This window comes from Coregonus clupeaformis, chromosome 12, assembly GCF_020615455.1.
Source record: "Coregonus clupeaformis isolate EN_2021a chromosome 12, ASM2061545v1, whole genome shotgun sequence".
In the NCBI taxonomy this organism is placed as follows: domain Eukaryota; kingdom Metazoa; phylum Chordata; class Actinopteri; order Salmoniformes; family Salmonidae; genus Coregonus; species Coregonus clupeaformis.
The window spans coordinates 43,685,502-43,917,768 of NC_059203.1; the positions used below are offsets into that span (position 1 = coordinate 43,685,502).

Sequence of the window (232,267 nt, forward strand, 5' to 3'; positions counted from 1 at the left end):
GATGCAGGGTGGAATGAGCGGGCCCTCATAGACCACTTCCGCTGCAGCCTCCGGGAGGACGCCAGAGAGAGTTGGCGTGCAGGGATACCACGTTGTCGTTTGACCAACTGGTCGACATGGCCATTCGGCTGGACACCCTGCTCGCCACCCGTGGACGTCCCGGGTGGGGGTCGCCCATTTCACCCTCCAGCACCTCCGAGCCGAGCCCTATGGAGCTCGGGGGTGCTGGCGCTAGAGAACGGAGGAGTAGGAACCCGAGGGGGGCCGTTCCCTGCACTAACTGTGGCCGTGGAGGGCACACCGCGGCTAGGTGTTGGGGAGGGTCCCCCGGTGGGGGGGAAGGCAGGCCACGCATTGGGGAGTCCCCCCAGGTGAGTAGGCGCCCTACTTACCCAGAGCTTTCTGTCGTTCACATAACCTTGCCTGTTTGTTTTCCACAGGTTGCACCTCGTTCCCAGCATAAGGCACTAGTAGATTCAGGCGCAGCTGGGAATTTTGTAGATCGCCAGTTCTGTGTAGAGTTAGGGATTCCTCTCCTTCCCGTTGATAAGCCTTTCCCTGTACATGCCCTAGATAGCCGTCCGTTAGGATCTGGGTTGATTAGGGAGGTCACAGCGCCCCTTAAGATGGTGGCGCAGGGGGGTCATGAGGAGACGATTCAGCTCTATCTGATTGACTCTCCTGCGTATCCGGTGGTGCTGGGGCTTCCCTGGTTGATTACCCATGACCCTACTATTTCGTGGCGAGAGAAAGCTCTTAAAGGGTGGTCTGCTCAGTGTGAGGGGCTGTGTCTGGGTGTTTCCATAGGGGCGACCTCGGTGGAAAGTCCGAATCTAATGCCAGCACTGCATATTCCCCCCGAGTATGAGGATTTGAAACTGGTGTTTAGTAAGACTAGGGCGGCGCAGCTGCCGCCTCATAGACAGGGGGATTGTGCGATAGATCTCCAGTCAGGAGCAGCCCTCCCGCGGAGCCATGTGTATCCCTTGTCTCAAGAGGAGAGGAAGGCAATGGAAACTTACATCGCCGAGTCTCTGAGACAGGGATACATACGGGCCTCCACTTCACCCGCTTCCTCGAGCTTCTTTTTTGTGAAGAAAAAAGATGGAGGTCTGCGCCCGTGTATTGATTACCGCGGTCTCAATCAGATTACGGTGAAGTACAGCTATCCACTCCCTCTGATTGCGACTATGACGGAGTCATTACACGGTGCTCAGTTCTTCACAAAATTGGATCTCAGGAGCGCATATAACTTGGTGCGCATTAGAGAGGGCGATGAATGGAAGACAGCGTTTAGCACGACCTCCGGACATTACGAGTATCTCGTCATGCCATATGGGTTAATGAATGCTCCCTCAGTCTTCCAATCCTTCGTCGATGAGATTTTCCGGGACATGCAGGGACAGGGAGTAGTCGTGTACATAGACGATATTCTGGTGTACAGTTCTACCCGAGCAGAGCATGTAGCCCTGGTGCACCGAGTGTTGAGGAGGCTGTTGGAGCATGACCTATATGTCAAGGCAGAGAAATGTCTGTTCTTTCAGAAGTCGGTCTCCTTTTTGGGTTATCAGTTGTCTGCGTCAGGGGTGAAGATGGAGGTTGACCGGGTGTCAGCTGTGCGTAATTGGCAAACCCCAACCACTGTGAAAGAGGTGCAACAGTTCTTGGGTTTTGCGAATTATTACCGGAGGTTTATCTGGGGTTTTGGACAGGTGGCAGCTCCCATAATGTCTCTGTTGAAGGGGGGTCCGGTGCGCTTGCGGTGGTCAGCTGAGGCGGACAGGGCTTTTGGGAAACTGAAGGACCTGTTTACCTCAGCGCCGGTGTTGGCGCATCCGGATCCCGCTTTACCTTTCCAGGTAGAGGTAGACGCGTCCGAGGCCGGTATTGGGGCCATTCTCTCACAACGGTCTGGCACACCACCTAAACTCCGCCCCTGTGCTTTTTATTCTAAGAAGCTCAGTCCGGCGGAGCGGAATTATGACATAGGGGACAGGGAGCTGTTAGCCGTGGTACAGGCCCTAAAGGTGTGGAGGCATTGGCTTGAGGGGGCTCAACACCCTTTCCTCATTCTAACTGACCACCGTAACCTGGAATACATCCGGGCAGCTAGGAGACTGAATCCTCGCCAGGCCCGCTGGACTATGTTTCTAGCCCGGTTTGTGTTTAAAATCACTTACATCCCTGGGTCCCAGAACGGGAAGGCAGATGCCCTGTCTCGGCGGTATGACACGGAGGAGAGGTCCGTTGAGCCCACTCCCATACTACCAAAGTCTTGTCTGGTTGCACCGGTGGTATGGGAGGTCGATGCCGAGATCGAGCGGGCGTTACGCACCGACCCAAGTCCTCCACAGTGTCCAGTGGGTCAGACGTACGTTCCGCTCGAGGTACGCGATCGCCTCATTTATTGGGCTCATACGTCCCCCCTCCTCTGGACATCCAGGTATCGGCCGGACAGTTCACTGCCTTAGCACTAAGTACTGGTGGCCAACGTTAGCCAGGGATGTGAGGATTTATGTCTCCTCCTGTTCGGTGTGTGCCCAGTGTAAGGCGCCCAGACATTTGCCCAGGGGTAAGCTACAACCCCTGCCCGTTCCACAACGACCCTGGTCCCACCTCTCGGTGGATTTTGTTACAGACCTTCCCCCCTCACAGGGGAATACTACCATCCTGGTCGTTGTGGATCGGTTCTCGAAGGCCTGTCGTCTCCTTCCCATGCCGGGTCTACCTACTGCCCTACAGACCGCTGAGGCTCTGTTTACCCATGTCTTCCGGCATTACGGGGTACCCGAGGATATAGTGTCTGATCGAGGCCCCCAGTTCACCTCCAGAGTGTGGAGAGCGTTTATGGAACGGTTGGGGGTTTCGGTGAGCCTTACCTCGGGTTACCACCCGGAGAGTAATGGGCAGGTTGAACGTGTTAACCAGGATGTGGGTAGGTTTCTGAGGTCTTATTGCCAGGGCCGGCCGGAGGAGTGGGCGAGATACGTTCCGTGGGCCGAGATGGCACAGAACTCTCTCCGCCAATCCTCCACCCAACTAACCCCTTTCCAGTGTGTGTTAGGGTACCAGCCGGTTCTGGCACCTTGGCACGAGAGCCAGATCGAGGCCCCTGCGGTGGATGAGTGGGTGCGGCGCTCGGAGGAGACATGGAACGCTGCCCACGTTCATCTGCAGCGGGCCATCCGTCGGCATAAGACGAGCGCCGATCTCCACCGCAGTGAGGGGCCTGTGTACGCACCTGGAGATCGAGTCTGGCTCTCGACCAGAAACCTGCCCCTCCGCCTGCCCTGCCGGAAGCTGGGTCGGGCGGTTTGTGGGGCCATTCAAAGTCCTGAGGAGGTTGAACGAGGTGTGTTACAGGTTAGAACTGCCTATTGATTACAGGAATATTAACCCCTCGTTCCATGTGTCTCTCCTCAGGCCGGTGGTAGCTGGTCCACTCCAGGACTATGAGATAGAAGAGACTCCTCCGCCCCCGTTGGACATCGAGGGGGCTCCGGCGTACACTGTGAGGTCCATCCTTGATTCGAGACGCCGGATGGGGGGTCTCCAATATCTCGTGGAGTGGGAGGGGTACGGCCCGGAGGAGCGGTGCTGGGTGCCGAGGAGGGACATATTAGACCAGTCCCTGCTGACCGAGTTCCATCGGGGTCATCCTACGCGCCCTGCTCCGCGTCGTCCTGGTCGTCCCCGAGGCCGGGATCGGCGCACGGCTGGAGCCGGGCGTCAAGGGGGGGGGGGTACTGTCACGGTTTCGGCCGTGGCTGCTCCTCCTCCTTGTTCGGGCAGGCTTCGACGGTCGTCGTCCCCGGAGTACTAGCTGCCACCGTTCAATGTTTCATGTTTGTTTGGTTTTGTCTGTTTGTACACCTGTCCCTTGTTAGTGTTTGATTTTGTTTCCTATTTAGTTATCGTGTGTTGGGGCAGGTGTTATGTGTGATTGTTATGTCAGCTGTTGCTGTTGATGGTTTTTCTCTCTCGTGTTGTTTGTGTCGAGAGTCCGCACTGCGTGCGCCTTTTCTTGTTTTACGCACTGTTGTGTGTGTGCGTAATTTGTTCATGCCTCCCGGTTGGGTTGGCTATTCACCTGTTTGGAGTTACTATTTTGGATTACTAAAGTCTGTTGACGAACACCCTTGTTCCTGCGCTTGATTCCCTGCACCACATCCACACTCAGCGTTCTGACAATGACACAGGTCAAACGTTTTCTGTAAGTCTTCACAAGGTTTTCACACACTGTTGCTGGTATTTTGGCCCATTCCTCCATGCAGATCTCCTCTAGAGCAGTGATGTTTTGGGGCTGTCGCTGGGCAACACAGACTTTCAACTCCCTCCAAAAATGTTCTATGGGGTTGAGATCTGGAGACTGGCTAGGCCACTCCAGGACCTTGAAATGCTTCTTACGAAGCCACTCCTTCGTTGCCCGGGCGGTGTGTTTGGGATCATTGTCATGCTGAAAGACCCAGCCACGTTTCATCTTCAATGCCCTTGCTGATGGAAGGAGGTTTTCACTCAAAATCTCATGATACATGGCCCCATTCATTCTTTCCTTTACACGGATCAGTCGTCCTGGTCCCTTTGCAGAAAAACAGCCCCAAAGCATGATGTTTCCACCCCCATGCTTCACAGTAGGTATGGTGTTCTTTGGATGCAACTCAGCATTCTTTGTCCTCCAAACACGACGAGTTGAGTTTTTATCAAAAAGTTATATTTTGGTTTCATCTGACCATATGACATTCTCCCAATCCTCTTCTGGATCCAAATGCACTCTAGCAAACTTCAGACGGGCCTGGACATGTACTGGCTTAAGCAGGGGGACACATCTGGCACTGCAGGATTTGAGTCCCTGGCGGCGTAGTGTGTTACTGATGGTAGCCTTTGTTACTTTGGTCCCAGCTCTCTGCAGGTCATTCACTAGGTCCCCCCGTGTGGTTCTGGGATTTTTGTGATCATTTTGACCCCACGGGGTGAGATCTTGCGTGGAGCCCCAGATCGAGGGAGATTATCAGTGGTCTTGTATGTCTTCCATTTCCTAATAATTGCTCCCACAGTTGATTTCTTCAAACCAAGCTGCTTACCTATTGCAGATTCAGTCTTCCCAGCCTGGTGCAGGTCTACAATTTTGTTTCTGGTGTCCTTTGACAGCTCTTTGGTCTTGGCCATGGTGTAGTTTGGAGTGTGACTCTTTGAGGTTGTGGACAGGTGTCTTTTATACTGATAACAAGTTCAAACAGGTGCCATTATTACAGGTAACGAGTGGAGGACAGAGGAGCCTCTTAAAGAAGAAGTTACAGGTATGTGAGAGCCAGAAATCTTGCTTGTTTGTAGGTGACCAAATACTTATTTTCCACCATAATTTGCAAATAAATTCATAAAAAATCCTACAATGTGATTTTCTGGATTTTTTTTCCTCAATTTGTCTGTCATAGTTGACGGGTACCTATGATGAAAATTACAGGCCTCTCTCATCTTTTTAAGTGGGAGAACTTGCACAATTGGTGGCTGACTAAATACTTGTTCCCCCACTGTATGTCAGGAGACAGCAGACTTAGGCTATGACAATTATTCTACTGAAAAGCGGACAATTTACGGACAGTAGGCTTAACCCGGAAATGCAATGGTGTATGAATTGGGAAAAGCATCAAACTCTCATCTCCTGGTCATGTTCTAGGTTTATAGGCCAAGTTTGCCCATTCATAAAGGATAGGAGATGTGACTGACTTCCCTCTTATCCAAAACATGATTCACAGAAACCTGTGTAGTTAAACAAAGATTCCCTGTATTTTAAGGATGGGGTTAAGTGATAAGGCCTCTAAACCCTGAGTGTCTTCTCATTCATTGCATGATGAATTGCTCATGTTTTCTCATTATGTGGGGACATGATAGCCATGGCAGGCAGCCCCATGCAGAGCTGATTTATACCAGGTCTGTTCTCTCATTATAACAGAGGCCATCCGTCAGAGTCCTGCCCAATAGCTACTATCTCTCCACTGGAACACATCGCCTGTGATAAAGTACCTGTAAACCTTGACTAACCTCGACTAACCTGTGCCCCCGCACATTGACTCTGAACCGGTACCCCCTGTATATAGCCTCAATACTGTTTTTTTACTTATCTATTTTTTACTTAACACTTATTTTTCTTAAAACTGCATAGTTGGTTAAGGGCTTGTAAGTAAGCATTTCACTGTAAGGTCTACACCTGTTGCATTCGGCGCATGTGACAAATACAATTTGATTTGATTTGATTTAAACTACCTGGTTCAGCCCACTTCTAGTCCTAACCTAAAGACGTTTATCAAAGGTTCCCTGCAGTTCAGGTGGTATGTGGGCCTTTGCTGACGAAAAGGAACGCATCATTTTCAACTGGACTTACCAATGGACGTCATTCAGTGTGTTCGTTATAATCGTAAAGTTCACACACACACGTACCGTCGCAGGCAGGTACACACAAACACACACACACACACACACACACACACACATGGACCTCGTCACCAAACACCTGAATCCACACATTAAGTACTGCTCACACGTACAATAAAACCCAGCAGCTGTTCATTAAAAAGCAGTTTTTAAGAAATGAGATTAATTAAGGCAGGTCTGTTAGCAGACTGGACTACTCTAGGCTTCTCTCTGAGGGGTCTGTATTTTACAGCTGTGAGAACAGGACTCACTTTATTACCTCCTAGTTTGCCCTGCAACCTGCTGCACTTGTCCTCTTATTCCCATTATTAGCTCTGGGAGTTAATTTCAATAATGTATATGACAGTGATTTTCTGCCATGAAAAGCTGAAGATGTTAAGAGTGCATTATGAACTCCACAGGTTGCTGTAGCCTTTCATTGAAATATGCAGCCACGTAACTATCAGCTAAGACAGGATGTTTAGGTTGTGTAGAGCCAATATGTGAGATTGCGAGGTGAAAGCCTGTTACAAAGGCTAACCTTAAAATCAAAATGTGTCTGCTATACCTACGCACATACATTTACCACGGAACACCTGTAAAGTCTGTCTGACCAACAAATACACATTTGGATCTTTAAGAGATGGAGTGTTGAAAATGTAGGGATCATGCTGATAGCCATTAAAGGAATCAGGTTGTGTTGATTATCCAGTGTGATCCAGAGACCACAATACCAATGTTTTCAACAGAATTTCAACTGTGGGGTGAGTGATCATGTTGATCAAGATGGCCCACAGAAAGCATGAGATTCATCCAACAGGCTGCTCCAAAATATTGTGCTGAGAAAACAACCAAATGTTTTGTTTAGAAAAAAGTGTAAAGAAGTTGAGGACTAAAAACGTTTCTAATGCTTAGATAATAGTTCAAGAGGAGGAGAGGAAAGTAGCCTGCACATGTAGGCTATGGTACCCTGACTTGTTCCCTCTCCTATCAGCGTCCACAGCACTTTGCTTCCATCTTGTGGAAAGAAATCTAATGACCACCAACATCAGCAGAGTTTTTTATCTGCTAATGCTTTCCCGGTGCTTCCACCATGCAGAGAAGTAAATAGAATATATATATTTTTATTAAGCAGTCACAGAAAAAATGCTTTACAAATCTTAACTTCTTATTTACAAATTCTGCAGTTGAATCTATCGGTTTTGCACACAGATACAAATTCACATGACGGGGGGAAACGGCAAAGTTTTTTATTCCATATGGTGTCACTCTTCAAATGTCTAGGACAGCAAACAGATGAACAAAGAATGTGAGGTACTGAGGACATCCTCAAGCAAACTAGATGAGGTGCAGAAGACCTAGTACTGTACAAGCAGCAATGCAGTGGTATTTTAGTGTTAAAAGCTCTTCACATTGATTTGGGTGCAGTGAACCATCTATTCATGTTTATTCAAGGGACAGAATAAAATCAATATTTTTTATTTCACCTTTATTTAACCAGGTAAGCCAGTTGAGAACAAGTTCTCATTTACAACTGCGACCTGGCCAAGATAAAGCAAAGCAGTGCGATAAAAACAACAACACAGAGTTACATATGGGGTAAAACAAAACATAAAGTTAAAAATACAACAGAAAATATATATACAGTGTGTGCAAATGTAGCAAGTTATGGAGGTAAGGCAATAAATAGGCCATAGTGCAAAATAATTACAATTAGTATTAACACTGGAATTATAGATGTGCAAGAGATGATGTGCAAATAGAGATACTGGGGTGCAAATGAGCAAAATAAATAACAATATGGGGATGAGGTAGTTGGGTGGGCTAATTTCAGATGGGCTGTGTACAGGTGCAGTGATCGGTAAGGTGCTCTGACAACTGATGCTTAAAGTTAGTGAGTGAGATAAGAGTCTCCAGTTGAAGAGATTTTTGCAGTTCGTTCCAGTCATTGGCAGCAGAGAACTGGAAGAAATGGGGGCCAAAGGAGGTGTTGGCTTTGGGGATGACCAGTGAGATATACCTGCTGGAGCGCATACTACGGGTGGGTGTTGCTATGGTGACCAATGAGCTAAGATAAGGCGGGGATTTGCCTAGCAGTGATTTATAGATGACCTGGAGCCAGTGGGTTTGGCAACGAATATGTAGTGAGGACCAGCCAACAAGAGCGTACAGGTCACAGTGGTGTGTAGTATATGGGGCTTTGGTGACAAAACGGATGGCACTGTGATAGACTACATCCAATTTGCTGAGTAGAGTGTTGGAGGCTATTTTGTAAATGACATGGCCGAAGTCAAGGATCGGTAGGATAGTCAGTTTTACGAGGGCATGTTTGGCAGCATGAGTGAAGGAGGCTTTGTTGCGAAATAGGAAGCTGATTGTCACGTTCGTTGAATGACGGGTCAGACCAAGGCGCAGCGTGATATGCGTACATGTTTATTGAACTTAACAAACATATGACAAAACAACAAAGGAAACGAAACGTGAAGCCCTAAGGTAGAATTCACAACTAACCTTACCAGGAACAAGATCCCACAACTAGACAGTGCCAATAGGCTGCTTAAGTATGGTCCCCAATCAGAGACAACGAGCGACAGCTGCCTCTGATTGGGAACCACACCGGCCAACATAGAACTAGACATACTAGATCCTCATACATAGAACAAGCACAACAAGGAATATACACACCCTGACTCAACATATAAGCGTCCCCTGAGTCAGGGCGTGACAGTACCCCCCAAAGGTGCGGACTCCGACCGCACAACATAAACATAACAGGGTAGGGGCCGGGTGGGCATTCCGCCTCGGGGCGTGACGACCTCTCACTCTCCGCCTCCCTGTTGCGCCCCTGGTCTGGTCTAGACCTCGGCCTGTTGCTTCCCCTCTCCTTCCTCCCACGATACGCCAGGCCCTGTCTGGACCCTGGTGTGGGAGACACCGAACCTGGAGAGGGGCTGACGTCATGGTCTGGAGCCACTGACCGGAGCCGGACTAGGCACCGGTGGAGCGGACTGCTTTGGCTCCGGAGTGGAGCCGCTGACCGGAGCTGGATCAGGCACCGGTGGAGCGGACTGCTCTGGCTCCGGAGTGGAACGGCTGACCGGAACTGGACCAGGCACCGGTGGAACGGGCACAGGCCGGACCAGACTAGGAACACGCACCGCTGGCTTTGTGCGAGGAGCAGGAACGGGCCGGGCCGGACTGGCGACGCGCACCACTGGCTTGGTGCGAGGGGCAGGAACAGGCCGGGCCGGGCTGGCGACGCGCACCACTGGCTTGGTGCGAGGGGCAGGAACAGGCTGGGCCGGGCTGGTGACGCGCACCACTGGCTTGGTGCGAGGGGCAGGAACAGGCCGGGCCGGGCTGGCGACACGCACCACTTGCTTGGTGCGAGGAGCAGGACTGGGTTCCTTTATTAACCCCCGCTCCTTCTGCTGCCTAACCAGCTCCTCTCGCCGTGCCTCTACTTTTTCCTTCTCCCTTTTAGCCTCCTGTAGCGCCTCCCTCTGACCGAATAACTCCTGCTCCCTCTGAACCAACAGCCCCCGTAACATGGTGGCCTCCTCTCCTAACCTGCAGATCGGCCCTTTCGCGGCCTCCTGCTGCCTCGTCGTCCACACCGTGTGCCCCCCCAAAATATTTTCTTGGGGTTGCCTCTCGGGTCTGATCCCTTTCAGGGCCTCCATCTGCCTTGCCAGATCCTCTCTTATCTTCCGCCAAGTCCATCCTCTCTGCTCCTCCTCGGCACGCTGCTTGGTCCTTGTTTGGTGGGATCTTCTGTCACGTTCGTTGAATGACGGGTCAGACCAAGGCGCAGCGTGATATGTGTACATGTTTATTGAACTTAACAAACACACGACAAAACAACAAAGGAAACGAAACGTGAAGCCCTAAGGTAGAATACACAACTAACCTTACCAGGAACAAGATCCCACAACTAGACAGTGCCAATAGGCTGCTTAAGTATGGTCCCCAATCAGAGATAACGAGCGACAGCTGCCTCTGATTGGGAACCACACCGGCCAACATAGAACTAGACATACTAGATCCTCATACATAGAACAAGCACAACAAGGAATATACACACCCTGACTCAACATATAAGCGTCCCCTGAGTCAGGGCGTGACACCGATTCTAGATTTAACTTTGGATTGGAGATGCTTAAGGAGAGTTTACAGTCTAACCAGACACCTAGGTATTTGTAGTTGTCCACATACTCTGGGTCAGACCCGTCGAGAGTAGTGATTCTTGTCGGGTGGGCGGGTGCCAGCAGCGTTCGATTGAAGAGCATGCATTTAGTTTGACTAGTGTTTAAGAGCAGTTGGAGGCTACGGAAGGAGTGTTGTATGGCATTGAAGCTCGTTTGGAGGTTTGTTAACACAGTGTCCAAAGAAGGGCCAGATGTATACAAAATGGTGTCGTCTGCGTAGAGGTGGATCTGAGAGTCACCAGCAGCAAGAGCGACATCATTGATATACACAGAGAAAAGAGTAGGCCCAAGAATTGAACCCTGTGGCACCCCCATAGAGACTGCCATAGGTCCAGACAACAGGCCCTCCGAATTGACACATTGAACTCTATCTGAGAAGTAGTTGGTGAACCAGGCGAGGCAGTCATTTGAGAAACCAAGGCTATTTAGTCTGCCAATAAGAACGCGGTGGTTGACAGAGTCGAAAGCCTTGGCCAGGTCGATGAAGACGGCTGCACAGTACTGTCTATTATCGATCGCGGTTATAATATCGTTTAGGACCTTGATCGTGGCTGAGGTGCACCCATGACCAGCTCGGAAACCGGATTGCATAGCGGAGAAGGTACGGTGTGATTCGAAATGGTCGGTGATCTGTTTGTTAACTTTCGAAAGGCAGGGCAGGATGGATATAGGTCTGTAACAGTTTGGATCTAGAGTGTCACCCCCTTTGAAGAGGGGGATGACCGCGGCAGCTTTCCAATCTCTGGGGATCTCAGACGTTACGAAAGAGAGGTTGAACGGGCTAGTAATAGGGGATGCGACAATTTCAGCGGCTATTTTTAGAAAGAAAGCGTCCAGATTGTCTAGCCCAGATGATTTGTAGGGGTCCAGATTTTGCAGCTCATAAGTGTGTCATAAGGTCATGATTTGAGAACATTTCCAGAAATTGTTGTCTATTCGCAGTTAGTAACTGATGATGACTCCTTAATATATCAGCATGTCAAAGTAAGACAGGTGACATCTTGAGGCTTGCAGCATTTTCCTTGGATCAGTAAGGCTTCACGAAATACATCATTATTCAAGCTAAAACTTAGAGATGATAAGGCATCCATGTTAAACATACAGTCTCAGACAACAGATGAGGGAGACTGATAGTGTCATTCTCCTCACAATGCCTATCTGCCATAATCTCCTCAATAAGTAACACTGGCTGGCTTTCTGATCAATTGAATTAGATGACACTCTGTGGACTTGATATTCAAGATTAGGCTAACCCATGAGAGTGAGACACTCAAAAAGCACTGAGAATATGTTCCTCCTGAACAAAATCTTGAGGACTACTGTGTTTCTGGTTACCCTTCAATCCTTCTCATATTTACATCACTAAACTAACACTTTCTCTTTCGCAATTTTCAATATTAAAGCATATTTACAAAAGTGCATTAAATAACATGTGATTCTACAGAGTTGAATGGTGTCCCAAGACAAATAAGTAAATGACGTGGGTCAAAAGTAAAAATCAATGTTCAGCTTATCTGTATGTGTGACCATCTTCTTGCATGGAAAGCTATATTTCTTTAGAAATTAAAGAGATTTAGCAGAAGGCACTTAAAACTCTACAGCCCCTCATCTGGGCGAGACCCAGATGCAGACACAGTGTTTTTGCCCCCTTGCTGATTTCAACTGCCACCTTAGTCAATTTATCCTGGCACTTGGTCTGATATATGTGTAGGTAGTACATTTTATGTTTTCCGTATATCACAAACTGTTTATGCACATTGATTATTGATTTGGACACTCCAAAACAGTGTTTTGACATTGAGCTATTTGTCAAAAGTTCTTGTCAACAGGAAGCAGTGACATCATTATTTTCAACTTATGTTTTAGGAATAAAACATTTCAACATAATTTTTCAATAGTATTCTAATGAATCAGGTAAAAACTGCAGAATGAGTCCAAAAACATGTTGTGATTTATTTATTTGTATGATATACCAGAAATTGTGAAAACTGGTTTGTCTTGTCTACTATGCTAGAATTGTAGAACACACAAAAATACTTAAAATTTCATCAAGAAAACATTCCACCACATGAGCTTATCAAAATAATCAATAGCTGAAGAGTTTGTATATTCAGATGTGAGAACTAAAAGAGGAAGAAACTGTAACACACTGTTAAGGTTCAACCAAGTTCCCCCCAAAATTAGGCCTAAGCCTATAACATCTGGTTGTATTACGGTGGCTTCCTGGGTGGTATACTACAAAGCAGGATCAATGAGTTAGCCAGCTAACTTTGAGAAAAAAATAAAAAATAACTAGAGAAGTACATTTCCTGAAGAAAATGTGTGTGCTTGCTAGCTTGTGTTAAAGCAGTGGTCACGAACCGGTCGATTGCGATCCACTAAAGGCATTCCTAGTCAATCAACAAACATTTCTGTAGAAAAGCCAATTCATCGTTCCTATTTTTCTTTTATTCGTCTTACGTTGTTGTTGGTAGGTGCAATTGATTCAGAAGCCCTGTGCCTACAGCTTCCACGACCCCACAGCAAAGTTTGATACTAGCCTACATGAGATTTCATAACTTTTAAAACCATGACCAGATAGAGACTGGTAGCCCTTTCCACTCCACCCTGTCATCCCATATACTGGTTGAAAATGGCAGATTTTGTCATTGATAAGCGCCTAAATTGGAACACAGTGGCTGTACAGTAACATGCTATACATGACGTCAGAGCTCAGGTTCTCCGCTTCACAGCGCTGTATTGGTTTTGACTGACAGACTTTATAAACTCGAGCACCACGCGCGACAAGAAGATGCTCCCATCCCTCCCACTAATTGGGCTACTTCCGCAAATGTTTTGTTGTCTGAGTAATGCTGTAAATCGAGAGGAGTCGATGTGTTCTGAAAGATGAGACTTTGAGGATTATAATAAATACTGCTCTGATGGCATACAACAAAACCACTGACCAATGAGTCTAAATGTGCACTTCATGTTTCCATATTTGAAAACTCATGTCATTTACAGTATCAACGTTTAGGATCGCTATGTTTGATCCACAGTTACAAGGATGACATGCGTTAAACCCTGGGTTGTTCTGAACAGAATTAACATATGTTTGTAGTATTGTGAAGACAATTAGCTGCAGAACACGCACTTGAATGTGTCATAGTTCCACCTGTCACCAGAGGGCGGCAGAGTCTGTCCTACAGACATTAATGACACTCAGGTGTGTCCTATTACTCATTATGATTTCCCTGTTAAGAAAGGTGTGGTTTCTGTTTTCCTTTGCAGAAGCTTGATTTGTTTGCTGTGTGCGTTTGTCTCCTGAGGGAGTTTTCGAGACGTAGTGTTTGTTGTTTTCCCAGTGTTACTGTGATCCTTCTGTTACCGTTTCTCAGTAAAGTATGTACGTTTATCCTTAACCACTGACTCCTCATCTGGTCTCTTCTCTGCTCCTGGGTCCAACCTCACGGCAAGTTTCTGCCTCCAACATGGACCCAGCATAGATCACCCAGATCAAGAATGTTCTAACCCACCAAGGAGCACTGCTGGGGTGGCAGCAAGAACAACTCTCCCAAATATCAGAGACCCTCTGGGCACTTATCGATTCCCTCCAACCACAGTCCAACCCCAACCCAGGAGGAGCCAATGCCCAAGTCTGATCATCCAGTGCTACAGGCGTCGCCGTAGTTCCTCCAGGGAACCTGCACCGGGAACCCAAGATCCCAGCCCCCGAGCGGTATGACGGCCACCCGGGAGGATGCAAGGGGTTCCTCACTCAGTGCTCTCTGGTGTTTAAGCTACAGTTCTCCTTGTTCCACACCGATCGGGCCATGATTGCCAACATCATCTCTCTACTCTCGGGCAAGGCCATGGCGTGGGCAACGGTGGTGTGGGAACAGCAGCCACCATCTTGCAGCTCCATATTAGCCTTCACTGCCGAGCTGCGACGGGTCTTCCACCACCCAGTCGGCGAATGAGAAGCAGCCAGCCGACTGTTCAACATCCGCCAAGGGGAAAGACCCCAAGCCCCCCAAGCCCAGAATTGAGGAGCCCATGCAGCTGGGACGCACACGTCTGATCCCACAGGAACGTGACAGGCGCATGCACGAAGGCTGCTGCCTCTACTGGGGAGGTCTCGGCTATCTCCGTGCTACATGCCCAGAGCTGACGGGAAACACCAGGGCTCGCCAGGACAAGGGGGGATCCTGACGAGCTGTGCAGTTTCTACACAGTCACCATCCCGCAACTGGGACAACCGACAGCACCAGATTCAATCCTTCGTGAACTTCGGGGCTGCGGATAATTTGATCAAGACTTCGCCAGAGAATTACAAATCCCCTGCGTGAAATGTCCCATCCCTCTGCAGATTCAAGCCCTCGATAGATGCCCCATTGGCTCCGGCCAGGTGGAATATCAGACCAAGACCATTCTACTGCAGATTGGGGTGAACCATTCAGAGACTCTTAGTTTTCTTTTGATCACTGCTCCCGAGAACCCCCTTATCCTAGGGTACCCCTGGCTAGCGCTACATAACCCACTATTTTCCTGGTCCACGGGACACCTACTAGACTGGGGTAAGAACTGCCAGACTAAATGTCTAAGACCCCCACCAAGAGCCTTGCCGCGTCCCCCTGCTTCCATTGAAGACCAAGACTTCCCCGCTCTCCCTCCCGAATACTTCGACCTTCAGGAGCCCTTCAGTAAGAGGCAAGCCACCACCCTCCCTCCTCATCATCCATACAACTGTGCCATAGAACTCCTTCCCGGCTCTACCCCTCCCCGGGGCTGTCTTTACTCCCTCTCGACCCCTGAAGCAGCAGTCATGGACATTTACATCCAGGAGTCGCTGGAGGCAGGTTTCATTCACTCCTCAACATCCCCAGCTGGTGCAGGCTTCTTCTTTGTGGGAAAGAGGGATGGAGGTCTGCGTCCCTGCATCGATTACCGAGGGCTGAACAGGATTATGATTAAGAATCATTACCCCCTACCCCTGATGTCCGCCGCCTTACAGCTGGCCAAAGGTGCCCAATTCTTCACTAAACTGGACCTCCGCAACGCTTAAAATCTGGTGAGAATCAGGGCGGGAGATTAATGGAAAACTGCCTTTAACGCCCTTAGTGGCCACTATGAGTATTTAGTCATGCCATTCGGATTATCGAACTCACCGGCAGTCTTCCAAGTATTGGTTAATGACACTCTTAGGGATATGTTGAATCGGTTCGTCTTTGTTTACCTCGACGACATCCTGATCTTCTCCAAGACCCTTCCGGAACATATCCTGCACATCCGCCAAGTCCTGAGACGCCTCCTGCAGAGTCAACTATACGTAAAGATAGAGAAGTGTGAGTTCCATGCATCCCAAGTCTCTTTCCTAGGCCACATTATCTCTACCGCTGGCATTCAAATGGACCCCGTTAAGGTTAAGGCAATCACCGACTGGCCCCGTCCCGCCTCACTCAAACAAGTCCAGCGGTTCCTCGGGTTTGCCAATTTTTACAGGCGTTTTATACGCAACTTTGGTGCGGTGACAGCGCCTCTCACAGTGTTAACCCACAAGACCCAGACCCGTTTTTGCTGGACCCCAAGGCTGACAGGGTATTCGTGGAGCTCAAGGGACGTTTCACCTCCGGACCCATCCTCGTTCATCCTGATCCTACTCGTCCCTTCATGGTAGAGGTGGATACCTCGGACACCGGAGCAGGGGCAGTCCTTTCACAGCGGAACGAGTGGGACAAGAGACTGCACCCATGTGCCATTCTTTCCAAGTGGTTCTCGCCAGCGGAACGCAACGATGATGTAGGCAACCGGGAGCTCTTGGCAGTCAAGTGGGCCCTCATGTGGGGACACTGGTTGGAGGGGGCACCTCATCCTTTCGTGATCTGGATGGACCATAAGAACTTGGTCTCCATTCAAGAAGCCAAGAGGTTGAACGCTCTCCAGGCTAGGTGGGCTCTGTTTTTTAACAGGTTCAACTTCACTCTAGCCTATTGCTCGGGATCCAAGAATCAGAAAGCAGACGCCGTGTCCAGTCAAAACAATGTCTCTAACAAGGAGAGGGACTCCGAGCCCATCATCACCAGCTCCCGCATTGTGGCTCCTGTGGTATGAAGTATTGAGACCACGGTACGACAAGTCCAGACCCGAGAACCTGACCCCGGTGGAGGTCCCACTAACAGACTTTATATTCCGCGATCAGCCCGTTCTCGAGTACTACAATGGCGACACTCCTCTAAATTAACTGGGCATCCAGGGGTTAATCGGACACTGGAGTTCCTGAGGCAGAAATTCTGGTGGCCCAATATGTTTGAGGATGTGAGATCCTTCGTTGCGACTTGTTCCACCTGTGCCCAAAGCAAGTCCTCACGACAGCGACCGGCTGGGTTGCTCCAACCTCTGCTCATCCCCAGCTGGCCCTGGTCCCACCTGTCCGTAGACTTTATCACAGGGTTAACTCCATCCTAAGGGATTACCACTATCCTGGTGGTCGTCGATCGGTTCTCCAAGGCAGCCCATTTCATCGCCTTACCCAAGTTGCCCTCGGCGAAGGAGACAGCTATCTCATGATTACCCATGTCTTTCGACTACACAGACTTCCCCAGGACATTGTCTCAGATTGTGGGCCCCAGTTTGTCGCACGGTATTCGAAAGCCTTCTGCTCCCTGTTGGGGCCGTTGGTGAGTCTTTCCTCAGGGTTCCACCCACAGTCAGATGGGCAAACTGAGCGAGCCAACCAGGAGCTGGAGAAGTTCCTCCGCTGTTTCGTCTCCACTCAGGCCATCAACTGGAGCAAGTTCCTTGTCTGGGCGGAATATGCTCATAACACACTGCCGAACTCGTCCGTTGGAATGTCGCTGTTCGAGTGTCAGTTCGGGTTCGACTTCAACCAACTATGTGGTGGTTGCCCTGGCTGCGAGGCTGGAGACGCTCCTAGAAGGGGGGATACTGTCATGGTTCCACCTGTCACCAGAGGGCGGCAGAAACCGTCCTAGAGATATTAATGACACTCAGGTGTGTCCTATTACTCATTATGATTTCCCTGTTAAGAAAGGTGTGGTTTCTGTTTTCCTTTTCAGAAGCTTGATTTGTTTGCCGTGTCATTTGTCTCCTGAGTGAGTTTTCGAGACGTAGTGTTTGTAGTTTTCCCAGTGTTATTGTGATCCTTCTGTTACCGTTTCTCAGTAAAGTATTTATGTTTATCCTTAACCACTGATTCCTCGTCTGGTCTCCTCTCTGCTCCTGGGTCCAAACTCACCACGTCACAGAATGCACTCATGACTCCATTCTGTGCACACTAAAATGTCTGTCTGTTTGTCTGAAGTGCCTTTTGAAAGCCTAACACTGTAAGATCATATTTTAATATAATAATAATATATGCCATTTAGAAGACACTTTTATCCAAAGCGACTTACGGTCGTGTGCACACATTTTACATATGGGTGGTCCTGGGATTCGAACCCACTACCCTGGCTTTACAAGCACCATGCTCTACCAACTGAGCAACAAAGGACCACATTTGATAATTTAGCTAGCCATTTTATCAATAGAAGAAGCTTTCAAATGATGCACGTCTGACCCAGATTGCGATTTATAATGGAATGTTTTTGGATTGCGTAAACAACAACAGTAATTGTGTGATGTTGGGGACACAGGGCTATGTTCCAAACAAAAAAACTACAAGTGTGCTTGCTTTAGTTCCAAAGCTAGGAGAGCACCTTATAGATGAAGGCTATTTCTTTTGGTCATAAAAGTGCATTGAATTACTAAGGAACTGTGCACAGTATGGAAAGGTGTGTGGCCACTTGGAGACACCAGTTAGACCTCTCGACTCACCCGGCTCCAGGATGGATTTTGACTCTTCAAACATACCAAAGTTGCTATATGCGATCCCTGACTCTGCTTCTGGTATGCAAGCTGTTTTAATTAGTTTCCCGCATCCAGTGCAGGCGGGAGGGATTGTTAATTGCGCTACCGAACTGCCCCTAATCAAAACGAAACAAAACGGCCTAAACCCAGCCGTCAGAAAACACAGAAAATTTACTTTTTTTCAATGTGTCAATCACTCTCGAGTCATCTGGGACCCACGAGCTAAGCCCAAGGGACTACTAGGGGGGCACTTGAACATTTGTAGTGTCATTCCAAAAAGTGATCAAATTCAACATCTACTCACAGACTCCAACCTTGACTTTCTCTGCCTCTCAGAGACATGGCTCCATAGAAACTCTCCATCTGCTGCTTTGATTGTGCCTGGCTACAATGTTTTCAGGAGAGACAGGACTGAAGGAAGAGGAGGGGGTGTGATGATTTATATTAAAGAACAAATCCGATGTAAACAAATTGAGTGGTCATGTGATAATGAACTAGAATGTATTGGCCTGAACATTACACTGTCTCCCCAAATGTCTTTTACCCTCATTGGAATGTATAGGCCACCTTCCACCAAAAGTGTGTTTTTTGATCAGTTTAATAGCATGCTTAGGGAATGTGGTTTTGGGAAAGAGGTCATCTTAATGGGATATTTTAACATTAATTATGAAGACAAGTGTTGTAGGAAAACCCTCAAACGGATCACTAATACCTTTGACCTTACACAGCTAGTTAAAGGGCCAACCAGGGTGACTTGTTGCTCTAAAACACAGATTGATTTGGTGTTCAGTAATAAACCAGAGAGAGTGACTAAATCATTCAATATGGTTACTGGGCTATCTGATCATAATCTGACACTTATAGCCAGAAAGCTGTCTAAGAGCAGGTTTAACCTCTCTACTGTTAGAAAGCCTGATCAACTAAGAATACCTAAGAGTGAATTAAGCTATTTTGAAAATGCAATTAAGGGAATTAACTGGAATGATCTCTTGTCCTATGCAGACGTGGAAGCTGATAGTCAAGTTTTTCTATCCACAATCCAGACTACATTAAATGGTTTCCTAAAGAAAATCAAATCCAAACCTGGCCAAAAGAGCACTCTTCCTTGGCTAAATGGAGAAATCTGGAAATTGATGAAAGAACGAGATTATTATCTAAAAATAGCCCTAAGATCCAAATTAGAGCATGACAGACGTAGGTTTACCATGTTGAGAAATAAGGTGATGAAAGAAATCAGACAGGCCAAGGCAAACTTTTTTTATTAACATAATTGGTGAAGCAAAGGGAAATTTTTAACTGATCTGGGAGAATCTAAAAAAGTTAACAAGGAAAGACCATAGTAACACTGCAAAAAGACTAGAAATCATGGTGAATAACAATCTAACACAGGATGCAGTCGAAATAGCAATAGCCTTCAATTCCTACTTTATTGACTCTGTCAGGGTACTGACACAGAACCCCTCCACTGGTTTCTTGGGCTCAGTGCTAGTAAATGATGCTCAACCTGTCTTCATCATAAGGGAGGTTTCTGAGTCAAAGGTAGACAAGGTGATTAGCTCACTAAAGAACTCTAAAGCCAAAGATGTGTTTGGGATGGACTCTACCTTTCTTAAAAACTACAAAGAGTCACTCATTGGCCCCATTACTAAGGTCACCAACACATCTATTGGTCTCGGGGTGTTTCCAAGGGTATGGAAGTCGGCCATAATAACGGCCATCTTTAAATCAGGCGACCCTGCTGATGTGAGTAACTACAGGCCCATTAGTATACTACCTGTGGTGTCAAAGATTGTTGAAAAGTGTGTAGCAGAACAACTGATTGCCCACCTCAACAACAGCCCCTTCACATTACATTCCATGCAGTTTGGCTTCAGAGCGAAACACTCCACAGAAATGGCCAACTGCTTTTTTCTGGAAAATGTGAAGTCCAAGATGGACAAAGGGGGCGTTGTTGGGGCTGTGTTTCTGGACCTAAGGAAGGCTTTTGATACTGTTAACCATGAGATTCTCATCACAAAATTGTCCAAGTTCAACTTTTTCCCCCGATGCCTTGAGATGGATGAAATCATACCTTGAAGGCAGAACTCAGTGTGTCAGAGTGAGCAATGAGCTGTCGCCCACTCTTAGCTATGATGTGGGTGTGCCCCAAGGGTCAATACTGGGGCCCCTCCTGTTCAGCCTGTACATTAATGATCTGCCTTCTGTCTGTACTGGGTCTGAAGTTCAAATGTATGCAGATGATACAGTGATATATGTGCATGCAAAGAGCAAACAACAAGCTGCACAAGAACTCACTACTGTAATGGTCCAGGTTACAAAGTGGCTCAGTGACTCGTGTTTGCATCTCAATGTGAAAAAACTGTTTGCATGTTCTTCACAAAGGGGGCAACAGATGCTACTGAGCCAGAAGTCTATGTGTCAGGGGGAGAAGCTCCAGGGGGTATCTGATTTTAAGTACCTTGGCATCATACTTGATTCCAACCTCTCTTTTAAAAAGCATGTGAAAAAGGTAATTCAAATAACCAAATTCAACCTAGCTAATTTCCGATTTATACGAAATTGTTTGACTACAGAGGTAGCAAAACTGTACTTCAAATCTATGATACTCCCCCACTTAACATACTGCTTGACTAGTTGGGCCCAAGCTTGCTGTACAACAGTAAGACCTATTCAGTCTGTCTACAAACAGGCTCTCAAAGTGCTTGATAGGAAGCCCAATAGCCATCATCACTGTCACATCCTTAGAAAGCATGAGCTCCTGAGTTGGGAAAATCTTGTGCAATACACCGATGCATGTCTTGTATTCAAGATCCTAAATGGCTTGGCTCCCCCTCCACTCAGTATTTTTGTTAAACAGAAAACCCAAACATATGGCAGCAGATCCACAAGGTCTGCCATGAGAGGTGACTGTGTAGTTCCCCTAAGGAAAAGCACCTTTAGTAAATCCGCTTTTTCTGTGAGAGCTTCCCATGTCTGGAATACACTGCCATCAGACACACATAACTGCACCACATATCACACTTTCACAAAATGCTTGAAGACATGGCTAAAGGTTAATCAGATTTGTGAACATGGTCCCTAGCTGTGTGTTGTCGCTTTCCATGTCTGTTGTCTGTAACTTGTGAGGTGTGGAAACACTTTGTTGCTTTTATGAATTTTGTCTTGCTGCTTTTTGTTCTATGTTGCTCGGTCTGTATGCTACGTCTTGTTTGTCCTATGTTGCTATGTCTGTATGCTATGTCTTGTTCTATGTTGTTATTGTCTATATTGTAATTGTTTTTAATAACCTGCCCAGGGACTGCGGTTGAAAATTAGCCGGCTGGCTAAAACCGGCACTTTTACTGAAACGTTGATTAATGTGCACTGTCCCTGTAAAAAAATAAACTCAAACTCAAACCCTTGTAATTGTTTCTTCTTATCTTGCACCTACTCCAAAATGTCAATGAACATTATTATGTTACTGAATGTATCCAAAGTATTTACACATTTTGTTATTGACAAATGCTGTACATGTGAAAAGTATAGTAAATGTAAAATGCACATAAAATCAACTGTGTAATGTTTGTATTCAGTGTTGTGTAAGGTGAACTGTTGTGCCCTGACCTTTGGTCTGATAATTTCCCCATAATCTCCAAAGTATTTTCTTTCAATTGCTACCATGGTCATGTATATGCTTTTTATAGTTCTTCTGTTAGAAACATTTCAATTTGGCCCTATCCATATAGGCCAATTTCCACGAGTGCAAGGTGTTTAAAGAATACAGTAAAGAGCTGTTTTTATGAGTGAGTTCATGTTTTAAGTTTCTATTCATCACTGTCAACACTGTTTTTATTCAACACTTTTACAAAACATAAAACTCGCTTCTCCCTACTTTCACAATCACCACTGCAGCTGCAATGAATAAGTAGCCAAGTGTATTGATAGGCCTGCTAATGGGGAGAAGTATCTAACAAAATAACTACATTATGGCATTCACTAATCATAAACTATTTACATATAAAGAAATGTTGGTACATTTGTGAACAAAATTCTAACTTACTCAACCTTTAATTGCCACAAATGATTGAAACATGTTTATGATGCTTGTGATGCTTAGCTATGTTGTTGGTTGCTCTACCATCTCAGCTGATTCACTGTTTGCTAATGCAATGCTAGCAGAAAGTACAGGGGCTCTGCAATGTCATCACCTTGCTAGCAACATCAGCAACATGACTGGCTAACTTTAGCCATAATAACACTATTCTATGTCACATACTGTATATTATAATGTTAAATCCATTATTTAATTTGTCCAACTTTCAAATAACAAGCAAGCAAGCTTTTAAATGTAGCTGTGGTCAGGTGACCTGGAAATGTGATCTGGAGCTGGACAAAGCTGCACTCTCACCCACCCAATAGCCAACAGTATGAAGGATAGCTGCAGACTGGACAGGGAGTACAACTCCAGCCATACAAATCTTCTGCCATGCTGTTTTCTGTGCATTCTTGAAATCCCACTAATATCTGCCTTGCTACTCAAGCGTTTGTACAGACCTTATACTGATGGAAATGGTGGCTGAGGTTGTGTGGCTACTGTCATTGGACTTTTGTCCTACTAGAGTTAATTCCTACAGTTCCCATTGGTGCAGACATGGGCCACCCCTCTAAATCTGTTGGTGTAACATTTTTGCAAGATAGTGCCATTGCCCTCCCAAATACAAACTCCTTCCTGCACTAAAAGGGAATGTGTGTCATTTGACCAGGTGGCCAGAGGGGTATACTACAAAGCAGGATCAATGAGTTAGCCAGCTAACTTCCTTAAATATTGTGAAATAATTTCCTATTCTTTGGAAAGATACGCTTAAAATGGGCATGGTCTAATTGACTCAACAACCAAAAACACATATCTAAGTGTAGCTTTCTTAATTAACCAGAAAATCAATAGTTAATGTTCTTGCTGAAGGCAAGACCACTCTAGATGTCTTACATACTCATTATTATTTTGATTGTTATTATTCCACTCGCTCTAGTTCTTATACCGCTTAAGCTATTAACACTAAACCATCTTTAGAAAGTGCAGACAGACCGTCTTCAGGTTGCTTGAGAAAATCTTGTTGATACTATTTGTAGTTTTTGTACTACAAACATATTTGCATAAAACTCAATGCAAGTCAATGGCCATAGTAAAACATCTAAAGATGGAGACACATCTACTCTTTCACCGTTTAAGGTATCAACACCAAACCAACTTTGAAATATTCAGACTGACCCTACTTAGATTGCTTGCTTTTTGATACTATTCATACTTTTGGAACTATAACAATTTAGAGTTTGCAATATTTACATTAGAGTCAATGGCGACCATGAGAGGTATATATATTCACAGTGCCACTGCTTTCTAACCATTCAAGCTAGAAACTACAAACCAACTTCAGGATGATGGAAACACTTAATAGATTCATAGATTATTTCATTCGTCCATCCTTTAATCAGTTTACATTTGCAGACATTTGCATATCAGAGCAAACGCCACAATTCTGTAAGTAATGGCACCTGAGGAGATGGCTGCCGTTTTACGGTCTCCTAACCAATTGTGCTATTCTGTTAGTTTTTTCGCGTTCTTTTGTACATAATGTTTCTGCCACTGTCTCTTATGACCGAAAAGAGCTTCTGGACATCAGAACAGCAACCTCCGGTAAGACGAGTGGTGCGCAATCTCTAATATTAGGGAGGTCTCAAGGTTTTGCTCGCCTGAAGTAGAGTACGTCATGATAAGCTGTAGACCATAATATTTACCAAGAGAGTTTCATCTATATTTTTCGTAGCTATCTATTTACCACCACAAACTGATTCAGACACTAAGACCGCACTCAACGAGCTGTATAAGGCCATAAGCAAACAAGAATGCTCACCCAGAAGTGGCGCTCTTAGTGGCCAGGGACTTTAATGCAGGAACACTTACATCCGTTTTACCTAATTTCTACCAGCATGTCACATGTGCAACCAGAGGGAAAAAAAACTTTAGACCACCTTTACTACTCACACAGAGACGTGTACAAAGCTCTCCCTCGCCCTCCAGTTGGCAAATATGACCATAATTATATCCTCCTGATTCCTGCATACAAGCAAAAACTCAAGCAGGAAGTACCAGTGACTCGCTCAACACGGAAGTGGTCTGATGACGTGCATGCTAAGCTACAGGACTGTTTTGCTAGCACAGACTGAAATATGTTCCGGGATTCATCCGATGGCATTGAGGAGTATACCACAACAGTCACCGGCACCATCAATAAGTGCATCAACAACGTCTTCCCCACAGTGACCGTACGTACATATCCCAACCAGAAGACATGGATTACAGGCAACATCCTCACTGAGCTAAATGCTAGAGATGCCGCTTTCAAGGAGCGGGACACTAATCCGGATGCTTATAAGAAATCCCGCTATGCCGTCCGATGAACCATCAAACAGGCAAAGCGTCAATACAGGACTAAGATTGACGCTAGTCGGATGTGACGCTAGTCGGATGTGGCAGTATGAAAAATGTATGCACTCACTAAAAAAACGGTAAGTCGCTCTGGATAAGAGCGTCTGCTAAATGACTCAAATGTAAATGTAATGTAATGTAATGTGGCAGGGCTTGCAAACTATTACGGATTACAAAGGGAAACCCAGCCTCGAGCTGCCCAGTGACGCAAGCCTACCAGACGAGCTAAATGCCTTCTATGCTCGCTTCGAGGCAAGCAACACTGAATCATGCATGAGAGCAACAGCTGTTCCGAACGACTGTGATCACGCTCTCCGTAGCCAATATTAGTAAGACCTTTAAACAGGTCAACATCCACAAGGCCGCAGGGTCAGATGGAAAACCAGGATGCGTACTCAGAGCATGCGCTTACAAACTGGTAAGTGTCTTCACAGACATTTTCAACGTGTCCTGAGTTTCAAGCAGACCATAGTCCCTGTCCCCGTAGCAATCACGCATGTAGCAATGAAGTGCTTTGAAAGGCTAGTCATGGCTCACATCAACACCATCATCCCAGTAACCCTAGACCCACTACAATTTGCATACCGCCCCAACAGATCCACATATGACGCAATCTCTTTTGCACTCCACACTGCCCTTTCCCACCTGGACAAAAGGAACACCTACGTGAGAATGCTGTTCGTTGACTACAGCTCAGCGTTCAACACCATAGTGCCCTCAAAGCTCATCACTAAGCTAAGGACCCTGGGATTAAACACCTCCCTCTGCAACTGGATCCTGGACTTCCTGACGGGCCGCCCCCAGGATGTAAGGGTAGTTAACAACACATCTGCCACACTGATCCTCAACATGGGGGCCCCTCAGGGGGTGTGCTTAGTTCTCTCCTGTATTCGCTGTTCACCCACGACTACATGGCCATGTATAACTCCAACACCATCATTAAGTTTGCTGACGACACAACGGTGGTAGGCCTGATCACCAACAATGATGAGACAGCCTACAGGGAGGAGGTCAGAGACCTGCCAGTGTGGTGCCAGGAAAATAACCTCTCCCTCAAAGTGAGCAAGACAAAAGAGCTGATCGTGGACTACAGGAAAAGGGTGGCCGAGCACTCCACCATTCACATAGACGGGGCTGTAGTGGAGCGGGTCGAGAGCTTCAAGTTCCTTGGCGTCCACATCACTAACAAACTATCACGGTCCAAACACACCAAGACAGTCGTGAAGAGGGCCCGCCAACCTCTATTCCCCCTCAGGAGTCTGAAAAGATTTGGCATAGGTCCTGAGATCCTCAAAACGTTCTACAGCTGCACCATCGAGAGCATCCTGACTGGTTGCATCACCACTTGGTATGGCAACTGCTCAGCATCCGACCGCAAGGCGCTACAGAGGGTAGTGCATAAGGCCCAGTATAAGACTGCTCAACAGATAATTAAAAGACAGATTATTTTCATTGACCCCCTTTTTCACGCTGCTGCTACTTTATTTTATTTTTATTTTTTAAATGCAAAGATTTTCTTACAATGCAAAGAAATCTGCATTGTTGGTTAAGGGCTTGTAAGTATGCATTTCACAGTAAGGTCTACACCTGTTAGAAATTAGATTTGAACAGTATAAGCCATAAACACGAAACCAACTTTTAAATGTGCAGAAAGCCCCAACTTAGATTGCTTGAGACAATATTTTCATAGCACCTATACTTTTTGTAGTACAACAATATTTAAATGAGCTCCCAATGTGTTTCAATTGCGGTAAAAGGGCCATAGACTTACATCGGGAAAATGTGGTCACGCTACTCCTCTTTCACTGTTTAACTCCAAACCAACATTGAGTTGTAAAGACTGAGCCTACTTAGATTGCTTATCAAAAGCTTTTTGATACAATAAATACTTTTTGAACTATAACCATTTAAAATTTACATTAATTAACATGGGTTTGAAGGAGAACCATAGGAATATAGTGGTAGCTATTCAAAAATGTCCAGCTCTTTGGCCAATTTTCAAAACGTTATAAACTATAACAATTCAAATTAGCATGTAATAACCCACCAACAGTAATAGTAACTCTTGAACCGTTCAAGGCTGTTCAGGCTATCCTATCAATAAATCAACCGATCAATCAATCTTTCCATCTCCCTACTTTTTTTAAACTAGAACCAGCGATGAGTTGTTGTTGGCGCTTGGTTAATCTGTTTAGGGTTTCTGAGACTCCCAGGATGATCAGAAGAGGGTCTGGGTCAATTAAGGTCTCCAGAACTTCAGAGAGGATCCTAAAAATGCCACACCAATAACCATGCAGGTTAGATTATAGGGCAAAGCAGTGGAGTACTGTACCCTCCGCAGCATGACATTTATCACACATCGGGGAGGTATCAGGAAATATCCTATGCAGCTTAGTTTTCGAATAGTGTAATCTGTGTAAGATCTTGAATTGTATAAGACAATGTCTGGAGTTAATTGAGCAGGTGTAGATACTGCAAGCCATCTACCCAATCTGCTACAGAAATGTATTGCCTGGTATTTGGAACTGTTCATAATTCCCTCCACCCTGACTAAGGCCCCGGTTCCAGCTGAAGAAAAACAGCCCCAAAGCATGATGCTGCCACCACCATGCTTCACTGTGGGTATGGTGTTCTTTGGGTGATGTGCAGTGTTGTTTTTGCGCCAAACATACCTTTTGGAATTATGGCCAAAAAGTTCAACCTTGGTTTCATCAGACCATAACACATTTTCCCACGTGCTTTTAGGGGACTTTGTAAGAAAAGGCTTCCGTCTTGCCACCATACCCCATAGCCCATTCATATGAAGAATACGGGAGATTGTTGTCACATGTAGCACACAGCCAGTACTTGCCAGACATTCCTGCAGTTCCTTTAATGTTGCTGTAGGCCTCTTGGAAGCCTCCCTGACCAGTTTTCTTCTCGTCTTTTCATAAATTTTGGAGGGACGTCCTGTTCTTGGTAATGTCTCTGTTGTGCCATATTTTTTCCACTTGATGATGACTGTCTTCACTGTGTTCCATGGTATATGTAATGCTTTGGAAATTATTTTGTACCCTTCTCCTGACTGATATCTTTCAACAATGAGATCCCTCTGATGCTTTGGAAGCTCTCTGCGGACCATGGCTTTTGCTCTGAGATGAAACTAAGAAAATGTCAGGAAAATCCTACTAGAACAGCTGAACTTTATTTGTGATTAATCAGAGTCACTTTCAATGATGGCAGGTGTGTAATGACTTCTATTTAACATGAGTTTGAATGTGATTGGTTAATTCTGAACACAGCCACATCCCCAGTTATAAGAGGGTGTGCACACTTATGCAACCAGGTTATTGTAAGGTTTTTATTTTTCATTTTTCCCCCACAAAGATTTCAGTTTGTTTTTCAATTGAATTGTTCAAATTATAGGTCACATTAACAGTGGAAAAAGTTCTGACATGATTTATCTTTGTCTCATTCTTTTACATCACAAAAACCTGGCATTTTAACAGGGGTGTGTAGACTTTATCTATCCACTGATATCCACTGTATCTGTTTGCCTGAGGTGGCACATTTTTATGCATCCGTCAAACATGGAAGGTTTAGCATTTCCAAATGTAGGAAGATGTTTTCTAGCATAGTCTCTAATCTGTAGGTATCTGAAAAAGTTACTTCTAGGAAAATTATAGGTTTCCCTTAGCAAATCAAAGGAGGCAAAGGTCCCTTCTATATAGTATCTAGCAGCAAGACCAGTCAATTCTATGGTTACTAGATAGCTAGCTACTGTGTTCTATCTGCCTCCAGACAGCTGTTAAGTTCGACAAGCAAAAGTGCAAAAAGACTGTCAGGAAATAGGCTACGAGCTGTCATATGGCCATAACGTATGCGTCTCAATCGTATCTACCTCAGTGGTCTCAATCTACTTCTTTACCTTCCCTTCCTAGCGAGACTCAGACAATATTACATGTAGGTCTTGTTTTTCACCACAAGATGGCGGTCCATTACTGTGATTTAGAAAAAACATTTGCCTGACTTCAAGGGTTGCTTTGGCTCTCCTAATTTACCCTGCGTTCATAACCAAGTGGGAAGGTGGTATTTACAACATCGACTGAGGAAAATCCACTTGAAGGCCCGTCAAACTGGGAATTACTAGTGGGAAACTCGTCTATCATCCCCGAGCTCCGACTTCTCCCACATGCTGACCTCTGAAGTCACCTACTAAACAAATGACCTCAATAACAGCATTTTCATCAGTTAAATGCAACAACAAAACATGATTTATTAAAAGTAATCTATTAATATGTTTTTTGAACCCTATAATTTGTTTGCGAGTATGATGGCTGTGCTTTAAGTTTATGGTTGACTCAGCTTGTTTGCCATTAGCCAATCAGCATTGCTCAACGATTTCAAAGCATGTGAATGCATCCAACTGATATTTACTACATCAGAACTTGAAATTACAACCTTCCCACTTGGTTATGAACACAGCATTAGAGCCTCTCGTTTCATTTCTCATTCTCAGGGGGTAGGCTACTGTCTGACCAGCCAGGCCAAGGGTAGTATGGATGATTGTTTTCATTTTGTCAAAGTATTATAAGACAAAAGTACTGACATTTCTTTATTTAAATTATTATAGATTATGTTATATCAGTTTTCGGTTATTTTATTTGGTCCCTATTATTTAGCCTATTAGGCAATATGCACTTAGGCCAATACAGTTTTAAAGCTAGATTTATTTATTGCTACATCCATTTTTGGACTTATAAGTTAATAATATATGCTTACCCATTGATTCTTGAAGAATATAACTTATACAGTAAATGCCTCATGAGCTTAGTTCAACTGTCATATGCCATCAGAACCCAAAATATAAGCTTGTTTTATTCCAATGTTTGTAAACAATGTTACATAAAAAAAAAAAATGTATATATATATATCATGGATCGTTAATCTTTGTATCCATAGCTCTGTCTATGAATTCAAGAGTAATTAAATTTTTCCAGGCCGGTCCCTCAGCTTTTTGACAAAACAGAGGCGGGGACTCCCACTTTGTTATTGTTTCAATTAAGGATTCTAGCTTTAATATAGCCACTCATTAATTGTTTGTTGTTGTTTGTACTGTTTTTGGTTGTTTGTAATATTGTATTTTATATGTATATGTATTTTATGTGAAATGTTTGTGATGCTAAATGTTTTTATAAATCTACCCAGGGACTACAGATGAAAACTACTGAACTACTGAACTACTGAAATGTTAATTGATGTGCATTGTCCCTGTCAAATAAATAATTACAGACTATATACAGTATATTGAATAATGTTAATATTATAAATGTTGAATTTACCATTTCAGGCAACTAGGCCATGGAAGGTGCATCTTTCTTGCTGCCACGCCCATGTACAGTTTTTGGCACACGATTGACCGCCAGTTGCATGCCTCATGTTCACAGTGCGGCGGCGCTACTTTCATAGCAGGGGCTTTTGGGATAGCCTACGGTCCTTTTAGCCTATTTCACTATTCAGATTGACCACTACAGTGTATGTGCACTGTAAAGTCGTGCTGCCTATGCAATTAGACTACAAGTATAACAGCCTATAATGTCTAAAAACATTCATATAGATCAGGGGTAGGCTATTCAAACTGGGGTACTGGAGGTAGTTGCGACTCACTGGAGTATCTGACATAAGATTTTTTTTTTAAAGCACCCGCATCGAGTAGTGTATTAGGGGGTAACTAGCAAAGTTTGAAGAAATAAATTGTCATGGAAATAAATGGCTACAGTTTGCACCTTAACTGGCCCCCGGGGGTGCCAGTTACCCCGGTAGAAGATTATGGCATAGGGTTTCACACAAGTGTGTTAAAATCCATTTAATCCATTTTATTTAGAAATTCTTTAGTAAGTAATACTTAAAGCTAAGTCTAGTTGTCTTATTTTAATTATTTAAATACAATATGGGGGGAGGGGGGAATGGTTTTGCACATGTCATCATTAATATACTATTATATAATAATATAATATTAATATCTGCACTATGAGGAGATAGTCCCTCTTTTTAACTCACCTGCACATTAATTTTCTGTGTTCTTTTTTTGTTGTTCCTTTTCCATACAATCCATTATGTATAATTGCACTAAATATTATTTGAATAATGCAAGATTAAAAATCCCAGCAGTCTTTAAAATGACATTCAGGAGCAAAAGGTTTCCAATAGTTGTTTTTAATTCATTAAAAAACAAAAATCATTGGAATATAATATTGGAATGAAATATAACTAATAACATTGGACTATAACATTTAATAACAATAACTTCACTAATTAACTCAGTGTAACATTGATGTAGCAACTATCTTATGCTCTGCTATTGCATGATTCTAATTTGTACATAGGTCACAAATAAATAAACTCATGAGTCCACCTCCTGCACTGCTCACACCTAATCCAGTCCCCACCTGTGACTGAAAACAGGGGGAGAAATGCCAATTGAAAAGGTCTCTCTTAAAAATTGCCCCAACACACTAATCCAACATATTACTAGTTTACTCAAAAATGATCTAATATTTTCTCTCTAAACAAATGATTTATTTATCTGAAGGCTTTTCTACAATATATTTAAAAAACAATTATAGATCTAACTTCATTGGAATATATCTACAACTTTTTCAAAATTTCTAAAAAATTCGATCAATTTACCGCGAAATTATTTTGTTAAAATATCTCAAAAGGTTGTGATGACACAGATTACATTTTTTGTTGAGCAAGAGCAGTGGCAGCCAGGGAAAGTGTTGGGGAAATAATTTGGTGACATCTTGGGGTCTTAAGGTCAATTACGGGGTGGGGTAGTTAACCCAGGGGGCTAGTTACCCCCTAGTACCCTACCAGTCATGGCATGTGCTGCAGGCTGCTGGTAAGCTTCCTTGACTTGGACATACATTTTTGCGGACACATGGCTAACCTTTGTTTAACCAGCTAAACAATAGTTTTTTTTAAACGATCCATCTACCAAATATTTTCAATTAAAAATTATTCTTGCCAAGATTTTTTATATTTTTTTGCTAACATATGATGGGGTTCCCTGGGTTGCTGGTTTGCCTGGGCGGGGTTCCCTGGGCAAGAAAAAGTAGAACACCCCTGTTATAGATACATCACACTTGTTATGCACATTGTCGTCCAGTTTGGTGCTGGAAGATAGGCTATGCGTTACCCTCCGCTGAGATTATTTGAGGGAGGCTATGTTTCCTGTCTTTTTGCTTTTAGGAATAGACAGGCTGTAAAAAACTGTAGGCTATAGGATTTGTGAGATAAAGACCTAAAATAGGTATAGGCCTATTGGTTCTGTTCGTTGGCTCTTATTTTCTGACGAATAGGCTATGTAAAACGTTATCAGGGAACTTTTACTGTAACTGATAAAACTTACAATCACTCAAAAATATTATTGAATAATACCCTATCTGTCTGATATTGAATCCCTTAATAATAAAGTTGTTTGTGTTGTTTGGAACATGATACTGTTTAGTTTACAGCAAACTGCTTGAATTAATGTCCTCTTGATTTAGGTCTACACTGGCACTGCTGCCTTTTGGGTTGTGTAAGTGAGTTACTATCATGTATGGATGTGTTGTTATGATGAGAACAGTGGAGGCTCCTCAGAGGAGGAAGGGGAGGACCATCCTCCTCAGTGAATTTCATAAAAAACAAAAATAGTAAAACATTAAAAAAGTTATCATTTGTAGATAAAACTATACTAAATATATTTAAGTCACCAAATAATTGATTAAAACACACTGTTTTGCAATGAAGGTCTACAGTAGCCTCAACTGCACTCTGTAGGGTAGCACCATGGTGTAGCCGGAGGACAGCTAGCTTCCATGCTCCTCTGGGTACATTGACTTCAATACAAAATTATGACAACTTCCACCCAGTCAAAGGATCAGAGAATGATCTAGTACTGAAAGCATATCTACAGCTTGCTAGTACTGCAGTGCATAAAATGTGGTGAGTAGTTGACTCAAGAAGAGAGAAAGACAATAGTTGAAAGGTTTTGAACAAATTAATTTATTCAAAATTTAAGGAGAAGCAAGAGAGAGAGATTTCATCCTTTAAAAAAAAAACGAACTTTGCAGCTAGCTAGTTTAGCCTACCCAAACACCCGTCTCAAACAGAGGGTTGCTATGTTAGCTTGCTGCCTATGACTATCCAACACAAACACTGGAACCCTTCCAAGTAAAGCTAAGCTTTTGGTTTTACTAATTTATTGCCACCGGTGTAACTGCTAAACTGCTTACTGAACTGCTTACTGACTGTACACTAACGTTACTGCATGATTGTAGTGGGTTTACTAACGCGTTATGTTGACTATGACGTTACTTTAGCTAATATGGTGACAATGATGTAGGCTGTGTGTCGCGGTTATGATATGGTTTGGCTTGGAAAGGTTTTTTCGCCTGGTCACATACAGCTGATGTGTTGTGCATTGAAGTCCACAAGCGAAAGGGATAAGGTAAGAGGAGAGTGCATAGATGCGAGAAGGAATACAACATAGCTTCTATGAAAGTGAACTGTGTTAACGTGATCAGGGGTGTATTCATTCCGCCAATTCTGTTGAAAAACTTTTCTTAAACAGAAGCAAATAACTTTATTATTATCTTTTAAAATTGATGTCAACAATACTAGACAAAATATGTACAACAAGCAACCGTCTGTTAGATCCTAAAATACAAATCCAAGTACCTCATCCTATATAAAACTAAAATGTTGCCTTAACGTTACATTCACTCTCCTCTCTTTGTTTCAGACTCAATAATTATTACAAATACAGTTAGACATCCGCCCTAATTGTTGTCTGCTATAAACAAGTAAAGGCAACAGCATAAACTAAGATCAGGACAGAAATTGACCAGACCAGAAATTAATAATGAGCATGATGCAAATCAGGTCTAGCACAATGCTAGGTCCACTGTAGCTCAGTTGGTAGAGCATGGCGCTTGCAACACCAGGGTTGTGGGTTCGTTTCCCACGGGGGGGCAGTATGAAAATGTATGCACTCACTAACTGTAAGTCGCTCTGGATAAGAGCGTCTGCTAAATGACTAAAATGTAAAATGTACACATTCTCTTGGCATACAGCAAAATGGCCATCTAAAATGCACTCCCTCAAGTCACAATGAAAATACACTCTGTAGGTCATGTATCAAAAATAGATATGTACAAGTAGTATAAACAAAATAATTACAAGACATTACCTCACGAACTACTTGCACGGATGGTAGCGAGTTACAAACTCAAAACAAAAAAAGAACTTCTGTATTTACATCATGAGTGACGCATATCAGGTCTGGTGACACCATCCTGACTTGTTTAAAGAATACAAATACATGTAGCTGCAAGGTACACTTGGTGGGTGAAGAGGGAGCAATGGATTTTGTGACAACCCAGGTCAACATAAACCAGAGACGTATTTTGTAGCGTTCTAGTCTAAAGGACGGTTTGTTTCAGTTTCAGTTTCATCCTCCAGTCACAGGTCTACAACACGTAGAAACTCAAGCAGCATCTACAGGGGTTTTGTTTAAATTCTTACATTCATTACAGACCGATGTGTGCAAAGGGCAGGTCCGAATGGCTGGGGGCTGTGCTGTCTGCGCATCATATACTGGGTTTAACGCTGAGATTAAACACAAGTGCAGAGAAACCATCCCCACAGTAAGTCCCACTCTCAAACACTTTTGTCATGTCCTTGTGTAGACCTCTTTACAGTTTCTCAGAACTTTGCAACAGGTCATATTTGAGCCTCCATAGGGACTGAGCTTCAGTGCTGACTATCTCCAAGGCTCCTCTCAGTGTATGGGTGCTGGCTTGGAGGGCGGTGGCCACTGAGTTTGTGTGTGACAGTTGCTGTTTGCTCTCAAAGGGAGAATGCGGGCTGAGGGGTGAAACAGCTGCTGCTGGTGCTCTCGTCTTTGTCTTCCCTTCCCTGGATGCCTTCCAGCAGGCAATTTATTCAACACCAAATATTCATAGAGCAGGGTGCAAACACAAAAGTTTATCAGTCTTTGGATTCCAAGTTCATGGGGGGGACTTGCTTTAAAGCTTGGAAGAGAGCTGGTGAATCCATAGGTGTCTGGTGGTGTGCCGGGGATCCTGGCCTGGGAGACATTACCAGGTTTTGGGGTAGTTTCTCTGGAGACAAGCTGGCTGCAGAGCCACTCATGCCTGGGTACAAAAGGGGCATGCCCCCTTGGTACCAGCACTTCTCCAGCATGGGCCATGCTGCAGCCATTTGGGGAATGAGGTAGAAGGGCATGCAGAGTGGGGTCTGGTGTTGGGAGAAGCTCATATAGCTGCCGTGGCTGCTGACCACCTGTCCAGAGGAAGACTCGTCCTCTGAGGAGTCAGCTCTTAACCTCTTGGCCTGGGGCTCGTCACCCTCCTGCTTGATGCCACCTCCTGCCATCCTCTCAGCCCCAGCATACTTGAGCTCCCCCTCCTTGCCGTAGCAGCTTGTGCGTTGGCCTTTGGGGTCCCGTTTCTCGTGTTCCCCTCCATAGCCGCTGTCAGTGTCTGTGTCACTGCCACTCTGCTCCCCATGTCCGTGGGGGTATGTCCTTTGAATGACAGATACAAAGTTCTTGGCGTGACCCTCGTTGCCCTTAGGCGGATGACCAGCAGGCTTCTCCATGCTTTCGACAGGTTTGTGTGTAGACTCTTCTGGCCGGGGTCTGGGTGGACCCTGGAGCACCTCTGATGCTACTTTGTGGAGGTGGCTGATCATGTGGGAGGGGCTCAAGTGGTCTCTGCTGCTCTCCTGGTTAGCCAGGTACTGAAGGACCTCCTTAGCACAGGCGTGGAAGCCAGAGCGGAAGATCTCCTCACTGTTCTCTGAGCTAACACTGCTCTGATCACCTGTGAAAAACAAAGTCATATCAGATATATTCAATAATAATACAGTTTTGGCAATGAAACCAACCGTCTCAATGGTATGGTCTGTCAATAATAAATAATACTATTGATCGGGGAGAATAGGGTGTAGTCCATAATAAACTGAAACATTGTATCAAACTTACTGATTTGAATGCCATTCTGCAATGCAATGATCTTCTGCTGCTGCTGTTCCAGGAGAGTGCTTAGGGCTTTCACATGCTTCAGAGTGAGTTCCAACACCACAGCTTTCTCCAAATGGCCCAAAGTCTAAAACAGGAAGACCTTCCATAAGCATGTTGATCTTTCTTATGTAACACTTTCAGCAGCTGAATAAAGGACAAACCACAACAGGGGGGAAGGCAGGGAATCCGCACACACCAACATTCCAACACAATGCAATAAATATAACTTAAAGGCATAGTTGATGAATGTACTATTTATGTAATATGTATTGTTTTTAAAGAGTTTGGGGCAATATGTGTAGGCAGTTAAATCAATTAATTATAATTAGCCAAACTTTTCAGTATGATAATATGAACAATTATTGATATAATAATAATAATAAAACAAATTTACAAACGGCAACAGTAAACATGTCTACCCCACAAATGATGCAGATTTCAGTTCATTATTATAGCTCCCGCCTTGAGCCAATCAATCAGTGTAATTTAGTAAATGCCGGATCTCTATGTCAAAACGCATAATTCACACAAGTTTTGTCAACATCGGCCCAGTGCTGTCTGAGACATCGCGTCTGACTAACATATGAACGAACGAACCGACAGACGGAGACAGATCCACAGTCCCCTCCCCGATTTCATCGTGGGGGACAATTATGAAAAAAAATCGAATAATACGTTTCCTTTGTCATAACAGGCAAAATGTTTGAATTAAATGTCAGACTAATCAAGGCATTGATTCGGCCAAACAAATCAAACATGAACCAGGTGGCGCTAGACCTTTTGCATTGCTATTACACAGTCAGTACACATGAAATTCGTACTCACTGCAAGTTTGAGATGTTCTGGCAATAAATCCTTCAGTTGGGCAATGCATTCATTGATTCTGTCACGTCTTTTCTTCTCAATCAATCGGTGGGGTAACTTGTATGTCTCCTATGGGAAAACATGCATACATTTGTTAGTCTATGTGTAACATATATTCAAAATGGAATAATAATTAATGAATTACCAACGATGAACATGTTGTTTTAAACTAAATGAACAAAATGTTTAAAGTAAAGAACTGTAGCATACCTTACTGTCTTCCCCGCGCTTCAACCCCCTTCGGGGTTTGTACACGTACATTGGGAAATCCATTCTATAGGGCAATGGGAAGAACATATTGATAAGAAGTCATGTTTAAAGTTATTTATTTATTTACACAACAATACCAGGTTGTTTTACAATGTTATAATGCATACATTACCAGCTGTTTCTGGGGACTTACTCTTGCATGTCTGCCATCTCCAGCAACTGGTGTTTTGCCATACAAGGAGGAGGTTGTGCACTTGTAATCCTCTCCATTTTGCGTCTTTATTAAATCCAAATATTGGTCTTCAAACAATTCAACCTTAAAAATAGGCTTCTTCAGTTGTGTTTCAATAGTCAGCAAATATTGTAATTTAAGAAATAAATATTTTTCTTCTTCTTCTTGCTATTATTGTTATGTTCTTCTTTTCAATAGTTAACACTTTTTCTATAAATAATAATCTTTCAACAGGCTATTGCTTTGCAGACTGTCAATGTGATGTTGTCACTCTGAGATCCAAGCACAGCAATAGTTCCGAAGCTCTACTCCCGGGTAAATGTGTGATAGAGGAGGGTTTGGTCTACGTGTTAAATAAACCCTGTGACAAGACCGTCTCTCGGTTGGAGAGCTGAGCTACCTCCGTCACATGAGCCTCACGTGTTGGACGGCGCTTCCAACCGATCCCCTTTCTGTACGATCTGCACGAGAATGGCCCTCCCTCTTATTCTAGCGGGCGGGGTTTATGCATCATTGGCTGTGTCACGTGTACCACCATGCTACAGCTACGCCACGAGACTATAAAAAAACTCTAGGCGGAACGTGCAGGTCGACTATGTTTACTAGATAGAGAGTAGGGCAGAATTCCTTCCATACACATTCAAGCCCGATCGGTTTGTTCATTATGAAGGCTACTGGCATGTTGTACATTCTGCCAACTGTACTTTCATGTACAACTTCCATATGCAGAATAATGACATAGGCCTATACACTGAGTGTACAAAACATTAGGAACCAGGTTGCTCTTTCCATTACATATACTGACCAGGTGAATCCAGGTTAAAGCTTTGCTCTCTTATTGATGTCACGTGTTAAATCCATTTCAGTCAGTGTAGATGAAATGGAGGAGACAGGTTAAATAAGAATTTTTAAGCCTTGAGAAAATTGACACATTGATTGTGTATGTGTGCCATTCAGAGGGTGAATGGGCAAGACAAAAGCATTGGAGTCAACATGGGCCAGCATCCCTGTGGAACGCTTTCGACACCTTGTAGAGTCCATGCCCCGACTAATTGAGGGCAAAGGGGGTGCAACTCTATATCAGGAAGGTTTATAACTTATTATAGGACAGTGGGAAATAGGAAAGTGCATAGCCACAGTATGAAAATGTATGCACTCACTAACTGTAAGTCGCTCTGGATAAGAGTGTCTGCTAAATGACTAAAATGTAAAATGTAAGTAGGGGTGCTGAGCCACCCCCTGATACATAAAAATAACAAATAAATAACAAATAAATAAATATAAATATGTGAACTAGGCCTTTATTGTACCTGTATGAGTGAACAAAAATACTCCTCTATTTTTTAAATCTTATTTTAAAAAATGTAAAGAAAGTAGGTCAGCCCTTCTAATTCTTCTTAATTGTATTACAATTGAGAAAATATCCACAGAAAGTAATTTGCAGGGAAGAACACAAGTTTCCATTCTGGTGTAGCCTCATATCCAACTTCAAATCAAATTGTATTTGTCACATACATGTGTTTAGCAGATGTTTTAGCGGGTGTAGCGAAATGCTTGTGCTTCTAGCTCCAACAGTGCAGTAATATCTAACAAGTAATATCTAACAATTTCACAACATATACCCAATACACACAAAACTAGTAAGGAATGGGATTTAAGAACTCACTTGTGTGAGTGTGAAGGTTAAACTTAAAAACTTATGTGAATCTTTTATTAACTTCATGTGAAATTAGTATTTTTTTTGTTTACGCTGTATTATGTTTAGTAGGTTTTCAATTGTAGGTTTAGATAAAGCCTATATAGGCCTATATGTCCATGACAAAAATCCCCAATAAACCATTCCACCCAACCTAATAGTACAGTCAATATTGTATTCTATTATATAATAATAATACAAATGTAATGCCACATGGGAATAATTATTTGGTGGCACATTTCCTGTTTTATTTTCTCCACGATGTTCTGTATTCTTGCATTTGCCAATAGGCTCAGAAAGGACATGGTGTCCACACACTACCCATTTGCGTGTACACCTGCGGAGGGATGAGTCTTGATGCCTCAGATCGGTTTGTTGTTGCCGGCTGCACCAAGGTGTCACGTTGAGCTCCTCATGGCTGCGCGAACCGAGACCAGAGGTGAGTTCAGTTCGCTTGAAAGTTTTGTACGTTGCGGAACAGTTTGTGCTGAACGTCACATTTCCCAAAAAGTTATTGTGCAGAATGAGGTACGTTTTCTCCAGTTTGGTGGGTGTGGCGAGATGTGGCTTGAAGCAAAGAGTGACGTATTTAAAGAGCAGTGGCCATTCTGACAGCAATTCCCAACCCACAACCTCCCAGTTTTTCAACTGGTCATTCAGTACAGCATCGTTTCCGTTCAATTGAATGTTCCAGAATGTAAAAACTTACTGAACGAAGCCCTGATCCCTGCCGTCATACACGATAGATAGCAAAAATAGGTTTTTAGAAATGTTTGCAAATGTATTACAAATAAAAACCGTGAATATCATATTTACATAAGTATTCAGACCCTTTACTCAGTACTTTGTTGAAGCACCTTTGGCAGCGATTACAGCCTCGAGTCTTCTTGGGTATGACACTACAAGCTTGGCACACCTGTATTTGGGGAGTTTCTCCCATTCTTCTCTGCAGATCCTCTCAAGCTCTGTCAGGTTGGATGGGGAGCGTCGCTGCACAGCTATTTTCAGGTCTCTTCAGAGATGTTTGATCGCGTTCAAGTCCGGGCTCTGGCTTGGCCACTCAAGGACATTCAGAGACTTGTCCCGAAGCCACTCCTGCGTTGTCTTGGCTGTGTGCTTAGGGTAGTTGTCTGTTGGAAAGTGAACCTTCGCCCCAGTCTGATGTCCTGAGCACTCTGGAGCAGGTTTTCATCAAGGATCTCTCAGTACTTTGCTCCGTTCATCTTTCCCTAGATACTGACAAGTCTCCCAGTCCCTGCCGCTGAAAAACATCCCCACAGCATGATGCTGCCACCACCATGCTTCACCGTAGGGGTGGTGCCAGGTTTCCTCCAGACGTGACGCTTGGCATTCAGGCCAAAGAGTTCAATCTTGGTTTCATCAGACAAGAGAATCTTGCTTCTCATGGTCTGAGAGTCTTTTATGTGCCTTTTGGCAAACTCCAAGCAGGCTGTCATGTGCCTTTTACTGAGGAGTGGCTTCCATCTGGCCACTCTACCATAAAGGCCTGATTGGCGGAGTGCTACAGAGATTATTTTCCTTCTGGAAGGTTCTCCCATCTCGACAGAGGAACTCTGGAGTTCTGTCAGAGTGACTAAGGCCCTTCTCCCCCAATTGCTCAGTTTGGCCTGGCGGCCAGCTCTAGGAAGAGTCTTGGTGGTTCCAAACTTCTTCCATTTAAGAATGATGGAGGCCACTGTGTTCTTGAGGACCTTCAATGCTGCAAAATGTTTTGGTACTGTTCCCCAGATCTGTGCCTCCACACAATCCTGTCTCGGAGCTCTACGGACAATTCCTTCGACCTCATGGCTTGGTTTTTGCTCTGATATGCACTGTCAACTGTGGGACCTTATATAGACAGGTGTGTGCCTTTCCAAATCATGTCCAATCAATTGAATTTACCACAGGTGGAGTCCAATCAAGTTGTAGAAACATCTCAAGGATGATCAATGGAATTTAATAATATAAAATATAATAATATACCATTGCACATTTTTAATGGGCTATTAGACTCCAAATTACAGACCTGGTTTGCTCCATATTTCTCGATGTCGGATCTTCTAAACCAGGATACAGTGCATTCGAAAAGGATTCAGACCACTGACTTTTTCCACATTTTGTTACGTTACAGTCTTATTCTAAAATGGATTCAAATATTTTTTTTCCTCATCCATCTACACACAACACCCCATAATGACAAAGCAAAAACAGTTTTTTAGCAATTTTTGCAAATGTATAAAAAAACAAAAACAGATATACCTTATTTACATAAGTATTCAGACCCTTTGCTTTGAGACTCGAAATTGAGCTCAGGTGCATCCTGTTTCCATTGATCATCCTTGAGATGTTTCTACAACTTGATTGTTAAATTTAATTGATGATTGGACATGATTTGGAAAGGCACTCACCTGCCTATAGAAGGTTCCACAGTTGACAGTGCATGTCAGAGCAAAAACCAAGCCATGAGGTCAAAGGAATTGTCCGTAGAGCTCAGAGACAGGATTGTGTCGAGGCACAGATCTGGGGAAGGGTACTAAAAAAATTCTGCATCATTGAAGGTCCCCAAAACTTCCTAGAGCTGGCCAGCCTACCAAACTGAGCAATCGGGGGAGAAGGGCCTTGGTCAGGGAGGTGACCAAGAACCCAATGGTCACTCTGACAGAGCTCCAGAGTCCAGAGTTCCTCTGTGAAGATGGGAGAACCTTCCAGAAGGACAACCATCTCTGTAAAAGGCACATGACAGCCCGCTTGGAGTTTGCCAAAAGGCACCTAAAGGACTCTCAGACTATGAGAAACAAGATTCTCTGTTCTGATGAAACCAAGATTGAATTCTTTGGCCTGAATGCCAAGTGTCACGTCCGGAGGAAACCAGGCACAGCTCATCACCTGGCCAATACCATCCCTACGGTGAAGCATGGTGGTGGCAGCAGCATGCAGTGGGGATGTTTTTCAGCGGCAGGGACTGAGAGACTTGTCAGGATTGAGGGAAAGATGAACGGAGCAAAGTACAGAGAGATCCTTGATGAAAACCTGCTCCAGAGCGCTCAGGACCTCAGACTGGGGCGAAGGTTCACCTTCCAACAGGACAACGACCCTAAGCACACAGCCAAGACAACACATGAGTGGCTTCGGGACAAGTCTCTGAATGTCCTTGAGTGGCCCAGCCAGAGCATGGACTTTAACCCGATCGAACATCGCTGGAGAGACCTGAAAATAGCTGTGCAGCAACGCTCCCCATCCAACCTGACAGAGCTCGAGAGAATCTGCAGAGAAGAATGGGAGAAACTCCCCAAATACAGGTGTGCCAAGCTTGTAGCATCATACCCAAGAAGACTCGGGCTGTAATTGATACCAAAAGGTGCTTCATCAAAGCACTGAGTAAAGGGTCTGAATACTTATGTAAATGTGATATTTCTGTTTTTTATTTGTAATACATTTGCAAAAATGTATAAAAACCTGTTTTTGCTTTGTCATTATGGGGTATTTTGTGTAGATTGATGAGGGGGGAAAAAACAACTTAATCCATATTAGAATAAGGCTGTAACGTAACAAAATGTGGAAAAGGTCAAGGGGTCTGAATACTTTCCGAATGCACTGTAAATAAATATATATCCTACATATTTAGTCACAAGTTCAATAACCCCTAGGTATGTGGGGAATCCTGCAGGAAAGTCCCCTAATTAAGCTTGAAGCACCATTTTAATTCAAGCCAATTACACTCTCCTTTTGTGACTGAGGTTGGCTTTTCTGTAAACAAGCTTATGTTTTCGAGTCTACAGACACGCACTAGTCCATTTATCATTCATTTAACATGCTATTTCTCTCTGAATGGCTAAATTTTCACTTTCTCTTTTGATTTGTGCTTGTCTGTGCACCAGAGTGCCCACATACAGATGCAGTCAAAGTACTTGGCACCCTGGCACAATTCACAATTGATATATCTTTTTAAATTAAGAAATAAAAAAGGTGAAAAGATTGTGTTCACACGTGTATTTGTTTGATTTACAGCCGCACAGGACCAAGAAGAAGAAAAAAAATCTAAACTGAAATTAAGACTCTTCACAAAAATGGACTGGACTACATTATTCACAATTCTAATTCATTTGGTTAGAGGCAAGTGATTCTCGTTTACTAATTTATCTCACCTGTAGTAAATTGCAGGTGCCTACAGGGTTAAAAGTAGCCATACAACCAGTTTTTGAAAAAACCGAACATTCCGCTCCATTGACCTCCCTTGAAAAAGTGCAAGGGTGCCAGTATTTGACTGGAACTGTATACTGTGTATAAATTCCTCAATATTTGTGACAATACTTACAAAGAGTTGAATACAAATTAAGTAATATTTTCTATAACAGAAACAGACACTGTAGAAGTAGGTGAAAAAACTGCGGGGAAATTATGTTACCTCTCTGACCTTTGCAGCTGGATTTTGCAATGGACTACAAAACTGGACTACAGCTTTCCTTCAACATTTGATCCAAAGTAACTGATTATCAAGCTAAAGTCAATACCTCTTCAAAACACTGACGAGCTGTGCATATATGGACACATATTTATAAATTCAATAATGACATCCATAATATTCATCTTAACTATTATAAATTAATTTTAATTGTGAAAAGATTGAAGGCCGTTGGGCTCTCTGCTAACTACAAAGCTGACTTGCTCGTTTTCTCGAACATTTCAAAGTAGTCCACCCACAGATAAAAACAACTAACCATGCAAATAAACCCATTACACTGTAACTTGAGGTTAAACGGAGTACACTTCCTATACAGAATTGAGTCACTGTAAAATGTAGAAAAAGGCCTATTGGCCTCATGAATAAAAAGCAGATGTAGGCAGCATCTGTGATTTGTCTCAACCACAACTATTCCTATATGGTAGCCCAGTAGCCTATTGTGTAGTGACAAGATTCAATGGTGGATGTAAAGGAGAATTACATATATTGTATTAAATCATTCTACATTATTTTACAATTCTGACAGTACTTAACTATTTTCAATTAGTCCTTTGAACATTCATTTTCAGTAACACTGCTTTTAAATTCCCTATTACCTTTCTGAAAACGTAGGTCCCTATACAACAACAATGGCTTAAGCGACAATGTAAAAAAAACAAAAACAAGAAATGATTTGAACAAAGTATTAAACAGCAGAATTGAGAACTCAACAGCTGTGCTGAACGATAAAACAAAGAAAAACACAGTGACTTTGTCACAAGTAGTAAATCAGTAGCCAAATATACGTCTTAAAGGGACAAATGGCACACATGATAGGTGTATAATTAAAAGATGACAAACCTGGACGATAATAATATTTAGTGCAATACAATGTGGAAAGATGAACAAATCATGACAGCATGGTCATATTTTAACATATTACATTTGTTTGGATGAAGAATCCTAAACATCCCACTATCCCAGTTATATAAGAGAGCAAATATCATAAAACAAGAAGATAGGTCACAATCTTATTTGCAGAAAGGAAACTGAAAACAAGACCTTGCTCTCAGATAATATACTATCTCTATTAAGCGCATTAAATACTTTTTATGCAACATACTGAAAGTATTAAAACAAGTACAATCAGAAAGGCCAGAACAATACATGTAACTTCATCTGTCCAACCAACTGCTATTCTACATGGAATAATTTCCATATGTGAAGTCTAACAACAGGTCCCGATTTAATTTGAAGCAAAATAATAAAAAATAAAGCTCCCATTTGAAAAAAAAATCTGTCCCTATTAAATAAGGAATGACTTAAAGAACAACTTAAATTCATATTGCATATTTAAGTAGTGATATTGCACAAGTTACAAAAATAAGACATTAAATACTACTTGCTATACCAGTAGTAAATACAAAAATATGTTTCTTTCCATGTCTCTCAGTGCCATCTTCACGTTGGACTACATCTCCCTGTGTCCGGTACAGCGCTGCTGTATTTCAAGTTCACCCAGTACAGGCCATGTAATGAGAATTAACTTGAGTTTCTACATAGAAAACATTTGGCACCAATCCCAACTGGCCTGGGAAAAGGATGGGGTGTCTGGGTGTGGTGAGTGTTCTGGTTTGAGTTATACCTTTGTGGGCTAACCTACACATCACAATTATATGACTAGCTATGTCAGTGTGTTCCCTAGTATTACGCTTCACACTCACACTCAGTAGCTACAGTATATATGCGGGAGGGACCACTAAGTGAAGATTCTGCACTCTGTTCCCTATGCAAACACAAAGCAGGAGTAGAAGTGGGTCTTCCTGGGTCTTGTGGCTGGGTTGGGGGCTTCCGTGCCTCAGCTTCACGCAGGTTGCTGGGGGTTGGCGTGTTGAGGATGCTGAGGATGACCCAACAGTCCAATTCTCTGTTTCTGCTTCCTTTGCTCTGTCATCTAGAGGACAACACACGGGACAGGTTGCTGGGTTATTTGCTCAACTCTAATTTTCTGTATCTGTACCTCTGCTGCTCTGTCACATCTACTGGTGAGGTAAAGGTTGTCTGTGTCTGACACTAACCTACAAATAAGCTGATGCTGAGTTTCTTGTTCAGATAAAGTAAAAACTCTCCGTGCCTGCAAATGCTGCACAGCAATGAACTGAGAGCTTTTGGTTTTAACAGGAGGGTTTCAGTGTTCCATCTGAAACGTATCCTTCTACCCTTTCAGAATGTAATCTAGTCTAACAACATGTAAACCACAGTAAGCAAACAACCAGCAGTGAAACTCCAGTAAAATACATTTTTACTTTCAAGTCAGGCTCATGAGTAATAATGAAATATGTTGGCTTTCATGACAATAGGGACAATCAGTTTTAAATCAATTGAAGTATTAAAACAAACAAAACGAGTTTCCTAAAAAAGTTTTCGCAATCTTAATATTGCAAACATACAATGGCAAAGGCAATAAAAATACCCTCACAAACGCTGTTGGTCATGAGATGAGCATTATAAAGGAATTCATTATTAGATGTTGGGAAGTGCTAGAAAGAGCAGCATTACATTTTGTGAGAGAGCTATGGGGGTGGCCACTGGCTAAACTCAGTTACAGTAGAATGTGACTCTTTATTTGTGCCACAGCAAACTAATTAAATCAATTTTCGTTGGAATTATGTAACAGATGAAGCTCTTGTTTGGGCCAGTTGTTTTTGAAACAATTTTCTTGTTTGTGCCACTTTTGAGTGCTATGGAGCATGCTTAAGACCCTTCCAGGCAAGGGAGGGGGGAGGAGGCACTGCCCTGACTTCTGGGAAAATAAGACTAAAACAGTCTAATCTAAAAGCACAGTTTAGTCTGAATTTGTCTGTCAACTAAACTCCAAAAGTTAATTTTCCTATTTTGGTCTATGTTTGTGTACGTGTGAAAGGACGTGCAAAACCAAGTAGACATCAACCAATTCAGATCCAAACATCTATTTATGGAGATATTTAGTAATGAATAATCAAGAGAAAATTGTGTTTGTGCCCGAATCCAAACCTTTTAGCCACAGAACAACCATTTCCTTCTGTCTGGGTCAGAGTCTAGATAACACCCACTTCCTCATAGACACTTCTAATTTTAAATACTATTTTGTTTACAATAAACATTTTCTTGAACCGAACACAACTAATAAAGGTTTTATAATTAATGATAGTCATTGTCATTATAATAATTGTCATTATAATAATATGTTTGATATGTTAATAGGAAATAAAAGGTGTTAAGATCATCATTATCATTTTGCTAATTTACTGTAATCTGACCATGGGCATATCAAGTCTACCAGATTCATGTACATAAATATAATTACTGCATTTAAAGAAGCAGTGCTCTAGCTCTGACTAGGATGTCCACAATACAGTGTGAGCAAAGTCATTGTGGAACTAATCTTTGCTTAATGACGTAAATAAGATCAGGTTGAAGGCCACATGAGCTGCAGCATTGTGAACTATGAGTCATTGTCTTCTGCTTTCAGTAAGCTCTACACCTACAAGGCAAAGAGTTGCCATCAAACAGACCAAAAGCTACACAAAATATCGAAAAATATCGAAATAATGTAATATTTCCATAGCAATATCTATACAGACCATCATCTAGTCACAGGCAAAAGGGTCGACTCACCTGCTCCTTGAGCTCAGTCAGTTGTCCAGAGAGGTTGGAGACCAGCTTCATGGTAGACTCCAGTTTCTCCTGCAGGCTCCTGATCTCATTTTGCTCCCCGTCCGCATCGCTACAGACCAGGGACATGGCCCGCATCCGTGGAAACCAGTCAAGGTTGTGCTCCTGGTGAGCAGAGGGAGAAGAGATGTTATTCAAGCATGACTAGAACATTTGTTGAAGCGCAATACATTAGAATTCTGGTCTCTAATCATGATTATAAAATATAATGTATAGAAAACATTTGGTAACACTTTACTGTGTCCATACACTTTGAAAAAGTAAATATTGTAAAGCGTTAGCATGTATATTTAATGTACTGTCCAACATTTATCAAATAACCTACAATTTAAACATCAATAAAACATCTTTACAATTGCTTGTTCAGGGGAAAAATGTATATTTTCATCACATTTTGTCATTCATTTAATGTATACTGAACAAAAATATAAAATGCAACATGCAACAATTTCTAATTTTTTATTGAGTTACAGTTCATATGAGGAAATCAGTCAATTGAAATAAATGCATTAGGCTCTGATCTATGGATTTCACATGACTGCGAATACAGATATGAATCTGTTGTTCACAGATACCTTTAAAAATGGGCCTCACAATAGGCCTCAGGATCTTGTCAAAGTATTTCTGTGCATTCAAATACCCATCGATAAAATGCAATTGTGTTCGTTGTCCGTAGCTTATGCCTGCCCATACCGTAACCCCACCGCCACCATGGGGCACTCTGTTCACAACGTTGACTCAGCAAACCGCTCGCCCACACGACGCTATATAGGCCGGTTGGACTTACTGCCAAATTCTCTAAAATGACATTGGATGCGGCTTATGGTAGAGAAATGAACATTCAATTCTCTGGCAACAGCTCTGGTGGACATTCCTGCAGTCAGCATGCCAATTGCACGCTCCCTCAAATCTGTGGCATTGTGTTGGACATTATAGAGTGGCTTTTTACTGTCCCCAGCACAAGGGGCACCTGTGTAATGATCATGCTGTTTAATCAGCTTGTTGATATGCCACACCCGTCAGGTGGATGGATTATCTTGGCAAAGGAGAAATACTCACTAACAGGGATGTAAACAAATTTGTGCAAAAAAATGTACGAGAAATATGTTTTTTGTGCGTATGGAAAAATTGTGGGATCATTTCAGCTCATGAAACATGGGACCAATACTTTGCATGTTGCATTTATATTTTTGTTCAGTGTAATTACATTTCTGGTGAACACTTATTTCATAAAATTTCATCAATAACATGCTAATACCCTTTGATTTTCTTTGACAAAGCCTTACACATTAGTGTAAGTCAGAATGACATCAAATGTATTAGTTAGCTGAGGCTCCACTTGGCAAACAGATGCCTCTTTGATTTGTGTTTCTCTCAAATAAATCCCTCTTTGTTTGTCTGTGTGTGTGCACTTATCAAGCCTATAATAAAATTTAATAGAATTAATGTTGGGGACTTTCCATACCAGGGAGTTCAAACTCACCGAGACAACTTCCTTTAAAAAAATGATGGTCTAATTATACAATAACACAGTCATGTTGAATGTGTGAGGGCCGAATAGAGGAACATTTACTCAGACTTAACTAGCAATATAAGGCAGAGTTCCCCATTTCATTAATATGGTATATTGTTGCATGCAAACTTCCTCGTCGGTGGCAATGTTGAGTTTAACACAACACAGCCCTAAAGTGACACAATGAGAATGACTTGAATTTTCAAAATGTCACCAGTGATTAGTTTCATATCTAAATAGTTGAGGTAAGGAAACATCTCAAGTCATCTACAGTGATTTATGACTCTTTGCCTCTTTCCTCATATTTGTAAAAAGTTTCCATGCTCCTCCTCCTCCTACAGCCTACAGTACACATCAAAACACTACAGCTATCAATCAGTCAATACCTCTCAATTAATTTATTATGCTAATCTGCTCTACCAGAGTGGAATCACATGAATAAACTGACGGCTTCTAAAAATAGAAAAGAGAAAACGTTCTGTACAAGGTCTGCCCAGTGCACACAGTGCACAAACGTTTACGCGTGGAGAGTACAGTAAGTGTGACGGCCAGTCACTTCAGAGCCTTGAGACAGTGAAAGGGTTGCTGCGTTCATCCAGGCGAGCAGCAAAGGGCCACTCTGAGCACATTCTTTCAACCCTCTATCTCCTCCAGCACTGGGCCACTACATATCAATGTTATTGTGCACTGTCTGAACCTGCCCTCAAATAATCGGAGGCTGTGTGAATAGGTCTGTCTGGAGTTCCCTTCAACCAAAACACACGTGTAGACACACACCATTAAAAAACAGTCACCCATTTAGCTACATGTATGTGCACTCCCAGACCCTACAAAATAGCATTACAGTTAGCTTAACTACAGACCGAACAGTAGACTGTGTGCTTGAATAGGAGCGTGCTGGGGAGCACCTGCACTGTAGCCTGTGTCTGTTGTGAGCACAGCTGCATGGCTGCAAAAGTCCCTGGGTTTCAGTGGTGTAGTCTGAGATGCGGGGGCGAGAGTGGCGGCTGCATGGGCCACAGGCTGGTCCTAGGTCAGACAAACAGCAGGACAGGGGAATCACACAGAGACATGTACTCATTCTGAGAGGAGGAAAGGAGAGCTGTGTGCATGCTCAACGCCCCACCCCCCTCGCAGCACAATGCTGCTTTCCCGCATGTGATCATGTACATGCATACTCTGTATTGGACATCTATCTACTATAATAGACTAGAGATGCACCGACACAGTATACTAGATTCCTCTGCTAGTGTATTGCTGAATGTAGAAACAGACCCTTCAAGGGGGTCCAAGACTGTACAGCTCAGACATAATGACATTAGTAAAATCGTGTCAACATTGTTTGTCTGAAATCCATTTCTAATCAAAGTGCCCGGCTTATCTTGGATGAGAGAGGAGCAGAGATGTACAGTACAGCAAGATTGATAATCCTGCCCTTTGCCCTCTGTGTCAAGAGTCAGTTTGACAGCCCAACCCCCAGCCCCCCAAAACCCATTTTCCTTTCTCAGTGTTTACAAGTGAAAACACTTCCAGTAAGTCTCAGACCGCTGTCACCGCTGACATTAAATTCATCTTCACAGTAGCTCAATGGAAATGACGGAAATTCATTTTCCATTATTAAAACCACAAGGCCCATGACAGAGAAACAGGATGCTGTGTGGTTTTGACAGCAACAGAAACGTCACAGGCAAGCCACAGGCCACCTGACATACTGACAACCCACCACATCTACTACTCTTCCATACAAATTAAAGAAACAGATCACATTTCAAAATAAACCTAACAAACAAATAGAAACAATGTGCAAAACACAACGGGAAAGCTCCTTCTCACTGCCCTTCTTCTGAAATGCCTCTAAAGCATTCTCTTATCAATGCGATTCAAAGTTCAAATCACGATGTGGATGCATCTTGGAGCAGCGAGCATGGGCCGCAATAATAATGAGGGCAACAGATTCTGGCATACCCAAGTCAAGCACTATAAATGTAAGCCTTCAACCTGACACTTCAGCCAAAGCTTTCTGCAATTGACGTCAATCCCAGTCATTGTCAGACTTCTATCTACACCCCCTGATCTCTCAAATCCCCTCTATGCATATGAGGTGTCTTCACCACTATAGGCAGAATCATCATGAGACACTGTTATGCTTGTTAGGGTAACCAGGCAAGAAAGAAGGGGAAATGTATCAATAGAACTATTATACAATATTAAGCCTATTACACCAACATAGGGAGCCTTTTCCCCTACCATGTCAAATGAAGAAGAAAGATCTAATGTGTTGCGTTCATAGGACATCATAGGAGACTAACTAATAGGGATGTGACCGATTCCTCCACTTCTCAGATTATAAACTCAAAATTGTGTATTTTTTTATGAACCCATCCCCCTCTTCGGAGGACAACAATAACTTTTGTTTTTTACAGCTTTTTTGCTACACACATTTTACATATACGTTTGACTTACAGTGCATTCGGAAAGTATTCAGACCCCTTGACTTTTTCAACATTTTGTTATGTTACAGCCTTATTCTAAAATTGATTAAATTGTTAGTTTTTTCTCATCAATCTACACACAATACCGAATAATGACAAAGCAAAAACAGGTTTTTAGAATTTTTTGCAAATGTATTAATAATAAAAGTATAAGTATTCAGACCTTTTGTTATGAGACTCGAAATTTAGCTCAGGTGCATCCTGTTTCCATTGATAATCCTTGAGATGTTTCTACAACTTGATTGGAGTCCACCTGTGGTCAATTCAATTGATTGGACATGATTTGTAAAGGAACACACCTGTCTATTTAAGGTCCCACAGTTGACAATTAATGTCAGAGCATAATCCAAGCCATGAGGTGGAAGGAATTGTCCGTAGAGCTCCAAGACAGGATTGTGTCGAGGTACAGATCTGGGGAAGGGTACCAAAACATGTCTGCAGCATTGAAGGTCCCCAAGAACACAGTGGCCTCCATCATTCTTAAATGGAAGAAGTTTGGAACCAGCAAGACTCTTCCTAGAGCTGGCAGCCCGGCCAGACTGAGCAATCGGGGGAGAAGGGCCCTGGTCATGGAGGTGACCAAGAACCCGATGGTCACTCTGACAGAGCTCCCGAGTTCCTCTGTGGAGATAGGAGAACCTTCCAGAATGACAACCATCTCTGCAGCACTCCACCAATCAGGCCTTTATGGTAGAGTGTCCAGACGGAAGCCACTTCTCAGTTAAAGACACATGACAGCCCGCTTGGAGTTTGCCAAAAGGCACCTAAAGGACTCTCAGACCATGAGAAACAAGATTCTCTGGTCTGATGAAACCAAGATTGAACTCTTTGGCCTGAATGCCAAGCGTCACGTCTGGAGGAAACCTGGCACCATCCCTATGGTGAAGCATGGCAGTGGCAGCATCATGCCCTTGGGATGTTTTTCAGCGGGAGGGACTGGGAGACTAGTCAGGATCGAGGGAAAATTGAAAGGAGCAAAGTACAAAGAGATCCTTGATAAAAACTAGCTCGAGAGCACCCAGGACCTCAGACTGGGGCGAAGGTTCACCTTCCAACAGGACAACGACCCTAAGCACACATCCAAGACAACGCAGGAGTGGCCCATCCAGACCTCAGACTTGAACCCGATCGAACATCTCTGGAGAGACCTGAAATAGCTTTGCAGCGATGCTCCACATCCAACCAGACAGAGCTTGAGAGGATCTGCAGAGAAGAATGGGAGAAACTCCCCAAATACAGGTGTGCCAAGCTTGTAGCGTCATACCCAAGAAGACTTGAGGCTGTAATTGCTGTCTCAGAGCTCTACGGACAATTCCTTCGACCTCGGCTTGGTTTTTGCTCTGACATGCACTGTCAAATGTGGGACCTTATGTAGACAGGTCTGTGCCTTTCCAAATCATGTCCAATCAATTGAATTTACCACAGGTGGACTCCAATGAAGTTGTAGAAATCAAGGATGATCAATGGAAACAGGATGCACCTGAGCTCAATTTCGAGTCTCATAGCAAAGGGTCTGAATACTTATGTAAATAAGGTATTTATGTTTTTCATTTTTTATTATACCTGTTTTTGCTTTGTCATTATGATATATTGTGTGTAGATTGATGAGGACATTTTTGTATTTAATAAATTTTAGAATAAGGCTGTAACGTAACAAAATGTGGAAAAAGATAAGGGTTCTGAATACTTCCTGAATGCACTGTACATGCATGGCACTTTTTTACACAGTGTTCACATAACAAAAATATGTATTTGATGTCTTTTTTTTATACATATATCTATATATATAAACACATATATCCACACATATACACACATACAAGCTCTTAACTTAGTTTTTGGTAAAAGTGTTGATCCATTGATAGCCCAGAGCCTGCATGCAGACGTGCATCAACTTCTTGATGCTGGAGGGCTAACATCTAAGCTGTGAGTTCTCTAAACTCAGCTTCTTGCAGTAAATTACCATGTCTGAGCTCTGCAGAGAGCCGTGCTTCAGACACCTAATTTAGCTCCCAATCCAGAGCAAGAGGCCCCACATGATCAAATGTGTTGCATGGGTCCAGTTGTGGTTGACTGGGTCAGCTGACGGGTCAGTGGATTCTAACACACCATGTGCCCTCTCTCTAGTAGAGGTCACCTTAAATCCTCCTGTGGGCCACAATGTGTCCCTGAAAAGCTCTGTTTGGCTCAGTAGGGTCTAAGGCTAAGAGGGGGTTAGTTGATCCCAAATCAGATGACTCCTCACAAGACCTCACAGCGCAAAAGTCTACAATGTATTGGTGCTTGTGGTTTTCTGTTTCCGAAGATGTTTTTAGATTTATTCTCACCATGGGACAGAGATATTTTACTGCATGAGAAAATATATCTCTTTATCTAGTATAGTGTAGGAGCTAACCTGCATTCTCAGCACACATTTGATCAAAGCTCAGATATGTGAGCCTCTCTGATGAAGTGATGCAGAACTGCCAACTCCCTGTTCAATATCTATTTATGACCACATCCCTGCCTATCTTGATGTGTATAATCAAGAATCTCCTTAGTAATAAGCTGGCTGGTACTTTAATATGCATAGTAGTCTAGTCGTACCCTGATCATCTCAGCAACGTAGCTCTCTGGTCCCGTGTACTCTGTGGAGTCCTTCACCTTCACCAGCACTATGAAGAACAGGTAGTGCCACATGTTGTGCTCCACCTTGATGTGCTCTTCAAATGTCACTGTCTTGTTGTCAAACTTGTCCCTTTCCAGGCCTGCACACGAGGGGACACACAAAAAACTAAATTGTCAAACATGCAGACACAAATGCATGGCAGTTACGGCATTCTTCATCTGTAAACAAACAATGCATGTGTGGCAATAATGAGTCAATCATTATGAGTCTGGTGATTGTCATGACCTCAGTTGGAATGACTGACTGCACAACAATAGCACGGGGAAGCACTTCAGAAGGAGAATAGAATAGGACAAGGGTTTTAAAGCTCAACAGGTTCTCAACGTCTCACATAAACTCGTTTTTTTACATGCCCCTTTATCCTACGGGGCCAACCATACATATAATGTTTGCACACATGACTGTAGGTCGCATTCTACATAAAAGCGCCTGCAAATGGTGATTCCAAGCTCAGATTGCATCAGATGGTATCTCAGATTGTTCTGGCAATTCTCACATAGGATCTTCATCTGGAGGATGGATGTTTGAAATGCTTTTTACATTTGTATCACAAACCATTTTTGAGAAAATCATGATGAAAGTGTACATTTTAGGCCTCATGTAAGACTCTATGATCTGTGAACCATACATGATACAGACAAAATCTTGGTGTCAATATACAGTGGGGAAACAAAGTATTTAGTCAGCCACCAATTGTGCAAGTTCTCCCACTTAAAAAGATGAGAGAGGCCTGTAATTTTCATCATAGGTACACGTCAACGATGACAGACAAATTGAGAAAAAAAAATCCAGAAAATCACATTGTAGGATTTTTAATGAATTTATTTGCAAATTATGGTGGAAAATAAGTATTTGGTCACCTACAAACAAGCAAGATTTCTGGCTCTCACAGACCTGTAACTTCTTATTTAAGAGGCTCCTCTGTCCTCCACTCGTTACCTGTATTAATGGCACCTGTTTGAACTTGTTATCAGTATAAAAGACACCTGTTCACAACCTCAAACAGTCACACTCCAAACTACACTATGGCCAATACCAAAGAGCTGTCAAAGGACACCAGAAACACAATTGTAGACCTGCACCAGGCTGGGAAGACTGAATCTGCAATAGGTAAGCAGCTTGGTTTGAAGAAATCAACTGTGGGAGCAATTATTAGGAAATGGAAGACATACAAGACCACTAATAATCTCCCTCGATCTGGGGCTCCACGCAAGATCTCACCCCGTGGGGTCAAAATGATCACACGAACGGTGAGCAAAAATCCCAGAACCACACGGGCGGACCTAGTGAATGACCTGCAGAGAGCTGGGACCAAAGTAACAAAGCCTACCATCAGTAACACACTACGCCGCCAGGGACTCAAATCCTGCAGTGCCAGATGTGTCCCCCTGCTTAAGCCAGTACATGTCCAGGCCCGTCTGAAGTTTGCTAGAGTGCATTTGGATGATCCAGAAGAGGATTGGGAGAATGTCATATGGTCAGATGAAACCAAAATAGAACTTTTTGGTAAAAACTCAACTGTTTGGAGGACAAAGAATGCTGAGTTGCATCCAAAGAACACCATACCTACTGTGAAGCATGGGGGTGGAAACATCATGCTTTGGGGCTGTTTTTCTGCAAAGGGACCAGGACGACTGATCCGTGTAAAGGAAAGAATGAATGGGGCCATGTATCGTGAGATTTTGAGTGAAAACCTCCTTTCATCAGCAAGGGCATTGAAGATGAAACGTGGCTGGGTCTTTCAGCATGACAATGATCCCAAACACACCGCCCGGGCAATGAAAGGAGTGGCTTCGTAAGAAGCATCCTGGAGTGGCCTAGCCAGTCTCCAGATCTCAACCCCATAGAAAATCTTTGGAGGGAGTTGAAAGTCTGTGTTGCCCAGCGACAGCCCCAAAACATCACTGCTCTAGAGGAGATCTGCATGGAGGAATGGGCCAAAATACCAGCAACAGTGCGTGAAAACCTTGTGAAGACTTACCGAAAACGTTTGACCTGTGTCATTGCCAACAAAGGGTATATAACAAAGTATTGAGAAACTTTTGTTATTGACCAAATACTTATTTTCCACCATAATTTGCAAATAAATTCATAAAAAATCCTACAATGTGATTTTCTGGATTTTTTCCCCTAATTTTGTCTGTCATAGTTGACGTGTACCTATGATGAAAATTACAGGCCTCTCTCATCTTTTTAAGTGGGAGAACTTGCACAATTGGTGGCTGACGAAATACTTTTTTTCCCCACTGTACTCATTATAGTGTGCTCTAAAATATGGATTATGTATCAATTGAAATAATTTTTCACATTAATTTATTAAACATGAAAACATATTAATATCTCCAAACTACACTTTTTGATTTAGTAAATTTTAAGACACAGGGTTCTATTTTAACAAACCAATGGTCAAAAGCAATGGTCAATCTTAGGGCTGGTGGTAGCGCTATAGGTCTGGGGGTGTTTCAGAAATATTCTTGCCATTTTCACTGCGGGAATTATGAGTGCAATAGCTGGTGGTGGCACGAAAGGGCTGGGTTTTGATGAATAAATAAATTATAGGTGTGTCGAGGGCTTGGCCACTCACTGGCCAAATCAATCAATTAATGGCTTAAAGGGAAATATATAAAAAATTCAACTTCATATTCATCATCTCCAGCACCACCCCAACATCAACATATGTGCAAATGGTGCGTTTCTATGTTTTGTAATAAAAAAGATAAGAGGAAGATAAGTGTTTCCAATGACATTATTAACCAATTAGTAGGCAATTGGTTGGCAATGCCTACTCATAATTGGTTAAAATCACATGATGCACACCGATGATGTCATTGGAAATACTAATCTTCCTCTATCTTTTTTACTACAAAACATAGAAACGCACCATTTTCACATGTGACCCGTTTCAGGAAGCTAGGCGTATGTCACAAGTCACTACTTCACAAGAGAGGCATTTGAATGTCTTTGCAGCAATGCCTTCTGGAACATCTGAACTTTCTTGTGCCTTACTAACAAACTTGTATTCCATCTGTAAATACGAATAAAATTATAAAATTACGAGCCTAGTTGGTTTAGCCACGGAAAAAGACAGGAACCTTCCTGCTAGCCATGATTGGCTGAGATAATGGATGTGCTGGACATGCCGGGAGATGACTTTGGATTGGTCTGCGATGTAGCATGCTTCTGTCTATAATGTGAGCTGTTCAGTATGTGTTGATAATCCTTTCTACCGCAGCTTTTTTGAAAGATATAACGTTAGCCATCGTGAACTACAAAAGTTTTGCTACTTTTCTCAACAACATTGATGCCCTGAATTTAGCAGGTACTAATGACAAATCAGTTGGAAAAAGTTGTGATGGGCTACTTTCTGGACACGACACAGTCAGTGTGAACCGGAGTGACTTGACACAACGCTGGACAAACAAGATATAGCTACAAACAAAATTAAGTTAAATGGTTCCATTCTGCTGTGAAACTTTCATCCATGTATACGGGTAAGAGTCCAGCTACATTTTCAGATATTATATGTTTCTAATTTTGTCAGAAGGTCGTTTTCATTGCAAGGTAAAGCGTACTGTTCGCTAGCTAGCGAACGTTAGCTTGCTGGATCGCTAGCTAACGTTCCGCTAATGTTACGTGTATGATCTGTGTAGTAATATTATTTGAATCAGAAATCTATTTGCATTGCTAATTATAGCCTAATGTTAGCTAGCTAACATTTAACCTAGTTGGTTAGCTTTAGCTACCTGCAGATTCATACTACAGCAGCTGTATGACAATCTGTTTGTATTGGTAGCAGTATGAGTTGGGATTATGCCGGTTCATTGTTTAGCTAGCTAGCTAGCTACATGTCTAAACAAAAAACTCCACTTCGCCAGATGATTACATGATCCATCAAGTTAGCCAGGAGTGTCTGGGGGTGATTAAGGCCATCTATTGTATTTAATGAACATGTGTACATGTCTAGACATTTCTTTCACATAATCCATCAATTTAGACAAGTGTGTCTGGGTAAGCGATATCTAATAATTATAAAAAATGTATAAAATATTTTTATCTTGACACTTTCTGTTTTTGATATTGCTACTATGAAAATATGTAAGTAACCATTTCACTGTATCATTTACACCTTCTGTATCCTGTACATGTGACAAATAAACATATATTTTATTTGATATAGTGTTTGTTTACCAGAGACAGTAATGTGATGAACAACATGACCTGCACCAAAGTCAGATTAGGATATAGGCCAAGTACCGTAATTTTCGGACTATAAGCCGCGCCTTTTTTCAAATTTTTCGACCCTGCGGCTTATATAACGGTGCGGCTAATCTATGGATTTTTACAGCTAACGGCCACTAGAAGACCTCCTAAATCTATGGATTTTACAGGTTACAGTCCACCAACTTTAACTCTATGGGCTCTATGACCGGTCCGCGCCCCCCACCTTTAAGCGGCGGGCTCCAGCTTTCCGGCTGGAGGCCGGAAAAGAGTGAGACCGGTAGCGCGCAAAAGTGGAACCGAGAGTGGTACGAGAGACAGAACGAGAGACAGAACGAGAGCAAGACAGACAGACATTACGAGAGCGAGACAGTTTGTCTCTTTCCCGACAATCCCCTCTGTGCACGAACCCTTACATATGGTAATTAAACATTAAAACACCTGCGGCTTATAGTCCAGTGCGGCTTATATATGTACACATCATTCAATATCATTCAATTTAGCTGCTGCGGCTTATACTCCGGTGCGCCTTATAGTGCGGAAAATACGGTACTAGAAAAGTGTATTTTTACCTGGAGTTTCCTTATTGTAGGCTACTACTTTTACCACTTTTAGTCTTGAAATCGTTCGTTGTTTACTACTATACTCACTCTGTTTAGCACATGGCCTCACATGTGAATCCTTAAAGAGATGGGTGGGGCTAAGGCTTAAGAGGGTGTGAAAGATGCTGAATGGGTGTAGACAAAGAAGAGCTCTCCTGTAGGCATACCAAAACATTCAAAGGCCATTTTCTCAAAAGTGGGGTTACAAGTTTATCAACTTTCGAAGCATAAATACTTTTCCAATGTTCCTCAACTGCAGAGTATGATATACCATTTTCTAGCTCTGAGTCTCTACTTTTATCCAATGTAAAAAAAAAACAGGACCGAATCCAGGTGGTGGGTTACATATGTTGATGTTGGGGTGGTGCTGGAGATGATGAATATGAAGTTTAACATTTTTGAAATATCCCTTTAATACTGTATTCCATTGTCTCAAGTTCTGTATGTTGTTGACAATATTTGCGTTGTCATCAACTCCAATTCGTCTTGGGGTACAGAATATTATCTTCCTAGTCCATTGTGGATTGATACAGTTTATAAACGAGCATAGGCTACAGTAACGAGTAATAGCAACAGTAAAACAAAATCATCCAGTGTTTGCTGAATATGTTTGGAGTGTTGACAGTCAACGTTGATGTAATTGGCTTCAACTAGTATAGTCCTTTACGCATCACACTTCTCAAATAAAAAATACTAGGCTCCCGTAAATTCTATATGTGTGAGGCACTTTATCAATAAGCAAGATATAGCCTAGGCCTACCGTTGATATGGTGTTATAGGACTGAATCATTTGAATATGTTTGGAGAAGCGCATCTTTGGAAATAGGGATGATACAGGATGAATGGAGTCACCTATGCACTGCAGGTAGGCCTATGTGAATAGTGAACAATGCAAAAGCATGACGGCAAAAGCCTCACGAGTAGACCATTTAGAAACCTTTTATGGATGGGCTACTATGCTAATGCATGGCCAGGATAAGAAAGATACCAGATGCATTGCTGTTGAACCAGCTTTTGTTATAGTAGGGTAAGGGTAGCCTATAAGGGCTTCTTTTTTTAATCAAATTAAACAGAAAACAAGCAATTGTTACAGGGAAATAACAAATGTTTCTAAATATGAGTGTCACCGGATCATATCAACTCTCGTTTCATGATGGGCATATAACCTACTTGGAGGGTTTTTTACGCACATCCAAAATAACAACAGGAGCTGGCTAAAATAATGTACAATAGCCTACATAGATAAAAAGGGGATGCTCCCAGACTTGATATTTTAATCAAGCGTTGGTGATTAAGATTTATTTCAAAGCAGTCTCACAAGCCAAACCCTTTATTGATAGTCTTGACTACTTGGCGAATGCATTTGGCAGGACAAAAAAAACTGCCTTCATTGAGAGGGGAAGCTATGCTTGGTTTTTAATTAAATGAAAGAAAATGGGAAAAAACATTAGTTTTTTATGTTTCTAAATACAAGGTTTACGACTCTTGTTCCATGTGTATATGGGCACTGTGCATCACGGCTGGATTGGCTGCGCTTCCGCTGTCAAAATCCATGCCATAACCAACCGTGTTACCTGCTAAGACTAGCTTTTGGTTGGTCTTAAATATCCTCACCAGTGCTTCCTGAAATTGGCACTTTGGCGCACATTTGTAAGGACACACCTCAGATATTTCCAACCCTCCCACCTCAGAACAAGCGAGCTCATTTAAGACGGGTAAATTACCAATCCTGGCACTAGGGAAATAGAAGAGTGCCAGCTTTAACAGGTCAGTTGCAAATTAGTGTGTGTTTGACCATTGCGCTGGCTTAATGGCAGCCGAAAATAGAGCCCATATTGTTTGGAACTATATAAATCTACAAGTACATCACGTTTCCAGAATGGGCTCTCTGCTAATTCTGAAGGTATGATCAATTTAGCGTTATATGTTGTATGTGTTGTAAATTAAAAATTAAATAAAAAAAAGTATGATCAATTATTTGAGCACCACCAACACAGTGAATGGGAAAATGGATTCAAAGGGAACTCCCTCTGCTGGTGACTTGCTGAATGTGCAATCCTAAAGGAGGTCTGTGATTGGTTAATGACATATCATGTCAATTTCTATGTATAAAATGAATCATATGATAAAAGTACCACTCTGGAAATTGTACTTGTTTGAAGAGTATATTGTTACAAACAATATGTCTAAAAATAAGCTAAATAAAAAATTGTAGTTTTGAGATATTAATATTTTTAATGTTGAATAAATGAATGTGAAAATGTGTATTTCAGAATCTAGGCATACTCCATATTTGAGAGAACACTATAAGGAGTATAATGCACCAAGATGTTTTATGTCTGTATCATGTACGGTTCACAGATAATAGGGTCTTACAGGAGGCATGTATGTATAGGTCTAAAAAGGGCCTAAGATGGCCAATTTCATAATGATTTTCTCCAATAAATTGTTTGTGATACAAATGTAAAAAGCATGTTAAACATCCTTCCTCCTAATGAAGTTCCTATTTGAGAATTGCCAGAACAATCTGAGATGACAAACATATTTTCTGCTCCCACTGGCTTGGAATCATCCTATAGTATTACTCTGATGTGCTTTTAATCCATCTTTATGTCATAACACCAACCAGTTACAATCATGCTTGCAATATCTAACATTGAATGGAAAATGTCTAAAATGGATAGGCTACAGTAACTAAGGCTACAGTAATAGCTTGTGTATGGTGATGTGATCCAGTACATTGCCATTGCATTGCACAGCACACCAACATGGTCAAGAACCTGCATTGGCAACAGGAGGAAGTTACTCCTCCACATCAGCCATGACTAACCATTCAGGTTCTGGGAAGAGGAGGCGTTGTGTTGTTTACACTGCTGAGCAAAACAGCCCCCATTCTTCCACCGGCCAGCTGTGAGGCATGCAACATTAACAGCCTCAGACAGACTTAAAGTGCAGGTTGAGACCACTCATCTGCAGTGTCTGTTCATCCTCCTCCAACGCTCACTGCACTGCAAGCCTAATGTGAAATAGCACTGCTTCTGACTCTACAGACCACAACCACTAGTCATTCCAACCCTAGCTCAAATGGTAGCTTAGCAGACAGTCTCATGCCGAGCGTCAGCCCACTGATCACTAGCTTTGGACACAGGCCAGAAGAACCGAGCCAGGTCCAGGTAGGGCCACTCACCGCAGATGAAGCATGTCGTCTTCAGGACTTCCTCTTTTTTTTGCTTTTCACTCCTGAGGTCGGCGAAGGTGTCGATGATGACTCCGAAGATGAGGTTGAGGACGATGATGATGACCAGGAAGAAGAAGAGCAGGTCGTAGATCACCCTGCCAGCAAACAGAGGCTCCTACCAAAGACACAGAAGATAGAAAACCATTTGATAACACACACCAACACATTTCAACTAGTCAACTATCAAAGACGACTGCAGCTAAGAAACATGACTGCAGCAAAATTGTCCCCTGTTGATTAGCAATAGCAATAATTGAGATTGAGATTGTAGTGAAGCTAAAATGTTGTTTCTTCCCAAGTCTGGACCTGTGGGACATGTAAATTGTTTTTGGTGTTGTTAGGGCTGTGACGATTATGGAATTTTGGGTAACGATTATTTGTCATGCAAATGGTCACAATTATTGTCATAATTGTCATTTTTGTTGAAAAATGTTTTGAGCTTGTAATGTATCTTTGAAAACAAGCTACGAATACAACACAGCTTTGGTGACACCCCTGTCTTAAACACCAATGGTTTTGACCGCTTGGAACCTTTGGAAATGAAGCTTCTCCTCCCGACCGTACCGTTCTGCTCGTAAAACAATTACCAACTTTACCCACTTCATGTAAAAACTGCTATTGGGGAAACTAGTATATCTACTTCAATATAAAGTTGAATCCACACTTCTCCTAAAATGAATGTAATAAGACGATTATTATTATTATTATTATTATTACTTCACGGTTATTGTCCATAATTGTCAGTTACACAATTATCCTATAATTGCCAGCCCTAGGTGTTGTGTTCAACATGGGCATTTGTGTACCTCTTTGGATGGCTTCCGCAGGACGTCCCCCACACCACCTCCACTCCTCAGGCCGTGACTCAAGACAGTGACAATACACATGAGCAGAGAGTCACATGACCGCTCCTTGTCCTCGATCACTACCGCCGACGGCTGGGTGGCTATGGCAGCTACAGAGGGACATCAGGGACATGTATTGCACATAGTGTATATCCACAACAAATCCACAAAACCTTTTTATCCACATCCTCTAATTCACATCCACATTTCTCATATACCAGACCTCATAGCAAATTCTGTCTTAATTAGGAAAATGTTGTGCAAACAAAACATTTCACTCAAAATAAACGTGTAAAACAACCCTCCCAATACCAGCCTCTTCCCAGCACAGGAACCACTGACAATACCAATGTGACCCTCCCAAACTGTTCTCACAAAACAACAAGTCACCAGACTAGCATCATTAATTTGGGTGGTGGTGATGGTGGCGAAAGCCTACATGAGGTCTGAACCCAGATGCCCCAGAGCCTGACAAGGTTCATACAAGGTTGTCTGAGCACATTAAGGCAGCATGTAGGTCGTCTTTGATTTGGGAGCTTTTTCTAAAGAAGTCTTACAAGGTCCGTTAGAATGCCTGGATCCCAACTTGCTGCCCCCTGCACCCTCTCAGAGCAAACCCGTCGACCTGCCCTGTGCCTGATGGCAATTAACCCCTGACCTCTCCTCCCCTTCCCTTCCTCTGGAACCTGGTCCTCCAGCATCAGACACACACGGCAGGGCCTAAGTCCCTGTGTGCTTCCCCTAGCCCGGCCAGGCCCAGGCTAGCCCAGGCTAGGGATTGGCATTTTAAATGTGTTGAATGTTTAAGTGCTCGCATTATTAATTTTTCAGAGTACTCAAATTGAGAAAAATATACTATTTTTAGAACACACGGCCTGCACTGAAAAAAAAGATGTGTGCATTTATCTACATTTACATTTTAGTCGATGCTCTTATCCAGAGCAACTTACAGGAACAATTAGGGTTAAGTGCCTTGCTCAAGGGCACAGACAGATTTTTCACCTAGTAGGCTCGGGGATTCGAACCAGCAACCTTTTGGATACTGGCCCAGCACTCCTAACTCCTAGGCTACATGCCATTTATCTAAATTATATGCCAACTGTGCACAACAATGCCTAATTTATCATAACCATTACAGATAACAAATCCTAATTGCAAAAATGTCCCCATATGTGACTCGTTTCAGGAAACTAGGCATATGTCGCGCGTCACTGCTTCACAGGAGCGCCATTTGAACGTAAACCTTTTTTTTAAGCAAAATGCGTTTTTTGGCAGAAATGCCTTCTGGAACATGTGAACTTTCATGTGCCTTAATAACACATTTGTATGCCATCTGTAAATATGAATAAAATGGTTAAATTACGAGCATAGTTTGTTTAGCCATGGAAAAAGACAGCAACCTTCCCGCTAGCCATGATTGGTTGAGATAATGAGTGGGCTGGACATGTCGAGAGATGAGTTCAGATTGGTCTGCCATGTAGCACACTTCTGTCTATAATATGAGCTGGTCAGTATGTGTAGGTAATCCTTTCTAACTCTGCTTTTTTGAAAGATATCACGTAGTAGAACTGCATAAGTGTTGCTCTCCACTTTCTGGAGGACCGAGTTTTGAAATCAGTGGAATTAGAGTATGATAGCTAAGGAGATGGAGAAAATTCTGGCGTTTGATTGCAAATATGCAGACGGAGGCGAAAAGAGAACACACAGAAGGCTGTTGTATAAAACACCTGTCTCTGGGTTACACCTTCAAACTAAGGGCAACCATGGCATCCGTGACAGAGAGGGAGAAGCGTCCATCCATGTATACGGGTAAGAGAGTCTAGCTAGCTACATTTTCAGATATTACACGTTTCTAATTTAGTCAGAAAGTCGTTTTCATTTCGAGTTAAAGTGTACTGTTAGCTAGCTAGCTAACGTTAGCTGGCTGGCTAGCTAGCTAACGTTACGTGTATGATCTGTGTAGTAATATTATTTGTATCTCAGAGCCATTTGCATTACTAGTTTTAGCCTAATGTTAGCTAGCTAACATTGAACCTGGTTGGTTAGCTACCTGCAGATTCATGCAGGGTAGTAACGTTATGAGTTGGGATTATGGCTCATTATTTAGCTAGCTAGCTACATGTCTAAACAAAATACTCCACTATGCAAGTAACTATTTCAATAGAATGTTTATGATGTCACTGTGACAACTGTCGATAGACGTAGCTGGTAAATTCGCTCTGGCTATCTACTCCAATTTCAGAGCACTCTCGTCTGAGTGTGCCAGAGCGCAGATTAACTGACAAATTTACAAACGCTCAACACTCGTTGAATATGGCCGGTGTCAGTAAACGTTGGCAAAAAAACGTAATTAAATTGTTGCCAGCAGCACAGTTGCAGTCACCAACGCTCTGGATAACATAAAAACAGCTTAACCAGCTCTGCTAGGGCGAGTAAAATGGTCAGAGTGAGCTGCTCTCTCATTTGTGTCTGGAAGTAGCTAGCCAACGTTAGCCAGTTAGCTTGGGTGCTTGACTGCTGTTGTTAGGTCAGAATGCTTGGATCAACTCTACTTTTTGGCCAGAGCGTCCAGTGTGCGCTCTGAACGCTCAGAGAGCGAAACGCTCAGAATTTAAAAACGGCCAATCTGACAACGCTCTGAGTTTTACGAACGCCCAGAGCACACTCTAGCACTCCATATAAAATGTACGAACACACCCGTAGTATAAACCAGCCTTTAGTCTTGAAATCTGTGGTTGTTTAGTACATAGCCTCACATGTGAATACTTAAAGAGATGGGTGGGGGCTAAAGCTTAAAAGGGTGTGAACGATGCTGAATGGGTGTAGACAAAGAAGAGCTCTCCAGTAGGTACCAAAACAAACAAGGGCCATTTTCTAAAAAGTGACGTTACAAGTTTATCAACTTTCAAAGCAGAATTACTTTCCCATTGTTCCTCAACTGTAGTGTATGATATACCATTTTCTAGCTCTGAGTCTCTATTTTTATCCAATGTAAAAAACACAATTTCAAATGTTGCTACCTATCAACGAATCGAGCCGGTCGGTCACATATATATTGAGTCAATAAAAAAAACAAGTGCCATTTAAGATACATTTATTGAAACCGTAATATCAACTGGTTATATTATATCGTGGAACACAATCTTCAAAAAGGCAGTAACCTCAGCTGTGGCGCTTGCTTGTAGAAGCCTTATGTTTGGAATCAAAAGGACTATGTAAAAGGTAGGTTAAGTAAGGGATCACAGCGGCACTTTGCAGTGGCAAAAGAAGTGATGTGAGATTGCTGCTGCTTGGCCCCCTTCTTTGAACGTTTCTTTGTGCTTAATAAGCATATGATTTCTCATGGAGCTAGTTGTGCTGTGATATGAGAGATTGATATTGCATAGTTTGCATTGCACATGGGTCCGGTTTCATCAGTTTGATCAAAATACTTCCAAACCTCGCTGCATTTGGCGGCCATGCTGATAGTGCCCACTTCTCGCTATGAGCCTTAAACAGCCCTCACACAGCCAATCAGAAGCACTTGCCATCAAATATTTGCCATTTATATTTTTCAATCTTAAATATTAAAAAATCTTAATTAAAGAAGTCGTAATGTGTTAGTTAACCCCGCTCTATCTCAATATACCACGTTTAATTTTGACAAGAGTTATTAAATAAATAAGACATGTTATGGAAAAAAAAAGATATCTGGTTAAAGATCGAGTTTTGATGTCCGTTCGAGTACTCATGCCCTTCCCTAAGCAGGCCTAATCCCATGACTGCCCGGCCGCACACATTTACGTCTCAGTGTAACTCTGGGAAGCGTCTCCTCTGGAGGAGGACATAGAAGCCCACGCACACACATTTCATTTTCTCTTGAGCACATACCATCCACAACAGCTTCCGTGGAGCAGTTCTCCCCGCTGTCCTTCCGACACACTCCTGCTGACAGGAACTCTCCCACCATACTGGCCCCACTCTCTGCCAAACAGGAAAACAAAGGGTCAGGAGAAACTCTTGTGCCTTTTTTGTCTCAATATTGTCTATTGCAAACGAGGGACCATATTAGGCTTTACAGACTTAATTCACAGCAGGAAATCTGGTGCAAGTTTTAAATGTGACAATCAGCGTGGGGAGGATAGACAGAGGAAGCCATTCTGTTTGGGAATTTTAAGTGACATAGGGAGCGCCTGCTCTTTGACCTTACCAAGTGTTTTATTAGGTATCCTGTCAATGTTAAGGAGAAAGTCATCCTGGAAGAAGATGTAGCCCACGATGGAGAAGAGGTAGACCAGGATGAGAGCCAGCACGGCTGTCAGCAGGATGGAGCGGCCATTACGGGTTACACTCTTGATCACATTCAGCAGCGTCTCCTCCCTGTACACCAGGTCAAAGAGCTGCAGGAGAGACAAGAGAAAAACACACCTTAGTGGGAGGCGGGGGGGGGGTGAGTGATTGAGTGAGTGAGTGAGTGAGTCCAGTTCTTACCAGCAGACTGTAGAAGAAGACATGGACGAAGACGCCCAGACTACAGATGATCAGGTAGAGGAGGTGGTAGAGGAACTCTACATCCATGATCATGGCCTTGTAGCCCCGCGTGAACGTCCCTCTGTTCCCCACAAAACTCATCAAGAAGATCATCTTATTGCCCACCTGAGGAACAGTGGAAAACATGGAGGGATTGAGTCAAAGAGCAGCAACTTTGCCAGGTTAATTTAAAAGGTAAATACTGGTATCTGCAAAAGCAAAGTAGAGATATTCAGAAACAACCAGACATAGCAGACACAACCAGGCAACACAACAAACTTACAGAGAGACTGGCATAGATAGAGGTCAACAAGAGGTAGATTTGCACCCAGTAAAGTTGACATCAGTTTGAGGGCACAGGGACTACTGTAACCTAACGTAGCAGGCATAAAAGCAAGGACCCAGCGACCAGAAACCCACCCAGTCACAGAGGCACACACTCACACGCATTAAAGAAACTTCTGAGCGAGGTCGGCAGAAACCGGAAGCATCCAACAGGACCCAGTGACCAGAAACCCACCCAGTCACACACACTTGCAGACACACTTACGTTGAAGGCCCCTAGGAGGAAGAGGGTTGGCTCCAGGCCCACAGAGAAGATGAGGCGGAGGATGGTGGAGGCGATGAGGACCCGGACGCCGTGGGGCTGGGGCAGGATGATGACGATGGCCAGGGACACCAGCATGGCGATCCACAGCAGGGCTGACAGGTGACCATCCAGGGTACCTGGAGAGAGGAAGGGGGAGAGGATAGAGGCAAGAAGTAGGGTTAAAAGGTGGGAGGGATGGGACATGGATAGTGTTGTCCATGTAAGATGCCTACTTGGAATATTCCTACAGTAACACATAGGCTTACTGTAGATTACATCACTTTTAAAAGTAGATCCAGTTAAAGATTTGTTTACATTGAATGTTGAATCAAAAGAGAAAAGCAGCCAACATTACAAGCACTGGCTCATCCAACTGCTGTAATGATAGATGGCAAAGCATTGGGTGCTATTAACAGGCAAACAATAATATGTTCTTGGCCTCCAGTGCGGGATATCCTTCTGCAGTAATTTCACCTGTTGGACATGCTCAGGCACATTCTTCTCCCCAGGGAGATGAGGCAGAGCTCTAAAACGTTACAGTACTAAATGTTACATAATATACAGTGGGGAAAAAAAGTATTTAGTCAGCCACCAATTGTGCAAGTTCTCCCACTTAAAAAGATGAGAGAGGCCTGTAATTTTCATCATAGGTACACGTCAACTATGACAGACAAATTGAGATTTTTTTTCTCCAGAAAATCACATTGTAGGATTTTTAATGAATTTATTTGCAAATTATGGTGGAAAATAAGTATTTGGTCACCTACAAACAAGCAAGATTTCTGGCTCTCAGAGACCTGTAACTTCTTCTTTAAGAGGCTCCTCTGTCCTCCACTCATTACCTGTATTAATGGCACCTGTTTGAACTTGTTATCAGTATAAAAGACACCTGTCCACAACCTCAAACAGTCACACTCCAAACTCCACTATGGCCAAGACCAAAGAGCTGTCAAAGGACACCAGAAACAAAATTGTAGACCTGCACCAGGCTGGGAAGACTGAATCTGCAATAGGTAAGCAGCTTGGTTTGAAGAAATCAACTGTGGGAGCAATTATTAGGAAATGGAAGACATACAAGACCACTGATAATCTCCCTCGATCTGGGGCTCCACGCAAGATCTCACCCCATGGGTCAAAATGATCACAAGAACGGTGAGCAAAAATCCCAGAACCACACAGGGGGACCTAGTGAATGACCTGCAGAGAGCTGGGACCAAAGTAACAAAGCCTACCATCAGTAACACACTACGCCGCCAGGGACTCAAATCCTGCAGTGCCAGACGTGTCCCCCTGCTTAAGCCAGTACATGTCCAGGCCCGTCTGGAGTTTGCTAGAGTGCATTTGGATGATCCAGAAGAGGATTGGGAGAATGTCATATGGTCAGATGAAACCAAAATAGAACTTTTTGGTAAAAACTCAACTCGTCGTGTTTGGAGGACAAAGAATGCTGAGTTGCATCCAAAGATCACCATACCTACTGTGAAGCATGCTTTGGGGCTGTTTTTCTGCAAAGGGACCAGGACGACTGATCCGTGTAAAGGAAAGAATGAATGGGGCCATGTATCGTGAGATTTTGAGTGAAAACCTCCTTCCATCAGCAAGGGCATTGAAGATGAAACATGGCTGGGTCTTTCAGCATGACAATGATCCCAAACACACCGCCCGGGCAACGAAGGAGTGGCTTCGTAAGAAGCATTTCAAGGTCCTGGAGTGGCCTAGCCAGTCTCCAGATCTCAACCCCATAGAAAATCTTTGGAGGGAGTTGAAAGTCTGTGTTGCCCAGCGACAGCCCCAAAACATCACTGCTCTAGAGGAGATCTGCATGGAGGAATGGGCCAAAATACCAGCAACAGTGTGTGAAAACCTTGTGAAGACTTACAGAAAACGTTTGACCTGTGTCATTGCCAACAAAGGGTATATAACAAAGTATTGAGAAACTTTTGTTCTTGACCAAATACTTATTTTCCACTATAATTTGCAAATAAATTCATTAAAAATCCTACAATGTGATTTTCTGGAATTCTTTTTCTCATTTTGTCTGTCATAGTTGACGTGTACCTATGATGAAAATTACAGGCCTCTCTCATCTTTTTAAGTGGGAGAACATGCACAATTGGTGGCTGACTAAATACTTTTTTTCCCCACTGTAGAAAGTGTGACATCAGAATGTTGTGGCTCAGTGAAGCTTTATAATGAGCTTACCTGGCACTAACTTAGTGGCTTAGTCCCAGCTCTGTTCTGTGCAACACAAGGACAAAGTCAGACGGTGAACTGTTTGTATGTGTGTGTGTGTGTGTGTGTGTGTGTGCGTGCGTACGTACATGTGTGCGTGTGTGTGTGTGTTCAGCTGAAAACGAGGTCAGTCGTCTTTGCCGGATTCACTTCCAGGCCCCAGCCAGAGGCGAGTTTAGAGCTTCCTCCCACTCCCTCCCTGTCTGCCCCCTCTCTTCTCCTCTCCGTGCAGAGATCACATGACAGGTGCTCGTTACATAACTGGGGCCGCTAAAAATACCCCTGGCTCCTGAGAAATTCATGAGGGATGGTCTGGGAGGGATCCCAGGTCCGCCGGCTGACAGCACACCAGGGAGCTGGACTCCACAGCCAAGCCGCCACGGAGGTAGGAATGGACGTCACAGGACTCCTCTCCAAACCCCATTCCTTTCTCTCCAAAAAGTCCAAAAGATTCCACTACCACAGCACAGCAGGATGAGAGCAGGATGCAGCCATTGCTCAACTCCTCCTCTACACCCAGTGTCTGATATCAACAGATACCATGTCTTCCTGGGTTGAAAGGCCAAACAGGTAGGTCTGTGGGAACAGACTTCAAAGCAAATTCTCAGAGTGGACAAGAGAGGAGTTTAATATGTTAACATGGCTAAATTAGGCCAAAATACCCTCCCTCCTGACAGGCAACTGCTATGCCAGCCATGCCACACTGACCCACCTCCGGAAGAGTGGGGAGCCACAAAACATAGAGCTCAACCAGGTCCTCTCTAGACAAACACTTCCCTGGGAAGTCTAGAGCAGACTGGGACGAGCAGCACACTATGGAATGACTGCTAGGCTTTTTATGACTTGTTTTATAGGAGAGTGCATCAGCTGAGCTCTGGGCAAGGCTCAATACTGTAAAGTACAGGACCTTTAGAGAAGCCACCTCTCAGAGATACACACTGTCTTACAGGTGAGTCATTTCTCACTCCTAGCTATTCTTATTATTCCTACTTGTTTACCTAACTCTACACCTGCATACTGAATGCCCAAGTCTTTGCATGTATTTCTCATGCTCTCAAAAATGTCTTTCAATAAAAGCTTTGTTTAAAGTCGTAAAAGTCTACCAGGCCAATGAAGTTCACTTCCCTTTTACAAGCAGCTGGATTGAACATTAACAACGAGCAGCATCAGAGCTGGCATACATCCGGACAGACATTATTATGGACCAATTAATTGTATGTGCATTTAAGATTTACTACTGAGCAATAATGATTCGCAAGCCAAGCTTTTATGCACATGATGGCTGGCTACATCAATAAGCCGACATAATTTCCCCCATTGCCCATGTCCTGAGCTGAACCCTACAGTCTGATGCTAATCTCTCTGAAGACACTGGAATCCACATGAATGTATTCTAGCTCTAAGCTAAAAGTGTTTTCGGTTCTCTCTCTCTCTCTGAGGAAGTTGAAAACAAAAGGGACTGCGCCGCTTGACCCCAGTCAGACAGAACAATGTAAAGTTTATGCGAGTCACAATGTGGGTCTTCTCTCTGCAACTCTGCCCTGGAACAATAAAGGCCTTAATGACTGGGGCTTTGCTTTACACATCACCACAGACTAACACTGCGGTCAGGCATGGCGAGGGAGACACAGAGAGAGAGAGAGAGAGAGAGAGAGAGAGAGAGAGAGAGAGAGAGAGAGAGAGAGAGAGAGAGAGAGAGAGAGAGAGAGAGAGAGAGAGAGAGAGAGAGAGAGAGAGAGAGAGAGAGAGAGAGAGAGAGAGAGAGAGAGAGAGAGAGAGAGAGAGAGAGAGAGAGAGAGAGAGAGCTGGAGAGAAAAGGCAGTTAAGTGAACATGTCTCTAAAATAACAACAATTTATTCAATACTTGACATTGCACAGGGGCAGCAGTTTCCCCCTGCACACTGGCATACAGTGAAGGTAAAATATAGGATTTAAAAGCTTGAATTCTAAGCTCCGCCCGGGCCAACCACTAGAGCAGCTCCTTTATGCCTTGTGAGTTTGCACAAGACCAATGTTCAACACCTAAGCCTGATGAGTGGCTATGTTCCTAAGGAAAGGTCAAATGTCACGGTCTGGGGCACAGTGAAATGCACTTCTCGCATCCTCTCTCCTCGTCTCCTTCTCAAAACATATTGGAGGAGAAGGTTAGAGGGGAGGGACCTCTGGCTTTCTCATCCAATGGGTTTTGAGAAGGAGAAACAGAGAGGATGCAATTGAGATCTTCCTCAATGAGCTACTTATATTGTGTATTCATTGTTTTCTTTATCTTTATTTCCACAGATACATTGATTTTCAAGCACATTCAAATTTCTTCTGCTTTGTTGCTGCTTATCAAACAGTAGTTATTTGAAGAGAGGGAGTGTTGGGAATTCTGTAAGAGCTGACAGGGACACACCCCAGGCCTTATCGGGTAGGTGTCACTTTTCAGGGTAGCCCAAATAGCAGGGTAGCCCCCCCCTGCGTTCAGGGCGTAATATTTCCTGCCAGGCTCAGGGTGACCAGACCACATGGAGGCACACACAGTAAACAAACACAGCACGAATTACCAATTTTATAATATTATAATACAATTATTATTACCATTAGTGTTTATCCTGCTACCTGCCACTTTAACCCGTTTACATGTACATTCCTTCCTCAATCCCTCCAGTACCCCTGCATATTGTAAAAACGATCCTGGCACTGCACTGACCTTAATATAAGACCTGTATATAAGACCTGTACATAAGACCTGTATATACAGTGGGGGAAAAAAATATTTAGTCAGCCACCAATTGTGCAAGTTCTCCCACTTAAAAAGATGAGAGAGGCCTGAAATTTGCATCATAGGTACACGTCAACTATGACAGACAAATTGAGGAAAAAAATCCAGAAAATCACATTGTAGGATTTTTAATGAATTTATTTGCAAATTATGGTGGAAAATAAGTATTTGGTCACCTACAAACAAGCAATATTTCTGGCTCTCACATACCTGTAACTTCTTCTTTAAGAGGCTCCTCTGTCCTCCACTCGTTACCTGTATTAATGGCACATGTTTGAACTTGTTATCAATATAAAAGACACCTGTCCACAACCTCAAACAGTCACACTCCACACTACACTATGGCCAAGACCAAAGACCTGTCAAAGGACACCAGAAACAAAATTGTAGACCTGCACCAGGCTGGGAAGACTGAATCTGCAATAGGTAAGCAGCTTGGTTTGAAGAAATCTACTGTGGGAGCAATTATTAGGAAATGGAAGACATACAAGACCACTGATAATCTCCCTCGATCTGGGGCTCCACGCAAGATCTCACCCCGTGGGGTCAAAATGATCACAAGAACGGTGAGCAAAAATTCCAGAACCACACGGGGGGACCTAGTGAATGACCTGCAGAGAGCTGGGACCAAAGTAACAAAGCCTACCATCAGTAACACACTACGCCGCCAGGGACTCAAATCCTGCAGTGCCAGATGTGTCCCCCTGCTTAAGCCAGTACATGTCCAGGCCCGTCTGAAGTTTGCTAGAGTGCATTTGGATGATCCAGAAGAGGATTGGGAGAATGTCATATGGTCAGATGAAACCAAAATAGAACTTTTTGGTAAAAACTCAACTCGTCGTGTTTGGAGGACAAAGAATGCTGAGTTGCATCCAAAGAACACCACACCTACTGTGAAGCATGGGGGTGGAAACATCATGCTTTGGGGCTGTTATTCTGCAAAGGGACCAGGACGACTGATCCGTGTAAAGGAAAGAATGAATGGGGCCATGTATCGTGAGATTTTGAGTGAAAACCTCCTTCCATCAGCAAGGGCATTGAAGATGAAACGTGGCTGGGTCTTTCAGCATGACAATGATCCCAAACACACCGCCCGGGCAACGAAGGAGTGGCTTCGTAAGAAGCATCCTGGAGTGGCCTAGCCAGTCTCCAGATCTCAACCCCATAGAAAATCTTTGGAGGGAGTTGAAAGTCTGTGTTGCCCACCAACAGCCCCAAAACATCACTGCTCTAGAGGAGATCTGCATGGAGAAATGGGCCAACAGTGTGTGAAAACCTTGTGAAGACTTACAGAAAACGTTTGACCTGTGTCATTGCCAACAAAGGGTATATAACAAAGTATTGAGAAACTTTTGTTATTGACCAAATACTTATTTTCCACCATAATCTGCAAATAAATTCATAAAAAATCCTACAATGTGATTTTCTGGATTTTTTTTCTCATTTTGTCTGTCATAGTTGACGTGTACCTATGATGAAAATTACAGGCCTCTCTCATCTTTTTAAGTGGGAGAACTTGCACAATTGGTGGCTGACTAAATACTTTTTTCCCCCACTGTAACTGCATTCTCGTGTTTTTCTTTTTTTCTTCTGTTACATTTCATATGTTTTATTTCTTATCTACACTACCGTTCAAAGGTTTGGGGAAAAGGCGCCTCACAGGTCCTCAACTGGCAGCTTCATTAAATAGTACCCGCAAAACACCAGTCTCAACGTCAACAGTGACGAGGCGACACCGGGATGCTGACCTTCTAGGCAGAGTTGCAAAGAAAAAGCCATATCTCAGACTGGCCAATAAAAAGAAAATATTAAGTTTGGCAGTCTGAAATATGGCTTTTTCTTTGCAACTCTGCCAAGAAGGTCAGCATCCAGGAGTCGCCTCGTCACTGTTGACGTTGAGACTGGTGTTTTGCGGGTACTATTTAATGAAGCTGCCAGTTGATGACCTGTGAGGCATCTGTTTCTCAAACTAGACACTCTAATGTATTTGTCCTCTTGCTCAGTTGTGCACCGGGGCCTCCCACTCCTCTTTCTATTCTGGTTAGAGCCAGTTTGCGCTGTTCTGTGAAGGGAGTAGTACACAACGTTGTACGAGATCTTCAGTTTCTTGGCAATTTCTTGTATGGAATAGCCTTCATTTCTCAGAACAAGAATAGACTGACGAGTTTCAGAAGAAAGTAATTTGTTTCTGGCCATTTTGAGCCTGTAATCGAACCCACAATTGCTGATGCTCCAGACACTCAACTAGTCTCAAGAAGGCCAGTTTTATTGCTTCTTTAATCAGCACAACAGTTTTCAGCTGTGCTAACATAATTGCAAAAGGGTTTTCTAATGATCAATTAGCCTTTTAAAATGATCAATTTGGATTAGCAAACACAACATGCCATTGGAACACAGGACTGATGGTTGCTGATAATGGACCTGTGTACGCCTATGTAGATATTCCATTAAAAATCTGCCATTTACAACATTAACAATGTCTACAATGTATTTCTGATCAATTTGATGTTATTTTAATGGACAAAACAATTGCTTTTCTTTCGAAAAAGGACCTTTCTAAGTGACCCCAAACTTTTGAATGGTAGTGTATATTACTACCTTTATTGCACATTATTGGGAAAGAGCTCACAAGTTAAGCATTTCACTGTACTGTTTTACACCTGCTGTATTCTGTGCATGTGACAATAAAATGTGAAACTTGAGAGACAGAGACATGGCAATGGATCCTGACTGCAGACTCGTCAGCATCAGAGTGAAGACAGGAGTCTGGTAACAGGTTAATTAAGTTAATGTGTGTGTGTGTATGTTTAGCTCAAACCCCATATCAATAATCAGGTCAGGGCCTGATTCAGAGGACCTGACATTAATAAGTGATGCCAGTGATCGAGGTTTACATAAGTTAGAATGGTGTGATGCTACACCAAAACCACAGGCATGAGACAGGAATCCAGCCTTGTATCACAGATCAGAGGTAAAGGTTACCTTCATAAATGTATGAAAGGAATTGTTTTTAATATCCAAATAATTATCTCAAAGACATTGTGTGGAGTAGGTAGTCACATAACCTTGATTCACTCATAATAGAGCTTTATAAACATGCTTGTTTCAAACTGTAAGCTAAGTCATCCTGAGCGTGACTAAATAAGCATAAATTACTGTTGAAATGTACCGTTTGGCAAAGTGAAATCACAATATTTTCAGAGAACAGTTTGAAAACAGTGGTGACCCAGTTCACGCTCCATTCACCTTCCCAAACAGTGTTTGTGTGTAATGTGCGTTGTAATGCAGTTCCCCTGCTTTAATGGTATGTGCTTGACATTCGCTCCAATATCCAGTTTGGTAACAGTCACACTTGTAGAATTAAACAGAGAACCTCTAGCTACACATACAGAGATCAGCCATCGTTTGGCACAGATACCCTGCATATTATTTAGCTGAGCGAGAGAGCGATTGAGGAGGTAGGGGAGAAGGAGGAGGAGAGAACTCACTGACCTCCGCGGATTCCTTCCAGAGGGTAGAAGAAGGCCACCAGCAGGTTCATGAGCACGGCCAGGTTGAAGGAGATGCTGCTCCAGAAGGACATGTTGCGGGAGCACCAGTACAGAATGGGCTGGGCTGGAGAGGGGACGAAGAGGGCCAACACACACGGTCAATACATAGTCAATAGGACCACCTCTACACCAGAAAACAACGCAGTGCATTCACTACTACAACTACACCACCATCACAATACCGCTGCACTCGCCAAACTTATACAAGATTCACAGAACACATCACAGGAGATGCACATACAGTATCTATGGCACATGTAAACACATTTGACAAAGCATTCATTGGAGGATTGTCCACTTACGCACTTTGAGATTATTCTGAATAATGAAAAGCACTTTACAAATGTAATAAATTATTATTATTATTATTATTATTATTATTATTATTATTTTGCACAATGCAGAGGTTCTTAAAGGGATACTTCCGGAGTCAGATGAACTCGTGGATAACATTTTTATGTCTCTGCGTGCAGTTTGAAGGAAGTTGCTAACTAGCGCTAGCACAACTGCTAACTAATGTTAGTACAATGACTGGAAGTCTATGGTATCTGCTAGTAGATACCCATAGACTTCCAGTCGTCATTGCGCAAACACTAGTTACCATTTGCTCACGAAACTACCTCCAACTTCCCTTCATACTGGACACAGAGACATACAAATGATATCTACAAGTTTACCTGACTCTGGGGGAAATCCCAAAGTATCCCTTTTTTTTCTCCCTAATTCTGATCTTGTCTCATCGCTGCAACTCCCCAACGGGCTCGGGAGGCGAAGGTCGAGTCATGCGTCCTCCGAAACATGACCCGCCAAACCGCGCTTCTTAACACCCACCCGCTTCACCCGGAAGCCAGCCGCACCAATGTGTCGGAGGAAACACTGTTCAACTAACGGCCAAGGTCAGCCTGCAGGCGCCCGGCCCGCCACAAGGAGTCGGTAGAGCGCGATGAGCGAAGTAATGCCCCCCCCCCCCAGCCAAACCCTCACGATGCTGGGCCAAATGTGCGCCGTCCTATGGGACTCCCGATCACGGACGGTTGTGATACAGCCCGGGATCGAACCCGGGTCTGTAGTGATGCCTCTAGCACTGCGATGCAGTGCCTTAGACATTTTTAACAATCACAATTGCATCTAGAGCTAAATCTCAAATATAAGACATATACCACTAGGGGTTAGAATTATGTCTAGTATTACATTTTTTAAAGGGGGGAAGGGGTGGCAATTTTGTATTTGGTTACAGTTGTATGAAGGTTACTGTTAGCTGGTACCAAAACATCATGGGTGATTGGGCGATTCACTTATCAGTTTTTCTCGCAGCAAATAATACACCCCAGTGGCACAGGTCTTCACTATCCTGCAACTGTTCCAGGAAATGACTGAAGTGTTTGCGTTGTTTGTGTCAGCTGAAGCATTCAACCCAATAGGGGTGCACATTTTGGTTTTTGCACTAGACAGTTGATTCAAATAATCAAAGTGTGATGATGATAGTACATAGAACTACATACAATGGTTACATAAGCTAATACATTTTCACACCAGAGCAGTTTTTCAAACTGAGGGTTAGTTCTACATTAAACTAGAATTACGTCCAGGCTAAGGTTCACAATCTGTTTATTTTCAAACAGCGTAAGGGTAGGGTCAGATAGGCAATTTGCAAGGGTCAAATACACACTAAACAGCAAAGCAAAAACTTCACCTAAACATCGAAAGGGTGCAAAGCCAATTAGCATGCTTTTTTGGTGTACATAAATACTACGGGCTGATTTTGGAGTGTGTTCAGTACTGTCCAGCCCTTGACCCAAGGATTTGAACATCCAACTTGGACACTCATGACCGCCAACCACTTCCCCGGCCAACATAAGCCACGCTCGCCTCGCCTTCTGCCCACATGGTCTTTGCTCAGAGAGTCGGTCGGTTGCGTGGCCGCTGCTATTTTGGAGGCAGCTTTTTCATTTGAAAAGAGGAACTGAGGGTGGGGCCTTTTATAAACAGAAGCCACCGCACTCATGACTTGAGATTAGCACTAACGGAACAACATGGCCTCTCAGTCCCTGTGCTGCTGTTTCATTCAGATAAGACAGAGGCGTGTGTCACGTGTGTCAGAGTGCAGACCCTTCCTACAGTACAGGGCTCACAGAGGGACAGACAGGCAGAAACACGCTCCCATTGAGGAAACAAAGAGTGCAGTCATACAGCGATCACAGCCTGAGAGGGGGGATGGAGGAATCAGGAACTAGGCATCAGTAGGGAGACGCCCTACTGAATGTGTAACATGGGGGATGTTTGGCGGGTGGACTTGGGATGAGGGCATCAACAATCACACCAAGAGTTACTGTAGGACTTTTTTTCCCCTTTTTTTAACCTCCCTTGAGGCTTAGGGTGTTATACTGTCTGCAAACAGATTCTGATAACGCTAATCTTATTCTCTAAATGTCTAACCCTCTACCTCCACAAAAAATCCTTTCTTCTCACTCTATTGAATCACTCTATCCCCCAGTCCCTCTCATGGCATCTGGATCCCATTCATCAAGTAGGCCTAATCTGGTCCTGTCCTCCACCACACTCTCCAGCAGTCCTATAGATGGCTCATGCCAGGGGACTTCCTGATCGCTCTCAGTCTGTGCTGCCTCAACCCTTGTGGGCCTGGGGCTAGCAGTTGTGTCTGAAGGGAGTATTGACTGCTGCTGTACTGATGGTCTGCTGGATCCTGGACTGACTCTCCATGGAAGAGACCCACCCAGACTGACCTCCAATCCCATTACACCCTATTCTCAGAGCAGCTCAGCCTCTTGTCTAGCTATCTATTCTCTCCCTCCGAGACAGGGCCATGGCATGTACTCAGTGTAGTAAACAATCCAAATATATCCCATGTGATTATGTGTGGGAACATAAACAAATGTACAGTACTGTAGCTGCTTGTGAAAACAGTGGTATGTGTGGGGCGTGAACATGTGTCAATCAAGAATTTCACAATTCTTTATGAGACCTGGCAGTAAGTCACACCCACATTCTCAACAATTCCCCCTCTGTCATGTAAACATTTCACTCCAACCTTACACTGTAAATATCTTAGCCTTTATCCACTTTATGTTAGCTGCTCTAACTTAATGTACAACCTTTACATGCCCTCTCCCCTCCCTCCCTTCCCTCCAGGGTTCAGGGTGGGTCTCTGGCCCAGGCAGGGAGAACCCGACCCAGCCTGGGGTGTCTCCTGAGGGACCCGGAGGGGTCAGGGAGGGCTGAGGGCATGTAAAGCAGGTACCTAGTATAGAGAGGTAGGGAGAGGGACGCACAGGGAACCGTGTTTGCGTTACCAGTGGTTGGCTCTTGAGTACCTCGCAGCTTCTTCTGCCAGTTCATCTCGTTGAAGAGGTCCTCGGAGCGCAGGAAGAAGTCGTTGATCTTGCTGCCCTGCTCATCGCGCTCCGTGGTGTAGTACACCCGCAGCTTGGACTCGTTGGTGAGGAACTCACAGATGTTGGGCACGGGGAAGACTATCTGCTCCATGGTGCGATCCAGCCGCACAATCTGGACACAACCACATGCAGCCAACGCTGCCTGTCACAGACCTTCTCTCTCAGGGGGGGTACGGGCAACTCTAGGCCCTGTATTGGGTAGGCCCCAAACTTTATGGTTAGATAGTGGCATGTCGGTTCCTATTCTTCCCCTTGGAAAAATGGCTAATACATTTTCTGGCTATAATAATGTTATACACTTGAAGAGGAGTAGAGAGTGTGTATAAGTGGCTGTGTGTATAAAAGCACTGTGCAACACCTTACACTAATTTGATAAGCTCTTCCTCATTTGAGGTTTTGTGCATTGTCAACAGACAGCATTCTTTCCCCTTGCTGAGCACACAGTGGAACACGTGCAAACATACCAAAGCTGCTAGTCATATTCATATGCTAACAAAATACTGACAGTATGAAAATTAGGCCAAGAAAAATAACATGACTGTCACATGAGTAGGGTAACAAAAGTCAAAACATATTTTTGCCAGAATACATGTTGCAATCCACCATAGTGAACACAGGGGTAATAAAACAGAAAATCACATAGTAAAAACACAGTGGACAAAATGCATCTTCAATTTCAGTGCAGGGAGAGGACACTGGCAGGGGCAGAGCCACAATGGCTGACTCTCCTGAATCATGAGTAAAATGACTGACCTCAATCTGAGCTGTGTGCTTGGCATAGAACTCCAGGGCTTCATCTCCCTCCCCATAGGTCTTCAACATAGCCTGCAGCTCCTTGTTGTGGCGGGCCAACTGAAACAACAACATTGTATGAATGTACCTATGTCGTCAGTACCACATTATAGTTGTGAATTTTCATTGTACATTGGTCAAAATTGACGATCAGGGTTTTCTAAGTCACCAACTTCATGGAACGTGTTAGGTGTGTGTACAGGTGACTGACACTGACATTACATTTACATTTTAGTCATTTAGCAGACGCTCTTATCCAGAGCGACTTACAGTTATTGAGAGCATACATTATTATTTATTATTATTATTATTATATATATATTTTTAAATCATACTGGCCCCCCGTGGGAATTGAACCCACAACCCTGGCGTTGCAAACGCCATGCTCTACCAACTGAGCTACATCCCTGCCGGCCTTTCCCTCCCCTACCCTGGACGACGCTGGGCCGGTCGCGGTCGGTTACGACAGAGCCTGGATTCGAACCAGGATCTCTAGTGGCACAGCTAGCACTGCGATGCAGATAAGTGGAGTGTCTGACAGTACATGCCACTGTTTGGCTTTGTGCTCCAAGTACAGGATGCAGACTCTGTTCAGTGTTCACCCACTAGCCTGCAGGGCATCATGACTTGGGATCAACATTTTCACCTACATAACTGAAACTGTCGGTGTTGTTCACCCACATAACTACGTGAATAGACACAGTCGTGCATAGAGCTGTATTGATCTGTATTGTGCCTTAGGGGGGTTACGGTGGAAGCAAGGAGGGTAGTGCTCTGATGTAATATGCCTATAGGTTGTTTAGCTGTTACAGGGGTAAAGGAAAGGAAAGGGGGATACCTAGTCAGTTGTACAACTGAATGCATTCAACTGAAATGTGTCTTCCTCATTTAACCCAACCCCTCTGAATCGGGCTGCCTTAATCGACATCCACGTCATCGGAGCCCGGGGAACAGTGGGTTAACTGCCTTACTCAGGGGCAGAATGACAGATTTTTTACCTTGTCAGCTTGGGTACTGTATGGGGGTGTAAAGTTGCATGCAGCCAGTCAGTGATCTGCAGTACCTGATGAGCCAGGATGTAGATGTTATGGCCCACGTTTCTTGGAGAGGCTGCATGCTCTTCCTCACCATCTTCATCTTCCTCAGCAGGCTCCTCTGGCTCCACCTCCCCTTGCATGTAGGCCTTCTTTATCACCTCCACCTGCACATGAACGTCACAAACCAGACCGTCAGATAACTTCGCCTTAACATTGTCCTCTGTGCCATGCTGTGCTGCATGTGCATCTGGCAACCAACACTGTATATGCCACTCACCAGTTCTTTGGGCCTCATGTTGTATAGTATCCTCTCTGCGTTCTCACTGTCATGGCGACTCTCCATGATGGCCAAGAGGAGCTTGGAGGCATTATTCTGGAACAGAAAGAGAGAGGGGCAAGGGAGACAGAACATCAGGAGTATGGATAACATTCAGGTTGTCATGAGTACTGAAGGTAAAAAAATGCATTGAAACGAAGACTTAAGCCTACTAGAAAGTGTGTGCCCTCAGGCCCAGAGGGAAGCAAAGGTTATTCCGCTACCTAAGAATAGTAATGCCCCCTTTACTGGCTCAAATAGCCTACCAATCAGCCTGTTACCAACCCTTAGTAAACTTTTGGAAAAAATGGTGTTTGACCAGATACAATGCTATTTTACAGTAAACAAATTGACAACAGACTTTCAGCACGCTTATAGGGAAGGACATTCTACAAGCACAGCACTTACACAAATTACTGATGATTGGCTGAGAGAAATTGATGATAAAAATATTTGGGGGGCTGTTTTGTTAGAATTCAGTGCGGCTTTTGACATTATCGATCATAGTCTGCTGCTGGAAAAACGTATGTGTTATGGCTTTACACCCCCTGCTATATTGTGGATAAAGAGTTACCTGTCTAACAGAACACAGAGGGTATTCTTTAATGGAAGCCTCTCCAACACAATCCAGGTAGAATCAGGAATTCCTCAGGGCAGCTGTCTAGGCCCCTTACTTTTATCAATCTTTACTAACAACATGCCACTGGCTTTGAGTAAAGCCAGTGTGTCTATGTATGCAGATGACTCAACACTATACACGTCAGCTACTACAGCGACTGAAAAGACTGCAACACTTAACAAAGAGCTGCAGTTAGTTTCCGAATGGGTGGCAAGGAATATGTTAGTGCTAACTATTTCAAAAACGAAAAGCATTGTATTCGAGACAAATCATTCACTAAACCCTATACCTCAACTATATCTTGTAATAAATAATGTAGAAATTGAGCAAGTTGAGGTGACTAAACTGCTTGGAGTAACCCTGGATTGTAAACTGTCATGGTGAAAACATATTGATACAACAGTAGCTAAGATGGGGAGAAGTCTTTCCATAATAAAGCGCTACTCTGCCTTTTTAACAGCACTATCAACAAGGCAGGTCCTTACAGGCCCTAGTTTTGTCGCACCTGGACTACTGTTCAGTCGTGTGGTCAGGTGCCACAAAGAGGGACTTAGGAAAATTGCAATTGGCTCAGAACAGAGCAGCTGTCACGTTCGTCGGTGAGAGAGGACCAAGGCGCAGCGTTGAAGGTGAACATATCCTTTTATTTTACTGATCACACGATCAAAACAATAAACGATAACGTGACGTCTACGGTTTAACACAAACCGAAATGAACAAGAAACCACAAACACAAAGTGCAAGACAGACAGTTAAATATGGCTCCCAATCAGAGACACCCAGCTGACACTCGTTGCCTCTGATTGGGAGTCACTCAGACCAACATAGAAAAATAAACATAGACTTACACACCCTGGCTCAACATAACATAGTCCCCAGAGCCAGGGCGTGACAGTACCCCCCCCCCAAAGGTGCGGACTCCGACCACGCCAAACAACCACAACAGGGGAGGGACCGGGTGGGCACTCCGCCTCGGCGGCGGATCCGGCTCCGGACATGACCCAGGCACGGGTTGTGCTGGACTGACGACGCGCACCCCTGGCTTGGTGCGTGGAGGAGGAACGGGCCTTACCAGGCTGACGACGCACACCGTAGGCTTGGTGCGTGGAGCAGGGACAGGCCGGACTGGGCTGACGAAGCACACCCCTGACTTGGTGCGGGGAGCAGGAATGAGCCGGACCGGGCTGACGACGCGCACCACTGACTTGGTGCGGGGAGCTTGGATGGGCCGGACTGGGCTGGCGACGCGCACCACCGACTTGGTGCGGAGAGCAGGAACGGGCCGGACAGGGCTGACGAAACGCACCACAGACTTGGTGTGGGGAGCAGGAATGGGCCGAACTGGGCTGGCGACGCGCACCACAGACTTGGTGCGGAGAGCAGGAACGGACCGGACAGGGCTGGTGACGCGCACCACAGACTTGGTGCGGGAGCAGGAATGAGCCGGACCGGGCTGACGACGCGCACCACTGACTTGGTGCGGGGAGCTTGGATGAGCCGGACTGGGCTGGCGACACGCACCACAGACTTGGTGGGAGTGGCAGGAACAGGCCGGCCCGTACTGGGAACACACACCACTGGCCCTACGTGGGGATCAGGAACAGGCCGGACCTGACTGGCAACACACGCCAGTACCTCTCGCCGTGCCTCTACAACCTCCTTCCCCCTGGTGACCAGTGACTCCCGTAACCTGGCGTCCTCCTCTGCCAATCCGCTGGGCCGCTCTGCCGCGGTCTCCTGCTGGCCCGACGTCGTGAGCCCCCCCCTAAAAATTTTCTGGGGGTCTCTCCTCCCTGTGGGCCAGGCCTCCATTATTCTCGCCAGACTCTCACCCCACTGCTCCAAAGTCCAACCTCTCTCCTCTTCTCTTGGCTTGGCCCAGTCGAGACTCCTACTCCACTGCTCCCAAGTCCATCCTCTCTCTTCTTCACGCTGCTTGGTCCTGTTATGGTGGTTTCTTCTGTCACGTTCGTCGGTGAGAGAGGACCAAGGCGCAGCGTTGAAGGTGAACGTATCCTTTTATTTTACTGATCACACGATCAAAACAATAAACGATAACGTGACGTCTACGGTTTAACACAAACCGAAATGAACAAGAAACCACAAACACAAAGTGCAAGACAGACAGTTAAATATGGCTCCCAATCAGAGACACCCAGCTGACACTCGTTGCCTCTGATTGGGAGTCACTCAGACCAACATAGAAAAATAAACATAGACTTACACACCCTGGCTCAACATAACATAGTCCCCAGAGCCAGGGCGTGACAGCAGCACGGCTGGCCCTTGGATGTACACAGAGAGCTAACATTAATAATATGTCAATCTCTCCTGGCTCAAAGTGGAGGAGAGATTGACTTCATCACTACTTGTATTTGTGAGAGGTATTGACATGTTGAATGAACCGAGCTGTCTGTTTGAACTACTGGCACACAGCTGGGACACCCATGCATACCCCACAAGACATGCCACCAGAGGTTTCTTCACAGTCCCCAAGTCCAGAACAGGCTATGGGAGGCGCACAGTACTACATAGAGCCATGACTACATGAAACTCTATTCCACATCAAGTAACTCAAGCAAGCAGTAAAATTTAATTTAAAAAACTGATAAAAATACACTTTAGGAAACAGAGGGGACTGTGAAGCAACACAAACATAGGCACAGACACATGCATACACACACACGATAACATACGCACTATACACATACGTACACATGGATTTTGTGTTGTAGATTTGTGGTAGTAGAGTAGGGGCCTGAGGGCTCACACTTAATGTGTTGTGAAATCTGTTGTGAATGTATTGTAATGTTTTTAGAATTGTATAACTGCCTTAATTTTGCTGGACCCCAGGAAGAGTAGCTGCTGCCTTGGCAGCAGCTAAGTGGGATCCATAATAAATACAAATACAAATACAGAACAAAGAAATATGCCAAATGGATAATGAAGGAAAACGATATAGGGTGCAACATGACTACTAAACCAAGACAGGGTGTCCTTACCTTGAGCTCCAGCACCAGGTCCATCCTCTTCTTGCCCAGGGGGTTGATGTCGTTGAGGATCAGAGCAATGATGATGTCGATACCGTTGCATTCATGAGTGGCGATGCAGTTCTGACAGAGAAACATACATACAGGAAACGTTTGAATCCCTCTCTGGGACTGATGTGACATTGTGTTGATGGTTGAGTCAAAATATTGGCAGATTTACCAGAAAACAATATTACAAAGGGTTTAGTTTAGTCTAACATGATCCTGCAAAGAAAAGCCATGCAAGGAAAGCCTTCTAGAAGTATGCAGCTGTGTACTGGGACCTAGCTGGGCTTGTAAAGAGAATGTAAAAGCCAAATAAAGCACTGCCAAATAAGACCAACCCTGCAATTACTGAAATAGAACCATCAGTTATATGCAATCACTGGGTAATTTGACTACAACGTTTCATGATACTGCATGTGTCACACCCTGATCAGTTTCACCTGTCTTTGTGATTGTCTCTACCCCCCTCCAGGTGTGGCCCATCTTCCCCATTATCCCCAGTGTATTTATACCTGTGTTCTCTGTTTATCTGTTGCCAGTTCGTTTTGTATCGTCAAGCCTACCATCGTTTTACCCCTTGCTCCTGTCTTTCTCAAGTGCCTGTTTTCTAGTTTTGACCATTCTGCCTGCCCTAACCCTGAGCCTGCCTACCGTTCTGTCCCTTTTGGACTCTGATCTGGATTACTGACCTCTGCCTGCCCTTGACCTGTCGTTTGCCTGCCCCCTGTTTTTGTAATAAATGTTTGTTACTTCGACACTGTCTGCATCTGGGTCTTCTCCTGAAACGTGATAGTAAGAACTGGCCATGACTGAGCCAGCAGACTCGGACCAGGTCCACAACGTCATCTCCTCCCAAGGAGCCACCATTGGAAGGAACGAGGAGTTTCTTCATGGTCTCATGGAAGGGTTCCAGACCTTGGCCAAACGCCTTGACCGAGTGTTTAACACATTGCTGGAGCAATTCCGCGGGTTGTCTGTTAGGCAGCCTACCATGATTGTAACCTCCCAGCCCCTCAGTAACCCGGCTGTTAGCAGCGTGCTCTCCCCAGCCACCCTGGTTTCCCGAGAACCCTGCTTACCTCCCACGGAACACTTCGCTGGAGAGTCGGGAACCTGTCGGGCATTTCTCGCTCAGTGTTCGCTCATCATCGAGCTGCAGCCCTCCTCCTTCCCCTCGGACAGCTCTAAGATAGCGTACCTCATCAGGTTGATGTCCGGGAGGGCTCTCGCCTGGGCTACGGCAGTGTGGGAACAACAGTCGGCCGTATGCTTCAGTCTGGAGGAGTTCATGCAGGAGGTAGCTTGGGGCGGCAGGTAGCTTAGTGGTTAAGAGCGTTGTGCCAGTAACCGAAAGGTCGCTGGTTCTAATCCCCGAGCCGACTAGGTGAAAAATCTGTCGATGTGCCCTTGAGCAAGGCACTTAACCCTAATTGCTCATGTAAGTCGCTCTGGATAAGAGCGTCTGCTAAATGACTTAAATGTAAATGTAAATGTAGGTAAAGAAGGTTTTCGACGCTCCATTGTCAGGGAGTGTTACTCCGGGCAGCCAATGCAGTGTATTTCCGCACGTTGGCAGCTGAGTGTGCCTGGAACCCGGAAGCGCTGTTCGACATGTTCCTGCACGGAGTATCAGAGGAAGTAAAGGACGAGCTTGCAGCCCGGGAACTACCAACGGATATCAACTCGCTCATCACCTTGACCATTCGGATCGATGGACGACTTTGGGAACGAAGGAAGGAGAGGAAGTCCGATTCCAATCGCACCCCCCCAACCAGGATTCCACTTCACCTCCGAGGAATCCCAGAAGTCCCCGATAGCTCAGTTGCAGAGAGAACCCAATGCTACCCGAGTTCCCTCGAGAGTCTCCGAAGTCTGCCGATTCACCTCTTCCCGAGCTGACGCAACTAGGCAGAACTAGGCTGTCTCCAGCTGAACAGCAAGAGTTGCCTGTATTGCGGAACAACTGGTCATTTTGTGACCACCTGTCCACGAAAAGACCAGGCTCACCGGTAAAAGCGAGTACTCTGGTGGGTCATACGGATAACTTTTCCTCTCCCCTTACTCGCACCCCCTTTCATGCCATCTTGCTGTGGGGGAACCAGTCAAAATCTCTCTGTGTACTCATCGACTCTGGGGCCGATGAGAGCTTTATGGATGCTACCCTGGCAACCGAGCTGGGCATCCCCACTCAGCCCCTCTCCATTCCCATGGACGTTAGCGCGCTGGACGGGCGCTCTATAGGCCGGGTCACCCACAATACCACCCTTATCAAACTATGAGTATCAGGGAACCACAGCGAGACGATCCATTTCCTGCTAATTAAGTCTCCTCAGATTCCCGTGGTATTGGGTTTCTCTTGGCTCCAGCTACACAACCCCTTTATTGACTGGTCAACTGGTACCATCATGGGCTGGAGCCCGTTCTGCCAGGCTCATTGCCTGAAGTCAGCGCAGCCTGCCCCGGGACGTCTTCCTGGGGGCTCGGAAGTTGCCTCGGACCTCTCCGCCAGGACCTCCGGGAGGTTTTCAGTAAGGCCCGGGCCACTTCGCTTCCGCCGCACTGACCCTACGACTGCAGAATCAACTTTCTCCCAGGCACCACTCCGCCTCGGGGACGAAATGACATCACGGTGAAGAACCGCTACCCACTACCACTCATCTCCTCGGCCTTTGAGCTGCTCCAGTGGGCCAACGTGTTCTCCAAGCTGGACCTACGGAACGCCTGCCACCTGGTGCGGATTTGGGAGGGGGACGAGTGGAAGACTGCCTTCAACACAGCCAGCGGTCACTACGAGTATCTGGTCATGCCATTTGGCCTTACCAATGTTCCAGCTGTGTTCCAGGTCCTGGTTAAGGATGTTCTCCGCGACATGTTGAACTGGTTCGTCTTCGTCTACCTCGATGAGATCCTTGTCATCTCCCGCTCCACCCAAGAACACATGCTCCACGTCCGACAGGTCCTCCAACGCCTCCTGGAGAACCAGCTTTTTGTGAAACCGGAGAAATACGAATTCCATCGCTCTACCATCCCCTTCCTGGGCTACATCATCGCTGCAGGGAGTGTACAGGTGGATCCCGGGAACGTGAGAGCGGTGGTGGATTGGCCCCAGCCTACGTCCAGAGTGCAGCTGCAATGTTTCCTGGGATTCGCCAACTTTTATTGCCGCTTTATCCGGGGTTACATCACCCTGGCTTCCCCCCTGTCTGCACTCACCTCTCCCAAGGTTCCGTTCACATGGTCCCCAGCTGCTGACCGGGCGTTCTGGGACCTCAAACACTGTTTCACCACTGCTCCCATCTTGGTTCATCCTGACCCGTCCCGTCAGTTCGTGGTGGAGGCCGATGCTTCGGATGTCAGAGTGGGGCGGTCCTGTCCCAGCGTTCCGTCCTGGACCTCAAGTTACATCCCTGCACCTTCTTCTCCCATTGCCTCAACACCACGGAGAGGAATTAAGATGTGGGGAATCGTGAGCTTCTCGTGGTGAAGATGGCATTGGAGGTGTGAAGGCACTGGCTGGAGGGGCCAGAACATCCATTCATTGTGTGGACAGACCACAAGGACATGGAATATCTCTGCACTGCCAAGCGTCTCAATTCCAGGCAAGCTAGGTGGGCCCTGCTTTTCACCCGGTTCAACTTCTCCCTCTCATACCGACCGGGATCTAAGAATGTCAAGCCAGATGTGCTGTCACGCCGCTACAGCCCCGCGCCTACACCCCCGGAATCCAAGACCGTCCTTCCCACCTTGTGCTTGGCGACTGCACTCAGTTGGGGAATAGAGAAGCAGGTCTGGGAGGCGCAGCGTTCCCAGCCAAACCCCGGGGGGGCAGATAACCATATGTTTTTTCCTGACGCTGTCCGCTCCTCGGTTATGGAGTGGGCCCACTCCCCCAGGCTTGCTTGCCACACGGCCTTTGTGCGACAACGCTTTTGGTGGCCTACCATGGTTCCTGACGTCTCCTGGTTCGTCGCCGCCTGCACGATCTGTGCGCAGCACAAGACTCCTCTGCAAGCTCCGGCTGGTCTCCTCCAACTTATGCCTGTTCCTCACCGTCCCTGGTCTCACATATCCCTGGACTTTGTCACAGGTCTTCCCCCGTCTGATGGCAACACCGCCATCCTGACAGTTGTGGACCGGTTTTACAAAGCCACACACTTCATTCCTCTCCCCAAGCTAACCACCGCCAAAGAGATGGCCCAGCTCATGGTGCAGCACGTCTTCCGGATCCATGGACTCCCAGTGGACATGGTCTCCGACCGGGGTCCTCCGTTCTGCACACTCATTGGGTCGTCGGCCAGCCTGTCCTTCGGTTTCCACCCTCAGTCCAACGGCCAGTCGGAGCGAGCCAACCAAGACCTGGAGACGACTCTGCGCTGCCTGGTCTCCGCCAACCCCACCACCTGGAGCCAGCAACTAGTGTGGGTCGAAAAATGCCCGCAACACCCTTCCCTGCTCTGCCACGGGTCTTTCGCCCTTTGAGTATGGGTTAACAGCCCCCACTCTTCCCGGAGCAAGAGGAAGAGGTCGGCATACCCTCGGCCCAAATGTTTGTCCGCCGCTGTCGTCGTACCTGGAGGAGAGCCCAGTCGGCTCTTCTCAAGACCACCTCCAGGTATCGACAACAAGCGGCTCGCCACCGGACCCCGGCTCCCCGGTATCGTCTCGGGCAGAAGGTATGGCTGTCCACCCGAGATCTGCCCCTCCGGGTGGAGTCCTGCAAACTTTCCCCCCGATTTATCGGCCCTTTCCCCATCTCCAAGATCATTAGCCCCTCTGCTGTTCGTCTTCTGTTGCCCCGTACCCTCCGTATACATCCCACTTTTCATGTGTCTAGGATCAAACCCATGTCTCACAGCCCTTTGTCTCCTGTTTCCTGTTACCGACCTCTGCATGCCCTTGACCTGTCGTTTGCCTGCCCCCTGTTTTTGTAATAAACGTTTGTTACTTCGATACTGTCTGCATCTGGGTCTTCTCCTGAAACGTGATAGCATGTGCACATATAAAACAATACTTTTGATCTAGACAGTAGGAGGAACCTCAAAACACAACATTTGTAAAATCGGTGTGTCTGTGAGTGTGTGTGTGTGTGTGTATGCCCACCTGATTCTCATGGCAGGGTCCCTGGCAGTACTCTGTGAGGCTCTCTACTGTCTGGTTGATGAGGCCTACGTTCTTCTCATTGATGTAGAGTCCCAGTAGACCCAGGCCTCCCGTGGTGCTGCCACAGATACAGTCCAGGAACTGCAGCGTCTCACACACCAGATTATAGTTGTTCTTGTTGTTCTGACACCGTAGGAAGTTCTGGAGGAAAGAGACACACAACTCAAAGTTAGAGACACACTAATTCATATGTTCTTTCTAAACATTGGCAATATGAACAATGCGCTCAGATCTCTCTATGAACAAATTGGTTTATTCCACTGAAAACTAATAATAATAGGCTATTTAGCAGACGCTTTTATCCAAAGCGACTTATAGTCATGTGTGCATACATTTTTACGTATGGGTGGTCCCGGGGATCGAACCCACTACCCTGGCGTTACAAGCGCCATGCTCTACCAATTGAGCTACAGAGGACCACTGGCTTTTGAGTATAATATAATCAGAAATGACCAATTATCAATGCTTCATTTGCTGTGTTAAAAAGGCTACCTGTTACAGTTGCTTTCTGCCTAAGAGTTTAATTAAATGGCTGGTTTATCTAATGATGAGACGCATGTTTAATTTGTGAGTCTAAACATCTCAATGAGATTAAATCATGATTATCTTAGCCCGCTGTGTGTTTGGCTCAGGATCAATCCAGCCACGCCATATACACTGCACAACTGATTACGAGCCACGGTGATTCAGCATCCAGCTATCTGTCAATGATGTGGAGCCTTGACCTTACTGCACAGAGGATGTTATTGGGGGAAGTTCACTGTCTGTCTGAGGTATTGGACGTCCCCATTTCTAAACACAATCGTCCTCATAGTGAAACCAGACCGAGCGCTACCAGATATGGAAACAGTTGCATCACGTTGTTCCAACGGATGTCTATTTTCACCATATGGTTTCATTTCTGTATAAAGATCTGGTGACGGAAATTTACCAGCACTGAAACGGTAAGTGCGCCATGGGGCCTGAGCAACCATCGGAGCCTCCCTTTTATTACTAAATTGTGTAATGTAAACCAGACTAGTGCCCCCTGGTGGTGTGGCTGACCAACCTGCAGCTCCCTGTTGTGGTTTTCACACAGCAGCTGCATGAGGCGCAGGATGGGCTGCATGATGGTGATAATGACGCTCATCTCCCCTTCCTGGTCGTCTGGAGTGCTGGCGGGGCCCTGACCCTCAGAGGCAGCCAGGTGCTCCTCTGCCTCGGCCTCGCGCCGGTACCTTGTGAACGCCTTCTTAGTGACCGTGGACGCCTCCACAAGTTGCTCCTTGACCTCCTCCGTCACTATGGTAACCGCCACCGTAGACACCACTGCCACCTCCATTCCTGTAGAGAGAGGAGCAGGAGAATTCAGAGACACACACAGCGAAGGGCAACAGAGTAAGACATGGGAGAGTCTCACTGCACAGTGCACACAGGAGCAGAGCTGTAGCTGTCACAGAACGTGAGCTTGTTTGTGAATGACTCATGTATGATTTGTGACATGTTCTGAGTGCAGTAAATTCACTGCATTGACTGTCTCAGTAGACAGGAACAGGATGTTGTTCACACCAGGCCCGCTATCCTGACCCCTGACCTTTCTTTCCTTTAGCAGTGGGCGTGTCCTTGTCCGGGGGCTCCTCGTCTTTCTTCTTGCTGCCCAGGTCGCTGGTGTTGACGGTCACAGTGGCCTTGATCTCCTGCTGGGCTAGCTTCATCCTCTCATAGAACACCTTGAAGAACATCTCCGACTTGTTTTCCCCCGTCAGGCGCATGAAGAAGGATTTCTGGACACGGACAAGAATAACAAGTAAATGTGGATGTAAGAGGTTTTGTTTGAGTTCATTCTGTGTTTGTATGGGAAGCGGTAGCTAGAGGGATTCATAGTGAGGTATTATGATAATGTTGTCAGATAATCTACATGTTTCCCATTGTAAGCGATACAAGGTAAACAGCTCAAAGGTCTGTTATATTTGTTGTTCCGTTTGTTGGCAGTTTGACCACGTCTCTCCGTCTGTCTGTCTGTCTGTCTGTCTGTCTGGCTGCTATGCACCCAGAGGCTCTCTCTCTCTCTGAAGCTCTGTTAAATAACCCTCAGCTCTCAGCCCTATGCCAAGGAAATAACCTGGAGTGCCTCCATGTGCTCACCTGTTTTCACACAATCTGCTCTCTGCCCAAAGGGCACAACTCTACTGGCACCGTGCAGGGCAGGCTGCACTGTACACAAAGTCATACAGCAAACACAGCCAGGTACACAGCAATCACAGGAGGTTTTTCAACTCAAACAACGGTGGCTTTAAGCAAATTCAGCATCAAGTACTTTAGTAATATCACCAAAACAAAACTCTTCAAGTGAAAGTCTAGGACTTTATGTCTATAGTCTAACACTGCAAAACCTATAAAACAAATGTATTTTTTTGCAACCTAATTTGAAAACGTTTTATTCCATGCGTGGGACTTTGCTTTTTCCAGCTAGTATCAACCGGTCCCATTTTCCCCTCATTATCCCTCCAGTCCTTACATAAGGCTTGTAATCAGCTGAGTGGTTGAAGGGAGGGAGCCACTGCAACCGAGCCTCAGCTCAAACACTGTTACATCAGAGAAAAAGGGGGAAAATGGAGGGAAAGAAGAGGTGGAAAATCCTTCCCTGCTTTTTGAGCGCCAGAGTGGCACGAAGTGTGTGCGTGGTGTGAGAGGGAAGAGGGAGGGGGAGGGAGGGGAGACCAGAGGCGGGTGGGAGTTATCGCATGAATTCTGGAGCAGTTTGAAAACCTCTTACATAACCAGCCTTCTTTCCAGGTTGAGACTCAACTCATTGAAGTCCCTCTGTCAGAGATAAGGGAACATCAGTATACAAAAGTTGAAGGAAAAACTGAAATATTATAGTAAAACTGTGCATGCATTCAACAGTACTCATAGAATTCCACCAGTAACCGTGACCTGGGAGTAAGCACTCAAAGTTCAACTTAAGTTAATTGAAGCACTTTGTACCCCTTTAAAATAACTTTCCAATAAACAACAAAAATGTAAAAAGAAAGAATGCTAGTTAAGTCAATCTTGTTGACAAGACCAGAGTCATTCATTGATAGTGATCAGAAATCAGCAGTGGTTATGTAAGCAGGCAAACCTCCACCCATTGCCACACAGAGGGGACAACTGCCAGAAAGCAACTTTATAACAACATTACCCAGTTCAAATGGGAAGCCCTCATGACTGTGACCATAAACAAGTAATTTCATCTCCAATCGCTTGGATGACAATAATTATGTCAACACCTGACTGCCTTATGACAATGTCCAAGAAAACAACAACAACAACAGCAGCAGGAATAGAGCTGGCTAAGGAAAAACATACAGAACCAGTCAAAAGTTTGGACACGCCTACTCATTCCAGGGTTTTTCTTTATTTTTATTATTTTCTACATTGTAGAATAATAGTGAAGACATCAACACTATGAATAAACACATATGGAATCATGTAGTGACCAAAAAAAAGTGTTAAACTGTCTCCAGAGTGGCGCAGTGGTCTAAGGCACTGCATCGCAGTGCAAGCTGTGCCACTAGAGATCCTGGTTCGAATCCAGGCTCTGTTGTAGCCGGCCGCGACCGGGAGACCCATGGGGCGGCGCACAATTGGCACAGGGTAGGGGAGGGAATGGCCGGCAGGGATGTAGCTCAGTTGGTAGAGCATGGCGTTTGCAACGCCAGGGTTGTGGGTTCGTTTCCCACAGGGGGGCCAGTATAAAAAACTAAAAAAGGTTAAAATGTAAAAAATTAAACATTGTATGCACTCACTAACTGTAAGTCACTCTGGATAAGAGCGTCTGCTAAATGACTAAAATGTTAAACATTGCCTTTGCCTTGATGACAGCTTTGCACACTCTTGGCATTCTCTCAACCAGCTTCACCTGGAATGCTTTTCCAGCAGTCTTGAAGGAGTTCCCACATATGCTGAGCACTTGTTGGCTGCTTTTCCTTCACTCTGCCGTCCGACTCATCCCAAACCATCTCAATTGGGTTGAGGTCGGGGGATTGTGGAGGCCAGGTCATCTGATGCAGCACTCCATCACTCTCCTTCTTGGTAAAATAGCCCTTACACAGCCTGGAGGTGTGTTGGGTCATTGTCCTGTTGAAAAACAAATGATAGTCCCACTAAGCCCAAACCAGATGGGATGGTGTACTGCTGCAAAATGCTGTGGTAGCCATGCTGGTTAAGTGTGCCTTGAATTCTAAATAAATCACAGACAGTGTCACCCCACACCATAACACCTCCTCCTCCATGCTTTACGGTGGGAACTACACATGCAGAGATAATCAGTTCAACCACACCGCGTCTCACAAAGACACGGCGGTTGGAACCAAAAATCTCAAATTTGGACTCCAGACCAAAGGACAAATTTCCACCAGTCTAATGTCCATTGCTCGTGTTTCTTGGCCCAAGCAGGTCTCTTCTTATTATTGGTGTCCTTTAGTAGTGGTTTCTTTGCAGCAATTCGACCATGAAGGCCTGATTCACACAGTACCCTCTGAACAGTTGATGTTGAGATGTGCCTGTGACTTAAACTCTGTGAAGCATTTATTTGGGCTGCAATTTCTGTGGGTGGTAACTCTAATGAACTTATCCTATTTAGCAGAGGTAACTCTGGGTCTTCCATTCCTGTGGTGGTCCTCATGAGAGCCAGTTTCATCATAGCGCTTGATGGTTTTTGCGACTGCACTTTTCCAAATTGACTGACCTTCATGTCTTAAAGTAATGATGGACTGTCGTTTCTCTTTGCTTATTTGAGCTGTTCTTGCCATAATATGGACTTGGTCTTTTACCAAATAGGGCTATCTTCTGTATACCCCCCCTACCTTGTCACAACACAACTGATTGGCTCAAACGCATTAAGAGGGAAATAAATTCCACAAATTAACTTTTAAGTAGGCACACCTGTTAATTGAAATGCATTCCAGGTGACTACCTCATGAAGCTGGTTGAGAGAATGCCAAGAGTGTGCAAAGCTGTCATCAAGGCAAAGGGTGGCTATTTGAAGAATTTCAAATATTAAATATATTTTGATTTGTTTAAACACTTTTTTGGTTACTACATGCTTCCATATGTGGTATTTCATAGTTTTGATGTCTTCACTATTATTCTACAATGTAAAAAATTGTAAAAATTAAGAATGAGTAGGTGTGTCCAAACTTTTGACTGGTAGTATAGTTCCAAATCATTTTTAGATTGCAAATTAACCACAAGATGCCCAAACAAATATAATGTTTGACTAAAACAATCATTTCAAACCTTGCTTACATTTGTATATGATCATGTGTCGTGTCTCTCTATTATGTGTGGGAATACTTGGGAAGAGATTTCTTAAATTAAAATCACTTGGAGCTGATTTCCTGGTGTTTTTTACAGTCTTTTATGTCCAACGTAAAAAATATATAAATATATATATAAAGAAAATTTTATATATTTTTTTTGGCTCTGAAAACTTTGTGGGACAAATAAAACCACCCGCCGGCCGCCAGTTGGGGAACCCTGGCCTAGGCATTAAAGTGCCATTACTAGGTGATACTCAATAGTACTTGGGCATTGCCAAGTGACATTTAATCCCCTCCCTCACCCAACCACAGGCCTGTGGCCCGCCTTTTACCACATGCATGACAGATGGCAAACAAGGATACTGTTCATGTGTACAATACATGCCCATGGCATGAGGGCAGTGACCTTTCCTGCAGCGGGAATGTCCCACAATGCATCACAGCTAGGATAGATGGGGAAACAGAACAGAGTAGAACAATAACCTTTTCCTTTACCATCTGAAGCAGAGTGCAGCAGAGCCACACACACACCTGTTGCATCTGCACTCTAGCCCTCTAGAGTCTAATAACCAGCATGGCTGTGGTGGTAAGCTTATTTATCCCTGGGCCCTGGGCATGCACCATCAACCTGGTGATTCATTCTTCCAGGAAACCACCAGTTTGTGCTCTGCAGCAGCTTAGACCCTGCCTGCAAGGCCCACTGGGTGCACTAAGCCCTCTGTATCAAAAGCCCCCGAGGCCCCTGTCGACCCTGGCGCTCACCGTCACGTACAGTAGGCTGGGCCCCGCCCCCAGGTCTCTCTTTACAACAAACAAGGTCATTATGCATTCCTATCTTTCTATTTTTTATGTTCCTCCTCTTCACTGCTGTCCCGGCTCTTGGCATCAACAAGGGGCAGTTATGTAAGCTCTATTTATATCACTGGCTCCCTCGCTCCCTCTCTCTCCCTTGCCTCCTCTCTCCTAAAGCTTCAGTAAGCAAAATGGCTGTGGCTGTAATCATTGGAGGGCACCGTATCGTACCCACCCAGCCGGTAACCACGGCGACCCGCTCTGGGAGGGGAGCATGCTGGGAGGGAGCAAGCTGCTGCACTTCACTTCACTGAGTTCTACAGAGGCCCGGTCATATAATTATAAGAGGATAGAAAAACAAACAAATCAACCAACCAACCAACCAGTATCTAATCACAACCCCTGCCAGCCACTGCCATCAGCATGGTGGAACTGTAGGGGGGAGTTAAGGAGTGCTTGGAACACTGTGTGGTAGTGATAAGCGAGATCATTGATTACTAATAAGAGAACAGTTTATGAAGGTGGAGAAAATACCCTGATTGCTGAAGAGTGTTGTAACTCAAGAAACTAACGAAAAAGGGCAGACCGACAAATGACCAAGAATCCCACCCCATAAGAATATACACATACATACACTACCGGTCAAAAGTTTTAGAACACCTACTCATTCAAGGGTTTTTCTTTATTTTTACTATTTTCTACATTGTAGAATTATGAAGACATCAAAACTATGAAATAACACATATGGAATCATGTAGTAACCAAAAAAGTGTTAAACAAATCTAAATATATTTTATATTTGTGATTCTTCAAATAGCCACCTTTTGCCTTGATGACAGCTTTGCACAATCTTGGCGGCTAGCTCTAGGAAGAGTCTTGGTGGTTCCAAACTTCTTCCATTTAAGAATGATGGAGGCCACTGTGTTCTTGGGGACCTTCAATGCTGCAGACATTTTTTGGTACCCTTCTCCAGATCTGTGCCTCAACACAATCCTGTCTCGGAGCTCTACGGACAATTCCTTCGACCTCATGGCTTGGTTTTTGCTCTGACATGCAACTGTGGGACCTTATATAGACAGGTATGTACTTTTCCAAATCATGTCCAATCAATTGAATTTACCACAGGTGGACTCTAACCTTGCTTTGTGCACAGGGGCATTGTCATGCTGAAACAGGAAAGGGCTTTCCCCAAACTGTTGCCACAACAGAATCATCTAGAATGGCATTTTATGCTGTAGGGTTAACATTTCCCTTCACTGGAACTAAGGGGCCTAGCCCGAACCATGAAAAACAGCCCCAGACCATTATTCCTCCTCCACCAAACTTAGCAGTTGGCACTATGCTTTGGGGCAGGTAGCTTTCTCCTGGCATCCGCCAAACCCAGATTTGTCCGTCGGACTGCCAGATGGTGAAGCGTTATTCATCACTCCAGAGAATGCGTTTCCACTGCTCCAGAGTCCAATGGTAGCGAGCTTTACACAACTCCAACCGACACTTGGCTGGAGTTGTGTAAAGCTCGGCCATTGAAACCCATTTCATGAAGCTCCCGACAAACAGTTGTTGTGCTGATGTTGCTTCAAGAGGCAGTTTGGAACTCGGTAGTGAGTGTTGCAACCGAGGACAGACGATTTCATCACGCTACACGCTTCCGCACTCTGCAGTCCCGTTCTGTGAGGTTGTGTGGCATACCTTTTCGCGACTGAGCCGTTGTTGCTCCTAGATGTTTCTACTTCACAATAACAGCACTTACAGTTGACCGGGGCAGATCTAGCAGGGCAGAAGGTTGAAGAACTGACTTGTTGGAAAGGTGGCATCCTATGATGGTGCCACGTTGAAAGTCACTGAGCTTTTCAGTAAGGCCATTCTACTGCCAATGTTTGTTTATGGAAATTACATAGCTGTGTACTCGATTTTATACACCTGTCAGCAACGGCTGTGGCTGAAATAGCCAGATTTACTAATTTGTAGGGGTGTCCACATACTTTTGTATACATAGTTTATATACATACATATATACATACAGTGCATTAGGAAAGTATTCAGACCTCTTTCTTTTTTCCACATTTTGTTACATTACAGCCTTACTCTATAAAACATTTTTTATCCTCATCAATCTACACACAATACTCCATAATGACAAAGCGAAAACAGGTTTTTAGAAATGTTTGCAAATGTATAAAAATTAACTTGAAATTGAGCTCAGTTGCATCCTGTTTCCATTGATCATCTTTGAGATGTTTCTACAACTTGATTAGAGTCCACCTGTGGTAAATTCAATTGATTGGACATGATTTGGAAAGGTACATACCTGTCTATATAAGGTCCCACAGTTGACAGTGCATGTCAGAGCAAAAACCAAGCCATGACATCGAAGGAATTGTCCGTAGAGCTCCGAGACAGGATTGTGTCGAGGCACAGATCTGGAGAAGGGTACCCAAAAATTTCTGCAGCATTGAAGGTCGCCAAGAACACAGTGGCCTCCATCATTCTTAAATGGAAAAAGTTTGGAACCACCAAGACTCTTCCTAGAGCAGGCCGCCCGGGCAAACTGAGCAATCGGGGGAGAAGGGCCTTGGTCATGGAGGTGACCAAGAACCCGATGGTCACTCTGACAGAGCTCTAGAGTTCCTCTGTGGAGATGGGAGAACCTTCCAGAAGGACAACCATCTCTGCAGCACTCCACCAATCAGGACTTTATGGTAGAGTGGCCAGACGGAAGCCACTCCTCAGTAAAAGGCACATGACAGCCCACTTCGAGTTTGACAAAAGGCACAAAAAGACTCTCAGAACATGAGAAACAAGATTCTCTGGTCTGATGAAACCAAGATTGAACTCTTCGGCCTGAATGCCAAGCATAACGTCTGGAGGAAACCTGGCACCATTCCTACAGTGAAGCCTGGTGGTGGCAGCATCTGTAGTGTCCTCATGTAAATAGCCTGTTTTTTTTGTATTTTTTGTATTTTTTGTATATATTTCTCAATCTCACTTTCCATCCTTTAACTAAATATACTTTCCTGCAACCCGCCTCACCCAATGTGGAACGGATTCTATTATTTTTTATACCTTCGCCATAGCATATTGGATTTTCTGCCGGAATCACTGAATCACTGGACCTTAACACTGGATCATCGCAACTAGCTAGCTGCAACCGAATGGCTGTTGTTGTTGTTGTTGGCTAATCACCGCTGTCCAGTAGCAAGCCCCAGTTAGCCTTGAGCTAGCCTCGAGCCCATCTCCTATAGCTATCTACCTCTCTGTCAACCGGACGGGACCTCCTAGTATTGACACGGAGCCCCGCCGATCCATCATGACTGGTCTGCCGACATAATCGTCTGATGTGGTTTCAACAGGCTTCCCGTTGCAATGACCACGAAGATCCATCTGCTAGACCCGGCCCGCTAGCACACGCAATCAACAGCCGTGCCTTCCACTCGCCTGTGCCGTAGCAGCCACTGAACTGAACTGCTCCCGGACTCACCTATTGCTGTTCACTGGACCTTATGATCACTCAGCTACACAGCTGATGCCTGCTGGACTGTTCCTTTATACGGTACCCCATCCTGTTTATCTGTTTAGCCTCAGCTCAAACTTTTGTCGCCATTACCAGCTGTTGTCTTAGCTCCCTCGAATTACACGGTTAGTTCTTACTGTACTTTTTCACTGTAGAGCCCCCAGTGCCACTCAACCTGCCTCAGACAGCTCCTTTGTCCCACCCCCCACACACGTGGAGACCGGCTCAATCGGTGCCTCCAGTGATGCTATCTCTTTCATCGTTACCCAACGCTTTGGTTTACCTCCACTGTACTCATATCCTTCCATATCCTTGTCTGTATATAATGCCCTGAATTTATTCTACAACGACCGTAAATCTGCCTCTTTTATTCTCTGTACCCAACACACTAGAAGACCAGTTCTTAAAGCCTTTAGCCGTATCCTTATTCTATTCCTCCTCTGTTCCTCTGGTGATGTAGAGGTTAACCAAGGCCCTGTAGCCCCCAGTATCACTCCTACTCCCCAGGGGCTATCATTTGTTGACTTCTGTAACCGCAAAAGCCTTGGTTTCTTGCATGTTAACATCAGAAGCCTCCTCCCTAAGTTTGAGTTATTCACTGCGTTAGCACACTCCACCAACCCTGATGTTCTAGCAGTGTCTGAATCCTGGCTTAGGAAGGCCACCAAAGATTCAGAAATGTCCATTCCCAACTACAACATTTTCCGTCTAGATAGAACTGCCAAAGGGGGCGGAGTTGCAATCTACTGTAGAGATGCCTGCAGAGCTCTATCATACTATCCAGGTCTGTGCCCAAACAGTTTGAGCTTCTACTTCTAAAAATCCACCTTTCCAGAAATAAGTATCTCACTGTTGCCACTTGCTACAGACCCCCCTCAGCCCCCAGCTGTGCACTGGACACCATATGTGAATTGATTGCCCCCCATCTATCCTCAGAGTTCGTATTGCTTGGTGAACTAAACTGGGACATGCTTAACACCCCGGCCATTCTACAATCTAAACTAGATGCCCTCAATCTCACACAAATTATCAAGGAACCTACCAGGTTCAACCCTAAATCCGTTAACATGGGCACCCTCATAGATATCATCCTGACTAATTTTCCCTCTAAATACACCTCTGCTGTCTTCAACCAGGATCTCAGCGATCACTGCCTCATCGCCTGCGTCCGTAATGGGTCCGCGGTCAAACGACCACCCCTCATCACTGTCAAACGCTCCCTAAAACGAGCAGGCCTTTCAAATTGACCTGGCCCGGGTATCCTGGATGGATATTGACCTCATTCCGTCAGTAGAGGATGCCTGGTTGTTCTTTAAAAGTGCTTTCCTCTCCATCTTAAATAAGCATGCGCCATTCCAAAAATTCAGAACTAAGAACAGATATAGCCCCTGGTTCACCCTAGACTTGACTGCCCTTGACCAGCACAAAAACATCCTGTGGCGTACTGCATTAGCATCGAACAGCCCCTGCGATATACAACTTTTCAGGGAAGTCAGGAACCAATATACACAATCAGTTAGGAAAGCAAAGGCTAGCTTTTTCAAACAGAAATTTGCATCCTGTAGCACTAACTCCAAAAAGTTTTGGGACACTGTAAAGTCCATGGAGAATAAGAGCACCTCCTCCCAGCTGCCCACTGCACTGAGGCTAGGAAACACTGTCACTACCGATAAATCTACGATAATCTGCCCCTCCCCGCTTCTACTTCACCAAAATTCAGATAGCTAATGTTCTGAAAGAGCTGCAAAATCTGGAACCCTACAAATCAGCTGGGCTAGACAATCTGGACCCTTTCTTTATAAAATTAGCCGCCAAAATTGTCACAACCCCTATTACCAGACTGTTCAACCTCTCTTTCGTATCGTCTGAGATCCCCAGAGATTAGAAAGCTGCCGCGGTCATCCCCCTCTTCAAAGGGGGTGACACTCTAGATCCAAACTGTTTCAGACCTATATCCATCCTGCCCTGCCTTTCGAAAGTATTTGAAAGCCATGTTAACAAACAGATCACCGACCATTTCGAATCCCAGCGTACCTTCTCCGCTATGGAATCTGGTTTCCGAGCTGGTCATGGGTGCACCTCAGCCACGCTCAATGTCCTAAACGATATTATAACCACGATCGATAAAAGACAGTACTGTGCAGCCATCTTCATCGACCTGGCCAAGGCTTTCGACTCCGCCAATCACCACATTGTTATTGGTAGATTAAATAGCCTTGGTTTCTCAAATGACTGCCTCGGCTGGTTCACCAATTACTTCTCAGATAGAGTTCAATGTGTCAAATCGGAGGGCCTGTGGTCTGGACCTCTGGCAGTCTCTATGGGGGTGCCACAGGGTTCAATTCTCGGGCCGACTCTATTCTCTGTGTATATCAATGATGTCGCTCTTGCTGCTGGTGACTCTCAGATCCACCTCTATGCAGACGACACCATTTTGTATACATCTGGCCCTTCATTGGACACTGTGTTAACAAACCTCCAAACGAGCTTCAATGCCATACAGCACTCCTTCCGTAGCCTCCAACTGCTCTTAAACGCTAGTAAAACTAAATGCATGCTCTTCAATCGAACGCTGCTTGCACCCGCCCGCCCGACTAGAATCACTACTCTCGGCGGGTCTGACTTAGAATATGTGGACAACTACAAATACCTAGGTGTCTGGTTAGACCGTAAACTCTCCTTCCAGACTCACATTAAGCATCTCCAATCCAAAGTTAAATCTAGAATCGGCTTCCTATTTTGCAACAAAGCCTCCTTCACTCATGCTGCCAAACATGCCCTCGTAAAACTGACTATCCTACCGATCCTTGACTTCGGCGATGTCATTTACAAAATAGCCTCCAACACTTTACTCAGCAAATTGGATGTAGTCTATCACAGTGCCATCCATTTTGTCACCAAAGCCCCATATACTACCCACCATTGTGACCTGTACGCTCTCGTTGGCTGGCCCTCACTACATATTCATCGCCAAACCCACTGGCTCCAGGTCATCTATAAATCACTGCTAGGCAAATCCCTGCCTTATCTTAGCTCATTGGTCACCATAGCAACACCCACCCGTAGTATGCGCTCCAGCAGGTATATCTCACTGGTCATCCCCAAAGCCAACACCTCCTTTGGCCGCCATTCCTTCCAGTTCTCTGCTGCCAATGACTGGAACGAACTGCAAAAATCTCTGAAGCTGGAGACTCTTATCTCCCTCACTAACTTAACGCATCAGTTGTCAGAGCAGCTTACCGAACACTGCACCTGTACACAGCCCATCTGTAATTAGCCCACCCAACTACCTCATCCCCATATTGTTATTTATTTTGCTCATTTGCGCCCCAGTATCTCTATTTGCACATCATCTTCTGCACATCTATCATTCCAGTGTTAATACTAAATTGTAGCTATTTTGCACTATGGCCTATTTATTGCCTTACCTCCCTAACCTACTACATTTGCACACACTGTATATAGATTTTCTATTGTGTTATTGACTTTATGTTTTGTTTTACCCCATATGTAACTCTGTGTTGTTGTTGTTTTTAATCGCACTGCTTTGCTTTATCTTGGCCAGGTCGCAGTTGTAAATGAGAACTTATTCTCAACTGGCTTCCTTGGTTAAATAAAGGTGAAATAAATAAATACATATTTTAAAATGCTGTGGGGATGTTTTTCAGTGGCAGGGACTGGGAGACTAGTCTGGATCGAGGCAAAGATGAACGGAGCTAAGTACAGAGAGATCCTTGATGAAAACCTGCTCCAGAGCGCTCAGGACCTCAGACTGGGGCGAAGGTTCACCTTTCCAACAGGACAATGACCCTAAGCACACAGCCAAGACAAAGCAGGAGTGGCTTTGGGACAAGTCTCTGAATGTCATTGAGCGGCCAAGCCAGAGCCCGGACTTGAACCCGATCGAACATCTCTGGAGAGACCTGAAAATAGCTGTGAAGCGACGCTCCCCATCCAACCTGACAGAGCTTGAGAGGGTCTGCAGAGAAGAATGGGAGAAACTCCCCAAATACAGGTGTGCCAAGCTTATAGCGTCATACCCAAGAAAACTCAAGGCTGTAATCGCTGCCAAAGGTGCTTCAACAAAATACTGAGTAAAGGGTCTGAATACTTATGTAAATGTTATTTCAGTATTTTAAAAAATATAAATGTGCTAGAATTTATACAAATCTGTTTTTGCTTTGTCATTATGGGGTATTGTGTGTAGATTGATGAGGGGGAAAATAAACAATTTAATCAATTTTAGAATAAGGCTGTAATGTAACAAAATGTGGAAAAAGTCAAGGGGTCTGAATACTAAGTAAATGTTTAACCTCTTAAGGATCGGACCGCTTATTTCAATTTTGGCCTAAAATGACCCAAATCTAACTGCCTGTAGCTCAGGGCCTGAAGCAAGGATATGCATATTCTTGATACCATTTGAAAGGAAACACTTTGACGTTTGAGGGAATGTGAAATTAATGTAGGAGAATATAACACATTAGATCTGGTAAAAGATAATACAAACAATAAAACATGCGTTTTCAATTTTTTTGTTTTGTTCTATCATCTTTGAAATGCAAGAGAAAGGCCACAATATAATATTGCAGTTTAGGCGCAATTTAGATTCTGGCCACTAGATGGCAGCAGTGTGTGTGCAAAGGTTAAGATTGATCCAGTGAAGCATTGCAATACTGTACCATTTTGTATCAAGTCTGCCCAAATGTGCCAAATTGGTCAATTGATACATTTTCATGTACATAACTATAGAGAACATACAAACATGATATGGTAATACAAAATGTAAGTTTACACACTACCAGGAATGTCATACATGATGGATCATTAGCTTACACACTAACTTTCACACATCTAGATGGCCGGGCGGGGTGGGTGTGGAGACAGAGACCGCAAGGGTTCAAACTGTAGAACCCAGTTCCTACATTCGAATATAAAAATGGTTTTATCAAAAAAAAAAGACGTTACATTTTATCTCTGGGACCCTTAGGATGACAAATCAGAGCAAGATTACTGAATGTAAGTACATTATTTACCTTCAGAGGTGAATGTATCAAACCAGTTGCCGTGATACGTTTTTTGTTGTTGTGCACTCTCCTCAAACAATAGCATGGTATTTTTTCACTGTAATAGCTACTGTAAATTGGACAGTGCAGTTAGATTAACAAGAATTTAAGCTTTCTGCCCATATAAGACATTTGTATTTGTATTTATTAAGGATCCCCATTAGCTGCTGCCAATGCAGCAGCTACTCTTCCTGGGGTCCTGCAACATTAAGGCAGTTATACACAATTAAAAATATTACATGACATTATATTTCATAACACTTTACCCAATACATTTAGTGTGTTCCCTAAGGCCACTACTCCACTTTCACATATTTACAATGCAACATCCATGTGTACGTGTGTGTAGAGTGAGTGTATATATATGTATGTGTGTATGTGCCTGTGTGTGTGTCTCTTCACAGTCCCCGCTGTTCCACAAGGTGTATTTTTACCAGTTTTTTAAATCTGATTCTACTGCTTGCATCAGTTACCTGATGTGGAATAGAGTTCCATGTAGTCATGGCTCTATGTAGTACTGTGCGCCTCCAATAGTCCGTACTGGACTTGGGGACTGTGAAGAGACCTCTGGTGGCATGTCTTGTGGGGTATGCATGGGTGTCTGAGCTGTGTGCCAGTATTCCAAACAGACAGCTCGGTACATTCAGCTTGTCGACACCTCTCACAAAAACAAGCAGTGATGAAGTCAATCTCTCTTCCACTCTGAGCCAGGAGAGGCTGACATACATGTCATCAATGTTAGCTCTCCGTGTACTTTTAAGGGCCAGCCGTGCTGCCCTGTTCTGAGCCAACTGTAATTTTCCCAAGTCCCTCTTTGTGGCACCTGACCACACGACTGAACAGTAGTCCAGGTGCGACAAAACTAGGGCCTGTAGGACCTGCCTTGTTGATAGTGCTGTTAAGAAGGCAGAGCAGCGCTTAATTATGGACATACTTCTCCCCATCTTAGCTACTGTTGTATCAATATGCTTTGACCATGACAGTCTACAATCCAGGGTTACTCCAAGCAGTTTAGTCACCTCAACTTGCAGTTGTAGTTGAGGTTTAGGGTTTAGTGAATGATTTGACCCAAATACAATGCTTTTAGTTTGGAAATATTCAGGACTAACTTATTCCTTGCCACCCATTCCGAAACTAACTGCAACTCTTTGTTAAGTGTTGCAGTTATTTCAGTTGCTGTAGTAGCTGATGTGTATAGTGTTGAGTCATCCGCATACATAGACACACTGGCTTTACTCAAAGCCAGTGGCATGTCGTTAGTAAAGATGGAAAAAAGCAAGGGGCCTAGACAGCTGCCCTGGGGAATTCCTGATTCTACCTGGATTATGTTTGAGAGGCTTCCATTAAAGAACACACTCTGTGTTCTGTTAGACAAGTAACTCTTTAACCACATTATAGCAGGGGGTGTAAAGCCATAATACATATGTTTTTCCAGCAGCAGACTATGATCGATAATGTCAAAAGCCGCACTGAAGTCTAACAAGACATGTCTATGTCCTGAAAAGTTTGCTGTTACTTACAACAGTCATGCTAATCACATTAGCGCATGTTAGCTCAACCGTCCCGTATACGGGACACCGATCCCGTAGAGGTTAACAGTGTTGCGTGCTCTGTCAGAGATAGGCTTAGTAGACAGGTACGCAGAGTGACCTGACAGCTCTGTGAAATGATAGGCCAGTCAGAAGGAAGTGCAATCATTACACTGTATAATTCTTCTTCTAATTACAGGCAACCAAACACATCCTCAGAATACAGTCCAGAAATGAGTTCACACATCCATTTGTCAATTAGTTCAACCATCTGGTAGCATGCCCATGTATAGTAAACAAAATGACCCTTCACTCCTCCCTCCTCCTAGCCTGTAAGCAGAGCATTTACAGTATGTGGCTCTGACAGACTGACTCAAAATGAGATGTCAGTTTCCAGCCTCCCGTCTCCCTCTGACATTTATATTTATACTTTTCTCTAGAAGCTCCGGGCTTGAAGGGATGGATTTTCTAAGAAGTTTATTTTTTTTTATATCACTCACACAAGACGAAGATGAAAATAGAACATAAGCGGTTTGGTGTTTGAGCACTGATAATATCTGATAGTGAACCAGGAAGCTTGTTCAAGGCAATGTTCCATCATGCAAAGGACAAACAATTCAGGCTAAATTAAAAAGAGTCAAATACTGAACAATTACCTAATTTCAGGTTCTACAGAGAAGGAATGAAGTTATCCCTTGAAACATTACAATGACCTCACCATAGCCTGCAGGCTGTTCTGCCCACTGCCAGTGTTGTAGTAGCCAATAGTGTGAGCATCAGCATGGGCCAGAAAGCTTTCCAGACAGAGCAAGCAGCTTTGTAATCTAATTGGCACTAGTAACTAATGTCTGACCTATTTGGATGTCAATTTTTTCAAAATTTTTTAACCTTTATTTAACAAGGTTAGTCTCTTTGAGATAAACATCTATTTTTCAAGAGAGACCTGGATCAGTAATGGAGCAGAGACTTACATTGGGACTATAAGGCTCTGGACTGGAGTAGCCATAAGTGATGGGTATCTCCATACAGATGACAACCAAGAGCCAACATACAGCCTTTGTTTTATTACTCCTGGGCATTGGTTGGCTCAATGTTACAGCCTCAGCCTGCCTGGGTAACAAAACAAAAGTGGGGTCCTCTTATTTCTGGAGACCTGCAAAAACAGGAATCTGACTTTCTTATGACACTTCTTCCATGTTTGATTTGATATCCCAGGAGAAAGCTTGAGAACGGCATCAATGTGTTAAAACACCATCTCACAGAACATGTTTCATGTTCACAAAATGGTGTGACTGACTACCCACAACATTTCTAAAAGGGGAGTCAAATGGATTACAAACAATGAAAGCCATAATTACAGCTGGGCCTGAATCCCAATTACACAAGCCATGTCAGTGACAGCCATCTTGTCAGAAATCTGAGTAATGTTCAAGCAGGAGCCTTCATTGGAAAGTCTTTCATTAGTATGGTGAGAATATAATCAGTGGGCATGTTAAGAGAGTTAATGTCCCCAGACGGGGGGAGCATGCAGAGGAGAGGGCTGCAGAGGACCTGGCCCACTTCTCTTTATGTTCACTAAAACAATTCCCCTTTTCCCCATCATGGCTGCCACACACAGCTCAGTGCTGCAGCTCAGCTCCCAACGCTGCCTTCACTTTGGCCCTTCATACGACCCCTCCCTCCTTCCCTCCCTCCCTCTTTCCCGAAGCAAATCCCGTTGGCCTGGTGACGGCCCCAGATTACCACAAAAACAAACAAACAAACAAACTGCATGGATAAATCTGTGGCATGTTTTTGTCCTGCTTTTCATTTGGACAACAAGAGCCCTTCTGTCCAAGAAGAGGGGCAGCGGGCCCAGCATTATGCAAGAGGCAGAAATGTGATGCGTCTGCTGATATGTTTTAGATTGACTCAGCACCATATGTGACCCCGCAACAAAGCTCACTTGTCCCCTGCAAAACGAGAAGGAAAAAACAAACTGGCATTATGAAACAAGACGCAGTGTTTGAAGTTGAGCAGGCTCCTTGACTACAATGACAGAACCCCCCCCCCAAATAAAACTATCCTGCCAATCGCTTACCCTGGCAGCTACCTGCAATGCTTTCCTGAAGGGAGGGCTTTTCCAAGGCCCAAGTGGGAGTGCAGGAAAGCATAATGGTGTTTAAGAGTGGGAGGAAATAAGTTCCAACAAAATTGTTCTATAAACTAATACGCTTTACCTACAAAAAAAGGCAGGCAGGAGGACCAGCGATTGATTCCCTTACGACAGAAGTATCACACTGAGTAATTGCAGTAATTCCCCTGCTCAACTCTCGCCCACACTGCAGTGAGAAACTCTTCAGAATTAACACTCTCGCATGGGGTTAGCAACCACCAAACACACACGACACAGATGACTTTGCAAACATTAACCCAAACTTCAAAAGGACGCATTGCCACAAAGCCAAAAGGAAGATACACCCATGTCACACACTGCTGACTGCTCTTAGCACAAGAGAAAGGCAAGTAACTCACCAGCGTTCTATCACTCCATAGATCTACATAAAAACACCTGCCCTGGGTGTGCATGCTTGTAATATGTGGATCTGTGTGAGTGTAGCCAGTGGGATGGAGGAATACTACCTAGGGAATGGCTGTTCTACAGGTGTCTGCTCTGTCTGCAACATTGGGGCTCCCATGGCTGCTCCACTTCCCTTGTTCTGACAGCACAGTGCGACCCAGTTTAAAGCCAAGTCCGAATGTTTTGAGGCCCTGTGTATTAATAAGCCAGGAACATGCTGTGATTATGTAACAGGAGTCATGCGAGTGCCTTTGAGTACACTGCCTGTGCTGTGGGAAGCCAAGCCAGCGCTAATCAGGTAGAACCACTATGCAAATACAAGCCCACACACACACAAACGTGGGCGGAAAGCAGGGAAATGTAATTGGCCTACAAATCAGCAGCACCCCCTCCCCCCACCATCCCCTGTTCCTCTCTCAATCTTGCTGTGAGGTTAGAGAAGTGAAGGGCTGTGTTGCTGTAGCAACCCCTGGCTGACTGGCTGAGAGGAGGGGAGGTGGTGACACCAAAGACAGTACAGTATGAAGATAGGCTAAAACTACTTCTCCAATACAAATCTCGATCACAATTGTAGGTGATGCCATTGCGAAGTTGGCTAGCTAAGCTCCTGCATAGAAACACGTTATCAGGACTAACGGTTGACTCGTGCCGGACTGAGCATGTGCAGGCTGTCAAATCAAAGGCACTCCTTTAATGTAAAGTTATTTTTGACAAAAATTAAAACGTGTCAGTTTGTCACTTTCACAAGGTTGTAATAATAACATGGTCAACTACTTAAAACATTGGCACTAATCCAGGTTGTGCCTTCAGATTTAGAAAAAAGTAACAACTAAAGAATCTTTCACTTTTCTCATTGACTTCTCAAACCCCAAACCCTGTTTTGCAAGCATTAGAAAGTCTTGCGAAGTTGCGCCTCTGGGTTTATAAACTCTGTGGTGACACATTAGGGAGCTACCCAGAGCCTGGACCTCTCCGAGCAGACAGACCATTCGTTCCAGCTCTGCCTCCACTTCCTGCTCTCCTCCTCTGGGCCTAGTCTCTTTCCCTCTACCGCCTTTCTAGCATGTTCTATTCATATTACATTACGCAGCTGGCACAGGTTCATTCTCACCTGGATGACCGTGTTACCGCCTTCCAGCAGGGCGATGGCCAATAGGATGCTCTCCTGGAAGATACGATCGCTGGTGGCATTCATGATGAGGTCGATTACCAGGTCGGATGCGCCTTCTTTATCCAGGCGGCACTGGACCTCATGCAGGGTCAGCTCCCCTTGGGCCGCGGCCGCCCCTGAACTCACCACTGGGGAGGGACAGAGAGAGAGGCAGAAAGAGAGGGACAAGCAGAGGGGGACAAGGAGTCAGGAAGAAAGAGAGGGTCAAGGAGAAAGGGACAGGGAGAGGGAGAGAGGGACAGGGAAAGAGGGACAGGAGGAGTGGGATGGGGAGAGTGGGACGGGGAGAGTGGGACGGGGAGAGAGATACAGGGAGAGAGGGACAGGGAGAGAGGGACAGGGAGAGAGGGACAGGGAGAGAGGGACAGGGAGAGAGAGACAGGGAGAGAGGGACAGGGAGAAAGGGACAGGGAGAGAGGGACAGGGAGAGAGGGACAGGGAGAGAGGGACAGGGAGAGAGGGACAGGGAGAGAGAGACAGGGAGAAAGGGACAGGGAGAGAGAGACAGGGAGAGAGAGGCAGGGAAAGAGGGACAGGGAGAGAGGGACAGGGAGAAAGTGACAGGGAGAACGGGACAGGGAGAGAGGGACAGGGAGAGAGGGACAGGGAGAGAGAGACAGGGAGAGAGGGACAGGGAGAACGGGACAGGGAGAACGGGACAGGGAGAACGGGACAGGGAGAGAGAGGCAGGGAGAGAGAGGCAGGGAGAAAGGGACAGGGAGAGAGAGGCAGGGAGAAAGGGACAGGGAGAAAGGGACAGGGAGAGAGAGGCAGGGAGAGAGAGACAGGGAGAGAGAGACAGGGAGAGAGAGACAGGGAGAGAGAGACAGGGAGAGAGGGACAGGGAGAGAGAGACAGGGAGAGAGGGACAGGGAGAAAGGGACAGGGAGAGAGGGACAGGGAGAGAGAGATAGGGAGAGAGGGACAGGGAGAGAGAGACAGGGAGAGAGAGACAGAGAGAGAGACAGGGAAGAGAAGGGAGAGCGGGACAGGGAGAGAGAGACAGGGAGAGAGGGACAGGGAGAGAGAGACAGGGAGAGAGAGACAGGGAGAGAGGGACAGGGAGAGAGAGACAGGGAGAGAGAGACAGGGAGAGAGGGACAGGGAGAGAGAGACAGGGAGAGAGAGACAGGGAGAGAGAGACAGGGAGAGAGAGACAGGGAGAGAGGGACAGGGAGAGAGGGACAGGGAGAGAGGGACAGGGAGAGAGGGACAGGGAGAGAGAGACAGGGAGAGAGGGACAGGGAGAGAGGGACAGGGAGAGAGAGACAGGGAGAGAGGGACAGGGAGAGAGAGACAGGGAGAGAGAGACAGGGAGAGAGGGACAGGGAGAGAGGGACAGGGAGAGAGAGAGACAGGGAGAGAGGGACAGGGAGAGAGAGACAGGGAGAGAGAGACAGGGAGAGAGAGACAGGGAGAAAGGGACAGGGAGAGAGGGACAGGGAGAGAGGGACAGGGAGAGAGAGACAGGGAGAGAGAGACAGGGAGAGAGGGACAGGGAGAGAGGGACAGGGAGAGAGAGACAGGGAGAGAGAGGCAGGGAGAGAGGGACAGGGAGAGAGAGACAGGGAGAGAGAGACAGGGAGAGGAGACAGGGAGAGGGACAGGGAGAGAGGGACAGGGAGAGAGGGACAGGGAGAGAGGGACAGGGAGCGAGAGACAGGGAGAGAGGGACAGGGAGAGGGAGACAGTGAGAGAGAGACAGGGAGAGAGAGACAGGGAGAGAGGGACATGGAGAGAGGGACAGGGAGAGAGGGACAGGGAGAGAGAGACAGGGAGAGAGGGACAGGGAGAGAGAGACAGGGAGAGAGAGACAGGGAGAGAGGGACAGGGAGAGAGGGACAGGGAGAGAGACACAGTGAGAGAGAGACAGGGAGAGAGGGACAGGGAGAGAGGGACAGGGAGAAAGGGACAGGGAGAGAGAGACAGGGAAAGAGAGTGACAGGGAGAGAGAGAGACAGGGAGAGAGGGACAGGGAGAGAGAGACAGGGAGAGAGAGGCAGTGAGAAAGGGACAGGGAGAGAGAGACAGGGAGAGAGGGACAGGGAGAGAGGGACAGGGAGAGAGAGACAGGAAGAGAGGGACAGGGAGAGAGAGACAGGGAGAGAGAGACAGGGAGAGAGGGACAGGGAGAGAGAGACAGGGAGAGAGAGACAGGGAGAGAGGGACGTGGAGAGAGAGACAGGGAGAGAGGGACAGGGAGAAAGGGACAGGGAGAGAGGGACAGGGAGAGAAAGACAGGGAGAGAGGGACAGGGAGAGAGAGACAGGGAGAGAGGGACAGGGAGAAGAGGGACAGGGAGAGAGAGACAGGGACAGAGAGACAGGGAGAGAGGGACAGGGAGAGAGAGACAGGGAGAGAGGGACAGGGAGAGAGGGACAGGGAGAGAGGGACAGGGAGAGAGGGACAGGGAGAGAGAGACAGGGAGAGAGAGACAGGGAGAGAGAGACAGGGAGAGAGAGACAGGGAGAGAGGGACAGGGAGAGAGAGACAGGGAGAGAGAGACAGGGAGAGAGGGACAGGGAGAGAGAGACAGGGAGAGAGAGACAGGGAGAGAGGTACAGGGAGAGAGGGACAGGGAGAGAGGGACAGGGAGAGAGGGACAGGGAGAGAGAGACAGGGAGAGAGGGACAGGGAGAGAGGGACAGGGAGAGAGAGACAGGGAGAGAGAGACAGGGAGAGAGAGACAGGGAGAGAGGGACAGGGAGAGAGAGACAGGGAGAGAGAGACAGGGAGAGAGGGACAGGGAGAGAGAGACAGGGAGAGAGGGACAGGGAGAGAGAGACAGGGAGAGAGGGACAGGGAGAGAGAGACAGGGAGAGAGAGACAGGGAGAGAGGGACAGGGAGAGAGAGACAGGGAGAGAGGGACAGGGAGAGAGAGACAGGGAGAGAGGGACAGGGAGAGAGAGACAGGGAGAGAGAGACAGGGAGAGAGAGACAGGGAGAGAGAGACAGGGAGAGAGAGACAGGGAGAGAGGGACAGGGAGAGAGGGACAGGGAGAGAGGGACAGGGAGAGAGGGACAGGGAGAGAGAGACAGGGAGAGAGGGACAGGGAGAGAGGGACAGGGAGAGAGAGACAGGGAGAGAGGGACAGGGAGAGAGAGACAGGGAGAGAGAGACAGGGAGAGAGGGACAGGGAGAGAGAGACAGGGAGAGAGAGACAGGGAGAGAGAGACAGGGAGAAAGGGACAGGGAGAGAGGGACAGGGAGAGAGGGACAGGGAGAGAGAGACAGGGAGAGAGAGACAGGGAGAGAGGGACAGGGAGAGAGGGACAGGGAGAGAGAGACAGGGAGAGAGAGGCAGGGAGAGAGGGACAGGGAGAGAGAGACAGGGAGAGAGAGACAGGGAGAGAGGGACAGGGAGAGAGGGACAGGGAGAGAGGGACAGGGAGAGAGAGACAGGGAGAGAGGGACAGGGAGAGAGAGACAGGGAGAGAGAGACAGGGAGAGAGGGACAGGGAGAGAGGGACAGGGAGAGAGAGACAGTGAGAGAGAGACAGGGAGAGAGGGACAGGGAGAGAGGGACAGGGAGAGAGGGACAGGGAGAAAGGGACAGGGAGAGAGAGACAGGGAAAGAGAGAGACAGGGAGAGAGAGAGACAGGGAGAGAGGGACAGGGAGAGAGAGACAGGGAGAGAGAGGCAGGGAGAAAGGGACAGGGAGAGAGAGACAGGGAGAGAGGGACAGGGAGAGAGGGACAGGGAGAGAGAGACAGGAAGAGAGGGACAGGGAGAGAGAGACAGGGAGAGAGAGACAGGGAGAGAGGGACAGGGAGAGAGAGACAGGGAGAGAGAGATAGGGAGAGAGAGACAGGGAGAGAGGGACGTGGAGAGAGAGACAGGGAGAGAGGGACAGGGAGAAAGGGACAGGGAGAGAGGGACAGGGAGAGAGAGACAGGGAGAGAGGGACAGGGAGAGAGAGACAGGGAGAGAGGGACAGGGAGAAGAGGGACAGGGAGAGAGAGACAGGGACAGAGAGACAGGGAGAGAGGGACAGGGAGAGAGAGACAGGGAGAGAGGGACAGGGAGAGAGGGACAGGGAGAGAGGGACAGGGAGAGAGGGACAGGGAGAGAGAGACAGGGAGAGAGGGACAGGGAGAGAGAGACAGGGAGAGAGGGACAGGGAGAGAGAGGCAGGGAGAGAAAGACAGGGAGAAAGGGACAGGGAGAGAGGGACAGGGAGAGAGAGGCAGGGAGAAAGGGACAGGGAGAGAGAGGCAGGGAGAAAGGGACAGGGAGAAAGGGACAGGGAGAGAGAGGCAGGGAGAGAGAGGCAGGGAGAGAGAGACAGGGAGAGAGAGACAGGGAGAGAGAGACAGGGAGAGAGAGACAGGGAGAGAGGGACAGGGAGAGAGAGAGACAGGGAGAGAGGGACAGGGAGAAAGGGACAGGGAGAGAGGGACAGGGAGAGAGAGATAGGGAGAGAGGGACAGGGAGAGAGAGACAGGGAGAGAGAGACAGGGAGAGAGAGACAGGGAGAGAGGGACAGGGAGAGAGAGACAGGGAGAGAGGGACAGGGAGAGAGAGACAGGGAGAGAGAGACAGGGAGAGAGAGACAGGGAGAGAGGGACAGGGAGAGAGAGACAGGGAGAGAGAGACAGGGAGAGAGAGACAGGGAGAGAGGGACAGGGAGAGAGGGACAGGGAGAGAGGGACAGGGAGAGAGAGACAGGGAGAGAGGGACAGGGAGAGAGGGACAGGGAGAGAGGGACAGGGAGAGAGAGACAGGGAGAGAAGGACAGGGAGAGAGAGACAGGGAGAGAGGACAGGGAGAGAGAGACAGGGAGAGAGGGACAGGGAGAGAGGGACAGGGAGAGAGAGACAGGGAGAGAGGGACAGGGAGAGAGGGACAGGGAGAGAGGGACAGGGAGAGAGAGACAGGGAGAGAAGGACAGGGAGAGAGAGACAGGGAGAGAGGGACAGGGAGAGAGAGACAGGGAGAGAGGGACAGGGAGAGAGGGACAGGGAGAGAGAGACAGGGAGAGAGGGACAGGGAGAGAGAGACAGGGAGAGAGGGACAGGGAGAGAGGGACAGGGAGAGAGAGACAGGGAGAGAAGGACAGGGAGAGAGAGACAGGGAGAGAGGGACAGGGAGAGAGAGACAGGGAGAGAGGGACAGGGAGAGAGGGACAGGGAGAGAGAGACAGGGAGAGAGGGACAGGGAGAGAGGGACAGGGAGAGAGGGACAGGGAGAGAGAGACAGGGAGAGAGCCATCAAGAGCCTGAACAAGGAGGAAGGACACAGTATACAGGATAACCTGTCACTCTAAATGAGAGTAAAACGACTATTCCACCACTCAAGATAATTTTTATTTTTATTTATTAGGATCATTAGCTGATGCCAATGGCGACAGCTAGTCTTACTGGGGTCCGACACATAACAAAAAATACATTACAAACAAAATACTTTACAATGTACATACATCAAGAGGATTGTCAGATGGGCAGATTGAAGAGATCCATCTGTCTCTTTCCTGTTCATTGATTCATTGCAACATTTGCTTATTATATCATTTAATGAGATGAATCTTGATGGAAAACTGAACCAAAATTGGGATGCCAAAACTATAGTGATGATCATTCAGTCTCTTGAAAATAGCTGTATTTCCTAGCTAAAACGAGCTAGCCTCATCCAGTCATGATGCCTGCTCCAGCCACACGAGGAAGCAGATGTGTGATAATGTTACCCAGAGGGCCACTCTCTGGATGTGGGAGCAGGTGTCCACACTCCACAGGCCATTCTAATCTAGAGCCCGTCTCTCTGGTAACCTGGCAACAGCACGGCCCGGCTCAGCCAGAGGAGAGAGTTCGTATGCTGAGGGACAGAGCCCGGGTCTAAAGGCTTAATGGAGGACAGGGGCAGGCAGGCATAATTAAGATGGCACTGCAGTTGATAGCAGCCGTTTTACGGGCTCCTGACCTATTTTGGGTGTGTTTTTTACGCTGATCTGAACTTTTACGCTGATTTTTTACGCTGATTTTGTACATGTCTCCGCCATCATTTCCTATGACTGAAAACAACTTCTGGAGATCAGAACAGCGGTCAACGAGTCGGCAGCTATGGACGTTCTGATTACTCTGGACCAGGCCCTAATCCCCGGGACTCGAAAGAAGAAGCAACGGCGCAAAAGAGGCAGATGAGCTGGCATCCTGACTAGACTACCTTGGCATGCAAATAAACCGCATCTACCCTCCGTTCTGTTTTCAGTCACTAGAAAAAAACCTGGACGAGCTCCGTTCGAGACTATCCTATCAACGGGACCTGTAGAACTGTAATATTCGATGTTTCACGGAGTCGTGGCTGAACAAGAACATGGATAAAATACATATCTCTGACTTTTCCATACATAGTCAAGACCGTCGGCAGACCGTCGGCAGCCACGGGTAAGATGAGGGGGGAGGGGTGTTCCTCTTTGTTAACAACAGCTGGTGCGCAATCTCTAATGTTAGGGAAGTCTCGAGTTTTTGCTCACTTGAGTTAGAATGCCTATTTTTTGTAGATGTCTATTTACCACCACAAACTGATGCTGGCACTAAGACCACACTCAACGGGCTGTATAGGGCCATAAGCTAACAAGAAAATGAGGCAGCACTTCTCGTGGCCGGTGATTTTAAAGAAGGGAAACTGAAATTGGTTTTACCTCATTTTACCAGCATGTCACCTGTGCAACTAGAGGCGACAACATTTTAGATAACCTTTACTCTACACACAGAAATGCACACGAGGCTTCCTTTGGAAAATCTGACCACAACACTATACTCCTGATTCCTGCTTACAAGCAAAATCTCAAACAGGAAATACCAGTGACGCGCTAAATACGGAAGTGGTCCTTTGAAGTGGATGCTAAGCTACTGGACTGTTTCGCTAGCAAAGACTGGAATATTGTCTGGGATACATCCGATAACATTGAGGAGTTTAACACATCAGTCACCCCGGCTTCATTAATAAGTGCATCGACAGAAGCCATGGATTACAAGGCAACATTCGCACTGAGCTAAAGCTGCCGCTTTCAAGAAGCGGAACACTAATCCGGACGCTTTTAAGAAATCCCACTATGACCTCCAATGAGTGGTCAAACAGGCAAAGCATAAATACAGGACTAAGATTGAATCCTACTACGCTGGCTATAACGCTCATCGGATGTGGCAGGGCTTGCAAACTATCATGGATTACAAAGGGAAACACAGCCGCGAACTGCCAAGTGACGCCAGCCTACCAGATGAGCTAAATGCCTTCTATGCTCGCTTCAAGGCAAGCAACACTGAACCATGCATGAAAGCACGAGCTGTTCCGGACGACTGTGTGATCTCGCGCTCCATAGCCGATGTGAGTAAGACCTTTAAACAGGTTAACATTAACAAGGCCACGGGGGCCAGATGGATTACCAGTTCTCGTACTCAGAGCATACACTGACCAGCTGGCAAGTGTCTTCACTGACATTTTCATCCTCTCCCTGACCAGTCTGTAATACCTATATGTCTCAAGCAGACTACTATAGTCTCTGTGCCCAAGAATGCCAAGGTAACCTATCTAAATGACTATCACCCCGTAGCACTCACATCTGTAGCCATGAAATGCTTTGAAAGGCTGGACATGGCTCACATCAACACCATCATCCCAGACACCCTGGACTCACTCCAATTCGCATATCGCCCCAACAGATCCACAGATTACGTAATCTCTATTGCACTCCACACTGCCCTCTCCCACCTGGACAAGAGGAACACCTATATGAGAATGTTGTTCATCGACTACAGCTCAGCGTTCAATACCATAGTGCCCTCCAAGCTCATCACTAAGCTCATGACCCTGGGATTGAACTCCTCCCTCTGCAACTGGATCCTGGACTTCCTGACGGGCCATCCCCAGGTTGTGAGGGTAGGCAACAACACATCCGCCACGCTGACCCTCAACAAGGGGGCCCCTCAGGGTTGCATGCTTAGTCCTCTCCTATAATCCTTGTTCACCCACAACTACGTGGCCATGCACGACTCCAACACCGTCATTCAATTTGATGACGACACAACGGTGGTCGGCCTGAGCACCGACGACTATGAGACAGCCTATAAGGAGGAGGTCAGTGAACTGGCAGTGTTGTGCCTGGACAACAACCTCTCCCTCAATGTCAGCAAGACAAAGTAGCTGATCGGGGACTACAGGAAACGGAGGGCCGAGTACGCCCCCATCCACATCGACGGGGCTGTAGTGGAGCGGGTCGAGAGCTTCAAGTTCCTTGGTGTCCACATCACTAAGGAAATAAAATGGTCCACACACAACAACACAGTCGTGAAGAAGGCACGACAACGCCTTTGGCATGAGCCCTCAGATCCTCAAAAAGGTATACAGCTGCACCAATGAGAGCATCTTGACTGGCTCACTTGGTATAGCAACTGCTTGGCATTCGACCGCAAGGCGCGTACCATGGCTCTGTGCCATCCAGGACCTCTATACCAGGTGGTGTCAGAGGAAGGCCATAAAAATTGTCAAAGACTCCAGCCACCCAAGTCATAGACTGTCCTCTCTACCGCACGGCAAGCGGTACCGATGCACCAAGGCTGGAATCAACAGGACCCTGAACAGCTTCTACTTCCAAGCCATAAGACTGCTAAATAGTTAACCAAATACCTACCCGGACTATCTGTATTGACCCTGTTTGCACTAACTCTTTTGACTCATCACATATGCTGCTGCTAGTGTTTATTATCTATCCTGTTGCCTAGTCACTTTACCCCTACCTATATGTACATATCTACCTCAATAACCTCGTACCCCTGCACATAGACTTGGTACTGGTACCCCGTGTATATAGCCACGTTATCATTACTCATTGTGTATTTATTCCTTGTGTTTTATTATTTTTTTCTATAATTTTTCAAAATGTCTCTCTGCATTGTTGGGAAGGGCACGTAAGTAAGCATTTCACTGTTAGTCTACACTTGTTGTTTACAAAGCATGCAACAAATTACATTTGATTTGATTTGAGGCAGGAGCGTGAACAGGAAGGAACTCATTCCTTCCAGGCATGGAGAAGAGACCAACCATGACTCATCACCCTAATTTGAAACTTTGAGGTATTGAGATACTCAGCCAGTCCAGACAAACGTATACAGAGAGACAGAGATACAGAGACAGACAGGTACCTGCTCGAGGTTTCCCTTCTGTTCCAGGGGGGACAGGACCATTGCTGAACGTCGTCACACTGTCTCTTCTGGCCCCAGGCTTAATGTTCCCATAGTAACGATTCACCAGAATCTGCCTCAGAGCTTCACCCTATTGGAGAGAGGTGATGTCAGAGGATGGAGCCTACATCATCATCATGAGATAAGGACTCCCAACATCAGTGTTATCAGCTTAGAATACCTCAACTCTGATTGGGCCTGGCACCTCATACAGTGAGTCTCAAAATACAGTCTCCCTCCATCGCCCTGCTGAGCGGGCCTGTTCAAAGGACATCCACTAGCCCAAAGAACTGACCCCTCTCATAACTCATATCTCACAGCACCCAGATGCTTAGAGGCCTCATACCTGGACCCTCCCTTGGGTGTACTACAGCCCAACCTCCTGTTACCTAGATATTTACACTGTTGCACCATCATTCATCCAAACTGCAGTATTGCATGAGCCTCTGAATGGACCAACTCATATACAGTACATATAATTTCCCTATATTCCTCCTGAAACCCATTGACACCCACACCCAGTGGCCAGTTAGTTAGTAGGGAGGTAACTCTGTGAGTAGGTGGGCATGCTGTGGAAGCAGAATGGCTGCAGGGCAGAGTGGTGCATCAGTGCATCAGGACAGCCAGCCGTGGTGGGCCAGAGAGAGCAGGGTGGCGGACACCGGAACGGACGGGATCAGACCGTACTTGACTGTACCTACCCTTCTCTGGTCCTCCAGTTGCTTCTGGGGCTGGTTGGGATCAAGCTCCTGAGGGTGAGGTGAGTTAGCAGAAAGTAAATCAAAGACATTTCAAAAAGTAAATTAGGGAGAAAAAAAAAGAGGGGTGTTAATACTGTGCACATCAGTCACTTTCATTACATGCAGGGAACTGAGCCAAATGACATCATGCAGTTAACATAGGAAGGTGGGTGGTGTGTTGGGGTGGATGTGGGGTAGCAACTGAATCATGCAAGGCTTAGTGAAAATAAAGTTTTAAGCACCTGTTAGAGAAGTCTGAAAAAATGCAATAACAAGGTGGCTTGCTGCCAGAAATAAAAGGCAATTTATTTAAAACCCTCCCATTAACTTTACCATCTCATAATCACTTCTCATTTTAAACTTTTATGTTAACAATTTTAAAACAAGGCTTAAACTTTGCTGCTCACACCTTTGATATTGGGTTATTTCAACTGAAAAACTGTATGGCTCAGAGTGACACCCTTGTTACTTTGCAGTTGCAGCACAAATGAAACCATGTTAATTACATAAGGGAGCAACCGGCTGCAAGGGGCAAAAAACGCAACTCAAACCATGAGAAAAACCCAGCCCTTTCTAGATGGCATAATGGAGTCAGTGCAGTGTGCTTCTACCGCTACTGACACAGTGTAAACCCATGTTCCCATCTGCCATGTAAAAACACCCAGCACACTGTTCCAAAACCCAGCAGAAAGAAGGTCAGGAAACTGGACTTCACTCAAAAACCTACAGAGGGATGAATGGAGGGAGGGAAACGGGACAAACATGGGTCGGTTCACATCTTAATTAAAAATCCACAGTGGGAAACATTGTGTTTTGGTGAGTGGGCCCTGATAAGGGGAAGACGTGGGGAAGGATTTGACTTTCCATCTAGATGAGTGGGGAGGATGGATGACTCAGTTGATCTATATTCTACAACAACCCATATTAGAGTGATGAGGCCTAGGCCAATATGGGTGTTGAACTCACATCTGCAGCGGGGACTTCAGGCTCAGCCGGCAGAGGGGCCAGCTGATTGGATAGATAGATAGATAGATAAAAGGTCTGGTTAGTCAAGGTCTGGGTTAGACCACAGTCAGTGGGCAAATTAACCTCAGGCAGCTCTCAGGTCACTTGCCTCACAGTGCAAACAGATCAATGCAAGGCCATGCCCGCTTCACCAAGGACCTGCTTGTATGTCTGGCTGGTTACAGTTGATCGGTTGGCCCGTCATGTGCCCGACAGCAATAAAAGTGCATGACTCAAAGCCAGCCACGGAGAAGAAAGGGGACAACAAACACACCCTTATCTGAAGTCTCTATGCTAAGTCTCTGCTGTTATTGGAGCATTTGTCTGTGTTATATAATCAAACATCACTATTATACGCTCTCTGTGTTCACATGCCTTCATGGGGTTGCCCATGCTTTCTCACAGTTGCTTACATAGCAAAATTAACACATTGACATAGGACAATGAATTGACTGTTTAGTTGTTCATGTGAGCAGATTAGAAATTGCAGGTCCTAAAATGAAGGACTAAGGAGTTTCAAGGGACAAACCAGACTACTACAAGTAGGCCTATTAGTGATACAGTGCCTAATAATACATGCAAATAAAAACAAAAATGTATGAATACATTAAAAAACCTAACACCTCAGCTGACACTGACTTGTTTGATGTTGCTCATACTCAATGTTTGGCAAAATGCCCCAAAAGAAAAGAGAGACATTTTATTTTCTGCTGAAATGAAACGCTTGCCTGAACACCTTGTTAAAAATGACCTTTAGGAAGAGAGACAGACAGACGGATGTGATACATTTAAATGGTGCAAAGTGAAATGGCAGAGAGACACACAGACAGACCACAGTGGAGTTGACTCTGCCTCAGTAACGCAGTCACGCTGACTCTGAGTAATTGTGAGACTAGACAAGAATCTCACCTTATCTGGCCCGTTTACGTAAAACATCAATTTCCACAGGAAAAAGGATGCATGCAAACAAGGCTCAAAGGTTTTAACACTGATTCACAGGTCTAATTCTATTAAGGCACAACATCATAAAATTACTTTTCTGTGGGTTTCCTATCTGTCAACATTTCAGTGGTGGAGCATGACAATCATTATGGGCCTTATCTGACCTGATTTGTCTTCCATGTGTCCCAGGGATCTGAACGCTGGGGTCACCCATGCTTTTCCCATGGAACTGCTGGCATCAGCCCTGGACACAGCTGGACCCATGACTGCCAACATTGGTTCCACTTGTACGTTTTCTCAGACTGTATGACGTCAACTATATAGTGAATCACTACTCCACTGCGATACAGGGCCAAACATAAGGTCATCTTTATGGAAGTTACCACCACATTTCAGCAGTGGAAAGATGAGACGACTCCCCCATGGAGGTTCCACCTGTCTCTGCACTTATTTTAGGGTGTGCCTCATGGGTCTGGAGTCAGAATCACAGCACCCCTTCCTTCTCCTTATTATATAACCTGCCTGGCCTCTCTCCTAGTGACAGTGACTGTCATAGGCACCCCAGCAACAGCAGAGGAAGATAATCATAGGAGATAAAGGGGGATAAAGGTGGGAGGACAGAGAGATGATGTATTTATTTTGTTCTTGTCTGACACCATTACATCAGTGGCAGGCCTGAAACAGTTAACAGGCTGTGCAGTGCCCCCCCCCACCCTGGCTCCACTGCCCTCCCCCACTCCCTTGCCCGCCCCAGCGCCGCCCAACACGAGGCGCTGCCAGTCTCTCAGTAAACAGCTTCGACACACTTTTATTGCCAATTACTTCTGAAGGACACATCAGTGGAGAGTGAATTTCAGGGGGGAAAAAATTTGCTAGCTCTTACGTAACCGCTGCCTGAGAGCTGGCGGGAGCCCAAGTACCGTGCAGGACGAAGGCAGGCTGCAGGGAACCTGGGACAGAGCTGCATGGCCAGCAAAAATGCCTATAGTTTCCCCTGTTGGAGGGGATCAGAGAAACAATCAGGGTACCCTGAAATTGCCTCACTCACACTGCAGCAGCTCTGAGTATAGCTGAGGACAAGCAGGGAAACGCTGAGGCAGAGGACACCAGCACTGTGGGATGCAGAACGGCCATGAGAGGAGAGAACAGGGAGAGACTAACAGGGAGGAAAAAGATTGGTAGAGAGATATAAATAGAGAGAGGGAGAGAGAGAGTTTGCCAGGGATAATGAGATGATACAGATCTGCTGGCACGGACACACACAGCGAGGCGAAGAAGCAAGAGAGAGACATGCTGCAGACAAACAGACTGTCGTGCTCTCTCCTGCATAGAAATAATCTCTATTGCATAACCCTCCCCCTCCCACAGGTCAGCACACAACATATCGCCAACCTAAAGCCATATTATCTCTGCTTTCTGCTGACCCTATTACATTATCCCGCCCACCCCCGACACAAACGCACACACACACCGACACCAACACACACGGTCAGACCTACAGCACCCTGTGCTTCCCATATTAATAGGGAGAGTACTGTACTGTATGGCAGAGCTCTCCTGTAGTGATGGGACGCCACAGAGGAGCTGGCATGCCGAGCAGTGCAGCAGGCTTAACACAGGGCTAACTGACAGACAGCTCAGTGCTGCTGCTGCTGCTGTTTCTGCCGCAGATGGGAAGTGTGGGCTTTGGATCAGCCTGGGGTCTGGGACACTGCATCCCACAGTAGGGCCCTCCTGGGTCCATGCACGTGCCGGATGTGTGGGTGGGGTGTGTGTGTACATTCTTCAGACACTATAATGGGGAGGGGGCATTGAGGCAACAAAGAAGCACTCTATCTGTTCACTCCCATTTTAGGAGGGAGTGTCAGGGATTGTTTTTGGGAGGGGAAGCAGCTGGGGATTTCCAACACTGGATACCACATGGAGGGAGGGAAGGAGGAGTAGAGGGAGGAATGGAGAGAGAGAGAGAGAGAGAGAGAGAGAGAGAGAGAGAGAGAGAGAGAGAGAGAGAGAGAGAGAGAGAGAGAGAGAGAGAGAGAGAGAGAGAGAGAGAGAGAGAGAGAGAGAGAGAGAGAGAGAGAGAGAGAACGAGAGAGAACAGGGCCTTCTATGCCATCAAAAGAAACATAACATTTGACATACCAATTAGGATCTGGCTAAAAATACTTGAATCAGTTATAGAACCCATTGCCCTTTATGGTTATGAGGTCTGGGGTCCACTCACCAACCAAGAATTCTCAAAATGGGACAAACACCAAATTGAGCCTCTGCATGCAGAATTCTGCAAAAATATCCTCAGTGTACAACGAAAAACACCAAATAATGCATGAAGAGCAGAAGTAGGCCAATACCTGCTAATTATCAACATCCAGAAAAGAGCCGTTCAATTCTATAACCACTTAAAATGAAGCGATTCCCAAACCTTCCATAACAAAGCCATCACCTACAGAGAGATGAACTTGGAGAAGAGTCCCCTAAGTAAGCTGGTCCTGGGGCTCTGTTCACAAACACAAACAGACCCCACAGAGCCCCAGGACAACAACAACAACACAATTAGACCCAACCAAATCATGAGAAAACAAAAAGAGAATTACTTGACACATTGGAAAGAATTAACAAAAAAAATGAGCAAACTAGAATTCTATTTGGCCCTAAACAGAGAGTACACATTTGCAGAATACCTGACCACTGTGACTGACCCAAACTTAAGGAAAGCTTTGACTATGTACAGACTCAGGGAGCATAGCCTTGCTATTGAGAAAGACCACCGTAGGCAGACCTGGCTCTCAAGAGACAGGCTATGTGCACACTGCCCACAAAATGAGGTGGAAACTGAGCTACACTTCCTAACCTCCTGCCAAATGTATGACCATATTAGAGACACATACAGTTGAAGTCGGAGGTTTACATACAACATAGCCAAATACATTTAAACAATGTTTTTCACAATTCCTGACATTTAATCCTAGTAAAAATTCCATCTTAGGTCAGTTAGGATCACCACTTCATTTTAAGAATGTGAAATGTCAGAATAATAGTAGAGAATGATTTATTTCAGCTTTTATTTCTTTCATAACATTCCCAGTTGGTCAGAAGTTTACATATACTCAATTAGTATTTGGTAGCATTGCCTTTAAATTGTTTAACTTGGGTCAAACGTTTCAGGTAGCCTTCCACCAGCTTCCCACAATAAGTTGGGTGAATTTTGGCCCATTCCTCCTGACAGAGATGGTGTAACTGAGTCAGGTTTGTAGACCCATTTGCAACCAAGCTTTAACTTCCTGACTGATGTCTTGAGATGTTGCTTCAATATATCCACATAATTTTCCTTCCTCATAATAATATGCCATTTAGCAGACGCTTTTATCCAAAGCGACTTACAGTCATGCGTGCATACATTTTTGTGTATGGGTGGTCCCGGGGATCGAACCCACTACCTTGGCGTTACAAGCGCCGTGCTCTACCAATTGAGCTACAGAGGACCTCATGATGCCATCTATTTTGTGAAGTGCACCAGTCCCTCCTGCAGCAAAGCACCCTCACAGCATGATGCTGCCACCTCCGTGCTTCACGGTTGGGATGGTGTTCTTCGGCTTGCAAGCACCCCTTTTTCCTCCAAACATAACGATGGTCATTATGGCCAAACAGTTCTATTTTTGTTTCATCAGACCAGAGGACATTTCTCCATAAAGTATGATCTTTGTCCCCATGTGCAGTTGCTTTTTTATGGCGGTTTTGGAGCAGTGGCTTCTTCCTTGCTGAGCGGCCTTTCAGGTTCTATCGATATAGGACTCGTTTTACTGTGGATATAGATACTTTATACTTGTTTCCTCCAGCTTCTTCACAAGGTCCTTTATTGTTTTTCTGGGATTGATTTGCACTTTTCGCATTAAAGTACATTCATTTCTAGGAGACAGAACGTGTCGCCTTCCTGAGCGGTATGATGGCTGCGTGGTCCCAAGGTGTTTATACTTGCGTACTATTGTTTGTACAGATGAACGTGGTACCTTCAGACGTTTGGAAATTGCTCCCAAGGATGAACCAGATTTGTGGAGGTCTACAATTTGTTTTCTGAGGTCTTGGCTGATTTCTTTTGATTTTCCCATGATGTCAAGCAAAGAAGCACTGGGTTTGAAGGTAGGCCTTGAAATACATCCACAGGTACACCTCCAATTGACTCAAATGATATCAATTAGCCTATCAGAAGCTTCTAAAGTCATGACATCATTGTCTGGAATTTTCCAAGCTGTTTAAAGGCACAGTCAACTTAGTGTATGTAAACTTCTGACCCACTGGAATTGTGATACAGTGAATTATAAGCAAAATAATCTGTTTGTAAACAATTGTTGGAAAAATTACTTGTGTCATGCACAAAGTAGATGTCCTAACCGACTTGCCAAAACTATAGTTTGTTAACAAGAAATTTGTGGAGTGGTTGAAAAATGAGTTTTAATGACTCCAACCTAAGTGTATGTAAACTTCCGACTTCAACTGTATTTCCCTCAGATTACAGAGATCCACAAAGAATTCGAAAACAAACCCAATTTTGATAAACTCCCTTATCTACTGGGTAAAAAACCACAGTGTGTCATCACAGCAGCAAGATGTGTGACCTGTTGCCACAAGAAAAGGACAACCAGTGAAGAACAAACAGCCACTCAGTCTGATATCTATGTTCACATTTTCTTCTTATCTCAATTCAATTATCTCACTCTTGTTTTCATTCCTTTTTTCAGAAATGAAGTTTCACACCCTAAAGTAACTCATTACTTTCTTGTGCTCATTTACTGTAAAATAAATCAAGTGCTTGAAGTTGTGAGTAGATAATGTTGTTGTGACCAAAACGTTAACTACAGTAATACTGAAACGTATACTAAATTATATTTTCCAAAGGTTAAAAAAACGATACAATCTATGGTTGAAAGCTGTGCTCTTATATGCCATACCCTCTCAATGTATGCTTTAGAATGGGGTGTACTGTAGTCTGGTGCTTTGACATTGATAAGGGTAATATTAACTGTTGCGCAACAACCAGGAACTATAAACACTTCTAAGTAAGAAGTTAGCCCCTCCCATATGGCACTGGCCCCAACCTCTCTGAAAGTCCCTTAACAGACGGATAAAGTACAAGATGAAAGGTAAAAAAGAGGATATATGCAGGGTCCACTTCCTCTAGGGCAGACACAGACATACAAACACAGTCCTGAATGTACATATACAGTTGCAAGCACACCTGCACACACCAACCCCCTTACCCTCTATGGATGATGGTATGATCTGGTTTCTGCCACTACATTTAAGGGATAGCTCCATGTGTATAAATACTCACACACCTGCTGTGGTAATGGTGGTGGGGAATTTAGGGGGAACCACCCGTCCCTGTCCCTCTGACCACCATCCAAATAGAGTCTGGGTATGATCAACACCCTGACACCTCCTCCCCTCCCCCCTTGTGGTCTGCCATCATGGTCTGTGTGCACTGTTTCCAAAAATACCAGATTCCTAATATGCAATTCCAGTCTGAAATAACAGTTTCACTAACCAGCTACATCTGTTCTGACTCGTATAATAGATCATGTGGATCTATGTACACAAAGACCAGCAATTCAACTTCAAGCAGACGACTACAATCAGACCTGCATTCAAATACATGTGCATTTCTGTATCTGGGTCGTTCCACTAATTGGGTGCCTTTTGAGTAGTCTAACTTAAAATAAAGAAAATTATTTCACCTAATGTTTATGTCCTGTTTACCTAATTTTTACATGTTAAACTTAATAAAAAACACTTTCCATCTCAAGAGGTTAAATAAAAAAAAATACTATAGTAAGTGTCAAATAAAGTAACAGGGTTGACGATTTCATTATAAATCATCCATAAATCCCCTTGTGACAGGGTGAATGGAAGCTTGTTGTGTACAACAGAGAGGGGCAATTGAATGCAAACTTCACACACTTTTTTTTATTGTTAAAACATCTGTAGCCTATCTATCGGTAACAGGGTTGATGTGTTATGCTCGACCCCACTCACATTTCTACCTCAAAACACCAGAAAACCTGCTTCTACACTATGATTTGATTGTTATATGTTCAGTGTTTCTTTTGTAAAAAAAAAAAAAGGAATAGTTTCATCATATTAAAACGAGAGTTCAGTTCACGTGACAGTGTTTACCGTAAAATGAGGGACAGACGTAAATGAATCACTAATCACATGAAATAAATAATAATTCTTCAGATATGACTTTGTCAAAGCAACAAAATAACTAAGGCTTTACAATGATGGTGAAAACTTGGAGACATTTTGGGGTTAAGTGGGTTAAAATCCTAGAAATCACAGAGGGTGCACAGAGGGGCATGTCAAAATGTAGAATTTTGGCACTTCAGCAAATCTTTTTCATATTAACTATCAGATTTATTGAATTCTCCATGTGGTCTATATTAAAAAGGGCACTTCATTTAATATAACAGGCTTTTAAATTGCAATATTGGTGCACAAGTACTACTTAAAATATCGAAGGGACACAAAAGGCACTTTTTTCTTGGAACGAACCATCTGGCATTTAAAATACTTTTTCGGTGTATTTGATTATTTTCAAATACACAGCCCAAAACAAGTACTTTTATTTGAGTATTTGAATGGTTAGTTGTAAAAACCAAATAGTCTGCCAAATTGTATTTGACAGTATTTTCAAATACTTGTTTCAAATACTATTTTCCAATACCTGGGTTAAATGCATGGAAGTGTATTTGAGTCAGAGTATTTTGAACCCAGATCTGACGATAATACAGACACATAGGAGTATGCCAAGTGGGCGACACCAGAAAGTGCTTAGCATGCTAGTGGCACAGTAACACACACGGAAACTAGCAGCTACTCTGAAGTCAGCAGCACATAACAAGACAGCAAAACTACTAGCACAGGCACATCTATCTACACCACACGACTAGTACGAGGCAGAAACCAAACGAAAGAAGGAAAATGATCAACCTCAGCCACATCCATCTCATCATCAAAGGCAATGTGCTGGAAGACAAGAGTACACAGGCAGAGTTAGTAGAGCTGGGTTAGGAGGAGGGGAGGTAGCTGAAACCAGACAAACAGTTGGTAAGAAACACAGACCATGTCAGTCAGTCAGTTAGTAAAAACACACAGGTTACTGCATTTCAAAGCAATGGATTGGTCTGTAACAACAGAACAGAAAGCAGAGAGAACCAAGGCCATTAATCAGAGATTAGCACAGACAGTCATTGACAGCTCATACAGTAAATGCTGTATTAGTGTTAATGGTGTTTTAGTGTTTAAGTTCAATTACAGCATGCTGGTTAATGTATACCGGAACTGTCCCCAACCACCAAACATAGACAAGTCATTTTCAGATGGACATTAATCCGTTGTGGTTTATGTGTGTGTCTGAGTGTGCGATTATGAATAGCACTGAGTATACCATATACACACACCCTTGGCATCTTATTCCTGCAGAAGGGCAGCTGCTACTGTAGGTTTTAAACCAAACCAAAAGACTCATCCCATCCATCACAGACATAATGTACTACCAGTATCATCTGAGGGGAAGGCAAAGGGCAGCATAGGAAAACAACCTCCAGCTCCATCTTTGCTCTTAACCTCTGACATCTGCACTGACCTCTGTAAAGAGCTACAGAATACCAGGCCTCCCAGCAGCACTCGGTTTTCCCTCATGATAAAACCCAGTGTAGAGAGAACCAGGGGAGTATTGTGAGAAGGTGGTGAAGAGGGCCACATTACCTTCTCCCCATAGCCACGGTCTTTGGTCATCATCTCCCTCAGAGTCTGAAGCACCTTGATACACAGCCGCTCCTCATTCTCCTCCAGTAGCTGCTTGGTGTGTTTAATCAGCCTGGGCAGAGGACAGGGACAGGAGGAGAGGTGGATCACACATACTGCACTGTACAGAACTGTACACCCCCCAAAAAACACTTCAGTGGTAACAAACCCTGATTTCAGAGAGCCTCCCCTACAGTATTTACTGTTAAGCTTGTGTAGTTAAGAGATCATATTATGTCTGCTTGACATATCCTAATTGATTGGCTTAATTCATTATTGGGTATAAATGTTTGGGGTAGAGATTGACCTCACATGAGTCTTAGAGGTGCTGTCAATCAGCTCAGATCAGGTGCTGTGTTTTACTTGTATTCATTGATAGGAGCGTTTCAGTCCAAATGATCAATCATGTGTATGACTCAAGTGCTGAACGCTTCAATGAAAACCATTAGACCCAATCTCTTCCCAGCATACAGGCTTTCCATAAAGGTCCCATTGTATTCTACATATTGCAGTTAGTACTGTACTGTATTGTATTACCTTTGAACTGTAAGTCATTGTCCTGAATCAGTGTGAACTTGTGGTGTCTCACGTGCTACTCCACACATGAATCCCCCCTGCCTGCGGTCCTTTACAGTAGGCTAATCCCTGACCCGTCACCTGTTCATAGAGCCCAGACGCCCGCCCTCATGCCCTGTAATCCAATGTCAGCCCTTATCAAACACAACAGACACAGGAGTGGCCTGGCCTGTGTAAAACAGGGAGGGAGGGAGCCCTGTGTGAGGGAGCCAGAGCTCCATTAGGCTCAGGGTAGGACATGTGAAAACAAAGCCCTGGGTCACTACAGTAGCATGTTTAGAGCAGCACGCCCTGCTCAATGACGGATTCTGTTACTGTACACTTGTAGGGGATAAGTGTCCCAACTCTAGTTACAGTACAGCAGGTATAGTATGAAAGAGCTGCATCAAGTTAACGCAATGCATTCCTCAACACTGAGACAGTATCAGGAGTCTGTGCAGCATTCCTAGTTAAACCACAGCTAGATCATTTTCTAGTGGCTAAAACCTCATTTGGTTTACAACTGCTGTGGAAAGAAATTGCTCCATTTCTAAGAAGATTGCAGACTGTGGTTCATCACTGGACATGGCAAGAGTCACTTCCATTGTTAGTCAACGTGTCAAGGAGGTGGGTGGGTACTGGAGTCTTACTTGGAAATGAAGCCACCGCTCTCACACTTCCTGCGGGCGTCTGTGTTCTCAGGAAAGAGTAGCTCTGGGCGATGCAGCACGTCCACCAGGACAGACAGCTCAGCCTGGACCAAAGGACGCAGACGGTCCTCTAGAGCCGACACTATGTCCTAAAATATAGAGCAATGCAGAGGACAGGCATGGTTAGAGAGGTAACAGAACAGAGATATGTCACAGACAGGGCACAGGCACACTCAGAGCATTGGCACACTGAGTGTTACACTAGGGGTAGGTCTAGATTAAGCCCAACTGAACTGTATGAGATTGGGGCCTGGATGCCAGCCCCTACAGTTGAAGTCATGCCCAAACAGGGCACAGGGAAGCTGACAAAACTGAAAAACAGTATGGTGAACTTTGTGACCTTATTGTCTCAGACTGCTCACTGGGAAAATGTATAAAAGCAGAAGTAGACCATGGTTTACCAAAAACCTCCAAAACAGACCAGTCCAATCCAACTCCCCTCACCCCCGCTCAATATCCCCATGAGTCAGAGTCATGATAAATTCAATGGAAATATGCAAACTGCTACGGTTGCGTCATACTGTGTGTTGATGTAGACATTGTCTTGTGTAGGAGGGAAGGAGAGAGGGATTCTGGTAGAGTTACTGTATACAGTGTGGTGGGTGCAAAGAAATTGCAACACACACTACGTTAGCTTTCTTTAATAATATAATAATATGCCATTTAGCAGACGCTTTTATCCAAAGCGACTTACAGTCATGTGTGCATACATTTTTACATATGGGTGGTCCCGGGGATCGAACCCACTACCCTGGCGTTACAAGCACCATGCTCTACCGATTTAGCTACAGAGGACCACAGGTTCTTGGAGGATTACAGGTCATTCCTTACTAATGCAGTTCCATTAATTATGTTTCTGGGAACTGGTCAATTCATCACAGCTATTTTCAATTCTTGCCATAATTATTCAAGCCGATTTAAGTCAAAACTGTAACTAGGCCACTCAGGAACATTCAATGTCATCTTGGTAAGCAACTCTAGTGAATATTTGGCCTTGTGTTTTAGGTTATTGTCCTGGTGAAAGGTGAATTTGTCTCCCAGGTTTTCCTCTAGGATTTTGCCTGTGCTTAGCTCTATTCCGTTTATTTTCATCATAGAAAAAAGTCCCTAGCCCTTGCCGATGACAATCATACCCATAACATGATGCAGCCACCACAATTCTTGAAAATATGAAGTGCGGTACTCAGTGATGTGTTGTGTTGGATTTGCCCCAAACATAATGTTTTGTATTCAGGACATAAAGTTAATTGCTTTGCCAAATGTTTTGAAGTTTTACTTTAGTGCCTTATTACAAACAGGATACATGTTTTGGAATATGTTTATTCTATACAGGCTTCCTTCTTTTCACTCTGTCATTTAGGTCAGTATTGTGGAGTAACTACAATGTTGTTGATCCATCCTCAGTTTTCTCCTATCACATCCATTAAACTCTGAAACTGTTTTAAAGTCAACATTGGCCTCATGGTGAAATCCCTGAGCAGTTTCCTTCCTCTCCAGCAACTGAGTTAGGAAGGACGCCTGTATCTTTGTAGTGACTGGGTGTATTGATACACCTTCCAAAGTGTAATTAATAACTTCACCATGCTCAAAGGGATATTCAATGTCTGAAGGTGCCCTTCTTTGCGAGGCATTGGAAAACCTTGCTGGTTTTTGTGGTTAAATCTGTGTTTGAAATTCACTGCTCGACTGAGGGACCTTAAAGATAATTGTGTGTGTGGGGTACAGAGAGGAGAAAGTCATAAAAAAATTATTGTTAAACACTATTATTACACACAGAGTGACTCCATGCAACATATTATGTGACTTGTTAAGCAAATTTCTGCTCCTGAACCTATTTAGGCTTGCCATAACAAAGGGGTTGAATACATACAGTGAGGAAATTAAGTATTTGATCCCCTGCTGATTTTGTACGTTTGCCCACTGACAAAGACATGATCAGTCTATAATTTTAATGGTAGGTTTATTTGAACAATGAGAGACAGAATAACAACAAAAAAATCCAGAAAAAAACGCATGTCAAAAATGTTATAAATTGATTTGCATTTTAATGAAGGAAATAAGTATTTGACCCCTCTGCAAAACATGACTTAGTACTTGGTGGCAAAACCCTTGTTGGCAATCACAGAGGTCAGACGTTTCTTGTAGTTGGCCACCAGGTTTGCACACATCTCAGGAGGGATTTTGTCCCACTCCTCTTTGCAGATCTTCTCCAAGTCATTAAGGTTTCGAGGCTGACGTTTGGCAACGCGAACCTTCAGCTCCCTCCACAGATTTTCTATGGGATTAAGGTCTGGAGACTGGCTAGGCCACTCCATGACCTTCATGTGCTTCTTCTTTAGCCACTCCTTTGTTGCCTTGGCCATGTGTTTTGGGTCATTGTCATGCTGGAATACCCATCCACGACCCATTTTCAATGCTCTGGCTGAGGGAAGGAGGTTTTCAACCAAGATTTGACGGTACATGGCCCCGTCCATCGTCCCTTTGATGCGTTGAAGTTGTCCTGTCCCCTTAGCAGAAAAACACCCCCAAAGCATAATGTTTCCACCTCCATGTTTGACGGTGGGGATGGTGTTCTTGGGGTCATAGGCAGCATTCCTCCTCCTCCAAACACGATGAGTTGAGTTGATGCCAAAGAGCTCGATTTTGGTCTCATCTGACCACAACACTTTCACCAAGTTCTCCTATGAATCATTCAGATGTTCATTGGCAAACTTCGGACGGGCCTGTATATGTGCTTTCTTGAGCAGGGGGACCTTGCTGGCGCTGCAGGATTTCAGTCTTTCACGGCGTAGTGTGTTACCAATTGTTTTCTTGGTGACTATGGTCCCAGTTCTGGGCTGATTCCTCACCGTTCTCATGATCATTGCAACTCCACAAGGTGAGATCTTGCATGGAGCCCCAGGCCGAGGGAGATTGACAGTTATTTTGTGTTTCTTCCATTTGCGAATAATCACACCAACTGTTGTCACCTTCTCACCAAGCTGCTTGACGATGGTCTTGTAGCCCATTCCAGCCTTGTGTAGGTCTACAATCTTGGCCCTGACATCCTTGGAGAGCTCTTTGGTCTTGGCCATGGTGGAGAGTTTGGAATCTGATTGATTGCTTCTGTGGACAGGTGTCTTTTATACAGGTAACAAACTGAGATTAGGAGCACTCCCTTTAAGAGTGTGCTCCTAATCTCAGCTCGTTACCTGTATAAAAGACACCTGGGAGACAGAAATCTTTCTGATTGAGACGGGGTCAAATACTTATTTCCCTCATTAAAATGCAAATCAATTTATAACATTTTTTAAATGCGTTTTTGTTGTTGTTGTTATTCTGTCTCTCACTGTTCAAATAAACCTACCATAAAAATTATAGACTGATCATTTCTTTCTCAGTGGGCAAATGTCCAAAATCAGCAGGGGATCAAATACTTTTTTCTCTGACTGTATTGACTCAAGACATTTCAGCTTTTCATTTTTTATTAATTTGTAAAATGTTCTAAAAACATAATTCCACTTTGACATTATGGGGTATTGTGTGTAGGCCAGTGACAAAAATATAAATTTAATCAATTTTAAATTGAGGCTGTAACACAACAAAATATGGAAAAAGTCAAGGGGTGTGAATACTTTCTGAAGGCACTGTATTCCTGAATCCTCACCTGCAGCCTTTCTATAATGTTTCTGTAGCTAACGGACACGGTGGTGTTGGAGTCCCTCCTGGGGGCGTTCTTGGCGGAGAGTCTCCAGCTCAGGATGGACTTGGTGACCACGTTGTTGGACTTGACAAACAGGTTGTTCACCTGGCTGTCCAGGTCCACTGGGATCGCGATGGCTCTGCTCTTGGCTGTGTGAAATGAAATAGAAGGAAACAAACCTAAGAGGGATGCTTGTTTCCAATAGTTTAAAAACTTTTTGAAAGATGTTAATTTTTTTCTTGTAGATGACAGATAAAATGAGCTCTTTGGCTTGTGACTACAAAGAAGATGTATTTCTCTGACTTTATCAAGACAGTGTTTATTATTTTATTTTGTATTTATTTATTTTTTAGGGGTAGATGAGCTTTAATATTGCAGATAGATTGAAACTTCCATCAGTGTAATTGTCTGCATCACTTCCAATCCCCCATATGTTATTATTATTATTTTTCTCGCATATATATATATATATATATATATATATATATATATATATATATATATATATATATATATAAATACACATATATATACACATACATACATACATACATACATACATACATACATATCCTTTAAAAATATATATATATATATATTTACCTTTATTACTTTCCAACCCCACCATCCCCTCCCTAATTGGAAAAACTAGTGAACAACAATGCTTAGGCCTCTACTTCATGCTTATACTAACTATATACATTTTATGGACACAGTCAATAATTATATTTTGTTTGTTTTTACTCCTGAACTTCCTCCGATCATTTTCATGATGTCCATCTGGTATGCTTCTATATGCCATATCTTTCTAACTGTGCTCTTTCACAAAAGCTCACAATATATAACCTATATCCTTATTATGGACACAGCATGTCTTACACTAGTTATCTTGTTGTTATTAGTTGTTGTTATTAGTCCCATCCTTCGGCTCCATTCAACACCTCCCATCTATCTCTTAACACCATCCATATTGGATTTCTATTTGCCACATATTTTTCAACTGTACTGTGATGTTTTACAAAAGTTCTGAACCTTTCTATCATCATTGTTTCTACAGTTTGTGAATTGAAAATAAACATATTTGCTAAAAGTATTATTATATTATTGATCGATTGACTATGACTTTTCAGATCACCCAGTAGTGCTATCTGCAGGGTCAGCTCCATGCAAATATTGCAAACAAGACAGTGTTTGGGCAACAGGTTGAGGCCAATTGTAGGTATCTTACCCACGTCAGACAGCACCTTGATACAGGCCTCAACGGAGGCCTTCTGAGTGGGGTTGAGCCAGTTACAATGGTATACCCTGAATACCCCCTGCAGGAGCTGTACAAACACCGGCTGACGAGTCTAAGAGAAAGCGAGAGAGAGAGAGAGAGAGAGAGACAGGCAGACAGGAAGTAAAGACAGTAGATATGAGAGGAGAAAAGACGTCAAAAGACAAGTCAGAGGCTGCACATTAACCAAAGCTAAATTCCCCAGCAGTGATCAACAAAGGCTTTTGTGGTTTATCACAGACCATATTCCTAGAACCCAGTTTCCCCAACAGACACAAACTGAGTCATGTTCAGCATGAAGAAACCAGAGAAAACCTTTGAAACCGAGAAAGTATTATCTGAACGTTTATTTACGTTTCAAAGCGTTTTCTCCTGTTTGCCCGTACAATCCTCGAACCTTTAACTGTATGTACTGTAAAGGTGCTGTAACATACACCTACAGTACGTAAGAGGGTCTAACACTTCTAGTACGCCTGTTGGTTATCACCAGAATCAGCTCACGTCCCAACCAGGCCTACTAGACCAGTGTCTAATACATACAGTATCACAGCTACCACCAGGACCAAACAACACCCTGTGAACCAGCTGCACACAAAACTACAGCACAACATACTGTATACCTCAGTTATCTTTCCCAAAATGCTTGCCTGTCATGGGAGAGAAGGGAATGAATATCATTAGGCGGTTCACATCAATTGGTGTATTGAGTCTAATGGGATGTGGGATTGTGGAGGAAGGGGTTGGAAAGGATGTGGAAATGACTACAAGAGAAACTAAACCTAATAAAGTCTAAACAACAAACCCAGTTCCTTACAGGAATTGGTATTACTAGACAACTCCAGGAGTGATTGCAAAACCCAGAAAAACAAGTCTTCCAAGAAAAGTGGACAAGTCTTCCAAGAAAAGCAGTGGGGCACTCCTCCACACGTCATACATCCCAACCATTTATAGTAGGCTACAGAGTGATTGCCATCCGTTACGTGACGTTTGCAACCACATCCCAGCAACCACATCCCAGGTATCTTGCGAAAAGAAGCCTAAAGATCTAGGAAGGAACTGAGGAGAGGATTCTAAAGCATTTGAGCACACCAGCATTTGTGAATAATTCTTGGAAGGTGCTGACTCAGTTCTGTGAAGACCAGTCAGTGAGGAAATGTCTGGCTACTCTATGACTCCTGGTAAGGAACACACCCAGGGGATGGGAAACCAACCACAGTGGGATTTTTACCCATACTTACATACAACTGACGTGCCACCTATTTGAAGCAAAATGTTGTATATTACGTTAACTGACAGTGTAGAGCCTTTGGGGATAATGTTTCTTCCACACAGACGAGGAATTAATTAATGCACAATAGAAAACGATAAGTTAACACAGATCACTATCAACAGAAAGTGATTGATGACCATATTTCACCCAACAGCGTAGAATATCCACCATTCAACTGCTTAGATTTAGCCATGTTGTGTATTATGATGGTAATAGTTACCTGCAGACTGGTGCTCTGGTCAGAGAAGGGCGAGCTGAAGAAGGTGGTGACGATGCTCATGACGGTCTCTGTCACATAACCCTCCAGAACCGTGTCTGCATGCTTCCTGTCACTGGTGTTGTTGCACACCTACAGACAGCAGACATGGATAACCAAGGTTAGCCTGACTCACTCACCAGACAGATGTGGATAATGGGTGAGCATTCACTGGATCACACTTCCTGCATCCTCACAGGAAGGAGGATAGAATATCATTAATCCACGCTGTGATCGTACACTGCCTCTCAGCAGAACACTCCCAGGAGAACATACAAGGCTAACTTTGTTTTGAGAGTCTCCCTGTAGAATGCTCAGTAGTCTATCAACAAGGTCTCAGTAACATGTCACCTGCATGTCTGTTGACTAGCCATCAGATATGGAAGAGAGGTGATGCGTGTTTGTTTACCCTGCATATGTCCACCAGGAAGTTCTCAAAGAGCTTCCACATGTGGTTGCTAGTGTAGATCTCCTTCATCTCCACCTCTGTGTCCACATAGCAGTGGTTCAGGAAGTTGATGTAGGCTATCTTCACCTGGAGAAAAAGTTAGGAATTAACAACTTCATAGGTGCCTAAGTACATAACTATCTCAAGAGCCCAGAATGGCCATTTAACTTGCTTCAAGAAGCAAATGTTCAAATGAGTCACATGAATACAACATGTACACCAGGGTCTTTATCAATTCAATAGACTACCACTGTTTGCCTTTAAGCTCTTCGGTCAATCACTCACCTCAGGGATGCAGTCCTCGTGGGTGACCACCCTCACTATGTCGTCCAGAGGCAGCAGAGAGTTACACTTGATCTCAGTGTAGACGTTCTTTCCCTCGGTGCAGACAGCCAGTAGCTCTACCAGGTGGATGTGGTACCTCAGAGCGCTGTTCTCATCCATACGGTCCCGCTCCGACCGCATCATCGTGACCAGGGTCTGGAAGGACGCACGGTCATTGTAGAACACCAGCACATCCTCGCCCGAGTTCACCAGCTGAGCAGGAGGAAGACAGACACACTTATCAGATGCTGCTGACACATGATATAGATATTGCGTGTTTATATTACGGAAATGCATAGTTTCATTTGCATTAGAATCATGTGTGCCCTGTAATTATTATGGTATCCCACCTCAGCCATGACGGTGTCCTGACACTTCTTGATGAACTTGTTCTCGGCTTTGACGATGGTTTGAAGGAATTTGAGATACTGGACATGGCGGCCGTGCGTCTCGGTGCAGTGGATAAAGTGCTGCACCACGCGCTCGTTGATCTCACTGCACAGCTGGAAGTTATTCATGAAAATGTGTTGCATGGTGACTGCCTCCAGAATCTGAAGAGAACGAGAAATAGAAGCATCAAACTAGTGGACTTATTGGTATGGGTAGGATGGAGTACCACTGGTTCCTCCCAGCCCTAACCCTTTCCCCAGGAAGGTCCACTCACCCCTGGGTTGAGGAATAGGTTGATGTGCTTGTGCAGCAGGATCTGGTTCTGCTGATTCCCTGCACAGAAGTTCTGGAGGAACTCATGAGCCAGCTTCATGATCTCCTGCATGCGGACGTCCTCGCCCTGGAGTGTTCATCACAAGTACAGGCAGCCACACAACCCAAGAGCTGCAGTTTTCATTCAAACCTTCCACAAATGAAATTGTTGACCAAGCCTATGTACAACTATATGGCATAAATGCTCTAGTGTTTGCTTCATGCCTTTTTGGTCAGTCTATAAAGGGATGTGTTGAGAGTATAGGTCTAACCCATCATATTCTCCAGTACCTTCTCATAGGGGATCTGCAGTAGCTCCAGCACCACACTGTGGGCCCCCATGTTCCTCAGTAGTCTCTGCTGCTGCTTCTTACTCTTCTTCCCTGATGCGCCCTCCTGGACACACAGCTTACTGAGCCGCAGAAGGATCTGAACACACAGGGGAAGAGAGAAGGGGCTCAGAGACTGTCTGCCTTATACATATCTAATGACTGACAGCATCTTAAAAAAGAGTGAAGGCAATGACTCCTTACACCGCCAACTCAAAGATTAGAGAAAATGAAGAAGAAGATGGTACCTCCTTCATAACCCTGTAGTTGTAACTGCTGTTGCTTTCCTCCTTCTTTTTGTCTGAGCTGCCTGAATCCCCCTGCACATGGACAGAGTTCGAATGAGAGCTTGTTCATATTCATGTGAAGCATTCAAAAAAAGCCTTCAGATGTACAATAACCGTTGGGAAGTTTTGAAGCAATACCTTCTTTTTATGGTCGGACTCTGAGGGTCCGTCCCCTCCGTCATCGTCCCCCTGCCTCTTGTATACCCACAGCTCCGACTTCTCCACGATGGAGCGCAGCTGGTCCAAGTCTGACTTGATCTGCTTGTAGTTATCCACATCTTGGCTGGTCACCAAGAGCTGGACCTAAGGGAAGAGGAAGGGATATAACTCAGTTTAGACTTAAGTTTAATCTTCACAGCAAGCTAGGACTTTAATTGCCTTGTAATCAAATGACTTTAATGCTCATTCATATGATGACTTTCTAACTGAAGATACGATTCTTGAGTGTGAGGAGAAATGATACAGTGGACCTGTGTGTTCTTGTGGCTGTGGGACCTGTGGGTTTGGTTGGAGGCCTACCTGTTTGAAGGCCATGAGGACTTCCTGTCTCTGGCTGAAGTGTCTGAAGAGCAGGTGGAGGGCCCCTGACACCAGGGGAGGGTAGTCATGCATCGTGAGGTGCAGTAGCACCCTCAGGAAGGTCCTCCCTCCATGGTCATCCAGGTCCAGAGGGGTGATCTTCTCACTGCAGAACAACACACCAGGCTCAGACACTGGGGACTGAGTATTCCAGTCTTAAACAGTCATTTTATGGAGACTGACACTGCATTGTTTTAAAATGAGAGGTTTACCTTCCTCCAAAGATTGCCTCTGCCTGCTCTTCTATGTTCTCAAAATCTAGAGCACCTAACAAAACAAATGAAGCATTTACATTCTTGTGAAGCCCGTTTGAAGGCTATACTTCAGAAACCTTTGACACCACAAACCAACTTGATAAATATCTGAATTTTTTTTTTTTATACAAATACTAAGGGTGTAAGGACATGTGGCATCTGTTATGTCTGTAGTGTCTGTTATGTCTGTAATGTCTGTTATGTCTGTAATGTCTGTAGCTTGAGGGTAAAAGCAGTAAGACAAAAATGGCAAGGCTTTGGTTTTCAGTATGCTGACCTGTCATATTATTTCCATCCTGACTAGCACTAGATGGTGGATTATCACCCTGAGGGTTACTCTCATCAAACTCCCGCTTGAAGATACAGAGCAGGCAGGAGATCCTGTAGTCCAGCCGCACATTCAGAATGAACTAGTGGGCAGGAACAGAGCACATCAGTTAGTTAAAACAACAGGCTTTAGAGCTCTCCACTAAGAATAATCATACTGAGAAAAATATGTCCTCATTCTAGATTTTGTATACATTTTGTATTTGCTACTATGGGAAATCAAAGCCAAGATATTTGGATACAACAACGGACAATCTATATGAAAGGCCAGATGACAGGGGCAGGAGTTACCTGGAGGATCTCGATGATCTTGAGCTTGGTGTCCATCACCATGATGTCCTCCCTCTCCGGCTCTGTCTGGGTCTTGACCACACCCTCCTCCGGCTGGTGGGTGGGGGTGACTGGGAGGAAGCCCCCCCCTCGGAGGACCACCTGGGTCATCAGCTCCCCCACCCCGTGGATAGACTTCATCACATTACTGCCTTTGGACACGCCCACACAAACACACAAAAATACACACACACCTCAGAGTTGAACTGGGGTGCTTCCTCAAACACAACACATTAACCAAACCTAATGAACTCCAACATGATTCCTCATATAAGGGAAGGGTATTGAGAGCGAGAGAGCGCACCTCAATTACAGTACATCAGTAACAGCCAATACCAATTGACAGACAGGAAGAAGTCGGGTGTTCACCTTGTTTTTCCTCTCCCTTCTCCAGCTTGGTAATGGGGTAAATGGTGCTGACATGAACACAGTCCAATATGTTCAATAAGATCTTAGTCAGTCGCAGCAGGTCACTGAAGTTGTAGAAGCCAAAGTAAATGAGGTTCCTTGCCAGGTTCACTACCTTTTAATACAGAAAAGTGAAAACAGAGGTGAGATAATTCTCCATATTATACATTTTCTCTGTTTGACACTTTGTTATGTTTCCAGGGAAACCTACCTCGAAGGTGAGCTTGTTTTTCTCTCTGTCGTCAAAGGGGATGTTCTGAGACACCACAGACATCAGGTAGTTCTCCACAAACTCCATGGTCAGGCAGAACCTCTCTTTGATCTCATCTCTGGTGGTCCCATCATTGTCGTAGCTTAGAAAGTGAGAGAACATTCTTGTGAAAAGGCTCAGGTAACGCAGAATATCTCTGATAGGACTCTAATAACACGTAAACCCCACTCACTCGTCGATGGCGATCTGGGAGGGGATCTCGGACCAGAGGCGGGCATACTTGACTGGCGTGACCTGTTCCTGGGGGTCACGGTCCACATGCATGTGCAGCATCATGCGGCAGAAGGATGCCCTGAGGTCGTAGGGCAGGTCCTCGTCAGACATGCAACGCAGGATCAGGTCCACGTCCAGCTGGCCAGAGATCTTATTGATGGCCAGGTACTGACGGTCCAGACACATCCGCGCAAACAGATTCAGCTGGTACCTGCAGAGGGGAGAGGAGCATACTTTAACATCTGGACAGGGTTTTAGTCTGAAAGCAGGCTATGTACATAGACAATCAAACTGTCCCATATGCTTTTACATACTGTATATCCAAACATTTCATAGCACCCACTATCCAACTTTAACTCATTCTGAAGCCTTTAAGGCACTTATCCCTGACCTGTAGTAGCTGACCACCTCCTGGTCCTCCTTCTGGCCCTCCTTGGCATCCTGGGCCAGCTCTCTGACACTCTTGCTCCTGATCTCCTTGCAGTTGTCCCTCCAGAAGAGCCACACCTCCTCCTCGTCCTCCTCCGTCTCTATGGGAGTCTCCCCCATTGTTACAGCCTCAATCTCAAAGCGTGACAGCACTAGCCTGGTCGGCGGCAAATAAAACAGACAGTCAACATAGTGCAAAGTAACTGCAGAAAATAATGAATAATGAAACACACATCAGTCTTTGTTTTCATAATCAACAGCATTTCTAATAACACTATTTGAGCCAATCTAATTGGAAAGCATCAGTATTATGTTCAAACACATGCACACACCCACGCTCATGTTTTTAGTGCTAGGGTTAAAACAAGTGATGATCATCACATTGGGGGGAGGGAGGGGGGGGTTACTTAGTCTCGATGAGGATGTCGGCGTTGGAAGGGTCCAGCACGGCATTACAGATGAGCTCCTGAGTCACTGGGATGGACTTGTTCATGGACACGCACAGGTCAGACAGGTAGTCCAGAAACCTGGAGATAAGGGTCAAATAGAAGGGGATGGTCAACATACAGGCCCAGCTGCCAGGGAGGAGGCCTACACCACTGCACTGGATTAACACAGAGGTTGGCACTAAACTGAAGAAAAGGGCTACCGCACACAGAGCTATCGTAGACAACCCTGATGCTACGGCCGAAGACAGGAATAAGTACAAGTAGTCCCACTATGACCTCCACAGAGTCATCAAACGAGTAAAAGGTCGAATCATAATACAAAGGCGCCGCCGCCCGCTGCATGTGGCAGGGGCTACAGTCCATTACGGATTACAAAGGAAGATCCAACCGGGATCTGCTCAACAATGCCTCTCTACCAGATAAACTCAATGCATTTAATGCACCTTTGACAACAACAACATTGAGCCGGGAGTGAGGGCCGTCACAGACCCAGAGGATTGGGTGATCTCGCTCTCTGAGGCCGACGTGAGAAGGGTCTTTAATCAGGTCAACACCTGCAAGGCCGCGGGCCCCGATGGTATTCCAGGGCACGTACTCAGCAACTCTAAGGCTTCATGTCACAATGACAAACGCCCTGTAGCACTCACTTCTGTAATCATGAAGTGCTTAGAGAGGCTGGTTATGGTACACATTAACTCCACCATCCCAGCCACCCTAGACCTACTCCAATTTGCATACCACCCCAACAGATCCATAGACAACACAATCTCAATTTCTCCACACTGCCCTCATCCACCTAGATAAGAGGAAAACCTATGTGAGAATGTTGTTCATTGACTACAGCTCAGTGTTCAACACGATTGTCCCCTCCAAGCTCGTCATCAAGCTTAGGACTCTGGGTCTGAACACCTCCCTCTGCAACTGGAGCATGGACTTCCTGATGGGCCGACCCCAGGTGGTGAGGGTAGGCAACATCTCCTCCGCCACGCTGACCCTTAACACAGTGGCCCCACAGGGGTGTGTGTTTAGTCCCCTCCTGTACTCCCTTGTTCACCCACGACTGTGTGGCCACGAACAACTCCAACATCATTATCAAGTTCGCTCATGAAACAACGGTGCTAGGCCTGATCACTGGCGACGATGAGTCAGCCTACAGGGAGGAGGTCAGTGACCTGGCAGTGTGGTGCTGGAGCAACAACCTCTCCCTCAACGTCAGCAAGACCAAGGAGCTTATCGTTGACTACAGGAAATGGGTGGGCGGAAAAGGTAGACAGCTTCAAGTTCCTCGGTATCCAAATCACTAAACACTTAATATGGTCCAAACACACATGCACTGTCGTGAAGAAGGCGCGACAGTGACTCTTTTCCACCAGGAGGTTGAAAAAGTTTGGCATGGGCCCTCAAATCCTCAAAACGTTCTACAGCTGTACCATTGTGAGCATATTGACTGGCTGCATCACAGCTTGGTATGGCAATAGCATTGCCCTCGATCGCATGGCGCTACAGAGAGTTGTGCGGACAGCCCAGTACATCACTGGGCCGAGCTCCCTGCCATCCAGTGACCTCTATATCAGGCGGTGTGAAAAGAAGGCCCTGAAAATCATCAAAGACTCCAACCACCCAAGCCATAGACTATTTTCTCTGCTGCCGCAAAGGCAAGAGGTACCGGTGCATCAAGCCTGACACCAACAGGCTCTTGAACAGCTTCTATCCCCAAGAAACACGACTGATAAATAGCTAACAAAATAGCTACACGGACTATATGAGTTAACCTTTTATCTTTATTGACCTTTTATTTCAATCTTTGCACTTTCTCTATGCACACTAACAGGGCTCTACACACACTGTCCTCCAACACACACACAAACACTCACTCCATAATTTTCTCACTCACACATAATATGCACATACATTTATACTGACTCTACACACCCGCACACCCACTCACATACAAGCTGCTGCTACTCTGTTTATCTTATATCCTGCTGCCTAGTCCCCTTACCCCTATACATATCTACCTCCATCACTCCAGTATCCCTGCACATGTAAATATGGTTTTGGAACTGACTTTTAAATATTTCCTGTATATAGTATGCTTACTTACTTATTTCATTGTGTATTTCATATTTCTTATTCTATTTTTTTTCTAGTAATACATTGTTCTTGATTATTGCATTGTTGGGTTTAGAAAGGCATTTCACTGTACTTGTGCATGTGATATTGAAACTTGAAACTACAGGGCCTACAACAGTGCACTAGCCAGTAGCCACACTACAGGCTCCCAGAGTAGGCTTATTCAGGCTCAGTGACCTGCTACAGCCCTGTGCTGCTGGAAACAGAAGGCTCCAGTCCCAGTCCCCCTCCCAGCTCCATCAGACCCCAGTAAAAGCCCCCTTTATCCAGACCCTTGGATCAGCATGGTTCTCATATCACCAGCAGCACAAGACTGGAGCTTGACAGCACTAATGACAGCAATTACCTCCAGTGCCAGGGTCCAACACAATCCCATCCTCTGATACCCTCATGCATACATTTGAATACATCTACATCTACTACATTCCCTGGCTGGTGCTGTACAAACAAACCTCCACCCACAGACGACCTTCTGAATCAGGCCCATGGCATGCCCCCATCCTATCGCCCCGTTCTCTTGGTCTCACCTGGGTTCCCGGTTCTTCCTGACAAGGGTGACAAAGGTGTCGATCTCTGCGGCCGTGATGTGTTTTTCCAGAAGCTTGCGGTTGTTGTGGAGCAGGGCCGTTATCGTGTCCTCAGCCAGAACGTCGTAGCCTATCTGCTTCTGCATGAAGCGGAACTGCTTGGCTATGTACTCCTGTAGAGGAGGAGTCAGTGAGGGTCAGGAACATTCTAATATACAACCAACAGGTTAAGTACATTTAGCCTTTTAGCTACCACATTTCTGCATTTGTGTGTCTGAGTTGATCGATGCAATCAATCAGTTCTGCCCACCAACCTGGTTCTTCCTGTAGTCTTGTTGGGAGTGCCGTAATACCCGGTAGCAGAGCCTGCAGATGTGCCTGAAGGGGGCGTGGCGCTGGTCACCAAGCTCTTCCAATCGCAGCATGGGACCATCCCCACTGTCTGTGAACGGGGCTTGGAGAAGTTTGAAAATCTAAAGAGGGATATGGATTTCATATATAATTTAAATTGTGACACTCAAATTGACAATGTGGAGAGGTCAACTTAACATTGACCCTCATAAGTACCCCAGGCCCAAAGTATATGATACTACTGCTGAGTACTACCACATATCTACAGTACAAAATCCATGTGTACGTGTGTGTATATGCATGTTTCTGCGCCTATGTTTGTGTTTCTTCACAGTCCCCGCTGTTCCATAAGGTGTTTTTTTAATCTGTTTTTTTTAAATCTAATTTTACTACTTGCATCAGTTACTTGATTTGGAATAGAGTTCCATGTAGTCATGGCTCTATGTAGTACTGTGCGCCTCCCATAGTCTGTTCTTGACTTGGGGACTGTGAAGAGACCTCTAGTGGCATGTCTTGTGGGGTATGCATGGGTGACCGAGCTGTGCACCATTAGTTCAAACAGATAGCTCGGTGCATTCAACATGTCAATACCTCTCATAAATACAAGTAGTGATTAAGTCAATTTCTCCTCCACTTTGAGCCAGGAGAGATTGACATGCATTTTATTAATATTATCTCTCTGTGTACATCCAAGGGCCAGCTGTGCTGCCCTGGTCTGAGTCCTTTTTTGTGGCACCTGACCACACGACTGAACAGTAGTCCAGGTGTGACAAAACTAGAGCCTGTAGGACCTGCCTTGTTGATAGTGCTGTTAAAAAGGTAGAGCAGCGCTTTATTATGGACATACTTCTCCCCATCTTAACTACTGTTGTATCAATATGTTTTGACCATGACAGTTTACAATCCAGGGTTACTCCAAGCAGTTTAGTCACCTCAACTTGCTCAATTTCTACATTATTTATTACATGATATAGTTGAGGTATAGGGTTTAGTGAATGATTTGTCCCAAATACAATGCTTTTAGTTTTAGAAATATTTAGGACTAACTTATTCCTTGCCACCCACTCTGAAACTAACTGCAACTTTGGTTAAGTGTTGCAGTCATTTCAGTCGCTGTAGTAGCTGACATGTATAGTGTTGAGTCATCCATATACATAGACACTGGCTTTACTCAAAGCCAGCGGCAAGTCATTAGTAAAGATTGAAAATAGTAATGGGCCTAGACAGCTGCCCTGGGGAATTCCTGATTCTACCTGGATTATGTTGGAGAGGCTTCCATTAAAGAACACCCTCTGTGTTCTGTTAGACAGGTAACTCTGTATCCACAATATAGCAGGTGGAGTAAAGCCATAACACATACGTTTTTCCAGTAGCAGACTATGATCGATAATGTAAAAAGCCACACTGAAGTCTAACAAAACAGCCCCCACAATATTTTATCATCAATTTCTCTCAGCCAATCATCAGTCATTTGTGTAAGTGCTGTGCTTGTTGAATGTCCTTCTCTATAAGCATGCTGAAAGTTTGTTGTCAATTTGTTTAATGTAAAATAGCATTGTATCTGGTCAAACACCATTTTTTCCAATAGTTTACTAAGGGTTGGTAACAGGCTAATTGGTCGGATTTTTGAGCCAGTAAAGGGGGCTTTACTATTCTTAGGTAGCGGAATTACTTTTGCTTCCCTCCAAGCCTGGGGGCACACACATTCTAGTAGGCTTAAATTGAAAATATGGCAAATAGGAGTGGCAATATCGTCTGCTATTATCCTCAGTAATTTTCCATCCAAGTTGTCAGACCCCGGTGGCTTGTCATTGTTGATAGACAACAATAATTTGTTCACCTCTTCCACACTCACTTTACGGAATTCAAAATTACAATACTTATCTTTCATAATTTGGTCAGATATACTTGGATGTGTAGTGTCAGCGATTGTTGATGGCATGTCTTTCCTAAGTTTGCTAATCTTGCCAATGAAAAAATAATTAAAGTAGTTGAAAATATCAGTTGGTTTGGTGATGAATGAGCCATCTGATTCAATGAATGATGGAGCTGAGTTTACCTTTTTTCCCAAAATGTAATCTAAGGTAATCCAAACCATTTTAATTTCATTCTTTATGTCATTTTATCTTTGTTTCATAGTGTAGGTCCTTCTTCTTTTTATTCAGTTTAGTATCATGATTTCTCAATTTGCAATAAGTTTGCCAATCGGTTGTGCAGCCAGACTTATTTTCCATTCATTTTGCCTCACACCTCTCAACCATACAATTTTTCAATTCCTCATCAATCCACAGGGATTTAACCGTTTTTACAGTCATTTTCTTAATGGGTGCATGCTTATTAGTAACTGGAATAAGCAATTTCATAAATGTGTCAAGTGCAGTGTCTGTTTGCTCCTCATTACACACCACGGACCAACATATATTCCTTACATCAACAACATAGGAATCACTACAAAACTGATTGTATACACAATATTAGGCCCAGCCTTTGGAACTTTGGTTTTCCTAGATATGGCTACTATATTGTGATCACTACATCCAATGGATTTGGATACTGCTTTCAAACAAATCTCTGCAGCATTAGTAAAGATATGATCAATACATGTTGATGATTTAATTCCTGTATTGTTTGTAACTACCCTGGTAGGTTGACTGATAACCTGAACCAGGTTGCAGGCACTGGTTACAGTTTGAAGCTTTCTCTTGAGTGGGCAGCCTGATGAAAGCCAGTCAATATTTAAATCACCCAGAAAGTATACCTCTATTGATATCACATACATTATCAAGCATTTCACACATGTTATCCAGATACTGACTGTTAGCACTTGGTGGTCTATAGCAGCTTCCCACCAGAATGGGCTTTAGGTGAGACAGTATTTAACATGAGATCCTCTCTAATCTTCACAGGAATGTGGTTCTGAATATAAACAGCAACACCTCCACCATTGGCATTTCTATCTTTTCTGTAAATGTTATAACCTTGCTATCACTGTATAATAATATGCCATTTAGCAGACGCTTTTATCCAAAGCGACTTACAGTCATGCGTGCATACATTTTTGTGTATGGGTGGTCCCGGGGATCGAACCCACTACCTTGGCGTTACAAGCGCCGTGCTCTACCAGCTGAGCTACAGAGGACCACATCAAAGGTATCATCTAAGTGAGTTTCAGAGATAGTCAAAATATCAATGTCATCTGTTACTAGCAAATTATTGATTTCATTAACCTTGTTCCTTAAGCTACATATGTTAACGTGGGCTATTTCGAGCACTTTTCTTCTGCGATGCTTACTTGTTTTTATTGCTTTACTGGGAAGCTTAGCAGCAGTAGATGTGCTCATGTTCTTTATGTTAGTGCAGGGTGAGCTGCACACAGCGGACTTCCTCCTCGGGCACACTGGCTCAGTGCTAACAATATAAATATGGTTCTTAGGCACATGATTACTGCATACAATAGCTGAGTACAATGAGCTGTACCTGTTTGAGGATGTTCTGCTCCCTCATGAGTTTCTGTCTCTCTCTGTTGGGCTTGTTGACCATGATCTCCAGTACATCCTGGCCAGTGTTGGGGATGTCACACACAAAGAAGACCAGGTCCTCCAGAAGCTTAGTGACAAACCTGGAGACCAGAGATACAGGGCCAAGGAGGAATGAATGGTTCCACCAGGATCCCAGATAACACCAACTCCTACAGCCAGCCTCTCCAGAGAGAGGAGCCAGCGACAATAGCTAAAAAGAGAAAAACTATGGAATACCTGGTGGACCTTAAATGATGACACTTCTCAACATGAAAAATAATAGTTCTACCAAATGTCAACAGCAATCTTCTTAAATTACTTTCAATCTACCAGATATTTACGACAATGTAATACAGTAGGTCAAAGGTTACTGCCGGCATCTGTTTCAAACACACACTTTACCTCCTCTCATTCTGTGTTATAGTGCCCTTCTCCAGTTTGCCAGCAATGGATGCCAACACTTTACTGGCATCGTTGGCCAAGTCTAAGTCTCTGACTTCCGCTGGGGGGACAGGCACTATGGCAAAGGCCTCTTTGTCTTCTTTAACCGCTGATGTGCCAATCTAAAAGAATGACGTGTAAAACATACTTTCAATAAATAGATTTTACAAGTCCGACCAAAGGTCACACACTAGTATCCTTCCCAACCACTCACCCGTAACATGACAGGCTTCTCCTCCTCCTTGTCAATGGGGTTGTTGGTACTGTGGACCCATGTGTTGGTGCAGAGGTGCCGGAGCCTCACGAAAGAGTTCCTGAGGGAACAGGACAGAGCAACTCAGAGGACCGCACCAATACAGAAAACAACAACAGTCCACTATACTAGTTACCTCTATGAGAATTCTTCTAAGAACCCTTTTATAATGCTAAATCATGTTTGTGGATTGTAATTCTTCAGATTATTTTTTCCAGTGTCAACCTTACAGTAGCCTTGAAAAGTGAGATTTATTTAAATATTTATATTGTTTGCAGAAGTATTTGGGATTATTGGGGAATACCAGCTGTGTTTACTCTGTTATGCTCTGTCAATTTGGATGGGCAAATATTGCTGTCCTATTACAGTGGGGGGAAAAAGTATTTAGTCAGCCACCAATTGTGCAAGTTCTCCAACTTAAAATGACGAGAGAGGCCTGTAATTTTCATCATAGGTACACGTCAATTATGACAGACAAAATGAGAATTGTTTTCTCCAGAAAATCACATTGTAGGATTTTTAATGAATTTATTTGCAAATTATGGTGGAAAATAAGTATTTGGTCACCTACAAACAAGCAAGGTTTCTGGCTCTCACAGACCTGTAACTTCTTCTTTAAGAGGCTCCTCTGTCCTCCACTCGTTACCTGTATTAATGGCACCTTTTTGAACTTGGTATCAGTATAAAAGACACCTGTCCACAACCTCAAACAGTCACACTCCAAACTCCAATATGGCCAAGACCAAAGAGCTGTCAAAGGACACCAGAAACAAAATTGTAGACCTGCACCAGGCTGGGAAGACTGAATCTGCAATAGGTAAGCAGCTTGGTTTGAAGAAATCAACTGTGGGAGCAATTATTAGGAAATGGAAGACATACAAGACCACTGATAATCTCCCTCGATCTGGGGCTATGTTTGTTTCATCAGACCAAAAATAACAATCTTTGTCCCCATGTGCAGTTGCAAACCGTAGTCTGGCTTTTTTATGGCAGTTTTGGAGCAGTGGCTTCTTCCTTGCTGAGCGGCCTTTCAGGTTATGTCGATATAGGACTCGTTTTACTGTGGATATAGATACTTTTGTACCTGTTTCCTCCAGCATCTTCACAAGGTCCTTTGCTGTTGTTCTGGGATTGATTTGCACTTTTCGCACCAAAGTACGTTCATCTCTAGGAGACAGAACGCGTCTCAATCCTGAGCGGTATGACAGCTGCGTGGTCCCATGGTGTTTATACTTGCATACTATTGTTTGTACAGATGAACGTGGTACCTTCAGGCATTTGGAAATTGCTCCCAATGATGAACCAGACTTGTGGAGGTCTACAAATATTTTTCTGAGGTCTTGGCTGATTTCCTTTGATTTTCCCATGATGTCAAGCAAAGAGGCACTTAGTTTGAAGGTAGGCCTTGAAATTCATCCACAGGTACACCTCCAATTGACTCAAATGATGTCAATTAGCCTATCAGAAGCTTCTAAAGCCATGACATCATTTTCTGGAATTTTCCAAGCTGTTTAAAGGCACAGCCAACTTAGTGTATGTAAACTTCTGACCCACTGGAATTGTGATAGAGTGAATTATAAGTGAAATAATCTGTCTGTAAACAATTGTTGGAAAAATTACTTGTGTCATGCACAAAGTAGATGTCCTAACCGACTTGCCAAAACTATAGTTTGTTAACAAGAAATGTGTGGAGTGGTTGAAAAACAAGTTTTAATGACTCCAACCTAAGTGTATGTAAACTTCCGACTTCAACTGTACAAGCATGCATGGTCACTCTGCATGGTCACAGATGACTGAGTCAGTACAGTAGTGACCCCCTAGTAGTGACCCCTACAATAACAACAACACTGTCATTGCTCTAACATGAGGAGTTATCCAATACAAAAGAGAGAAGACAGCACTGTGTGCCTCTCCCCCAAACGATGCTCGCTCACTCGCTATGAGCATATATATATATATATATATATATATATATATATATATATATATATATGATAATGGTAATGATGTTTAGAGCGGTCTCTCACCGCTAGTGGGTGTGATGACTTGCTGTAACGTCCTCAAACAAGATGTATGAAAATCTAGTTCCAAAATACAAATACTTTTATGTTTTGTGTGCCAAAACAGCAGTGCCAGCTAATCAGTTTCTTTATTCACCACGATGTGCTGTGGCTACTGCTACCTATACCTAGCACGGGGACGAAAAGGGCAGTTTTCTGGAAAAAATAGCAGTATTTCAATCTTCCCGGTGTATCAGTTTGGATAAAGGTAACATTTGGAGTACAGTGGTATATCCCATCCCTGCATTGAGGTAGTTTTTCCGACCCATATTTTGCGCCGGCTCCGCGGTGTCTTAATCTAACCATGATGGCGTTCCGACCCCAGTGCAGGTCTGGGTAAACAAGCGTAACGGTAAGGTCGGAATCTTCTGGCTACTCTGTTCTCTTCCCTGAAGCACATGCGGATTTGAAACCAGGCTAGGTCTGTAGGAGGTTTTGCTCAGAAAGCGACTTCCCGCTATCCTGTGGTAACCTTGTTTGAACCTCCTAACAGTAATAATAAAGTTGGAAAAAGGAACATGATTGCATTTTGCATCCTATTTATCGAATTACGTTGGAATTATATATCGGTAAAATGCCAATAAGGCCTGATTATATTGGTGAAACAATATATTGGTCGGGCTCTATGTGTGTCCACCAGAGTATGTGAGCGGAGTTGAGCAGTCGGAAATCCTGCACATCGCTCATGGAGCGGTGTTTCCAACCGCTCCGCTGAAAACTGCTCTGCGCTCACAGGGGAAAAAATTCTGCTTCAAATTCGCTCCATTCATTGAAATCACAATTTAACCAACACCCATCTATTTTTGTGACTACCTGGACCTACCATTTGGTATTGAAGTATTGAAACCAAACCATATGATTTTAATTAAAAGCTCATAATTTCAAATAGGCTACATGTCATATTAAACAGCATATAAGAAATGAATTATTTCAATTATTTCAAGGCTATAGCCTACAAAGAAATACATTGTGAAGTATTTGCGAGTACGACACACTAGGCTGGTAGGGAGTCAGGCACATTAGGAGCTCAGCATTTAAACAACATTTTGTTGTGTTAAATCATTATAGTCTATACATTGCACATATAGCCTGTGACTTAGAATTAAATACAAATCAAGCTCAGTCTACAGTGCCTTTGAATTCATTTTTAGAAACAACAGTTTGGCCAGAGTCTGTGGCTTCAGGCTCATGTGATGGTGCAAGGAGAGCAGGCCAGCAGCGGAGAATATCCTCTCCACACTTGCAGAGCCACTGGGGATGCTAAACACCCTTTTGGCCACTCTTGCCAGGCTGGGCAGGGATGCAGAGCTTTTCCTTCGGAAAGTATTCAGACCCCTTGACTTTTTCCACATGTTGTTCCATTACAAACGTCTTCTAAAATTGATGAAATAAAAAAAAATAACAATACCCCATAATGACAAAGCAAAAACTGGTTTTTAAATTTTAAAGTATTCAGACCCTTTGCTATGAGAATCGAAATTGAGCTCAGCTGCATCCTGTTTCCATTGATCATCCTTGAGATGTTTCTTCAACTTAATTGGAGTCCATCTTTGGTAAATTAAATTGATTGGACATGATTTGGAAAGGCACACACCTGTCTATATAAGATCCCACAGTTGACAGTGCATGTCAGAGCAAAAACCAAGCCATGAGGTCGAAGGAATTGTCCGTAGAGCTCTGAGAGGATTGTGTGAGGCACAGATCTGGGGAACAGTACCAAAAAATGTCTGCAGCATTGAAGGTCCCCAAGAACACAGTGGCCTCCATCATTCTTAAATGGAAGAAGTTTGGAACCACCAAGACTCTTCCTAGAGCTGGCCGCCCGGCCAAACTGAGCAATCGGGAGAGAAGGGCCTTGGTCAGGGAGGTGACCAAGAACCCGATGGTCACTTTGACAGAACTTTAGAGTTCCTCTGTGTAGATGGGAGAACCTTCCAAAAGGAAAACCATCTCTGTAGCACTCCACCAATCAGGCCTTTATGGTAGAGTGGCCAGATGGAAGCCACTCCTCAGTAAAAGGCACATGATAGCCCGCTTGGAGTTTGCCAAAAGGCACCTAAAGCACTCTCAGACCATGAGAAACAAGATTCTCTGGTCTGATGAAACCAAGATTCAACTCTTTGGCCTGAATGCCAAGCGCCACATCTGGATGAAACCTGGCACCATCCCTACAGTGAAGCATGGTGGTGGCAGCATCATGCTGTGGGGATGTTTTTCAGCAACAGGGACTGGGAGACTAGTCAGGATCGAGGAAAATATGAATGGAGCAAAGTACAGAGAGATCCTTGATGAAAACCTGCTAGAGAGCGCTCAGGACCTCAGACTGGGGCGAAGGTTCACCTTCCAACAGGACAGCGACCCTAAGCACACAGCCAAGACAACACAGGAGTGGCTTCGGGACAAGTCTCTGAATGTCCTTGAGTGGCCCAGCCAGAGCCCGGACTTGAACCCGATCGAACATCTCTGGAGAGACCTGAAAATAGCTGTGCAGCAACGCTCCCCATCCAACCTGACAGAGCTTGAGAGGATCAGCAGAGAAGAATGGGAGAAACTCCCCAAATACAGATGTGCCAAGCTTGTAGCGTCATACCCAAGAAGACTCAATGCTGTAATCGCTGCCAAAGGTGCTTCAACAGAGTACTGAGTAAAGGGTCTGAAAACTTACATAAATGTAATATTTCCGTTTTAAATTTGGAATAAATTAGCAAAAATGTCTAAAAACCTGTTTTTGCTTTGTCATTATGGGGTATTGTGATGAGGGAAAAAAACAATTTTATCAATTTCAGAACAAGGCTGTAACATAACAACATTTGGAAAAGGTCAAGGGGTCTGAATACTTTCCAAAGGCACTGTGTATATATATATATATATATATATATATATATATATATATATATATATATATATATATATATATATATATATATATATATATATATATGCCTAACCCAATGAAAACAGAAAGCTCCTTGAAAGTTGGAATATGCCAGGCCTATTGGGCCAAAATCAATGATGGCCTATTGTATAGTTAATAGAACAAAAATGAAATAAACTTTTAAGAGATGTGATTTTTGGTTGATAAATGACACACTTAATTAGCTACCCACCTCATTCCTTTCTTTTAGCATGTGCACGTAGTAAGTAGGCTACACCATCATGATTTCGGGATATGATTATTTAGTTGTGGACACTACATCACCGCACTCCCTCCCTTGCTCTTGGTCCTCATCTTTGTAAGTCACCTTGATGTTGCACTTGTGTGTTTTATCAATCTCTTTATGAAAATATTTAGCAAACTTCATGACAGTAGCTTAAGCAAGGGGCTATAGCAGCACACAAGTAGACTGCAAATGCATGCTGGGCCGGTCATGCCCTGAGCTGGTGAAGTGAGCACTACTGGAGCACTATTGGAGTGAAATTGGAGCGGGGGCGAGAAGGCCGACACTCCAGCCTTTGGGAATCTCGCTCCGTGCTCCAGTCAAATTGAGCACTCTCCGCTCCTCGCTCCCTTCAGCTCCGCTCACATACTCTGGTGTCCACCTTCTCTGGCCATAGGCACAGATAGTACACCAGACACTGGCTGTATTCTTGGCCTGGTTGCGTAATGACCCATTAGACTAACAGGCTTACCTTTGTGTAGACCATCCACCATGCTCACTCTAATGACTCACACCTAAAGCCCAGCCTGCCTGCCCGTATCCTGGAAAACATGGGTTATTTCAGGTAAGGAGGGATGGGAGGAGGAGCCGAGGGCGAGGTTGCAGCCAATAGTAGCCAGAAGGCAGGCACGCACCTGACAACGTTACACAATGCAAGCTTTGACACTATGGGGAGAGGCGCTGGCCTTATCTGATGTGATGCTGGTGGCAGAAACAACCACACTATTGTTATTTTAGCAAACACCCCCATTGCACATGATACAGTCAGTAAAGGTGAAGAGGAAGGAGCCCAGCAAAGGTAAATATAGACATATGGTATGTCAGCAATCTACGCCTTGTTGCGCACATGAGAGAGCTAGTCATCTTTACTCACACTAGTGTGTGTGTGTCTCAGTCAATAGAGTTCCAGAATCTATGTCAAGGTGCATTGAAACTGTTCTGGCTCGTGGTGGCCCAACGTCCTATTAAGACACTTTATGTTGGTGTTTCCTTTAATTTAGCAGTATATAACATGAGAAAACATGTGGTTCTAGGCTGGATTTCTTTATAAACACTTTGTGACATCTGCTGATGCAAAAAGGGCTTTATAAATACATTTGATCGAGCACACCTTAATATCACATTGTCTGATGTCCATACGTGCAGTAGTATATGGACAGGACCTAATAATTCCCATGTATTTGGAAGTAGGCGTCTGAAAGAGCAGTTTACTTCATGGGAAATATGATGGTGTGTTTTCTGTGTGGGGGCGGATGGATGGCTATTCAACATCTGGCTTCTGTATTTAGTTAGGGGACGGGAACGTGGCTAGATCAAGACATGTTGCAACTAGCCTGCAGTGCTGCAGTCTGCCCCATCACCATGGTTTCCTGCTTCAAATCATACCGGGACTTTCCTGACTATTATTAGCTAGTAGAAAACAAACTTGACTCCCTCCTACAACACACACACACACAGAAAGTGAATGGCCAATGTCCGGTATCACCTCAGCAAGGTCAGAGTTCTGATTGATTTTGTGAACACATAACAGCACATTTCTGTGGTAGATGGTGAGATATCTTAGAAATATGAATCACTTTGAAAACAAAAAATTGCATCATGTGCACCACTGAGCTAAACTGTCCTGCAAACCATCTATTCAGATCAAAGAACAAACAATTTGACATTTCTTTTGCTATCCCACAATAGCCCTGAAATGGTCTTCTCTGAACTGTAAAAGCTGCTCTTTGGTTTCGCAGACTAACTAGGCTGCATGATTAGACAACCCTGAGGTCCCTTCTCTGTCTCTATGAAGATGCGAAGAGCAGTTTCATATGTCACGGTGGGTGCCCCATCCAGTCAACAACACGTGACTGTCAGCAGTAGCAGCCTGTAACATGGCCGCTACAGGAGGAAGCAGAGTCCTGCCCACTCCTTCCACTGACCCCAACTAACCCTGGACCACTCCCTAATAACCTGACGGCACAAGACAGGAGACAAAATCGTCCCTGTGGGGGTGATCACGTGGGGATAAAGAGGGCACCAGACAGATTTGCATCAAGCATTGCCTGTGCTATTTAGACCAGGTTGTTTGAACATGTGATGAAAGACAGATCATAGCATGTATAGCATGTGTGGATAGGTGTGATATTTGGCTGTGTACCTGGGCACTAGGGAGTCCCCCCCTCTCAGGGTGGTAGGGTCCAGCTCAAAGATGGAGGAGATGTCCATGCCATCAGGAACGGACACCAGTTGGTACATGACCCTTTCCTGGGGGGTTCGCAAACGCGCTCTCAGGGCCTCATGGTCCGAGTCCAACTGGAGGTACAGTATAGAGAGGACACTGTTAGTTCATATTGAAGTCCCAACACAGCAGTTCAGTTCATCATTTCAATAATGCTGCGATATTACTTTGACTGTGTGTAACACTGATGAGGCTGAGAGGCATGAAGATGTTGCAGATATGTTTCCTCTAATCGGTTTATACAGTAGTTAGACTTATGCATGGCAACAATAACTTCATCAGTGCTATATCAGTGGATCACATTAAGATGTTAAAGCATTGCAACATTGTTTGGGTTACTGCAGTCAAAGAGATTTTCTAATTTCCAGCTTTACAGTCCAGTAAGGAAAGTTAATCATTATTCTTTCCATCCTTCCCCCAAGACAAATACACCCACCTACACATCTCTCCTTGTATTAGCTGTACTCATCAGTACCATTCAGAGGACTGAGCAAGAAGTTATATTGAGATGGGAGTTACGCCAACTCAGAGACCTTTTCCACTTTTAGAAGAGCTAATGTGTTGTTGACTCATCCTGTCAAGTTGACTGATCTAAAGGCTAATTCAATTCAGAATGCATCTAGATTTACATGATCTATAAATCTATAAATAAAAACATTTGCATGATGTTCCCCAATGATGGAAGGAGGGCCCCCCCCGATGGAAAAAGTTTGGGAACCACTCATCTTTTATTTAACCTTTATTTAACTAGGCAAGTCAGTTAAGAACAAATTCTTATTTACAATGACGGCCTACTTGTAAAGCCCCCCCGGCCAAACCCTCCACTAACAACGTTGGGCCAATTGTGCGCCGCCCTATGGGACTCCCGATCACGGCCGGTTGTGATACAGCCTGGGATCGAACCTGGGTCTGTAGTGATGTCTCTAGTGACATCTCAGTGCCTTAGACCGCTGTGCCACTCGGCTAGGCTAAGGGCTTATATAATAAGTGAGTTTTTATGAATGTAATACAATAAGTGAAGGAAACTGAATCAAACTATGGAAAGAAGACAGACCCTGGATTCTACCCCAGAAGGTCATGTTCTTTGGCATATTCCCTTCATAGACACACTCCACACAGAGTAATAGATGGTGTTCTACTGCCATCTATGGCTGAGCTCCAGTACCATACACAGAGAATATGGTATGATTACATCCAGTGGCGATCTACCACAACTGCCAATGCCATTGCATTTGTAAACAAGTTCTCTATTACAAGTAGACACTCTCTATTACAAGTAGACACTCTCCTTTCAGAATATACAGAAATAGCTTCAAATGTTATGGTAATAGAGAATGGTTTTCATAAGAACTACTCAAACACACTACACACAAACAGTGGCTTGAATGGAGAGACCCGAATTAAGGAAGTCCGACAGAGATTTCGTTTAGTTCTCTTCAAGAGGGTGAATTGGCTATTAAATCATAGTTAAAGAATCCCTCAATTCATCAATGAAATATTTGAGAGGATGAAACACACAAGGACAGACACAGTACCTGGAAGTTAAAGGGAACAAAATCCACCACCTGGAGAGGAAAACAAGATCCACCACAGAGTTGAAAGTTTAGATCAGCAGCAGTAGATAGGGCCAGACAGAGCAAACACAGCTCAGACATGAAACACAGACATAGAGGAGTCTCTGGTTGACTTACTGAGGATCTGGGCTCAGGACATTCTTCCTCATAGTCGGGATTCACCTGAAAAAATATCAAGAACCAGAATGGGATACTTAACTCCAACATGTGAGGAAGCAAGAGGCAATACATATTCCTCTTATAAGTGAATAGAAAGTAGATCAGGTCCAACTTAAACTTAATCAAGACACGTCGTTAGGACTTTCAGATCGCATAATGAAGCACTGCAAGATGATTGTACACATTATACTCCCAGGCAGTGGCGACCCGTCATTCAGGGCCCCAGAGCCCCACCTGTTTTGAGCCCCACATTTTTTGCACAAAGAAAAATATATATATAATCATAATAATAATAATAATAATTTGGGGGGTTTGCCTGTTTCGCATGTTATTTTGGCATTAATACGTGTCACATAACAGTTTGTAACAATGTAAAAAAATATATAAATTAATAAAGCCGCATACAAACATGGTCTCTTTTTTTTGCTTTCTTGAGTAAGGCAGCTCCAAAATGCAGGTGTTTCAGCCTAGCTCAGTGCTTTCTGTGGTGGTGGGGCAGCCAGCGGAAAATACTGAGCGTAGGTGTTGGTAATGTTCTCTAGTTGCGCCGTGATTGGCTCAGTGTTCTGTCACTCATGGGGACACTACGTCACCGCCAAGTCTACGGGTAGAGCTCATAAATTCAAGCTGGATGGGTGCTGCCATAGAGTTACATTAGAAGTGCCCATCCAAGAAGGCTCAAGGTCATTGGCCACGGATAAAATGACCTCAAATCACGTTATATCTACAGTAGCTTTGATTGGACTGATCATGTCAACATCATACTTTCAAAATCTTAGCTAGCAGTCATCATCATGAATCAAGTCGACAATCTACTGGCAAATCCTTTTTAATCCTTGTCATATGAAAATATATAATGAAGAGAAATTATAGATAAAAAGTATCGGTGCTCATCGGCCATTTGCCATAAACATTACACAACAAGTCGGAAATCGCAAATTCAACAATGAGTGATTTGGAAGGAATCAGTGGCTAACTGCAAGCATTGCAAAACAATCACTAGCCTGCTATTCAGTGGAGTGGCTGTGTGGTCTCAAGTCTGGGAATAAGGGTCTCCTTTCCAAATTTAAAATGATAAACATTCAACATTGACCATGCTGTCAATTAAGCATGATTTGTGCCGCGCTCAAAAGAACATAACTCGGAACTGCGAAAACTTGACTTTAGTGAGTTCAAGACAACTGGGAACTCTGGAAAAAATTAGGTCCGACTGGGAAAATATGTTTTGAACGATCATCCAACTCGGAATTGTAAATCCGGAACTCGGGCCTCTTACTAGAACTACGACCTGAAGATCACTGACGTCATCATGATTCGACTTTGTTTTTTTCAGAGTTCCCAGTTATCTTGAAAGCACCATAAATACAGAGAATGCCAGACTTTGATGACAAAATTTCCCCACGAAGGACCATCGCGCCACCTTCCTGTTCAAGTGAACACAGCACAAGGTGAGTCCAAAAAGGTATTGTATGCTGCTGCATAAATGATGTAATATGCCAGGGAGATATGTATACTGTAGCTAAGAAAGTAATACTAAGTGTATGTTGTGTAGTAAACTGTTAGTAGCCCATGTGCCTCACCCTAATAATTTGGTCTATTTTCCCCTCTCAATTTCAGCCACTGTTCTGACTTGGTGGTGCACATGCAGCCTGCTTATATGCCCCCTTTATTTATCCTACGGTTCTGACTTGGTGTACAGGGAGAACACCTGTAAGAACGGACCATGTTCTGAATTCTGTCGCTGTATATTTCAAAAGTGCTAAACAAATAGTTATATTGCCTACGTCCGTCCTAGCTCGCTCATTAATGTCTTAATCAAAATTACGGATTGCCTCTTTTCCGCTTGTCGTCCCCTTATGCCATAGCTTGTACATATCAATTGTCATTAGAAACCACATTTGTTTAAGCAAGTCAGCCATATCAGCTATGTTTTTTTAAAAGGCAGTAAATGAGGCTGAATGAACTGTTTCGCTGTCAGACAAGGCTCCACTGATCGCCAGGTGTAGCAGTGGTAAGATGTTGGGACTGCTGTTTGGACTCTGCTGTTGGGACAGCTTTATGTAGGCCCTAACAGTTTGTGGGCACAATTTGTCACTGTTAAAGTACAATTAATGTATTGTTTAGTGTTGTGTTGTGGCTTTGCTGGAATGCATCCAACTTTGTTTTGTTTGTTTGCCCCACCAAGATTTACATGCAAAAATCGCCACTGCTCCCAGGTATGAATCAATTGAGCCATGCAAGTGCTTGGTTGGTAGACTACCATGCAGGGGCGGTGTGTTCAATAGGGCGATATGGGCGACGCACTGCCAAACGGGAAAAGGAAGGGATTTTTTTTCTAATCAATTATATCACGGCAACAGTAGTTATCAGTGTTGTAATCTAGACGTCTGGTCTGATCTGCCACTAAATGTCCAATCAGGCTAAAGTCGTGCTTCAAATGGCCACCCCCCCCCTTTTGGGGCGATTTCAGTCAGGTTGAAAATCGCCCAGAAGTCTGTCATAGACTCCCATGTAAAATCTATTTTTTTCAAATATCAGAGCTTTCAATACAATCTCTATGGGTGTCTGAGGGCTTGCACTTACGCGCTTTCGTCATACGTAACATAACCATGAACGTAACTAAGAAAAGAGCGGGTAGCCTCATCAATCAATTCACTATTACTGTCAAAATGGCAGTGCAACTCGATTGTCTCTTTGAAAGAAGTTCCTTTTTGTCGGCGAACAAATCAAGATAAATTGGCAACGAAACAATTAGGACCTCCCAGACCAAATTTAATAATTCAACAGGTTTCTACTAAAGGCGGAAAGTCCTACACACGAGGATTTTCCAAAAATTGGTACGAACGAAAAAAGAACATTGCCACTCAACTGGATGAGGGATACAGGCTAGCTGTCCGCCGCCACAACGATGAGGTTAGTGTTGATAATCACAAGTTTACTGGAGAACTGAGACCAAGTAGAGACTTTGGACAGGGTGGATATGGTATAATAAAGGCAGTTTATTCAGAGGTAAAGATATCTGGAATCGCGTGCACGGACCCGTTCGTCAAACTCTTAGGGAGCTATACATTAAGCCCCATTACTTACCATATCAGATAAGAGAAATTGCTGCAGCTACATATATTTTACATCCTGGCCCTACATAGTTCACTATTTGCATCACTTACCAAAATATTACATGTGGTCATATATGCTTGGAAAGTGGAGATGCCATAGAACGTCAAAAAAGTAAACATTGCTGGAGACACATTGCCGTTTTGGAGAAGACATCGCGTTTGCTAGCGAAGAGATTTGTTGTGGCAAATGAACTTGGGCTGGGAATTGCCAGGAACCTCACGATAAGATATATGCATTGCGAGTCTCATGATTCTATACGTATTGCGATTCGATACTGTGATTTTATTGCGCACCATATGTCTGTTGCAGAGGGATCAGAAAGCCATGAGAACGAGTTTTGATCAGTCATGGAAATAAAAGTGCTGAAAACTAATTGGCTCCCAATGTGAAAAGATTGAGAACAAGCTATGAAGGAACAATAATGGTGTTTTGGTGCAGGTACAGCCAACTAGCGCTAAAATATTGCGATATTGTCAATACAGTATATCGTAAAGTATCACTATGTAACTCGATTTCTTTCACCCCAATCCCTCAAATTAACGGTAAATAACTGAATTGTTTGCCCCACATTTAGCTAAGATGATTAGCTAGCCAGCTAAAATGTTTTATTTAGTTAGCAGTCGCATCTACAATAGTTTACTGTCAATAACATGTCTCCAGAAATGACGTGGTGTCTCCAATTGTGTTGACATTTTACAATTGCGATGCGCATCCATGAGTATCCACTTTCTGTAGCTCAGCTGGTAGAGCACGGCGCTTGTAACGCCAAGGTAGTGGGTTCGATCCCCGGGACCACCCATACACAAAAATGTATGCACGCATGACTGTAAGTCGCTTTGGATAAAAGCGTCTGCTAAATGGCATATTATTATTATTATTATTATTATTATTATTATTATTATTATCTGAAGAGAGCCCCGAAACATTGTGTGCAGACATTTTATGCAATAAATGAAGTAGGTTGAATCTAGTAGTTCTGATCTTCTGATTGGTCCTGATGAGTTAGGGCGAGGTCCCCTCCAGGCTACTGTCACTGTTGCATTGGCTCTGAGTCGGGTTCTCTGTCTTCAAATGTTCAGCCTAAGAGAGGGGATTTTTGTGTGTGTGTGTGTGTGTGTGTGTTTAACAGTGATGATGTGTGTGTGTGTGTGTGTGTGTGTGTGTGTGTTTAACAGTGATGATGTGTGTGTGTGTGTGTTTGTGTGTGTGTGTGTGTGTGTCCTCAAAGCAAGAACTCGTGAGTTGGAAGAACTGAGAGGCCTATGGCGTGGGTGTTGTCCTTGGCCACCTGCTGACAAGGCTGACAAGATAGGACCCTTTTGTCCATTGTTATTGGATAGGAACAGAACTTATAACCAGCTCCTGACCTAAATAGATCTTAGCACAACATTTTACTCAACATATCATATTCCATATTCACTATAACAAATATATTTACTACGACATTAGCAAGAACCGCCACATCCTCAGCCGGCTAATCCAGTGTGTGAAGTTTTGCGGAGTGTTTGAGTTAGCTTTGCGAGGCAAAGATGAAACTGAGGGCTCCACCAACCCTGGTAAGCAAACACTTTTGAGATCAGTCAATAAATGCTTCTGGTATTGACTTATATGCTGCCCCTGTCTTCATGTTGTTGCTGGACATATCTTTTTTAAAATGTGTGTAGGTCACCTAAATCATCAGAAAAATTGCCCCCCCTGAGAATTTTTTCAGGAGCCGCCACTGCTACCATGTAATATGATTCCAGTCGGTGTGAGAGGACTCACCTCAGCAGCCAGGTATGATCCTGTGGCAAGGTGTTTGAACCTGAACAGGCTGTTCCAGTAGCCAGCCCCGCCCCGACAAGGGTCATGGTGGACCACCTGATAGAAGAATGAAAAACCTGACAGCATGAGAAACGGCTGTCTGGACAACGTCTGGACTGATAACATACAAGTAAAAACATCTTATAAGATGCAGGACGACCCACATGGTTTCACCTGGTTCTCTCCATCCCAGGGGCCTCATTTATCAATCATGCGTAGGCACAAACATGTGCGTAAACCATGCGTGGGATCATTTCCACACAAAGTGTGAGATTAAAAAATAGGAACTTTTGCTTGAGAGTGTGTGTAAATTTACGCACAACCATGACCATGTGTACGCACAGTGCCAAGTGGTGGAATGAGGGAACTGCTTGTCAAGCGTAACCTAGAGAATGGGGAAATTATATGTTGAAAATGTGTGAAATTGTGAGAGTAATAATTCAATCATTCTTCGATTTCATTGTATTTCCATTGTGAATTCATGCAACATAGTATCTTGACAGGCTATATCATATACACGACATATACAAAAGTATGTGGACACCCCTTCAATTTAGTGGATTCGGCTATTTCAGCCACAACCGTTGCTGACAGGTGTATAACATCGAGCTCACAGCCATGCAATCTCCATAGACAAACATTGGCAGAAGAATGGCCTTATTGAAGAGCTCAGTGACTTTCAACGTGGCACAGTCAAATTTCTGCCCTGCTAGAGCTGCCCCGGACAACTGTAAGTTATGTTACTGTGAAGTGGAAAAGTCTAGGAGCAACAACGGCTCAGCCGCAAAGTGGTAGGCCACACAAGCTCACAGAACGGGACCGCCGAGTGCTGAAGCACGTAAAAATCATCTGTCCTCGGTTGCAACACTCACTATCGAGTTCCAAACTGCCTCTGGAAGCAATGTCAGCACAATAACTGTTTGTCGGGAGCTTCATGAAATGGGTTTCCATGGCCGAGCAGCTGCACACAAGCCTAACACCAAGCGTCGGCTGGAGTTGTGTAAAGCTCGCCGCCATTGGACTCTGGAGCAGCGGAAACGCGTTCTGCTTCACCATCTGGCAGTCCAACGGATGAATCTGGGTTTGGCGGATGCCAGAAAAACGCTACCTGCCCGAATGCATAGTGCCAACTGTAAAGTTTGGTGGAGGAGAAATATTGGTCTGGGGCTGTTTTTCATGGTTCGGGCTAGGTCGTTTAGTTCCAGTGAAGGGAAATCTTAACGCTACAGCATACAATTACATTTTAGATGATTCTGTGCTTCCAACTTTGTGGCAACAGTTTGGGGAAGGCCCTTTCCTGTTTCAGCATGACAGTGCCCCTGTGCACAAAGCGAGGTCCATACACAAATGGTTTATCGAGATCGGTGTGGAAGAACTTGACTGGCCTGCACAGAGCCCTGACCTCAACCCCATCCAACACCTTTGGGATGAATTGGAACTCCAACTGCGAGCCAGGCCTAATCATCCAACATCAGTGCCCGACCTCACTAATGCTCTTGTGGCTGAATGGAAGCATGTCCCCGCAGCAATGTTCCAACATCTAGTAGAAAGCCTTCCCAGAAGAGTTGAGGCTGTTATAGCAGCAAAGGGTGGACCAACTCCATATTAATGCCCATGATTTTGGAATGTTCGACGAGCAGGTGTCCACATACTCTTGGTCATGTAGTGTAATTTGACCACATCAGTGCATTTTGTTAGGATAATAATCCATATAAAGTACAGTAGTTTGTTTAATTACAGGCACATTAATTTCGCAGAGAGCACGTTTTTAGTGACAGGTGGGATCTTTTTGCAGAAAGTACAGATTGGCTCATCAGATATCGTTTCCCACAACAGATCTTATTGGATTTTTGCAAGGACCCTCAGGTTTTTGGGAACAGGCACTTTTCAGCAGGGAGCTTGCCGATCAGCATCTCACAGCTCACGATGAACCAATGTTTTGGATGCATACACCATCGCACAACAGTTTGAAGTCAAGAGGGGTTTCATTGCAATCAATGGGCTCCCAAATACCAACAGAGCAATAAAAGCCCCATCCCAAAATGAGTTCAACTATGGAAAAGGCTTCCACTCTCTTAATGTGCAGGTGATAGGTTATGTGATGCGCGAAAGACACTGCTGAATGTGGTGGCCAGGTGGAACGCACAACTCGCTCATTCTTCAGAACAGCAATGTTGGCCTATACACCTACAGGAGGGAGCTGTTGAGGATAGATGGCTTATCGGTGAGTGTTGCCTACTCATTTGAAGTATATTTGCCATTGCTAAAGCAACTTCAATTATCCTAATGGTTCTCTCTTTGTCGCTACTGTATGTTTGTATTTTTACTGATCAAGCCACAACTGAGCGAGCCTAATAAAACCTTTTGGTTGTACTCAACCTCTGACACTAACACCTCTATTTCAGTATCGAAAAAGTATAATTTTTCGTAGCTTTTTTTTGGTTGCACCATTGTATATCATGGCAGGGTGTTGTATATTTCCCACAGGCTTTAAAGGGATGATTTTGACCATATATGGTTAATTAGGGGCGTTTCGTAATGAAAATAGCCAAGGTTGTGCACGAGCACTGAGGCTGAGAACAATATTGGTATTTATCAATGGTGATCTCCTACCGATGTGCGTATGATGCTCGTAGGATTGTTTGATAAATCACACTTTGCGTATGAACATTCTAAATTATGTTTGTAAGTAGTATTTTAGAATAGTTTCTCCGCAAAATTGATAAATTAGGCCCCAGGAGTTATTCAGGGTAATTAGCTTTGGAACAACCTACAGAATGTCATGGCAATGCAAAGTTATTGCGTAACCATGTCCTTAAATATCAGTGTCATATGTGATTGTGTACCATGAATTACACCATGTATCTAATATCTCATTGTCCTATGCTCACCTCCACTTCCCACAAGGCCTTGCTGCTTGTGGCGGAGGTGGCGGACTGGCGTCCTGTAGTCCTGAGAAAGACGTACTCCTTCTTCTTGAAGTCGTCACATGTCAGGAACTTCTCCTGCTCTGCATGGAACAGCCGAACAACGTCACCCTGGCAACACAAACACAGACACCAGTCCGTAAAATGAGGGCAGGAGAGCCATCTACCCTGTTTAATGTGTTATTATGTCCAATACATTTCAATCAACTAATCAGAGTACCTACCCCTTTAAGAATGGTTTCCTTGTTGTCACTCCATTTCATGAACAAAACTACTTTCCAACTTGTGTTGCAGTTTACAGAGTTCACCTGAAAAACAAAAGGATAAGCATGTGTGAGTTGTGTCAGGAAAGACTTGGTTTAATTCTCGGTTATACGGTTGACATAAAGACGTTTATTCACATCATCAAGTTTGTCTTAAAGTGACATCAAAAAGTTTTTGTGCATGTGGGTTTGTACAGGCTTGCAGGGATGGAGGAGCACAGTAATTATGCACTGAATGTACAAAACATTAGGAACACCTGCTCTTTCCATGACAGATTAACCAGGTGAAGCCAGGTGAAAGATATGATCCCTTATTGATGTCACTTGTTAAATCTACTTCAATCAGTGTATATGAAGGGGAGGAGACAGGTTAAAGAAGGATTTTAAAGTCTTGAGACAATTGAGACATGGATTGTGTATATATGTTATTCAGATGGTGAATGGGCAAGACAACATATTTAAGTGTCTTTGAACGGGGAGATTTAAAAATAGGAACTTTTGCTTGAGAGTGTGTGTAAATTTACGCACAGCCATGACCATGTGTACGCACAGTGCCAAGTGGTGGAATGAGGGAACTGCTTGTCAAGCGTAGCCTAGAGAATGGGGAAATTATATGTTGAAAATGTGTGAAATTGTGAGAGTAATAATTCAGTAATTCTTCAATTTCATTGTATTTCCATTGTGAATTCATGCAACATATAATCTTGACAGGCTATATCATATACACTACATATACAAAAGTATGGAGGAGCACAGTAATTATGCACTGAATGTACAAAACATTAGGGACACCTGCTCTTTCCATGACAGATTAACCAGGTGAAGCCAGGTGAAAGCTATAATCCCTTATTGATGTCACTTGTTAAATCTACTTCAATCAGTGTATATGAAGGGGAGGAGACAGGTTAAAGAAGGATTTTTAAGCCTTGAGACAATTGAGACATGGATTGTGTTTGTGTGCCATTCAGATGGTGAATGGGCTAGACAACAAATGTAAGTGCCTTTGAACAGGGTATGGTAGTAGGTGCCAGGAGCACCGGTTTGAGCATTTTAAGAACTGCAATGCTGCTGGGTTTTTCAAGCTCAATAGTTTCCCGTGTGTATCAAGACTGGTCCACCAACCAAAGGACATCCAGCCAACTAAACACAACTGTGGGAAGCATTGGAGTCAACATGGGCCAGCATCCCTGTGGAACGCTTTTGACACCTTGTAGAGTCCACGCCCTGACGGATTCAGGCTGTTCTGAGGGCAGAAGGGAGTGCAACTCAATAATAGGATGGTGTTCCTAATGTTTTTACACTGCCCTTTATCGCAGTCATTTGTCTTTACGGCTGTTGAGCTTTAAGAGTGGAGTAGGGACTAGCATAAATAACAATCACTTCATTAATTTGAGACAATATGGCCGTTTTACACTCCATTCTTCACATATAGCAAGGATGATTAGTAAATACAGTATGCAACAAGAATAAGACAGGAACTAATGAATGTGTTTCCTCATCTTAGAGAGGACAGAATGAACAATAACAAAGCACAGTTCTCAGCATGGTTAAAACCTGCACTACTTGAGGAAGTGAAATGTGCAGGGACACCTTGATTAATTAAACAATAGAGACTTTCCCAATATGGATTCTGTTCCACAAGATGAAACATGTACTCTACCTCATTGCATCCTGGGTTGTCCACCAGTTGATGGCTGCTGGCATGAAGGGGCTGTCCAGCGTTCACAGGGTTAAGGACCACCTTGTCTCCAATCACCACCTAGACAGACCGGGGAGCAATCAATAGCATTATTATACACACAGAGTATAATCAACTACACAGAATCTCACCGCCACACATGCTCACACACAAACACACATGAACACACAGAAACACACAGAGACATGGACACAGAGGCACAACAAACAGAAAGACAGTCTGATTGTATGTCATTGAGTATTTCTACATGCACACTAATAATTCAATATTAAACTGATTATGGCAGTAGGCTGATTATGCAATAGTCATCTAAATACCTTACTCTGCTTATCTTAATTGGCGTGAAGTCAAAATCTAAGTAAGCATACGCTGATTAAAACACCTGGTTTTCTGAGCATTCTTCCGAAATTATTAGGACATGTAAACACCTTAATCGGCGTTCCAGCGGTGTATTTGAGCTGCGCATGTGCTAGCACCAGCCGAGCGAGCCTCCCTCTTTTGCACGAGTGAAGTGAGTTCGGAATAACTGAATGTATGCATCTTAGAAGTAGTTTTCACATACAAACTTTATATGTTCGAACTTAGAATCAAATATGCTTCCCAAAAATAACATGTTCACGGTGGTAGAATGTTTATATTGAATGGTGATTGGCATTTTCAGAGTTCCATCAGGTAGCCTGATTTCAGATGTGTCCATGTAAACAGGATTATTAGGGGAATCGTTCTTCTTGCAAAGCATGTAAACGTTTTAATCAAACTATTATATTAAACTATTATATTAATATGAGCACTGCCACTGCATAGTTAATTCTTGTCAACAACCACTATCCTCTTAATGTTGTTATAACTAGTGCCTGGTGCTATGTAACACCAGGCAAATATGATATTATAACACATTGGTCGACTTGTTCACATCAGACCATGTTGGCTACCAACCACTAGGTGGCACACTGGACCATCTCATCAGCACAGGAATCATTCAACCAGAAATACCCTAATGGCTAAAGCTAATGATGATGAACTTACCTACTGTAGCCTACTTGCAATTGAACTAGTACACACCCTAAGGCCATCACAATGTCAAAATAGGTAATGATATATTAGTGTAATCGTACAACTTGTCAATTCTTTACACCAACGCTTGATGCTTAAGCGGCATCAAGCGTTAACAGAGGAGTGCTGTCCGAGAGATCCTGGTGGTAATGATTTTTGCTGTGGCCACTGATGCCAGGAGCTTTAAGAATCTTGTGTGCCAGACTCATCAGGTGAATTTTCAGTGAGATCTTTACCTGGTAGGCTTGATCACTCTTTATCTAGATGCCTACTGACAATACAACTTTGACCAGCTAGCCTGAACGGTTAAATGCTAAAATGCTAGAAATATCCACCAATTAAGAAATTGAAACCTGGAGAGAACATTACCGATAGCTAAGAATCACAACAATCAATGAGCATCACGTCTTGCTCTTGAGAGGAAAGGCTGTTGTCTGGGCTTTACCGTTGTTCTATAGAGACATGACAAGACTTCCTATCTGACCTTTGACCCACACTACAGCCAACCCTGGGCTAGACACTCACACTGTCTCCCAGGGAGCGCAGTTTGTAGAAGGGCTGAATGTAAAACCAGGAGCCCTCGTTGCCTGCAGAGTCCAGCGTCACCCTCATAGCATTCTTCTCCAACAGGGCAGGGAGTCGCTTATTCACCGTCAGGTACTTATTGCTTTTCAAATGCAACAGCTGGAACAGTGGCAAACAACAGACACAGTTACAAACTCATACCTGCATGTAAACATAATAATTTACAGAAGCATGTCACAGTCTGAGTCTATTATGGAGTATATCTACAGGGAGAGATTTAGTTAGATGTCAAATATTGGCACAGTGGCCATTCCTAGATATCCCCAAAGGAATGTGCCATGTGAAAATATCACACTTTCTGGCCCCTTTTCTCCCCCTGGATAATTATTTTAAATATATATACATATATCTGAACAAGTGCCTTGGAGTATTATATATATATATATATATATATATATATATATATATATATATATATATATATAAATAAATAATACTCCAAGGCACTTGTTCAGATACAGTGGGGGAAAAAAGTATTTAGTCAGCCACCAATTGTGCAAGTTCTCCCACTTAAAAAGATGAGAGAGGCTGTAATTTCCATCATAGGTACACGTCAACTTATGACAGACAAAATGAGAAAAAAATCCTGAAAATCACATTGTAGGATTTTTAATGAATTTATTTGCAAATTATGGTGGAAAATAAGTATTTGGTCAATAACAAAAAGTTTCTCAATACTTTGTTATATACCCTTTGTTGGCAATGACACAGGTCAAATGTTTTCTGTAAGTCTTCACAAGGTTTTCACACACTGTTGCTGGTATTTTGGCCCATTCCTCCATGAAGATCTCCTCTAGAGCAGTGATGTTTTGGGGCTGTTGCTGGGCAACACAGACTTTCAACTCCCTCCAAAGATTTTCTATGGGGTTGAGATCTGGAGACTGGCTAGGCCACTCCAGGACCTTGAAATGCTTCTTACGAAGCCACTCCTTCAGTTGCCCGGGCGGTGTGTTTGGGATCATTGTCATGCTGAAAGACCCAGCCACGTTTCATCTTCAATGCCCTTGCTGATGGAAGGAGAGTTTTCCACCAAAATCTCACGATACATGGCCCCATTTATTCTTTCCTTTACACGGATCAGTCGTCCTGGTCCCTTTGCAGAAAAACAGCCCCAAAGCATGATGTTTCCACCCCCATGCTTCACAGTAGGTATGGTGATCTTTGGATGCAACTCAGCATTCTTTGTCCTCCAAACACGACGAGTTGAGTTTTTACCAAAAAGTTATATTTTGGTTTCATCTGACCATATGACATTCTCCCAATCCTCTTCTGGATCATCCAAATGCACTCTAGCAAACTTCAGACGGGCCTGGACATGTACTGGCTTAAGCAGGGGGACACGTCTTGCACTGCAGGATTTGAGTCCCTGGCGGCGTAGTGTGTTACTGATGGTAGGCTTTGTTACTTTGGTCCTAGCTCTCTGCAGGTCATTCACTAGGTCCCCCCGTGTGGTTCTTGTGATCATTTTGATCCCACAGGGTGAGATCTTGCGTGGAGCCCCAGATCGAGGGAGATTATCAGTGGTCTTGTATGTCTTCCATTTCCTAATAATTGCTCCCACAGTTGATTTCTTCAAACCAAGCTGCTTACCTATTGCAGATTCAGTCTTCCCAGCCTGGTACAGGTCTACAATTTTGTTTCTGGTGTCCTTTGACAGCTCTTTGGTCTTGGCCATAGTGGAGTTTGGAGTGTGACTGTTTGATATTGTGGACAGGTGTCTTTTATACTGATAACAAGTTCAAACAGGTGCCATTAATACAGGTAACGAGTGGAGGACAGAGGAGCCTATTAAAGAAGAAGTTACAGGTCTGTGAGAGCCAGAAATCTTGCTTGTTTGTAGGTGACCAAATACTTATTTTCCACCATAATTTGCAAATAAATTCATTAAAATCCTACAATGTGTTTTTTCTGGATTTTTTCCCCTCAATTTGTCTGTCATAGCTGACGTGTACCTATGATGAAAATTACAGGCCTCTCTCATCTTTTTAAGTGGGAGAACTTGCACAATTGGTGGCTGACTAAATACTTTTTTTCCCCACTGTATATGTCTCATGGCCTTCTTTGCTCCATAATTTCATTGAATAAAGAAATCAGGCATGTTTACTCTATTGACCTCAACCAGCCTCGCCGCCTCAAACAAGTATTCAATGACGACTGGTACTGTGAGACTAGACCTTAACCAACCTTTCTGATTGTGGTTGTTTGTTTTGAGGGAAAAAGCAGGGACTGAAAAAACTAATAGTTCAAAATGTCTCGAACAATTACAGATCTATGCATTTACAATGCATGCTCTCAAGTGCTGTAGCTAACCACTTACTAGTGTAGTAAGACCGTGTTAAATATCAAACACTGGCAGAGGTGCACAGCTGTACCCTACTGCCCTCAATACCTTTCCTGACATCACCCCCCTAAAACACATAAACCCCATAGGCCTACTGTACAACTTCCTCAAATACAGTTCTGAAAGCATGAGCACCATTGTTCAGGAGATAGCTGTACTAAAATATATGCAGGTGTTTTGCCTTTTTAGATTATAGATATCACTAATACCATGGGTCTGTCACTTGACACCAACTGACATAGGGAAGAGTGGGGTAAGTTGAGCCATTATTACATTCAGCATCACTCCGTCAAAGAAAAAATTGTATTCTTTCTAACAAAGATATCTACATATATTTCAGGATGTTGTGCACCCCCACAAAAAATTTATTAATGTAAACATTATTTTGAAAACATAACTTGTCCAAGAAAAGTTGGCACAACTTACCCCGGGTATGTGGTAGGTTGAGCTGCGCGACATGGTAAGTTAAGCCGCCTAAACATTTCTGTACTGAATTAAATATTACCACTACCTTCTTAAACCATGTCTATCTTTATTTCCCAAAGACAATTCAACACAATCACTTTTTTGTATTTTAATAATTTTAAGCATCTTTTAACACAGGCTTAACACCTAACAAACACTTTGTACTTTTTTAAACACTTTTAACATATTCCAGGCCCTGTTGTTACCTCATATCCCAGGATAATGCCTTGCATTACACCTGGGAAGAAAACACTTCAATATGCTGAACTTCCATTGGCTCAACTTACCCCAAGGCAAACATTTTGACTATATTAGCCCCCACAGCTACAAGGATACACTTTCATGCTAGGTTTAGGAACTCATATTGAAGCTTATAGAGACCCCAACTGATGATTAGAATACAAAAATATATATATATCTACCTTGGTTTAGATACAAGCATCATTAAACCTCTAACACAATAAATTCATTTGACTTGCTTTCCACTTTTTCCATGTGGTTTGGTATTTGGTATTTTATTAGGATCCCCATTCGCTGTTGCAAAAGCAGCAGCTACTCTTCCTGGGGTCCACACAAAACATGAAACATGACATAATACAGAACATTAATAGACAAGAACAGCTCAAGGACAGAACTACATACATTTTTTAAAAAGGCACACGTAGCCTACGTATCAATACATACACACAAACTATCTAGGTCAAATAGGGGAGAGGTGTTATGCCGTGAGGTGTTGCTTTAACTGTTTTTTGAAACCAGGTTTGTTGTTTATTTGAGCAATAGGTGATGGAACGGAGTTCCATGCAATAATGTCTCCTTCACAATAATGGCTCCTTTACAGACTCCATGAAATGATGACCTCTTCCTAAATATTTGGTCAAATTATTATTTTTTTGTATGGTTTCCTAGAAACAAGGGTGGCTCATCTTACCCCTTTGGCACAACTTACCCCACTCTCCCCTACTATAGAGCACATCTACTTCTAGTGGTCCATTAGACCTGTTTCCCTGTGACCTGATCATCTAACTTCTGTGTAGTAGACTTTTGGTCAAATATGCAGAGAATGATAATGCCTGGATGATAATTGGCTGCATTTATGGAGGAGTTGTATTGCCTCTGCTCCAGGCTCTTCACTAACCTTAATGACACTGTCATGTTATGGCTTTACCAAACTCAATCTCCACATCACCCCTACTCTTCCTGGTCATACCTGAATGACATTTCCGTATTGGATTACAGTTCCTAGCAGTTTTCGGTTCTCAGATTCATTCTGTTTCTTCTCCAGATCAGCAGCATGCTGAAACATAGGGATAAAATATTATGTCAGACAATACAATAGCCACAAATGAAAGAGAAAACTCACCAGACCGATTGTCGGTCTGCACAGTACGGGGCCGGTTATTCGCTGTTCATTCGCTTGCTGTGTACGCGGTGTGTTTAATGGGACCACCCACCGTTGGTGACTATCGGCCGTCATTTTCGCTTGTTTCTACATGTAGAATCGGTTTGCACTTGGTTTGCAAATTACGGCCAGCACTCTGTTCAGAGGTGCGAAGTACTCTCGGCCGGAGACGCTCGACAATCCTACCGGTCTGTCCATGTCTTTAGATTTAGTGCTCCAAAAACACATTCAGAATAAGATGCAGTTCTTTATGAAATACCGATCTGGGTTTATGGCGTGTAATAAAAGTGAGTGTCTCACTTGTAATGATTTTCTCGACCTCAACAACATGGCAACGCATGCAGATTAGAACCAGTAGGCAGAATGGGAAGCAGTTGTGTTAGAGAACAAGGAATAGAAACCAGTGCGATGAGGGTACTCACGTGGAGTTTGTTCAGGAGTACTGTGTCAGTGGTGCTGTTTCCCCCTGGTTTTGCTGCCTTCCAGAACTGTTTCTGTGCAGAGTACCTGTTCATGGGGCACAGTTTGAAAAGGCAGTCTGGAAAGAGGAACAGAGAAGGAGTCAGAGAAAAGAGGTGCTGATTTATCATCAAATCCATAACATCGAGTGCATGATGAATAAAGCGGTGGGAATAGTTACCAAAAGGGCACGGAGGAGTAATCAGTTGTCACTATAACAAGGGCATGACTATCTCTAAATCAATACAACAGGATGACGGGGAGTCCTGACAGAAAACCCTAGTTCCTCCTCCAGTTCCGAGGCTGGCTACCTGCGAGGCACAATGGGGGACCTGATTATCTGTGACGTGTAAAAATAGCCGTTCCAGTGAGCACCAAGCGCCACCACAAAACTCGTCCAACGAACGCCACAGCGTCCAAGGATTAGCTGTCATGGGATGCATGGTGGGGGAGAGGGAAGAGTGGGATGGATAAGCACAGGAGGAGGGTGAGAGGAGAGAGCCAGGGACAGTAGGAGAGAGGGGTAGGTAAATGAGAGAGGGAGAGGAAGTGGGTTTAGGGAGTGAAGAAGACCAGGTTAGGGGAATTAGGATAGGAGGACAGAATGGGGAAGGGTGTATGCAAATGTTACACAGTAGGAAGGAAGGGTTGTGGTTTTTCTTTTTTTAACAACAGTTGGCAAACTGTACAGGAAATGGCAGAGTACAGTAGTACACAACCCACAAGGCAAACACTGAGGAACTGAGACAGGAATCAACATAAAACAGGCCATTGAAATGCTTAAAACAATGCTGGTTTAGATCAAATAAATGGTATTTTACACAGCAGGCCCACTGTACTAAATAATATAATAATGTACTAATATATATGTAAGACTTAGTACATAATTGTCACAGTAACATTAACTACAGCATGCTCTGCCTGACTGTGATTATCAGATTATAAAAGGGTCAACAGGCAACATTCTTCAAATACCATTGCCTTCTCCTTTCATCCACAGCTCTCTGAGAAGTGTATGAATACAATCAGAGACAGTCTATCACTGACAGGAATGAGTCGTCCTAGCAGTGGGTAATATTTCCTAGCGAAACACACTAAGTGTCAGACATGACACCAAAGCAATTACTGTTGCAATGTACCAATCCCACATCAGAGAGGAAGAAGTGAGGTTTAAAACGCTGGGCTAAAGCTCCATGGAAACCAGTCCTTTTAAATAGCTTAACAGGGCTATTAATACTCAACAGGGATCTTAGGATTTAGCCTGGTACACTTTTCCTCTGTACAGTGCTCAGACACACTGAGATGTTGCATGGAGTCTCAGTCCTGTTGCTGTGGCTACCTGGAGGAGTGATGAGGCCTGTGAAAGGCTGGAGAGGTGGGGTGAAGACGAGTACACTGCTCCATCCCACACAAACTTTGAATCCCCATGAGGACACTGAGGAACATAAGGTTGAAACATGCTGATGCCATAGCACTTGGTCATGTCATCACTTCAGGTCATCACTTGAATTGCCCTCAATAGACTGTGCTATACTTCAAATGCAATGCCAGTAAAACCCTGCGAGAGAATGCTATCCTCTCACTGTGCAGGGGGAACAGTAGCCAGACCAGGCCTGTTAGGAACCACACAAGAGCTCAATTGTTCTACATCCATATCCATTACTGACCAATCTCAGAGTAATTTCTCTGGAATCCCAATAACCCTGGAACCTTGACATTTGCAATAGATGCCCACAGCACACTAGAGCTTCAGTTCCAGAAGGAACTTCTGACATTGCCTTTAACAAAGTAGTTCACTAGAACACCTACTCATCGAAGGGTTTTTATTTATTTTTACTATTACTATAGAATAATAGTGAAGACATCAAAATTATGAAATAACACATATGGAATCATGTAGTAACCAAAAAAGTGTTCAACAAATCTAAATATATTTTATATATGAGACTCCTTAAAAAGCCACCCTTTGTCTTGATGACAGCTTTGCACACTCTTGGCATTCTTTCAACCAGCTTCACCTGGAATGCTTTTCCAACAGTCTTGAAGGAGTTCCCACATATGCTGAGCACTTGTTGGCTGCTTTTCCTTCACTCTGCTGTCCGACTCATCCCAAACCATCTCAATTTGGTTGACGTCGGGGGATTGTGGAGGCCAGGTCATCTGATGCGGCACTCCATCACTCTCCTTCTTGGTAAAATAGCCCTTACACAGCCTGGAGGTGTGTTGGGTCATTGTCCTGTTGAAAAACAAATGATAGTCCCACCAGATGGGATGGCATATCGCTGCAGAATGCTGTGGCAGCCATGCTGGTTAAGTGTGCCTTGAATTCTAAATAAATCACAGACAATGTCACCAGCAAAGCACCCCCACACCATAACACCTCCTCCTCCATGCTTTACGGTGGGAACTACACATGCAGAGAGCCATTCACCCACACCGCGTCTCACAAAGACACAGCAGTTGGAACCAAAAATCTCCAATTTGGAATCCACACAAAGGACACATTTCCACCAGTCTAATGTCCATTGCTCGTGTTTCTTGGCCCAAGCAAAGTCTCTTCTTCTTATTGGTGTCCTTTAGTAGTGGTTTCTTTGCAGCAATTAGATCATGAAGGCCAGATTCACACAGTCTCCTCTGAACAGTTGATGTTGAGATGTGTCTTTTACTGTTACTTGAACTCCGTGAATAATTTATTTGGGCTGCAATTTCTGAGGCTGGTAACTCTAATTAACTTATCCTCTGCAGCAGAGGTAACTCTGGGTCTTCCATTCCTGTGGCGGTCCTCATGAGAGCCAGTTTCATCATAGCGCTTGATGATTTTTGCGACTGCACTTGAAGAAACGTTCAATGTTCTTGAAATGTTCCGTGTTGACTGACCTTCATGTCTTAAAGTAATGATGGTCTGTCGTTTCTCTTTGCTTATTTGAGCTGTTCTTGCCATAATATGGACTTGGTCTTTTACCAAATAGGGCTATCTTCTGTATACCACCCCTACCTTGTCACAACACAACTGATTGGCTCAAACGCATTAAGAATGAAAGAAATTCCACAAATTAACTTTTAAGAAGGCACACCTGTTAATTGAAATGCATTCCAGGTGACTACCTCATGAAGCTGGTTGAAAGAATGCCAAGAGTGTGCAAAGCTGTCATCAAGGCAAAGGGTGGCTATTTGAAGAATCTCAAATATAAAATATATTTAGATCTGTTTAACACTTTTTTAGTTACTACATGGTTCCATATGTGTTATTTCATAGTTTTGATGTCTTCACTATTATTCTACAATGTAGAAAATAGTAAAAATAAAGAAAAACCCTTGAATGAGTAGGTGTTCTAAAACTTTTGACCGGTAGTGTAGGTAATACTATCTTTCTAGGAGCTGTTCCATCGCCAGTATTGTGGAATAATTCTAATGTTAAGGTAAGATTTGAATGAAGAAAGCTGATACAAGATCAGTGCTGCCTTTCTTTCGATCTTATCAGTATCAACACATGCTCCAACAACGCACTTATTGTAAGTTCTCCCTATGTGTTGTGAGTTGTTTGGCCGTTATAAGAACGATGCATCATTAAAATGAACTGTGACGTCACATCTCCGCGTTGTCTCCATGCTGCTGTGCTGTTTGTTGCTACTTGGCTACCTGCCAAACTTCTAGTTTTTTACTTTTAATAACAGTTTAATCAAAACTTTGCATTTAACACATTTACCAATTTTTTTCAACTTTTTCACCCCGGACGCTTTATCTGGACATGGTTCTACAGGACCTCCACCAGCCGAAAAAGCTAAGTAGTTACATTAACGCTATGCCATCTAATATACAGGAGAACTATCGCCTTGTGGAGAGGATAGCCGTGTTGCAAGTCCAGCTTCATATGCAGTCGGTACACAAGGGCAATTTAAGTGTAGGAAAGGATGAAACAGCGTCTGTCACCAGTAATTACAGATAGTAGGATAAATCCGCCTGCACAGTCCCCGCAGCCGGACAATTTCCTCAAGACTTCTGGAAAGAAATGCTGTCGGCATGCTCAACCGGTGTCGCTCATTCAGCTGACATAAACTTTAAACCGGTTCTCCCCATTAAGCAACGAGTCTGAGTCAGAGGCCGAGCCTCCCGTTACGGGGTCTGAGCCGCCGAAGCCTCACCCCATTAGCTCGGACAAATTTAAAACCCTAGTCATTGGCGACTCCATTACCCCGAAGAGGGTAATGGCTAAGGCTAAAACTGGTGAGTGTAGAGAGTATAGGGATATTGTTATCCATGTCGGCACCAAAGATGTTAGGATGAAACAGTCAGAGGTCATCAAGCGCAACATAGCTTCAGCGTGTAAATTAGCTAGAAACATGTGTCGGCATCGACTAATTGTCTATCGCCCCCTCCCAGTTAGGGGGAGTGATGAGTTCTACAGCAAAGTCTCACAACTCAATCGCTGGTTGAAAACTGTTTTCTGCCCCTCCCTAAAGATTGAATTTGTAAATAATTGGCCCTCTTTCTGTGACCACACCTGGCCTGCTGAGGAGTGACGGACTCCATCCTAGCTGGAGGAGTGATCTCATCTTATCTATCAACATAGACAGGGCTCTAACTCCTCTAGCTCCACAATGAGATGCAGGGTGCAGATGAAGGTGCAGGCCAGGCAGCAGGCTGTTCACTAGCCTGCCAGCTTAGTGGAGTCTGCCACTAGCACAGTCAGTGTAGTCAGCTCAGCTATCCCCATTGAGACCGTGTCTGTGCCTCGATCTAGGTTGGGCAAAACGAAACATGGCAGTGTTCGCCTTAGCAATCTCACTGGAATAAAGACCTCCTCCATTCCTGGCATTATTGAAAGAGATTGTGATTTCTTAAATCTCAAAATAGGGCTACTTAATGTTAGATCCCTCACTTCCAAGGCAGTTATAGTCAATTAACTAATCACTGATCATAACCTTGATGTGATTGCCCTGACTGAAACATGGCTCAAGCCTGATGAATTTACTGTGTTAAATGAGGCCTTTCCTCCTGGTTACACTAGTGACCATATCCCACAAAGGTGGAGGTTTTGCTAACATTTGCGACAGCAAATTTCAATTTCCCCAACATTAAAAAATGACTGTGTTTTAGTCTTTTGAGGTTCTAGTCATGAAATCAAATCAAATCAAATTGTATTTGCCACATGCGCCGAATACAACAGGTGTAGACATTACCGTGAAATGCTTACTTACAGCCCTTAACTAACAATGCATTTATTCCTTAATAAAAAAGTAAAATAAAACAACAACAAAAAAAAGTGTTGAGAAGAAAAGAGCAGAAGTGAAATAAAATAACAGTAAGGAGGCTATATACAGGGGGGTACCGGTGCAGAGTCAATGTGCGGGGGCACCGGCTAGTTGAGGTAGTTGAGGTAACATGTACATGTGGGTAGAGTTAAAGTGACTATGCATAAATAATTAACAGAGTAGCAGCAGCGTAAAAAGATGGGGTGGGGGTGCAAATAGTCCGGGTAGCCATGATTAGCTGTTCAGTAGTCTTATGGCTTGGGGGTAGAAGCTGTTGTGAAGCCTTTTGGACCTAGACTTGGCGCTCCGGTACCGCTTGCCGTGCGGTAGCAGAGAGAACAGTCTATGACTCGGGTGGCAGGAGTCTTTGACAATTTTGAAGGCCTTCCTTTGACACCGCCTGGTATAGAGGTCCTGGATGGCAGGAAGCTTGGCCCCAGTGATGTACTGGGCCGTACGCACTACCCTCTGTAGTGCCTTGCGGTCGGAGGCCGAGCAGTTGCCATACCAAGCGGTGATGCAACCAGTCAGGATGCTCTCGATGGTGCAGCTGTAGAACATTTTGAGGATCTGAGGACCCATGCCAAATCTTTTCAGTCTCCTGAGGGGGAATAGGCTTTGTCGTGCCCTCTTCACGACTGTCTTGGTGTGTTTGGACCATGATAGTTCGTTGGTGATGTGGACACCAAGGAACTTGAAGCTCTCAACCTGTTCCACTACAGCCCAGTCAATGAGAATGGGGGCGTGCTCAGTCCTCTTTTTTTCCCCTATAGTCCATAATCATCTCCTTTCTCTTGGTCACGTTGAGGGAGAGGTTATTTTTCTGGCAACACACGGCCAGGTCTCTGACCTCCTCCCTATAGGCTGTCTCATCGTTGTCGGTGATCAGGCCTACCACTGTTGTGTCGTCGGCAAACTTAATGATGGTGTTGGAGTCATGCCTGGCCATGCAGTCATGTGTGAACAGGGAGTACAGGAGGGGACTGAGCACGCACCCCTGAGGGGCCCCCGTGTTGAGGATCAGCGTGGCAGATGTGTTGTTACCTACCCTTACTACCTGGGGGCGGCCGGTCAGGAAGTCCAGGATCCAGTTGCAGAGGGAGGTGTTTAGTCCCAGGATCCTTAGCTTAGTGATGAGCATTGAGGGCACTATGATGTAGAATGCTGAGCTGTAGTCAATGAATAGCATTCTCACGTAGGTGTTCCTATTGTCCAGGTGGGAAAGGGCAGTGTGGAGTGCAATAGAGATTGCATCATCTGTGGATCTGTTGGGGCGGTATGCAAATTGGAGTGGGTCTAGGGTTTCTGGGATAATGGTGTTGATAATCTATGCAGCCTACTCAATCACTTTTTATAGTTACTGTTTACAGGCCTCCTGGGCCGTATACAGCGTTCCTCACTGAGTTTTCTGAATTCCTATCAGACCTTGTAGTCATGGCAGACAATATTCAAATTTTTGGTGACTTTAATATCCACATGGAAAAGTCCACAGACCCACTCCAAAAGGCTTTCGGAGCCATCATCGACTCAGTTGGTTTTTGTCCAACATGTCTCCAGACCTACGCATTGCCACAGTCATACCCTGGATCTAGTATTGTCCCTTGGAATAAATATTGTGGCTCTAATCCTGGACTATCAGACCACCATTTTATTATGTTTGGCTCAGACCCCAACCAAGGATTATCAAAAGCCGCGCTATAAATTCTCGGACAACCCAAAGATCCCTAGATGCCATTCCAGACTCCCTCCACCTACTCAAGGACGTCAGAGTATAAAAATCGGTTAACCACCTAATTGGGGACCTAAATTTAACCTTTCGTAATACCCTAGATGCAGTCGCAACCCTAAAAACAAAAAATATTTCTCACAAGAAATTAGCTCCCTGGTATACAGAAAATACCCGAGCCCCCCATAAAATTGATACCGTCGCAAAACTAACTAAAAAGCAGCATTCCCCAAGAGAGGATGGCTTTCACTTTCATGATCATTAGAAAGCAAATTACGGACTCCTCTTTGAATCTGCGTATTTCTCCAAAGCTCAGTTATCCTGAGTCTGCACAGAATTGCCAGGACATAGGATCAATGGAGACACTCAAGGTTTTCATCCTGTATCTCTCGACACATTCACGAAAATAGTCATGGCCTCTAAACCTTCCAGCTGCATACTGGACCCTATTCCAACTAACCTACTGAAAGAGCTCCTTCTTGTGATTGGCCCTCCTATGTTGAACATAATAAATGGCTCCCTATCCTCCGGATGTGTACCAAACTCACTAAAAGTGGGGTAATAAAGCATCTCCTGAAAAAGCCAAACCTTGACCTGGAAAATGTTTTTAAAAATAGGGCTATGTGAGTGACGCAGACTCGGTCTCGACCTTCAAGTCTTTACTGATGACTCATCTCTTCAGTAGGTCCTATGATTGAGTGTAGTCTGGCCCAGGGGTGCGAAGGTGAACGGCAAGAAACTGGAGCGACGAACCGCCCTTGCTGTCTCTGCCTGGCCGGCTCCCCTCACTCCACTGGGATTTTCTGCCTCTGACCCTATTACGGGGGCTGAGTCACTGGCTTACTAGTGCTCTTCCATGCCGTCCCTAGGAGGGGTGCATCACTTGAGTGGGTTGAGTCACTGACGTGATCTTCCTGTCCGGTTTTGCGCCCCCTCGGGCTCGTGCGGTGGAGGAGATCTTTGTGGGCTATACTCAGCGTTGTCTCAGGGTAGTAAGTTGGTGGTCTGTTGATATCCCTCTAGCGATGTGGGGGCTGTGCTTTGGCAAAGTGGGTGGGGTTATGTCCTGCCTGGTTGGCCCTGTCAGGGGGTATCGTCAGACGGGGCATCAGTGTTCCCCGACCCCCCCCCCTGTCTCAACCTCCAGTATCTATGCTGCAATAGTCTATGTGCCGGGGGGCTAGGGTCAGTCTGTTTTTTATTTTATATTTTTTTTAGGGGGTAGATCAGCTTAATATTGCAGATAGATTGTAACTTCCATCAATGTAATTGTCTGCATCACTTCCAATCCCCCATGTTTTTTTATATGTATGTGTATGTATGTGTATGTGTGTGTATGTATATGTGTATATGTATGTGTGTATATATATATATATATATATACAGTGGGGAGAAAAAGTATTTGATACACTGCCGATTTTGCAGGTTTTCCTACTTACAAAGCATGTAGAGGTCTGTAATTTTTATCATAGGTACACTTCAACTGTGAGAGACGGAATCTAATACAAAAATCCAGAAAATCACATTGTATGATTTTTAAGTAATTAATTTGCATTTTATTGCATGACATAAGTATTTGATACATCAGAAAAGCAGAACTTAATATTTGGTACAGAAACCTTTGTTTGCAATTACAGAGATCATACGTTTCCTGTAGGTCTTGACCAGGTTTGCACACACTACAGCAGGGATTTTGGCCCACTCCTCCATACAGACCTTCTCCAGATCCTTCAGGTTTCGGGGCTGTCGCTGGGCAATACGGACTTTCAGCTCCCTCCAAAGATTTTCTATTGGGTTCAGGTCTGGAGACTGGCTAGGCCACTCCAGGACCTTGAGATGCTTCTTACGGAGCCACTCCTTAGTGGCCCTGGCTGTGTGTTTCGGGTCGTTGTCATGCTGGAATACCCAGCCACGACCCATCTTCAATGCTCTTACTGAGGGAAGGAGGTTGTTGGCCAAGATCTCTCGATACATGGCCCCATCCATCCTCTCCTCAATACGGTGCAGTCGTCCTGTTCCCTTTGCAGAAAAGCATCCCAAAGAATGACGTTTCCACCTCCATGCTTCACGGTTGGGATGGTGTTCTTGGGGTTGTACTCATCCTTCTTCTTCCTCCAAACACGGCGAGTGGAGTTTAGACCAAAAAGCTCTATTTTTGTCTCATCAGACCACATGACCTTCTCCCATTCCTCCTCCGGATCATCCAGATGGTCATTGGCAAACTTCAGACGGGCCTGGACATGCGCTGGCTTGAGCAGGGGGACCTTGCATGCGCTGCAGGATTTTAATCCATGACGGCGTAGTGTGTTACTAATGGTTTTCTTTGAGACTGTGGTCTCAGCTCTCTTCAGGTCATTGACCAGGTCCTGCCGTGTAGTTCTGGGCTGATCCCTCACCTTCCTCATGATCATTGATGCCCCACGAGGTGAGATCTTGCATGGAGCCCCAGACTGAGGGTGATTGACCGTCATCTTGAACTTCTTCCATTTTCTAATAATTGCGCCAACAGTTGTTGCCTTCTCACCAAGCTGCTTGCCTATTGTCCTGTAGCCCATCCCAGCCTTGTGCTATCTACAATTTTATCCCTGATGTCCTTACACAGCTCTCTGGTCTTGGTCATTGTGGAGAGGTTGGAGTCTGTTTGATTGAGTGTGTGGACAGGTGTCTTTTATACAGATAACGAGTTCAAACAGGTGCAGATAATACAGGTAATGAGTGGAGAACAGGAGGGCTTCTTAAAGAAAAACTAACAGGTCTGTGAGAGACGGAATTCTTACTGGTTGGTAGGTGATCAAATACTTATGTCATACAATAAAATGCAAATTAATTACTTAAAAATCATATAATGTGATTTTCTGAATTGTTGTTTTAGATTCCGTCTCTCACAGTTCAAGTGTACCTATGATAAAAATTACAGACCTCTACATGCATTGTAAGTAGGAAAACCTGCAAAATCGGCAGTGTATCAAATACTTGTTCTCCCCACTGTGTATATATATATATATACAGTGAGGGAAAAAAGTATTTGATCCCCTGCTGATTTTGTACATTTGCCCACTGACAAAGACATGATCAGTCTATCATTTTAATGGTAGGTTTATTTTAACAGTGAGAGACAGAATAACAACAACAAAAATCCAGAAAAACGCATGTCAAAAATTTTATAAATTGATTTGCATTTTAATGAGGGAAATAAGTATTTGACCCCCTCTCAATCAGAAAGATTTCTGGCTCCCAGGTGTCTTTTATACAAATAACGAGCTAAGATTAGGTGCACACTCTTAAAGGGAGTGCTCCTAATCTCAGCTTGTTACCTGTATAAAAGACACCTGTCCACAGAAGCAATCAATCAATCAGATTCCAAACTCTCCACCATCGCCAAGACCAAAGAGCTCTCCAAGGATGTCAGGGACAAGATTGTAGACCTACACAAGGCTGGAATGGGCTACAAGACCATCGCCAAGCAGCTTGGTGAGAAGGTGACAACAGTTGGTGCGAGTATTCGCAAATGAAAGAATCACAAAATAACTGTCAATCTCCCTCGGCCTGGGGCTCCATGCAAGATCTCACCTCGTGGAGTTGCAATGATCATGAGAATGGTGAGGAAACAGACCAGAACTACACGGGAGGATCTTGTCAATGATCTCAAGGCAGCTGGGACCATAGTCACCAAGAAAACAATTGGTAACACACTACGCTGTGAAAGACTGAAATCCTGCAGCGCCCGCAAGGTCCCCCTGCTCAAGAAAGCACATATACAGGCCCGTCTGAAGTTTGCCAATGAACATCTGAATGATTCAGAGGAGAACTGGGTGAAAGTGTTGTGGTCAGATGAGACCAAAATGGGGCCCCTTTGGCATCAACTCAACTCGCCGTGTTTGGAGGAGGAGGAATGCTGCCTATGACCCCAAGAACACCATCCCCATCGTCAAACATGGAGGTGGAAACATTATGCTTTGGGGGTGTTTTTCTGCTAAGGGGACAGGACAACTTCACCGCATCAAAGGGATGATGGACGGGGCCAGAGAAGATCTGCAAAGAGGAGTGGGACAAAATCCCTCCTGAGATGTGTGCAAACCTGGTGGCCAACTACAAGAAACGTCTGACCTCTGTGATTGCCAACAAGGGTTTTGCCACCAAGTACTAAGTAATGTTTTGCAGAGGGGTCAAATACTTATTTCCCTCTTTAAAATGCAAATCAATTCATAACATTTTTGACATGCATTTTTCTGGATTTTTTTGTTGTTATTCTGTCTCTCACTGTTCAAATAAACATACCATTAATATTATAGACTGATCATTTCTTTGTCAGTGGGCAAACGTACTAAATCAGCAGGGGATCAAATACTTTTTTCCCTCACTGTACATACACACATACATATATACATACATATCTTTTTTGTTTTGTTCATATATTCCCCTTTATTACTTTCCAACCCCACCACCCTTTCCCTAGGGTCAGTCTGTTACATCTGGTGTAATTCTCCTGTCGTATCTGGTGTCCTGTGTGAATTTAAGTATGCTCCCACTAATTCTCCCTCTCTCCCTCCACTCCCGAAGGACCTGAGCTCTAGGACCATGCCTCAGGACTACCTGGCCTGATGACTCCTGGCTGTCCACAGTCCACCTGGTCATGCTGCTGCTCCAGCTTCAACTGTTCTGCCTGCGGCTATGGAACCCTGACCTGTTCACTGGATGTGCTACCTTGTCCCGGACCTGCTGTTTCGACTCCCCTCTCTCTCTCTCTCTCTCTCTCTCTCTCTCTCTCTCTCTCTCTCTCTCACACACCTGCTGTCTCGACCTCTGAATGCTCGGCTATGGAAAGCCAACTGACATTTACTCCTCGAGGTACTGACCTGTTGCACCCTCTACAACCACTGTGATTATTATTTGACCCTGTTGGTCATCTATGAACGTTTGAACATCTTGAAGAACTATCTGGCCTTAATGGCCATGTACTCTTATAATCTCCACCCGTCACAGCCAGAGGAGGACTGGCCACCCCTCAGAGCCTGGTTCCTCTCTAGGTTTCTTCCTAAGCTCCTGCCTTTCTAGGGAGTTTTTCATAGCCACCATGGTTCTACATCTGCATTAGTTGCTTTTTGGGGTTTGAGGCTGGGTTTCTGTTTAAGCACTTTGTGACATCTGCTGATGTAAAAAAAGGGCTTTATAAATAAATGTGATTAAAACACTCGTCCATCGCTATCGGGAAACCAGGCCCAGAGCTAGTATGGCAGTAAACAAACGGCTGCTTAACAGTCGTTTATTTCGTATTTTGGAGAAATTACAGCTTGAAAAGTTCTTCAGCACTCGAGGAACAACTGTACTTTGGTAACAGATTCTTTCCCGATTTTATTAAGTGACTGGCTTCAATATAATGTTACTGAGCTAGCAAGCACAGTGAAAAAATGCTAGCTAGCCAGCTAAAACTGGTACAGCTAGCTAGCTAAGAGTACCTGCTGAATGAGGCTTTCATCTTTCCCCATTTGTTTCGACACTTGTGGGTCATCAGACTTAAAAAACAACAGCAGTAGGCCTATACCTAGCTGTCTTTTCAAGTTTTTTGTATCTTTTCGCTAACTAAAGTTCAGTTATTTCTTTAGCTAGCTAGTTGAGTAGAAAAAACTGAAGGGAACTGTCGAGCAGCCATGCAGTGAGTGTGTCAGTAACCAGCTGCCTGCAAAGTGGGGTGCCCACTTTTCTCAGGCGTATTAATTTGAATTGATTAAAACAGTGTATTGTTAGGTAGCATGCTTTGGTGTGGAGAACCTATTGAATGTAGAATCAAATTTTTGTTAATGACATGTCACAAGGTCTAGAGCAGGGCTTTGCTTATAATTTGCATATGTCAGTTATAAATTCACAAGATAATGCCCCTGATCTTTTGCTCCTTCAAAAAGAGATATGGTACACCGAGTTAACTTCCATAAACATGGCTATCTCATTCCACTGGCCAATGATGATAGTTTCTAGAAGGATGAGCTCACTCTACAAACACTAGTACTGTCCTTCTCACAGTATCACAGTTGAGTATTAATCAATCTCCAACCAAGCGCTGAGTGCTGCTCCCTGAATGAGTGTGCTTCTGTATGTCAGAGATGTAAGGTCTGGTTTGGTTCCAGGAAATCAGCATACGGTTTTCCTGGCATGAACACACTTTGCACAGGTCTTGCTAAAATAAAATGAACCGCCTGGTCTTGCATCTCATCAAACACCATAGCATATTATTACAATACAAAATCACAAGACAAAGCTGGACATGGTGGGAAAAGTCGAGGGGGAAGCAGTTCACCAGTGCAGGACCTTGTGCTCTATTTCCGACAAAGAGAAAAAATATTAACATTTAGGACAGATGTTTAGAGCAACCAACAAGCAGGGAGGGCAGGATCAAGACAACTAAAAAGTTAAAGTAGGTAGCCTAGTCCCTAATTAAGTGCATCTGAGATTTGCTCTCTTTCCTAAAAGCAGAATTCTTCCTTCCTCTTCATTTTTCGCCAGTTAGACAGCATTGCCAAATAAGGATATAGGAATGGACACTGCAGCCAATGTCTACCAACACTCTTGTAGGCCTACCCCTCAGACAAAAACTCCTGTGACCTACAGTATAACCGCCCAAAACAACATCAGTCCAGATAACTTTAGTCACTCCCATTGCTGCAACTAAGGTTCATCCATCCAAGCCTAGATGATTCAATAGACGATTGTCCAATATTGTTCATGTCTACTGTGGCTATTTCAAATCAAATCAAATCAAATTGTATTGGTCACATGCGCCGAATACAACAGGTGCAGACATTACAGTGAAATGCTGACTTACAGCCCTTAACCAACAGTGCATTTATTTTTAACAAAAAAAGTAAAAATAAAACAACAACAAAAAAAGTGTTGAGAAAAAAAAGAGCAGAAGTAAAATAAAGTGACAGTAGGGAGGCTATATATACAGGGGGGTACCGTTGCAGAGTCAATGTGCGGGGGCACCGGCTAGTTGAGGTAGTTGAGGTAATATGTACATGTGGGTAGAGTTAAAGTGACTATGCATAAATAATTAACAGAGTAGCAGCAGCGTAAAAAGGAAAAAGGATGGGGTGGGGGGGGGGGGGGCAGTGCAAATAGTCCGGGTAGCCATGATTAGCTGTTCAGGAGTCTTATGGCTTGGGGGTAGAAGCTGTTGAGAAGTCTTTTGGACCTAGACTTGGCACTCCGGTACCGCTTGCCGTGCGGTAGCAGAGAGAACAGTCTATGACTAGGGTGGCTGGAGTCTTTGACAATTTTGAGGGCCTTCCTCTGACACCGCCTGGTATAGAGGTCCTGGATGGCAGGGGTACTGAAACAACAGTCATGCAAACCACAACAAAAACAGCTCACTATCTTGACAACGCAAGCCATTGAGCAGAAACACTACACTGAATCGTGGCTAAAGACGGACGTAATAAAGGCCTATTCTCAGTCAAAAAAGAGAATGAAAGGCCAGAAAATAAACAACAGCAGCACAAAAAACATATAGTAAGATTCTACAAAGACAATTGAAAGGTACAATGCTGCCAGCTTTTGATTCCTCTTTTAGCTCAATACTAAGCAGTGACATATATGGGCCAGTCCTGTTAGAGGCCTGAAACCTGATGCATGGATGGTGCAGTCTGCTGAGTCTCTAGCAGGAGACTGGACAGCTGCTTGACAAGAAGGAGTTGACACTGTCCATCAAATTATCTTGAGCTCCTGCACCAAAAACAAACAAAACAATCCATACAGCAAAACACACAACTAACCTCAAACTAACCAATAAATTGACTCTTTACATTCAATCATCTTCCATTGTGCTACAGTGCAGGTGATCTTTGAAATCCAGATGGAGAGTGCATTAGGAAAGTATTCAGACCCCTTGACTTTTTCCACATTTTGTTACGTTACAGCCTTAATCTAAAATTGATTCAATAGTTTTTTCCCCCCTCATCAATCTACACACAATAGTCCACAATGACAAAGCAAAAACTGAAATATCACATTTACATAAGTATTCAGACCCCTTACTCAGTACTTTGTTGAAGAACCTTTGGTAGTGATTACAGCCTCAAGTCTCCTTGGGTATGATTCTACAAGCTTGGCACACCTGTATTTGGGGAGTTTCTCCCATTTTTCTCTGCAGATCCTCTCAAGCTCTTTCAGGTTGGATGGGGAACGTAGCTGCACAGCTATTTTCAGGTCTCTCCAGAGATGTTCAATCGGGTTCAAGTCCGGGCTCTGGCGGGCCACTCAAGGACATTCCAAGACTTGTCCCGAAGCCACTCCTGCATTGTCTTGGCTGTGTGCTTAGGGTCGTTGTCCTGTTGGAAGGTGAACCTTCGACCCAGTCTGAGGTCCTGAGCGCTCTGGAGCAGGTTTTCATCAAGGATCTCTCTGTACTTAGCTCCGTTCATCTTTGCCTCGATCCTGACTAGTCTCCCAGTCCCTGCCGCTGAAAAACATCCCTACAGCATGATGCTGCCACCACCATGCTTCACCGTAGGGATGGTGCCAGGTTTCCACCAGACGTGACGCTTGGCATTCAGGCCAAAGAGTTCAATCTTGGTTTCATCAGACCAGAGAATCTTGTTTCTCACGGTCTGAGAGCCATTTAGGTGCCTTTTTGTAAACTCCAAGCATGTTGTCATGTGCCTTTTACTGAGGAGTGGCTTCCGTCTGGCCAATCTACCATAAAGGCCTGATTGGTGGAGTGCTGCAGAGATGGTTGTCCTTCTGGAATGCTCTCCCATCTCCACAGAGGAACTCTGGAGCTCTGTAAAAGTGACCATCGGTTTCTTGGTCACCTCCCTGACAAAGGCCCTTCTCCCCTGATTGCTCAGTTTGGCTGGGCGGCCAGCTCTAGGAAGAGTCTTGGTTGTTCCAAACTTCTTCCATTTAAGAATGATGGAGGCCACTGAGTTCTTGGGGACCTTCAATGTTGCAGAATTTTTTTGTACCCTCCCCAGATCTGTGCCTCGACACAATCCTGTCTCGAAGCTCTACGGACAATTCCTTCGACCTCATGGCTTGGTTTTTGCTCTGACATGCACTGTCAACTGTGGGGCTTTATATAGATAGGTTTGTGCCTTTCCAAATCATGTCAATCTAGTTGTAGAAACATCTCAAGGATGATCAATGGAAACAGGATGCACCTGAGCTCAATTTCGAGTCTCATAGCAAAGCAAAGGGTCTGAATACTTATGTAAATAAGGTATTTTTGTTTTAATTTTTTTATACATTTGCAAAAAAATCTAAAAACAAATGTTTTCTTTGTCATTATGGGGTATTGTGTGTAGATTTATGAGGGGGGAAAAGTAATTTCATCAATTTCAGAATACGGTTGTAACGTAACAAAATGTGGAAAAAGTCAAGAGGTCTGAATACTTTCCGAATGCACTGTACAAGATTAGTTGTAGTGTGTTTCATTACACAGTACCTCTTCATTTTGTCACCACTGAACCTGAAGGTTGACATAACATGTGACTAGTTTCAGGAAACTAGGCATATGTCGAGCGTCACTACTTTACAGGAGAGGCATTTAAACGTATTTGTTATTTTTTTTCTAAATGTGTTTTTTGGCAGAAATGCCTTCTGGAACATGTGAACTTTCATGAGCCTTAATAACAAACTTGGATGCCATCTGTAAATACGAATACAATTGCAAAATTATGAGCCTAGTTGGTTTAGCCACGGGAAAAGACAGGAACCTTCACACTAGCCATGACATGCCAAGAGATGAGTTTGGATTGGTCTGCCATGTAGCACGCTTCTGTCTATAACATGAGCTGCTTGGTATGTGTAGGTCATCCTTTCTAACGCAGCTATTTTTAAAGATATTGCAAAGAACTGCATAAGTGTTGCTAATGCTCTCCACTCTCTGGAGGACCGAGTTTTGAAATCAGTGGAATGCCCGATGGAAGCAGAGTAAGCTAAGGGAATGGAGAAAATTCTGGCGTTTCATTGCAAATAATGCGGAGGGAACACACAGAAGAAGGATGTTGTATAAAACACCTGTCTCCGGATCACATCTTCAAACTAAGGGCAACCATGGCATCCATGACATAGAGGGAGATGTGTTCAGCTATGTATATGGATAAGAGAGTCTAGCTAGCTACATTTTCATATATTTAAAGTTTCAAATTTAGTCAGTAAGTCATTTTCATTGCAAGTTAAAGCATACTGTTAGCTGGCTAGCTAACATTAGCTAGGTGGCTCGCTAGCAAACGTTACGTGTATGATCTGTGTAGTAATATTATTTGATCTCCGATCCATTTGCATTGCTAGTTATAGCCTAGTGTTAGCTAGCTAACATTGAACCTAGCTAGTTGGTTAGCTTTAGCTACCAGCAGATTCATGCAGGGTAGTAACGTTATGAGTTGGGATTATGGTTCATTGTTTAGCTAGCTAGCTAGCTAGCTAGCTAGCTACATGTCTAAACAAAAGACCGTTTCACTGTACCGTTTATACCTTCTGTATCCTGTGCATGTGACAAATAAACATAGATTTTATTTGATATAGTTTGTGTTTACCAGAGACGGTAATGTGAAGAACAACATGACCTGCACCAAAGTCAATTTAGGATATAACGTTAGGCCAACGAGACAGTGTCCAAGTTCAAAAAATCTCCGGTAGAATGCCCTGCTTTTATTTCGTCACACTCACAGCTATAAGCCATTTTTTGTAATTAACTCGCCATTAACTTGTAAATAATGATCTTGTTGTGAGTTTATTTTCCTGTAATAGCGAATACAAATTAGCTAAAGTTAAGACGTTGTCAGCTATATGATATGGTCATTATTTGAATTGGCTAGCCAGCTAACTCAGCATCATCTAGCTAGCTAACAAGCTAGAAACTACCCAAAACATTGTTTAAAAAGTTGCTTTTAGTTGCGTGGTTTGCTAGATTGACATTTTTAAATGGATGGGTTTTGGACCACCAGGCTGCTGATTTCATGCAGCCTGTTGTTTTTGTGTTTATACTTTTTCATAACGACAACGACAAGTTAGATGTCGGACGACAATAGAATGTTCATGATGTCACTGCGACAACTGTCTACAGACATGTCGATAGACGTAGTATAAACCAGCCTTTAGTCTTGAAATCTTTGGTTGTTTAGTACACTACCGTACTCACTCTATATAGCACATGGCCTCACGTGAATCCTTAAAGAGATGGGTGGGGCTTAAGAGGGTGTGAACGATGGTGAATGGGTGTAGACAAAGAAGAGCTCTCCAGTAGGTGTACCAAAACATTCAAGGGCCATTTTCTCAAAAGTGGGGTTACAAGTTTATCAACTTTCAAAGCAGAATTACTTTCCCATTGTTCCTCAACTGTACTGTATGATATATCATTTTCTAGCTCTGAGTCTCTACTGTTATCCAATGTAAAAAACATCATTTCATTTTGCTACATAAGACCAAATCGAGCCGGTCGGTCACAAATAGAGAGTGATTTGTGTGACAATGAAGTGCTATATAAAGTAAAGTGGGGCTCATCATTTTCAGGGATAAAAAGGTCAATTAAATGTCCATGACCTTGATTAGAGTAAATGTAACTCACATTGGCAATCACGTCATTTCACTCAAAAATTGATTTACAAAGGTCTGCTCTGGAGGCCTGCCAAGGCCTTGTGCTCATTTGAAAAGGGCTCCATTAGAGACAGAGACAGAGACAGTATGCAGCCAGCGCCTCCAGGAGCCCATCAGCAGGAGTCTCACAACCACTCCCAGATGGCCCTCCCTGCTGATGCCAGAATCATCCTGCTGCACTGACCTTGAGATGGAGGGAGGCTTCTACTGTAAACACTACACGTGCTTTACTGTCTGACACATCACTAATCAGTCTTAAAGTCCCAATAACGTCTAGGCTGTATGGTTTTGAGTTAGTGGAGGTTGACATAAAATGTGACTAGTTACATATTTTCGCCACGTCTGAGAATAAAGCTCAAAACAGAACCTTGATATATCCCCCAACCAATCATACAAATCCATAGCTGCCTGGTAGATATAATTTTCTCCAAAATAACCTAATGTAGTTTTAATCAAAGTGCTACTGTAAATGAGAGTGTAGTCTATTATCTTATTATGTAGTCTACCAATATACAATAAATTATGAAATTCAGATTTTGCGCTACGCACAAAGCCAATGTGTTCAACATGCGCTAAAATTAGATATTTTGTAGCATACTTCATCCACTGTTGAAATCTCCACCTGGGAAAGGTCAATATGCCATTTCTATGGCAATAGGATTGGCACCCATGGCAATTTATGACGAACCCCAGTGAAGGCACGAGTCCCAATGTACTTTCACTTCTCTAATCACAGTAATTATTCCGAGTCCTCCCGACTATTTGATGTTGTTGAATGATTAAACAACAAACACGTAGCATTTGACATGTTAAAGCAATAAAAGGTGAATTCCAGAACATCCAAGTATGAAATGTGGTAGGGTTTAAAACAGCAGTGCCATCAAAACACACTCGTAGATGTACCAAAGTGTTTTCTTTGAGGACAGTGTTGTTGTTCATGGATTAAGATGCCTCTGAAGATATGAAGCTCTAGTTACAGTGAAAGCAAAGTTAACAAAATCACAAAAAAACTATTTTTGTTACTGCCTCAGCGTGCTCAAATCCAAACCCCAATAACAGCAAGCTGGGAAGAAGGGTTTGCATTGGAACCAAGACACCAGGGGTTGCTTTTGGCTATCACAAATGGGCCTCAAAACCACCAAACATTTTGTGACTTCACAGACAACATTACTGAGAGCAAAACCAAACCTTGGAAACACATTGGAGTCTAACACCCAGTGGGATGCATCACCCACACTACTGCATCAATCTATATTAACTGAGTGCTCACCTGTTGATGGAAATGTGTAAATTAACAGTGAAGTCTATCAGACTTGTCATGAAAGATGTATGAAGATCAATCTGATCTAATGCAAGAACCCCTGGGCTGTGTTCATTAATGTCAAACATTGATCAAAAGCATGACTCATAACTTGTAGTAGAAGAATCCCGAATGCCTTGAGAAACTGCCAGAAAATAGTATATTTTACTCACACACAATCATGTTTAAGACTTCTAGACAGTCTCTGAACACATAGCTCTGAGAGATGTCCTAGCGTAATCCATACTGCTTACATTTGCAGGAAATGGACTGCATTTGGCTAGTTCTACACGTCAGCCTCAATAACTATAAGAAATGTGGCACTTTGCCATCAATCGCTTCACAGAATGTTTTACAGTCCAAAGACATATGATACATTTGCACAAATCTTAATTTCTAAATGCTGCCACTGCCATATAAAATAATAAGAATAATATAGAGGAAAATTCACATTGAGTTTTAGTGGTAAAAGAACAAAGGGCATCAGAGTTAAACATACTTTCCCCTCAGAGTCAACACAGGATACAGGCCTCTCACTAGGTGACACATTGTGGTGTACTAACTGTACTGTTATGTAGCCTAGTGCCACATTTCAGTCAGGGGCTGAGGGTGGCAGGTGAACGCAAGGTTAAGTAGCTTCAGTACAGCTTCATTTCCACAAAGACACCAGTTCAAATTTCATAACAAAGGAGCAGGGGTCACATTTCCATGTCTCAAAATACCTTTTACATCTCCTCAGTGTCAACTACTGATCTAATGGTTAAATGGAGTACAAACCACTGGGTTAAACATACAGTACTTAGTTATAATCCCCATGTAATGATGGCTTCAGAGAAGAGACTCTACACAGCTTTTTCAGGCTGACATCATGTCCAGTGTAATGTTATCAGAGCACAGGGGGCGTGCTCAATTTTTTCCAGCATGTCACCTGTGCAACTAAAGCGAAATAACTCTAGATCACCTTTACTCCACACACAGAAACGCATACAAAGCTCTCCCTCGCCTACCATTTGGCAAATCTGACCATAACTCTATCATCCTGATTCCTACTTACAAGCAAAAATTCAAAATGGAAGTACCAGTGCTCAATACGGAAGTGGTCTGTAAACTCAAACCGAAAGTACCAGTGCTCAATACGGAAGTGGTCCGATGAAGCGGATGCTACACTATAAGACTGTTCCGATAGCACAGACTGGAATATGTTCCTGGATTCATCCTATAACATTGAGGAGTTTACCACATCAGTCACCTGCTTCATTAATAAGTGCATCGATGAAGTCATCCCAACATTGACCTTACGTATAGTTGAAGTCGGAAGTTTACATACACTTAGGTTGGAGTCATTAAAACTCGTTTTTCAACCACTCCACAAATGTCTTGTTAACAAACTATAGTTTTGGCAAGTCGGTTAGGACATCTACTTTGTGCATGACACAAGTAATTTTCCAACAATTGTTTAGAGACAGATTATTTCACTTATAATTCACTGTATCACAATTCCAGTGGGTCAGAAGTTTATATACACTAAGTTGACTGTGCCTTTAAACAGCTTGGAAAATTCCAGAAAATTATGTCATGGCTTTAGAAGCTTCTGATAGGCTAATTGACATCATTTGAGTCAATTGGAGGTGTACCTGTGGATGTATTTCAAGGCCTACCTTCAAACTCAGTGCCTCTTTGCTTGACATCATGGGAAAATCAAAAGAAATCAGCCAAGACCTCAGAAAAATATTTGTAGACCTCCACAAGTCTGGTTCATCCTTGGGAGCAATTTCCAAATGCCTGAAGGTACCACGTTCATCTGTACAAACAATAATACACAAGTATAAACACCATGGGACCACGCAGCCGTCATACCACTCAGGAAGGAGACGCATTCTGTCTCCTAGAGATGAACGTATTTGGTGCGAAAAGTGCAAATAAATCCCAGAACAACAGCAAAGGACCTTGTGAAGATGCTGGAGGAAACAGGTACAACATTATCTATATCCACAGTAAAACAAGTCCTATATCGACATAACTTGAAAGGCTGCAAGCAAGGAAGAAGCCACTGTTCCAAAACCACCATAAAAAAAGCCAGACTACGGTTTGCAACTGCACATGGGGACAAAGATCGTACTTTTTGGGGAAAAGTCCTCTGCTCTGATGAAACAAAAATAGAACTGTTTGGCCATAATGACCATCGTTATATTTGGAGGAAAATGGTGGATGCAAGCCGAAGAACACCATCCCAACCGTGAAGCACAAGGGTGGCAGCATCATGCTGCGGGGGTGTTTTGCTGCAGGAGGGACTGGTGCACTTCACAAAATAGATGGCATCATGAGGAAGGTAAATTATGTGGATATATTGAAGCAACATCTCAAGACATCAGTCAGGAAGTTAAAGCTTGGTCGCAAAGTGTATGTAAACCTCTGACCCAATGGGAATGTGATGAAAGAAATAAAAGCTGAAATAAATCATTCTCTCTACTATTATTCTGACATTTCACATTCTTAAAATAAAATGGTGATCCTAACTGACCTATGACAGGGAATTTTTACTAGGATTAAATGTCAGGAATTGTGAAAAACTGAGTTTAAATGTATTTGGCTAAGGTGTATGTAAACTTCCAACTTCAACTGTATATATCCCAACCAGAAGCCATGGATTACAGGCAACATCCACACTGAGCTAAAGGTTAGAGCTACCGTGTTCAAGGAGTGGGACACTAATCCTGACTATTATAAGAAATCCCGCTATGACCTCCGATGACCCTTCAAACAGTCAAAACGTCAATACAGGACTAAGATCGAATCCTACTATGCCGGCTCTGACGCTCGGAGGATGTAGCAGGGCTTGCAAACTTTCACGGAATTACACAGGGAAACCCAGATGTGAGCTGCCCAGTGACGCGAGCCTACAAGACGAGCTAAATTCCTTCTATGCACACTTCCGGTAACTATGCATGAGACCACAGGCTGTTCCAGGCGACTTAGGGATCTCGCTCTCCGTACCCGATGTAAGTAAGACCTTTAAACAGGTTAACATTCACAAGGCCGTGGGGCCAGACGAATTACCAGGACACGTACCCAGAATATGCGCTGACGAGCTGGCAACATTTTCAACCTCTCCTTGACCCAGTCTGTAATACCTACGTTTAAAGCAGACCACCATAGTGTGCCCAAGAACACCAAGGTAACCTGTCTAAATGACTATCGCCCTGTAGCACTCACATCTGTAGCTAGAAATGCTTTGAAAGGCTAACATTAACACCACCATCCCAGACACCCTGGACCCACTCCAATTCACATACTGCCCCAACAGATCCACTCCACACTATTGCACTCCACACTGCCCTCTCCCACCTGGACAACAGGAACACCTACGTGAGAATGCTGTTCATTGACTATTGCAGCGTTCAATAGCATAGTGCCCTCCAAGCTCATCACTAAGCTAAGGACCCTGGGACTGAACACCTCCCTCTGCAACTGGATCCTGGACTTCCTGACGGGCCGTCCCCAGGTGGTGAGGGTAGGCAACAACACATCAACCACGCTCACCCTCAACACGGGGGCCCCTCTGGGGTGCGTGCTTAGTCCCCTCCTATACTCCCTGTTCACCCACAACTGCGTGGCAGCGCACAACTCCAACACCATCATTAAGTTTGCTGACGACATGACAGTGGTTGGCCTGAGCACCGACGATGATGAGACAGCCTATAAGGAGGAGGTCAGTGACCTGGCAGTGTGGTGCCAGGGCAACAACCTCTCCCTCAACGTCAGCAAGACAAAGGTGCTGATCGGGGACTACAGGAAACAGAGGGCAGAGGACACTCCCATCCATTTCTACAGGGCTGTAATGGAACGGGCCGAGAGCTTCAAGTTCCTCGGTGTCCATATCACTAGGGAATGATCATGGTCCACACACTCCAACACAGTTGTGAAGAAGTCACGACAATGCCTCTTCCCCCTCAGGAGGCTGAAAAGATTCAGCATGGGCCCTCAGATCCTCAAAAAGTTATACAGCTGCACCGCTAAGAGCACCTTGACCGGCTGCATCACTTGTTGGTATGGCAACTACTTGGCATCAGACCGCAAGGCGCTAAAGAGGGTAGCGCGTACGGCCCAGTACATCACTGGGACCGAGCTCCCTGCCATCCAGGACCTCTATACAAGGCGGTGTCAGAGGAAGGCCATAAAAACACCCAAGTCATAGACTCTCTGCTACCGCATGTACCGGTGCACCAAATCTGGAACCGACAGGAACCTTAACAGCTTCTAGCCCCAAGCCATAAGACTGATAAATACAATGAACAAAAATATAAGTGCAACATGCAACAATTTAAAGGATTTTACTGAGTTACAGTTCATATAAGGAAATCAGTCAATTGAATAAATTCATTAGGCCCTAATCTATGGATGTCACATGACTGAGAATACAGATATGCATCGTTTGGTCACAAATACCTTAAAAAGAAGGTAGGGGCTTGGGTCAGAAAACCAGTCAGTATCTGGTGTGACCACCATTTGCCTCATGCAGAGCAACACATCTCATTCGCATAGAGTTGATCAGGCTGTTGATTGTAGCCTGTGGAATGTTGTCCCACTCCTCTTCAATGGCTGTGCGAAGTTGCTGGATATTGGCGGGAACTGGAACACGCTGTCGTAAACGTCTATCCAGAGGATCCCAAACATGCTTAACGGGTGATATGTCTGGTGAGTATGCAGGCCATGGAAGAAATGGGACATTTTCAGCTTCCAGGAATTGTGTACAGATCTTTGCGACATGGGGCTGTGCATTATCATGCTGAAAAATGAGGTGATGGCGGTGGATGAATGGCACGACAATGGGCCTCAGGATCTCGTCATAGTATCTCTGTGCATTCAAATTGCCATTGATAAAATGCAATTGTGTTCATTGTCCGTAGCTTATGCCTGCCATGCCCATTCCATAACCCCACCGCCACCATTGGGCACTCTGTTCACAACGTTGACATCAGCAAACCGTTCGTCCACATGACACCATACACGCTGGTACAGTCGAAACCGGGATTCATCCGTGAAGAGCACATTTCTCCAGCGTGCCAGTGGTCATCAAAGGTGAGCATTTGCCCACTGAAGTCCGATCGACGTCGAACTGCAGTCAGGTCAAGACCCTGGTGAGGACGACGAGAACGCAGATGAGCTTCCCTGAGACGGTTTCTGACAGTTTGTTCAGAAATTATTCGGTTGTGCAAACCCACAGTTTCATCAGCTGTCTGGGTGGCTGGTTTCAGACGATCCCGCAGCTGAAGAAACCGGATGTGGAGGTCCTGGGCTGGCATGGTTACACGTGGTCTACGGTTGTGAGGCCGGTTGGACGCACTGCCAAATTCTCTAAAACGACGTAGGAGGCGGTTTATGGTAGAGACATTAATATTCCATTCTCTGGCAACAGCTCTGGTGGACATTCCTGCAGTTAGCATGTCAATTGCACGCTCCCTGAAAACTTGAGACATATGTGGCATTGTGACAAAACTGCACATTTTAGAGAGGCCTTTTATTGTCCCCAGCACAAGGTGTACCTGTGTAATGATCATGCTGTTTATTCAGCTTCTTGAGATGCCACACCTGTCAGGTGGATGGATTATCTTGGCAAAGGAGAAATGTTCACTAACAGGGATATAAACAAATGTGTGCACAACATTTGAGAGAAATGAGCTATTTGTGAGTATGGAACATTTTGGGGATCTTATATTTCAGCTCATGAAACATGGGACCAACACTTTGCATGTTGCGTTTATATTTCTGTTCAGTATAGATAGTGAAATAGTTAAAAAATTGCTACCCGAACTAACTCTTTGACTCATCACATACGCTGCTCCTACTGTTTATTATCTATCCTGTTGCCTATTCACTTTATCCCTACCTATATGTACATATCTACCTCAGTTAACTCGTACCCCTGCACATCCACTCTGTACTGGTACCCTGTGTATATAGCCAAGTTATCGTTCCTCATTGTATATTTATTCCCCGTGTTAATATTTTGCTATTATAAAAGAAAAATATCTCTGCATTGTTGGGAAGCATTTCACTGTTAGTCTACACCTGTTGTTTACAAAGCATGTGACAAATAAAATTATAATTTGATTTGGACTGATAGAGCACACTACAGTGAAAAAAGGTCACATGAAGCAATGCCTTAACTTGCTGATTGTTTGATCCAACAATATTGGTTGAATGCTTGCATTTGAACAGCACACTGAACAGAGTGATAGTCCTTACCTCGGAACTTCTTGGGTGGGTTGTTAAGGTCCCCTGTGTCTGGCTGTACCACACAGCGGTCATCCACAAGCCTGGGGACAGGAGGAGAAATGACAGCTGTCAAACACTCAGAACATTCATCTCTCTGACTACACATCAATCTAGCCTCCAGAAACAGACAAACGATAACATCAGCCACAATTTTCATTCTCAGCAGTGGATGCTACTGATGCACGTGTATACACACAGTACAAACAATGATGTTGAGTCGCTCAATACTTTAAAGGGGAAATTTGCAGATGAAACAATAACAAAGCTGGGCACCCCACCACTGTTTTGGTAAAAGGCTGAGGGATAGGACAGGAGAAATGTAACCACATTCAAATTCTTAGACAGAGCTATGGATGTTGAGTTAAGTTTTATTTCAGTATACATGGCAGCTAAAAGCTGAATTGCGTACACACCAAGAAATCAAAGTAAATCAATAAATGTGTTCGGTAGCTAATCAAGCATGTTCAGAAGTCTGATGGATGGGTCATGGAGGGTTGTTCAGTTCAAGCACTTTGGATGGTGAGCGAAGCAGAGTAGAGGAAACATCGATGGAGGAGGGAGAAACTCAGTCACAGCCAGGTGGTTAAAGACAGATAGGTCCGCAGTCTCAGCAGCGCACCTCACCGTGCCCAACGTCCTCTCCATGCTCCTCCAGCACTACCATTTGTGCAGTACCCACTTGGGTGATGCCACTGCTGCCACTGGCACACAGGCTCACCAATATTTGGTAACAAACGCAAGGACTGACTGGATGCAAGGATTGACCATCCATGGACAACTCATCCATGACATTAAAATTACAGTTTTAACTATGTTTTGAGGCTATATAGTGTTTGTTTAGGCCTACATTTACATTGTTTACAAACATTGGAGTAAAACAAGCTTTATATTTTGGGTTCTGATGGGGTACGACTGTTGAACTAAGCTCTAAGTTATATTCTTTAAGAATCAATGGGTATACATAATTTATCATTGCAAAAATGGATGTAGCAACTGCAGATTGCCCCTTTAATCTGCATCTTTATTATAAACCCGTCTCTTTCACTCATCATTATGACATTCATTTTGATCCAGGCTATTCCTGCATGTGGCACCAATCATCATCCCATTGCATAATACCACTACTTCATCGTATCAACAAAAGGAATATTGGTCAAGAGTTATAGAGGGCAGATTGCTGTGGGAGCCGTCAAACTCAGTATGCCCAACTTTGGCCAAGCAGAATAGAGGCATCCAGCTGCCCTCTCTGGAGGCTGCACATTGAGACCTATAAGGACATAAAGGCCTGAGATCAAACCGTCTAAACAGTGGATGTGAGCTGTTTCACCCACTACCTGCTGTAAGGGCATTCACAGCAATACTACGCCAGTCTGCTCACTCAGACCTAAGCCAAACCTTCTAAGCTAAAAATAAACAGAGCAAGAACAGCTTCGGCTGAGATTCCTGGCTTAAATGTGTATATTTGAGGGGTTATTATGAAAAGAAATATTTGGTTTGGGAGAAGCTGGTGAAATATCAAAGGATTGGGGCTTTGCCTATGAATAAAGCTTTTAGGCCGTTAAACCTCATGGTTTCAAGAGCAGTTTTTTTTCCCTTATTATTACTAATAATAGTTCTTATTACATGCCTATTCACACTTAACTCCTAAACATCTAAATCCATTGAGCCTTATGAACCTTATGAAAACCAACACAGCTGAATTAATATTGAGGCACTTGAATCTGAACACCTGAACATCTGTGATTGGCATTCATCGAGCACTCTTCGTTTGATTCCTATTTTGGTGCAGCAATGCAAGAATCAGAATTAGGCCTAGTATTGATCCTCATTCTTAGAGAATTCTGCTGAAGCATTTACACTATTAGAATCTAACATTTTAATAATATAATAATAATATAATATGCCATTTAGCAGACGCTTTTATCCAAAGCGACTTACAGTCATGCGTGCATAATTTTTTTTGTGTATGGGTGGTCCCGGGGATCGAACCCACTACCTTGGCGTTACAAGCGCCGTGCTCTACCAGCTGAGCTACAGAGGACCACATAGGTCCTCTATGTGGTCCTCTATGTGGTCCTCTGTAGCTGTAATTACACTAGTCACAACATTGTATTGACATGTTACATAGGCTAATATTTTTGTAACTAATAATAATGAAGTTGAGTGGTTTTTTTTTTATTACACAAGAGGCATATTCTACTTGTGTAATAGCAAAACACGCTCAACTCCCTTATTTTGCAATTACAAAGCACTTAATAAAATAATATGTAACCACAATGTTGTTACTGTAGTAATTAGTGTAACTACACAGTTATAAGACCCATGAAAATCAATTTCTTAATAGCTCTGTTATATTTACTACTGGCTGCAAAACACAGGATGCTTGGCAGGTAGTCTGAAATATAAATATGACACCTCCATGGGGTTCTGGATCCAGTCCAGTCAGCATTTTCCTTTTATAGCCCATGCAGTGTGTAGGTTATGTATTGTACTGTAGGACATTCTTATGTTTAGATAAAAACACACTGTAAGCATCTCCCCAAGGGGAATGAATGGGGTTACGATAGTTGTATTTGTTTTACATATCAAATGACTAATATCTTGTCCATGTATCACATGGATGAACTGCATTGTGCTGATAATGGATAGATTCAGGCCTATCTGCATTAATGACACCTGCAAGATGTAATTTAACTAGATTTGAATGCAGAGATCGTTCTGATTGTTCTGATTGATTTGAATGCAGAGATCTTTCTGATTGCTCATTCTGGATTATGTGTGTATTGTTTTGTATTGCTAGGGATTACTGCACTGTTGCAGCTAGAAACAAAAGCATTTCGCTGCACCTGCGATAACATCTGCAAATCTGTGTACGCAGCCAATACACTTTGAATTGAGCCTGTAAAGAGGTGTAATGATGGATATGTAAAATCAGCAAAGGGCTTCAGTCTTGCTTTGTGTTCCAGGATGCAGCCAGCCCAGCAAAAACTATAGGCCCCCGGTACAGTAGTGAACAGAACAGTCCTCTCTAAACCAGCTGCAGACCAGGTGGCTCATTATACAGCTGTCTCTCAGTGGTCAGTATGATACACAGAGACAACCAACAGCATCACAGCCTACTGCCTGCTGTTGCTATAAAAAAAAAGTGATTACCAGGCAGAACAGTGCAAGGTGGGCAACTTGACAAATGAGCACTGTCAAGTAGGGCTGTGACAGTCATGGAATTTTGGATGACAGTAATGACCAGCCAAATGACAGCGGTCATCATAATAACAGTTCGAATAGCGTTTTTAGATGCACATTTTCTCCTCTCCTCCGCTCCTGACTGCATGTGCTGCCATATAAATATAATGAATAGAACGGACATCCCCATTCAAGTCAATGATGGCATAGAACCTTGTCGTGACCCTGGACAACACCCTGTTGTTCTCCGCTAACATCAAAGCGGTGACCCAATCCTGCAGGTTCATGCTCTACAACATTCGTAGAGTACGACCCTACCTTACACAGAAAGCGGCACAGGTCCTATTCCAGGCACTTGTCATCTCCCGTTTGGCCATTGTGCCATTAAACCCCTACAACTCATCCAGAACGCTGCAGCCTGTCTGGTGTTCAACCTTCCCAAGTTCTCTCATGTCACCCCACTCCTCCGCACACTCCACTGGCTTCCAGTTGAGGCTCGTATCTACTACAAGACCATGGCGCTTGCCTACGGAGCTGTGAGGGGAACGGCACCTCCTTACCTTCAGGCCCAAACGAGGGCACTACGTTCATCCACCTCTGGCCTGCTAGCCCCCCTACCTCTACGGTAGCACAGTTCCCGCTCAGCCCAGTCAAAGCTATTCGCTGCTCTGGCACCCCAATGGTGGAACAAGCTCCCCCATGACGCCAGGACAGCGGAGTCAATGACCACCTTCCAGAGACACTTGAAACCCTACCTCTTTAAGGAATACCTGGAATAGTATAAAAGTCCTAGCTAAGGTGTTTTGTGGTTTTAGAATCTGGATTTATTAAAATTGAAATGTGCATGGAAATTTGCTAGCTAGTGTCTGCTTACTGGCTGAACCAGTCTCAAATCAATCCATATGAAACGTCAGTTCACACACTCAATGCTGAATACTCCCTCTAGCTAGCTAGCTAGTTAGTGTAGTGAAATTCTAGCTAATAGCACAAATTAGCTTTCATGATAAGGCAGTTTGTTCTGCCATGATTAGTGTGCGGAGTTCTGCAGCACAGCTGACTGCTCTAACTGAAACGTTCTCATGTTGGCCAAATGTTACAAAGTAGCAAGTAAGATACATGCTGATTTCTAAGAACAGTCCCAAAACTTTGGTGTCGTACAAGTTCATCAACAAGCTGGCAAACTAGCTACCGTAATGGCCATTCAAACAAGCTAGCACTAGGCTGCTAGCTGGGGCAAGTTTGCTCAGCTGATCGAGCATGGTTTGCCATTGTAGCCAGTGCGTCATGGCTACGGAGAGTGGAGTGATTTTTTTGATGGCGTGACCATCTAGCTATGCGCTTCCCGATCCTCTCATGACTGTGGCTGTCCATCTGCTGGAGGCTTCAAGAGGCTTTCAAACAGACTTGATCTAGCTACTGTTGTAGCCTATACTTATTTTTAAATAACTTGTTTATTTTGCTTAACAAGCGCTTTGAGATTCTGTCTAATGAAAAGTGCTATAAAAGTTTAATAAATTACTATACATTTCAGAATAAAAAAAGGATGAATAAAAAAATAAAAATAAATGGCAGATGAGTTCCACGTTTGGTTAGACAGATGGCTTCTGGCAACTGCGTGTCGCATTAGAATGACCCAATCTGATTTGAGACAATGAGTGTTCCCATAGGAGCAAAGCAGGAAGTAAAATATGGGCTGTGATTTGTTAATTCAACTTAACTGACATTACAAAAAATATATTCCATTGCATGAGCCACATCAGTTAACATCATTTGAATGTACATTCTACATTATCATAGAAATTATTACATCACAATACCAGGCAGCCATTGTGAGTGTACCCATGAGTTTACGATCATCGCTAGAAGGGATCTAGCTATTGTCAAGTTAATGTCACAAGTAAAAAAAAAAAAAAAAGCATTTAAACTCACCCTAACCCTTTTCCAAATGAGCCGACTCTTTTACGTGAACGGAGCCAAATGAGCCGGCTCACCGAAAAGACTTGGAATGCCCATCACTACTGCCTACCTATGCCTGGCTGTGCCCCTCCCCTCTCTCTCCCTCGCTAGCTCGCCCTTTCTTTGCTGTGTTCTCTGAAGTAGCCTACGGCAACTACTCGTCTCCTCCATTGCAAAACTACTGAATCTTAGGAGTCGATTCCTAGCTTGACACCCAGAAATGGGAGTCGGCGGGCAAGGAATCGAGGAATCTATTATTTTGAGTGGACTCCCCACCACTAGTGTCTAGGCAACTAAAGCCTTGTTTGCTACAACACGTTGCTTGTTTCAGCAAGGAGCAACAAAGTTTAATTACGCTGTTAAGAGTCAATGTTACGGCAGAAACGGACTCAAGGGCCAGATAGTGACGAGGTATGATTAAGATTGCTAAACAAGGAGGCTAAGATTGGAAAGGGCAACACAGATGCCGTGTTCATTTTCACTGAGGGAAAAGAACAACAAAAAGGCAGGAGCAGAAAATGGAGGAGGAACAGGAGGCAGTCAAGCTGCTCTGACGCCAGAGAACTAGAGGCTGAAATAATTTAATACCTTACAGAAGTGTTGTCAAGTCCATCAGCCTTTTGTGAATCCAGTCACGGTTCAGCCAATGATCTCCCTAAACCCTCAACCCTCAACCCTCAACTGTGGCCGTGATGATAGTTGAGGCGTGAAAATGCTCTCTGATTCTCTCTGATAAATGGGTATCAGCATTTTTTATTTTAAAGTTCATTGCATAAGCTCTCAATATTTATATTCAAACACAGGAAGCAAAATAATTTAAGCCACTTAGGCCCATCATTTCAGGGTTTACTAATGGTACAACTTGGGAGAGAAAGAGAGCCAACACATCCTATAAACCTCCCACAATATGACATCACCTGCATCGTGTCCCATTGACACTATCCCGTTCAGTATAACATGTTCCTCGCTCAACCCCATCCCTCTCTTCCCTGACACTCACCTTTCCTACTGTTTCCCTTTTTCCTCCATCTCACTCTCTTATTTGCTAATAACACCCTCACTTTCCACTGCTATACTGCATCAGCTGGACTCCAAAAGTGTATGTGACCCCTCTCTGCCTCTCAAAGCGTGTTCTAAGGGCATAGAACAGTATCACCAGAATGACAAGCATTCTGCAATCTAGCTGTTCTTATTATACACTTCACCACGTCAGCTGAAACCAGTATGAAACTGTGTTTCTTTAATAACAATGGAATTAGCACAGGTTTATTTAGCTAATAACATTGGGGGAGCAAACATAATTAAAGCTTGTGAAGTAAAAGCCATGACTCAGACTAAGCCGTTAAATAAACCCCTCCATTATTCTACGTTATCACCTTGGCTGCAGTTCCAGCTGTCTCCCTGGCTTCAAACACCAATAAGGTTAATAATTTCACTGGTACCTGGATCTGTCTGTGTATGTGCATGCGTACATGTGCACAGACCGGTGTCTGATCTTGGATGTGTACTGTACTGTGACAGACATGAGTCTATGAGCATGCACGTATTCAATAAAAGAGAATGTTTGTGATGAATATCAGTGGGGTTTTGATGAGAATTCAAGTTGAGAGGGATTGGATTCATATGCAGCAGTATAACAGTAGGAAGACAGACGTACCCTAAAGTGCTGATAAATCCACTGGTAGAGCCCTCCGCATAGAGGGAGCAGATGTCCCCTATGTGGAGGAAACTGGACATCTTGTCTGACATGTTGCCTCACCCAGGACTGTGCCTGGAAAAGATGGAACAGACAAGAGTTAGCATGACAAATAAACCACACAGATGTACAGTCATTTACCCTGATAAATACAGCATATTTCATTTTATATTATGCAATAAATAACCTATACCACTATTACTGTGTAACTACAACATTGTTACTATAGTAACTATGTGTAGTTACATAGGTATAATGGCAACATAAGGTAAAGTGTTCACAAACATGTTTGCGATTGGATACGTATTCACATATTACAAACATTTACCCCTATAGGATGTCTTATAGTAGCGCAATTAAATAACTCCAGCATGGAATAATTATTAATCTAGAAATTATTCAGCAATTCCACCTTGTTTAATCAAGGTAGAATTATAGACTAGAGGAATGTACTCAGGCAGTTTGCACGTCTGGAACTTGACTGGATCAACAGAACTTGATAGGACTGTCATTCCTGTGGGATGTTGGATTTGTACAGTTGGGAGAATTTGAAGTAAGCAATGCTATTGTATGCCAAGATATGGCCCATGTTTACATATTAAACAATCAAACATTACAGTTTGGTGCATGCTGTGTGTATTTGTGTGTAGACATAGGCTAGCGAAGAGCGTCAACACAGCCAAGTCTCTCACACACAATACCGTACAGAGCAATAATTGAATAAGGGTCGTTCCATATTAATTCAATCACTTTCTGACTGCACCCCTTTTGATTCCAACGAAACCTTCCATACATGTTTGCCCATGGTAGAAGTGGTCAGAAAGTGACTTTTTGGATCGGAATGCCAAAACATTCAGGAGATAGAGGTGCTCAAAGTTGACCCTACCATGAGACATCAATGTCTTCATCACGGTTCAGTTTTATATTATTTGAAAGCTCACAAAAAGGGTTGGCAAACTATTTTATAATTGCTAGATATAGAAAAAATCCTTTAACGTCAATTACTCAAAAACACGTGAATAACTATTTTTTTCATGTTCAAATACACTGAGTGTACAAAACATTAGGAACACATTCCTAATATTGAATTTCAACCCCTTTTGCCCTCAGAACAGCCTCAATTCATCGGGCATGGACACTACAAGGTGTCGAAAGCGTCCCACAGGGATGTTGGCCCATGTTGACTCCAATGCTTCCAACAGTTGTGTCAAGTTGGCTGGATGTCCGTTGGGTGGTGGACCATTCTTGATACACACGGGAAACTGTTGAGTGTGAAAAACCCAGCAGCGTTGTAGTTCTTGACACACACAAACTGGTGCGCCTGGCACCTACCAACATACCCCGTTCTTAAATTTTTTGTCTTGCCCATGATTTTTTGTCTTGCTATGATCCCTTATGAATGGCACACATACACAATCCATGTCTCAATTGTCACAAAGCTTAAAAATCCTTCTTTAACCTGTATCCTCCCCTTCATCTACACTGATTGAAGTGGATTTAACAAGTGACATCAATAAGGGATCATAGCTTTCACCTGGATTCACCTGGTCAGTCTATGTCATGGAAAGAGCAGGTGTCTTTAATGTTTTGTACGCTCAGTGTATGTAGCTTAGACCCTATTTTACATCGGTTGAGACACAGCATACTATTGAATACAGGGTGGGTGTCATGTGGCTGATAAACGTACTAAAATGCGAATACAATTAAAATGTAAACTTTCAAGTGCTACCACAAAACTGGTTGGAGGTCCACACATGATAGAATGTTGACTTGAGTGGGAATATCTATTGTTTTAAATGAAACGGACAATCTTCCATAGAAACCTATTGAAATCATAGAAATATAGATAATAGAATAGACATTCCTATTGAAGTTGATATTCGACGGTGGGTGGACCGCCATCTTTTTGGTAGTAATTGGAAGTTACAATTTCAATTCAATTTCAATTTCAATTGAGTACCAGCTAAATTGCAGTGGTCTTAAGGGATAGGTCCATTCTCTGAATTCTGTTTCTATGATTGAAATGACACCCACCCTGTATCCAAGAGCATGCTGTGTCTCAACCGTCGGCGGGCACAACACAAACACCTCGGGTGATGTAAAATAAAGTCTAAGCTACAACATGTGAAAATGAGATGAATCTGAGTTTACACGTATTTAGATATTTGACGTGATGAAGACATGGATGTCTCATTGTGGGGTGGGGTATGTAAAATGGGTAAACTTTGGGTGTCTCTATCTCCTGATTGTTTGAGTATTCAGGTCCAAAATCTAACTTTCTGACCACTTCTACCATGGGCAAACATGTATGGAAGGTTTCGTTCAAATCAAAAGGGGTGCAGTCAGAAAGTGATTGAAATCATTATAGAAACAGCGTGTAACAATGAATGCGGCCTTGAGGAAAACAGGTCAAAGCACAGGGCCAAAGCCACTGCATACTGATTGCAGTGACACTGTACCACTTCTGCTGAGAACCCCTGACTGACAGTTTGGAATTCGATGCTACGTACAAATTAACAAACCTGAACAAGAAAACACATTGGATTCAATTAATGGGTGAACTTTCTTATACCATGCACTACAAGACACCATATAACCTCTGAACTAAAGCTGGTCTAATCTAAATTGTCTTGGCATTAATTATCTGTTGAACATTTACATATCTCTGGGCTTTTGCATGGGATGATAGTCCATTACAGTAGTCATTTAATTGGAAATGGTGACACACTCAAATTCTCTGTAGCCACAGGGCAGAGGTCCTCCTGTACATCATATTTTTTTTTAGGTCAATTTGACTTGATCATAAATGGTTTCAAATGATAGTGTTCAACAACCAACACAGGTCATGCAGGTTGCTGGGAAGTGTATGAAAAATGTATGCACTCACTAACTGTAAGTTGCTCTGGATAAGAGTGTCTGCTAAATGACTAAAATGTAAATGTAAATGTAAGTGAGTGATAGGCTACAGAGGCTACATGAACGAACACTCAAAGAAAATATAGGCCTATTTTAAAACTCTACATTCACAAGCTCACTCATCTTTATGGAACACTTTGAAAAACCTACAAATGCCTGCAGGCCTATCCATTAGTAATAATCATTCCTGCCCAAATCCCCAGTGAGAAACACTTGCCTGTAAACATAGAGGCAGTGCACCTCATCAACATCCCCAATTCAAACCTCATCCAAACAGAAGCAAATACTGTAGCCATCTAGAATGTAGCAATAGGTCTAACTGACTCCATCAGAAACAACCATCTGACAATTCTATTTTACTCTTGCATGGTTTGTTTACCTATGCTGTCATTGACGTAGGTAACAATTGCCTGGGATAGGCTTCTGAATCATCAGGATGAAACAAAATGAATCAATATAGATAAAAAATTACACTAATCCTACATTTACACTAACACTAATCCCAAACATTAGATTTGTTTGACAATAACACTAATCCCAAACATTAGATTTGTTTGACAATTACTAAATTGATACATTGTCATTACATTGTTAGGCTACGTTGTCAGTCTTTGCTTGCTTTCTAGGCTACATTATTACATCCTGAGTGAAGCTGTCAAATGCAACGGAGTCGCGTAAACTACACATTTACCGCTTGGTTACATCGTGTCAGTATTGCCCACATCTGACATGTCACTTTGAGTCTAAAACAGTCAGGTTAAATTCTACGATACAGGCCCATTTTGGGGAACTTGAAATGCAATGCAATAAAAACTAGAAGCCGTAGCCTACTAACGATATATCGAGGTAGGCTACAACTTGTGGGTTAGCCGTACTGCACTTCCTTGACAATTGATGTTTGATGAAGATGTTCCTCTCAAAACTAGGTTACAGGATGAGGATGTGCATAGGACTTTACCTTCACAAAAGGAAGAATGCAACGAAAATAGAAGCGATTCAGGCTGGATCAGCAAACGTGAATTTCTATGGCGATGTCCTCATTTAATTCCATGATAGCCGGCTGAAACTCCAGTTAGAACACCGCGTCTCTGACAGCTGAAATTGTCCTCAGCCGCAATCCGCTTCTTACCCCCTCCACATGCGCTTTGAAGAAACGCCCCTTTCGCTAATATATATATATATATATAGAGAGAGAGAGAGAGAGAGATATATATAGAGATATAGATATATATATAGATATAGTGCAGCAGTGATGTTTGGGAAATGTTGTTTCAATGAAAAAAAATGTACTTATGCACCATTGACCTGCTCTTATCCAGTCTATGGAACTGGGATCCATTGTATGATATTGATATCAATATTGAAGTTTGGAAGTTGATGATATGCCTATAGTGATAGACTTATGTGTAGAGCTGTTTTACTATTGCTGTGTTGATAATGTTTTGCTTAAAAGTGTATTAGGCCTACTATTATAAACTTTTTTATAGGATATAACTGTGTATAATAGTTTGGTTGCCATGTCCAAAACAGAAATGTCCAAAACATGCACTCTCCCTTATAGTGAGGCCTCATGCTGTGCATGTCAGTCTTAGAAAGGAAATGAGAGAACCCCAGTCATTGGGTGGACAACCTGCTGTCAAAAACACCACTGTCACAAACTCTTCAATCAATTAGATTTTCTGAATAGGACTCAGACGGGTCAGACACCTCAACAATTGAGCCTGCATGGTCTATTCCCTCTAGGCTGTTGTTCACACAGGAAAATATAATTATTGCTAGCCCTGGATGGAATATCCTGAAGATTAAACTGTATTGTACGCATGCTGCAACTCACATCATGTGTTTTGAAGTGAACCTTCAGCTATTGTGGACAATGAACATCAACAACCAAAGACATGAACGTACATTTGGTTATGGTACACTCATTTAGTTTCTGTCCTCTCTCTTTCAACTAGCAAATAAACTATGTCTTTGATTTGAAGTTTTGTAACTCTGACCTAGTGTGAGTGATCTAGTTTATTTTCATTTGCCCCATTAAAATCTTGTCTTTCCAATTTTTTTTACTGCTGGAATTGGAACACAGACTCATCAATGTACTCCGGCTTAAACATTAAATAGCATCCATGCAACATTGAAGCCACTAAAACACTTCCCAGATGAATTTAATTAATTGAAGTGTTCCCCTGACTGTTTCCAGACCCCACTTAAACACCTGTTGATTTTCTAATAAAAATAACTTTGAGATTACTTAATAAACAGCAAATATCACTGTTTGAGATTGTTTTACCTCCCACTGGAATTCAGTAGCCCACAAAAAATATCAGTTGAAAAGCTTTTAATATTGTCCTTCAAGTTTTCTTAATATTGATGTCTTCAGGGTAAGGTGTATTTGTTGTTTACGTCAGCATTTTGACATAGAATGAACTATCACACCACTTAGGTCCCTTTTCTCATCTGGCCTGTGATATTTCCATTACTATAATATTACCATGTATTTAAGCACAAACACGCACACACACGCGTGCATGCACTCACGCATGCACGCACACACACATGCGTACACACACACGGCTCAGTATCTTCAAATCTTGTTCATAGAGCATGCTAATTTGAAAACTGTAGGTTCTAAAGGGATAATGATTAAGGTCCAGCATCTGTGAGAGTGCAAGTGAATCTATTACCATATGAGAGCAGTTCCCTCCTACATTCACCCACCTCACACTCTGCTTTCGCTTAGTGCACAATAAGGAGGCCTTTGAGAAGCCTTTGAGATGTAAATGTTGGCAGATCGCTACGATATATAAACGTTGTAGCTGATGCTTCGAAGGTAATTTAAACCCTTTGTGGTAGACCTTACTGTAGCGTCACTTTGATCAGTGTGACTCATGTATTAATGCTGTTAACCTCCACCAAATTCATTTGGAGTGTCATGCAACACAACGTCTCTTTGATACAGTTGTAGGCATGATAAGAGTAATAGTCCTGAAGGGACCCAAGTAGCTGCTGTATCTTCGTACACTGCAGAGTGTACTCGAGTTGCTACACTGCATAATACAAATGTATTAGTCATCGCAGAAATAATCAAAGTTGGTCACACTTGGTCCACCTATTATCATTTCCCCCTTAAGTATTTCTCATGACTTGACTGACCTTTGTAAATCATACAGGAGTTGGACATGATCCCCATGTGAGAGCTTAGTCTCAGCTCATTGCTGTCTGTCAACACAAATACTCTGTGCCTACAACGGATTACATCCCTGCGAAAAATTCCTTACACCACTATGTTTTCCAATATGCATTTTCTCTTCCTTCCCTACTAGTATCCAGAGTCCAGACTTCAGTTCAATATAAAGTCAATTACGTCTGACAAAAATCATCATGAGTTTTCAGTTTGTTATGTATACTGAGTACCATCTGGGTTTCACTTCATATTCTTCTATGCCTACAACACTACCAAACTGAGTGGCTGAGTGGCACTTTCATAAATTGCTATTGTCTCTATGTCAATACAGTTAGATTTATTCCTGGCAAGTGTACCTTAGTCATTGAGAGGTTCTTTAATTCTTAAAAGTCTAAGCTGTGAGTGAGTCAATCTAACCACTACTGTACTTGCTTTCCATTATCAATCTTAAATCAACCCTAGAGGATTGCAGATTCCCACAGAAATGGCTAACACCTATAAAGTAAATGATGTGCCATTACTTAAAAAGGCTGTGGAAGAACTAGATAGGTGGTGTGATTTACCAATTTCACTAATTGGATGTGTTAATTGCATCAAAATGAATATTTTCCAACATTTTTGTATCTGTTCCAAACTCTACCATGTCTCTGCCTAAACACTTTTTTCAGACAAATGAACACTCTGATTTCTAAATTGTTATGGAGAGGTAGCCTCCCCAGAGTTAAACTCAATACATTATGCAGACCGTATTCAAAGGGTGGTCTTTGTTTGCAAAATTGTAGGATTTATTTCTGGGCATCGCAACTGAAGGCAATATGGGTGTGGCAGAACACCAGTTCTTGGAGGCATTTAGTAGCTCCATAAATAATCCCTTTATAAAACATAGTCATTTAGCTATTTGAGTTCTAATTGTAGGTATAAAAAAAGATATGTAAAAATATATTTGATAAAATATTGAATTTGGCCTTTACTACTATAGCCCAGAGAAATGCATTGAATAACATATTCATAAATCGCAAAAAAGACAGTCAAAAAATGTATCTTAAGAAACAAGGTTTTGAAGTGTTTGTCTTATATCTAGGAGATATAAGAAAGCTCAGGAAATATTTGTTGTTCTTTAACCCCTTTTTTTGGATAGGCACAAAACTACCTTCATAATTCCAGAAAAATCTTTAACCGGTACTGGTTACCTTCAGACGGGTCCCGTGTCTCTTGTGGGGGATGTAGAGCAAAATGGAGAACACCATTGTGTTCATGAGAGTCTCCCCTTTCCATAGAGTGGTCATAATAGTTTGTCAAACCGCTCACGTTTTCGTGAGAAGACCGAATCTTTGCTTTCAATGAGAATGTCAGATCAATAACTCAGATTTCTATGTGAATTCTTTAGGTTTGCCCAAAAAGTTACATATTGCAGCTTTAAGCACCAATAGTCAAGGAAGCAATTGCAGTGTTGTTGTTCAGTAAGGCCTTCATATCAAGGCAATCATAGTATTGTCTGTTTTCTCTGTCTAATCAGAGTCCAATGGTTATGCGCATACCAAGGAATAGGTCTATTTGGTAGTGTCTGTTTCATCCAGACCCACTGGGCACACCATGTCATTTCAACATGGAAATCTGTGTCACGCCCTGACCTAGAGAACTCTTGTTGGTTGGGTCAGGGTGTGAGTTCAGTTTGAGATCTATGTTATTAGATTCTATGTTTAGGATCTAGTATGTGTATTTCTATGTTTGGCCGGGTGTGATTCCCAATCAGAGGCAGCTGTCGCTCGTTGTCTCTGATTGGGGATCATACTTAGGTAGCCTGGTTGCCTACCTTAGTTGTGGGATCTTGACTCGTGTTTGTGTTCTGGGTTGGCTTGTTGTGAGTATAGCCCACAGGACTTCACGTTATGTTGCTTTTGTTGTTTTGTCAAGTGTTTATCTTCATCTTCATCTTCTTCTTCGAACCCACAACCCTGGCGTTGCCAGCGCCATGCTCTACCAACTGAGCTACAGGGGACTTGTCTCCATCTCAACCAAAAATCTAAATGAAAGAATAGGACTAGTTGATTTAGTCCTTTTCCTTAACTTAGATTTTTGGTTGAGATGTAGATGTGAATCCAACATATGAATTATTAATTAACATGAAGATTACATTTGAACCTCAACCAAAGCTTGAATCCCTGGGACTATATGTATTGTTTATTTTTAGTTGAACCCTGGGTTGAATTGAAACAATAGCTGTAGACCTAAATAGTATCATTGATGATACGGTATATGACTTATAAAGTATGGTTACATTTCATTTGTTCTGTTAAACCTTCCCTTTGGAATTACTTCGATAGCAACAGTGAATCTATTTAGTTATTACAAGATCTCTCAACAATCATTCTCACGATAGCACATTGGTAGTAGTCAGTGACAAATATCAAAGCTAAACAGGGCTTGGCTAAAACCCTGAATGGGAGACCAAATGGATAGTGCTAGATAGATCAACACTCCAGCATGAGGTGCTGCCCAGCATATTATTATTAATTTTTTTCTGATAATGGATATAACGTTGAAGATCTGACGTTGTTTCAAAGGCAGAAATTCAACATATTTTACATAAGGTTTATCTATGTTGAAAATTGGTTACCATGATGATATAATTCTGTGTTTGAAATGTCATCCTCAAAACAACAGGACCTCTATACCAGGCGGTGTCAGAGAAAGACCCAAAAAATTGACAAAGACTCCAGCCACCCTAGTCATAGACTGTTCTCTCTGCTACAACACGGCAAGCGGTACCGGAGTGCCAAGTCCAGGTCCAAAAGGCTCCTTAAGAGCTTCTACCCACAAGCCATAAGACTGCTGAAAAGTTAATCAATGGGTACCTGGACTATTTGCATTGACCCCCCCCTATTATCTATGCATAGTCACTTTACCCCTACCTACATATTACCTCAATTACCTCAACTAACCTGTACCCCTGCACAATGACTCGGTACCGGTACCCCTTGTATATAGCCTCGTTATTGTGTTTTTTATTTTATTTAGTAAATCTTTTCGTAACTTTTATTTGTCTTAAAACTGCATTGTTGGTTAAGGGCTTGTAAGTGAGCATTTCACGATAAGGTCTGCACCTGTTGTATTCGGCGCATGTGACGAATACAATTTGATTTGATTTGATTTTGATTACTTTTTGCAAATCCAATGTATTGTCACAATACATTGACAAATTATGTTGAAACAATGTTGATTCAACCAGTTTGTGCTCAGTAGGGAGGTGTATTCTTCCCACAGTAGGCCTACACATCTAAATGAAAACAACTAATTGAGACCAAACTGCGGTTCATAGACAGGTAGCCGAGCAATTGTGACGACATAGACACTGACAGTCTGGCTTGTTGTGGATATGGCCTTTGGGACATGTGTCTGTTTCTGATAGCATTTCCATTCCTTTCTGTTCTCACATAGAAAACACTAAAAAAACTACTTCATGTACGGAAGGTTAAACAGAAAGTAGGATGACAAAATGCATTGCCCATGTGTGGGTGTGTGTATCAGAGATTTGAGTGAATGTGCAGTCTGCTAAATGACTCAAATGTAAAATGTAAATGTGTTTGTGAATGTTTGTATGTGTGTGTGAGTGTGTGTGTGTGTGTGTTTGCGGTTTCAAAACCAATGTGTGTGTCTGATTTTTCCGGCCTGACGCCATTCCTCTGCCAATGTTGTGTGGGTGTAAACATAGATGGTTTTCTTGATTCACAAGCCATGTCAGAGTCTCAGGGTTGCTACTTCTGTGTGGGCCCAGTCTTTAATCTTATCTTAGTATTGATTTCTAAAAAAATTATAGCGGGGGAAAACTCAATTACAAAATCTGGGATTATCTGTGCAGCTATTGCATTATGAATACAGTGATTCAATCACACTGTTGACTTTTTCCACATTTTGTTGTGCTACAACCTGAATTTAAAATAGATACAATTTTGATTTTGTGTCACTGGCCTACACCCATTATCCCATAATGTCAAAGTGGAATTACGTTTCTAGAAATGTTTACAAATTAATTGAAGGTCCCCAAGAACACAGTGGCTGCCAACATTCTTAAATAGAAGAAGTCTTCCTAGAGCTGGCCGCCCGGCAAACTGAGCAATCGGGGAAGAAGGGCCTTGGTCAGGGAGGTGACCAAGAACCTGATGGTCACTCTGACAGAGCTCTAGAGCTCTTCTGTGGAGATGGGAGAACCTTCCAGAAGGACAACCATCTCTGCAGCACTCCACCAATCAGGCCTTTATGGTAGAGTGGCCAGACAGAAGACACTCCTCAGTAAACGGTGAACTCTTTGGCCTAAATGCCAAGCGTCATGTCTGGAGGAAACCTGGCACCATCCCTACAATGAATTATGATGGTGGCAGCATCATGCTGTGGGGATGTTTTTCAGCAGCAGGGACTGGGAGACTAGACAGGATCGAGGGAAAGATTAACAGAGCACAGTACAGAGAGATCCTTGATAAAAACCTGCTCCAGAGCACTCAGGACCTCAGACTGGGACAAAGGTTAACCTTCCAACAGGACAACGACCCTAAGCTCACAGCCAAGACAACTCAGGAGTATCTTCGGGACATGTCTCTGAATGTCCTTGAGTGGCCCAGCCAGAGCCCAGACTTGAACCCGTTCGAACATCTCTGGAGAGACCTGAAAATAGCTGTGCAGCAACGCTCCCCATCCAACCTGACAGATCTTGAGAGGATCTGCAGAGAGGAATGAGAGAAACTCCCCAAATGCAGGTGTGCCAAGCTTGTAGCGTTATACCCAAGAAGACTCGAGACTGTAATCGCTGCCAAAGGTGCTTCAACAAAGTACTGAGTAAGGGGTCTGAATATTAATGTAAATGTGATATTTCATTTTTTTATTTTTTTATAGATTAGCAACATTTTCTAAAAACCTGTTTTTGCTTTGTCATTATGGGGTATTGTGTGCAGATTGATGAGGAAAAAAACCAATTGAATCAATTTTAGAATAAGGCTGTATGTAACGTCACAAAATGTGGAAAAAGTCAAGGGGTCTGAATACTTTCCGAATGCACTGTATCAATTTTTTTGCATTGGATGCGTCTCAATCAACCACATCCGCCTATGTAACACTTCTGCATCTGCAGTGAAAGGTGACAGAGCTACAGCGGTGTTTGTTAGACCATGAGCCATCCCGAAAAATTGGTCTTCTCACAAAATCGTCTATAGCATCCAAACGGTTTGGCCTACCCCTCTGTGTAAAGGTGAGACTCTCACAAGCACGTTCATGTCAGTTGATTTGCTCTAGGACGTCCACAGGCCTCATAACACTCATCTGAAGAGAGAGAATGGCGCCGGAGGAGATGGCTGCCATTTTACGGGCTCCTAACTAATTGTACTATTGTGTGTGTTTTTTCGTGTTATTTGTAACTTATTTTGTACATAATGTTTCTGCCACCTTCTCTTATGACCGAAAAGAGCTTCTGGATATCAGGACAGCGATTACTCACTTCATACTGGACGAAGATTTTTTCTTTAACCAGTCGGACGCGAAGGATTTTCTTCAGACACCCGACAAGGCCCAAATCCCCGTCATTCGCATGAGAAAGAGACAGAGATATCAGGGACGTAGGTCGGGGTGCCTTGTAAGGATCCGACGGCGAATGGCTAATCTGCCTCTTCCATCAGTCCTATTAGCCAACGTGCCATCATTGGATAACAAAATAGACTAAATACGATCACAGATATCCTACCAACGGGACATTAAACACTGTAATATCTTATGTTTGACCGAGTTGTGGCTGAAAGATGACATGGATAACATACAACTGGCGGGATATACGCTGCATCGGCAAGATAGAACAGCTGCCTCCGGTAAGACAAGGGGTGGCGGTCTGTGTATATTTGTAAACAACAGCTGGTGCACGAAATCTAATATTAAGGAAGTCTCAAGGTTTTGCTTGCCTGAGGTAGAGTATCTCACGACAAGCTGTAGACCACACTATTTACCAAGAGAGTTTTCATCTATATTTTTCGTAGCTGTCTATTTACCACCACAAACCAATGCTGGCACTGAGACCGCACTCAATGAGCTGTATAAGGCCATAAGCAAACAGGAAAACACTCATCCAGAGGTAGCACTCCTAGTGGCCGGGGACTTTAATGCAGGGAAACTTAAATCAGTTTTACCTAATTTCTACCAGCATGTTAAATGTGCAACCAGAGGAAATAAAACTCTAGACCACCTTTACTCCACACACAGAGACGCGTACAAAGCTCTCCCTCACCCTCCATTTGGCAAATCTGACCATAACTCTATCCTCCTGATTCCTCCTTACAAGCAAAAACTAAAGCAGGAAGCACCAGTGACTCGATCAATAAAGAAGTGGTCAGATGACGCAGATATTCACGCCCTGGCCTACAGAACTCTAGCTAGTTTGGTCAGGTTGTGAATATTCTAGATTTGTATTTCTATGTTGGCCGGTGTGGTTCCCAATCAGAGGCAGCTGTTGCTCATTGTCTCTGATTGGGAATCATACTTAGGCAGCCTTTTGGCACTATCCAGTTGTGGGTTCTTGTTTCGTGTAAGGTTTGTTGTGTTGTACCTTTGGACTTCACGTTTCGTTTCCTTTGTTGTTTTGTCGTGTGTTTATCATTAATAAACATGTACGCATATCACCCTGCGCCTTGGTCCGACCCCTCTTTAAACGAACGTGACAGAAGAACCCACCAAACGAGGACCAAGCAGCGTGCCCAGGAGCAGCAGACACCCTGGACACAGGTGGAGGAGCAGAGAGTATGGACTTGGCGGGAGATAAGAGAGGATCTGGCAAGGCAGATGGAGGCCCTGAAAGGGATCAGGGTGGAGAAGGAGAGACAGCCCCAATATTTTTTTTTGGGGGGGGCTAAAAGGGTGGTCGGGGAGCGACACAGAGGAACCCCGACCACTGCACTCGTGGGGGCTCAAGGAGGAGTCCTCACTGGAGGAGGACGGGGTGCGGAGTGTAAAGGACGGAGACAGTCATAGACCTCCAGCGCCGGTTCCCAGTCCGGTACGCCCCGTACCTGCTCCCCGCACCAAGCCAGTGGTGTGTGTTCCCAGTCCGGCCCGGCCTGTTCCTGCTTCTCGTACCAAGCCTGTGGTGCGCGTCGCCAGTCCGGCCTGGCCTGTTCCTGCTCCTCGCACCAAGCCAGTGGTGCGCGTTCCCAGTCCGGCCCGGACTGTTCCTGCTCCTCGCACCAAGCCAGTGGTGCGTGTTCCTAGTCCGGCTTGGCTTGTTCCTGCTCCTCGCACCAAGCCAGTGGTGTGTGTTCCCAGTCCGGCCCGGCCTGTTCCTGCTCCTCGCACCAAGCCGGTGGTGCGCGTCGCCAGTCCAGCCCGGCCTGTTCCTGCTCCTCGCACCAAGCCAATGGTGCGCGTTGCCAGTCCGGCACGGCCCGTGCCCGTTCCACCGGTGCCTGGTCCGGCACCGGTCAGCGGCTCCACTCTGGAGCCAGAGCAGTCCGCTCCACCGGTGCCTGATCCAGCTCCGGTCAGCAGCTCCACTCTGGAGCCAGAGCAGTCCGCCCCACCGGTGCCCAAGCCAGCTCCGGGCAGCGGCTCCACGCCGGAGCCGCCACCGAGGCTGGAAGCCCACCCGGACCCTCCCCTATTCAGTCAGGTTTGTGCGGCCGGAGTCCGCACCTTTGGGGGGGGGGGTACTGTCACGCCCTGGCCTACAGAACTCTAGCTAGTTTGTTCAGGGTGTGAATATTCTAGATTTGTATTTCTATGTTGGCCGGTGTGGTTCCCAATCAGAGGTAGCTGTTGCTCGTTGTCTCTGATTGGGAATCATACTTAGGCAGCCTTTTGGCCCTGTCTAGTTGTGGGTTCTTGTTCCGTGTAAGGTTTGTTGTGTTGTACCTTTGGACTTCACGTTTCGTTTCCTTTGTTGTTTTGTCGTGTGTTTATCGTTAATAAACATGTACGCATATCACGCTGCGCCTTGGTCCGACCCCTCTTTAAACGAACGTGACAAAGCTACAGCACTGTTTTCCCAGTGATGCCAACTTAGTAATTTTGTTGTTAGATTTAGCAACTTTTCAGACTACCCTGGCAACTTCTTTTTCAAACACCACCTAGCAACAAATTGAGCTACTTTAAAAAATATATTTGGAACTTTTAGCAACCTTTGAAAATTGACTCAAATGCTAAAATGCACGCATTTTCCCTCTAAATGACACAAAAACGATTTTCTCTGTCACACACTCAGTCACAACACACGTGCCTGGCTGCAAAAGTGCATTGTGAGTGACGTCAGCAGCAGGCGCTCAGCTTGTGCACAGGCAGCAGCAGGCCAGCCAAGCAGCACAACAACCTGGAGCGAGATGGAGCGATATGCCTAGTGCACACATCATTATTTGAGTTAAATTGCTTGTTCAATAAGATAACACATATACCTTGTTATTAGCTTGTACCTATAATTGTAGATCAGTTAGGTAGCATGTTAACTTACTACAAATACACTGCTTAAAACTATAATTGTTTAGGTTTACTAGTTAATAAGAAAATAAATAAAATGTAATTGTTCAATAATTCAATGTGTTATGTTTAAAAAAAAAAATTCTGATCATATCAAATGTGTTGTGTTTATATTACTTTTACAAATTTAAAAATATGTGATAATAAACAAACTAATCTAAACTAACAAATGTCAAATCATATTTGTCGCCGAGATGGCCAGTCAATTTGAGTAACGTTATTGTGTATTCTACGTAATGATGCAGTTTTACGTAATGACGTCATCACACAATGACATCACAACGAGATTTAGCAACTTTTAGCAACAAATCTACCTGCTTCTAGCAACTTCCCCTGAAAATTAGTTGGCAACACTGTGTTTTGCTAGCACAGACTGAAATATGTTCCGGGATTCTTCCGATGGCATTGAGGAGTACACCACATCAGTCACTGGCTTCATCAATAAGTGCATCGATGATGTCGTCCCCACAGTGACCGTTCGTACATATCCCAACCATCCGCACTGAGCTAAAAGGTAGAGCTGCCGCTTTCAAGGAGCGGGACTCTAACCCGGACGCTTTAAGAAATGTGGCAGAGCTTGCAAACTATTACAGACTTCAAAGGGAAGCACAGCCGCAAGCTGCCCAGTGACACGAGCCTACCAGACGAGCTAAAGTACTTCTATGCTCGCATCGAGTTAAGCAACACTGAAGCATGCACGACTGTGTGATCACGCTCTCCGTAGCCAATGTGAGTAAGACCTTTAAACAGGTCAACATTCACAAGGCTGCAGGGCCAGAAGGATTACCAGGACGTGTACTCCGAGCATGCGCTGACCAGCTGGCAAGTGTCTTCACTGACATTTTCAGCCTGTCCCTGGCTGCCAACATGTTTCATGCATACCACCATAATCCCTGTGCCAAAGGACACTAAGGTAACCTGCCTAAATGACTACCGACCCGTAGCACTCACATCTGTAGCCATGAAGTGCTTTGAAAGGCTGGTCATGGGTCACATCAACACCATTATCCCAGAAACCCTAGAACCCCTCCAATTTGCATACCACCCCAACAGATCCACAGATGATGCAATCTCTATTGCACTCCACACTGCCCTTTCCCACATGGACAAAAGGAACACCTATGTGAGAATACTATTAATTGACTACAGCTCAGCGTTCAACACCGTAGTGCCCTCAAAGCTCATCACTAAGCTAAGGACCCTGGGACTAAACACCTTCCTCTGCAACTGGATCCTAGACTTCCTGACGGGCCGCCCCGCAGGTGGTAAGGGTAGGTAACAACACATCTGCCAAGCTAATCTTCAACACGGGGGCCCCTCAGGGGTGCGTGCTCTGTCCCCTCCTGTACTCCCTGTTCACCCATGACTGCATGGCCAGGCACGACTCCAACACCATCATTAAGTTTGCAGACGACACAACAGTGGTAGGCCTGATCGACAACGATGAGACAGCCTATAGGGAGGAGGTCAGAGACCTGGCCGTGTGGTGTCAGGATAACAACCTCTCCCTCAACGTGATCAAGACAAAGGAGATGATTGTGAACTACAGGTAAAAGAGGACCGGGCACGCCCCCATTCTCATCAACAGGGCTGTAGTGGAGCAGGTTGAGAGCTTCAAGTTCCTTGGTGTCCACATCACCAACAAACTATCATGGTCCAAACACACCAAGACAGTCGTGAAGAGGGCACGACAAAGCCTATTCCCCCTCTGGAGACTGAAAAGATTTGCATGGGTCCTCAGATCCTCAAAAAGTTATACAACTGCACCATCGAGAGCATCCTGACTGCTTGCATCACCGTCAGGTATGGCAACTGCTCGGCCTCCGACCGCAAGGCACAACAGAGGGTATTCCGTACAGCCCAGTACATCACTGGGGCCAAGCTTCCTGCCATCCAGGACCTCTATACCAGGCGGTGTCAGAGGAAGGCCCTCAAAATTGTCAAAGACTCCAGCCACCCTAGTCATAGACTGTTCACTCTGCTACCGCACAGCAAGCGGTACCGGAGCGCCAGGTCTAGGTCCAAAAGGCTTCTTAACAGCTTCTACCCCCAACAGCTAATCAAATGGCTACCCGTACTATTAGCATTGTCCCCTCCCCCTCCATGTAGTGAATGTTATGCAATGCTTTTGTGTGGGTTTTCATCAAATCATAGTTTTATATATTTTTGGGATACTTCAAGGGGTCTTAAAATTCCAAATCAAATAGCAAAACGATCCTTGGTATGACCTTAAATCAATTCCATACACCCCCTCCACTCCCGGCTTAGACAGGGCTTAGACTCTTATGGGTTAACACTATGCTCCCTTCTTCTACAGCAGTGTTCACCAACCAGTCGATCATAATTGATCCAATGCATTCCTAGTCAATCATCAAACATTTCTGTAAAAAACCCAACGAAAAAAGCCTTGCGTTCCTTTTTCTTAAAATGTATTTTGCGCGGTTGCCAATAAGTGCACTTGCACTCAGCAGCCCTAGCGCCGGGATGGCAAAGTTTTCCCATTTTTAACCATTTCATGTGTCTGAAGGTAGAACTCCACCTACCCAGCAGGCCCAGAGAGCAAATCAAGCGCACCTATAGGCCTACCGCTGGCCAATCAGATAGCTCAGATCGTGTCTGTACAGTTTCCTCGAGCCATAGACTTTAAAAAGAAACCTCGAACGCACAGCAAAGTTGATACTGTAAGACTTAAAGAGAGACTCAACGAATACAGCAAAAAAATCAGTGTCCCCCTTTTCTCAGCGGAAGAGGGTGAGCGGAGGGACGGTGAGTCGGGTGTAAGGCTGCCTCATCGCTGCTCCCTCGCCTTAAATTGACCATCAGATGCAGGCCATCAGTCCAGCAAAAAAACAAAAAAACATTACTATGCTAATTCAGCTGTGCCTCACAAATAATACAACAAATGATACACTACATGACCAAAAGTATGTGGACACCTGCTCATTGAACATCTCATTCCAAAATCATGAGCATTAATATGGAGTTGGTCCCCCCTTTGCTGCTATAACTGCCTCCACTCTTCTGGGAAGGCATTCCACTAGATGTTAGAACATGCTGGAATTTCTCTTTAAGGAATACCTGGGATAGGATAAAGTAATCCTTCTACACCCCCCCAAATTGTAAAGTGGTTATCCCACTGGCTATAGGGTGAACGCACCAATTTGTGAGTCGCTCTGGCTAAGAGCGTCTGCTAAATGACGTTAATGTGCCCTTGAGCAAGGCACTTAACCCTAATTGCTCCTGTAAGTCGCTCTGGATAAGAGCGTCTGCTAAATGACTAAAATGTAAATGTAATGCTGCGGGGACTCACTTCCATTCAGCCACAAGCGCATTAGTGAGGTCGAGCCCTGATGTTAGGCGATTAGGCCTAGCTCGCAGTCGGCGTTCCAATTCATCCTAAAGGTGTTCGATGGGGTTGAGGTCGGGGCTCTATGCAGGCCAGTCAAGTTCTTCCACACAGATCTCGATAAACCATTTATGTATGGACCTCGCTTTGTGCAAGGGGGTATTGTCATGCTGAAACAGGAAAGAGCCTTCCCCAAACTGTTGCCACAGAGTTGGAAGCACAGAATCATTGACAATGTCATTATATGCTGTATTGATAAGATTTCCCTTAAGTGGAACTATGAGGCCTAGCCCGAACTATAAAAAACAGCCCCAGACCATCATTCCTCCTCCACCAAACTTTACAGTTGGCACTATACATTGGGGCAGGTAGCGTTCTCCTGGCATCCGCCAAATCCAGATTTGTCCGTCAGACTGCCAGATGGTGAAGCGTGATTCATCACTCCAGAGAATGCATTTCCACTGCTCCAGAGTCCAATGGTGTTGAGCTTTACATTTACATTTACATTTAAGTAATTTAGCAGACGCTCTTATCCAGAGCGACTTACAAATTAGAACTGCATGCCACAAAAGGCCAAATGACTAAAAACTCAAGCATTAAGTTAGAGCATATTGAGTATAAATATAGTAATCAGAACACAAATACTCTGTTCATTCATACATCACACCAGCCGACGCTTGGCATTGCGCATGGTGATCTTAAGCTTGTGTGTGGCTGCTCGGCCATGGAAACCCATTTCACGAAGCTCCCGACGAACAGTTCTTGCTGATGTTGCTTGGAACTCGGTAGTGAGTGTTGAAACCGAGGACAGATGATGAGCTCTTCAGTAAGGCCATTTTACTGCCAGTGTTTGTCTATGGAGATTGCATGGCTGTGTACTCGATTTTAAACACCTGTCAGCAACGGTGTGAATGAAATAGCCAAATCCACTCATTTGAAGGGATGTCCATATACTTTTGTATATATAGTGTATTACCTGTGTGACCATATACCTGATTTTTTCAAATATAATTTCAAAATGGTCTGAGAAGAATAACATTGACAGGGCAATTCAAGCATTGCCAATATGCAGTTACAGTGCATTCAGAAAGTATTCAGACCCCTTGACATTTTCCACACTTTGTTACGTTACAGCCTTATTCTAAAATTAATTAAATTGTTTTTTCCCTCATCAATCTACACACAATACACCATAATGACAAAGCAAAAACAGGTTTTGAAATTTTTGCAAATTTATTACAACAAAAAAACTGAAATATCACATTTACACAAGTATTCAGACCCTTTACACAGTACTTTGTGGAAGCACCTTTGGCAGCGATTACAACATTGAGTCTTCTTGACGCTACAAGCTTGGGACACCTGTATTTGGGGAGTTTCTCCCATTCTTCTCTGCAGATCCTCTCTCTATCAGGTTGGATGGGGAGCGTCGCTGCAAAGCTATTTTAAGGTCTCTCCAGAGATGTTCGATCGGGTTCAAGTCCGGGCTCTGGCTGGGCCACTCAAGGACATTCAGAGACTTGTCCCGAAGCCACTCCTGTGTTGTCTTGGCTGTGTGCTTAGGGTCGTTGCCCTGTTGGAAGGTGAACTTTCGCCCCAGTCTGAGGTCCTGAGCACTCTGGAGCAGGTTTTCATCAAGGATCTCTCTATACTTTGCTCCGTTCATCTTTTCCTCGATCCTGACTAGTCTCCCAGTCCCTGCTGCTGAAAAACATTCCCACAGCATGATGCTGCCACCACCATGCTTCACCGTAGGGATGGTGCCAGGTTTCCTCCAGACGTGACGCTTGGCATTCAGGCCAAAGTGTTCAATCTTGGTTTCATCAGACCAGAGAATCTTGTTTCTCATGGTCTGAGAGTCTTTAGGTGCCTTTTGGCAAACTCCAGGTGGGCTGTCATGTTCCTTTTACTGAGGAGTGGCTTCCGTCTGGCCACTCTACCATAAAGGCCTAATTGGTGGAGCGCTGCAGAGATGGTTGTCCTTCTGGAAGGTTCTCCCATCTACACAGAGGAACTCTAGAGCTCTGTTAGAGTGACCATCGGGTTCTTGGTCACCTCCCGGGCGGCCAGCTCTAGGAAGAGTCTTCGGGGTTCCAAACTTCTTCCATTTAAGAATGATGGGGACCTTCAATGTTGCAGAATTTCTTTGGTACCCTTCCCCAGATCTGTGCCTCGACACAATCATTTCTCTGAGCTCTATTGACAATTCCTTCGACCTCATGTCTTGGTTTTTTCTCTGATATGCACTGTCAACTGTGGGACCTTATATAGACAGGTGTGTGCCTTTCCAAATCATGTCCAATCAATAGAATTTACCACAGGTGGACTCCAATCAAGTTGTAGAAACATCTCAAGGATGATCAATGGAAACAGGATGCACCTGAGCTCAATTTCGAGTCTCATAGCAAAGGGTCTGAATACTTATGTAAATAAGGTATTTCTGTTTTTTATTTTGTATACATTTGCAAATATATTTAAAAACCGGTTTTTACTTTGTCATTATGGGGTATTGTGTGTAGATTGCTAAGGATTATTAAAAAAAAAATCCATTTTAGAATAAGGCTGTAACGTAACAAAATGTGGAAAAAGTCAAGGGGTCTGAATACTTTCTGAAGGCACTGTATAATGTATTTGGCCTATAGCCCACTGCACAAACCTCATTGCTACAGAACTGTTGTAAATTGGTTAATGTGCATAAGCTTATCTATTTTAAGCCATGCTTTATTTTTAATTAAGCAGTAGATTTTGACTCAGAAAGTGATCTTGACGCAGAAAAGGTTGGTGACCACTGTCCTACAGTAAGTTACTGTATATGAAAGCTGGGTCAAGCGTTCTGTTTTTCAAAGTGTATCTCATTTCAAGGTCAGTAACCCACTATATATCCTTCCATTTGTGGATCAGAACCCAGTGAGACAGAGAGGAAGAACACTCATGGCTGGTTGGTTTATTTATCTCAGAAGTGCCCCCCTCTACAGTACAGTAGAAGCCTTGCTTGCATGGGAGTACTGAGCACTCTAAAAGCAACTTCCTCTCCTCCCTGTCCTCCTTTCATTTGCATCCCATCAACCAAGCCGGAAATGTAAAAATAAATGCCAGATTAAGTAGAATGCACCCATTGATAAAATCTGATGTTTCAAATGCTGTTGGCTAGTGTGTCGTAGGACAGCAGCCTTCAGACAGACAAAATGTCTATTGACACAGCATTTTCTCATGAAGATCACTGCCCTCTCCTCTCTTCAAAGTAGTGTGTCTAGGTTTCAGTTTCATTTGGGTCCTGCTGTCAAAAGAACAGGAACTGGTGCTGTGCACTACAGGGTAGAGTTCTTCCTCACTAAAAATAAAATACAATTATGCCATTATAATGGCCTTGCTATCCCTATGGAAATGTGCTTATTAAACCAGCTACAGAGACATTCTAATTAGGCCTAGTGGTTGGTGCTATTACTTCTATTGCTGCTCTCAAAGTGTGAAAAATGATGTTCATATCTTTTTCTACACATTATTCGTTGCAGGAATTTAGAATTTAGTTGCATCTTTGGTCAAAGGAAATACAAAACCCATCACTTCAAGGAGGGATGATTACATGCTTGATATCACAGGATATTCATTCTGCTCATAATATGTATTGTCATACCATCCATTCATAATGCAGCGTTTTGTAGACCAAAACACTAACTAATCTCTTAATTTCAGCATAATAGAGATGTACCAGAACAAATTGTCTACCAGGTGGTGTTCGATTCAATTACATTTAATGATCCACATTTCAAGAGTGTGAAGACTGTACCAAGGAGCCCCTCCCTTGAACAAGGAGAACGTCCAGAGAGCCATGCAAGGGTGATGATGAACTCACCTATTTAACCCACAGAACCCCCTTTAACCCCCTTTCAGTAATCCCCTTTAACAGCAGGTAATCCCTTTGGACAGAGCTACAGCTTCACTGACATGCTTTCACTTCCATGTTTATACATACTACACATGTACGTATCTGCCATACTGTCCCACTGTTCGTATGTTCCCATGAATAAACAGATGACAATTCAACTCAAATTAATGTGTGCAAAAATCAGACAACGATGTTCCATTGAATCACCAAACATGTTGTATTATCAGAGATTGTCACTGACTATAGTGGTGAGAGAGAACATTGGTAATAGGATTGTTACAGCTTAGAAAGAAAACACCAATGGGTTTGCAGGTTCAGGTAGGGGGTTTGGTTCAATGATACACAATATTGTCAAATGTCTCAATAGAAAAAGCTACAAAACAACTCTAAAGCCCTGAAAAAGCCATAACACTATTGGAACAATTTCCTTGAAATGAGATGTGGCCCCAACAGATCTCTTTTATCCGTGTTGACTGGATTTTTTCTTTTTGGCCCCAAGTTCGGTGGCAATGACATCTGTTCCCTCATTAGAGAGGTGCTCCACTTCGGTAATGACAGGCTGCCAGACCTTATTTCTACACTAGTCAGTCATTCTGAAATAGACTCTATACTCCCACTACTTGTTGTCTCTATCATGTTAAAATGGTATTAGCAGCCTTTTATGTACCTAGCATCACAGTGGAACAGGCACTGTAATGCCCAGTTAAGTTGTAGCCTAGAGCTGCAGGTTGATAGATTGTGTCAGTGGACACACACAAAAGAAAGCACCACCATACTGGCTTCAATGTTCCACTGATTATACGTATGGAGCTTACTATGGCCAGTCAAGTTATTATTTTGATAATCTTTCTCATTTGAAATAATAATGACCTAAACTCTCAAAATGATTCATGATGAACTAGATCAATCAATATCCAGTATCTAACACTGTATATGTCTCTAGGACAAGAAAAAGTTCAAAGCTATGACGCACTAATTTTAGAAGACATATTGAGCAAAACATTTGCCAGTACACATTTTTCTTGAGGTAAAAAAGAAATGGTACAGGTATTACTCATGTTGTAGTCCTAGCATAGATGGACAGCATATCATACTCTAGTCTACAATCAATATCTGTCCATCTTAAGTGTTGCGACTAGTGTGACTGTGACCAAGGCTGTGCTGTAGCAGCTGCCCACTGTAATCACCAGAAGGAAGTTCACCTCATGTGGTTAAGTGCTGGTTGCTAGGTGACTGTCCTGGGAATGAGGCACTCAGTTCCAGCTCCAGTCCTGAACAGTGTGTGAGGAAAACTGCCTGCCTGCCCTGCACCATGCACACAACCCTGCTGTCCAATCACCTACTGTACACACATTCTGTTGCCATAGGGATTTAAGGGGTCGCTTGCTTACTCACAAAACTACATAAATCATGTATTACAAACAGGATTTGGTCTCTGCTTCGACCTTGGCTGGAACACTTGGACACAGAGTTACTCAGGTGAAAGAAAAATGCTTCCTCATGAAAGAATTGCTGTCACCT

The 232,267-nt window shown here is 44.0% G+C and overlaps 2 protein-coding genes across 6 annotated transcripts; both read right to left on the reverse strand.

Moving 5' to 3' along the window:
• Positions 1–33,934: 33,934 nt before the first annotated feature.
• On the reverse strand, positions 33,935–37,678 carry bhlhe40 (basic helix-loop-helix family, member e40). The gene is made up of 5 exons (XM_041892496.2): positions 37,269–37,678; positions 37,076–37,139; positions 36,827–36,934; positions 35,963–36,086; positions 33,935–35,801 (listed from the first exon to the last, which is right to left on the reverse strand). Exons 1-5 carry the CDS (start codon positions 37,343–37,345, stop codon positions 34,945–34,947), a joined length of 1,230 nt encoding a protein of 409 aa, XP_041748430.1. The 5' UTR covers positions 37,346–37,678; the 3' UTR covers positions 33,935–34,944.
• Positions 37,679–43,585: 5,907 nt separating this feature from the next.
• itpr1b (inositol 1,4,5-trisphosphate receptor, type 1b) lies at positions 43,586–212,922 on the reverse strand. Of its 5 annotated transcripts, none has more exons than XM_041892498.2 (62): positions 212,796–212,922; positions 208,883–208,996; positions 202,057–202,127; positions 175,907–176,022; positions 175,293–175,379; positions 171,217–171,375; positions 169,600–169,698; positions 167,901–167,984; positions 167,641–167,787; positions 164,711–164,806; positions 159,788–159,832; positions 159,632–159,661; positions 158,016–158,170; positions 150,616–150,715; positions 150,363–150,523; positions 149,920–150,061; positions 146,406–146,564; positions 146,092–146,264; positions 143,390–143,509; positions 142,945–143,139; positions 142,513–142,764; positions 142,281–142,422; positions 142,031–142,184; positions 141,623–141,813; positions 141,282–141,414; positions 140,963–141,008; positions 140,691–140,856; positions 140,310–140,474; positions 140,133–140,204; positions 139,847–139,984; positions 139,518–139,643; positions 139,204–139,404; positions 138,815–139,066; positions 138,491–138,616; positions 138,046–138,174; positions 136,508–136,628; positions 135,244–135,428; positions 131,538–131,686; positions 130,294–130,405; positions 129,517–129,552; positions 121,549–121,590; positions 120,544–120,591; positions 119,804–119,933; positions 110,604–110,791; positions 92,326–92,515; positions 91,801–92,075; positions 90,693–90,893; positions 85,560–85,670; positions 81,900–81,995; positions 81,649–81,786; positions 80,547–80,645; positions 79,671–79,905; positions 76,322–76,444; positions 67,794–67,969; positions 67,205–67,369; positions 66,924–67,113; positions 66,605–66,697; positions 62,696–62,844; positions 61,839–62,004; positions 53,750–53,910; positions 47,102–47,263; positions 43,586–45,398 (listed from the first exon to the last, which is right to left on the reverse strand). In XM_041892498.2, the coding sequence occupies exons 2-62, from the start codon at positions 208,972–208,974 to the stop codon at positions 45,309–45,311; spliced, it is 8,355 nt and encodes a 2,784-aa protein (XP_041748432.2). In that variant the 5' UTR covers positions 208,975–208,996; positions 212,796–212,922; the 3' UTR covers positions 43,586–45,308. The 5 variants fall into 5 exon arrangements, with proteins under 5 accessions (XP_041748432.2, XP_041748435.2, XP_041748434.2 ...); XM_041892501.2 differs by having other exon boundaries at positions 79,713–79,905; positions 140,963–141,017; XM_041892500.2 differs by having other exon boundaries at positions 79,692–79,905; positions 140,963–141,017.
• Between the last annotated feature and the right edge of the window lie 19,345 nt (positions 212,923–232,267).

Bases quoted from the DNA above. Each gene is read 5' to 3' on its own strand.
- bhlhe40 (XM_041892496.2), bottom strand. From the start codon at position 37,345: ATGGAGAGGATTACAAGTGCACAACCTCCTCCTTGTATGGCAAAACAC. The intron at 36,087-36,826 runs GTGAGTACGAAT...TTCCTGTTTTAG, and splicing joins CAGAACATCTCAAACTTGCA to ACTTTGGGCCATTTGGAGAA. The intron at 35,802-35,962 runs GTAAGTTTGATA...TGTTTTTCACAG, and splicing joins GCAGAATGGCATTCAAATCA to GTGATCAGAGCAGTGTTAGC.
- itpr1b (XM_041892497.2), bottom strand. From the start codon at position 208,974: ATGTCAGACAAGATGTCCAGTTTCCTCCACATAGGGGACATCTGCTCC. The intron at 139,985-140,132 runs GTACCATCTTCT...CTGTGTGTTCAG, and splicing joins ACTACAGGGTTATGAAGGAG to ATCCTTCTGCGGCTCAGTAA. The intron at 62,005-62,695 runs GTACACAAATGC...TGTCTTTGGTAG, and splicing joins TGCGGAAGCCATCCAAAGAG to GAGCCTCTGTTTGCTGGCAG.